The 232,235-nt window shown below is 38.4% G+C and overlaps 3 protein-coding genes and 1 long non-coding RNA gene across 6 annotated transcripts; 2 read left to right on the top strand and 2 right to left on the bottom strand.

Annotated features, from left to right (window-relative positions):
• Positions 1–51,784: 51,784 nt before the first annotated feature.
• On the bottom strand, positions 51,785–125,741 carry STIM2 (stromal interaction molecule 2). The gene is made up of 12 exons (XM_064511335.1): positions 125,349–125,741; positions 88,014–88,144; positions 76,465–76,579; positions 69,909–70,020; positions 69,134–69,249; positions 67,165–67,342; positions 66,092–66,269; positions 65,316–65,483; positions 65,006–65,106; positions 64,512–64,750; positions 60,717–60,918; positions 51,785–59,814 (listed from the first exon to the last, which is right to left on the bottom strand). The coding sequence occupies exons 1-12, from the start codon at positions 125,548–125,550 to the stop codon at positions 59,334–59,336; spliced, it is 2,223 nt and encodes a 740-aa protein (XP_064367405.1). The 5' UTR covers positions 125,551–125,741; the 3' UTR covers positions 51,785–59,333.
• Positions 125,742–134,037: 8,296 nt separating this feature from the next.
• LOC112995476 (uncharacterized) lies at positions 134,038–144,472 on the top strand. Of its 2 annotated transcripts, XR_003262187.2 has the most exons (6): positions 134,038–134,124; positions 134,228–134,405; positions 137,181–137,275; positions 140,405–140,455; positions 140,538–140,636; positions 141,136–144,472. It is a non-coding gene; the product is annotated as an uncharacterized LOC112995476 (long non-coding RNA). The 2 variants fall into 2 exon arrangements; XR_010389108.1 differs by having other exon boundaries at positions 140,538–144,472.
• TBC1D19 (TBC1 domain family member 19) lies at positions 143,284–193,116 on the bottom strand. 2 transcript variants are annotated; one of them, XM_064511336.1, is made up of 22 exons: positions 192,927–193,116; positions 185,114–185,186; positions 184,255–184,300; positions 182,364–182,439; positions 176,582–176,656; positions 175,548–175,611; positions 174,734–174,847; positions 173,838–173,884; positions 170,555–170,665; positions 169,494–169,566; positions 168,653–168,691; positions 166,465–166,577; positions 156,517–156,591; positions 156,051–156,113; positions 152,271–152,355; positions 151,693–151,737; positions 150,404–150,436; positions 147,720–147,829; positions 146,383–146,474; positions 145,474–145,589; positions 144,703–144,773; positions 143,284–143,676 (listed from the first exon to the last, which is right to left on the bottom strand). In XM_064511336.1, the coding sequence occupies exons 1-22, from the start codon at positions 193,023–193,025 to the stop codon at positions 143,602–143,604; spliced, it is 1,695 nt and encodes a 564-aa protein (XP_064367406.1). In that variant the 5' UTR covers positions 193,026–193,116; the 3' UTR covers positions 143,284–143,601. The 2 variants fall into 2 exon arrangements, with proteins under 2 accessions (XP_064367406.1, XP_025976287.1); XM_026120502.2 differs by lacking the exon at positions 174,734–174,847.
• An 18,080-nt stretch (positions 193,117–211,196) lies between these two features.
• On the top strand, positions 211,197–220,139 carry CCKAR (cholecystokinin A receptor). The gene is made up of 5 exons (XM_026120513.2): positions 211,197–211,582; positions 212,299–212,550; positions 214,377–214,638; positions 216,093–216,220; positions 216,843–220,139. The coding sequence occupies exons 1-5, from the start codon at positions 211,462–211,464 to the stop codon at positions 217,367–217,369; spliced, it is 1,290 nt and encodes a 429-aa protein (XP_025976298.1). The 5' UTR covers positions 211,197–211,461; the 3' UTR covers positions 217,370–220,139.
• Positions 220,140–232,235: the final 12,096 nt, after the last annotated feature.

Here is a 232,235-nt window from a genome sequence, read left to right on the forward strand (position 1 = left end):
GCTTGTGGCTTCTGACACCTGGAAGACAGGTCCTGCTCCACTTGCAGATCTGCAACTACAGAACATGTTCAGTGCCTGGTAGCAGATGTGGGATGGGAGCTGTATCCAACATAGCACCTGAGCCAGCTGAGCCTGAGCCACACGGCAGCACCAGGAGGAAGCAGTGAGTGATAGTATTGGACAACTCCCTGCTGCAGGGGATGGACATTCCTGCCTGCCGACCTGACCCACCATTGAGGGAGGCTTGCTGCTTGCCAGGAGATTGGATTCAAGATGTTATGGAGAGACTGCCAAGGCTTGTCCTGCCTTTCGACTATTATCCCCTTCTGCTCTTCCACATGGCACTAATGATGCTGCCAGGTGAAACCTGGAGAGTATCAAGGCTGTAGGAGGGAGGACCAAGGGCATAGGGGCCCAGATGGTGGTTCCTTAATCCTGCAGCTGAGGGGAAAGGGCTTGAGGAGGACTGAACAAATCCTGTGGGAGACAGCTCTGGAGGGAAGAGAGGTGCAGGAGAGCAGGTTGATGTTCAAGGCTCACCTCCTCCAACCTCAAGAACGGTCCACATCGAGGAGCAGGAAGTCAAGTAAAGGCATCAGCAGGCCTGCACGGATGAACAAGGAGCTCTTGACAAAACTCAGACATCAGAGAAGCATGCAAGAGGTGCAAGCAGGGACAGAGGGTCCAAGGAGAACACAGAGATGCTGTCCAAGTGTGTAGGGATAGGCTTAGGAAAGCCAAAACCCACCCACGCAACAAAGGGCATGAAGGGCAACAAGAAGGGCTTTGAAAGGTATATCAGCAGCAAAAGGAAGACCAGGGAAAACGTGGGCTCCTGCTGAATCAGGCACACACAACACAGGGCCAAAGGACATGCAGAAGGCCAAGATAATCAATGCCTCTTTTGTGCCTCGGTCCTTACTGCTAAGATCAGCCTTCAGCAGCTAGCTCCGGGTCTCTGAAACCCATGGAGAAGTCTGGAGCAAGGAAGACTTCCCCTCAGTGGAGAATGATCACATTAGGGAACATTTAAACAGACAGGACACACACACGGTCTATGGGACCTGACGGCATGCACCCACAGGTGCTGAGGGAGCTGGCCAATGCCATTGTCAGGCCACTCTTGATCATCTTTGAAAGGTCATGGCAATCAGGGGAGGCTCCTGACAACTGGAAGAAAGAAAACATCACTCCTATCTTCAGGAAGGGCAAGATGGAGGGTCCAGGGAATCACAGGCCAGTCAGCCTCACTTTGGGCCCCGGGAAGGTGAGAGAGCAAAGAACCCTGGAAAAATGTTTCCAAACAGATGAAGGACAAGAAGGCAACTGGGAGTGGTCTGCATGGAATTACCCAGGGGCAATCCTGCCTGACCAACCTGATGGCCACCTACAGTGAAAGGACTAGCTCAGTGGATGAGGAGAGAGCAGTGCGTATCATTTGTCTCCACTTTAGCAAGGATTTCAGCACTGTCTCCCATAACTTCCTCACAGAACAATGTGATGGAACATGACCTAGACAACTGTCAGGGAGGTGGACTGAAAACTGTCTCAACTGCCAGGCTCAGAGGGCTGGGATCAGTGACACCAAGTCCAGCTCGGGGCCAGTCACTACTAATGTACCCCAGGGGTCACTACTGGGATCAACACTGTTTAACACACCTGGAAGATGGGGCAGAGTGCACCCTGAGGAAGTCTGCAGATGATACAAAACTGGGAGGAGTAGCTGACACACCAGGTGCTTGTGCTGCCATTCAGAGGGACCTCAACAGGTTGGAGAAATGGGCTGACAGACATCTCTCAAAGCTTAGCCAAATCCTGTACGTGGGTAGGAATAACTCCATGCACCAGTATGTACTGGGGGCCAACTGACTGGAAAGCAGCTTTGCAGAAAAGGACCTGGGGGTCCTGGTGGACAAGTTAAACGTGGGGCAGAAATGTGCCCTTGAAACAAAAGGAGGTCGACAGTATTCTGGGCTGCATTGGGAAGAGTGTTGTTGCCAGTAGGTTGAGGGAGGCCATCCTTCCATCTACTCTGCCCTGGTGAAGCCACACCTGTGATACTGTGTTCAGTTCTGGGCTCAGCAGTACAAGAGAGATATGGACAGACTGGAGCAAGTTTGGCAAAGGGCCCCAAAGGTGACTGAGGGACTGGAGCATCTGACATATGAGGAGAGGCTGCGAGAGCGGGGACTGTTTAGCCTGGAGAAGAGAAGGCTCCGGAGGGATCTTATCAATGTGTATAAAAACCTGATGGGAGGGTGTAAAAAAGATGGAACCAGACTGTTCTCGGTGGTATCCAGCTATGGGAGGAGACACAATGACTACAAATTCAAATACAGAAAATTCCATTTAGACATAAGAAAAAACTTATTTTACCAGGAAGATGTTAAAACACTGGAAGATGTTGCCTAGAGAGGTTGCAGAGTCTCCACCTTTGGAGATATTCAAAATCCAACTGGACACAGCTCTCAGCAACATGCCCTACTTGACCCTGCTTTGAGCAGGGGGGGTGGACAAGAGAATCTCCAGAGGTCCCTTCCTCCTTCAGCTATGCTGTGATTCTGCAATCACCCAGTCACCTTCCCTATCCCATGACAGAAGTGAAAGAATTTTCCATCATGTCTTATGTACACTTGTGGTCACTTGATAGGAACACTCATGTACATCATAGAAGTGTATCTATCTCTGTAACAGAAGATCATGACATATAGCCCTGGAGTACTGCAGGAACGTGCATATGCTGCACTCCACCAGAAACACTGGGAACCACTAGCAAAATACATTCTTTCAGTCAAAAAGCCTGAGCAATAACAAAGACATTATAACTATATATGGACTGAAGGCTATATTTGCTGGCAGTGGAATGTATAGGAAGGATACTGATTTACAGTGATTTGCCACTGAAGGTTTCAAACACTTCAAAGTCTAACAAATTCACAATACAACCACAGAGATGAGGAAACTCTCCAGGAAGGTTTTCTGTATCAGAATACGTTAGCATCTCTCCCTCACTCTGATTACGTACAAGAGTGTACTTGCTAACAAAATAATCAGGAAGAATGAAAACATGTTCACCTGGATTGGGGATCAATGAAAGTAGCTGCCCAGTCTGCAAAATATTTCTAGTTTTCAGAATTTTTATTCCACACTAATTTGAACTAGAAATCATTCCAAAAAAGCCCTGTGAAAAGAAAGAAAATCCCACTGCGGAATAATACATTGGATCTGGCCTCTGCACAGGAAAAGGGAGATGGAGGTTCGCTCTACTGCTCTGCATGAGACAAAGCAGGGACTTGAAGCTTGGTCTCCAGAATCCCAGCTCAGTGCCTGCTAAGCTAATTCAATGGAATATATCAAGCAAGAAAGTCAGTAGGGTTAAAATGACTCAGATCCCCCTGCAATATCAAGCACTAAGATATATCTGGGGTTTAAGCCAGGCAGGCTTTAATTTCTTAGCAGACGACTACAAATAACATTTGTTAACATCTTATGAAAAATAGAGTAAAGAAGGGAATGCTGGGGGGGGGGGGGGAAGAAGGAAAGTGGTAAAGAATATGAAATCTAAAGGGAGGTATTTCTAGATAGGGATATTTTAGTTTGTTTGGTTTTGAGGGAATCTTTTCTACCCCCAAGTCACATTGCACAAGATATCAGAATGTTAACAGCAGTCCTTTTTGAGAAAGCAAGGCGGTATACAAGACAAATTAGGCAAGTTTTAAGAACACAAACAAAAGGCAAGACAAGAGAAGCACCTACAAAATTAGAATTAGAACATGCAATTTCTGTTTGTGAATCATGTATTATATCAGCATTCACTACAGTTGTGTGTGTGCACAAAAATAGAAACGTACATGTATATATACAAATACATACATGTATATATATGTGTGTGTGTGTGCACGCGCATAGACACACACACAAAACCTAATGCAGTATCACTGTAGTCTGCATAGACATACAAAAGCTGGCTTTAAACTAAGTAGATAGTTGTTGCTATTAGTATACTCACAGGAGCTCAGAATTGAGTGCAGATTGGAAAACCTGCTTCAAAAGCTTACTCAATACCGGTTTGGTAACCCCTACCGAGACCTACGCTTCCAAAGCAACAGTGTATCTGAACGAGAAGGTTAAAACTAACCTCCTTTATCGATTCAAAGTGTAGTTATGCAATATTGCTGTAAAGATATTCTTACGTGCAACTCCTCCAAGGGCAGACAAAGGAAAGGAACAGCCTATGGAGCTACCAAAGCTCCATCTATCTAAGAAATTTGTATCTGCATCTTTGCTCAGAGGTTCACATCACAATGCGATGTGAGACGAGCTCCTACCTGGCTAACGAGCGATCGGGGTGGGAGTCGGGGAGACTGCAGGAGCAGTGGCGCGAGACAGTCGCTCAGCCTTAGCCGAGGCCAGTTAACCGAAACATCCTCTGGGCTCCCTTCTTACTCCCTTCCTCCTACTTCGGCTGTCTGATCAGACCCTGTCCCTCTCAAGTGCAGGGTAACCAAAGCCCAGAAGTACCATGAGGGACCCCAGGATGGGGTGGGAGCTGTGAAGTTTGATCTCTGCAATCTAGTTTCCCTCCAGAAAGGAGCAACGTAAAGGGCCTGCTGTCTAATTGTTTTCACCACCAGTGTTGTTTAATCACCAATTAGACCTTATTTCTCATCTGCTAAGTTCAACCTATTGATTTCCAGTCGTACACGCTCTTGTTTACTTTAAAGATATGCCTTCTCTGTGCTCAGAGAAAGCAGCCACATGTGAGGCCCCAGGGCTGCAGGCCCACTGCACACAGCTCTGCCCCTGCCTAGGTGCCCACCTGAGTGGCAGGACATGTCAGCGCAGGCACAGCTGCACACCAACAGGTCTAAAAGCTGCAGGCCGGAGCTGGCTCTGAGCAAGCGCCTGGCTACGCAGATACTAGAGTTGCAAGCAGCCCTTGGGGCATGCCTCTAGAGCTCTTTGTTCAGATTAGGGTGTTTTCTCTTAAAAAAATAAAATAAAAATAATCAGACTTTTCTTAGAACAATCTTACATAACAGGTTGAGATGCACTTCAGCTAGGTATAGCTTGGTATAGTCATATATCCATATACTTTTACAGAGGCCCAATACTGGCCTCTATACAGCATAAATACCAAAATAAAAGCAATACTCATCCTCAGTGACTGGGTATTAGCTCTTCTGAGGTGAGCATATTTTTAGCACTATCTCAGTACTCCTGACGCTGCAACACCTTCCTGGCGAAGTTTTATCAAAATGATTGTTTCCACAAAATGTTACAGCTTCAACAAAATAGTATTTTCTGACAAAAAATAGTGCATCCAATAATACAGAACAGTGCTACCAGCGTCTTAAAAAAAGCAAAACCACCAGTATCTGAAACAGTGAACTGCAGAGTAAAGGAAAGAAGAAAAAAAAAGAAGCAAATAGTAATAATCTAGTCCAAAACTGAAACTCAGAAAAGGTTTGCATTTATTGTCTAGCTATTTTATATGCTAATCACTACAAGCCTATTGTTGTTGCAAGACGTCATCTCGGCTATGCATTGTACATTTTTCTGTTCCGAAGAACTGAATGGGTCATTCTTATCTGCCTTTTTACAGTTAATATAGTTTACTGATATCATGAAAGCAAATTTATAGCAAAAGGATGGTCTGTCATGCTGTGGGAAGAGACATGTAACAAAGCTGTGCTTCTGTCAGTTTATCTGCATTTATCAGATTAATCTGATTACTTCTAAGCTTTCCTGAACCATGCAGAAGGAAAAACTCTGTTAGAATTAGGAGTTCTGATTATCATGTCCTCCTAATGTGCTTAACAAGACAAATCATTACAGAATCCAAACACTTTGGCAAACACAAATTTCTGGCAGGGGAACAGACATTAACATGGCAGCAAAACCAGTTTCTCATGCTCAGGAGACACTCTAGAGGACTGTCCTGGAACACAACTTTAGTTCTGGATGGACTTAAGTCAGATAAAACCAGCTGAAAGAAACAAAAAATAATCCAAAAAAGATGCTGGAGGACATAAATTTCAGCAGTTCCTATGAAGAAGCAGAAAAATTGCCAACCTACCATCACAGATAGCTGTAGAGTCAGAGGCTGATTACCAAAAAATATAGCATCTGATCCTGTGTTTGGCTAGATGCTGAAAAGCAAAGTCCGTTTATTTAGAAGAACAAGAGGACAACGATATAATCTGTATAGAACAAGAATGTAATTTTCGGTTGCATGTCCAGTTTCAGGAAGTGCAGTTGCTGGGGGAAAAACAGGAATTGAATCACACTTGCTGCTAAATACATATTTAATTGCTTATGGTTTTTTTATATTTTGTTTTGTACCAGACTGTTTACCCAGCTCATGATGATGTGGAATTAGTGTTGCGAAGTTATCTGTTTCCCTTAATCAGTCTTAAAGTGCCCCCTAGTGCAGGTTTAAGGAAATATTCCAGTGTAAAACGACTTTGCCAGAGTGGAATACAAAGAAAATTCTGGCAGATTTCATTTCTTGTGAAAATATTTCATTATCTCTCTCCAGCTGGTGTCGTCAAATTTTAGGCTAAAGCAGATTCTGCATCTCTGGAAATGCAAATTAGTACCTGATCGGGTGAAATCCTATACTGGTGTAATGTAATAAGCAGTTCTTTCTAGCCTTGTAACGTATATACGTCTGCAAAACACCAAGTCTTATTTCACAGGCTGGAGCACGCTGGTATCAGCTCTCGGCACAGGCCAAGAGGCTCCGGCTCACCCGGCTCCCCGTGACACTCCTGGTGCCCTCAGTCGGACGAAGCAGCCCTGTGCTCTGCCCCAGGGCGATCAGAGGATACTCAGCCTCCAACCCTTGTTTCCTCTACTCGGCAAGAAAGGATGAGCCCCATGACTGTGTTTACATTTAGGAAGAGAACGCTTAAGAAATAGATTTACCTCTTCAGAAATTTTTTCAGCAAACATTTAGGGCCTGATATCAATCCATAAAATTACAGCTGGCTCTGTCAAAACAATGGGCTAAAAGCAACAGATATTGCAGAAAATTACAATTATTTAAGCCGCACACAGACATAGCACTCTACATCATTATAACACTTCATATTTCCTAAGGGATGAACAAATCACCAATATGCTGTGACACAGTGAAGGGAGGAGAAAAGAGGGATTATTTGTATTTGAATCACAAAAAGAAAGAGATATATGACTTACCCAAAAGCCTGTCAAGGATTACATGAAAGATCTGGAATTACAAGATGTTTTGGTTACCAGACTATTGCTCAGACCACAGACTTCTCCCTCACTTCCAAAACAAGGTATGTCCCAGGTGAGCTCTGCTCTTCACTCCCTGATAATCTTAACACTGCAGTGGTATAAAAAAGCTTGTTTCTCAGATACTTGAATATTGCTCCTGATACAAAGGGCTTTAGCTCTATCTGCTGTGATGTGTTATGATAAACTAATTTCTCCTGCAGAGGAAAGGAATTTCTTCCTGGAAAGGAATTTGCAGTACTGCAGTATGGAAGTCAAATGAAAATAAACTGTCACCATCTTTCCACCTGCACAATAAAAAATTGAAGAGGGTCTTCTAGTCATCAGTATCACACACAAACCCCAAAACAATTGGGATTGTATCCAGCTGGTGAGTCTTAGTGATAAGATCTCTTGGTAAATAGAGCAGCATTGTCTGTGGCATGGCTTTTAACTGCTTTCCCCCCTCCCTCCCTCCCACAAGTCACTTCAGTGCTGCCTGTTTAGATGTTCAGCATTTACACTGATAAGAAGAATAAATTCCTAGACAGAAGACACTCCACATATACATCAAGACTATTTTAATTCTTCTCACGTTTCTGTTCTCTTTGGGTTTAAGTCAGCGTTCATACTATGGCCCTAAATTTTGTGGTTTTATTAATGTGTCTGATTACTTAGAGAGCTATTTTGGCTTGACATTATTCTTACTTGAGTTCCATTAGAAGGTCTTCAACAGCTGTTCCAGATCTGTGTAAGAATTGATTTTACATCAGTTTTATCACTGAAATTAATGAAGAGAAAGAATCACCTGACTGTGTGGTCCATGGCAAGTTGCTTCATCTCTCTGCTTGGGTTTCTGCATCAGGACTACCTTCACAAAGACTTCTCAGTATTCACATTTTATATTTGCACTATTCTAATCACAAAAACCTGCAGAGAAAATAACCACATTCTTGTATGCAGCTATGTGTCTTTCAGTTTATTTAGAATTTGTCTAGTGCAGATTCCAAATATTGTAAAAAGTCATCAGGTCATAGATAATAGGACTCAAAAGGTCATTAGTCCATCTGCTCAAACCCAGACCATAAGACTTCATACTACGAGATTTGAAAATGCCTTATCATACCACAGCAAGAAGTGCTATGCAGCAATGGATTAATTTATTTACATTTGCCACAGGCAGCTTGTTCTCTCATTCTCTTCTCTGTAACCATATTATATATGCAAAGTAGGATCTGGTAGGATTGTTTTTCCCTGCATAAATACATACATACTGCTGTATGCTTATAATAGAGAAGTTCAAGGTCAAAAAAGTACACCTTCTATTTGAAGCAGCAGCTCCCACTGTGGTTCCTATAGGAGGACTTTATTAAACAATCCCTGCAGAAACAGACCTTACTTTCCTACTGAAGAGCAACACTCACCTGCAGAGCAAAAGTGTCTCTGTTTGAAGGTTTCTTCAGTATCCCATGTACAGTGGAGCACTGAATGGACCCAGCCATTAAGCACCTTCAAGGTCTTGGGGTTTCAGATTGGGTCAAGGAGACTGGACACAGGATCGCTGACACGTTGTTCGAAAGAGACCTCTGAAGCTCCCTAGTCCAGCAGTGCCCTCAGAGCAGGATTATCAGCAACACTAAATTAGGCCACCTGTAGATCTCTCAGACAAGTCCTGAAAACAGCCAAAGCCTGTCCTAGTGCACGGGGTTTTACACTGCCATCCTAGTGAGAAAAGGTGGCCAACCTGACCTTCCCTGTCCAAAATTGGTGGGCATTATCTCATGTTATATCATCTGTACCTACTGAAAAGAGTTTGGTGCTCTCATCTTTGTAACTCCCCTTAAATCAGTTGCTGGCTGCTATTAGGTCATCCTTCAGCCTTCTCTTTATGACTCTAACAAGTCCAGCTCCATCACAGTTTGTGCTCACTATACCTCAGAAATTTGCCCACTATTGCCCTCTGATAGACCCTCTCCAGTTTCTCAGCATCTCTCCTGAACTTGAAAGCGGGGAAGAGGAGTGCAAAATACAGCAGAAGAAACAAAATATGTATTTATTTAATTGAAACATGTCTGTGTTCTGAGTTAAAACTTCCTAAATCACTGGGCTTCATGTGCAAAAACACCATACCACTGGAGACCCCAAAGCTGAGGCCAGAAAATCATACGCTGAAACATGACGAAAAATGGTAGAGGGTCTTTCACATTCATTATGCAAGAACTCACTGAATGAGCTTATCCTTCCCCAGAGGACACTGTGCTGTGAGGCAGATACCTTAAAGCACAGTTTAGATCGGCACTAAAGCTCTCACATACATCTTGTTTACATTCAGCTACAGTTCTGCTTTCAACACCTGCCTCTGAACCATTTTGATGGGAGTTGCATCAGAAAGAGACATCAGTAGAATGACCACAGGTGTGTGCCATGTGAGATACCTGATGGATAGATAAAAATATATTCCACTGTTTATGCTCAAACCCAGTGCAAGAGCAGCAGTATCTGACCTGCACAGCGATCCTCAACCACCACCTAAAGCTGAGGTTGGCGTAGGACCTCTCACTTGCAGCGTAATAGCTCCTGTATCAGTCACTTCCTTTCCAGTCATTGGTGTAAAAATTATCCTTTATCCCCAGACATCTTGACTTCAGAAAAGCATTCAAGTAGCTTTAGTTTACAACTGTGTCAGGCTCTCTCTGGCGTGAGCTATATCATATTCTTCTCAGCCAGACTTGAAAATTTGATCCAATACATCCAGTTCCCTGCCTGTTTTGACATCTGTGTTCAGTCTAGAGAGCAGTGCCTTTCCAGTATGGTTCTGTGATCACAACCAAAAACAAAAAAATCCACAGACTCTGACAAGTAGTAAACTTGTCAAAACACAGAGAAGCTGGGGCAAGATTTATGAGACAACACATCTCAAAATTTCAGAAAAGAGCTGTGAGATGGACTTCAATCTGTAATTGCACATTTCAATTTGTTGTTGTTGCCTCATAGTTTTGTTCATGCATGCAAACAAATGAGAAAACAATATTTTACTTTTCCAAAAGAAAATCAACTTAATCCTGGATTTGAAAGTTTTCTGGCTGCCCAAAGGCAGTGATAAAACCTAACATCTACCCTACCTGCCAATATTTGTGTGCAGATAACTCATTTAGAACCACAAAGGTTTTGGCTTTGTTTTAATCTAGCAACTGTTCCTGAGAATTTCCATCACTTTTACACAAATGTGAATGTTTTCCATGCATTGTTGCATGCTAGCAACGTTTTCCAATGTCTTGCTCCAAAAAATTTGTACAGAAGACCACAGCAGGAAATTCTACATGCCCCATTGGGTTAGCAACCATTAAATATACAACATCCTAATGAAATGCAGTTTACCGTATCGGCACAGAACTTTTCACACACTGACAACAAATTTCTCAGCTTTTGAAAGCCACATAAAAAGGCTTCCAGCTGCAATACGTTATTTGCAACCAAACAAAAAATAATCCTTGGCAAATGTCTTTGCAAAAATAGCTATAGTAGAATTATAAACTGATTAACGATGGAGCCACATCAACAGGAAAAACTCATAAAAGAAATGCTCTTTAGTCCCCTTTCCCATTTCAAATTGATACAACTCTCTCACCGGTACACAACATCCATTTAATTCAACAGAAGCCCACTGCAAGATGACTGGCTGGCACAGTAATCCACTGCTTTGTTTCCCATAAAAATACAATCAATTTGTGAATGAATCTCAGTGCTCTCAAAAATCTGACCAAGAAGGGTGAGCACGGATCCTCAAGGCTTGGCTGCGCATACAGACCTGCAACAGCCCCCAGGCAGCCGAACAGCAGCACCGTGGTTATGATCTGGACCTGAGCCACAGAGAGTAGAAGCCTTTCAAGCGTGGTTGGATTTTGCTCTTCTTAGACTGCAGGAGCTGGTCAGCAAGGCAGATGATGGCATTAAACCCCTCTGATACAACTAGAGAGGCAGGCAAGACCTGCACCAAAAGGATGAGCACCACCAGGCAAGGGAGGCCAGCAAAGCTGGACAGAAGGACCTGTGGGATCACCGCTGATGAGCATCAGCAGGACAGAGGGCACTCTTGCAGCCACACTGCCGTGCAAGGCAGCCTGGCAAGAGCCAAGAGTAGGTCAGCTGATCTGAATCAACATCAAAAGCTTTGCCACACCCTCCCCCGCCCACTGAAATGCTCCGCAAAAATTATTTAGACAGTTGAGAAAAAGACCTGATGCATGTGGAACAGCTCCCTGTGAGAGCAAGTCCATCATATTGTATTTGCAGTAAGAATTAATCCTTCCTGCCATAGCCTGTATTCCCAGACACAGCAAATTGGAACTTTCTCAGAGAAGAAGGTGAGTTTGCAGATATGTGATATGACTTAATACAGAGCCTAAGGGGATGGCATGAATCTGACCTATTTTAAAACACAAAGTGAGGAAACAACTCTCAGCAAGAAAATATGATACTTTACTTTGACGTTCAGGCAGGCCAAAGTAGCCCAATAATTTGCCACCTAAGATGATATAAAGGATAATTCTCTGAACTTCCAGTATTGTTACAGAAGCTCAAAAATATTAAAGTCTATAATTACCAGATGATGTTTCTAACAGTCTCCACTGTTGCTCTCATCTCCTTTTCCCCTCATTTTTCTCCTGGTCATCAGGAAGCTCATACTACAAATCTCATGCAATGGCCCTGTCTAATACTGTAATGTTTTTGTCTAAACTGCATTACATGATTTTCTTATTTACTTTGGAAACAAGTTATATGCTATTTATATACATACAAGTTTGGCTTAGGAAAATTTGATGTTAGGAAAAAGTAAAGGGACAAATGCAAATGTGTTTAACAATTTTAACTGTGTAACTCCACAAAATAAAAATAGGCTTACCCCCCAACATGCAGAATTTTAATTTGCACTCCATCAAAGCAAGCAAAATTATGACTAATGCAGAAACGGTACATTGCAAAGGTATAAAAATCTTATTTCTCTATTTCTTTAAGCCTGTCTCTAAGAATTCCACATAAAAAAGCAAGTAGAAGCTCCTTTTTGGCACTTTTTTATTTTACGTGAATGTTTCTGTTCTTTCCTTATATATATATACTTTTTTTTTTTTACTTGAATGTTTCTGTTCTTTCCTTATATTTTTAGGCACAGGGAAGAAAACTGCCATGTGATGCATTTGTAGCTTGCACCTTAAAAACAAAAATCAATGGCAACTTGTGCTTTTTCTTCTCACTGTCACAAAGGAACTTGAGCAAGAATCACATTTCAATATATGTGCTAAAGCTTATTGGACTGGTCATTAAAAAAAACAGAACAAACAGAACAAAAGTACAGGTGTCTAACACTGAAACTGCCTAAGGTGGCAGGAGCCAGCCAGGAGCCTGCCTCCAATAATGTCTATGAAGATGTCCTTTCACAAAAAGGAAATGTTTGCTTGCTCTCATCACTGATTTTAGTAAGATTCATTGGCTGAGACAGCTATCCATACAGAGCAGTTAGGATCCCCTCAGACTTTCACTGACCTTCAGCGAATTATAAAAGAAACAGGCTTCAGTTCCAGAGGAGAGGGAGGGAGAAAGGCAAGCCCCCTCACATGGGCTAGAGGTAAATACTTCTAGCAGAAAGCACTCTGATGTTATAAAAGAATTCCTAACAGCAGGGAAGAAGGCATCAAATCAGTTGCTGTCATTTTAAGTATCTCCTACAAAGGAGAAAATATGCTTCAGTGCAATGAGATATCCAGCAGTAGATTTGTATGTAGCATGCTCAAGAATTAATCTCTACATTCAACCCTGCACTACTACAGCTGAGTCAGCACCATTCTTTTAAATGACCTGATTCTGTAATCCCATTATTAATATCATGAAAATGACTTTCCTCTGTGCTGTTTTGTGCTATCAATGGAAAACCACAGAACCAAAATGCATGAGCTCTCACAGGTCTCCTCTAAGATTATTTGCATCAATACAAACCGAATTAATCATAGAGACATTTGAATAATCACCCCTTGCATGTTAGTGTCAGAGCTGTGTCAGTAGCTGTGGTTCACTTCTTCTGTAAAATGTTGCATTTTATTTGTGTTATAGTCTTCTGAACTATGCATATTTTATCGTTCGCTATCAGGATGAGATCTTGCAATCTACATTGTTATTCTTTTCTTATTTCTTGGCATATTATATACTCACAGTCTGCTTCATGTTCCCTAATCAGAAAGCCTACATTTTTTTAAGTGGCACATGTTTAAATTTATGCATCATTAAAGGAAATAAGCACAAGAAATGCTGACATAATAGAGAACCCCTTTATTTTTGCAAGATTTTGTTTCAGCCTTTGATAGGTAGCTTTTTATATAGCTACAGCTTTTAACTGCAAAGAGAAGAGAATCTTCCAGGGTACCAGAAGACTGCTTTGGTGGCCAGTAAAAGCAGTTTAACTCTTCTTACTTCTGAGGAGTGTTATAATTCAAGTAGACTGCAAATATGAAGAGTAAAGTGCTTCGGATAAGCAGTTCTAATCCAACCAAGTTGCTAACCAGTGGATTTGAGGCAATCTGTAGAGCCTGATTAGCTACCTAAATTCTACAACTTCAGCATTTGTAGCAATATATTAGTAAACATTTTAAATGCAAAAGAGCTTTGGATGGCCAGGGTCAGAACCCTAATAGGATGCTGTACAGTTTATCAGCATATTTATTCTGCAAAATAAATTTAAAAAATAAGATACTTCATGAAACTAAAGCAACTAGAATTCTCATATGACAAAGACATACAAGAAGCTTAGTCAAATGCTGTCAAAAACAATGCATAAGAAGTATGAAAGTGATGCAATAGGGACAACAACAGTGCTAACAAGCAGTCATTACTCTCTGTATATTTATACACACAAGAATAAGTCAAATAATTGAATTGTACAAAAAATGATCATAGAAAAATATGTTTATATCACTTAAACATGGCTGAAGAGTATTTTCAGCTATTGCAGCAGGATATCGTCATCAAAGTGAGTTCAGAACAATAGAAGGGTAACATAGTTGCCATGAGCTCCAAAACACCCAATGAAAGAGTAGCCCCATCCTGTCAGTCATGCCCTCCACTTTTCTAAGCCCTCCCAACACGCAGGCTTCCTCTTGCAGGGCCGTTGCAGCACGAGCACGTTTCTCGGAGACGCGCAATTTCATGCCACAGACATCCTCTAAGCGAAAATATGGAAACAATGAAAGAGGCACCGCACCAGAAATAATGAAACTGGAGAAGCAAAAAAAGCAAGAACGTATTAAGAACCGAGGAAATATCCAACCAAAACAAACACTGACTTTCAGTGGGACAAATATATTCATCTCTGCCTGGAAGGGGGCAAGGCCCGTCGTCCAGGAGGGGCACGGCGTCTCATGGAAGGACAACAGCCAATTTACACAAACATTCTGCTGGGCTATTTCCTCATTAATTTTCTTCTGAAAAGTTTCTCCTCTTTGTCTGTGGGAACTTCACAAAACTCCATACAGGGAAAAAGCAACTATTTAATCCTACCCTGTTACTGTACAGTGGCAGTTACCATAACAACTTGCTGAGCTCTTTTCATAATAGGCTTAGGGTAGCTTGTCCACAAAGCCATTTTGCGACTCTAACTACTGTTAGTATACTATTTCACATCCATGCAGCCTCTTTGTTGCCAAGAGCCAAATCTATTTCATTTTAAGTGTAAATTTAATTCATAATATTTTGAAATTTCATGGCTAGAAAAGTCAGACTACGAGAAATGTTAGTATTCACATTACTTTTAGCACTAAATGTAGCACAGGAGTCATCATTAAAAAACAGTGTTTACCATATATGTGCTCATTAAATACTGCAGTATTTTGCTATGCTCATAACAGGGAATTAGTAGTACTTTAAATATTTATGTGAATCTCACCAATTCATTTATACCAAATCTATAGCTCTCTCATTTCTATATTCAAAAATTAAATCAGTTCTTTAAACCTGTATTATGTAACAATTCAGTGAGATAGCTTTTCTCCCTAACTTTGAGGAAGCACCATGGTGAACAAAATAGCAATGGAGAAAGATTGTGAAATCTGCCAAAAACTTTTGAGTAAACTGAGCTGAAAGCCTACCACTGGTGCTAGAATATTTTGTTGGGCTTCATTTCACAATGCAGAGATTCTCTCATGTAATTTGTTATTAAATATCAATTTCCTTCTGTCTAATTTTGGTATGAAATGCTTATGCAAAAGCTAAGAGCTTGATGTCAAAGTCCTGGAGCTGAAAGGAGGATCCTCAAAATATTTTTTGGATATTTGGAGCTCTAATAATTCTTTAATTAAAATATGAAGTCTTTTCATGATACTTATTCACAGTGCCTCTGTGTAAGGGGGAAAATATACATCCAATCTAGCCTGCATTTTGGAGTTTCCAGCTGAGCACATTGAAGAAAGGTGCTAGGCTAACGCAACTCTCAAACCTTCCAGCTTTGCTAGGCAGGTTCTTTACTAAAAGGGAGGAGAAAGACAAAAAGACAAAAAGTTAAAAAAAAAAAAAAAAAGAAAGAGAAAGAGAAAGAGAAAGAGAAAGAGAAAGAAAAAAACCTCTCCAGAGTTTTCTCTCCTGAAGGAGAGAACAAACTCTTTTTTCCCCCACAGGATAAATCTAAATGCAAAAAGCTCCACATTTTTCCCTCTGCAGGAAGACTTAAGCCTCCTTTTAAGCAGGTTGTGAACAGGAACTCCTAACTTAGCCCCTACAGCTGACAGTTAAGATCAGTCCAGCAAAATTCTCTTCTTCAGACACCACCTCTTCAAGCTGGCTACAGTCCAGCTCTACCTGTATCTGGGTTTGATGCAGTGAGACTAACAAACCCTAACCAATAACAGGCAGATAATCCAAGATCCAACAGCATCTCATGATAGCAGAGAAGTGCCCTTTCTAGCACAACAGGGTAAATATCAGAAGATCCTGGATTAATTACATCTCTCTGCCCTGTTCAGGTTGCGCTGTTCACTTAGGTTGGACGCTTGAACGTTTGCCAATGTGCGTAAGCATTTAGGAACCAGGAGGAAGGCAGGCAGGGGTCCTGCATTACAGAGATGCAAAATCTGCTACAATGCCCCTGGTTTTCCTTGCAGTTCTCAGTACTTTGTGTGGCTTTTTATTAACCTTCTCTACTGCGCAACCAAAATTAGAGTCCATTTGTAGTTATGCTTTAATTTCTTTGTTCCCACTTAAAGACATTTCCTAATCTAAATCATTCCTCACTGAAGATAATTTCTACCTAAATCATTTCTGTTTGCAATGCTCTTCAAGACCTTCAGATTCAAGGGTGGTTTTTTTTTTCTTAATGAAGCTAAATGTTTAAAGCATTCCTAAATCAAATTAAACACTGACATATTTAGACTTAATTTGTTATGTAAAGACCATTATTATCTAGTTAGCAATCTCCTCTCAATCGTAAGTACTTAAAAAAAATCACTAAGAGAAAAATTCTGCAGTTATAAACAAACACATACAAGTCATTAGCTAACACAGGAGTTAATTTTATCTATGGATAAAATTTTGTCTCTTAAATTAACTAGTGATAAACAGCAGCAAGTATTTTTACATGTAGGAATCCAAATGGTTCTAGTCTAATTGATTATTGTTTCCTGAGCAGAAGCGGCAGACTAACAAACACCACTGGTGTCAGCTCAGCTCTGACATCAATGAAGATGCTATTGCTAGCTTACAAAGGATGGGGGAGTAAAATGTAAGGATTTTGATTTCAGCCCCATTAAAATGCTGAAGATTGCATTTGCCAAATAAAAACAACAAAATGGATACGAAAAGCAATGTGATTTCTGACTTTAACTATTTCAATGAAAACATATAAATTAAACTAAAAGAGGACTTGAAGCTACCATGGAAAAGTAGCAAATTAAATCAAATTCTTGGAAACTTGTTTACTAGATTAATCTCTACAACATGGCCCAGCTTTAACATCACAGATTCTTCAACATGCATAACTAAACAGCCTACTGTGGTGGGAAATACAATGTAAAACACAAAGAATAGGCCATGGAATAACATTAGTACAGACTGAAGGTTAGCTGAGTCTTAACCATTCTAGTTGCATCCAATTTAAAGCCCATGGTCGACTTTATAGGCTTATACCGTATACAAACTACTGTCTGATTTCTATGAAAAGATAAACATGTGATCCATGGCAATCACTCCGAAGCTAAAGGGCAGGCTGGCCACTAGACGCTCCATTTAGATGAGAGAGCAAATGAAAGTACCTTCAGGAAAACATTGCAAAAAGCAAAGCGATTGCCCAAGGTACTGCCCTGTATCAGACAGCCTGAGCACAACTCTGCAGGCAGGGGGAGAAGGGGCTCTCGGAGACCCGGTCACAAGGGAAGCATTTGGAGCAATAAATGGGAGCTGTGAGGTCCTGGCACAAAATGGTGGAAGCCAAGAGGATTTTAGTTAGCAATAGTCTTGGAAGGTTTGGAAATATGTGAACAAGGAAACTACTTCCTATCCAGGGAAACCAGACGTTCATACACCATCTGCATGTGAACAAAACAGCGTCAGAGAAGCGCTTGCCTCATCACGATCCTCCTCTGAACAAGCCCTGCCCAGAAAAGTCTCAGGTTGGCTGGTCACTTTGGAGGGCGAGACCGCTGCAAGCGCTCCTGTCCTGCACTGCTGCAAATGCTGTACTTCTATGAGAGACATGGCACATGAGAAACAGGAGCTAAGGCACCTTCTAGGATACCCATGCAGTCTGCTGTAATGCCATTACATGCACACTGTGTTTGACCAAGTGAGCATATCCTCATGCTTATAGAAACACAGGCCTCACGCTGTATCTCTTAGCAAGCAGCTGGATATTACACCCATTCATAATACCCTGAGTAGCACCACTTGCAAATTACTTCCAAGGAAATGAGTACTTAGGAATTTGTCGGAGACCTGATTAAATGGTGAAATGAATCAGTGTTAGAACTGCAATAGACTTTGATCAGTTTAAAAATGGCTTGTTTGAACATTTGAAATCATTAGCAGGGTGCAAATGGGAGCGATATAATACAGTGTTGAGAGCAATTAGACTGGAGTTCATTTTGTAGTGTCTATTGAGTACATTATTTTTATCTGGTTTAGAAACATTATAATACTTGCATAATAGATGTGACATCCTTTCTCCTTGAACATTATCATAGATGTATTTTCAGTAATATTCACACGTGAAAGCAGCAATAAAAATAGTGTTTGCTCATAGCTTGATCTTTCTCAGAAAGCTAAAGATTTCAGTGGATCAAATAATTATTCTACGTTCCAAGCTCTTTAGACATTTTTCCAAAGATCTACTTAAGCTGTAGTCAGTACGGATGAAACTGAAACTGTAAGGCCTAGATCTATGAAGTATTTAGATCGAACTGGCTTAGAGAAATCCAACGACTATACATATTAAATAGCATGAAATGTTGTTACATAATAAAACACCACTAACCTAGAAATTACACTGCCCATTTCTCCTAACATTTACAACATCACTTTTAAAGTAAAACCAAGTAAAATGAACATGTTCTGGAATGACTCAATTCAGAGAACAGTGATCAAAGCCGCAGAGTCTTCCTTATCATATTAATTTCACACATATGTGAAATTCTGTTGGTTACCTCCCTGCCTTCTTCCCAGCTGTCCTGCCATTCATATTCCCATAACAAAAAACCAAGTCTCTTCTCATATGACTTTGCAGTAAATAATAGTTGGGAATATTGCTGTTTTAAGGGTAGCCTGTACAAAAATAAACATATTGACTGTAAATGTCTGAATACCATGCCATATAGCTCCAGAAGTGAACCACTGACAGACAGAAGAGTTTCTAAAATCTTGATGTTCAAGATAGTTTAATATCGTCTTTCACGAGAAGTAGATTACATAAAGGGCCTGATCCAAACCATTTCAAACTCAACAGTAGCCTCTCCATTGTCATTAGTTACCTTTGGATCAGACACCTACACCTGGAAGTTTGAATGCACATAATATAAAGTGGCATTTAGAAATCAATAGTATGACTACCTTCATATGACTTATGTGCAATCAGCAAAAACTATGCATAAATAGACTAGCACTTTTTTTTTGGGGGGGGGGGGGGAGTCTAGTTTCTTGAATCATGATGAGCACAGCCATTAGAGTTTTCTAATATCCAACACTTACCACTGAATTATATAAACTCCTCATTCTCACAGTAATTGTCCTCACAGTACCTGCGTGTGAGGTCTAGAAGTCCTTTTATCCCTATAGAGGGAGAACTGAGGCATTGGAATAGGCTCAAAAACAGAAATTCTGCAGCAGTAAAGGAAGTTAAAGCTAAGCCAGAATGTTAAATTCACATAACTAACTTCTTCATCCCCACCTCTTAACAGCCTCTTGCTTAAGCAGGTGCTGCTGTAGTATTTGTCCTTGTACCATTCCTAGTTAAACAGCTGAAACTCCCTTTAATGAAGCATCAGGAATTCAGACCAGTAAGACCAGCATGTTTCTTGGCGGTTCCAGATGTGGTGTTTATTATTGTTTCTAGGGCAACATTGAAAGCAGAATCTGTTCTGGCATATTAACTAGGGCACAGTAGTGGCTGCAGTACCATATGGAAGGAAGCACCATATAAACAGTAACTCTCACTATTCAATGTTGTCAAAGTTTCTCGACTGCCACATAATTTATACCTTTTGCTGAAACGAGATCTTTATGATAAACATATTAATTATAAACAGAATCAGTTTCAAATAAGTGACTTCTCCTGCCCTAATGTCAAGTTTTCACTCAGGAGCTTAAATTTTTGTTGCTAGGTATATCCAGAGCTATCAGACTACTACTACTCATTCACATCCTTCCTAAAAATTCAACAACTTTCTTAAAACATGTGATTATGGGGCCCTAACTTCACAAATTTTTCCTAAGTTTCATTCTTCCATTTTTCTTCATCATTCAGATATTTTGTAAGAGCCTCACAACAAGCAGAGTCTTTGTCATATGCCTTGAAAGCAGAGAGTATACTGATAATCAGTAAAAATAGCAATAAAAGATTAAGAGACAGAATAAGTAAGATGAGCCAGAACCTCATAGGAATTTCCAAAATTTCAATATCCTCCTGGAAGATGTGGCAACATGAAGGGCACGGCAAAGTAAAGAAATCTAGCTCCCAAGCTAGCTAATAATTCCTGCGAAGCAGCTGAGAAGAACAGGTGGAATTATCCCAAAATACTTCATTTAGAAATTATTTTCTGAAATGAAAGTTTCATTTTGCTAGTGCAAACTATAAAATTCTCCTGTAAAAAACTGGCAAACTTCAAAAAATAGGAAGGATCACATCCTTCTGCATAAGACCAGATGGAAGAGAAACAAACAAGCTTTTAAGTGCTGCTTATCCGTGCTAAATAGGTTTGGGCGGGGGGAAGGGTGATTTTTTTCTTGTTTTTTTTTGTTTGTTTGTTTTAGACAACCAGTCTTCCAAGAACTTCAAGTTGCTTAGAACAGAACCAGAAAGAGAAAAGGGCTTATTTCTGCCTTTTTTAGAGCAGGAGTAATCAAATAAAAGCCAACAACAGTGAAAGCGAGCTGCCATCAGTGAGCTACATAGCGAGAAGCTCCCAGCGGGCCTTACTAGCAGATGTGGATAGTATATTACGCCATTGTTATCAGGCAAAAATATTCTGTTTGCTTGTAAATTAACTTAATGTGTTAGTATCAGTACTTGGGGATTTGAGTAATAACACACAGATTTCAATTACCAGCACGTTTCTAAAGCCGGTGAGGCCGGTGCCCGGCGTACCGGGAAGTGCCCAATGGAGCAGGCGCCGGACTCACATGCCCATGCACATTTCTGCCTCCGCCGTGCCGGTGCGAGAGGGAACTGCGGAGGGAGGAGAAGCAGCGGCTCAGCTATGGATGGACCTCCATGCTGAGCCCCAAGTAGCCTCCAAACCACCCCCCAAAAAAGGGACAGGAGGCTGAAAGGCAAGAGAAGTCAGAGCTGGCCTTACAGCAGTAAATTCAAAAGGTCTCCAGGACTGACCTGAACAGAGATGCGACACAGAGGGTCCTGCAGCCCCAGGCCCCTTCCACCTTACCGCGCAAGCTGCTGCACCCAAAGCCAGAGAGGAGGAGGGAAAGCAGTAGGCATCATCTCTCACTTTCAGGCTACTGAAACAACCCAAAGTCCTAGTAAAACTCAGCAGCAGAACAAGGAGGAGCTTTTCCCCCCTCTGCAGTAAGAGACAGGAAACTTGTATAATTAGTTAATTTAGACCCTGTAATGAAAGCTGTTTTATGTTCTGACATTAAAGGATGTAAGAGTCATTTAAAACCTGGAAGGCAAATTCACTGTCGGTGCAAACAGCTGACTTCAGTGACATTCAGCTTGTTTATGCAAGCAGCAAATTTGGCCTGCTTGTACTTTTTGCTCAATGCTTCTGTCAAACAATGCATAGCAAACAATATTTGGCTTCATCTCACTCTGGGCAGATCAACTATTTGCACCCAGGACTCTCTCATTGCCCGCCAGTTTGAATTTCCCCCCAGCCCAGGCTTTGATGTACCTTTAGAACAGCTGCAAAACACATTTCATGCCAAGGACCAATTTGCAGGCACAGCACTAGACATTTCAGAGCATCACTAGCTATTCATGCAATATTTTTTTGGCAGCCTTTCGAAATATAATACCACACAGAACTGTCGTCCCTCACTGTACCAACTATTTTCATGCATTTTTCTTTTCTGTGAATAATTTTTTTTAAACCACAGACGAGAACTCACCCCAGCAACATATAAATTTTAAATCCTATAGTTTGCTTTTAACAGTGCTAAATCTAAAGCAGTCCTAATCAAAGTCCTTGAGTTTGTAAGTTTGTACAAAATATCTCTTGCAGGTAACAGAAAAGAGGCAATGAAGAACTTTACATCATCCCCCGCTGCATGCATCAGTTGGCCCACCTTCCCCCAGGGAAGAACACAACGCATCGTAAATCATATGCATGCTGTGAGAGCAGAGGCTCATCTCTCTGTCTCTGCCTTTTCTGTACAAAATGTGCAAAGATGCATTTTTAATTTGGATAGTAATTTCACATAGGAAGAAGTTTCCATTAGAAGGTACAGGCCATGCGCATTTCACTTACTTCAAACTCCTGACATCAGGCTCAGAAGACTCCAAAGCCAAAACCACAGTGAATGAGTTCACTATAAAGGAATGGTAAATGCTTTTTTTTTTTTTTTGGCTTTTTTTTCTTTTTAAATATACCTTACACACACATTTTACTACCAGCAGTGTTACCAGCAAAAAACAAAGCTGCCGATTATAGTAGTTTCCTCAATGAGAAAGAGTCCCCATCACAGGCCAGCTCCCTGGAGTATGAGAGGATGACTTATTCTTAGGTTAGCTGTCTTTTAAAACCTAAATGTATTTCCTACAAAATTGCCCAAGGACAGTTTTGTCACAGATATTTTAAATTCTACCTATATTCAGTTATTAATAATCAACTCCTACAGGCCAACATACATAGTGCATCATTTCTAGCAGTTAGTTCAGCAGGTGCATCATTGCTTTCTTTCTTAAAAAAAAAAGTGTACTCTCTCTTTTTGTTTCAAATCATAGGGACACTTAGCCATCAGCCCAAACTACACTTTCAATATAGAAACCAGACATCAATCTCATCTTCTGGAAGACATCCATCTCTCCTCCCCCACCCCTCCTCTTCTCATTCACCTTGTCAAAGATTCATCTCATCTGACTTAAAGGCATCCTGATATTCTGGCTTTGAGGGAAGTGCTAATTCCCCCCAGGGCTGCACTGGAGGCACTTCCAGGAGAACCACTTCCAGCAAGTTTCTGCTCACTGGCACAGTGACTTTTCCCCAGTCCCAGCAGCCAGGTGAGCAGGCTCACTGGGAGGGAAGCCTTCCTCCCCCCAGCGCGGCCACAGGAGTCCCACCTCTTCAGGAAATGGAGAGGGACAACTGCTGCCAATTCCCCACTCTGTCCTGCCCCGTAAGTGCTGTCCCCAGCTGCCAAACTACTCTATATTCAATTGGCAGCAAGCAGCTTGTTCTCTCAGAGAAAGTAAGCTAATTGCCTTCATTATTACTGCTGTTTCTCATATTCCACTTATGCTTTGTGCCACTTTGGTCTTTTAGTCATTCATCTTAAACATACGCTTCAATCCATTTAGACTTATCAGTGCTGTATTCTGCTGGTTATTACTCTTTCCAAAAGGTAAGATTTCTTATGGATTGATAGTATTCTGATAAGTGAGGAGTTGCTGTCTTCCTTAGCACTTATTTACTTTTCCCCTCCCTCCACATATCAGTTAATAAAAAGTGTGGATGCAAAGTGCAAGAAAATCTTATTTGAGATAAGAGAAACTGTGGAAACACACAGAGAAGTTAAACACCATCGCATAGCAAATCAACAGGAAAGTCAGAAACAAACTCCCAATCTCTTGATCTAAATCCTAGTCAGTGTCACAAAAATACTTTATTTCTAACATTACCTAGGTTTCATTTATGACATTTTTTTCATTTCAGTTACTTAAAACACTTTCAACAGTGAAAACAGAAAAAACATATGATGAGATTTCCTCTACTTTTCCTGGTTTAGTTTTTAATTTGAAAGAGAAACCTAGCATGATCCCTAAACCCTGTATTTCAAAATTTAAGTTTGATTAAAAAACAAGAGATCAAATGGATAGGGGAAGTTGTGTACGGTTTTTCTTTAAAATGAGAGTCAATTTTTATTAAAAATGGAAGGAAAGTCTCTAAGAGTATTTCTCAGCTGTCCACCTGTAACTTGCTGTAGATAGATAGATACAAAATACAAACAGTTGACTCCTGTTTGATGTACACAGTAATAACAACTACAGAAGAGCAATAATCAAAAACTAAAGATTTGTTTTTTAGGATTTTCTAATATCGAAAATTTCCCTCAGAAGCATTGTTGGCTAAGTATTTGATAGATTAAAGAGATGCATATGCCACTAGGTAGCCTTCAAGTTGTCATTTAGGAGACTCGGATAGCAAAAAAATAAACCCAGCAAGGCAGTTGGATGCACAATTTATTTCCAGTCTCTTTTCTCGTATTACAGACTATTTCTCTGCCATAGCAGGAACATTCATTATACTTGGAGCAGTGAAACACTGAAAACATCATGCCGTAACTGGCCGGGGGGACGCTGGCATTCGGGTACGTCAGCTCCTCCAGGCAGAGGACGGATGCGGCTCCCCGCTGCGGTGATCCCCACCCCGACACGGCTCTGCGCCCTAGAGCTCCAACACCTGTGTGATATCTGTTAGTCTATTACATCAGTCTTAGACATCCTAAAACACAGTAAGTAAACCCAAAATGAGTAGTCAGTCATCCCTACTGGATTCCACTCTGGCTTGTAATATATTGCGGTTTTTATGAGCAATTACAATTAAATCATTTTGTGATGAAACTTTTATTGAGAGGCACCACAGGAACAAAACCAGCAGCACAATTCAATTTGTTTTCTCACTAAAGATACATTGTTGATCAGTATTTTTCAAATCAAGGCCTTTTACCCATGTGTCTTGTAAAAGACAGAGGACATTTCTCTAACCTCATTAAGTTCGTAGCAAAGACCAGAAGGAATACTGTCTTTGGTTTTCAAAAGATGACATATGGTGCGTTCCACAGGATTGTCAGAACTAATCTTTAAAATCTTCACCTTATATTGGCTGACAACTGCGCTAAGCTAAATTTATTTTTATATTAACCCTTAGGAAAACAAGCACTTTCTAGACTGCCAGCAAAAAGTGAAACTAGTAACCTTTGCAATTCCATTCTGCTGTTCATCTGAAAGCCTCAGGGCAGTATATACACACCAATCTTCAAAACATCCTTTAAGGGAAATATTAAAGCCATTTTAAAGATAGTAACTGTGAGTAACAAATAGGTTAAACTAGATGGCAAAATAAGATTGTAATTTAAGGACAAACCTATGGGGCTAATTTCCCAAATTCCCTGCTCACCAGCAGCAGTGGATATATTTTTTACCACTAAAGGAATTATTTCCTAAAGATTTGCCAGACTCATTTCAATATCAGCATCAGCTTTAAATTATTATTAAATTAATATTAAATTAATTACTTTAAGGTGTCCACATTGCTCTCTGACTTCATTAGAAAGTTTTTGGAAGGATTCCATAAGAACAGTTCCAGATAACCTGTTTCCAAATATAAGATTCAGAAGACAAGGGGTAAATTTGTTAATTACAAAAGGTAAGAAGCAGCAGCTTCATCTCTTCCTCTGAAAGCTCACCTAGATCACCTAGAAATCTCTCACATTTGGCTGGATTTCAAACTTCTGAAAGCTACCATTTATACATTTATAATACAGCTGCTCAGAAAACCATCCACACAAGGCACTTATTCCAGTCTTGCCGGTTTCCTGTAAGTTGTTCTGGTTGGGACACAAAAAGAAATTGAGTTTAATTCCAGCTCTTCTGTTCGTGTATGTCAAGTATTTTATGAAACTTGGGAAACCCATGCCCCACTAGAGATGCTAACTTCCAGTGCCCTGAGTAAAGATTCTAAAGTCAGATGCTCAAAACTATGCAGCACCTTGTCCCCCTCCCCTCCAAATCTATAAACAGATCAAACATCATTCAAAGGTTCTATAAAGAAAGCAGAGTGAAGACTATGAGATATTCGGTTACTACGGCCAGCAGTCATGTAGACATGACTTTAGCAAGAAGAAAAATTTTCCAGTAACTGCAGGTAAAACTTCCCCTTCGTTTTCTGCACCCTCCACCATTTCAGATGGTGTCTGACAGCTTTTGCCAAAGCTAACCTTACTCTGTACAGTCTGTGTGAGGCTATCCAGAAAGACAGTAGCTTTCTAACAAGAAGATTAAAAAGATCAGTGAACAGCAGCAAACTCAGTTTTAACAACAAAACTAGAATTATCTTTCTCAGAAACCAGAAAATGTAGACATCCTTAGCTTAGTAGCAAAGAAAAGAAAAGCTTGCATCTGTGGAAATGATTTCTCTTTGATCATTTCTTGATCAGCCACAACACCTTCCCCCAACTCCATCCAGAGACATTGGCTTATAGCTTCCTAGAATTGCTTCCCACTAGGATGTATTGTAACTTTTTTTTTTTTCATGGTGAGGCTGTATCATCTTTTTCATAAAGCATTTGACTAGAAGAAAAGAAAACCCTTTTTGGAGGCAAGATATATCTGTTGTGCCTAAGACATGTATTTTGCCCCCTCAGTTATAGCTTGGAGATACCTGTGCATTCTGACTTCTAAATCTTGTACTTCACAGCTTCTTCCTAGCTGTGCTTCCCTAGACAGTTACAACCCATCACAGTTAATTTTTGGTACGCATGTTCATTGCTCAACTGTACCTTTAAAATCACAGCCCATCCAGGTATGACTTTTTTCCTTATCTGACTAGTGTTGTTATGGCTAACAAGTTTTTCTCTGCATTTTCCCATGCTGTAAGTTTAGTTATTCAGACATGATACATAATTTCAGAGATAACCTTGGATTCAATAAAAAAATATACAGGCAAAAAGTACAGGCATTTGTTTCATGAACAAAATCTCCAACTAGTATTGTTCATACAACAGTATCAACCTACACACTTTCTTTGGGAGACATCACTGTGATTTTCTCCAAATAAAGAGTCTTCAGAAACTGAGACACACTGTCACGCACCAAAAATTAATCTTGTAAGCTCCTCTAGGCAGAGAGAAAGAAATAAAAAAATAATATTCAAGCCCCTTCTACATCACACACACAATATACAAGTGAAGGAACAGGAAAAAAAACAAGTATAAACCCTTCATCCAACAGTTCATCACCTATATCAGAGCTGCTAAAGCAAAGACTTTATGTCAGCTTCATATTGATCGCAGATAGAAATCAGTTAACCATTTTCCCCTTACAAAGATTCTTACCATGAAACTGCAAGCATCTTTGTGATATAAAAGTTACTTGCTCAGCAACAGAAAAGAACAAGCTTCAGCTTCGGTCCTGAAAATTATGCAGCTCCATTGTACCACAACCAATATTCAAAACTCACAGCATTCAAAGGAATTAGAAACGTCTCTCTGCTACTCAAAATATTGATACCTGTTGGTTTTTGGTTTTTGCAGCTGTGCAGTCATAAAAGCATAAGTATATCTAGATTCTTTAAACAGTTATTTTAATTATTCTCTAAAAATTAAAAGTGATTTTATGCAGTAGGCTAGTATAACTTCAGTGTGTATAGATTTTCTTACAGAGTTCTGTAGAGGAATTCTCTAAAGAGACAGAGACATTGTTGCTGAAATTCCCTCCATCAGAATACATGAAACGTTAACACTTGAGAAAGCTGTAAGGTTTTAAGATCAGACTGGCACACTTGGCCTATAATTAATACCACTGCACTGACAAGTGTATGCATGTGTGTATATATTAAAAATTAAAGTTACAGCTATAAAATATATATTTTACATAATAGTTGCATACAATATAAAGAAGTAATTTATTAAAGAAAATAATTTTCTGCTGTGATCATGGTTTCCAGTTAGACCTCATGTACACTAAAGCTCATACCCACATGAATATAAGCACTTTTATACTAAGTCGACATTACAGCCTTGTCTCATCAAAGTATTTGGGAGCCAGCAGATCCTACGTTCTCAAACATCTTTGTGAATCCAAGCATGTTTTACACCAGTTATCTTGGTAAAAGTGTTCTGCTTTTAAAACAAAGTCATGACACCTCTAGGGCAACAAAACTTTCTGGTGTAGTGTTGCCTTTAGTTACATCTTCTAATGCAGGCAGAAATAGTCCTTTCTGTAGCTGGTTCACTCAAAGGTGAAAGCTATTCTAGTTCATTTCCAAGCAAATGCAAACCTACTTTCCCAAGCAAAGCAGTGCATCACCACCACCAGGGAAGCGGTTACTGTTGGCCTTCAAAGGGAAAGTGTCTACTAGGTGAAGCTACATAACTGGCTAGGTAGGGCCTAAGTGCCACAGGACCTGTTCAAGACAACCTTCAAAAAGTACGAAGAGCAAGTGAGATATTGCTCCAATAGGCCATGTCGTTCCCATCTTACACAATGTTTTCTACTGGTTTCAGCAGTCCAGCTGGCTTTACAGTGCGAGTCTCCTTCTGGTCCCTCTGCAAGTGGCCAGAACATGTTTGTTCCTGCCTCTCTACAAGGGGAGGTGGCCCCCGAGACAACAGTATGCTCCCATTTGAGCGCAGAATGGCTGGAAACTTTAGAGACACCAGTACAGTGGGACACGCTGAGCTCACTTCCCCTCCCTCACCACAAACCTTTTCCATTTACGTGTTTATCTGTTTTGTTAAAAGGTTCATCTTGATGACGAAATCATATTCAGGATTCTCCCTGATCACTGTGGAAGAACACTACCCCCTCTCCTCACCTGCTGCCTCCTCTTACCTTTCCGTTCAGCAAATCTTTCACCAACGATCATTTAAGTAATCGTGACACTAACATGAACGCTTGCTACCACCATATTGCTTACTCTTTTTGCATCCCTACCTAGTCCATTTAACTTGTAGCATCTCTGAGATGAGAACTAATTATTTCTTTGTGTTTGCACTGTAACATGATTGAGCTCTACTTACAGGCATTTAAGATAATAATTGCATACTTGTATAAATTGCCACAGCAATGATTCAGGCATAAATGCTTTTCTTTAGCACACGTAAATATGGCACTTTGCTATTATTTGGAAAACCAGACACCACATTGTGGACCACCACAGAAATTAGCAAAAAAAAAAAACCCTGAAGTCCCTAAAAATTTCAGGACCTTGATTCAAATTTTTAGACTTGTTCTTGTCTGAACCAAATCTCCAGTAAAGGCAGAGAACAATTAAATGCAGCTCATGCAATACGCATCCTTGAATTTTTGGTTGAATAAGAAATACTATCCTTTTTTAAAAAAATTATTTGTTTTTCACTATGTAGGGTTAAATTATCTTAACATTTGCAAGATATGGATATCACCAAATCTAAACAAGAATCTATTCCTGATCTGGCCTCAAATATCACAAACACAATTAAGTTTGAAATATTATAAATTTAACATACTTCTCCTAATATTTTTCTAACAGAGAAGATTTTTGCATGGAAAATAGGTAAAAATGTTAGGAGGTCTGATTTCACCCACTATTTTGTATAAAAGATGGTACACATTAATGTGACACAAGCTTTCCAAACTGTTCAAGATAGGAACATTTCAGCATTCATGCATCAGCGTTTCAAATTCATTTCTAGTAGTATCACAACTAATTACTACTTCTGCTCTTCATCAGAAAAACTATAAAGAGTTGCACTGTTTTAGTTTTGTCTTTAAAAACAAAGAATCTTACAAAAATTGGATGTTTTGATCTATGCAAATCTAAAACTTCACAAATTGGTCAAGAAAAAAATAAGGTGATGCAAACCATTAAATTAATCTGAGTTTCTCAACTGTCCCTAAGAAAGGAAAGCTAGGCTATCCAAATCAGCTGTAATTCTTTGAAGCTGATGAAAAATAATTCTGAACTGATTAATCTGTAACTCAGCTAACTGTAATATCTACATGAGATGGGCACTATTAATAAAATTTGAAGATTTGAACAATTATTTTGGGTAGCTATTGTTTAGAGAGATAGGGTCTACGTTTAACATCCTAGAAGTGCTGAATCAGAATTTATACATCTAACTAAATTATTCCACTAAACATCCTGTTTTCAGAGAACAGGAGAATGTTTGCTTAATCTATAACAAGTCAGGATATTAAGCCACTAAAAATTGCATGTGAAAGCATAACTGTGCCCCCTTGTGCTCATAAGTAACACCAGCATACGACATGTCTCAAACACTATGTGTTTTTCTGCCAACTTAATTTTCAGATTATGAAACTTTTCATGGAACTGACTTAACTCTTGGAAGAATTTCACGACGAGTAGCACAAATGAAGTAGATATAAAGCAGCATGGGCACATTCACCGTAGGCTACTGTTCCATCCCCTACTGCTCCTGAGCATTGTTTGCCCATGATACCCTCCAACACTACTCACAGGCACAGGAAATTACAAAGCTGAATTCAAGCTGAAGGGAGGAACAAAGTACAATATGCCTACAGCACATTACTCACTCAGTATGACTACCCTCAGGCCAACAATGTTGGGGGACACTGCCACAGGCAGTGTTTAATGCCCTCTTTGATATGCTTAGCATAAGGTTTCTTTTTTCTTTTTTCTTTTTTTTCTTTTTTTTTCTTTTTTTTTTTTTTTTTTGGTAGGTTATCTTGAATAAAGAGGGAGGTTTTTTTAATTAATAATAATAATGGAGCACAGTCTCCAAAACTCTAAAGAGTCATTCCAAATAAAATGAGGAGCAGTTGCTGTGACAGCCTCTGAAATTTACTAACACAGTGAAAAAAGATAACCGGGTGTCATCTAAAAGTGACACTGGCTGCAGTATTCCACTCTGTCCACAGGCTGATATAACTCCCCAGAGTGGAGCTATTCAAGAACTTAAACAAATTTGCTCCCTGTCCTGAGTCACAAGGTTAAATTGTACTTATATTAAGTCAAAACTAAAAATTATTGCTTCCCTGCCCTGTTTTCAAACAAGCTGATTCTGGGCTGCCACATTGAAGAATACAGCACACAAAAGTCCAGTTAGGTACAGCACTACAGTTCTCTATAGGCAACTTACATATTCCTCACCTTCCCACAAATTAAGAAATATCTCCAACTGAGACAGTAAGACTTAACTGCATAAAAATCATGTTCTCTTTACTAATTGGAAACAAATTTTAGCAAGGTTTCAGTGTGTAAAGCAGGAAATACAGATTTCTTTGTTCCCTCTAGCCTGCCTCGCCGTAGACTATTTACACTCTTTGTATAACAGTATCACAAAGCAGTCTTTTCAAACCACAAGTAGGATATAATAGCTTTAAAACATATTTCAGAGATTAGGTAGGCCAGATATGATGGGAGTACAATCTCCCCACGAGTGTTAGTGTCCAAATTTTAGGTCTACAGAAGGTAGGAGTCTTTACTGAGAACTGTTTGACCTTTGTAAGAGTTCAAAGAATACATTAGATCCTTATTTTTTTTACCAATGGATTCTGTTGCCCCTATTGCTTTTTTTTTTCTGGTCATCATAACTGATAAAACCAAAAAATTACCAGTTAAACAGTATTCCATATTATAGAAATTACCTTTGAAAAACAGAGATTAAGGCAATGAACACAGACTTGTAGCCAAAAATTTTTCAAAGATAACACCTAGAAGCTGGGAGAATATATGCAAGTATATTCGCATACTCTGGAAGGGAACACACAAGAGAGGGAAGGCAGTGTCTGATCATCATACGACTTTTAAAAGTAATAGGTGCTGATCCTTAAAAGTGAAGCAATATTTCTGAAAATGTACGTGTGACATTGAAAACACACTCCCCAACTACAAACACCTCGGCTTCTCCAGATAACCAGTATATTTTCTCTATTCTCTGTGTACGATTTGTATAGTCTGCCAAACAAATCCACCTCCCTGACTGAAGTAAGTTCTCAAGTTCTTCGTATGCACCTGCACTGTGTGACCACTTGTACCACTTCAGAAGTTTAATTTATCATATGCAGATATATGTAGACCCATAGAAATCAGAGTTAACAGTGCTGGAGAGGCCAGTTTCAGGGCTTACCTGGGCTGCTTGCAGTCCCCTTGAAGTTCTACCTTCTCCATTCTAGGGTCAGCAACCTTCAGAGAGTAGAAAGGAACTTAAAAGGAGAAAATCCCTGAAGCTTAGAGAAGAAAGAACAACAAGATGGCAAGATGTGGGTCTCTATAAGAGCAGACAGAATCCAGCTGGCAGAAAGGGAGGAGCCCGCGGTAAGTTCAGCCACCCTAAATGCTGGGAAAGACGGGGCTCTTTAGTGTCTAAAATCCTCTCACTCCAATTACTATAAATATCATATTTTAAGAATCTGCTCAGAGGAAGGGCATGCAAATCATTTTCCTAATCAACTCTTGAAATGCTTGGTTTTTTTTCCCAAGGCAGTTCAAGAACTAGCATAGGCCTTTCTGTGTAAAACATAAGATATCCACATGTACTACCCAGCAAGACACCTGAAATGCTAAAGTAAACACCATACTGAAATCCAGGCAAATTGGCACTGAACTATCTCAAGAGTAGCTTAAAATCTTGTTTTGACTTGTTATGGAAAGAATTTTAGCTTATTGAGCAAACTTTTAAAGTCACATTCTTGTGCTGCTTGCAGAAAAAAATATACAAATTACTCTCTACAGCCAGATAGTCAGCTCTGATAAGAGTTTTACATGGCTAAGCATGATTTAAGATGGAACAGTCTTTTCCCATATTATTCGCTGTTTCTTCCCATTCTCCCTCCACCTCAAATTCACCTCCACCTTCATTTTTAAGTGAATCCAGAGAAGTAGTTTTCCCTCGAATTGGACCAAAAAAAAAAAAAAAAAAAAAAAAAAAAAAAAAAGACTGCCTGATTAATGCTTGTACAGATGCATCTCTCAGGAAAAAGCTGTTGTAAGAATTCAAGAGTTTAGTTATCAGGTAGCACCACCACTTAAACTGTCCTTTTTTAATGAAAATTCTGTAACTTCAAAAAAATCCAACCAAAGTCTGGAAATTACAAGTTTAAGGATAACCAATTCGCCGTTCACACAATAATCCTCCTTCATTCGTGATCCTTCAGCTCCTGATCTGCACCACTCAGACAGTCTCTACTTTGCTCTCTGTTTGCAGGCATTAATAATATTATGGCATAAATCATTCTTTGAAGATGGGCAAATGATGCATCTGCATGGATTTTTGAAGTAGAAGGATGAAATTTTATTATCTGGGAGGTGATCATCCTCTCCCAAAATCCAGTATCTGGTTGGGTCTAGCTTGAAGTTAAATAACTTCTTACATCCATCAAGGAATCACAGCTGGCCACCAAATGTCCTTTGACTCCTCTGCTCCTTACAAGGGAAAGGATACCCCAGCTATACTCTAAGACCTCTCTGTTTGCTTCTTTGTTCCTTATGTACCCCTGGAAGATGATCTGCTCAGATTTACCTTCCCTAAATCAGTTGTTTCAGGTTGCGGAGATATGATTTTATCTCAATATACAAATCCTATTCTCATTCCTTTTAAGCAAAACTGGCCCTTACAATGCAAGCAGGGACACGGCCACCTGCTCACTTTTCTCCCAGACAGAAGAAAACTTCAGGCCAAAAGTACGCAGTCTGATCAGACACTTGGGGTGCACAAAATGCAGCATGGCAGTACTCCTCTGGCATGGAAGAAAGATCAGGTAAGGTAGCAGAGTGGCTATCTGATTCTCAGGTGTTTTAAACAGAGAAGAGATTTGTCAGAAGCCAGTCAGACTGTCAGTGGCTGCAGGAGGAAGACAAGACCCTCTCCTTCCTTGAAGCACAATGAAAATTAATGTCCGATGAATGTCACATTGCAGGGACAAAGCTATCAAGTAACTTTAGTTAGAGGCATGTTTTATGTAAGCCAACAATGATTAAATGTTACTGTTACTGACTAAATAATATTCCAGCACATATCAAGTTCCATTGAAACAACTTTTAAACCCAAAACATTTATTTTTAAAGAGGAGAAATCAGAGAGAATAATGAACCCCACACTGTAAAAAAAACAAATGAAGGGAATGATCCCTGTCAGTTCAGCTCGACCCCTGCCAGCTGAATAGGAGCTAGAGAATGGTATTGGGCATGAGCACAGTGACTAACCTCACTGTGTTACATTGAAACGAAACTTCCAAGGAATTTCAGAAAATCGTGAAAAGAGAAACAGAAATCAAGCTTAATTATGCTATCCCAGAGTCGCAGTGAAAGTGTTCCCATTTGTATGTGGTATGTATGCATGTAAGTTGTCGTACATGTGTAATAAATGCTATAATACACCTATGAGAAATGCATTTCCATTCATCTGCACTTGGATGAGAACATCTCCAGCATTTACTATATTGAGAGTTTCTTTTTAATGACTCATCATTCTCCTGGCCCTTGCCCACCTCTATAATCATTTGAGATGCAGCATAGACTATATATCTTATCCTCACATAAAGTTTTGAGAACTAAATTTTAAATTATTTTTTTCTATCAGTAATAGGACTTCCTTCAAAGTCTACTTAAAGGTCTAAAGTCATCAGATGTACAAATCATTATATGCATGACCTAAAGTATTTTTTAGAGAATCACAGATTTCTAGCATCTTTCTTTCCTTTGCAGGCCATATCACATACATTGTCACAGCCATCAATCCAAAATTGTCTGTGCTTCTGTTAAAAGGCATACTTTCATGGAAAGTTATTTGAGCAAATGCTCCTTCCTAAGTTGCAGCGAGGCTTTCCCAGCAATGGTAGGGCAGCACACATGAGGTGGCTGAGCTATGGGCCAGCCAGCACTGGGCCCCCGATGGCTCACCAGGAGAGCGAGTCAGAGGCACATCAAACTGATTTCAAGAGGCAAGGCTTTAAGTCAGCAAGTTTGTGGAGTAGAATACTGAAACAGTATCTCTAGAGCAAAACGAAGGGAACATTGATTCAGAGGAAGGTCAAGACATGCACGGTTACATTTCTTAGAGAAGCAAAGATAAAATAAGACAAGTTTTCTGCCCCTCTTTTTAAATGCCACGTTGATAGGGGTGGTATAAATACCAATACTGTTTATGGCTTATATAAATAAAATTGTGCATAATACTTGGTAAACTGGTGGGTGCAAAGGTTTAACTTATGCTTTCTCCAGTATAAAATTTATTCAAAGTCAAAATCCTTTAAGGTATCTTCATTAACACTAAAAAGATGTAAAATACAAAATTCTTCTAGCAGAGAGAGCAACTACAAAGGTAGTAACCCTCACCTCCTGAAGCAGAACACCACTTCATGTTACTTGATAGCAACCCCTCTGGAAAACACATTAAACAATATTAGTATAGAGCAGCCTACTTCACAGAGAATAGAATCTTCTCATGGTCACTAGAGCAAGCAAGAAGAAAAATGATGTCATGAAAGGTGACCTCTAAATAATTTTATGGAGGAGTGATAATACAAACCTATTCTCCCAAAATAGAAAGACACAAGAACTGCTGTAACAAGCAAAAGAGGATTAGTTCAATTGTTCTATAACACGGAGAAAGTATTTTGGTTAAAATTAAGAAATTACAAATTAAGAAATATGATTACACGAAGCTGAATTCAGTCCTCTATGACCTTTCCCATTGACAGCACGGTATGAGTAATCTATAGAAACACTAGTCTTGTCATGTTAAGCAGTGCATAGCACCATTAACACTGTAGACCTTCAAGGTTCCATAATGATAAATGGTTGTGCTGCAATAGCACTAGTTAGCATGCAGAGTGTCAAAATCTCTTGAGAGTCAAAATATTCCCACAAATATCTATCACTGATTACAGTTTCATAAAGCAAACATATTTCTTTCAAACAAATTGAACAATTAAAGGCAGTATTCAATTTTATTCAGTAATCAGGGTTGGTTTATTATTTTTATAAGCTATAAGACTATAAATTCATACAGTTTTAAGTCAATAAAAAGCTGCTTTTACAGTCTATAGAAATGTTAAACTTGTAGGTGTCAAGGATTTATATGTAAATAGAGTTGAAGCTCAAAAATAGGCAAACTACCATTCTGTGCCTGTTCAAAAAATATTTAAGAGTCGTTGAACCAAGTTCAACTTCACTAAGCTGACTGACAGTCTTCTCAAATTCATCAAATGTTCACATTTTCCAGTAATATTTTACATCAAAAATTATACTTATGTGAACTTCCTTTTGCTTTTCACAGTTAAAAAAAACCCTTAGCAGCATGATATTTCTACTATTTAATTTTTTCTAGAACAATAGACCTTCTCACTGAAGGTAAGTGATAACAAGTAAAACACACTTCAACATTATGAACTGATAAATTACCATGGGAGCCTTCTGTTCTCACCTCTGTCCTTACATCAGGGGAGCTCAGGCAAGGACGATATTCATACTCATATAAAGAGTTCAATCCTTCCTATATTTACAAAGTGGCCCCATTTTGTTTCATAAAATGCCTCAGGGAGGAAGATTATACTCTGTGGGAGCAAAAGGTGATTTCATCTCAAAATACAAGGCAGATTATACCACAATAAGCCAACCTAGTTAAAGAAAAAAGTCAAGATAACGCATCCATTCTACTTCCTGGGAGGAGGAAAACAAAATATGAATTATACCTTTCCCAACTTCAAGAGGATGTTTTTAAGCCAATTGTATAGCTGCTTCATTCTTTTCTAAAACCTCCAAAATATGCAAATTTTGGTAAAACACAGCATAATTCGGAAAGAAAACTCAGTTTCTTTCCCCAGCCTTCCAAACAGAGCTAGCTGTGTGCCAGGCAAACCCTCACCACCTTGCAGACTAAGGCAACACAGGACCCTGGGGAAACACTAAGCAATAATGCTCAGGATCTCTACATCACCAATCCCACTACAAAATTTAGAACAAATAGTAGACACAGTGACAAGATTTTTCCTAACTAGTTTTCATTTAAGAGTGGCAAATATTTAGGCCAAGGTTGGCAGAGGGTACAATATGCACAATGAAAACAGGTACTAAACTAAAGAACTGGCATTGTTAAAGCTGAAGAAAGAGGAAAAAAGGTCTCTTCAGACTCCTCTACTCCCTCCCCAGCTCTAGAAAGAATTTCTAGATTTTAATTGTCTGTTCTCCTAAAGAATCTAATTTAGTTGTCTGTCAGACTTTCTGCCTTCTCCTGAAAGTATTTCTTTTCTCCATAACCCAAAGCTCAGAAACACTGGCATGAGAACACCAAGGGATTATGCTTAATAGTTGTGCACATTGGGTAACAAAGAAATTACCTCCAATGTTCCAAAACAAGAATATTTGAATTGTGGGATCTAGGAACTACAGGAACTGTTGTCAAAGTGTTAATCTAAATAACCATCTAACCTTCACATCAGCTCAATACTTTTATGTTTTTATACTGGAACTGACATTTTTTATACTGGAACTGACACATTTGCTTAGCACACGCCTATGTATTTTAGCCTGAAAGAACTCTTTTCTTACAAATGCGTATAGAGTGCTTCAGTTCCCTGTTTGACGTACATTCGGTGATGGAAATTAAGAAACTCTTCCAGATGCAAAGAATTTGGCATAAAACTGCTTCAAAGATTACCCTTCCATCAACCTTGACCCCTCCTAGGAAACCACATATGTGGCAATTTGTTCACATTCCCCAAAAGATGTTTCAAATATCAGCATTATCATGGCAATTATACTTTACAAAATATTCTGCAGCTTCTAATCAAGTCAGGCAGCTCTTATGAAGAAAAAATGTTTTTTGTTCTCTTTTAAAAACACAGCTTATGAATTCTACCTGCTTACTGATAAATTTGACACTATCGGAAAAATAAGGCAGCTGATTTAGGAAACAAGAATTATTCACATTGGGAAAATATACATTATTAACCATTTTTTCTTTCTCAATCTGTTCTTCACATGCTATAGGTAGTACAATCCTGCCACCTAGAGTAAAATCCAGGACAAGATGAAAAGTTTCAGTAAACGCACACATACTATCTGTTTAACTAATTTGGAATAGAAGAGATACCTTCCATGGCAGATAATTCAATACAAATATGTTTTCATTTTTTTAACTTATGCTACACAATATTTAGTAGGCTGCATGACATCAAAATCAGCAGCATTGCCAGAGAACTAGGTGAAATATATGATAAACACAGTTGAGAACATTTACATTTTTATTGGCCCTCTCATTACAAATATCCCCTAATATTTCCAAAGTTTCACAAAGTAGTTATCTGTTTACCCACATAAATGAGAAAGAATTCCCTTAATAAGTTTTTAAAAGAGAAATTGGTCTATTTGTGCAAACTTGACAAAATAAGCATTCCAGTTAATATACATATCACCTTTCCAAACAGATATCACTGCTTCTGAAGCAAAAAGCTGCTGCCAGCAGATAAGTAAAACACAGTCCATCAGCGGGGGTGGGGAGGGGGAGCAAAGTAATGGCAAGGCAAAGCAACTCCTTACAAAGAGCTGATTACCTTTAGCTTCAATCTATAGAAAAGCTAGGGTTTTAACATAAGTATGGAATAATGCATCCAAGTCCAGTTCTCCAGCTCACAAGGGTGAAGGACTGATGTCTGCTGGGATCTGAATCTCAGGTTTTAAAGATTCAGAAAAATTTACAGCAACAGGTCATCCTTTTCCAAGGGCTGAAAGGACATACGTTGAGCTTTTCCATGAACAGTTATGTCAAAGTACCAAATTAGTACATAGTATTTCTCCCTCTGGTGACTGAAATATATTTGTCATTGATGCTAGATGAAGATGTATTTCCAACTAAACAGAGCAAATGATTTCCTTCCTTGGATCCCTGTCTCAGACGTAGGAGGGAACCCTGCAGAGAACAAGCAGTCTACTCCCTCTGACTTACCTGGTGGAGTAAAAGGTATGGCCAAGAACTCTTTCCAGAGGCTCGTTCTGGATGTAATCTCTCGATCAAAAACTTTAAAACACTTGCTGCTTGAAGCCAGGAGGATTTGCCAGATAAAGAGCGTGTCTTTTTCATATTTCTCTTCCTTAAACAGCTGCTATTCCTGCAGACTAGATAGTGACATAGCTGGACTTTGGCGTGATCTAGTATGGTCATACTCATGGTTTCATATGAGCATGGGCTTCTGTGACAGGAAAAGCATTGAGAATGAGTTGTTGCTGGAAGAAAATCTACCCTATACTTATTGGCAATTATATGTTGCACTGGATGCACATAGCACACTTCATCTGAGGATCTAAGTGTTTTGCAAACATTAATTAAGCTCTGCACTGCTGTTATGATTCACAGAATGCCATTATCACACCCAAGGGAGGTAGGAAAAAAAGGCATTAAAGCAAAGCAAAGAGAAGCATGCCTTTGGAAGAACACTGACTCTGGTCCCACTTCATATCAAATTAGCCTACGTGCATTCCAGGACAAAGGAGGTAAATTAAGGATTACTCTAAACATCAAGCATTCCATTTTTACATGATTCATGAAGGATTTATGATTTACTTTAACAGGTATTAATTTCTTCTGACAATTGTTTCTTTTCCTGCTATTTATGAGACTGCATATTAACATCTCCCAGTCCTATTAGCATTTCTCTTTAATCTGATTTCTTCTCTTCTTGTCCCCATGTACTTACTTTCTTTTTAAATGTTAGTCTTGACCTACTCACAATCATTTGTCCTTTGGGTATCACATTTCCTCCAAACACCCTACCCCTCATGTTCTTTCATTTGGCTTTCTTCCCAGAAGTCAGAGAACATATTTTCCTCTCTCAACCTTTGCCACATTTCTCAATACTGCACTGATCATTTCTGTCTCCCTGGGGAGCAGACCATTTTCTATTGCTGGGAATGGCTCAGAAACAGAGCATCAACCAACTTTCATTGCCCTCTACTACCTCCTTTCTTCTCATTTCCAGGAGAGCAGAAGGGAGCATGCTGAAGGACACATAATCAAAGTTTCAGTAACTTGATTGTTTTCCATTGTGATACCTCTTTACGATATTGGCCAAGGTATCCAAGGAAAATCAGTATGATCGGGTGCCTCTCTGAAGTGCATGTACACTAAATGCACACAGCATGGGGAACAAAGTGGAGGAATTAGAAGACTGAGTGCAGCTGCAGGGCTACAATCGCACTTGGTTTATACAGGCATCAAGTGACAGCTCACACTCACATGGGAGTGCTGCAAAGGATGGATACAGGCACTTTAAGAACTGTCCAAGACTTTTTTTGGGGGGGGGGGGGGAGGGAGAAGAGCAGCAGTGATGCACAGCTCTGCACAAGAATGGATGGTAAGCCAGCTGAAAGCTTATGGGTCAGGATCAGTGAGCAGACCAACATTGGTGATGGTGTAGGGGGTGTCTAATATCCACCACTCGATCAGGAAGAAGTAGATGAGGCCTTCTTCAGACAACTGGAAGAAGCCTCACATTTGCAAGACCTGGCACAGATGGTCCTTTAACCACCCCAAAATCTGCTGGAGGGGCAACACTGTGAGGCACAAGCAATCCAGGAGGTTTCTGGAGTGCATTGACAATAACTTCCTCAAACACAGGTGACTGAGGAACCAAGGAGGGGAGACACTCTCCAGGACCTCAGACATATAATGAAGGAAGAAATGGTCAGGGATGTGAAGGTCAGGGGCAGCCTTGGCTCTGGCAACTATGAGGTGGTGGAGTTCAGGAAAAGAAGGCAAGAAGCAGGATCACAGCCCTGGGTTTCAGGAGAGCACACCTCAACCAATTCAGGGACCTGCTTCAACTAATCCTGTGGGAGACGGCTCTGGAGGGAAGAGAGGTGCAGGAGAGCAGGTTGATGTTCAAGGCTCACCTCCTCCAACCTCAAGAACGGTCCATATCGAGGAGCAGGAAGTCAAGTAAAGGCATCAGCAGGCCTGCACGGATGAACAAGGAGCTCTTGACAAAACTCAGACATCAGAGAAGCATGCAAGAGGTGCAAGCAGGGACAGAGGGTCCAAGGAGAACACAGAGATGCTGTCCAAGTGTGTAGGGATAGGCTTAGGAAAGCCAAAACCCACCCACGCAACAAAGGGCATGAAGGGCAACAAGAAGGGCTTTGAAAGGTATATCAGCAGCAAAAGGAAGACCAGGGAAAACGTGGGCTCCTGCTGAATCAGGCACACACAACACAGGGCCAAAGGACATGCAGAAGGCCAAGATAATCAATGCCTCTTCTGTGCCTCGGTCCTTACTGCTAAGATCAGCCTTCAGCAGCTAGCTCCGGGTCTCTGAAACCCATGGAGAAGTCTGGAGCAAGGAAGACTTCCCCTCAGTGGAGAATGATCACATTAGGGAACATTTAAACAGACAGGACACACACACGGTCTATGGGACCTGACGGCATGCACCCACAGGTGCTGAGGGAGCTGGCCAATGCCATTGTCAGGCCACTCTTGATCATCTTTGAAAGGTCATGGCAATCAGGGGAGGCTCCTGACAACTGGAAGAAAGAAAACATCACTCCTATCTTCAGGAAGGGCAAGATGGAGGGTCCAGGGAATCACAGGCCAGTCAGCCTCACTTTGGGCCCCGGGAAGGTGAGAGAGCAAAGAACCCTGGAAAAATGTTTCCAAACAGATGAAGGACAAGAAGGCAACTGGGAGTGGTCTGCATGGAATTACCCAGGGGCAATCCTGCCTGACCAACCTGATGGCCACCTACAGTGAAAGGACTAGCTCAGTGGATGAGGAGAGAGCAGTGCGTATCATTTGTCTCCACTTTAGCAAGGATTTCAGCACTGTCTCCCATAACTTCCTCACAGAACAATGTGATGGAACATGACCTAGACAACTGTCAGGGAGGTGGACTGAAAACTGTCTCAACTGCCAGGCTCAGAGGGCTGGGATCAGTGACACCAAGTCCAGCTCGGGGCCAGTCACTACTAATGTACCCCAGGGGTCACTACTGGGATCAACACTGTTTAACACACCTGGAAGATGGGGCAGAGTGCACCCTGAGGAAGTCTGCAGATGATACAAAACTGGGAGGAGTAGCTGACACACCAGGTGCTTGTGCTGCCATTCAGAGGAACCTCAACAGGTTGGAGAAATGGGCTGACAGACATCTCTCAAAGCTTAGCCAAATCCTGTACGTGGGTAGGAATAACTCCATGCACCAGTATGTACTGGGGGCCAACTGACTGGAAAGCAGCTTTGCAGAAAAGGACCTGGGGGTCCTGGTGGACAAGTTAAACGTGGGGCAGAAATGTGCCCTTGAAACAAAAGGAGGTCGACAGTATTCTGGGCTGCATTGGGAAGAGTGTTGTTGCCAGTAGGTTGAGGGAGGCCATCCTTCCATCTACTCTGCCCTGGTGAAGCCACACCTGTGATACTGTGTTCAGTTCTGGGCTCAGCAGTACAAGAGAGATATGGACAGACTGGAGCAAGTTTGGCAAAGGGCCCCAAAGGTGACTGAGGGACTGGAGCATCTGACATATGAGGAGAGGCTGCGAGAGCGGGGACTGTTTAGCCTGGAGAAGAGAAGGCTCCGGAGGGATCTTATCAATGTGTATAAAAACCTGATGGGAGGGTGTAAAGAGGTAGCCAGAGTGTTCTCAGTAAAACCAGTGAAAAGAAACAAGGAAATTTCCTATATTCGAATTCATGGCTATTACATTTAAATATAAGTTCCCCCCCACCCCAACTTAAAGGTTAAGTCGTCAAACATCTCTGAGTAAAATCTCAATAGTTTTGGAAGGCTTTATGGGCCTATTGCACATTCTGTACCAAAGTTGTCAAGCTTCAAGGCTCTTTTCTAGGAAAGGCAACACAAACTCCAAAAATAGAGACTATGCTTTAGCATAGTACATATATGTTAATGTTTTAAGCTTATTGGCAGCAATGACAGGAACAGCCTGGACAGTCCTCATTTCTGTTTGTGTGTACTCCATTAATTTAGACAGGTTTTCAGAGTAAATATCAACACAGCTGTGAAATAAATATAGAGCATTGCTGAAAAACCTCAGCTTTTGTGACATTTCTGGACCACTTGCACTTTACATTCTCAGTACATTTCCTTCTTTTCTTCCTCCTTCCCCATCTGTCACTTTAACACTCCCAGCTTAAGATCAGGGAAGGTCAAACATGCTTTTTATTTTATACCCTTTCCTGGGCTTTCCCTTTTACTTTCCACTTTCCCCCCCCCCCCCCCCAAATGGATAGGTTAGTGTCCTGAAAGATAGGGCAGAGTTGCACATAGTTTTGAACATCAAGACTTCTCTTTGCAAGAGAAAATGCTTAGCTCTCCAAATAGTTCCATCTCTTAATCTGCTGAAATTACTAATAATTTCTAGAACTCAGAATAGTACTTTTAATTAACAGAAGCTTAACATTCATTCAACCTCCTGTAGAAAGCAGCTCACTATTATCCTCATTTTAAAGAACAATTGAGGTGTTTAAATTAAAAGTCAGAGTACATGAATCAGAACTAGATCTTAACTTCCTCTCTGAAGTTTAATCTAAATGTCCTATTTGCATCCATTGAAATTGAGATCCAAACATACTACCTTTGTTGATAATCTCCTTCAAAGAGCCAAGAAACAACAGAAGGAATCATTTCACTTGAAAGATTCATTACTCTGTGGTGTTAGTGGGAAATTTTATAGACACTTAGCTGTAGAGACTACATATATAAATGTATACATAAGTTAGTTGAAGTTGAGTTGGGAGCAGGCAACATGAGTTTCTTTTAAGGAAGTCTTTTTCCCCGTCTTATTGCTGTGAAACTTGTCATGTGAGGTAGCAGCTATCCATTAGACTGAACCCAACTGAGTTGCTCTGGGGTGGATCCTATTGGGGCCTCAAAATGGACAAAGCATAATCAGTAAGAGTCTAGGCAAAGTGATCAAATACTGACTTGGAGTGCATGGGGAAAGCTCAGCTGGGGCTGACTGCTTTGTCTGACTGCTGAAACAGAAAAGAACCAACTCCTAGTGGTTCACTAACAGCAGCTTTGAAAGGTCTTTAGTTTTGTAGAGTATTTCCAGAGCAGGAAAAGAGCCATTATCACATAAGATGAAGAGGGCTGTGTAAAAGCTCTTGAAGCAAACTTGTTGCCAACAGTTGAGTGAGACATTGCTGCTGTGTTTTACCACTGAAAGAAACCGAAAAAGGAAAACATATCACTGTGTTTTTACTGAAGATGACAGATAAGCGATTTGCAATGGGCCAGAGCAAATAAAGCTGTAAGAAAGCCATATTCTTGTACTATAAAGAAAGTGCAGTTTCACACACAAACGCCATGCATTTACCATGCATTTCTAGAATCCAATTTTATGGTGCTGTTGAGGGCATCTGTAAATAAAAATTCAAAAACTGTAAGTTTTTGTTGCACTTCCAGCATGATTTTTCAAGAAGTGGTAGTTTCAGCTGGCCCTGATATCATACTACCGGAGACAGGTGTGTAATAGAAAATTAGTAACAATTTTATGGAAAGACACTTGAGTATCTTCTTCCAAATTAACTGGCATGAGTTATGATTCATAGCTTGCAAGTTGATGTAGCACCATTTAAGTGTTTCAAGGTAATAGAAAGATACCATTTTAAACCAACTTAAAGACAGGTGTTGGCAAAACCTTCTGGCATCCATACCCTTAAACTATAAAAATTCAGGGAGACTTCTGTTTTTAGATTCACATTCTAACAATAGTTTCCTCAAAAGTAATACAGATCCAATACTTGAATTCTTGATTCTTCCATATCTCCTGATTTCTCCATTGGTCCCACTAACTATAGCCTATGGCAGAACACTGATCAAAGCAGGTGTCCTTTGCTGCTTGGCCACCACAAAAAACATTAAAACTTCAGGGACAAGAGCAGGCCACTAAAAATTTACTGATCTCCTGTCCCGATCCAATATCGGGGGGGGGGGGGGGGGGTTCGTTATGATCCCAAGGACGAGATTAAGACGCTAAAACCGGTCAAATATCGTACAACCTTTTAAATTTATTTTCCACGGAGTGGGGAGGAAAGGTGGGGAAAGGCAAAGCGGAGGAGAGAGAGAAAGAGAGAGAGAGAAAAGGGGGAAAGAGAAAGAGATATCACCACCCGTGGATCCAGCGGCGTCCCGTTGGTCCTCTTCACCCTGGGTGTAAATTTTAGCGATGCGCGTGCAGTAATTACAACTCGAGCAGGATCCGACCCTAGGTTCCCGCTGAAAAGTTCAGAGCCAAATCAAGGCAAATTAAATAAATAAATTGTAATGACACACGTGCAGTAGTTACAGCTCGAGTTGGGTGCCTCCAAAGAGGGACCCCGAACAAAGAAATCCCTGGGCAATTAGAGCTTTTTCAAATTAAGTTTCCCACCCCTCACGCGGTAGTTCAGACCAATAGTAATTTTTGGGTCTGGAGTCTCCTGCTCCCTTATTGGGTCTCATCATTGTTCCCAGGCAGGCTGCTTTTCTCCCTTATCTTTACTGTTGCGGTTTCTGCTGACAAATGTGTTTTGATTCCTCGGGTTCTGCCCTTCTTTCTCAGGGCCCTGACAAACAGGTGTTGTTCCAGCAATTAGCACTGCCCCAGCAGTGACAGTAGGTGTTATCTTCCAAGGTCCTGACGAAGAGGATATAATCCAGACCCCACCCTAATTAACACTGTTTCAGCAGTGAGGGTAGGCTTTGTTTCCCAGGGTCCTGGCGCCCAAGCAAGCCTTATTTCAAAGCCTTGACATCCTCCCTCCTGGAGTGTGAAGCATAGGGATGCAAACTGCTTGTAACTCCCTTATCTTTCCAGTCTGCACCAGCTCTGAGGCCCTTTTTCACTGAGCTAGGGAGTGCGGCCTAAGGCTTCAGCAAATTTAGCTACTCATGCTAAGCAAGTTTTATAAAAGTTGTGCTAAGCGGCAGTAATTTGCAGTCCAGGTCCCAAAGTCTCTGTCCGATCGTGGTCTGGTTCAGCGCAGGCTCGGTGTGTCCCGGGTGGTCGCAGGGACACCACTTCAGGGGTTGCAGCAGCTCAGTCCTGTTTCTGCCCGGAACAGATGGCTTGTTTGGGGTTATGGTTTGCTTGCACCTTATGTACCAAGAAATGTTTAAGGCAAAAGTCCTGTCTGCCACATCTCCTCAAAGCAACAAATTATAGCATCCAGACTTGTTGAGCAGAAGTTCCTAACAATGCAGTTACCAGGGGCTTTAACAATAGTTAAATTATAGCTGCTGCAAGAAATAAACTGCGCAAAGATTTTTCAAAATGACAGTATATCAAGTAAATAGGTCAAGAATGCCCATTCACCATATGGCTTCCCAAATCCAAGCCAAACTAATCTGAAGTCATTCCACTGAGGCCAGTTAGTTCACTAATTTAAGTAGTGGAGTCTGTAACTGCTGCTTTCTAGGAACTAAAGTGAGGGGAAATTTTTTTCAAGCATATTTTTAGAGTTTTATAATTTCCTCTGAGGCCTTTCTCTGTTTGGGTTACTTCTAGCATTTCTGGTTCTACCTCAGACTCTGAGAAGACTCTTCTAACAAATAACCAGCTCAGGCCTTCCTCTATAGCTAGGACACCTATGAACTACGTTTAAAATGTTGCAAGTCAAATTCTCTCATCACCTCATTTCTTGCATGGAAAAGCATCTACTGTTAGGGGACAGATTTCCCTAAGGCTTCCATTAAGCAGATTATGAATGTGATATATCATGAGTGCAGTACTGAAAAAATAATTCATCAGTGCAAGATTCTCAAGAAAAAAAGGAAACAACTAGTCTTTCAAAAGAGTTCAGACTGCGCGTTAAGTGAAGAAATTATTTGTTTAATTTCCAAGTCTCTGTTCGAATGAATGTTTGACTTGTCCCAGACAGGGAATACAGCAAGCATTAAAAGGCTTTTTCACAAACAGCTAAGAAATTGAGCCGCCTTCCTAGTTTATATTATTCTTTGTAAAGAAGCCATCCTCAAATGTGCATACTAATTTTCCCTTGAGAAAAGGAGCAGCAATAATCACCAAGTTGAACGCTAGCATATTTGCAACCTACCCATCAAATCAAAATGTGTGAATTACAGTGCTGCCTTCTCCATTGATGTTCAGAATTTAACATATGCCAGCTTACACAGTGCTTGGAGATGAAGAGCATCTTTAAAGGGATGGAAAACATACGCCCCCTTCTCCCTCTGGAACAAAAGAAGAAAATTAATGTTTGGTTGTAATGCAACAAAAAAAAATCAATCACAGCTCTTTGATAATAGGTTTGTCTGAGCTCCCCTGGAAAACAGGACACTTCAGTATTCTTAACTACAGTAGATGCAAGTCCAAAATAGACTTTGCAGTTGCAGCAAACTAGTGCCAAGTAAAGCTGAATTATTTCCATACAAATCTCAGCAGAACAGTTTGGTACCACAGGAATACTGAAAGATCTGGCAGAAGACAAAAAGGCAGGCGACTGTCTGAACCAAAGTAAACCACCTTTTACCTACAAGTGTGTCTGGCAGGTAAGCAGCATGGGGTAAATACTCTTCCCCAGTTTGGAAGTGGGTATCTGAAAGAATCTAGAGAAAGTAATGAATGAGCATATGTTACTGGAGGTCTTACACTGTGCAGAGAAAATGTAATTTCAATAGCTCTAGATAAAAACAGAGAAGGAGCATGAGCAATGGCAGAACTGCATTGTCCATTATACACTAAGAAGCAGGACCTGGGAGATACATAGCCTGTAATTATGTTTAGAAAAAACACCAGCAGAAGTTTCTGCTTTTGTGCAGCTCCTGCAAGACAGAAAAGAGCCCTTTATTTTTAAATAAAAGGATCTCCGCATATTTCTCAAGTCATTACGATTCAAAGCTATTAATGAGGGCTCTGAACCTCAAGTGCCTCTTCAGACATGTGGAGGAACCCAGTTGGGTTTTCTCTTCAGCTTGTTCTAATGCTGCTCCACAAATGCGGATGAAAACAGGACCAAATGTTCCTGAAGGAACATTACATGTCTCAATATGATTGATTCAAGATGTTAGAGGAGCAAATTAGCTCTCAAGAGAAATTACCATCATGGCAGCTAATGATTAGCTTGTACAACAACCAGCTATATCATAAATGTCTATACTACTGTATTTACTATATACCTAATTCCAATCCTGACATCTTGTATGTCTGAGTTGTTGACAGCAGCTCAACACTGAATTCTAGTTTGGGCTGCCAAGCCTGAGTTCCAAGTTCCATCTAGAACACACTGTGGACCAAGTAGTTGAAATTTCTAACATACATTCATAAAACTAATCATCTAATTGTTCATCTATACTTGTTTACATTCATCCAGTTTAGAGTTACTAGCATATATTTTCTTTGCTTCCTTTGCTGTACATCCTATCTTCGCCATCATCAATGAAATTAAGAGTGGTAAATCCAACATGGAACCTTGAGGCACCTTCACTGCTCCAATCAGCTACACAAGTGGTTTGCATATTACTACTTTTAGTTTAACTCTTGGCTGTTGTCACAAGCATTACTTTTTGTAGCTCCTTGAAAGAAGCAAATACCTTCATTCACTACTTCAGTAGTAATAATAATTCTCAGGGAGTAATATTAATTCTCCTTCTCAAGAAAGTAACCTGATTAGAGATTGCAGTAAGTAGAGTTACTTCGAGGTTTTTCTATTTATTTATATTGCCTTGATTTAGACAGAAAAAGTCTCAATATTTTGATGAATGAGAATTTTTCAGTACATCAATGAAACTAGCATACTTGTCTATGGCACTGAGCAGCTACAGCAGTTGCCTCAGATGTGTGAGCCCCAGCAATGCACCATGGCTCTGGCCAGACCTGCCAAGAGTCCCTTGCTATGAAGTAGTCTAGGCTCTACAAAATGAAATTCCAATAAGAAACTTTGAACCTGGTTCGCCTGTAATACAAGGAGGTACGCTGACAACAGCTGAATAACAGAGGTATCCCAGGCCTGATTTAGCCAGTGGAGATTGCAGAGGTACACTTAGGGCCATAAATTGGACTGCAGAAATTCTTCTCTGCATTACACAAGACAAAAAAAGTCAAATTTACTATGAAGCACAGCTTCATATCAAGATGGATTCTGGGAATGATGAGTTAAGCAGCTTACCAGAAAACAAACAAGAAAATCTCAATTCTAGTTGCTATATTTGTCTATTTTACACTGAAAATTTGTCTTAAAAGGACGCATTCTTTCCTATTTGAAGTTTCTCAAATTTCTCTTTTTTTAAACAAAGCAGAAACACTACACAATTGCAGCAAACCTTTCTGACTGAACAATTCAGCAATGCCTAAACTTACGAATGCAAGATCTTTTAAAGTGTAGAGTGAACCTTATTAGAAAAAGTCAACATTTAGAAGACCTTTGCTTGTTGCTTACTGGGTATGCATTAGCTTTCATCAACTTTCGTTTTACTTTAACTTTCATTAAAAGTCAAGGTCCTCCCTTCTTGTCTCAGCTGCTTCTTCTACCCCAGACAGCAATTAATCAGTCTCTCTGGCAGTGTTCACTACAGCCACCCAGGCTGTTATCTTACTCTAACTAGGTAACCGTAGGTTAAAAGAAAACACTTTTTTTTTTTTTTTTTTTTTTTTTTTTTGGTAGAGATCATGGGTAGTCATCTATCTCGGAGCATTTCCACTCAGTAACATCCAATACCATTCTTTCTCAAACTATTTCATTTTCTCTAAAATTGCTACCAAAAAAGAAAAAAGGTTAACATGTAATGTAGTTTGAGCAGAAAACAGAATAGAAGTTTTTTTCCCCTGAAGCAGTATTTTCATTCACAATCCTCTTTAGGACTCTACACCTCAAAAGCACAATATTTTTCATGTGAACAGACGTGGCCAAAAAAAAAAAAAAAAAAAAAAAAAAAGTTCTTCAGCAATTACACAGTCTGTTCTCCAGCCTCCCTCATATGTACCTCATTTTCCCAGCCATTCCTCTAGGCTGCTGCATTTCAAAATATAAATGATATACTTTCTACTGTGCACCTGTCCCCTGCCTTTCTCCACCCATACATACTCACATGCCTTCACCCACATGCTGTAGTTGTGACTTACAATTTCTAAGCTATTTTAATAAGCTTATGCTGTACAGAATTGATGAGAATAACTGTAGAGTACTTTTAAATATATGCAAGTACATGGAGTATAAGGAAACATACAGAAATCTAGTGTGAGAATCAGAAATTGTTACCAGAATAGCAAGACACTAGCTGGAAGATATCCTCTCTCAGGATACAGGAAAACCCTGGCCTCCAGAACTCAACTAACTATATTTATATTTTAGATGAATTAGTTAGCCATTTAACTTCCTCTTAGAAAGACTGGAAAAAATTTGATAATTCTTTAAGTACAGGAGTAGGGGAGAAACAGGGGGATTGAAGCAGACAAGTACTGCAGTATCAAGCTGACAGGTAACTCACCTAAACTTTACCTTTAATGCAGACAAATTCCCTGAATAAAGACATGCTTTCTGCTGTATGGCTACATCAGTAGATACTTAGTGCATTCTTACAGGGCACTCAGAAGGCCAGCCTCAGAGAAGGGTACATGGGGGACTATTATGATACCAAAGCAAAAGTGACTTAACTGGAAGCACTCTATCCCTAGGAACAGCTCAATACCCAGAATGACCTTAGAAGAGACTACCTGTCCCATTTCGACTCTATTCCACATTTTCCATTTAACCCAGGCAAGCAGGATGCTGTAGAATTTCACAAGCAATGCCATGACCCAGTGGAATCACTAAAACTATCAGTTTAAAAGACTAAATTTGACAGGTTAAGGAAATGGACTTTAATTCAAGAGTAATCAAAAGCAGTTCATCTAGAGAGGAAAAAAATTCTAACCTCAGTGACTGAATCCCAGTTTGCTGAAACTTATTAACAGTTCAGTAATATCTTACAGGATTAGGGGGCTCTGTGTTTCACTTGCCTGGGTGTCAAGCGTTACTGCGTTAGTAGCAAGTAAAATAAGACTTTTTTTTTTTTTTTTTTTTTTTTTTAAGTGAGCTATGCTATAATAATTTGCACAAGAAATGAATGGTAGGCCCCCAATAGAGAAAGGTATCTAGGTCTCTGAAAATACAGCCAGACAACTGGTAGGACTTACAAAAGCACTTGAGCTTAAGTTATGCTCTGCAGCCTACATGCTTTTTCCATTAGTATAGAAAAACAAAGCATATTTAAGTTACTAACAACCCCAAGTGAAGCAAGATAACACTCTCATAGACCAAGTATTTATTGCTTCTGAAGTGGACCATCTTAGACCATTATAATCTGGGGGGAGGAGGAATCTACATATGCTTCCAATTACCAATAAGCCTGGGATTTTTTTCCTCAGGAAAAATAATTTTGTTTATTTTGCACTTTATGACCTCTACACATGATTTAGAACAACCCCATGTTCCTCTCCTGTATTGCCATTCACTCACTTATCTCATTGCAGTCTTGTCACATTCACTTAGATGAAACTTTAGAAGCAAAGTGTCCAGTTTGCAGCATTGGTTGCAGAAGAAGTTATTTTTAATAAGCCATTCTTTATGTAGAGCTACTGCTTCTTCCTTCTCAGAGTTGCTACAAGTTAAAAGGAATGTTAAATAATGAATAAGGATTTTTTTTCTGTAGAGAGCCACAGGTTCTCAAATTGATCCTCATGCTCAGAATCGCAAGGCCATGTGTTTTATGATCCTAATTGTAGCACCCTAACTACCAAAACTGTCTCCACCTTTCCTTTCCCAGTACTATCATTGTCAAACTTTAATATAACATGAGTTTGGTCAGCATTTCTTTGCCTAAGCAGAACAAAGTTTATCCCAAAATAAAGAAAATTAATAATAATAATAACAACAAAGATCAATGAAGTTTGTATACTCTAGGAAACAGTCTATGATGAATTACATTACATAACATTTTTCACTAACGCAGTTTCACTTTTCAAAATGGAAGTCAGATTTATTCAACATTAAGTGTAACAACACATCAGAAATCAATATCCACTTATGAAATAAAGCAAAATAACATGAATAAACACAGGAAAATATTGTCTGAGACTCTCCAAGCAGGACATTTCTCATAAGACTCACAGAAAAATGATTTTTTTATGCAAAGACTTAATTCTCAAAACTCAGCTTCTTCCAATTGTAATCAATATATAGCTAATGGGAGGTAAACTAGAAAGGGGAATGAAATGCATCATGCTGTACAACACCAAAGAAATACTCCAACTGCATTTGTGTACAGCATTAACAACATGCAGTAGATGAAGTTAAAAGCAAGTACAGTGAGTATATACTAGAGAAACTAGTCAGTCTCAGGGCTTTGTTTCTTATTTTAGTTCAGCTAAAGAAAACAAACAGTAGCTAAGAGCAAATAGAGGAAGAGCAGAATCTGCATGGAGGACAACATACCTTCCCAAAACAGTAGAATACTCTAAGATTTAAAATTGTGTACATTTGACTTGGTCCTCTTCTTGCTATATCATTGAAACACATCTAGATCCAATGATGGGCTTTATGCAAATATCTACATTTTTATGAAGCTGCAATTAAAAAGCAATATGAATCATTCCAATTCTGCTAATCTTTCACTCAGACATTAATATGCTGAATATTCACTACCATTCAATCTTATTTCAATAACAAATAAGAACAGGGCAAGGCATATCTCCCAAACAGCCTTGCTAAAATGTAGGGCACTTTAATTTTTAATTATTGTTGCTTGCAGGAAAGCAGTATGAAAATACACAAGCCAGCCAATTAATTTCATTAAGAACTACTTTAAAAACTTCAGACCAAAAGCTGGGATGTTTGTTGGTTCAAGTCAGTCCGCAACCTGGCATGTTTCTCATCTGTGAGTTAGTCATGTTTTGTTTCTTAAACACTAACTTTTTAAACAAACCCCCAAGATCTCCCATAACTCTTGCTTTTCAATAGCTGACAAGTAAGCAAACGCACATGCAAGTTATTATAATAGCCAAATAGAATTAACTACAAAGTTCCGAGCAGTAAGTAGCTCTGCATTCATCTGGGGAGACTCAGTCTTACTGAGAGATGGATTTGAAAGCTGATGAACACAGGTTACCTGGATCGCTTCAGAAGTTCTCTACCTTCTACTTGGAGACCTCCAGGAACCTATTTTTACCATCTAACAAGTTAAAAAAAAAAACAGTATAAATGCTCAAGATAGATGTTTCTGCAGAAGATCAGTTTTAACTTATTTCAGTAAGAACAGACTGATGGCTGACAGCTGAAGACTGACTTTCATATGACTGGGCATAATGACCTTAATTTTAAATTAATTCAGACTGGAAAATAATTTGGGCAACTCAGTTATGAGATAAGAAACAGATGAATCAGAAATTAAGAAGGATAACCTTACCACTCATGCACAAATTGCGGAGTCAATGCCATACCTAGCTCAAGTGAAGTACAGCAGCCTTTTTACAGATATTCAACCATGATCTAGTCTTTAAAAAGCAAATTTCTACCACTTATCAATTCTCAGCTGAAAAATGTCCTGTACAGTAAATGTGAACATGAATCAACTATCAGTACCTGTGTATTTTTGTAACAGTAGAAGGATTAAAGAACTGTGCAGAATTAAAATAAGAGGAATGTATGGGAGGGAGGGGAGGAAATCTTAATTCAGATGTCTTTAACACATATTGAACAAAATTCAGCTTTAAGACCCACTACACAAATTATTATCCAAAACTACTGAGGTCTGGCAACCATGCAACTTAATGCTGTACCTATCAAATTTAATGCTGGGTAGAAAATGGAAAAAAAATATCAAAGCAATGACCTGCAGAGTACTTCCAAAGAAGAAAGTTTGATTCTTGGATAAAGAGAAGAATCACTGATCTGAAGATTTCACGACAGAATGTACGTCGAATCTCCAGCAACCTAAGTTGTAAGCATTGGCTAGTTTTCTGACTTAGGAACAGATCAAAGATTTCTGCACTCTTTTTCATCCTATGGGATAAGCAAGAGGAATTTCTTTTTACTCTACTCAAACATATTTGCCTTAACATCCAAGCAGAGACCAATCTTCCCACTTCTCATTTCAGAAAAAATACCAGACACACATACTCTCCAAATCTGGTAAACTTGGGGTTCACAGTAGTAGAGAAACAAGTGAAATCCATTTTATTTCTGAAAGACAAAAGTGGGCTGATAAGTACTGCCATCTTGCTCAAGTAATGTCAGATGCAAGGGCAACTGGGAGTAATAGTTTAAAGGTAACTGTTACAATTGACATGAATCATACATTGTTTATGCAAGACAGAACTAAGGGGAGTTTCAGATCAGCATCATCTCAAAGGAGCTGGAAGGGAAAGAAAATGTGTATGAGACTGTTGACCTGGCTACTGAAGCTCAAAGAGCTGTGACATGCTGGCAGGCAGCCAAACTATTGGTAAAAACCTTTTTTGATTACAACCAAAATTTATTTTAAGAGCCACTAGTAGAAAAATTTGCCAGCACTCAGAATCATGCAGCCTTAGCAGGCTATTCATTAAAGATACAACATCCAGGATTAAAATGTCTAGAGCAATTCTAAACAAGCAGTGTTTCAAACACAAGATAGTAACCCATCACTTCAGCCAGTGCAACTGGAACAGATAAGAAAACCATGTTCATCCTATTTAACATATTGCACATGTAGATAAGCAAATACTAAAAAGGTCCATGAACCACTAATTCCTTTAGTTGGCCTCAAAAAAGATTTAAAGTTAAGCATTCAGGTTTGTTTATGTTCTTCTGTCCTGTTTTCAAGTTTAAATGGAAAATAAATGCTTCTTTGCATACATTATAAAATTAAGGCAGTAATCCTTCTCCAGTAATGTATCTTGGAAATGGAATGAAACTATCCTGAAACTCTAAAAGCTGATTGTATAAGAAATAGTAATTAGAGCTTATCCTTGTCCTGTGCGAACTGTTTTCCCATATATTTAGAAGCAAAAGGCCAAAACCTTGGAAGTTTCTATTTCTAATTAGTTTTATCTTTGCAGGCTTTCAACTAGTTGTAAAATTAATGCCTAACTCAGGATGGCATCCATAAATATCATGAGGCAAAGAGTCAAGTTCCCTTAGGTTTATTACCATCTCACTGCCCTCCAAATGAGAAAGTGTATTCTTAATGTAACATTATAACCTTGACTAAGATAGAGAATCTATACATTTTCCCTGTTTCAGCAAAGTGCCCATCAGAAGGTGAAGGGGAATCTGTTACCTAGGTACCAGCAAAGTAGGGAGATAAAAGGGTACTGATACATGCCTGGAACTGACAAAGTGCAGTTTTAACTTAAATTCCAACACGGACTGAGGAAAAAGAATTAACTGTTTTAATCTCAAAGTTGACTGTAAGCAACCAGAAATGCCCTTCCTGAAGTTTTTGAAAGAAAAGAAAGATCTTAGAAAAGAAAAATCACATCAGCTTCAAACAGAATTCTGGAAAGGTTTGTCTTTGTTCAGTTATGGAGGTTTGGGTTTCCCATTCCCTTCCCCACCCCAGTTTGCCAGTGTACTTCCTGATATATAAGAACCACATATTTGACAGTTCCTATTACAGATGAAAGACTTAAATGGTAACCTCTTCAAGGAGAACCTTTTGGGGCAGTGTCCACAAAGGGGCCAGTCCTGACAAAAGTATCAACACAATATTTAAGTAAGCAAGAATCCTCATCATCTATTTTAAATTCTCCAGTGGTTCTCAGAACATGGATTTTAGCTATAAAAACTCAAATACTCTGATCACAACCAGGCTGAGTCAAGAGCTTAGGAAGTCCTGAGCCATTTAAGGCTGATGACACTAGAAGATTGCATCTAGGATGATTGACATGTCTTACAGAAATCCTAGTGGTTGGATTACTGGCTGAACTCACCAACTGCCAGTCAGTTCAAATAAATTACATCATTAATCAAGCAGAGGAAAATCTTGGAGGACCTTTTAAAGCACATCATCTCCTCACTTCTCTGAGATGTTGACATATGCCAGGTACTTCAACTTTAAGGCTGGATTTGATGTTTGCCACTGAAGATCCTCCTTAGAGTCAACACAACATTTCAACACACTTCCTTCTTATATACAGCTTCGCAGCACTGGCTCAGGAAATCCTTCCTCTACCTCATCAGATGCCAAATGATTTTAGTGGAATAAAAATTTTAGTGCAATAAAGAATGCTAAAGGTTTGAAGTGCACTTCTACAGTAGCCACATTAGACACAATGCAAGTCATTTAGAATGTGAACAGATTTAGGTAGTAAGATGGGTAAGGGCTACATTAAAATAATGAAAAATGTCTATGAACTTCAAATTAATTACTGTCTACGCTCCAGCATACAATGCCCACTACTTCTCTGATCATATTAACTTGAGTTTTTAGTGCTATTATATTTTATATACTCAAAAAGCAGTTTGTTAAATAGCAACTATAAAGTTTCAGGATAACTGGTGGCAAACTGAGTGTTGAGAGCAGCCTGTGCTCTAAAGGTTTGGGAAGCCATTTTGAAGCCAAAACCTATCACTGTATTAATCTCATCTGATTTGTTTGTACAACACCATGACTTTTTTCTTAAGTTGCATTGAATTGTGTACTTTAAAAAGATACTTAACATTGTTTTTAAGGATTCAAAGCCAATAAGTCAACTATTTCCACTACTCGTAATTTTTAGTTATACTTACTATATAAAACTGAACTTGTCTGTTTTGGCTTTTTAGAATTTGAACTTGCATGACTTCAACATCAGGATTAAGCAGTACTCTCTACCCACTCCAAAGTACCCCATTTCTTTTCATGTGTAAGTATTTACTCTTCAGTTTCAGAATGCTCCCTCATCATCTTTGGTAGTGATAGAGACAGAGTTCCTCAAACCTCACACTGCAAGATCTATTCTCCAGCTGCAGATTTTGCTTTAATTCAATTATTGCTATAGTGTTTTCAAGTGCAGACATCAAAACTGAATGTTTTTCTGGTGGTTGTCTTTTCCATGCTGCTATTTGAGGCAAAATAAGTTTCTTATTTTTACAGTTTCCCTTTGTACATGTTCAGTTACTGTATTGGGCTTTTTAACCACAACTCAAGACTCAGCATTGAGATGGTTATCTCTGATGGCACATCTTTCTGCATCACTGTTTTTTTGACAGTCTAACATGTACAGTCTTTGTTCACAGACATGTTACCTTGTGATGACTTTTTTGCAGCTATAGTTGTTCAGTTTGATGACTCGGAGAAGAATGGAACAATATCATGTTCTCATTATTTTCTACTCCCATGCGTCTCTTCTCTAAATGTTACCACACATTTGATTTCTTCTGTGCTTCTTTTCTATATATACAACATTCAACCATCCTTTGTTAGACAGTAAAACTCTGGATGCTTTCTGTTCTCTTAAATAAATCGATGTTCCAAGACTTTTAAGGTATTCACATGCATATATAATGTCTCTGTCCAAACTTTAATGGCCTGTGTTAGCTGTAACTCTTCGTCAGTGGAACTTCCCATCTCTTGGGGTAGCAGCGTTTAAAGCATAGCCACCCTTGGATTTGTTCCCAGGGTTTGGATAGTCTACATCCCTTATCTCCAAAGCTATCACTTCCACTTGTTAAATCAGATAAGGGGCCTGCCACATCCTTTGGACTGTGGTCTAGAGACTGTCAAACACTGAAATCTATCCCTAACGGTCCTCCTCTTCTGTTTCACTGGCCACAGTAAATGCTTCCATTAATTTCACCACTTCACCAGGACGCAACTAACACCAATTATGTACAGTGGAACCTAAATAGAAAATGAAAGGAAAACTGTATCAATTTTAATTAACTACAGGTTTTGTTGAAGGCTACTCACTCGCAAACAGTTTAGACAGTCAGTGAATTCTTTCATACAGTACTGCATGTACGTATTGGCAAGGAGTGAGCCCCTAATCACAGGTCACGGCAGCAGCAGCTGTTACTGAGGCAACTAGCGTACCCCTATGGAAGAGCTGAAACTATTTAGTCATCACTGGATAAATTGCTTGTGTTCACTAGAGCAAGAAATATTTCTCTGGAATGTACCTCAAAAGAAATTCTTGCTCAGTATTAACATTTTTCAGACAAACTGAATAAAAGGCACTGTTACTCAAGCAGTACATTTGTTGTCTCCAAGGATTTAAAAAAAAAAAAAAAGTTTCTGAACAACTAGTTACTGTTTCCCTAAGAAGACTTCTTTGTTACCCCATAGTAATTTCATCTCTCCCTATAAAAGCTTACTTAACATAAAAACTGCTTATCCGAAGCATGTCTAGAGCCTCACCTTTATATCTATCTTTATATCTAAAATTATGAGTTAGTATAACAGTATGCATTATAAAATTATACCATTTACTTCAGACATGTCTGAACAGCTAAATTTTCAAACTATACAAAAATAAAGTGTATGAAATCTTACAAAAGGAGGACATTAAGACATTAATAGCTAATCCAAAAAATATAACAATAACTTACACACAGCATTAAGCATAAGCAACGTAGCCTACAACAGCTTTCAACAAAAAAGGACCTCTGAAACATCTGAAACAAGCATCAGCTAAAATTGGAACATTCCCAAGCACAATAATGTTTCCAATTTATTATCTTTACCACAGTACAAACTTTTACAAACCAGATGTCCATTGTCTGTCAGTCTGTAAACAAAAGCTACTATCCCCCCTCCTCATTTAAGAGAATATTTTCAGTCCTCGGTCAAGTTTCATATCCATCACTTGCATAAGGAATCAAGAGCCTCTTCTCTTGTTAAATTATCTATATATTTTATCATACAGCCTGCAGTGAAGTAAAATCACAGTGAAAGTCCTGGGAAAAACATGATCTTTACAGCAGGACTTGACCCATTCTAATAATAAATGCATCTAACAAAGCTTCCCATAATAAAAGTGTGGCATTTCCATTTCCAGAAATCAAGTCAATTAGAAATCCTAGGTTCTACTTAAAAATGCCAAAAGATCTAAAAGTGAAAAGATCCATCTTCTCAGTCACTTATAAGTCTTTCAGTTTCACTTGCAGAGAGACTTTTCCAGTCTGGAAAACAGTAGTGCAATTCAATTAGTTCTACTTTTTATTTTCTTAAAGTCCAGTAGATAAATGTCCTAGCTCTATGGAAAGATAAGAAGATGCTCTGGTAAACAAGAAACTTTGGCAAGCCCAGGAAGGCTTACTAGTCCATTAAAGCTTAGAAGTCCAAAGTGGCTTAAAAAAGGTTTATGAATAAACTGAAAACACAGAAATAAATAGGCAGAAATGACTGTAAACTGTCTGAACTTTTTAATGATTTCTCCTTGACAGCTGGCATGATCTTTGACAGTAGAGTCAGTTAAACAGAGTTGACCTACAGAGCATTCCATTAGGGCATCCAGTCTGGAATGCTCGAATGGAATTACATTCGAAAGGTTTAAAAAAAGTAGTTTTCATAACATTACTGTAGGTTTATTCTGCCCACCTCACTTACACTTCTTCTTAAAGAGGCTTTTTATTTTCGATGGCTTTTTGTTTTTTTCACCGTTTTGGTACAGGTCCTGTGGGATACTACTTATCCTAGGGACAGAAGAGGCTTCATGGTTGGGTTTACTGTCGCTGCTGGCTGAGGAACATGAGGTGTGGCGAGGCTTTGGGAGTGGGATCCCACTTGAAAGCTGGTTCATGCTGCAAGACTTCTCGAGTATTCCATTATACACTTTGCTTGCAGGACTAAAGATCATGCTCTTAGTTTCTGCCATGCCTACGCAGTCAGGAGAGCCCCTGGAAATATCTGCAGTTAGAGAAGAGGAGTCTCCCGTAGATGATTCCTCCAATGAGAGTTCCTCCCGGGATGCCTTCTGAGGAGAGAGAGTCTGGTACATCTCAAGACTTGATGGAGGAGACTGCTTCCTTCCAATGGATGAATTGAAGGAGTCACATTCTGAACCTGTTTCCTGTACTTCCCTGAGTCAGAGCAAACAAAGGAGAAACATCAAACCATTTCCTTCATGCAAATAACAGAAAACAATTCAGAATCAATACCATTAGCATGGATGCACCACCCACACTTTTCCTCAGCAATGAACTGAGGAAAAATATTAAGTTGAATATTTTAACTTACAACATCTGGAATTTATTGCATTTAAAGAAAACCACATATATAACTGTATACTCCTCTGCTTTTGCAGGTAGGTTTTCCCTCACCTTAGTGTAAACAAAAACAAAAAACAAAAAAACCCACCACTAACTGGAGATAGTTGAATCATAATATTAGAGATATAATGAAGCACCATTAAAACAATTTACTTATCAAATCTTAAGATAATTAATTCTGTGATCTTGTTTTGGTGGGCATCAGGATCTGCCCAGAATCAGTCACTGTATCCCACTTCAAGGAACAAGAACTATTTCGCTGGTGCATGAAATCAGAGAAGTTATGAAATCAAAGGAGATTTAAGCCTATCGTATGCAAAAAATTTCTTCAGGACAAGTGTCCCTACCTTTCAACAAGCTCATTTGCTCCTTCCAAAAGGAATTTAACCTTTTCCTATGAGGCCATGTAACAAGAGGAGGTACACGCTCAACATGCTGTAAGAATTGTGTTACCATCCATCTTCTCTTCGCCCAGTAGCTGACATTGCTTTTGATCCTAGTTTCAGATGTAAAAGCCAGTAACATATTGTAATGGAGAATCAGGGTTAGTTCAGTGCACCCTGGATTGTAACATTAATTTCATATGACATACTAGCTATTTACATACACACAGCAGAGAACTCAACTTTTGATTCAGTTCAGCCTTTAATTCTGCACTGATAGTCACAAATAATCCTATCAGTGTTCAAAGTGCTGTCTGCTAGTCTCCATACCATTGTTTGTCAGCAGAGAAGTAAATGGCTTCTTCCTCCTCTTCAGTTCGATAGAGAGCAGGGCAGCTTGACACAGAAAGGATGTCAGGGTCAGGGGAGTGCAAAGCCTGTTGAGACTGTGGAGATGATGGCACAACATTGCGTCTTGAGCGACACAAGCTACTGCTTCTTGCCAGTGTGCTAGGAGGTTTTACAATGGACCCTGAGGTAAAGAAAAAACCCAAAACCCCCAAATGACATCAATGTTAATGGAACCTACACTGAAGACTAAACAGCAGGTGTCTGCTGCAGCCACAATGATTCTCATCAACAACCTTGACTTTGCTCAATTGTTTCAAGAAAAGGAAGACTGGCATTGCCTTATATACTCTACAGTTAGCTGAAGCACCTAACCAACATCCAACTGCAACAGTTTTGTGCCTGCCAAGTATTACTCCATGTGCACCAAAAGTTCTGGCTCAATACCCTCTCTTGAGAGCAAAGAGAAAGGCTCTGCTGAAACTCCCAACCCTGTGTAAACTAAAAATAGTGGTGCTGAGATTAGTTTGCTGCAAAATACCCTGCATTTTACTTTTGTGGTGATTTGTAAGGTAACCAAACAGCCATTTGAAATACACTACATTAGTTGAAAGTTACATCAGACACAGGAGACCAATCATCATTTCTTATATATTGTTAGATATGAAATACCTAATTCAACCTCACTTCAAGGAGGAAAATTTCCTATTTGACAACATTTCCTTTATCCAGACTAACTGTGAATTTCAGGACACAGCAACATACAAGTTGACCAAGGAAGGATCTAACAGCAAGTCAAACAAACTCCTAATCTTCCTAATCCAATTCATCCTTCAGAAGCTAAGTAGATAGCAATAGTCTTGCAGAAATAGGTCTACAGACCTGTTATGAGCCTCAGGATTTCTTATACCCCTCCCCCAAACTATCCCACTGAATGCATCACTTTGCTTCAACAAGACAGGCCATGCCCTTATGTTCAAGAAGTTTACCTAGAAGAGCGCACACAAAAAACCAACAATAATAAGTTTTGCAGACAAGGATATCTGGTCTGACACAAAACACATTCCCTTGAGATGCCAGTTTAGCCTCAGTTAAATTAGTCTCCATTCCTGGAATCTCAGAAGTTTCAGTTGTCATTCTGCTCTCAGTGCAGAAAGTCACAACTTAGGACAAGTAACTGCAACTTAGCTGCACCTCACCAGCACTTAGACTCTGCTTCCTGCTGGGCAGAACATAAAAGGGTGGCTCACAAGTCTGAACATGACAGTTGTCATGTAACTCAAACTTTTGATTTTACTTTTGATGAATTCTATACTGACCTGAGAAACAGGTGCTTACAGATCAAAAATAAGCTTGTATCATATAAAAATATTCCTAAAAAAACAAGTGTGAACTGAGATAAAAGAATATAGAGTTCCTTGAAGAAATCTGGACTGTGTGTTGAGGTAAATCAGATGCCATCCTGTTTGCTGATGTAACAAAAAGTGCACCATTACTGAATTTGAGAAATTACAAACATTTGGGTTATTTGTAATTGGATATACACAGGATTATGAAAACTCCAGCTAATAAAATTTAACACTTAGAATTTTTTAGTACAGATGAAACCCATTACATCAAGGAATCGGCTGAATCCTTATCAATGGAAAGCAAGAAGTTTCACTATCCCTTTCTCCTAATGACCTTGTTCCAAGTCTAGTTCATCTATTTTCTTAGACCCTCTTGCTCTTTTGCTGAGGATCGATTAAACAGGTCTATTACTTTACACTGCTTTAGACTATCACACTGATTGCAGCAGCACAAAAAGGTTTGTTTGACAGACTTCTAACTCTGTTAATCTTAAGAGATCAAAGGATGCTGGCCAGGTAATGGTCCAAACCAGACAGTTCAGTTTAGGTCCAGACATTGAAACAGTCTTGCTCATAACTGACCTGTCTGTACACTGCATTTTGCCTGAAGCCTCATGAGTGAGACAAGCCACTTTGCTTCTGTCCTTCCTCATGTGCATTTGTCATTTTTGTCTAAAGGATGGGAATAATTCAGCAGTTACCAACCTATCATACAGTAATTTGACTCCTCCTAGATTGATGGTCTCAAGAACAGACCATTTAACATGTTTTTCCCTCTTTCTCCACACCCAAGTCTTTCCAGGTTTTTTACTGAGTACAAATTAAAAACCTTTCAAAGAGAAACTACTTCTCTCATGTGATTGTTTGCCTAAAAGCAGGCTATAACACCGTGCCAAAACTCAGAAAACACATTTAAAGTTCTTGTGATTCAACTAAGACATCTTTTATCACTGACAAACAGTATTCATTAGCTAGAGACTTCCAAAACAGCGAAAATGAGCTAAACATAAACAAAAATTGAAACCGTAAGTGCATAAGCATATAGCAAAGTTTCATCTAAGTATGCCCTTATAAACTGTGCAGTCCTCCTTTGATCCTAGTTCCTCTGAACCAACTGCACTTTGCTCTCTGGCTTCATTCTCAAGAAATAACTGAACAAGAAGGTTGAATATTCTTATATGCACATAGATCTAAGTGGTTTGATATTTTAGACAATCTGGAAAGTCCTGATAACAAATGGAGTACTTCATTTTGAAATTAGACCATACAGATGAAATCAGTCCATATGGACTTAGAATTTTGACTCTAGGCATCACAAATTACTGTTTCATCTAAGATATCTGTTGCAAAGGTTTAAATCAAAGCCTTGATAGTAAAGAAGGTCAAGCTAAAGTGACACTATTCTTTAAAAGTAACTAAAACTTACAAGAAATAGCATTGCAAGGGGATTAAATCAGCTCTTCAAAAGGGCACATAGGATACCACCAAAAGGTTGGTTCATTTGGAAGAAAATGTGTGCCTCAATCACACTAAAAGAAGCCAGCAAAGTAGCAACCATTCTCCTTATGCTCCTTTTAAAATACAGTTCTCATTTCTTCTGAGAATGCCAGCCCAGAAAGAAAAATGTACAAATATGATAGAAGTTTCTTCCCTGCTCATTCTTCAGCTTGATATTGCTTGTCTGAACAGCTACGTGGGAGCTAATCTTTTTAATTTGCCTCTGGAGTCCAGTTAATCACAACTTCCATAAAACAGGCTCTTAGATTGACGCAATGACTCAAGACACAAGGGTGGTCTGAATCCCCAGTGTATATCTTTTGATCATAGTTTAACTGAAGCTGCATTTCCCTCCCTTCAGCATTTGGCCTCTCAGCCTCACTCTCAAACAACCCAGTGTATCCCAACACAAACATTCTGTCTGCAAACTTCCCTTGGGTAACAACGGGATCTTGTTCCAGTGATTAAAGAATGTTTTGAAAGCACTACCTCTCTCAAAGGGTGTGATCTTCCTAGCAGCTCAAGGGATCCTACAAAACCTCCATCCCTTCCATATGGTGAGATAAACACGCTAAGAGAAATTCTGCATAACAGTTTACAAACTTTTGTTTAGGAGCAATCCAAGCACTACAATCAGACTTTCAAAATCTTAGCTGTCTTCTCCTGATTTCCCCTCCCCCCCCCCCCCCCCCCAATAATGAAAGGGAATAAAGGCTTTTTCTCTATGTTATCTTTACTGCAAACCCCAGCTTTCCTTCTCTACAAATCCCAAAGGATGTATCTGGAAAGCTACATAGCATTTTGTTCCATCTGACTGTGGTCTGCTGCTGTTTTATTCCAGCATTCCCCTCCCACCTGCCTTTACATTCTCCTTTCAATTCCCTCACCTCCACAACTTTTCCCCTTTCTTTTTACTGAACACACCACTTACCATGAAACTGTGAAACTATTGGAGGAGTATCTTCATCCAAGTCATCAACTCCCCCTGCAATTGGGTAAGGAGGAATGGAAACTCGAGGCATCACTACCCAGCTGTGTTCAGAGTAGAGAGAGGATGTCAAGCTTGGTAGTCCAGAATTGTGTGCTATTTGAAAACCACAAATCTTCTCAATCTGTTGCCATCGATAAAGACGCTCTCGCAAACATGTCGTCAACTCAGAGAGTGCCTTCCTAAAAAAGCATACAAAATTAAAATCGCATATACTATCCTTAATGACACAACAAAGCAACACCAGTACAATCATTCCAGCATACCAGAAAACATTAAGACTGCAAGTATTCTCACTACAAAATCCAGTTTCACTTAAAAGTGCGCAAAAAAAAAAAAAACAAACCACCACTCAGAGGCTAAATTCCATGACATAATAACTCTTTGCATTGTTCCAGGAATAAATCACAAAAAATAAGCATCCTGGTAACTCTTACTTTGCTTCAAGTATTTTATGGTCCACTTCATCCAGAGAGGAGCTGTGTGCAACATGCAGTGTTCCAAACACAGTGCTTCTCTTCTTTTTTATTTTTTCTGCCTAAAACGCAAGATAAAATGAAATGCAAAAAACTAGATGTTATCCCTTTAATACAGATGATAAAACATTAGCAATACTGATAGGTAGCATATATCTCAAAGCAGAAATAATATTCAAATTCTCATCCAAATAATTTGTACCTACTAGTTCACATACCAAAGCAACAGATCAGAAAAGTCTTTAAGTAGCTAAATAATAAAAGTTAGTACCTCATCTTTGGCAATTGCTAATTGCATTTCTGCATGTTGTCTTTTGATATTGTAGTACTGTACTTCAACTTCATGTGTTAACTGAAGCCATTTCTGCAAAGCTTCAGGAACAGACCAATTACTTCTCAGCTCAAACTCCTTCTCAGCTTTTTTTAAAGCCATTCGAACCTATCAAAAAAATATACAAGTTTCACCAAGACCATCACTAGAACTGACAGCAGAAGAAAGTGAAATATGAACACTTTTTTCCCCCCAAAGCAATATACTGAAGTTTTACAGAGCTTTGATGTGTGCCAGTGGCTGTCAAGAAGGCAGATCGGGCATTTCTGAAACACAGCATATGAATTTCCATATGCTATATTACCCTCAGATTTTGTTCCTATCAGTACAGTCACTAACTTAAAGCTTCAATATACTTCTAAGGCAAAACATTTTGATTTAGCACTATAAATTACATCTATTACTACTCAGAAGAGTGTGACAAACCTATTATTTCTGATCTGATAACAAGATAATAAAAAGCTTTCTTCTGGTGCATATTATGTTCCATGAATTCAAATACATTCTGATCATAGACTAATATACAAAGTGTGCTTCTTTTCATAGCTTCAAAAGTATTTTATTAGATAATGCACATGATTGATGGACAATCATTAAGTGTTTTTATAATTTTTCATTCAAATCTAGCATCAGAAAAATGCTACTTTAAAATACTACTAAGCATCTAATAAAACCATGTATTTAAAGTCAATGCTTAAATTACAGTTTGCAGGTACCTGTACTAGCTCCTCCTCTGCATATTTGAGCCTGCTCAGCTCACATTCAGCTCCTTCCCGCAACTCCCTAAGTCGATGAGCTTCCCGTTTTGCATCATTGATTTCATCCATCATTTTGCGCTCCAGATTTTGCTTTTCCACAGCAACATTTCTGTTTTCTTCTTGTGCCTTTTCAAGCCTCCAGAGTTAAACAAGAATATGAGAAAATACACAGCATATTTGTTAGAAGTCAGTCAACAGAGGGATAAGAGTGTGCAATTACAGCACAATCATCGGCAATTACATCCAAGCCTGTAAGTAAACTGCAGACCGCAATGCCAGACAAAATATGCCAGCTATAAGATGAACCTTCATTAAAGGCATGAAGAGATCAAAATACCAGTTCTCTTACAACACCAAGTTACAGAGAAGCTACCAATTATCCATAATGCTAAATAAGCTGTACAACGTAATTGGTCAAGGTCTGTTTCAATTTTAAGAGCTTAAAAAGCAGGAGAAAGATACGAGATAATCTCATTTTCATGTATGTAAAGAAACTATACATTCCAAGGTAAATTGTAGTTTTATGAAAACAACAATACATACTTCCAGATCACAGAATAGTTGGGGTTGGAAGGGACCTTTAGAGATCATCTAGTCCAACCCTCCTGCTCAAGCAGGGTCAGCTACAGCAAGTTGTCCACGACCATGTCCAGTTAGGTTTTAATATCTCCAAGGACAGAGATTATACAACCTCTGTAGGCGACCTGTTCCAATATTCAACCACTCCCACAGTAAAGTGTTTTCTTGTGTTCAAGTGGCAAAATCAATACATAAAAAGAAAACTGAACTCTATTCTCTACTTTCCACCTTAAGTTCATATTACATCCTAAAACATCCAGAAGCAATTTCAACCCAAAACCCATTGTTATTAAGACCAGAATTTCTGTGAAAAATGAAGAAAAATGAACAAAATTCAAAGCCAGCTTAAAAGCAAGCCACTTATGATTTTAAAAGGATCTGTATTTGTATTTCACCTCAAAATAAAAATAAAGACAACTCACTGAAGAGTTGAACTTTTTTAGTTCTTATACCTTTCCTGCAAGTCAAGAAGACTTTGCTCTGCTGTTTGGAGACTTTCCAAGTCCTTCATCATTTTTGTGATGTGTTCTCTTGAGGTTCTGTTCTGACTATATGCAAACCAGCAGCCTCCAAAACCAATTACTATAGAAACAGTTAAAACAAAATCCTTCATCCAGTTGTGAGGGGGACCTGAACAGAGAATAACATGATCATTATATCTACTCTGTTGATACAGAAAGCCACCATGGAAACTATTTTCTGTTCACAGCCTAAAGGTGATGCAACCTGATGCTACACAGAGAATTCCGTCTCACTTTTCTCAAACAATCTCCAACAATCCCCTTTCAAATGCATCCCAGAGGATTTCCTATTTAACATAATCAACTGTGTTACTAATACAATCTATACTAAAACTTTATATTACATAGAGCTAAGCTTACTAATTTTTTCCATGACGGTCTGTATCTTTACACAATGAGTTTAGTGACAGTTTTCCCAATTACTCTTTATAAGGCTAGAGGAACTTAAAAGTCCTGCTTTATTTTTTGAGTAAATTCACTTCGATTTGTGCCCTCTGGAGTATCCTGTGACGAGATGAAAGTGCACTTGTCCAAAATAAAGTAGATTTTAAAAGGAGTATATTGCTAGTAGTGGCACTTTTTAAAAGCCAAATCTGAACTGTAGAACAGCTATATGCAAAATTCAGATCCACTTTTTTGTTAGTGCAACTTTTACAGTCATGTGAACTTTTGCAAAACAAACATTTAAAACACAGTTTCTGTTAATTCTAACTACAAAACAGGCACTTCATTTTCCAGTCTGAACACCTGGTTAAAGTGTTGCAATCTAACCAGTGCAGCAGAGTCCATGCTTTGCTAACATCAGTTTTTCAAGTATTTGGGGCTTGGTTTCAAATAATAGCCACTTTAATGCTGGGCTTAGCCAGGCCTTGGCTTTTTGTCTCTAGGATATTTGCAAGTGCCATAGCCTTGTCCTAATTCTGTTGACTAAACTAACAGCATAGCATGAAACAGCATAGCACGTTTCAGATCATGAAGGTTACGACTTAAGAGTTGTATAGCCTAACATCCATAGACAGTTTAAATGTGTCTCAGTTTATCACGTTTCCCTCCATATTTATTGCGTCACGGGTTATCAGTTCAGGTAAAGCACTGTAAAAGACCTACAGTGATTTCAGGGCTAATTAGTTTTCACAAGCAGGTTAGCTGCTTCTAGAGAACAGAAAATAGAACCCCAGCTATGAAAATGCTCCAAAACAAAGTCACCTATGTGCAAAACTAAACATTTTAAAACTGCTCCAATGAAACAGTGAGCATTAAAGGTATATGCAAAGACTACGTGCTTTTTCCCCCCCCTCACGAAATCTTATTGCCCAGAGCTGGGCTCACTTTCGCAAAGTCACTCAGTCTCCTAAATGACCAAGCTCTCAAAGGGCTTCCTATTTCTGGGACACCTGACATGCACAGAACCAGGACAGATCTGTAACTACATACAAGCAAGCATGTGGACCACTGGGGATATGATAAGAAAACACCTGCATGAGCTAAAATGGGTCAGATGCCGAACTGTAACATTAAGTCCAAATGCACTTAAACCCAAATCTGTGCAAAAGACACAGATTGGCTCTGCACCACTATTACTTCCTTATTTTGGAGAACAGACTGTAACATTAGCTAAAAGTCTAAAACACACAAGGAGCACTTATTGTGACAGAAAAGCCAACATCTATCAGTCAGTGGGAATATACTAAAAAAACTGCCAAATCTCACACAAGTGGACAATTTCCCCAAATCCAACAGCTTAATGAGAATTTTTTCCCTCCCAGTTCCACAATGCATGCCAAATAATCCATCAATACATCTACAAAACAAAATAAGCTGTCCTACATACAGTTGGAAATGTCACTGAAACTACTTTTATTGAATTCTTGCAATTAACAATAGGAAAAAAATTACTAACGTGTGAGTGGTCCAAACAGAACAACATCCAAGGCTTTCAGCTGAAGTTTCTGTCTGTGGCTCCGGTCAATTATTTTCAGGTGAGAAATCATGAAAGCATGCTCGTTTACTGCTATCCTATTAATGATAAAACAATGTTACCTACTTCTTCATAAGCTATATCCAGAACTGGTCAATGAAGAAAAATACACACCAGCGTACTGAATTTTCCACACAGCATCAAACACTTTTACAGTTACACAACTAAAACACAATAGGATAATACAGTGACAGTCTTGTTATCAAAAAGCATCTCAGCATGTGGCAGAAGGAGAAGTATCAAATCATATTTCCTATTCTTTTCTTTCTGAAACAATCACAAAATAAATCTACTTGGCATAGATAAATGGTACCAGCTTATTTGCAGTCTTGTGACACCAATTCTTCTAAATATACGCAATACTGAAATCTAGTAGTTATGCTCAAGAAAAGGGGTTCTGCAGATAGTGCTGATGTTTACCCAAACAATACACTGGAAATCGTGCAAAAGAAAGTTAAGTATCATATAGAATTATGTGACTGTCAATAAAAGCTTCAGCAGCAAGAAACAAGGTGAAAGGAGTGGCAGGAAGTAAATTTTATCTGGAAATAATTTGGCTGGAACTTCAAGTACACTTCTCTTTTCTTGCATTTAAGCATATCTGCTTAGCCACTAGGTTCAGACAGTTGTTCCACATACTGACAAAAGCAATGACCTACAGGGAATCATTTGAAACTAATACAGAAGGAATATTCACCTGGGAAGTGTTGTTCCTTTCACATTGCTGTCTCTAAAATTCTTTTCATACTGGGGCAATTCAACAAATTCTGACAGCCACTGAAGAGTCTCCTCTTGAGTCCAGTTGTGAACTGGAAGAAAAAGGTCTGCTTAATAACTTTGATAATCAGAAATATCAGCAGCACGATTTATGAGACAAGTGGTAGAAAAGCAGGCTCCAATGGGCAAAAGAGTTTATCTGAATATAATTATAGATAAATTAGTACTCACATTCACTAGAAATGTTTCTGGCATTTTGCCTTTTTCATTAAATGCTCCTCAGAGAAGCAGCTTAGGCAAGTTTTAAACAAACATGTGTGTAACCAACAGAAACATTTCTTTATTAAAAATTCCAGAGAATTTAGATTCCTCTCCCTCCTCCCTCAAACAATACGGTATCTTGTGATTTTTATCTACTTAAAGAGATCTGAACCCCAATTCTTTTTTTTCTTGACCTCTCCCAGGACAATGCCATAAGTACTTGTTTTCACTAGAATCTTCATAGCAGCTCATGCCTTCAGACAACAGAAAGGGGAGAGAAAAAGAGAAAAGGAGATTGAAAGAAAATATTACAGCACATATGTGATAGTAAAGCCATTTAAGTCAATCCCAAATATGCCCAGGACATCCTGCTTTATATGCAGTAATATTCCCACTGAGAAAAAAATCATTTTAAAGTGCATAGATTAAGTAAATTTTTGTCCTGTATATTATTCATAATAGCAACAGTCTACATAGCCTTTCATAGATACAGATGCTATAAGAAAATAAGCAAGTGCTATCCACAGATTTTATTAAAAATCATAAGCTTCTGGCCATTACAGGCCTACAGCTGCTTCTGCTTACAGCTTCACACTGGCAAAACTGAAGAGCAAATGTTCTCTCCACTTACTAAGTTTGCAGAAGTTTGTCTGCATTGCAAAAGACATCATGTGACTGCCTCCTCCTGCACAGATGTATCTTTGCATGAGGAAACACCTGATTTTTTCAACAAAAATTTGCGCTCTCTAAAGCTGTACTTGCATCTGATAACGTTGGGGCACAGATTTCTTTGGAAATCTTATCCTGAAGGCACACTCTCAGTGAATTTTGACGATCATCCTTTAGAAAGAGCTGCTTAAAACTTGACAGGTAAGCTACAAACAGCAGAATTTTAGTTCAAATCCATATTACAGTCTACTAACTTTACACTGAAACCAAAATAAGGATAAGACTTATTTCACTTGGCATGGCTTAAAGTCAAGCCAAAACATTTCAGATTTTCATCATTCCAGATGACTAGAAAGAACACATTTCACAGGCCCAATTATGTTTCTAAAAAAATTCACAATATAAACCAGCTTGTATTATACCTACGTGAATGGCTACACCTCCTTTTCTATACACTATCCCATTTCCTTCTCTGCTTTTGGACTGCAAACTGCTCTTCAGGTACTGATCTTACAGCAGACTATTTTGTCCACATTTATGCCTTCCCATCTCTAAACTCTTTCTGCATTTTATATGAAAATCAGTCCAAAAGCCTTTGCTTCTTCCTTCCTCTTGAATCCATTTTAGCCCCCCCACACCTGATCTTTGTTGTCTAAAGCTCAATTTGTCAACTGCAGAACAAACTCCTATTTCCTACCAGCGCCGTCAGCACTTCCTCTTACTCAGGATAAGCTTTACCAAGTCACTGTCTATTTACCCAAACTCATGGAAACAGCTGTGGTTCAGAGGGGATGCATAGTTAATGAGCAAAAGCAGTAGTTTACAGATGGAAAGACCACATGTAAACATGTTGCTTCCAAATCTAAAATACTGTATGTGGTATTTTTAGTCATACAGGAGGGTAGGGAGGACGGTAATAACCCAGACAGAGTGCAATGACAGCCATCAACGGATTGAGCAATTCAAGAAGTTCATGTGTTGGGTTTAAACATGAGAAAATGTAATTAGAAAAATACAATCTCAAATTAACTAATACATATTATCAAAGCTGGTGACAGGACTCTTTTCCCTTGCGTTGGTTGGTTCCTTTGTGAATAGTTTGTAACAGCCTAAAAATAAAATGCTGTGAGCAACAAATTGGGCAGAAAAAAAAATCATCGAAATCGGACAGAGAACTGAAGATACATGGCATACAGGCAATCAAACCAGTAAGGGCAGAAAGCAAGAAAACGTTACAGTGAACAAGTGAAAACATTGACCGCATTGTCACTCCTTAACATGAACAGCAAACTGGCCATCTTGTGTAACACAAGAAGAAAGGCTTACATGAAGGTACTATTAACATACCCAAACTTCCAGATAGACTGAAATCTCATCCAGGGTCTAAACAAAGTACATTTGCATTAGCATGAAGCACAATTTCTACATTTAAAACCTTATTTAAAAGTATGCTGCTACTTTGTATGAAATACAGGTTTAAAATTTTTTTTTCTTCCCAGAAGTTAGCTGCTCTTCCAATTAGACACTTAAAGAGAAAACAACTTTTCATATAGATCACAGGCTCAGGGAGTCGGGGGGAGACACGCCACAGACTCCCTTGAGAAACTGGAAACAACTGTTCCATTAGGGAGTCTTCTTTTTGCAGTTTCTTCCATCACCACAGAAGCATCCTTCAACTTAGGAAAGAATTTCTTTACGTATCTATGCTGTTTGGGGGTCTGATGCAAGTCAAATGCACAAACAGAAACTACAGGAAAAACCTAGTCAAGTTATAAAAGCCAACCATCACCAGGCAATGTATTGCAGGTCCCAAAATGAAGTTGCACAACATCTGCTTAGTTTATCAGAAAGTTTTATTCAGCAGAAAATTAGTTTTCTGCAAAATTTTTCTGAAAGCATGCTGTGGCATTTGTAAGTTAGTTCTGCAGCAGTCGAATTCCCAAGTCAGGCCCCCCAAGCCCCTCACTTCTACAGCTGGGACAGACCCCTAAGCAATCCCTTCTCCCCCCTTCTCCAACACCCCACTGGAACCCCAGGAGATTTGTATCAGTGACCACTCTCAATCCCCCCCCCCCCTTTTATTTTAATTGGTATCTTCTAGTTCCTATAATGCTACTGGAGAAAAATCAAGCAATACCTGTGACAAATACATAAATTTATTCTACCACAGCACGCAGTATTGAGAAGTAAACTGGCCTTCTTATTCAGCAGAAGCAGTCGTGGCCTACTGAAATAGGATACAAGAGAAGTGATATATACAGGGTGTACTGAAGGTCAAGCAAGCCAGTTGAAATTCATCTCGTTCAGCACTGCCAATTAGAATGTGACAGCTCTTATTAATTAGCTGAGGTAATAAATTTTTTCCTTATTTTAAGCACCAAAGAATATAGTCCTTCAGATACTGGAGTAGCAGCTGACAACTACTGAGAGTTAAATGCACACAGCAAAAAGATTAATCATGAAGTTCTTCCCTCACACCTACTTCCACAGATAGCAGGAGAGAAAGGATGCCAGCAACACATCACAGGCAGGCAGGTGCAGAAGCCACAGTGTTTACTCCCCAGTGCAGCACTTAGTCTCTACACTTGTATCAGCTGTTCTGGGTTTTTTTGCTTTTCATCTACAATAACAGGCCTGAAGGTGAGGGATGCACAAGCAGCTTCAAACTGATTTTGTAGGAAAGTTGCTCCTTGCTAATCCATATTCATCACTCATTAGAAGGTGGGGCTTCCTGTCACTTCATTCACATTAAATTTATCACTCCTACTCCTTTGAGATCAGACTACACCCGATTCATGTATTTTATGGCAAGGAGTGAATGGTAGCCATATACTAAGGCTTAAAGTTGAGAACATGCTAACCAGGCAAGGCAGAAAACACAAGCAGAACCACAAACATGCAATTGTTCTGTATTAAACATATAGGAGGATTCAAAAGCTAGTTTCGTTTTAGCAGGACTTTCAGCAGCAGCACTAGCATGAAATATGCTGTCACCAGTAGACTTTTAAACAGTATTGAAAAGCAAAAGAGACAGAAGCAGCTAAATGGTGACCCTGATTATGTTTTCAAAGGTTTAACATTACAACTCTTATTTCCTCTTACGCAGAATGGACAGTCTGCAATACTGTATTAGTCGCAGCTGGAATGGGATTCAGTGTTATGCAACACATCCTCAGCAATGCCTTGCTTGCATGTGTTTCCACTGTCATGCAACACATCCTCAGCAATGCCTTGCTTGCATGTGTTTCCACTGTCTGGATATTTAAAACCTCAGACAGCCAACGATGAAGAATGTGCAATGCAACCATAACATCTTTATGGCATGCAATTTATTCCCAGTTGCTGCAAGAACACTTGTTGTGCAGTATCACCTCAGACTAAAACAGGTAATCACATACACAAGCATGAAGGAGTTGAAAAGAGGAGTTAAAGGAAAATCAAAACACACACAGCAAGGGAGTAGCTTATGTGTTAGAGTAGTCCATAGTTTACAGGACACACTGCACATTAAAGATCAAACAGCCATAATGGCAAAGAACTACTTTTAGCAGTTTGCAAAAACTAATTTTTGAGAGGACTCGTTAGTGTGGCAATAATGAACCAGCTGTGAACTCCAGGTTTGCCTACTACAGTTTTGTATTGCTACAAAATCAAGTTTCAAGGGACAATGCCACATTCTCCCCAAAACTGCAGTATCTTACCCGTTTCACCAAGACAGGTCAGAGAAGACCCACCTTGATTTACTGTCAAACTTAATTGGCTCCCTCTTCAATATAGCTCTCAAAAGCTCCTGCACTGATTTTAGACTCCCTCACTACTAAGACTAAATACCTAAACATCTCTTTTCTGATAGCACCCAAATTCACGTGGTTTTAGCCCTCCTTTGTGAGGGGGAAAAGATGACAGACATCCCTGAGAAACAGAACTTTCCGAAGGAATTAGATGAAGACTGAAATTCAGACATACATAACAAACATTCATCTACCACCTTTGCTACATTCACAACCACCACTGCTTCATGGCCTGTGTAGAAAAAAATACCCAGGATGCACCTTTGAATTTAACCCACCAACTGCTAAGCTTGAATTGTTCGAAGATTTGGTACATACATAAATCCTGTTTAGTTAAAAAAGAACAGGAGATGGTCAAAACAAACACCATAAAACAAGCATACAGTAGAAGGACTTCTGGAAAAGGAGTTTTCTACTGTGCTTCAAACACTATGCTAATTCTTCGCCATTCCTCTAAAAGGTTCTCTCTCTCCATGGCCTTACATTAAGAAATTTAAAAAGTCACATAAAACATAAGTAACAACTAAATTAAGCAACAGTCTTGTTTTGTACTAAAGGACTCAAAGAGCATAGCAACACAGCAATGTGAGGCTAGATGCTGCTGATTTACGCTATGACTCGATTCTTTCCTTGCAGGCAAATACTACAGCAGCCTTGAAATTCCTCTAATTTGCACCAGCACAGAATATTCCTTAAGGATTCTTAAAAAAAAACAAAAAACAAAAGAAAAAAACTTTTTATATGGACACAATCTTCACAGTTCCATATAAACAGACAGTTCCTCAAATACCCCTTCCCAAGCAATTAGTTACATATAAACTCTACTTTTCTTCATCCCAGAAGGAGACAAATAGCAATGGTGTACTTGCTATTCCTGTGCTTTACTTCTTCCCTCTAACTTTATCCATCTTTTAAGACTGATATCTTAAAGAGAAAGCAATTCCAAATTATTGGGCACAGTTGAGAAAACCATCCATATAAAGTAATCTTCATGGAAAGGAAAGAGCAATTCTACTCAGCACAAACTAAGGAGTAGTAGATCCAAAAGACTTTTCTGCATAAGCACTAATGGGCACTGTCAAGTACTATTTAGGGCTTGTAACCCTCACACAGACTCCTTAAAGTTTTATGTTACTGATACTGTTGTTTACACTACCTTCCACTGTCTTGTTTAATGCTGTCCAAATGTATTAAACTGACATTTTAATCTTGCAGCACTTAAAAATCAGAATTCCAAAAACATCTAGAAAGGAAAAGCAGTTTGTTTTTCCTACTGTTGAATTTAAAAATAATAGTTTATGATGTAAAAGAGGCTTCATGATTTGTAACAGTCACCACTTTGCATCTCAGGTCAAAAGGCAAGTTAGAAGAACATTGGATACAAATCTTTAAAAAAGTTCTCAATCAAAAACATGAGTTTGGGAAACTCAGAATTAAGACAGCATTTAAATAACAAAGGTGTGAAAGGAGAAAAAGAAAAATTAAAATATCCCAAACAACTTTCTTCTTATAAGATAAAATGAAAGGATAGGATAAAAGGATAATCAAGCATCTTTAACAGTCATATTTCATTTGGCACCATAAAACTGTAAAATACCTTTAGCATGAATTACATTTTTTTTTTTTTTTTAAGCATCCTTTACACCACAGACTACTGTTAATACTGCTCAGGAGTCTCACTAAGGGCTTCCCAGCGGTGCTAGTTCAGTTTCCTCAGCAGGATGCGGAACAGAGCCACTGTGTCAACTGATGAAAACTGCTGAATTATGTTTTTTAAATAACCACTACTATTTCTAGTTACTCCTCTTTACCTACCTTCAGAGGTTTTCCAGCGTTTCCACAGATCCTCAATGGTGATATGTTTGTCTTCTCTGTGTAGATGACTATGTTTATTAGAGGCATCCTTATATTGCATATCTTCCCTTAGAAACTGAAAGAAAGGAAGAACATCTTAAATTCCAATATAACAATCAATTTCAAAATAGAAGCTGCAAGAGAATCAGGCAGAAAAGAATCATTACAAACTGTTCTCCATACAAGCAGCACACAATTCATGCAAGTTGACCACTTCAGAGACCCAAAAGGAAATGAAGCATTCTTACAGAATTGATTTTGCAGTTAAATCCTAGGAAAATTGAAGCTGCAATTGTTAGCATACTAAATTTGACAACACTAAGTACATCTTAGATTTACAGTGATTTATCATGAATGCACCAAGCAAAGTCATACTGCATGCTTCTCTATTTTGAAGACATAAGCCTATCACCTACATGAAGTCAAACCCATATAAGATCTGAAGATATGCCAGTCCTTTATGAATGAGTAATCACTTCTCCTTGAATCCTGCTATATGAGCTAAATGCAACTGCTTGAGATGGAAGAAAGGTTAGCTAAGTATCACTAAAACCTTTTGATTAAACAACAAAAATCTGAGTTCCGTTTCATCAAGTTAAAAAGCATAAGTATTCTTAGTCCTAATTTTCTTCTCACTGAAAATGCCTAAATGGTTATATTCCAAGCGCAGAAGCATTATGCAAAGCTATCTCATTCACAGTAGCCTATGGAAAGTCTCATCCAAAATACCAAGCTTTGCATGTTAGCAAACAATATGACAAAAAGGGGGATCATGCAATCATGTCATATATATTAGTGTTGTATCAATATTAAACAAGTCACAAGCAAGCGTTCTCTCAACACACATAAGAGCAAAAAGCCACAGAAGTGCAAAAGCCCTAGAGAATATCATCTTAGCTAGGGGCACTGTCAGAAAAAATGGACGCCACAAACACTAAGGAGCCCCAGAAGCTGAGGAAAAGTGAATACTGCACAGTAGTCAGGTGTTTGGAATAAAGCAGAGGCCATTGTTAGCATTGCATATTCCATCTCACCTTTCACATAAGGTGGCAGAATAAAGTTGAAGTTTAGCATTATGGACATTGAAGTAGAACTTAAAACAAGCAAGTGGAATGATAGTGCCCCCCCACACACAACTTGAAACGATGAGCCACAAAACTGCAGATCAATAACGGCAACGAAAGCTGAGAAAAGCAGCATAGGCATAAGGTTCATTTGGAATTAGTATCTCAAATTAAACACAAGTAAAAAATCCAATTATACGTGAACAGCAAACTACTTTCATGTTACTAGATAGTCTGCAAGTTACTTATCAATATTCCTTGTTGGTGATTTGGTGGGTTCTGAAGCAGTTCATTAACAGCTCAAATCAGATCACACGGTTCCCTTTGTAATTCACTTTTACACCACCCATAATACCTGTTACTATGAACTTACAGTTTAGGATGACATTTCAATTTCCTTACCAAATTAGGACTAGAGTTAGTTTTATTTTGCATATTAAAATAGTTAAAACTTGTTAGGAAAACTTTGATATTCATATTGCATTTCGTAATTCATATTGCACCTAGTCAGCAACCTGCTTGAATACCCTCAGCTCACACATTCTTTGCTCCTTAAGTGCTATAAAACACAAGTCTCCATATACTTATGCAGCTCTTCAGTACTTAAATGAAAACCGGGCAAAATTTCTGGCCACATTCATGATTTGATTTTGAAGTTGGACCTGCTTTGAGCAGAGGATTAGCGGTTTCTTCCAACCTAAACTGTTCTACGAATTTAAAATTCTTACTATGTACAAGGGCACACTCTTCCTTATGTCCTCTTTAATTCTTTCATTTCTTCAGTGTTAAAATCCTAACCACAGTGTGTCCTGGATTTGAGAGGGGATTCAACTACTGCTCTAACTAGTTTAGTATTTTGAAAAATCCCTTTACAAAATACATGAGAACAACTGAAAATAGCAGGTTGCTGGAGCAGAGGCAAATACATAATTTCTGAAGCACCATGGTCTAGCAACTATAAAGAGAGACAAGACAGATACAAAGGACTGATTTCTGTAACTATATACATATAGGTCTGTACATATATACAGAAATACCAGTCCCATGACCTCTGTTGCACAGTCCACAGTCCAAATGTGAACTTTGAGTACTTCTCAAATTGGCACAACTACTCTGAAGCTGGCAATTCTCACAGCTAACATGCAACATGCACACAGAGATTGACTATCTCATTTTTTCCCCACCCCACAATTAGCAAAGAGTAAACGGAAGAAAAGGCAGTAAATAGTAAGAAAACAAAAGATCTTCTGTTCCAACTACTGTCTCTAAACCTGTCCAGATCAAGTACAGCCTCACAATTGAAGCAACAGGAAAAAAATTGATGTTGCTTGACCTACCTTTCCTCTCCAGACCATAAGTACCTACCATCCCCCACATGTCCTTTGGGAACTTGTGGAAAAAAAAATACTGAAAAGACAGACAAATATGTTGCGACTCCCTTCCTCTAAAGACTATCTCCCTTCATTGGAAGGGTAAGGCACATTTAACACTCATTCTTCAACTTGATGGCTGGTGATGCACAGACCTTGGAGACTCCAGATGGCCAGTATGGACATTTAATAGTCTTAAAATCCAGTGTTCTCAGCTAATGCTTTTTCTGAAGATGAACAGCGCAGCACATACGCTATACCTAAAGGGGATTCCAGCACATGTCGCACATCCTCAGTTAAACATATCCCTCAAATCAGTTTTGGTCCTAAGAAACAAACTTGCTTTTTTCTTTGCTGCTAATTGACAGCAAAGGTCATGAAATATTTTATGACAATAACATTTGAACAATTACAGATGCCATCAAGGAAAACATACACTGCTGCTAAGAAATAAGTAAAATGCTACATATTGAGATAGGCATAGGAAGAGAAGAAAAACGCCGACTCGGATAAACAGAAAACCTTCAGGGTGTTATATCTCATCCCACAGCACCATAAGGTACTAAAAGAACGTGTTCCGAATTTAAGAGTCTGTCTTAAGTTACCTCAGCACCTAGATAAGCAATGCAAAGAAAAGTTTATGCAAAAGTTGCAATGTTTCACGTTGTTCTGCTGCAAAGCCACGAGAGGGAGCAAGAGTTAACATAAACTGATGTTCTCAAAACTGTGCTAAGAACACAGGCTGTGCTAACAAGTTGAGGAAAATAACTGCAAAGCTTAATTTCAAATTTCATCACAAATACAGAAAACAAATCCAAGTAATGCACAAAAGAGTTTGCTGGGAGGACAGGACAACAATGGAAAAGATCTGGTTTATACTGAGAGACTGTTCAGAGTATTCCCCCCCCCCTTTTTTTTTGTTTTTTTTTTTAAGAGCAAACCAATGCACATGAAACAGAATCCTGAGTCACTTGCGTCTAAAAATCAGTAGAGAGTTACTCTTCAGAAAGAGTGATTATACATTTGCATGAGAATTTCTCCCAAGAAAAAAAGCCCCTCTTCCATCCTATGTACATTACTCATTTCCTCTGAGAATAATCACAATGATTTCCGTAAGTTCTGTAACACAGGATTGTCACAACAGTAAAATTTAAAGTGTGTGTAGTTATACACAAGAATGTCACTTTTCAAAGAAATGAATGCATTCACTAATGAAGAAATATATGATCAACAAGCATTTCTTGTTTAATAACTTTCTTTCAAAATTGGCTTGATATGGAAGTTCTCCTTTAAGAAAAGGAGTTATGCCCTAAATTGGAAAAAAAATTTAAAAAAACAAAAAACAAAACAAAAAACCCACCGCACACCACACACACTCTGGTAAAGCGAGAAAATTTTTTTTGTTCCTTACCATGGCAGCTAATCTCTCTTCTGTTGCCGCGGTCATTAAGTATACATAGAATAGGTTAGAAAAAATAACTCTAAACAGAGAGGTAAAAAGAATAAACTCTGACAGAAAGCATCTAAGGATTATCTTGGCCAACATAATTACTCAACAGGGAGAAGACCTTTTAGGACTACAAAGTTGAAACCAAAAAAGCAGATAGGTTACATAAAGATTATGTGAAACAATGAAAAGCAATCAACCATCAAACTAGGTAATGCAAAACCAAGCAAAGAGTACTGTTTAAAAACAAAACAAAACAAAAAACAAACAAAAAACAAAAACACACCCTGGACTCAAAACTGAGTTTTGATCCAAAAAAAGTACCATAACAACTGTGCCGCTCCAAAAATTCACAGCCCAAAGCCCAGGATGCACTAATGCAATACCTAGAAACATTCTCCCTGGAGCAAATGCAACTGTAGAGCTGTGCAAGAGAATTATAAGACGTCACACAAGTCACGAGCTTCTTCAGGAAGTCTTTAGTACCATGATATTCACCAAAATCCTGTAAATGCAACAACTAAATTGAAGAACAAAAAAAGTGACCCTTTGAAAACAGGGAAAGGCTGGAATCCAATAGGCGACTGACGTAGGGAGCACTTAAAAGTCATATGTGACAATAGAGAAAGAAGCAGGGCAGTAGAAACATGGAAGTTACAAGAGATCCTTGCCAGTGGAGAAACAAATGAACAACTGCATACTTTTGCAAACCTCAGTGGAAAAGTAAAATTAAGTCCACCCATTAATTGCAGAAGGAAACACTCATATTCTATGTTTATATTTTCTTCTGAGTGAAGGCTTGTATGTTTGATTTTCAGTTTTGCAAACTTAAAATAGACCCTCTGACAAGTTTACTTTAAGAGCAATTAGTAACATTTCCTGGCTAAGTATTACCATCTTCCTGGAACAGCTATTCCTTAAAACAGGGTTATTTCCTTCAGGTCTGTTTCTTCAAAAATAAAACACCATAGAAGAAAGTTAAAACTTTCATTTTCCTATAATCCTATGCTCAGATACAGCCAGTCCTACCTACAGTAGTCACCATTAGAGTCTTTAACATCCCCCATCTACTGCTATCAGATTAGTCATACTTACTAGGTTATCATGATGGCAAGTATGCTTTTTAATTGGCAGCCTACTGTGATTGAGATGTTCTCAATTTTCCCATTACAGAAAGAGTTTCTAAGGATGCTACATAGTAAAGTAACATATTTAAACATAATAGAAATCTTTACTTGAAAAACATAGTGCATAGCTGTGAAAGTGGAACCAGGTATATCCTAAACAGTTTACAAGGCCTATTAAAAAAATTATAATTGCAGCACAAAAATCTGTAGCTATTCTATTGTAGCATAACTTTGTAATTTCTTGAAATGCAAGTGAGCATTAGAGAGGACCTTTCATTGCAGTGGGACTACATGCCCGCAGTGCTGCAGCAACTTGCAGACAGCTACCCACATTAGCCCCAGCACTTCCAAGGGAGCAAGCATGAGGTAGGTCCAACCCAAATCCCATCAGAACAGGTTTCTGGGCTACTGTACCCATGATATCACATGCTGCCTCTCTACAAGACTTCTTTGCATGGACACAGCCATTAACAGGGCCATGATGTTTTCAGACCACAGCTGTTTCCTGCTTAGCCTGCTCAAAGTTGCTACAAAACTTCAGGATGCTAGAAAACACTGCCTCTTAAACAGCCAGGGGTAAACAAATTAGCAGCTCGATAGTAAAATTCAATGCAAACCTCTCTTTTGGTAAAGCCAAAGACAGAAAAAATCTTAGTTTCAAGTTAGCAGCATGTGCTATAACCATAGCAAAAGGAAAAAGAGATCAGTTTTGAATAAAGGTACCTTCCAACTCAATATTCTAGTATATCAAAACAGATCTACAGCTGAAACATAAATGAAGATCATTACTGAAAATAATAGAATCTTAAAGTAACCTACTAGCTTTGGGGGAAAAGACTTGTTACATTGGTTAGGAAGCTCAAAAAATTTGTTTGAAAGATTAAGTGTTTTTAAATGTTCCTGCACAGCGGGATGTAAAACAGACACAGGCACTGTCCCAGTATTATGCAAAAGTTACACACTTCTCCGTTGCTGGACCATTCCAGAAGGTATTTCTACCACACAGAATTTTGCTCAACAGGCTGAAGTGTAAGTTAATTTACGTTAACACAAACACCAATCTAAGAATATTTATCACATAAACAATCATGACAAAACCCAAAATACTAAGGGAACTTTAAAGGCATGTAGCATCTTCCTGGGAATGTGTATTTGCTGACAAGAAAAGGAAGCAAGAGCTCAGCTTATAGCAGAACCTCTCCCAGCTGAAATGCTAACAACTCAGGCAGGTTCCCAAAACTTCACAAAGGCCCAAGATACACTAAATGGTGTAAAAAGGGAGATCGAGCTTTCAAATTACATCACACAAGCATCAGGTTAAAAATAAAGAAATAAAATAAACACCACACTACAACATTTGGTTGGATTTCTTCAGCAGTGTCTGGCTAAGCTTAGGGAAGTTATCGCTTCTCAGACTCATGTCCAAAAGGAAAAGTCCTTGTGCTCTCACACTGTATGCAAACCACTAGCTCCACACTATCCACCAGCTACCCATGATTTTTTTTTTTAACATTACATACATAGTAGATGCATTTCCCCCTCCTCTAAAATATTTTGCTAAATCATTATCCACTCCAAGATGTAATATGAATATATTACATGAATATTAGATGAAATATGAATAACACAGTATCTTGCAGCTGATTCTTCAGGGTTTTCTGTCATGGAATTGCTTGCAATTTCCTCTGAAACATTTGGTACTTCGCACTGTCCAGAACAGGATACCAAAAGGAACAGGTCTCTAGTCCAATCTAGTAAATTATGTTTCTTTGAATTTTAATTAAATAATGGAAATATCCACAGAATTTTTACCAACTTTTTTACCAACTGATTTTCATGCAAATGGAACAGGCAGTCCTATTTCAGTAGTAATTCACAAAAAGACATCTTTAGAAGTTATGTCAAAATTTATTTCTTCAGATTCTGCCAAAATAGTGATACTAATTCATAATATTTCAAATAATGAGCTTATAATACAGACTGTGATGTGCACACACATGGAACATTTTAACTGCTAAAAGAAAGGAAGCTCAAACAATAAAGGCTATCACAAGCAAATTAATTATATAATAAAGTAATGAGAGCATGAACTGCTTCTCCTTTATTATAAAACATTTAATTACAAATTAGCACCAATTCTGAACTCACTCCAGTTCTAGATTTTTTTCATGTTTTGTTTACTTGTGACTGAAGTATCTTCTCCATTTTTATTTCCTTTCCTTTGACTTTTTTAGCCTCCACCCCTTCATTTTCCCTTAAAAGCATAGCATACACTATGTTTGTGCCACCTCTCTGATCATTTGCATCTCAGACAGAAATACGACCTTGAGCCCTCATAAAAATGGCTTCACAGCATCCATCCATTCTGAGTTGGTTTCTTCCAGTTAAAGATAGATCCTGGCCTGTCAAACATCCTGCCTTTGTCAAGCTGTCAAATAAAACTTATTAGTATAACCAAAATAATAAATATTGTTCCTGATCAGAGCAAGCTAGCTACTTTTTCCTGCTTTAGACTATCCTCCTCCTGTTGCTTAGGCCACTAAAGCTAGTTTCTTCTTGATTCTTGCCTCCAGACAGTTTCTTTTAAGTCACGCACTTACGCATTTCGCTTCTGAGCTGCCTCCTTTTACCAGACCGTTAGAAGTTTATGTTCCAATCATGCCAGGCTTTCACTAATGCAGTCACTTCCTCTCTGCAAAGTCTTCTTTTCCCCTTTTAGGAATTATGCAAGTAAACTAGTGTTAAAAAAAAAAAAAAAAAAAAAAAAAATCTGCCTAATCTAGTAAGTGATCTATCCAAAGATCCCAAACAAAGCTCTAAGTTCATGCCATTAGCTTTTGAGTCACATAACACGCAAAGATATTACTATTCCAAAAACATCATCCTGTTCTATTATTTGGATGTAGGATCTACATGTAAAGTTTCTTTGGAAACAGACAAAAAGCCTATGTAAATAGCAAACATAAGTCTCTCTTACTGCTTGTGGCTCTTCATTATTAAAAAAATCATGTATGCATGGTGTAACAGATGCTTACTGAGGCAGACAGCCTCCCACACCACCTGACTAAAGCCTCAGTCAGTAACATTCTCCCTTTCAGTTACCCTTTTACAGCCTACATCTTTAAACCAGTTTAAAGAATTGCAGCCTTTTGTATGTTAGCACTGAAACAATAGCAGCAGCAAATCTGGCTGAATAGGAAATGCATATTAGCCTGCCCCAAAGATAAGTGTGTGTGGGGTGGGGGTTTCCACGTCCTACCTTCTTTTCTACTGTAGTAGTCTTCACTTTTCACAATGTGATATCCTACTTCAGAAATTAATTGCTGTACAGTAAAGCATAAGCTACTTCAGATTACAACAAAATTATCCAAATCAATCTTTAAATTGTACTTCTTGCTTTGAAGTATGTTATACAGTCAACAGTCAGACAAATTTTAGAAAGTTATATGAATCCCAAATATAAAAACATTTCAAAACACATAAGACAAAAGCTCTTTTTTCAAAGTATTTTCTAGTAAGTAGAACTAGAAAAGTATGTTGTAGAGAATTTAAAAATTCAAGGCCTTCTAGCTTTAAGAATTTCTGAAGTTACATCACCTAGTCTAATCTAGGTAACAGACCAAACACTCCAAGGGAAAAAAACCCTAACCAGTCTGTGCTCAAACTAGAGCCATTCTTTATCTTTATTAGAAGACTTTAATAAATCCCTCAATGTGCTCCAGTGACTGAAAAATCCTAGGCTAAAAATTTGCATCAGATTTCCCATATGAATTTCATCAAGTTTAGCTATAGTCTTCTCATACCATCTATACATGCTAGATTCAAATGGCTTCCATTATCAGACAATTTGAAGAAACAGCTTCTTACAAAGGTTAAATCTTCTTATATCCTAGAGAATTTGTTTCTAATGCTGAGAAGAGTTTAGCTATGTATAACAGACACCACATTAAACTTCTCACTATCCTTAAGCATTATAGTCATCACTTGAAAACGGATATGTTCTCTACAGAATGATTCCATATGAGAGTTAATTTTACAGAGAAATGGCAACTACAATAGGAAAGAGGACATAAGAAACATTAGAAAAAAAGATGGTGTGCAAATGAAACACCTGGAACTGCTGTCTGGAGTTCTCAACTAGATTAGCAAATTGAAGTAGTTAAAATAGTTCAACAACTTAAGCTCTTGTTACCTTTCCTCTCTCAAAATAACTTACAAAGACTTCCTTCCTCAGTGTCAATATACACTTGTAAACTTTAACACTCTTTTTGTGCTGATTAATATGTAATCGATACACTCTTACTGTCCTTCCAGGAGTCTTACTGCAAGCAAAAAACATGCAGCATGAAAGAGCAGGAAATCCATTACTCTGCTGTTAAGTAAAACAGCTGTACTTCATGCAAGCTTGCCTTTTAATACAGTGGTTCTTAAAATATCAAACCTCATCCTTAATCAAAACAAGCATTATCCACTGTGTTGTAGACAATTTGTTTTTAACTAGTGTATATTAGTACATTTTTAGTATATATTCTGACCTACTGAAATTAATAAGATACACAAATCAGATAAGTTGATAACTATACTCTTCAGGTGCCAGACTTTTGAAAACTACAATAATGAAAAGATCTGGCCAGAATGTATGAACAAGAACACAGATTACCAGTTTAAGATGCAATTAAGTTGCAATTCTAATTTCAGTTTTGTTTTCAACACCCTAGAAGAAAGTACATCTATGCAAATACATAGTCATCACTGATCTGCATGGAAACTACAGGTAGGAAAGAGAACACTGATTTAACATTTTAATCAACTATTTCTTCAATAATCAAAAATGAACTAGCAGAAGAAAGGCTACATTTCAGTCTTCTTACTTTACGCACAGCAGAGTACTCTGAATATATAGCTTCACTTGTCTCTCCTCAATACCCCTGCTGTAACAGCATGTCCTCATGACTGCTCTAATCTCAGTCATTCTAACAGGTTTAAGAGCAGCTTCTGTTGCTTGAACTTTTCTTGACATTCCTCTGGAAGAGGATGAAACTTAAGCTCAGAGATAAAGATGAAGAAATACACTGGAAACAAGGACAGTTCTTTTTTATGCTTACAAAGTTTCCCATGTATTCATGTTTCAATATTTCAGTATTCGCTTTACTTTTCTTAACTTTCACATATAACTAATACATGCAAATCAAGAAAAATCACATAATACTGGGGAACTGTTCAGAAGGCTTATGCTATGTCACTAATGTTTTGGTTTGCAGACTGGAAAGACTCAGAAGTGCCTGCTCCAAACACTAATAAAAAAATAAACAAGCAACATGATTACTAGCTAAAATAACATACACTTCTGTGAAATTACAGTTAGGGTATTTTCAGTGCCTGAGCTAGCTCACCACAGTGCCCTGTAAGGTACCTAGCAGATTTTTCCTCAAAAATAAAAAATATTTAGGTCATTCTCTCCATTGTACTTTGTTCCTTCAGAGAAATCAGAGTTCTGCCACATACCAAAACAGCAGTGGTGCCCAATTTAGTCATCACAGAAGAAAGTTCAAGTATTATCACAGTGAACTTGACAACGATAATTCACAACTTAACTCATTCAGGGAGAACAATCTTATTTCCCCAAGATGTTACAAAAAACAGGAGGAGAAATCAGAGCTAGATTCTTCTCCCACTCACCTTCAGTGGGAAAAGCCTTAACACCCCCCACGACCACCTCATTTTTAAGGGATGGCAGACATCCTCATTGCCCTTCCTTTCTCAAGCCAGTACCTGGCAACTGCCAGAAAGTAAAAGCAACAAGAATATTGGAACTACATGGATATTTCTCCATTCCTCCCCATTCATTTTGGGAATCCGATGGCAAAGCTGAACAAGTACAGCAACGACTCCTTTGCCAGGGCTACCAGGAGCCTACATACCAACCCCATTCAAGCACAGTTACTAAAAGCACAATTGCAAAAAGCTTCAGGCAGGTCTGAATAGCCTTCCTTAAGTCGATAGGACTTCATTAACCAAAAGCAGGAGGTGCTTATTACTTGCCCATAAAAATGAAAAAAAAATAAAAAGCTTTCTAGACTGCTTTCTGTAACAGGTACAGTTTTGTGCCATGAAGCGGCTGAAAGAGATCTGACATAAAAAGGAAAGCCCAGTGATGCCTTAAGAAAAATTTTAAAGCAAAAAACACAAAATACCAGTTAGAAGATCACATCAACTCTTAATTACCTCAATGCAAGCCAAACCATTTCCCTCTCTTTTACACTAATCACAAAAATAGCAGCTTCTATGTATAGAATTTCCTTTATGCTAAAACAATGAACAATATTCAGTTTTTGAGAATTCTAGAAACTAGACCTTCCTTTAACATTTGGCTGTGGAAAGGGCTAAATAACATACAGCATACATATAGCAACCACCACTCAAATTCAGGAACAAAGGGATTCTGTAAAACAGAAAAGACAGAGCCCACAGGTATGCACTGTTCAAGGCTTTGCACTCCTACCTCATCACTTTCATCTACTTCAATACCGCCATCTTTGTCATCATCCATCTGCTTATGTATCATGCGGAGAGCTTCTAGACTGAATCGGTCCTCCTCAGTAAAACACGGTGGGCTGAGTGAACTGCAGGGATCTAAAGGGGGGAAAGAGTCAAAATAGAAATATTAATTACTATTCCTCCAGAATATAAAGTTTCCAAGCAAAAGAGAAAACTTAAGTTTCTATAGATGTACATATACTCAACTGCACAAAGCCACAGGACCACAGATGTCAAATTTAGGTGAAAAATAATATTTCTTACAGAAAAAAAATAAGTGAAAAAAACTTTTTTTTAATCCAGTAAGGAAGCTTAGGGAAGAGGCAAAGATAGTTCTGCCTCTTGCAATATGCAGGAGGAGTGCAAGAGAAGAAAGCACACTGCATAGAAAATTCAATAACATTCAACTGACACACAATGCCTGATAGTCCTGTATGCTCTGATCAATAACAGCAGTTACCGTGCAGCAGGATTCCAGCTCAGAAATAGTATATTTTCATTCCCATTCATGACCAAAGGTTCATGATTTGTGCACGGCTGAAGGCTCTGGTTCCTCCTATATCAGGTTATTACATTTTTATTCTTTCCTTTCCCCAAGACACATGACAACTGCTCCAAAATTCTAAAATACATGATGACCTCCCTATCATTAAAGATAGGTCTTTCACGGACCTTGGTTTAACTATTAGTTAACCATTTCATTAATTCTAATGCATCCAACACCATTAAATGATAGGTGCAGAAGGATACAGAAATTATTTTGAAAAGTTCAGCTTGAATTAGACAGTGAATTTCCACTGTAATCACCAATGTATTAACACATTGACTATTCCCACACAAAGTACAACTAGGTATACTCTGCTTTAATTGTATCAACAGAAATACAAATTGAAGCAACATGTAACTATTTTTTTGTTTCTGCTAGTCTATCAAAGGACTACGCTTTCATGATACTATAGAAGTTAGGCTCATATACATAATAAAAAGGATGCACAAATACGTATGGATAGGATCAAGAGTTTGCACAAAAACAGACGTTAGTATTTCCAAACCAACTGAGTTGACATGGTTCTGCTTTTCTATATTTATAATAAATTTAAGAAATATTAAAAAATGAGATGCTGAAAAGATCCAGCTTTGCAATAAGGCTACAGAGTAAGCAGGACTTGCAAAAGTAATGAATCACCTCAAAGTTCAACTAACAATTAAACTCCTATTCATACCTTCCTCAAACTCCTCCAAAAACATTTATGCAATCTTACACAGAAGCAAATAACTCCAAAAGGAAAAAAAATAAAATTTTCAATACAATAGCCATGAGCAAATCAGAGATTGATGCTACTTAAGTACAATTATATAACAGAACAAGTTTGTACTGCAAGATTAGATCTGCATAATGTTTTAAGTTAGAACAAAGCACATAATCAGAACAGAAACTGGTACCTCAAACACACCTAACGTTTAATTTGTACTTAGTTCTATTCTTACATAGCAGAAAATGTCAGATAAATAACGTTCACTGTTTGCAAGCGGTCACTCAAACACTTTACCCATTATGTGCAAAAGAAAATTCAAATTTAAAACGTTTTCTCAGACTATCCTTTCTCAACATTGAGGTTCATGCGTTTCTTAATCAGTACACTTATCTATCATAAATTTGTCTCCTTTGGTTATTTAAACATGAAGGCACTTTAAAGAGCTAACAGCTCTTCTTGACAAAGTAGTAAACAGGCTGCCTGTGCTTCAGACGTCCCCTGCCCTGGTTGCCCAAGCAACACTTGATACCTCTCACAGAGAAGACAGAGTTCCAATTGCTCCTCTTGTGACTGAGAAATACGGAGCAGGACCACAGCTAGCCTGCAAGAACATTAATCAACTCTAAACAGAATCCAGATTGATCTCCGAGCTTATTTTCATATGGTAAAATTAAATAGTATTCCAATATTGACAACACTTGTCATCCCCCTCTTCAACCAACAGTCTCAAAAAACCTCCCACTGCCTAAAGAATGAGTAAGAATATTTAAAAAGTCCTATCAATCCAAAAAACAGCTGATGAAATTTTAATAGTCTGCTGCTCTGCAGAATTTTGCCTCATTTGCAAAGCAAAAAAAAAAAAAAAAAAAAAAAAAATCAGATTTATACTAAACGAAGCATTATTAGGAACTTCTCAAACATCCAGTTAGTCAAGATAAAAGACAAGAGAAGTCTCAAGATATGGCAAGCGCCATAAATAAGGGCCTGAGGCAGAGTGATACATTAGAAAACTACTTGATAGCTCCTCTTTCACTCTGAACCCATCCTGTCAAAGGTCTGGGATTCAAAAACTTCTGTCATGCATTAAGGGCAAACCTAATTTTACATGTTTATTAGCTGTCCCAGCTTGATGTGTTGTCATATATACATTTAGTTCAAAACCGCAATCACATGAAAGAATAGAGGGATGACATCAAGACATTTATGGAGTGAGCCTGACAAGTTAGAATGTGATCCTTCCTTTAACAGACAGTTCTAAGGAATTACCAAAGCAAACAAAAGTATAAAATACTGTTTACACGAGGTGGATGAGAGGCACGCAATCATGCCACATGTCACTCCACACAGTTATCTTTAACATTGGTCTGAAGTGAGGAAATTTTAGAACTTACGGTCATGATAAGAAGGGAATTTATCACTGAAGGATTAAATGTCACATTTATGGCTCAGCATACTTGGCAGAGGCTTTTGAACCGATCTGTCCTCCTGCCCCAAGTTGCTCGTTAACTGCCCCTAGCTCTGAGGCAGTAGGAAACAGCAGTCTTCACACTCAGCCCAGGGAGTCAAAGCAGCTGGTACTGACCCTTCTTGTGGGAGACAGCCTGATAATGAACTGAGTGCAGCTATCCAAATAGTATATAAAAAAACAAAACAGTGTTTTCTAAACAGATAAAAGGAAACAAACATTTGAACACCGGAATCAGTCCCCTGTGGCTTCATTAACAACAATGCTAAAAGTAAGGCAAGGCTACAAGAAAAGTTTGTTAAAAATTCTCCTGAACTATACAATCACAGCTCCCCACCCACTCCCCTTCCTAAAAGGGAGAAGAGTTAAATCTCTGAAGTGACAGCATCAGCACAAACTAGTAGAGAAAATTAATTACACCAATATCTTCAAGAGTTCACACTAACAAAGCCCTGGAAGTTATTTTAAGGAATACACACGGTTCCAAAGCAAAAGGGATCTACGATCTCCTCTGTCTTTCATCTAGCCTACATTCACTTTTCCCTAAACACTGCTGTAAGCATAAAAGAATTATGCAAGGGACTGACAGACCAACAAATCAGTAACAATCCTGCAGTTAACATTCCCCCTTCTGCACAAAAGCTGTGACCATGCCAAAGCCTGACAGAGGAGGACTCTAGCCAGGTGTCTCAAGTTCTAATCTAGTCTCAAAGCACCTGAATTATTTTCAGCAACTCAATGAGTCTTTCTAAGAGTACAGGGACACACAAAACACTTCGTGATTTTCAAGATCACAAGAGGCACCTGGAAGCAGAGGCATGCCTTTTTAAATTCCCCAATCAGGTCACTGAAAGAGCAATTTAGCTGTTGGGAGTTATTTGAGGAGACTGGCTACTACATATGATCTTTGCTCTGTGTGATGTTCAATGTTCACTGCGAAGGAAGAGCACTTTACGGTAACAGATGGTGGCCCCATGGAAGCCCATGATGTTTCCGTGACTTCCTTTTTTCTGATGAATTTGGGAGTAGAGCGTGCCATGTTCTGCTAGTTTCATGATTCCTTGTTTCCTAAGAGGCCATCTGGGATAACGGGACTTCTCAGAAGAAAGAGCTGTTCACAAGTGTCAAATTCTTAAGTAGCTATTCTCAGCTTAAAACAGCTATGTTTCAGCAAGCCATGGTGACAGATGAGCAGGATTTCTTTGCATGTTCCAGAGCCAGAGCAGGTGGTCACAGTACCCACCCCCAGCCCTCCTGCATCTTCAGCTAACCAGAATTTCTACTTCCTTACACCTTACCTTTCTTTTTTGCTTTAGTTTCACATTGTACTTTAATACAGTATAGTTTCTTCAATTCAAAATGATACTTCAAGGCAAAACGCCTGAAAATAAAAAACTGCAAGAAGACAGATGAGTACAAATCTGACAGCCAGGTATAATAGGGATTATCGAACTTACTGAAGAAAAGCAAATGTTTTCAAAGATTTCACCAGATGTTGAAAACAACCATTCACAGTAGAAGAAATAAAAATATAGCCTTTGCTTTTATCTTAAATTCTTACATATGAAGGTGTCATTATAATCTTCAAATGCTTGAAGAGACATCCTCATACTGAGCTTCATCTAATCTTTCAATTAAAAGCTCTCAAAGCAAATCACATCACTCCTACTCATAATACTTAAACTCCTCCATATGGCAAGTAGGCTGAGCAGGATATAACAGTCAACTTGACAATGTCATTCGTGACATTTATTTTTCACTCATCTATTTAAATAAAGTTCAGTATTGCAGCACATCTTTTCACTGGAAACATTAAAGCAACAGACAAAATTTTGACAAAAAAGGCAGTATACACTAATCTTCTAATCAAAACACTCATGTTACTAAAATGAGCTTCCTGCAAAGGAAAATGCAATAATAGTAATCACAATGAGGGGGGAAAGGGGAGAATGAATGGACAACAATGTCCTGTTTTCTTCTACCTCTTCATAATTTTGAGAGAGATATGAAGTCTTTTCTGCTACTTCACATTAGAAATTCAGATAGTTTTCTGGAATTGTGTTTACAAGTTGATGTAATAGCATCAGAACAGACAAAGATGAAACTCTTGACTGCTCAATCTGGTATGTGAAATACTTATATCTGAACACACGTGTAGTGCTTAGTGACTGATAATGCATCACTGAAAACCACCTCTTTGAAGCGCAGCTGCAGGAAAGCTCCCATAATTCTTCTAAAACCCACTAAACATCCTTCAGTAAAAACAAAGAGCACTTCAAACTACCTTAAGATAAACTAAATACATTTCTTTAAACCATATGTATACAAGTGATCTTTACATGAAAGTTTCAAATTTGTTTTTTTTTCCATATTGAGATGTGTTCACTTATTCTCACTTTCTGGCTGTTCTATTATCTTTTAATATATGCAGACTGATTACAATTTTTTCTTCTTTTTACAGGAAAACTTGAAACGTAAGGAAAAAGATCCTTTTTTCCTTTAAGTCATCACTAACTCAGACTGTTTTCTCCACATCCATAGACAGTTTTGCAAAACTGTGAACTTAAATTTCATTATTATAAGCAAAGATATTAGTGAAATTGCAGCTGGTTATTTAAAGAAATTCAAAGAGATAACACTTGATTTTGCTAATGCAATTAAGACAAGTTTTGATTAGAGCTTTTCTAATCTTTCCCAGATTAAAAAGCATTGAAACAAACTTTACCAAAACAGGAGACATGGTTAACTTTCTGATCATCTGTTAAGGCATTTAAGACATTACACACTACCTTAAAAAACATTTTTTTTTTTAAAGCAGTAACAGCCTTTCCTCAAAGGAAAGGGATTCCCTAGATTTTGCTTCAAATTTAATCATCTAGTTTTGTTTTAATTTAACAGAATTAGAGCAAAGCATCTTCCAGCTATCCCAAATCAGCAATACTTGTTTAAAGAGGAAGTTTGAAAAGTGTTTTGAATACATTAATCATGTCAAGAATTCTCCTGACAAGCCAGAATATCTGTATAAACACTTCATATAGATTCTTAGGAAATCTAATTAGCAAATTACAGCACTATTCTGTTTGACTGGACAAAACCCAAAAAGATGGATTCATGACTCCTCCATCTCCTTCTCACACCCTTCCCACTGGCACAGCTTGAAGGGAAGAGGAAGTTGGACAATTATTGTATACAATGGTTAAAGCAGACTCATTTAGAAGAGCAACTCCTGCCAACCCTAACAAAGTAGCATGAGGGAAACTGGGAGATGCATCTTAGGCAATCCATGGAAAACTCCGTTTCTTTCTTCTCTCCAACCTTATTTATACCCTTAACAATACTTACTATGCAAACATACATACAGATATGAATATTCTGTTAAAAAAAGATATCCACAGAATATGTCATGTTTCAATCTGATGCCTTCACTTAGTAATAGGAAAGTGTTCCTCACACTGCTAATGCGTGTTACCACACAAGACCAAAAAAGGAAATACTGAATGCTGTTTAATCTCTCATCCACGTAGCTCAAATTGGTAGTGAAGAGTATTTTAAATACCTTTAAAAAAAGTCCTGTATATACCCTGTACATATTATAGTAATCACTGAAATGTGAAATTAGAATAGCTCCTAGAAAAAAACAAATTCACATAGGTTCAAATACAAGCTAAATAGCTTCACCTAGAATACAAAACACATCCTTGATTCGGACAAAGTGAACAAGATGGTCTGTACTTTTGCCCTGCATCTCCTGCACTTTTAGGAACTATAGCTATTGAAGAACCATGACTCTGAATTTACTGAGCCCTTGTTTTTGTCAGCTGAACATCAATTAAGCTGATGAAATGAACTACAGGTGTGTATACACTTAAAACTAATCACTTATTACTGCATAATACATTAAAATGTGGCCAAAGCACATCCAAGCTTTTTATATATTTTAGGTCTAACTAGTTCTTTTCTGCTATTCTAACAAATATATGTCCTTTTCTAAGGACAGGTGGCTGGAAAAGATGCAGTGTATGCCTGATCATATATTTGAATCTGCCCAAGAATTTTTCAACTCAAGGAAGAAAAGTGTAGCATTTAACCCGCTTCCTTAATTTGGATGGGAAATCAGAAGAGTGATTAACAGATGACCTTTGAATGACAGTATGTCCATTGGACTTCTAAAACAAACTTCCTAGTAACTATTTTCTAGATAGAAGCTCAACTTCTTGCTTAAAGCTCTATGTTTATTAATACCACCAAAAGGCAAAAGGCTATGCATTAATCTGGAAGTCTGATCTTTAGTCTAATGGATGAAAGTATATATTCAATATCCAATGTGCCAATTTCTATTCAGGTACAGCTCAGGAGCTAAACAGAGCACAGGCCACTAACCTTCTCTCTAGAAAAGTGATCTGCAGAATCAAATAGCCATGATATTATGGCTGACAAGTTAGAAGTTTACAAACTTTTCATGGTGAAAATGAGGGAAGCAAAGCACCTGAAAAGGATTTCCACCTTAAAACGTTTTAAAACAAAAGTTTAGAAAACTTCAAAGCTACACAAAAGACAAAAAAGTTTTGTAGATTTAGTTTTAAGATCAAAAAGCATCCTTTAACGCCTAAATCCTTACACTTCTAGACTAATTAATAAAATGTGTTGAAATCATAAATGAGAAGTGTATTAGTCATATTAAATATTTTCATTTAAAAATATATACACACATACATCTCCTTAAGCGTATAATTTTAATTATACCACTTTGCTCTGATATATTTGTTTCCACATGTGATTCATAATCATATCCTATATCCATGAATCAGGCATGTAAGCATGACATTGCTGACATTACGGAATTACTTCAGTCTTCTACACCAGCGATCTAGTGCATATATTATTAACTGTCCTAACACCAGGGAATCAAGTTTAATCCTCCATGAGCACCATCTGTAGCATCGTCAATTCCCTCAGAGTTCCTGTAACAACACGTTGTCAGGATGTATTTTTACTTTAAGAGGACATATCAGAATTACGTAACTAAAATCTAAATTAAAAATTTAATATTGTGCTTACAACCAAGGAAGTTTAGCATCAGGGCACTTTTTTTAATAGTCATGATATGTTAGGATTATAGCATTTGAATGTTAAATGTATTAGCCTGTGCAATGTCTATGCTTCAGAAATACAAAGGCACTGACTGTACAGATTCGTTTTATTTAACTGATAAAACCATAATGCACTATTTCCTTTTTGCACCATTTGGCATATCAGTAATTTTGAAGATGTATAAATACCAGCTTCTTTAAACACTATCTTAAGTGAAGATTTGGCAGTGCAGGTTGTCAGCTAGTACAGGACTTTCCTTCCTCTTCCAGGAGCCACATGAACTGCTCTGCAGTTAGCACTTACATCCAGCTCTGAATTGCACAACTGGCAGTTCTACTCCTACTAATATGCTGCTAAATATTTTTCTCATGACAAACCTCACCAAGTGATAAACTGGGCTGACAAACCTACTGATGGTGTCCCAGTTCACCTTGGCTTAGCTGATGTAAATAAGATCCAATTACCCCTCCACTATTATTATTTAATTTTTCAGAATGAAAAAATGAGATGTTCCCACCTACCTTCGGAAATAACATCGCTGTTACGCTATTGCTCATACTTAACTTTGAAAGATACTATTTTTTACAATTCTTAGAACATTAGAACGAATCAGAGATGTACATATCTTAAAACCTTATCAAACAAGATGTATCTTACATTTTGTGGGCCTACAAAAACAGCAGTGAAGGGTGCACGTGCTGAGCACTCCCATTCTGTGTATAAAACACACACACTGGAATCACTTGGAGAAAAAAAAAAAAAAAACAAACTCAGTTCAATCAAACAAGAACATCAAAACCTGTGATGAGTCATGTAAGATTAGAGAGGATGAGCCCAAACTGATTCTGTTTAAAAAGAGAATGCATACTACAAACATATGGTTCTTCCCATCAAAAAGAGTGAGATACAATTTGCATACAAGTTTAAAGTAGTAGTCTTTCACTTCTACATTAGTCTTGAGAAGTCACATACAAAAAAACTGTAAAGTTCCTGAATACCCTACATTTGCCTGAACATACATTGTCAAATAATATTTGTACAGTTTCAAATAATGTCAGTTGCTCCCCAACAGCACAAACATATTCAGGACGCAAGGAAGAGCCAAGGCCATAATTTCACATATACTCTAAGGCAGGATAAGCCAATACTACTGCCAAAACAAGGATTCCTATCTGTTCCTGCCCCTGAACGCATCCCTTTCCATGGGCCACCTGAAGCAGATTGGTGCAGCCATGCTGCAGAAAGGACCAGGAAACTGATTCAACCCGAACTAGTTCTCCACATGCTGCACAACTGCTTGGGACAGCAAATGCGGGTGGTGGGGGACCACAACAACCAGCAAGCAAGCAGTAGCAAGCAGAACTACACTTTAGAGCCAGTGCTGCTCCTAAAACCTAGGCCTGAAGTATCCTATGCTAAAACTGAATCTAGCCAGCAATACAGTAGGTGTACAGTAAACTGAAAAGTGAAATTAGCTTATTGGGACACTATCTGTGCTACTTGAGCAGGAAAATCCCACGCCCTGTTTTGAATCCTTGCCTTCTCCATTACAAAGCACAGAACAAGGCTGTGTGTGGAAGACTTGTTACAATTAACAGGAAACAAAGCAGAAAGAAAATTACATGTTAATTTAGTTATCTGCAACAAGTTCATGTCTTGGCTGGACTTAAAATACATCATGCAATGCTCTGCCTGAAAAGATTTGCCTTTTCCAAAGTACATTTTTTGGCCTATAAAAACCTTTAACATAGGCCTTGTAATGTCATAGAAGTTGGAGTAAAAGTGTACACAACTAAAATATTCATGGAATATTTAACAGAACAGCTACCAACAGCACTGGCAGTAAGCTCACAACGTGCCCATCTTCCAGGCTCCCCCCCACAAGCCTCGGGAAACCTTACAAGCTTCAGACACAACCCACTTTGGCTACAGTCAATCCAGATCATAAGGGATGTGTCTTCAAAGACACTTCATCTCTACAGCCAGCAAACTCCAGGTTTCCACTAACTAAATGCACGTCTGTCCCCATATCGATATAATTTATATAGTTTCTTAAACTCAACCCTTTTTGATCGTTTTGCAAAACCTAGGAGCAAGAACACACTAGACTATAAAAAACAATACAAGATCCATCCCACAGTTTACAAACTATGACACAAAATTAACAGAGTCACTTAATAGAGTAAAAGGAAAAAAATACAAAATAAGTCAGCAAGACTAGCTATCATCACATTCTACTTTTCTAGATCTGGCCAAGGTGGGTTTGGTTTTCTTGGCAACAGAAAAGTGTCCTGTGGGGAGATGAAACGGCCTGGCACACATTTATGGAGAACACAAAGGAAAGCATGGGAGAAAGTACAAAGATCTTTTAAAATTTATCACCAGGAAAATGCAGGTCAGTCAACAATCCACTGAATCCACAGGTATAAAATATCTTTAAAAGACACCAAATACATTAAGAAACATAATCTATCCTCTCTAAGTCCTTGCTTGTTATTTCCTTTGTTCCTGACAAACCGAAAAAAATCAAGACGAAATGGAGGACAGTATGTTCCAGGCAATGACTAATTTTACTTGCAAGAGTTCTTATATGTATGTATATAAGTCATAAAATACCTGTAGCTCATTTAAACACAAAATTTCAATATAAATTTTAAAGACTCATTTGAGACTTTAAACACTAATATTGATTTGTATTTGTCAGAGTTTAAAAGACTGAACTGTGACAAATTATATAGTTGATTTTATTTTTTAAACTCTGCTGGACATGCACTGTAAATGGAACCAGACATCTCATACACACAATTATAAATGCTTCTGTTGCTATTTGCTCCATGCAACACACAAGTAGGAAAACAGGCATAGTGCCAAATTCCAAAGGAGACATGTTTCCACTATATTACCTTTTTTTTAATATATCAAATATCAGCAAGTACAGACAGCCTGTCATTTCCATTTTCAAAAAGGAAATAACACAACTTCCAAAAGTTAAAAAAGCCACCTGCCCTTCATTAAACATCAGCAAAAGTAAGCAAACCAACAGCATGAAAGATGAGCTGAGCAGTTCTACTTCAGCATGTTCAGTTAGACCCTATTTTCAAAAAGCCTAGGAAATTAATTTCACAGGAGACACGTTTCCTGCATGGTTACAAATAAAACCCGTATTAAAAAGACACTTTCACTAAATTCATGTTTTTCTCAAATATGTCGGGGTTCTTGTCTTGTTTTGCTAGGTGCCCTATTGTACCTCCACACGGCCTCCATAAACAATAAAACACAATTGAAGTTCCTCATTCAAGTCTGGAAGAGAAGCATGTTTTGTAATATTATTATTATTCTGCCTTGTAGTCTAATTTCAACAATTCAATCAACTACATGGAAGGTAAGTTCTACAAACTATGTCCAAACTCAATTCTCACGCCCTAAATGCAACACCTGACAAAATTGGCATCCAAAAACCAACTACTTCACATCAAGCAGATATATATCAACAAGCAGAAATATGTTAACATTTTGTATACTAATGCAGTGATTAACACGTTATAAATCATTGCTTTAAACCTCTATTTTTCTGTAACCATTTTAAAACAAGTTTTATACCAAATCATCCATTCTGTCTTGGGTGATGAACAACATTTGTCTATTCATTTCTGAAGAATACTGAACACCACCAATACAGGGTTGATGCCAGAAAACTGGTAAGATAATTATGCCTTACTCTCCATAACCAAGAGCTAAAGTGTCTCAATTACTCTATTAAAAAGCAAAGGAAACAGCTTCCTCTTTGCATTAAGCCTCATTTCCTTAGCAATATATAAATTAACACCAAAAGGACAAGTTTTAGTTTAACATGAAATAGATGGACATAAAATCACTCATATTTAAACTGTTTACTGTGATTCTCTGCATGCAAAAAGCAAAATTTTACTCCCATGCCTAACCAAAGTCAGGTGACATAGCCTGTTAAAACCATAAACAAATTTTAACACGCATTAAAGTTATTTAGTTAATATTATCCGAAAAATAATCAGAATTTTTCAAACTGAAAAGATACACTCAGAAAAGTTCCAGGAGGCTTGTGTCCTTATTTTCTCTCTTCCTCCTTCCTTATTTCTTCCTTCCTTCCCTTATTCAGAAATTCTCTCTGGCAACCGTATGAGCCCAAAAGTCTGAGATATAAGGTTGAGACAGACCAAAGAATGGCAGCATTTTTATATCTGGCAAAGATGGGACATGCTATTACAGAAGAGAGAAGGGAACCCACATTTGAAAAGCACTGCTTTAATTTCTTCGTTTAATATGGTAGCACTGCAAAGAGAAAGCTTAGTACACTCACCATATTATAAGCAGACAGCTATCTTCCAAAATTCTTTTCTCACTTCCACTATCAATGGTAAGATAACATAAAGCCTGCACCAGACAGACTCCATTACTAACCTACTACCCTATTAGCTTGGTAAGGGAACCATTATCCCAGCTCTAAGTTTTTAATTTCTTTTTAATTAATTTCAGTACCTAAAAACAGAAAAGATTTATTAGAAGCAGGAAATGTGAATTAGACACATCAGAAATTCAACTTGAAAACTTTCTTTCAAAAGAGCCCACAAGTTTACTTTTCTGAGCTCATGCAATTCCCTGGCTCATGCAAAATAATACTTACTCAAGAATAACAGTCCAAAGCTGTTTTGAATGCTAAACTCTCTACCTTTCCTTTCTCTCACTGGATTAGTAAAAAGTTTCCATCTTCTGCTCAAATATCCTCTTAAACTCAGTTAAGGAAAAGAACCTTTCCATGCGTTCATTTTATTTGGTTTCTATCCACAGCTTGCAGGGTTTTTTTTTAATTATTATTACTCATACACCATGGTCTAATACATGAATAATCTCCGAGCAGAAAAATTCTTCAAAAATGCCCTATTTTGATGTACTTAAAAGACTGAAGCAAAATATCAAGTCTCTTCTATACAGAAACAGATTATAGTTTCATAGCAAGCCAACAATATTCTACAATATTTAAGTAATCCACATTCTTTTAAAGCAAAACGTTACATAGTTTGACTGTACATACACACAAAAGCACAGATACCTGTGCTATATGGCCAGACTCAATCCTTTTGTATTTTGGAGGCCCGTTTTGAATCCAGTATTACAATATGCTCTCATGACTTTTACTTTCCCGATCTTGCTTAATGAAGTTGTTCTATTTAATTAAGATTAAAAGAAAACAGAGAGGCTCAATTCTGCATAAGTTCCAAGAGACCACTGATTTTTAGGGAGCTGAGCTTATTTAGTCTTGTGAGGGAGACTAAGGGGGAGGGAGGGTGCCTAATGCTAGCATGCAACTACTTGAGGAGGAGTTACAAAAATGGCAGAGCCAAGCGCCCCTCACTAGGGGGAGACAATAAAGCAAGGGGCAACAGTCAGTCCGTGCACTGGGAGTTTGACATTAGGAAGACCGATGGTGCTCAGAGAGCAGTGCAGCCCCATGGCAGGCTACCCAGAGGACGGGGAACCTCTGTCCTGGGAGGCTTTCAGGACTTGGCTGGGAAGAGCTATGGGTGACTTGCTCTTGTGCTGGTCACAGTCCTGCCTAGAGCACGCAGCTGAACCTGATGATCTCCACGGGTTCCTTTCAAACAAATCTGATTTCCTTTGAAAGGCAGACTCCAGAACAAATGCACCCAAAATCGAGGGGTGACTCACAAACACAAATGAAAATGTAACAGCAGTAGTCATTCTTACCCATGCATTGTCAGCTCTGCCCTTCTCTCAGTATGTTCCCTAAGTAAGCATGCTGCTAGGAAGCAGCTGTTCGGAAGTTGCTGAACCACCACATTTACCAGCCAAAATATTAAGTAAATATCTAATGATACCAAACAGAAGAATGAACAAAGTAAGAAGGAAGAATCCTGACCAAGTCCGAGACTGGACCTCACACCAGTGTCTTTTGCCCACAGGTTTTACGCCTTTCAGCATGCACACATTTCTCACGTCAGGAGTAAAGAAGGGGTACTCACGCATACAAACGGAACTCTCTTTAGAAATGCCTTGACAAATCCTGTATGTTTCTTATTTTCACCATCACATCAGTTCAAAGCAGAACACTATATGTACAAGTTTCAGCTAAACTTAAGGCATGCTGAAAGACACTAAAGACTAATGAAAGCTGGACATTTGCCTCAGAACAGGGTGTCAAGAACAGCTATACCTATAAAAGCCCAGAACTTGAAAGTAGGCTGATAACCATTAAGAGAGAATTCGTTGTGACTACCGTAGGCATGTTCATTCATGAGCAATTTTTTTTTTAAGCCACACTGTTACATAACATTGCTTTGCATCCTGTAGCTCCATTAGAAATATTTTTTATTAGGAGACATTTTGTACATACAACCTTATGGAGGCAAAGCAGCAAAAGTTCTGCTTAAACATGACCACATCTACCCCCAAATAAATGTCACCCTGCTGTTTTAATAGTGAAACGTCTATTGCAAAAGTATACAGCTTTGTGCAATGATTAAAGCGAAGTTTCTCCCATTGTTAGCTTTCTAAAGCTCCCCAATGAGATACATACCATCTACCATAACAACACTGGAAGAAGCCTCACCCTTCCTTTCACTGATATAAAAATCAAGGTATTTAAGATTCTCTAGGGATGACTAACAAAAGGTTTAATAGCTTTATTAACATTCACACAATGGGTTTAAAGCTAAAGAGTTTTTTTTGGGGGGGGGTAATGATTTTGGTTTGTGGAAGGAGGGGAAAGGAGTTGTTTCAAAATCCTTGCACTGGTTTCAGAGGTAAAAAAAGAAATAATTTATTAAAATGTTACATAAGTCACTGCACTACAACTGTAGTCTTGATCAAAAATAAAATTCAAGATGCTGTTAGTTAAGTTGCAGTCAGCAGTGGCGGGGAGGGGACAGGAGGGAAAAGGGTGTGGAAATGATAGATGAGGAGATTAAACTGTCAATTTTCTTGAGTTACTGAAAGCAGTGTAGAACACCACCTTACAAAAAAATATTCAGATTTCACAGAGAGGAACAGAGCTGATAAAGGTTCTGTTTACCTTACACAGGGAAGGAAATAAACCTTCCTATTTCTTAAGAAAACCTATAAAAATAAACACATTAAACATTCAAAAAAGAATTTCGAACCTTAGACTTCCACCATATTTTTGATTTGAATGCTGTAGAATGTATATTGCGTATGTACTGCATATGCACATTGCAAGGTATATTGCATACACAAAAAGTACCAGAACAATCAGAGGAGCAGCCAGAAGCCAGATAAACTGAAGTCAGATTAAGGAGATCTGCGTAATTAATGCGTCCAATGCCTGGAAAAGGTGTCCACATCTATTCCAGTATAGCTCAGCTCTCCAAAGAGATCGACATCAACAGGAAAAAATCAGTTCATTTGTGTGCTATTACCTGGAGCAGCAACTGACAGAAGAAAGCAGATTTGGGGTTTGAACAGAACACTCCAAGAATTCATTCCAACCTTTTCTAAACAGCATCACCTGCTCCACGTACCTGCATAAACTGTGAGCTTCAGCACTATTTATTAAAAAGTAGTCTTCAACACACACAACTAAAAATCCTTCTTGCATGCTTTCCAGAAATAGCTGACCTAGTAATGACAGTAAAGCTATTAACAGTCTTAGTAACAATATTTAATCAATCTCAAACAGGAAACTATCATGTAAATAATGGTTTGATACATTGATATGAAGTTTACTATATATTTTTGGTGTAAAGGATTGGAAGCTTCATTGAGCTTCTTAAAACATCTACCAATTCCGAGAACGCAGAAGTTATTAGGCAATGCAAGTTACAGTTAGTAATGCTTAATCTCGTTACTGCATAAAAGATTCTTTGGGGAGTTTTCTTGTTTAAGCGGTAACTAGTTCAACTCAAGTTTTAACAAACAAACTCAAAAAGCCTGGGTTTCTTTAAATTCCCTTTTATTAGCCAAGACCAAGCAGGCTATTGATTTATTGACTCCTCACAAAGGACCATCTGTTACAGTAAAGTCTGATTAATAGAATGAACTTCTTTTAGCTTGGCAATTAAAGTAAATATTGCACCACTATTTTAAAACTGCAGACAAGATTACAACACTTGTTATAGTAATAACATGGCAAAATGTGAGTATTATATAATGCCAAAGAGAAGAGTTACAGAAATTGCCATATAAATTAAAATAAAATCTTTGATATCAGAAAAGTCAAAGGCCGAGTTCACCCTTTCAAATGACAGGATGTTGAAAATTTCTGCAAAGAAGGTCCACAAAAAATGTTATTAAAAAAAACAGAATCCTACATTGCTACACCCAAAGCACTGCACTGAAAATAAGTATTCTTTTTCACCATCATTTCAGTGTGCCTCTTCATATAAGAGGTCAAATGAGTAAACAAATTTCACAAATTCAGACCAGCAAGATGAGAAGTGAAATACCCAACTCCACAGCATATGCATGCATTTTCTCTTATTTTTGTTCTAAAAGCAAGAATTCCATTTATTCTAAAAACAAAGAACCAGTAACTCTTGCCCACTCTTTATAATATGCAACATCACATACACAGGTTTTTTTAAATTCCTTAAAAAATGAACACAAGAACAGCCTTTCTGTAGATGAAAGGCTTCCTACCTGCAGGCTAATTTGAAATCATTCCAAAAAGACAGCAAGAGGGTGAGGGCTGTCATAAAAGGAGATAATCTTTTATATGCTTAAACACCCAGGATACATTTTTCAAATTAGATGAACATTCAAATTAGATGAACATTCATCAGAATTGTATACTTTTACGTATGCACAAAACTCAGTCTACTCAGGAGGACAAAGACTTATCTACATAATTGCTAAATATAAGATATCCTAAGTAACAAAAGAATCAACTAGCTAAAATTGAAATGAAGACAAGCAGGATTTTAGCTAGTTACGCACGGAGACATCTTAATACAAGTGTTCTCCCAGTACCAACTTATAACACCTTTCTTTTTTGAATCCCATAGGTATAGCTACCTAATAGAGCATGGTAACATATGCTAAGTTTGTATACCAGTAACTGGGCACATGCCTGTTGACCTATTTCAGAGAAACACCTGTAGTAGCCTAATGCAACTAACAAGGGAGGAAGAATTCAAGGATGGCTTTCAACCTTGTGCAAAGCAAGTGTTATGACAATTTAAAAACAGCAAAGCCCAGGCAGCAGTTTCATGCTACATTCTTCAAGGTAATGCCAACCTCAAGAATTTGTTCAGTCACCCTTAGCCTCTTAATCCAAACCTTACCATGCCACCTCAGTTCTGCCGCACGCTATAAACTGGACTGATTAATCTGTTTCTGTAGTCAAGCAAATTATCCACCCACATGAAGATGCGGCTGACAGAAGCCACACCTCAGACAGGCTTCAAACAGAAACAAGGAAATCAGGGCCAGATATTCAGCCATGTTAGCTGCATCGTGTCTTCGTGTCACCTGTGAGTATGAACTGCCTCAGAACTTAGGTCTTCCCATTAGCTTCTTCCCTCCTCTGATTAAAGCTCCACTGCCCAACAACCCCAAGATCCCTGTCACAAGCATTATACAAACTGCAGCACAAGCCGCACACCAGCTGAAGCCACAGACCCTTTGGTATGTCACTAATCAGGAATACAACTGAAAACTGATTTATGAAATTTGTCTTGGAGATTTTCTGTATGAGCGCAAATATTTAACTCAGCTTGCATATGCCTCAGGCAGGACTTGCAACGCAGTCACTTTTAGCATGTCACTGAGCAGCCTATGGCTAAAACCACCAGCCTGTGGTTTTGCATGCTCAGTCCATGGCCAGGAAAACAGCACGATTTGAACAGGTTACAAAAATATTTAGTTGGCCAAACATTCAACCTGTTATCTAGCACAAAAACAAGTTTACAAGATGCCACAAATATTGCCAGATAGCTACAGCTATATATTAAACTAAATCAAGACAACCCAAAAAAAACACATAATACTTTTACCTCCTAAAGCCAAGTGTAACATCTAAGAATCAATAGACAACCAATTCTAACTTGTTACTTTCTACTTTCAATGCAGTCCGTTCCTACAATAAGTTAGGTTGCTGCTTTTCCCATTTCTGTGTCACTTCTCCCTCCACCTCATCACATACACATACTTTGCTTATATTTCTCTCCTCGTGTTTCAGGTCTTCTCTCAAATTCTTCTGTGTTTCAGTTCAAGAGTCACAAGGCTTTCTTGCCAGTTTCTCAATCTCATCATCACGAAAGGGGTATTTTAAAGGTTCATTCCCAGCTAGTTTTGTTTTTCTGACACCAAATCCATCTCCTTACCACATCTTCCTAATCTTTTTCTACCATGAACATCATGTATGTCATACATAGCAGCCCATCATTTCTCTTACTTGTTTACAATGACCTGATACTTCCCCCCGTCTCAAAATTCAGTTCCTCACTTTCTAAATCTTTTCTTCTTTTTAAAGCAGTGACAACAATGTGTTTCCCTTCACTCTTGCTGGCTGTGTTATAGCAGTTCATTCTGGTCAGCTTCTCTTTTTTTAATCAACAACAGAATGGCACAGAGGCATAACTAGACACTATTGATAAGTTTGCTTTTTCACTAGACCAGCCAAATCAATTTCCACAAACACCCTGTCCTCTAAACAATGTTAAGAGCTGAAATCTTTTTCAAAGTACACCAAAGATCACATTGCAGAGAGGAATGAATGCCATACAGTCCTAACTATTTTACCTCCTGTGTTTAAAAGATTTTAAGCTATTTTCCCTTCTGTTTGGAAAAGGACAGAGGGAAGAAATGTCATGGAAACCCACAAATTTGACTAACTTCTAGGGCTAAAACCCAAAACACTCAGTAGAATATCATCACTTGAAGTCCAACATCGTACATGACTAGCAAAAACAGCCTTATTACTCGTATTTGCAGTTCTATGGGATTTGGCAGGGGACATGGAGAGATGGGAAGCACAAAAATCAATACGAGCTTCTTCAAATATTTGTCATTGCTTTATAAAAATAATACATTTTTGTATGAACATATATCTTTGTAGCCAACAACCACTTACTCCAAACCTGCAGTTAGAGAATAATATATTAACAGTTATAGCCTGAGAAGCTATATAAATAGTCAATTCCAGACAAAGTGAATTATGTCACTGTAGTTGCACGTAAATCTTATTTTAATACATGTCTTTTAAGTAGGAGAGTCATCTGAGATTAACAGCAGATCTGTACAGGACAGCTAGGAGATTGTGCAGACCTAAAGGAAGCAATATTTCCATAATTACATACTGAATTGGAGATATTAATATAATTCACTAAAATCTAAGCAATATTAGCTAAGAAGATTTGTGCATGGGTACATATACAAACAAAAGGTTTGTTAATGGAAGTTACTCCAAAAAGCTGGTAGTTTTAATCAATTGGTAGGTAAAACTTTTTATTTGTAGAAATCAAGAAAATTTCACTGTTCATTTCAGTTTGAATCCACAGAAATGCTTGGTCATGCACAGTCAGTTCCTGTTAGAATGTTTTCCCTTTGCTTGCTTTTAAATATAAAGTTTGTTTACCAAATTGGGAAAAAATACCACTTCCCCTTAATATCTTTCTTTTCCTCAGCATAGCAGGGTGCCTTGATTTTTCTCTTTCCTTATCAATACAATAAATATCACATAACTATTTTCCAGGAGGAAAAAACAGCTATATTCAGTTTTGTTTGGAAAATGCTGACTTTGTTTCTTGAAACTTATCCAACATTTTACTGGAAGTCAAATTTAACAGCCAATAAGTCACATAAAATCCTTCTATAGACAGCTGTACTAAATGGAAAAGATGGTGAAACTTGTATAGCCAGACAAAACAATTTTTCAGAGCTAGAATACAAACACAGCAGAGAAATACCAAACACCATGTACAGAAGAAACCTTTTTATACTGAAAGCATTTCTCAGTTTGCACCCAAAACACAAATTAAGACTTCCTTCCCCCCCCATGCTGAACTATAAGTTTCATAGTAGAACTGATACCAAGCATAATAATCTTCTTCCTTCCTGCTGAATTTTGCTGTTGACAAAGTAAAGCATGCCAACAGCAAATGCCATCTCTGACAATTTCAAGAGCAATCCTAGCTAGCGTGTGGGGTGGGGGCTGGCGTGCAGAAGTGCGGTACTGACCACTGCTGCTCTGTGCAGTAAGTCACCTGAGATAATTACTCACACTGGAATTTGTTTTAGCAGAGAGTTTCTTGCCAGAAAGATTGCTAATTGGTGTTAATTAAATTAAGTGGTTTGCTTAATGAGCAGTCATTACAGTTACTAATCAGAAAAATAAAGAAGTAATTATATATCCTTTCCTTGAATACTGTGTTCAGTTCTGCTCACCTCAAAATAGAGCAAGCGGAGTTCCAAAGGGAGACAAGAAATGGAAAGTCATAGAAAGTCAAATAAATCAAATACTAAATTTCTTTTCACCTGGTAGTATTTTGAAAAGCTGCTAGTTAAAAACAAGCTACCTTTACGTGGTATAATATTCAGTTATGAAACTACTTCTGCTGATCATCACCACATCCAAGACAGCAAGCTTTTTTCAAAGGGAGATCTACATGAGAGAACATAATACCACGTTTGCATTAGGTTAGATGAAAATCAAGCAGTCTGGAACGTTCACGCCTCAGGGCATGGGCCAAGCAGGCAGCACTGTGTGTTAGGAAGAGTCTTCCTGAACCACTGTGCAGTAACTATATGCTAAACCTCTTGCAATATTCTTTCCCCAAGCCTCAGGTAGATGGTTACTTCAAGATACTAGATAAGCTACTGCTCTGATTTTGTAAGATAACATCTATGCTCTTAAGCAAGGTTTTAATTAGCTATTTTTGGATCAGTTGGGGGGAAGGAAAGATAGCACACAAGGATATGTCTAGAAATAGTATTTCTAAAGGAATAATAGTGTCAATGTCCCCCTGAAAGAGCCACCTCTTGAAAAAACTACAATTCCAAGAATTCTGAAGAGCTTCCATGTGTTTCTGCATTACAACATTGTGGATGGCACACATGATTTTTCTCTTAAAGAAGCACACACCAGTGTTTTAATAAAAGTTCACAACAGAAGAACTGAATCTCCACTCACATTTCCATATCTCCACTCAACTTTACTGAAGTTTCACTTGGAGTAAAGTGAAGTGGTTCTGGACAACAGATGGCAATGACAGATGCTCTGCAGAAATGCAAATAAGTAGGCCCTTTTATTAAAAAAAAAAAAAAAAAAAAAGTAAAAACATTGTCTGAGATTACTTTGTTCCAAATACAATACTCCAGTGATCTGCAAAGATCTACAGTCACATCCGAAATTTGATTCCAACATCTTTTACAAAATTGTAAGCAACAGACGAAGGCCACATACATGCAATCCTCCTTGTCTGTTATTCAAGTCTTCAAAGGAGGCCAAGTGCTCATCGGTAAGGCCAAATGATTCAGAGAAAAACAAAGAAAGCCCCTAAGATTTCTTGCCACTTAATTTCAGTGGCACTAATTTCTGGATAGTTCTCAGGCATACAAATTCAACTAAGAAGAGTCCAAAGTATTTTACTAATTTTTTAAACCCATTACCTAGCAACCCTAAAACCAAAACATGCTTAATCAATGAATTAGTTAATAATTTGCAGTCACATAATAAAAGCATGCAAGATAGTGTGCCACGAACAAATGAAGAATAAAGCACTATATCCCATCAAGTAACTCAGGGGAAAATTTCAGAATCGCCATGTTTCTTGTATAAAAAACACATAACTTCAGATTTGTCTTAATTTAACATTTCTGTTTTGTTTTATACTTGCTTTTTAAACAGCTATGAAAAATTATACACTTGCATACACATACACACACACAAAATGAGAGGCAAGGAATAATCTAAAGAGTCTCTCTCAACTTTCCAAACTTGTTCATTGCTGGGAGCTCTGTATGTGTCCCTCTAAATGCTAGACAGATGTCACCACTGCTATCCTAATGACTTGTATGCAGTCTTACAACACTGGGCTTTTTTTTCTTTTTTTTTTTTTTTTTTTTTTTTTTTTACCCCAGCCAAATGCAGCTGGTTCACCACTCCAGGACGCAGTCTTTGTCACCCCTCCCTTGACAGAGAGCTTCCCCCTGGCCCATCCCTCCCTTGACAGAGAGCTTCCCCCTGGCCCATCCCACATTTCCCCAGTGACCTTTATCTAACTTCTCTATCCATGTTCAGCCAGCATCCATCTTCTCCTGAATATTCATGAGGCAGGGTCAGCAATCTCTCATTAATTCCTCTAATTTTCCTATTACTACTCTTCTTTCTACTGTCTGGTTGGGCAATAACGACAGGTGATTGAAGCACTGCACATTGAGCCAAGCAGGTGCACGGATAGAAGAGGGGAGCTGGCTTTGACTCACCTTTTGCTGAAAGCTCACTATGCTACTTATGTTACAGAAAAGTATTTCACTCAAGTTATTTACTAGCATCACTGTACCCAAGATCCCAGTTCAAAGATGCAACTGCTACATCATCACAGGTAAAATCCTTTTGCCTGTATTCAATGCATTAGACTAAATGCTAGCTCATTCCGAACATTGACTATGGAATCAATCATCAACTCTAAATGCAATAAATCAGCAAAATGCAGAAAATTTTCATAGGTGTTCATTAATTGAGCAGAAACCACACACACAGAAAGGAAATTCAGACAGTAATACAGACCATAAAAATGCCTTAACTAATCTAAATGGATTGGCATCACATTTAAGAACATAAGCACCAAACATTTCTCAGATGCTCCCCTCTTAATATCATTCACCCCTTATCTGAACTGAACCAGGTTATGAACAACAAAAGCTGCATGATTTTTTTTTTTCCTTTTTAAACAAACCACTTAGTAAGTTCCATCGGACATTGAACTGAGAAGATCAGTAACAGGCGTGACCAAAAGTGAAGGTAACACTGGATAGGCATCCAAAGCCATAGTTTTGCCCAAGGAAAAAAGAAATTATTTAAAAAAAAAAAACAAGACAGAATATTAAGCCATTCTACACTAGATAAATCACCTCTTCTTTATAGACAGTTATTAATAGATTTACCTATAAAATGCTAGCCTGCAGATTTCTAGAAGTCCTAATTACATGAAACACATGCAGTTGTGCTCAGGAGTATAGAATTTAATAAATGCTGTTTTATTGCAACTTGCACTAGTCAGATACAACAGACAGACATTCTAGCTAAAAGTTCTCTGTAGATTCCAATATTAGCCCAAGAAGAGCACAGAAACTCAGCAGAATCCCATCAGATATGCTGAATGACTACTGAAAGATCCTCAAATAGAGAACTGTAGCCTCCTAGCAAGCTGCAGATTTTATGCCACCAACAATTTGTTAAGATTCAGAGTTTTCTGAGTCTGACATCTTTCAAAGACAAGCCCACATCATCAGAACAGAAATCAAGACTGCTGATAATTCTCATCCTTCCTACTGCCAAACACATATTAATAGTACCAAGCCACTAAGAGCAACTTCAATGCTGTATTAGCTTACAAAGACAGAGGAGGCAGACTAGCATTCTGCTTGTGACTAAACCAATCACGGTGGCATGACACTGAACAATTGTGGGCGAGAATATCACAATTTCCAATTTAGCACAACATTCTGCTATGAAGTACAAAATGTTACTTGAAGCTCCCAGATGCAATTAATGCAGAGGTGGGATTGTTCTTTCCTCTTCTCAGGGCCGTGCTTCAGTCTTATCTACAGATCTGAACTATTTCTGATAAGAGTTTCAGAGCCATATTAACGGACGGCAGTCTAGTCTTTGCTTCCGGTACTCCTTATGAACATACACAGATAGCTCTAAAGCCAGCTGTTCACCTTACAGTCACAAGAAAAGATCCAGCAAAATCTGGAAATTGTTCTTCATGGCATTTTCAATTACGTGCAGGTAGGCTCAGCATTGTACAAGACAGACATCAAGAGTTTGGCAAGAAAACATGAAAGTATTTAGCTTGTTTGTATTCCTTTTCTGTTCTTAAACTAGACCAAAGGTGGCAGTTTAGCTAACATGAATCATATGCAAGTATGCCTAAAGTAGTGAACCAAATGAGGTGAGAAGGCCCATTAAGAAGTTTGCGGCACATGCACAAAACACAGAAAGCGCACAAGGTCTGTTGGGGTGGGAGAAACAAGACAAGGCAAATGCAACAGTATTCCCCAACTAACAGTTAAGGATTTTTTTTTAAACTTTACAAAATATATTCTCAAATTTTTATTGCATCCTAAAAATATTCATTTCCTTACATTGCAATCCAGCCATTCAGATGAAGACAAATCTGTTGAACAGACTAAAAGCTAAAATGACTTCAAGCATAGATCATCTTGTCTATTTAAAAAAAGCCATCTACTAAGAAGTCTCACACCTTCTGAAAGTAATAAATTATGGCTAACAAGGATATCAAAGATGGGGAGAAGGAGTTAACACCACCTCCCCTTCCCCTGTGAGTAACATATTAATTATAGCTTCCTAGCTTGTATTACTGATTGGCCGAAACCTAATCCTGTAACATCTTAAAGTTAAACAACCTAGGAAACAAGACTCAAGTGCTTTTTAGAAGCCCTGTGAATGTAAATATCAAATTAATATCAAAATATCCAACATGAGCAGTAATTTTTCATTCTCTAGCATTCAGAAACTTAGACACATTAACAAAACATTAAAAAATATCTGATGCAAATAAAAAGTATTTAGGGTTAGATATAGAAAGAGGCTTAGGCACTTCTCCTAGACAAAATTTCATATAAAGCTGGGAGCGAAACTGTTTTGCCTATATCTGAGGTAAGCATCCAGGATCTCTGTGTTCAAGGGAAATCTATCTGACACAGCAAGTAGAGTCTATGGTGTGATCCGCCTGCCCAAACAGTGCTTTCAACCTCATGGTCAGACAAGCTTGCTTTCCATACTGTTATAAAAGGATCCTGGATTCCTCGCTCTGATACAGGCACCTCAAGAGATGCAGAACGAATCCCATCCTTAGAAGTTCTGATCAAGTAACACTGTGCTAAGTGCTTTAACGACTCTGAGTGCCACTAACTCAACAGAGTTAAACAGCAAATGAAAATAATGAAGAGGTGATGCAGGGAATGGTGCACAGCAATTGCTACTTTATTATGACACCACCACAAGTTGAAGCATGCATGGTGAGAAATACCAGTTCCAAACAATAGAGTATTCTGGAAGAGCAGTTTAACAACAATAGCCTTGGCACCATCAGCAGCCAGAGAAGCTGAAGACAGCCAAGCAAGCTCACTGCTGGAAACATCCAGTGTGGGAAGCAGCAACTGCTCCTGAGGCTGGCTGCTTCCTTCTGCTCCAGCCCTGTACCCCACCAGCAACCATCCCACATGCTTCCACCCCTTTGGGAAGTGCCGAGATAAACGGTAAGGCTTTCTGCCTGCTCAGCCAAATACAAATCAGCATTTCCCAACTTCCTCTGAGAAAAAACAGCCAGACAGAAGTGGGAGGATAGCTGCAACCCATCCTTTGGGCCATAACGCCTGAACAAAAAAAAGCAATCTCTAATAGTAAAAAGAGTAATTCATATTCAGATATGTAAAGTATATCCAAGTGTCTTTCAAATCTTTCAGGTTAGGGAAAAAATAACTGACATCATTGATTTTGTTAATTGCAAATAAACATCATATCCATTTCAATTAGAAAACAGAAAATGCCTAACACTCAAGCAGTAAAATAAAGGTTTTCATCTGTTTAACAAACCAATTAACTAGAACTTTTACTTTGAAGTAATCCATGTTTAATAGAAGCTTGAGATAGGCCCAAGAGCAAGCAAGTTTCACTTTTTGTTAATAAATGAGAAGTCTGACATCATCAGGTAGGGTTATTTTATAAAACAAGCAAACATGTCAGAACCAAAGGCCCATCACTATTGACGCAAGTGTAGCAGGGTATTCACAACTTGCAGACATGAGTTATTAGGAAAGCTACAATGTCTGCCCCAGCGTTAGCACTAACTACAATACTTGGCAAATTTTAGTTTGAGTTAGCACCCGTACTTACCACCTGTATGAATGACATAAGACAGCCTATACCATGTTTCTCACGCACTTGTCTCACATACTAATATTAAGAAAACATCCAGGAAATATATTCTCTACTAGGTATCCAAAAACTAAACATAGATGACTTCTCAAACACTTCACACAGCAAAAAATACAATATCAGAACAATGATCAGAATTAATGCATTTATTTCTAGCATTTGTATAGTTAAAACTCCAACAAATGCTATTCATTTGGATAATCAACTACTACTTTTATATTCAAAGAATGAAAGCAATAATCTGGACGAGACAACAAATGGTTGTCTTGTTCTTTGGCTTCTGCGAGAATGGTAATCTGCTGCTGACAAAGTATTTTGGGTGTAGAAATCTAAAAAGAGTAAAAAGCAAAAACAAGAAAGTAATTGTAATTTTACTAACTTTTGGCAGAAAAGAAATTTCAGCCTCCAGATACCATTTAGAAGATTGCAAGCCAAAAGAAAAAAATGCAAGAAAAACAGTCCAATAAGCTCAGTTTACAAAGTGAATCAGTGCTAGCAAGAACTTTGCCAATACTCAAGTCAAAAATCCCCCACATAACAACGCTTCCAAAAACTTATCATATAAATTATGATGAACATACTACAACATTATGATATTCTCCTTGAGGCATCTTACTCTTATTCTTTCTACATTACCAGTCACACACTTTTTTGCACAAAACCAAAAATAAAGTTTGAAGGGAAAACAGCAAGCACCTGCTGAACTGCCTTGTCTCAGATGACACAACTGTACCTTACAGCTACACATAATACTAGCAAAAACATGAGCTGGTCATACTGACCCAAAGAAGTCCATCTAGCACCACCTTGCTCAGCATCAGATGGCGCAGCACACTGAGGGTGCAGGGAAGAACAACTCTTCCATAAAAAAACAAAAAACAAAAAAAAAAAACAAAAAAACCCACTCATTTTTGGTCTGCAAAACCATCTGCTGCAATAACTTTCCTAGTTCAACTCCACCTGTTCATACAGGTATTCTCTCTCTTTAACCCCACAGAAACTAGGGGGGCTGGAAGTCTATTTTAAACTTTCTCCCGATTTTCAACAAACAGTACCAGACCTCACATCATGAAAATAACTAGCAGTCCTCCTGTAGTTGCCTCCTTTATAATATTCATGGTTTCCAAAGTGCTCTATCACATCCTCACTTGTAAGACTTGAAACCCATCTAACTGCTGGCTGCTACAGTCCCCATCCCTCTCTTCCTCCACCTCCTTGGCCTTCCTTGCCACGCATCCTTGCTTCCTTTGCTGCATTAACCCAGGGTTCATCCAACCTTTGCTTAGCCAGTTTTGACAAATTATTCCCACAGAAAATGAACCCAGCAATATTCTATCAGTTTAATGAGCTGAAATAGCTCAGCATGAGGAAAAGCACAGGCTGACCACAGTCCCCAACAAATATACTGGCTTCAGCATCCAAAGAACTACAGGCTCAGATCAGGTCTTTTCTAAACCAAGATGTTCTTATCTAGTTTCTCCTCATAAAGAAAAACACACTTCACATATACAAAAAGCTCTGGCCAGCTTTATTCAAACTTTTTCTAGTTTTACATATTTCAAGATGGGATGACAAAATTGCTTTCAAGCAGTCTGTGGACAAACTGAGCTTATACAGCAACATCGATATGTCATGCTATTTTCCTCTCCTCACAGATTTGTAGCATTCCTTCACGACCAACCACCACGCTCTTCCTAAAGAGCAATCCACAATTACTCCCAAAAATCAGAATGATAACAGATAATCAGAATTCCAATTATTCAATTAAATCCAATTCAAGTGTATATTTAAGGATATGAAAATATCCAATTAAATAAGCCCCTCCCTTCCTTTCTCTTCCTTCCCACATTGGTTTTTCATCTGCCTTCTCATTATCCTACCACACACAAATTACCTCTAGAGATGTGTGCAGGCACCTGCAGTTTACGCTGGGTCCCAGGTAGCATCATCATCCTGCTACTCGCCAAACTTCCAACCACTTATAAGCCAAGTAGTGTAATTCTCCATTTGTAATCTTTCTACACTGTGAAAATACATCATGTATGCCAACCTTTTTCTTCCCATTAAGATAATATTTTACCTGTGATTTTTTTATCACCCTTTTGTAAGGAAATAGCAATTCCTGTGGGCCTGATCCTAGCCAAGGCTGTGTATACAGCTTCCATGTTTCTGGAATGAGGAAGTTGCATTTTGCCTCTTACCACTCTTCAGTATCAAGAGAAATTAGAGCCTTGACTACTATGCATAGGATACAATAAATAAACAGACATGAGACAAAGTAAAACAAGTGCCTGAGTCCTTTTGTGACAAAAAAAGGACAGGCATTGCAGATGCCTAGTTTCTTAGGAAAGATGTTGACTTAATAAAGTAAACAAACCAGTTTTACTTGGATTCCTTTACAACAAAGCTATTTAAAAGTAGTCAGTTGGATGCATTTGGAGTTCAGATGGATTCTTTTTCTCTTTTGAGCTGGTACATATCTACAGCGTAATCAGCATGAGATATGTCTTTATTATCCTGCATTAATAAAACCATATTTCATCAGCTTTGCTTTATGCGACTAAATAATTATGCCAGGCAAGTGATTTTAATTTTAACACTATCTTACAATAAATCAAAGACAAAGACCTTTGCAGTAGTAAAAAACTGACTTAACTCCTGAAACAAAGGTTTCATTAGAAAACAAAGATTTTTTTATAAATTAGGGTAGTATTCATAATGACCAATCTCTAGAAATCCCTGCTAAAATCTTGGCTCTACTAACAATCTGAAAGACTCAATTCACAGAATTTGTACAGGGAGACTTTCCTTTATCAATTTTAAATGCCATTTTTTATTTTCACAGACGATAAAATCTAAGTAAAACACTGCTCTTTCACAGGTAGCCACATCTCACTTACCCACCTTTCTCAGTCACTTACTATTTACTTGATACATGTGGGCTTCTACCAAAAAGGATAACACTACCTTCCTCCAAAACTTATCTTCCTGCAGACACCCTTGTGCAGCTGTGCAGTGAACTGAAGTGGGGACCCAATCCTGCTGAAAAATATCAAGATTAACTTCCAGCTCAGTCAATTCCCCAAAATAGCTCACCTTAAGCCAAAATAACATTAAGGAAGCAGTCAAAACACATGGAGAACAGGCAGGGAGGAAGAGGAAGCAGCAAGCACAAAGGAGGAGCATCCCTTTTTGCAGGAACAGGCTACACTGAAGTCAGTTTATTTTGATAGCAAAGCCACATCCTTAAAAGACTACAGAGCTACAGGTCTCATACTCACTGCCTGCAACACAGCCAAAATAAGACCAGCTACAGGAACTGCAGTTGCATACAACCAAAACCAAAATATTAATTTACTTGAAATGCAGTGTTAGAATGAAGTCCAGGAGAACACATAACACAAGTTCACATGTTTAAGAGTCAATGGAATTCATTTCACTGTCTCTTATATGTACTTTACTATTACTGAGCTGTTTCAAAAGTAACTACAACACCCTTTATAGCTATGCCAACTGTGTTTCAGTAGATGAATTCAGAGAATATGAACAGGGCAGAAGGAGAGAAGAGACTGAGACTGCCATGCTCCAAAACAGTACCAGCAAAATTAAGACTTTCAAAGAAAAAGAAAAGGTTAATATACACAGAACAAGACAGGTGTCCTGAAGAAAGCCATCTGCAACTAAAAATTGAAAAAAAGTCTCTATCCTTTTCTGTTTGCATCTTGCTACATCATGGTGTAAGTATGAGCTAAATGATATTATGAAACAGTAAACCATACTAAGCACAAGGACAAAAATTAAAATTAACAATTTTTAAATCTTTAGGCAATGAAAAATAGCTTAAGCCAACAGTGTTTCTTACAGGCATGCAATGTTACAGTAAGAAATTATCTCGCAACCTTCTACATGTAGCAATCAAGAATTAAAAACAGTTCTACTGTAGAAGGAAGTCTCCTACTCAGAATGATTAAGTTTAGCATTTGTTTCAAAATCATCATGCATCATGTGGTTTGGGTGTTTTGTTTATTTGTTAGCAGTAAAATCTTTCTTGCTTGTTCTTCAAACAAAAATACCGAGTGGCATTTCAAATTCAGAAAAAAGCTAATCAAGTTTGAGTATGTCATTTTAAGACTGAGTTCACTATAATTACAGAGAAAAAAAACATAAAAATGTGGTGTTAATTGCTTTAGGCTTAGGCATAGAAATGGAAAAAAAAATCACCTGCTCAATAACGCAGGTAGAAGAGGAAAAACTCATCAAAATGTTGTTTCAAGTAAAATCCTGTAGTTGGGACTACGGAATTTCAGCATATGAACAAGAGTCATATTGATAATTTTCTAGCAAATCTTACTGAACATATTTCTGTATATAAACAGAGAATGCAAAGTCAAAAAAATCACTTAGCCATCCACTCAGCTATCAACTGCCACCACCTCTACAGAAAAAAAAAAAAAACAGGAAGTGTTCAGGAGTTATTGAGGACAACAAATCTGAATGGCAGTTTACTAGAATTATTAAATATAAATAGAAAATAATGTTTGTGTGAAAATTTCCTTTCTAAATGACACACCTAACTTGCACGAAACTATTTTCATTAATTCAGTTCACATAGTCACCTTACAGAATCAAAAAAATATATATTCCTTTATCTGCTCAACACTACTACATGTGCTTAGCAATCCACATATAGCTAGCTCCTTCCTTTATTCTAAACTGCAAAGCCAGAAAGCTACCATACCACACCTGCAGGTATGGAAAGTTTCCAGTTTTAAGGAAACTTACACAGAGTTTAGAACTCCAAAATGTTTTCTCTAATTTTTTATTTGATAAAAACTCATTTAGATTAATATTTTACATGATTTCTTTTCTTAAACACAGCTTTAAATATTTTCAGATATACCACTGTTCAATGTCCACCCTGGTTTTGGAGGCCAAATAGCAAAATGTCTCACAAACAATTAACTGCAGAAACAAACTGTACACAAAATCCAGAATTTTAACTGGAAACAGTACAGAGGGCTTGGTTGCTGTCAGTTTTTAAACATTTCAAGTAGCAAAGGAAAAGGTAGGAAACAGAAAACATGGCCTAGAGGGGAAGGATCAAAGCTGTTTTTGCATTCCTATAAAATCTGAGCTACTGCAGGAACTGAAAAGGCTTCGTTCAACCCAAGAAGCCTCAACCACCATTCCAATTAACACAAGTTTCTGTGGTGCTGCTTGCGGTTTGCAATACAAGCCACAATAGGTAGTGACAGGTTCCCTTCCACCTCTGCATCCAGGGATCACTAGAGAAGCAAGAAAGATTCATTTGCAGTGATATAATGCTATCTGCATACAAAGAAAATATTCTCCTGATATACTTAAAATTCCTTGCTAAAGACCACAAGAATGAGATTACAAAGAAAAGTGGTTCTTAACTGTTAACTCAAATTCTGTTGACTCAAATGAGTCAACAGTTCTGTTAATGGGTTCTGTTAACTCAAATTCTTAACTGTTCTGCCAAGAACATTATCTTCAATTTCAAATAAAGATTTTAGTTAAAACTCCAGAGTAATTTTCATTAAACAGATTTAATGACTCCTTTAATAGGCCTCTGAAAAATGCCGTGCTTCAGGGATTTGATGGAAAAGGAGCAAGGTTCAGAAGAAAAAAACAGATGTAGAAAGAAGTATGTGATTCTTCACAGTTAAGTTTGAAGTTTTCACAGAAGTAGATAGAAACTCAAATGTTATAATACAGTCATCACATTCGTTTATGCCACTTCTATGTTATAACTGTATCTTCTTTTTATTCACCCACTCCCCCTTTCAGATATGCAAAGATAGTTTCCATAGTAACATGTGAGACTTAGTAATATATCCAAAAGGAAAAATAACAGCAGCTTATGTAATAACTTGAAATTCACCTTTGTAAAGTGTATACATGCTTATTTTAGGATAACATACACAGTGATTATTTACTCTTAACACATACCATATATGGTCAAGATAAACATCTCAAATTCCTGTATTTTAAAAAGCTGCTTTCACAGATATAACAGTCTAATGCCAATGAATTCTTCTCATGTCGTTGATCCTGCAGTAAATAAAGTCAGCTCTTGTGAGATACACTTCTTTTGACAGAGTTTTAGACAGTGCATTAGAAAGCACAAAAACCTGAAAACCACAGTAATTCTTCCTGTCCCCCAGCGTAACAGCTTTTTTCAATATGCTCTTCTCGCCTAGTACTGATCAAGAACATAAATATTAAATACAAGAGAGCATATAAATCACAACACACGCTATGGATCAATTGAAAGAAAAATAAATTGTTTACTTTATACGAACTTGAAAAAAGGAAACTGGCAAACTACATTTTAAGTGTTTTTCACAGTGATAACATCTTCATGGGAAAGCTTCACAAGATCAACTGCCTGTCACGGATCCAGCCCTCCTGCGACAGATACCTGCCAGCTCAACCTAGTTAGGATAGACCAGTATCACTGGGGTTAGTTAGAAAAGAATGAGTCATGCCCGAGTTCTGTATGGAGCAGCTAGTCAGGGCTTGGTAGGAGGTCCCCAGCAAAGCCCAGATTTCTTTAGAGAGCCGATAGCTGAAAAAACGACACAGGAACCTGCTGATGGAGAGACGGTACTAAGCCACCCGGGAATGCCCGGGTAGGGTGGCAAAGATTTTTAAGAGAGAGTCTACTTCAGACTGCGGTGAGCAAAGAAAACGAAAACAGCAGCAAAATAACCTGGCAAATTCCCAACAGTAAGACCAGAGGAGTCTTCAGGAGAGATGAAGCTGACGGTCAAGAAAACAAAAAAGTTCACAGGATGCCAGAACACGCAGAACTCTTCCGAGGAACACTGAAAAGTTACAATGAAAGCTCCCAAAAGCCTGCTAGGCAGAAATACTCCGCTGTAGGCAAAGGAAATTTCAAGTGCTTGAGATCTTATCTCTAAGTGGGATTCCAGTGCCGCTGGTCAGAAATCAACATTAACTACATAAACAAAGACTACGCTTTTTGCTGGCTATCGATTTTATCTTTGTTTCAAAAATCTCTACAAATCCAGGCAACTGCAGCTGTCTTTGTCTGTACCTGGCAGTTATGCCAATATACCAACTGCTGATTGAGCAATCAAAAGCCTAAAACCTAGTTGCACAAGGTTTCTTTGTTGGATTTTTCCTATTCTTTATCAAGAGTAAGGAATATACTAAGAAATAAAATCTGGGAAAACTGAGAACAGAGAAGAAATGAATAACCAGATTTCAGGGACTGATGACACTGCACTGAGGCATTCTCATGAACTAAATGACAGAAGGACTCTAATTTCTGTCAACCCAGGAGAAATGGTAAGACTAGATCATGAAGTGCTCAACCACGGACCTCGAAATGTGAGTTGCAGAACAAAACAAGCTCAGGATGTTCAGCTTTTGCCACTAAAGAAATTACTAACCTTAAAAAGCAGTTTGCTAGAGAAGTGACAGAAATCTCATGGCTCACAACCTTTTAAGACCTGTGCTGGCAAAAATACTCATGCAAAGATCATTTTGCTACATGATCAGAATCACTGCACTCTTTGTGTTACCGCAGCATACACAAAGCCTCACACACAAGCACCAACTTTGAAATGGATTACTCTAGCTAAAGAAAGTCACTAATCCCTGATACTGTGCTTCCATAGTCACTTCAGGGATGCAATGCTACAAACAGCTAATGACTCTCTGCCATCACAGGGGCAGACATCCCTTCTCCCACTCCTGACCCCACTCGCACAATCCCACCCTCTTCCTTGAGCTGGTGCTAGTTAAAGCATCTCATGAAAGAGTGTGATAAGAAATCCATTGGCTTTTCTGTTGCCTGCTTCCTGCCACATTCCTGCAGGTCAAAGCAGCAGTCAGTGCTTACAGACACTAGGGACAAGAAGAGCTCAAACTAGAAGGGGGAGCAGGAACTCCCTCCCTCCTTGTCAACAGCAAACCTGGGATGAGCATGCCTGCTGCCTCTTCCTCTCTTGTGCTAACGCTGCTGCTCACATTGCCATCCGGGGTGGGGATCAGCTCCCAGAGAGGGAAAACCACCCTTCAGCAGCTACCCACATTAGAGAGGTTTAAACCAATCGTGAAGTTGCAGCTAAAAAATAGTTTACTAGAAATTCTCACTTCTCAAGAGCCTCACTTCCGAGTCACATTAACTTGAACAACTCCGAGTGTTAAAATGATAGAGAAATTCCAGAATGGAAATTCACTAAAAACAGCACAAGTCTTCCAATGACTTTCAGAAAAAGCTTACATTATGTTGTTTCTTCAGTGGTGCTACCCTTCAGAATGGTCTAGCTAAACGCTATCAACCATTCTGAAAGAACTTCATTATTCAAATATAATTCCGGACTCTCTCCCTCACCTCAAAGAGGAACTAATTTCCTGATCAGCAATTTAAATTTAGACTTTTAAATGAGGGAAAAAAATATTTCTCCAGAGTCACAAAGCAACTTGGTCAATCACTCTGAAGCAAAAGCACAGTGGCGATGCTTGGAATAGAAGATTCCTTAAAACTTTATCAAATCAAACAATGAGCAAGCACGGACTCAGAATGAATAAAAATGAAGACAGCCTTGCCATATTTCCACTCAGTGGAAACAGTTTTGTTGATTTGATTTTCATAACCATGACTAAATGCCTTCAGTAGTGTCAGATATTACATATACAGCTGTCATTTAAAAAGTGCCATTAAAAGGGCATACACAAAAGACAGCAGCAATGATAATCTAATAAGTAAACAATTGAGTGAGCCCTAAACGTCTGATGAAATATGGCAAGAGCAAAATCATGGGCTACTTCCTAGTCCTAAATGAGTCGCACAGCCTGTGTGCTCTGCTGCCTATCAGTGTATCTCTAGATTACCTTTGCCAACTTCTCTAACCCAGCAAAAACTTCCAATGACAGGAATTTGTTGAATCACCTATATAACTAGCATCTTACAGGTAAAAACTGTCCAGCTAATATTTAATCTAGATCTCCTCCACTGCAATATAAGCCATTTCCTCTCAACCACAGAGAAGATGGAAAAAGGGTTTTTCTTTTTTTAAATCGATGTTCTTTTATGAGCTAGTTGCATATATTTAGCAACACAAACCTCCCACAGCCTTTTCCACCACCACCCCCAAACTAAAGCAACTTAATTTTTTTCTGAGCCTTTCAGTCCCTATTGCTGCTCTCCTCCATCCTTTTTGGCTTGTTTAGCACTCAAGACTAGACACAAAAGGGCATCAAGACTAGACACAAAAGGGCATCAAGACTAGACACAAAAGGGCATCAAGACTAGACACAAAAGGGCATCAAGACTAGACACAAAAGGGCAAATGAGTAAAATAACAGTTCTTCTGCAGCTGAGTGTTTAAAATCTGACCGAACTCGATGTCCCATCTACAGGCTTCATCTTCAAGAAAGGAATGCCAGACAATATGACTTCATTCATGTTCATTCCCTGAACAAGCCTATATTTTTCTCCCAAGCTTCAAGAGTTCTTCTGGCACAGTCACTCAAACTGTCTGGGTTAGTTACCAACCAGACACACAACCAACTGAAGATACTGACTGAAAAAAAATGTATTTTATCAAGAGGGTGCATACGGTTCAAAACCTCCTAAAGATTAAGACTAATTCCAAGATGTTTCTTAGGCTTACACAACAGTTCAGTGTGGAAAATAAATAATATATAAAAATCCATCCATCAGACATTAGATTTATTGAACAAATTTATTTCTTCACAAGATTCACTCTTTTGGGATGTAGGGGAGTGACAAGCATCTAACCACAGTGATTTTACAGTCCATAAAATATGAAAAAAGATCTTGACTTTTTCATACAAACTGACACTTCAAAATTGGCTATGCGTGAAATGTAGACAGCATCAGCACTATACATAGCAAGCACCATATAATACCACCTACAACCAGATTAATTACATCTGACGAAAAAGCTGTTCCAAAGCAGTGTTTTCGGAACACCCCTGGAGCTATGACTCCTCCTTCACCGACTGTGGATGTCCCACCTTCCCCAGCTCACACAGCAAGCCAACAAACTGGACAATTCAGATTTCAGAAACATGCCCAGTCTTCAAACAAGATCACTAGATAATGTCACCTTACACCTGCATCTCCAATTTACTTCAGGAATCAAGTTGAAGTTTCAATGATTATAATTAAAAAACATGTTATAAGTGATAGATATATGCCAATAAGAAATATGTGCAGACTTTATCCACTGAAGTCTAGTAATCTTACCTCAGGATGTCACTGCTGTTTCAAATAACATCAGAAGCTTTTGCTCTGATAAGAAGCACACACAACTTAGATTTAGAAGGGTTTTTTCCTCCTCTCTCTTCTGCCCTCTCCCTCCAATTATGTGCTTTTTTTTTCCACGCTCATAATGTGCTTCTTGAAAACGCACATTATAACACAACACAGTTGTGAATGCTTTTGAATACTTCCTAACATACAAATCCAATCTTTCTAATGGAGCAGTGTCTGAAGATGGTGAAATTTCCTACTACTTATTGTTAAGATTCAAAATGCATGCAGGCACTTCTCTGGAGCAGTCAAAGTCCACTGACGAGATTATTTCAGATGTTTCTGGGCAAATCCCGTTTTCGACTGCAGCATTACCATGCACCAGGAGTACAGCAGCGCTAACGGATTCGCTTTCTAAAATATTAACTGAAAGCGAAAGCTTTCCGCGCCTCCCCTCCCCTTCTCGGGGGCGCCGAAGCCCCCCGCAGGGCGGGGGGCGTGCGGGGGCGGGGAAACGCGGCTCCCGCTGCAGCATCTGGCTCCGCGGCAGCCCCGCAGCCGGCGGCGCTGCCCTGCGGCGCTACCTGCGCCTCGGCGGGCGCCGCCGCCCCCGCCCAGCACCGCGGGGGCCGACGCGGAAGAAGCGGCCCCGGACCGCAACAAAGCGGCATTGAGCGGATCCTGCACACATCCTGCCGCCGGCTCCCCGCGGGGGGGCGGGCGGGCCGCGCGGCCCCCGCCGCCGACAGTACCGCATTACTGCCGCCGCCCCGCTCGCTCCCGCCGGCGGCGGCATCCCCGCAGGGGCCGGCTGCCCCGCCGCAGAGCCGCGCCGCCACTCGCCCCGCGCGGCGGCAGCAGGAGCGGGAGGAGGAGGAGGAAAGAGGGCGGCCAGCGGCGCTCGGGCGGCTGCGCCTCCCGCGCAGCGGCACCGCAGCCGGCGGCGGAAGCAGCGCCCGCGGGGCGAGGCGAGCGGCAGCCCCCGGCACCGCCGCGGCCCCCGGGCGGGACGGACGCTCCCTCCTCTGCCCTGCCCTCCCCCGCGCCGCGGCGGCACGCACGGCAGCCGTTACCTGCCATAACCGCCGCGCTCTCCGTCGCGGCGCCTCCCCTCGCTGCCCTCTTGCCGCCGGCCACGTCCGCCGCCTCCAGCCCGCATCCCCCAGCGGCGGCGGCGGCCAGGAGCAGCGCCAGCACGAGCAGGCGGGTCGGCACCGCGGTGCCCGCCGCCGCCCGCCCGCCCGCGGGGCGGCTGGGCGCTCGGAGCCCGCTCATGGGTGCCGCTGCGGCAGCGAAGCGCAGGGGAAGGGGCCGGAGCTCCGCTGCGGCGCTGCCCGCTCCGGCGGCGGCGCTCCCGTTCGCCCCCGCCCCCTGCCTCAGCGCCGGCCCCACGCTGCCGCCCGCCGCTTCCGGGGGCCGCCGCTGCCAGGACGACACGTCACCGCGAGGGAGAGGCAGCGCCGCGGGGCGCCAGAGAGAGGGGGCGCGGGGCGGGGGCGGGGCGGGCAGCAGGCGGGGGCGGGGCGCCGCGGGGCGGCTGAGGGGAAGCGGCGGCGGGGGCGGGGCCCGCGGGCCGCGAGCAGCGCGAGGGGCGGGGCGGGTGACCGCAGAGCGGCGGCGGGAAGCGCCATCCGCGGGGCGGGGCGAGGCCGCGTCAAGTCACGGCGGGGGGGGGAGGGGCGGCAGACGCCGCGCGGCGCCTCTAGCGCGGCGGTTGGTGCGGGGTTTCCCGCAGGTGCCGCGCGGGCGTGCCGCGGCGGGGGGAGGGGCCGGGCCGGCCCGCGGCGGGGGAGGCGCGGTGCGGTGCGGTGCGGTGTGGCTGGCGCTGCGGAAAAACAAAGTTGGGACCGATCGTTTTGCCGTGTGATGAGCTCGTGACCGGGGCTCCCGCTGCGCTCGGGAGCCGTCGCGGCGTGGCGGCGGCGGGGCCGGTGCTGCGGTGGCGCCTCCCCGCGCGGGGCGTCTGCCGGTGCCCGCCTGGGGCCCGCGGGCGTGTGGGAGCTGCCGCGGGGATCCGGCGGACGGTGCTCGTCCAAAACCCGGTGGATGGGGTTGAGCCGCGTGACAGCCGTGCGATCAAATATTTCACCGCCCCTTCTCTCTAAATGCTATCGATTTACAGAAACTTTTCGGCCTTATATAGTATGTTAAAGCACTCGGAGCTGTTGCTGCTTCTGCCGCAGTACTCCTCCCCAGTTTGGGGGAAGAACTTGACTAGTTGTGTCTATGCCCTGCCAAAAATCATGCAAGGGTGAAATTCCTACTTGGTAGAAATCGCAAGAGAGTTGACATATGCCACCCATCTGAGCCTGCACTGGGTGGTAAATCCTTTTACTGGATATTTTAGAATGAAGATGAGTGAGCTGAACTCGGGAAAGGCACCTCATCTAGGACAACCCGTTTTATTTACAGGAAAACCGGTTCGAGATCCTGGAGTTTGTTAAATTTGCCTTGTTCACATCAACACTGCAACAAATGTTGTCATCTGCAGAGAGTTTTCTAAAACAGACTTGTATGAAAGAAAATGCTGGCTGGCATGTTTAAGCTAAAGTAAAAATAATGAGTGGTATTTTAAATCTGATCCCATACAATTTAAATAAGAAAAACTGAAGTGAGCTGTAACAAAAGTTAAACTCTGATTTAATGGTACCAAAACCTTTGGCATTTATGAAATTAATATAGCACTATTAAATGCAGCAGGAAATAATTTCTTTAGAGTCATAGCTAACTTGCCTATGTCATCGCAGGCGGAGTGTATTTTCATGCAATAAACAAAACTTTAAAACTGTTATACAGGACATAGTGATTTGGGAAATCTCCGTGTAAACCTAATGAATTCTGTCTGAATTGTGAACTCTATGCATAGCCTTATCATTTCTGTTGCTGAATACAACAGCTTTAAAGACCAACAGTATCTGAGTAGATCTTGTTCGAAGAGAACAATGAAATGGCTGCATCTTATGAAAACTTGTTCAGTATGTTTAACTTTAGGGAGGGGAGCTGGAGCAATGTAAATTCCCCAGATGGAAACAAAGAAACCAGCTGTTAATTTAATTTGTTAATTTTAAAATACAACGAGATAAGTATTCATAAAAGGTACACAAAAGAGGCAAGTTTCCTGAATGAATGGGAACTGTTTTAATTGAGAGAACCACTAGAGTCAGAGGATACGGATTGCATGAATCCTGTAGAGAAATGCCATACCTCAAAGGAATATGGGAGCTGGAAGCATGTGAGCAGATGTGAGCTGCCAACAGTAAAAGAGAGCACTTCAATGAAAGGCTATGGGCCTGAAGTAGAAAATGAGTTTTGCTGAAAATCCTCATGCAAAGTCTGTTCATTTTCACCTTTTGATTTCAGCTACAAGGTCCTCAAATCAAGAGTTCTGGAAAAGGTTGGTCTCAGGTAATATGCATGTCCTGGAGCTGATTGAGGTCACTACTTGTCAGGGCACTTTAGCAAAAGACCTCACAATCAAAGCGTATTAAATGGAAATATTCTGAGGGAATAAACTGATGAGGTAAGAAGCAAAACCACTGTGTGGATCCAAATACAGATTTACCAGGGAAGAAGATAAAGACTGTAGTTCTCTTATCAGTCATCTTCACAAGGACCTCCTCAGGTACTGCCACATCACATCATGCAGATCCAGCTGCATAAGCTCCAAATCAGAGAAGCTATCTAACCTGGGCTGCAGGACCTATGAATCCACAGCAACTTAAAACACAAGTAGTTTCAATGGGAGGACCCAACTACTGCTGAGTATCCTGCAGTACTTGATCATAAAATCATAGAATAATTTAGGACCTCCAGAGGTCATCGTGTCTAAACCGCCTACTCAAGTCAAGGCCAAGTTCAAAGTTAGGTTGGGTTGTTCAGGACCTTGTCCAGTTGACTTGACAATCTGAAAGAGTGGTGATTCCACACCCTCTCTGGACAGCCTTAGCCTTTTCAGTGTTTAACCACCCTCACTGTGAATTTTTTTCCTTAGATCCAGTTAGAATTTCTCTTGCTGCACATTGAGACCATTGCCTCTTGTCCCTTTACTGTATGTCTCCAAGAAAAGTCTAATTTTATCTTCCCTATGACCACTCATAATGTAGTTGAAGACAGCAATTTAATTGCCCCTTAAATCTTCTCTTTCCAGGCTGAAGAAACTCAGCACTCTCAGTCTCTCCTTGTACATATCATGCTCCAGCCCTTACCATCTTGTTGGCCCTTTGCTGTACTCACTCTGGTTTGTCAACATCTTTCTTGTACTGCGGCGGCCAAAATCAGACACAGTCTCCAGATGCAGTCTCCCAAGTGCCAAAGAGATCACTTTCTTTGAACTGCTGGCTATGCTTTTGCAATACCAATATATGGTTTGCCTTCACTGTTGGAGGGGGCACACCATTGACATGTCCAGCAGGACTTCTGGGTCCCTTTCTGCAAAGCTGCTTTCTATCCAGTTGACCCCCTCTCCTGTATTGTTCCAAGGGGTATTATCTAGTGTCAACACTGAGGAACACCACTCATAACCACCTGCCAGCTTGACTTTGGAGTGTGAACCACTACTCTTTGAGTAGAGTGCTTCAGCTTGTTTTTCCCAGAATCCAAGAGCAGTTGAGGTTGGAAGAGACCATCTAGTCCAACCTCCCTGCTCGGAAGGTTTTCCGAAGCATGGGAAGTGTGCAAACTTCTGAATGACCAGTCCGGTTGGAATGAGCTGGCCAGCACTTGCTTACAGAGGTGGACTTTGTCATTCGTATTTATCAGACATTTGGTAATGCTGGAATGGTGATGTCACTAAAGCAAATCAAAGTAAAATGCAGAAGTATTTAAGTCTCTTCTAAATATGAAATACTATGGTTTAATTCTTCTTCAAGAATTGCTGAATTCTTTTTTCTTTTTTGGGAGGGGGGTCCACTCATCCACTCCATATCTCCCCTGCTGGACTATGAAGATGCTATGGACACCACTTCACAAACTTTGCTAAAATCAAGGTAATCCACTTCTATCCCCTTATCTGTACAGCCAAACATCTCATCATAGAAGACAAACATTTTAGTAAATCTGTGCTGGCTTTTCCAAATCACCATTTTGTCCTTCATGGGCCTGGGAATGGCTTCCAGAAAGATTAGTTCCATGATGTTCTCTGCAGAGAGGTAAGGCTGACTGGCCTGTAGTTCTCTGGACCTTATTTAGATAATGGATATGATATTTGCCTTTTTCCAGTCACTGGAGACCTCCTCTGGTTGCCACAGTCTTCCAGAGATGATAGGAATCAACACCATGACATCAGCCAGTTTCCTCAACACCTTCACATGCACCACCTGTCCAATCCTATGGACTGGTATACATTTAATTTACTTACACAGTCCCTAATTCCACCTTCCTTGCTGTTGGTAGTATGTCTCCCTCTCCAAATTTTGCCACTAGACATAGACATCTGGGATGTCTGAAAGAAAAATTTGCCAGTAAAGGCCAAGGCAAAGGTAGCTTTGAGTATCTCAGCCTTTTCCATGTCCTTTGTCAGTAGATCACCCACCCCTTTCGGCAGCAGGCACTGTGGATCTCAGGATTAGTATGTTTGTAAAGAAAACAATTTAGACTGTGGCCCCTCTGGATGTGGAGAGTTGTAATAGAAAGGCTAAAATTGGTGTGAATGGAGAATGAATGGGAATGTCTGTGTGGAGGCACAAGAAGCAGCACACAGCAGGGAAAGGGCTCTCAGCATGACGTGTGCTAATGGCACTCAAATTAGCATCTATGTGCAGCTTCACAAGACACCCGGATCTAGAGACAAAGAGCATTGACCAAATCCTAATGACTCACAGAGGTGGGACAGGATGGAGATAGTGATCACTCTTTTACAAAAAAGAATGCAAAAAGGCATATCTAAATCTTGCACATGGTAGGTAATCTAGGAAGGACCCAGGTGACATGAGGAGGACATGACAGCTGGCACCCCTTGTTCTCCATGTAATTGCAATGGCTCCTGAACCAAACATCTGGACACAAGCATCAATAGTGTTTGGCAGCTGGATAGAGAGCTTAAGCACCCATGCTTTGGCACCTGACAGTTGTACAGACTTCTTGGACACACACACATTCTGGCGCTTGAGAGTATGAAATTGTGAGTGTGAGTGACTGAAACCTGTTTGGTTTCAATGTTTATTTTAAATAAAAATAAAATCACCTTTCCCTCATAAGGTCTGGTATTGATATGTGCTACATATGTAATACAATGTTGCAACAGTGTTTCCTACAAGTGCATATATTTATCTTTTTGCAGATGGCACACTCATCTCTATAGTTAATCTATGGTTAATCTATAGTTAAGCTATTTATGTTACTTCCAGTCATTAGTCCTGCTCACTAATAATGGACTTGTACAGTCTTGTTCAACCCTTCTGGATGTATTTTGCTATATGGGTAACCTGTGATTCTTTAATCAGTCCTGTCTTCCATCCTTTCATTGAGCTTTACAGTAGAAAGCTAAATCACTTTAAAAAAAAAAGTGTATATTTGCATAGTTTGAGTGCCATTTCCATAAGCAATTTTTTCATCTACTTTCATGGATGAAAAAAGCCCCTGTGTGCTTTGTTGCACAGATTGATTTATCTAAATAGAAAAAGAGATAGGAAATAATCTTCTGTGTTGTTTAATACCTGCAGTTTTTTCCAATACATCCACTCAGCCAGTACTGAAAGGGCCTGGAAGCAGGTTTGAACAGTAGAACAAAGGAACAAAAAAAGTATTTTTGTTGCTATTTACAATCTCTCCAAACTACAAGATGAGAGTGCAGGAAGGTCTCAGTAGATCTGAAGACTCAAAAGGAAGAAAGAATTAACCGGATACAGAAACAGGCTGATAATAACAGATGAGAAAGAAACGTGGTGGACACAGGGAAAACAAACTGCAAAGAAAGAAATGCAGGAACAATAGAAAAGAAAAGACTTAGAAATAGTAAGCAAAAGCTTGGCTGGAAATTAAGACTGTCTGAGTTATTTATTAAAAACATTACATATACAAACATTAAGTTAATGTAAATTTGAATAAGCTATGACCACTAGATTATTGCTAAATTGTCCAAGGACCATTTGATTCTACAAATGTGAAAAGAAACACTTTCGTGAGTAGGATTGAGAGTAAAATTCAAGTGTGTCTTCTTGGGATTAGAAAAGCTATTCATATCTGCACCTGAATTATACAAAATGTACTAATCACAACCTCCTAGTTCTCCATTTCCCGTACTGATAAAACCTTGAAAGGAGGTGAAAGTTTATGGGCTCTATTTTTGTCAAAAAGAGAGGAGTCAACTAGTTACCTTTTCTCAGTTGGTTCTGAGTTACTGAAGTTTATGTTTTGAGGAGGGAAAGGTATTAGCTCAAGAGAAAACTATAAGAATTATTTAAAGTGGTCTTGTATTCCTGATACTCAATGGAGTAAGAAGCTATGGGCCATAGATCTACATCCAGTTATGGAAATGGGACTGAGAGAATGGAAGTGATTGAGCATTTTCCTCATCTGACAAGACTATTACTCCTTATGGTCTTATTATCAATGACCCAGAACCCAGGTATCTCTCAAACCAGCAAAGTAGCCTGGTAATAGGCTAAAATGCTGCTAAAATGACAAAATCTCTTTCAGTCAGTGAGAACAGTCATTAGCTATAGACCAGGGCTGTAGTTCTGTGAGAACTTTTTTTATTTCTCCTAGTTTCAGATTTTTAATCCTAATTTTTAGATTTTTTTAGTCACAGTATTAACAGTAGTATTGCAGAGATCTTTTTTTTCCTGTAACACATAAAAAGTAAAGCAAGTACAAATATTTTTTTAAAGTCTGAAAGCACAGGAAGTTCAGCAAACACTGCAGCTATTCATTGCAGCTATTTCTCTTACTATTATGGAAGCTTTGCTTGCACTTTTTCCAATTTGTTAAATTCCATATAGGGAGAAATATTCCATTTCAGCTAGAAGATGTTGGCTAGGCAGATTGCAGCAGAGGTTGAATTTTGTTTATTTAAAAAATAAACAAAGACTCAATTTGTTTACACAATATCCAGAGACACATCCGGAGATAGCAAATCTGAAGGAAAACAATGGCAGAATGAATGGCTAAAATATATGAGGCAGCACTTTGATTTCTGGAACCTGTAATAGGAGCCAACCAGCTTGCGAGGACACAATCTTACTTGTGTTGGAGGAGTAGGACTACTATTTGTCATGTCAATTAGATTACAACAGAGTGATGGGTTGTTATATATTCTAACTCCTTAGAAGGACTTTCAAGAGTAACACATCATGAACACAGTGACGACTGAGTCCCTCTCCTCATCTGATCTTCTCAGAACATGCCACACAGTAACTTTTTGCCAAAATTCATTGCCAGACTGTAAAAGTTGCCCAAAGAGAAAACTGCCCAGACATTTTGTTAAATTTCAGGAAGGCTTCGGTTGTGACAATTTTGCATCCTCAGCACTCATAATCAGTTTGTTTGTAGTTGAGACTTTTTATTTAAGAAGTTGGATCACTGTAGCCATATTTGATGTTCAGCGAACAGTAGTATTAAATAACCGGTCAATACACTGGAAGTAATTTGTTTGCCATTTTTCATGTTCTGTTTTCAAGCGAAGTAAGAATTCACCCCATTTCACCATGGAAGTGGTAGCTATGGAGATGACTCACTGAAAAAGGTCATCTCAGAGGAAGAGAGTTCAGATAATTTTCATTGTCATAGGGAAAAAAAAAAAAACCTGAGCATGTACATAATATTTCTCTCACCTCTGAATTTCAGTAAATCTCTTAATCTACCCCTACCTAGAGCAGAGTCAGCCAGGGCTTTGTGACTGCTTATTCCTCTCCTTTCCTGCTAGCCAGCAAACAAGAAAAAAGTACAATCAGAATAAATGACAAGAAGCACTAAACTGTAGGTGATCAGCTTTTATTTTATACCAAGTATGCTGATCAACTGTGAGAAAAAAAATTAGAATAAAAATTACAAAATGATTTGGCCATATTAATTTGGCACCTACAAAGATGTTAGCAGCAACTAATGAAGACTGCTTTCTGAGACATGTTTGGGTAGGCTTTCACTGGGAGAAAAAAAGTTGCTACTCACTTAGAACAGGAATTATTCAGGACAGGGTGCCTATTCGTGTTAATAGGAGTGCTCTGAGGAATCAGCTGTAATCTACTCGGTGTCTATAAAATAACTTGTATTAAAAATAAAATGAGTAGTAACTTTCAAAATATTTTGGTTCTGTCGAAGTAAGGAGCTACAGCCCTGTTAACTTATAACACATATAGTTGTTCTTTACGTGAACGAGCATGGTGTCTGAGAAAAATGCTGGCAGATTAATTATGTAAGACGGAAATATTTTCCTCTTTAAATAAATATTTGAGATGAGAACAAAGAATAATTTTTTCCTCATGAGAAAGCAAAAAGGAAGAGACCAGAGCTTTCACTTCAAATATGGTTCTGGTAGTTTTAGTAGCTGTAACAAATGCTGTTGATTGAGAAGTGCAACAAGCAATCATTCATTCAGAGGGCAGAGCTTGAGGGAGTAGGAGATTATAGTTTCATGTTCTGTGACTAGTAGATAGTAATAAGAAGCCTAGTGAATGTCTATATCGTGTGTAAATACAATTCTATTCAGCTGGTCTGTGGTAAATTGAAATGGCTGCTTTGAGGTCACAGCAAGCAGATCGTTTCCTGGAATTTCTGAAGACATGTTGCACATCCTGTAAACAGGATCTGCCTCTAGATCTGTGAGAGCTCTGACACAGACTGGCAGGTACGGTGAACGAGTGGTCACATGAAAAATAATTCAGCAGAGACAGCTACTCTCATATCATCCAGAAGGTGAAAGAGATACGGAAACTATTGTTCTCTTGCCCATGCTGAGAAAATCAAATAACATTCGTTTTGTCTTTTTCTGACTTTATTTTTTTATTCTTCGGATTAGGTGAAACAGGAAGAAAAGAATAGGACACCAGTTCCTCAGGAGCAGGACACTGGAAACAAACTGTCTTCCTACTTTCAAGTACAACCTTGGTCATCTGGCATTATGACTTACTGCAAACAAATGTATTTCTCAGAAAAAAGAGAGAGCAAAATCTCCATTGCTTACATCTTCAGAAACAGTACGTACAGTTCATTTTCATCCCTGCTCACATTGCAAGTTGTAATATTTGCCCACCAGATGAGGGGCTTTGAAGGGGTGTGTAGTGTGCTAAGCTTGCTTGAGCACTTGAGTTGAATGAGCTTCATGAGATTCCTTGGGTTTAGACTTTTTTATTCCCTTATCTGCCTTCATGGTGAAACTGGGAGAGTGTTGGTTAGAGGGGGGACAAAAAAATCCTTCATTCAGTGACAAAGTTTGTCAGCCTCCTCTGATACGGCCTGTATACAGGAAGGACTTATCCACTTCAGTTTAGTTAGTTAGTTTTAACAGCTGTTTTTAAATTGTTCAAGGGACTCTGACTTGGAGATCTCTTCCACTGAGCTGTATAATATCTATAAAGTTAAAACCACTGTAACCGTCAGTTCAAGCACTACATAGCACCTTCTATTGAGAAAATGAGGAAGCAATTCCTGTTATCCAGAGATTTCTGACCATCATTTCAGAGCTCTGTCCACCGATCTGAGACATTACAGGTATTATTTTCTTTGACAATATATTAGAATCCATTATCTGGGAGTGCTTTATACCTTGTCAACCTAGGCAGTTTACAGAAATTCTGTTATATTTGAGAAGGCAGGGAAGAGGGGATACCTGCTTATCGAGCATTTGCAATGTTACCCTAACCCTCAACGGAGCCCTAATAAGGCCAGCTGATTTAACCAAGCAATTACAATCTTTACTATGTTATGCATCATGCTCCCTAGCACAATACTTAGCAGAAAAAGGACGCACGCATCTCGTCTGTGTCTGTATTAGTTGCTCCAAACATTGATGTAGCATTTTCACAGAAAATAATTTCAAAATCAATCTTGCAAGACTAAAGAGAGACTCAAAAAAGTATTTGGCATCAAAGATAGATACACTCCCACTGGAACTAGCTGCGCTAACACCAGGTGTGTTCCACGTCCTCTGGAACTAGGATCAGTGATCACTGAAAACTGAAAGTTTTGATAATCACTCCAGAACTGGTACCTTCTACAGCATCTTGATGTTTTTATAGTCTGAGAAAGGAAAACAAGCTCAAGAAACCACTAGCTACAAAACCAAAATTGGGTTGCCAGTGCCTCCTGAATTAAGAAGACTTGAGGTTTTTGTGGCACTTGTTAAGAGTTACTGCAGAGTAACTCTGCAGGGCACTGCAGAGAGAGACTGCAGCAAACCATGCAGTATGACAGTGGGTGTTGTTCCTTAAAGCAGGACAGTTACCTTGTCCCTGAGAGTCTTAAGCAGGAAATTAGAGCATGACATAAGGCGTACTTCTTAAATTCTAACACCTCCCCCTTTTAGACCTAACGGATGGCCTGTAAACTCACACTGAAATAAGGAAACTAATAAAAATTTTAAAGAAATATTATGAAGGAAATAAAAAGCTAAAATGTCTAACATTAATCCTGACTAAAATCTTAATACAGCACTGAGTCTTTAAAGACTGTCTCTGTCCCATAATAACCCTGCCTTTGAATGGCCCAGTCCCACCACAAGCAGAATGTACAGCCTTGACCTGTTTGCATTGGAACATTTTCCTGAGCAGTGTCAGCAACCATCTCTTTGTTTAGATGTCTGGACTGAAATCAGGAAAGAGAAATTTACTATCCACTTCTTATTTAATAATCTTGTCCTGGCATTTTCTAAAAAGGGGCAACATTTCAGCCTACAGAAAATTGACAAGGAGACTTAAGTTTGCGGTGAGAACATACTCATTTCGCTTGGGTTGTATCCACTTTTCTGAGAGATCCACAGTATACTCTACCAAAACAGAACAAAAAATTAAGGCCTGTGTAACTGAGAATATTCTTCACTGAACTGTTTGAAACTTGTGAGCCAAACATCTAGCTCTTTGAAGGGTTGTTTATTGAATAACATTTTACACTGTATATATCTTTCTGCTGTTAGAAAAGGTTATCTTTTCCTTTGTAAAAATACAAAACTGAACTGAGATTTTATAAAAATGTTTGGAATAGCACAGCTATAAGAATACTATCCTTAAGTTGAAAACACAACTAGAATAACTGTCAGAATTACAGTTCCTGCTCCTCACCTAGGAAAATACAAATAAGTATTTATATAAATTCTTTTTTCAATGAGGAAAAAAATGCATCTGAACAGGCAAAGATGGACCATAAATCTCAGAGATATCCTTACTTTTTATACAAACAAGTTTACTTAAAAAAGAACAACCTTTGAGGGAGAATTTCATCATCTTCAGAGACTATAAAAGATCTGACAAACTAGAAAACAACGTAAAGCTTCTATCATTACAAATTTATATTGTACATCTCATGTAAGATGATCTTTGTTTTTTTTTCTCTGCATAGATTTCATCATTCTTTGTTCTCTGAAAACAGTACTTTCATTTTATCTTATCCTTGTGCTCTAGAGTCTTGCATAAATACCTACTATTTGTAAAACAAAGAAGTTCATCTGTATAAACTAGCATCTCAACCCCTCCCTCAACAACAGCCCAAAGCATGGATGAGTTTTATAAACAGCATATGATAATGGCAAAATTTCAATTACCTGCTTTGAAGTTAGCACATACACTGCTCTTCTTATAAAGCCAAGGTGCTCAGTATGTTCTCAGACATGTTTTTCCAACTTCCAAGTGAATACATGTGCCAACATCCAGACTAAGAAAATTATCAGTCATTTTTTGCCTATATGTTCACTCCTCCTCTCTCATTCTCTCCTTTTAATTGAGAATCTGATAGATATACAGTATACCCTTTCTCCACAGAATTTCTCCAGTGTTTGTGTTTAAAACTGTGACAGGATTACCAAGAACACATCTTGGGCATCAGTCCCTGCTGTTTCAGGAAGACTGCAGTGACGGTAAGCTCTTTGATGGCTTTAACTTTCTAAGATTTCACTGGAAGAAAAACATCTAGTGGTAAAAGTTTGAATTTCAAAATTTATACAAACATATCAAAATGAAATTTTTTTTCTTTCATTCAGTTCAATAAAACTTGCTCCAGCTTTTAAATTAAAAAATAGCAAAAAATGCAGGAACACTCTTTTATGCTTTCATTGACTTACATGATTTAGCTGCTGAATAAAGACACAGTCTAAAGTCAGTAGAAGAAAATGTACTTCATTTAAATATCCAGATAGCAAACAGTCCCCTTCTATTTGCGGAGATCATCTTCCACAGGGTTAGGGCACTTTTTTCCACAAGCCCTTGCTTCTGAGAACCACGTTCCACATCATAGTGGATAGCACGTGATTGTGGTAGTGAGGCAAAGGTGGGAGACAGGCTCTTCTGCCTGCATGCTATAGGTGAGGGGTATTAAAACCAATAATATACTCCACCATACATATTAGTTAAGTACATATCTTCAGAAACTTGTTATGGTAAGAGGTGATGGTCAGAATATCCTAAATGTATCATGAACTAAAATTAAATATCTAAATATGTCTTTATGTTGGAAACTATGAAGCAAACTTCTTTACCACTAATGTGAATACTGAAAGCAACCGGAACTTCCTTCACAAGCTGTAACAATGCCAGTTTTCCAGAGTCAGAGCTTCATGTCAACATTAATGAACCAGAATCAGGCTTCAAAGCAATGCTTATGTTTTTGTAACCCAGAAGCACTAAAAAAAAAAGTAGGAAAGGGAAAATCTTGTGACACTAGAGATACAATCAAAAAAGTTTAGATAATAAATAATTCTGAACAGATAGAAAATTAAACATTATTGCATTTTTCAACATATATTTGTACTGATTTACTGTTTATAACCAGACTCATGAAGAGCATAACTTTATCCTAAACTGAGCATTTCAGACAAAAATTACAGAATGTACCATTCAACAAACAACTGTTGAATAAAATGAACGATCAAATACCTACTAAAACTTTTATGTGGTTATAACAATATTTTGTCTTTGACTGTCAAATTCCAATTTGTCTCTTAATATAATACAGCCTTCTTTTAATTTGTTTAAGACTATCAAAGCACAGAAATTAGTTGCATGCTTTGTCTTGTACAAATTGTGGGGTTTAACTCCTTTGTAAAACATTCTGTTTATTTTGGTCATAATCCCGAAAGAAACAATTTATTCAAACTGGCATCAGCCAAAAGCCATGTCATTTGGCAAAGCATCATGGTCCTCCATGAAGCCAATTCTGTAGAAATAATTGTTACCACATGCCAATAGTTTAACATCTAAAACAGTACACTGATTTTGAAATACAGGCAAATACAGGCCCAGCTACATCCTACTTTATAGCCCCTGAAGTCCTCCTTCTGCAACCTTCTGTTGCTAACTTCCAACAATATACAGAATCAGGTGAACCTCCTTGAGCCTAAATGCAGGCTCAGAAGAAAATTGGTTTGTTAAAAAACTATTATCTTTCCTGTAATTATTTTAAGACTGATCCCCAGTGAGTGTTTAGAAAGTGTGATTAGAATGGGTTCCAAATGGATTGTAGTACCACAAAATGTGCTGAAGCTAAGACATACATCATCTTCCAGCCATGGATTTGTCCTGTCCTCATTGATGTCTGCTGAATTCAGTTGCACTATTATGTTGTCCATGGAAGACACAAGTATCCTGAAATGCTTCTCAAAAGCGTAATTGGTTTATAAGGTAGTTATTTGGTAGTCATATCGACTAATTAAAGAAAAATACTATGATGAGGCATTTTAACACTGGTTTAAAGTACAGAACAAGTGTTCTACTGCTTGATCAAAATCCTCTTCCCTGCATTAATGTTTTTGTTAAGGTATTGAAAAAGTTAAGTATGAAATGTGCAGGGAAAAAAACATCCTTCACTCAGTTAGCAGCACAGAGCTTTCTGGAGATTTCTGATTTTACTGTTGTTATTTACTACAGTAAATGACTCTTCCAAAAGTATTCACAGAAACCCGAAACAAGTATGCCCTTGTGCTGAAAGTCTCTGCAGGCAGTGACTGGGAAGGGCATTTTTCTTCTCCTTTCATACCGGCTCCTAAAGCTGTAGAAAACACCACAGCAGTCCTTTATACTTCATATAAACTCGCTATCTTTAACACTGTGGCGAGGGAGTCATTTCTGGGGTATTGTCTGCGCCTTGGGGGGACGGGCAGGACGGCTGGTGCCCCGCTGCCGCCTCGCAGCAGCCCCCGGTGCTCCTGGCCGGGCCCTGGGGCACAGGAGCCCTGCGGGAGCGGGTCCTGCTGTGCGAGCAGCGCTGTTCATCCCAGCAAACCCCCTCCAGCTAATTGCCTTTCCTGTGTCTGCTTCGGGGCTGAAAGTAGGCAGTGCAGCACCATCCGCCAGCAGTCAGACATGAACAGGAAAAGCCTTTAAGAAAGGAGGGAAAAGGAAGAGCCCGGCTGTTCCAGCCACTCCTTTCGCATCCTCCCCTCCCTCCCCCCCATTTCCTAACATAAAATACCTTACAAAGTATCTGAGAAATATTTTAGCCATTTATTGAAAAACGCAGAAAGACTCTTCCCCTTCCTCACTGAAAACAGAGTGCTAAAATTTTGCAATACATTTCAGCGTCTTTTAAATCAACTCTTATTTAGTGTTAATATGCAACCCACAAATTTGCTTTCCCTTATTAGATCTTTATACCGAAATTCTATTTGGTGAAATCACTTCAATTTTGTTTGAAGAATTTTATAAAATTCATTGGGTTTCTTTTTATCAGATGACAGTAGAAAAGAGGTATGGGCACAAGTTTTTTGTTGGTTTCTGGTAATGTGTAGAAATTTGTCTTAAAATGATGCCTCTTTCCAGTCTGTTCCCTTCACTATCTGTTTTCCAGTCTCCACGCTCTCTCCATTTCTCAAAATAAAATTTGTTACTATGACCAAAAAATACAGCAAAAAGTAGAAACCGTTCTAGTTATTCAATTGTTCCATTACCCAGCCATCAAGATTTAAGTTTCAATATATTTTTGGAAGTACTGAAATAAGATAACTTGGGTACATTTTTAGAAAAGCCTATTTGCTTTTGCATTTTTTAAACAGACTATTTGACAGTACAAGACACCCTTGACAGATTGGAGCCAGAATACTAAGGTAAGCAGCAAAAAATGATCTTTATCTAAAATATGGAAACAATTGTTTCTTGAACTGAAATGTCTATTTATGTCAATTTCAGATGGGGAGAAACAGAGTAAGAAAAATAATTTGGCTAAACAGAGCCTTCCGAGTGAATGCAAACTCTGTGAACTCTGAATGTGAGCCCATTTAAATTAATGTAAGCATCCATTTATTTATAATTCTATTATCAAAATCTGGCCATTACTTATAACAGCATAAATGAAAAAGGAGTTTTAGAGATTTGGAAGCCAAATGACAGACTATGGACGTCAATGGGTTTGAACTGGTCTCTAGAGTTGAAGAATTAACATTTAAATAATTATACTACCTAGGAGTACAAGAGTGCAATCTAGCTGTACGATAGATATCAGTCATTTTGTTTTTAAAAATGCTTGAAACAAGAGCAAGTATCAGCCAGATTCTGAAATGTAATATTTCATTGCAACTGAAATGAGAAACTGAGAACATGAAAACAGTATCTTCAGTAGAAGCATTTTTTTTTGTCAAATTAAAAAAAAAAAAAAACTTTGATAGGGTAGAGTTGAAGTCTTAGGAGAGTATGCAGTTCATTTTTAATCTCATTTTTAAAGCAATCGTGCTTATTGTGCCGACATGTATGCGTGTGAATCTGTCTGTGTCTTTGTGTCTTTTGGAAGTCAGTTTTAACATCTGACATAAAGCAGCAGCAGTCTTCAAGAAATTCTGCTGCTACCAGTCTGGTCCATGCAATACCTGGCTCAAGAGCTGCATGCGGTCCCCAAAGCCCTTTGGCCAACCCAGCAGGTAAGCGGCGAAGCATCAGCCGAGGCTCGCGGAGCAGCCAGCCTGGGCAGTCGGCACGAGTAGTCTGCCTGAAGATGCAGGTCGGTCCAGACCAGCCACAGAACATAAGGTCCCTTGTCCAGCCATCAGAGAAAACACGGGCAGAGGATGTGACAAGGAGATCGGGTACCCCAGTGGGGAAGGTACAGAGGGCACAAGGGAGACGTGAGACCGTTCAGACAGACAATGAGAAAAACAGACTATATTCTGTTATTCACAGAACTGCTTGCTCAAACAATAATTCAGTCTATCTCTGCCTACTTCAAAATTTTCAAAAGTATGAACACAACAAAAAGGGGAAAAAAAATCTCTCGAAACTTCCAGAATATGAGTTTAACATTAAAATGATTTCCAGACTGGTACAACCTGTCCACACCCAATCTTATGGATTTTAAAAACTGCTAAATGCTGCATTTTTAGAGGTAGCTCTGTATTATATAGTGTTTTGAAGATGAAATGTAGTCTTGTAGTTAAAACATAAATGGAGCATCCTGGAGTATAAACAAGAATTTGAGAGAGGAGAGTTCTCTTTTAAGAATTTCCTCTGTAACCTTTAGCAAATCACTTAATCTTTCTGTGCCTCCATTCCTCATATTTAAAACAGTGTAAATACTTTCTGGGAAGATAAAAGCTGTCATATGTGTCCTGGGTTTTTTACAACTACAAGTCATAGAAAATCCTCTAGTTAAAACATTAAAACCATTTCTTACAAATATTAAAGATCAATTTTTTGTTATACAGAATAAAACTGCTGAAAATATTCTCTTTCAATGTGTCATACCTGTTAAGCAGTTTAATTCTTTATGTAAGAAGTGATCATGTTGAGTCCACAGCTTTATCTTTTTTAAAAATTAGCTTTACAAATTAACGAGAAATCTATAAAAGTTCATCTATAGTAAGTTCCTAACTGTATTATCCAGATAGAGATAACAAGAATCCCAGACATAAAGCTCACGACCCCATCTGAGACTATAGGGTAGATCACTTTTCACATAACGTTTGAACAGACCATAAAGAGTTCATGTTTCACTGTCATACATTCAGGATGTATGACAAATGATGACTACTACATATATGTAACTTAGATGAAGATAAAAGTGCTTTGGCAAATGCAGCAGCTATGCTAACTGTTATGTTCTTTTGACTTCAATCCTTTTTCAGGTGTTAACATATACTTAATCCAATTGGTTTAGTAATTCCCACTTTGGTATTAAATAAATCAGTGAAAAAAGCTGGAAGACATCATAAAATAGTATGATTGCTAACAGAAGATGAGCCAGAAGATGAGCCTGATGATGTAGTGAAAATCTGTCACTCACTGATATGAGTTTGGATTCTGAACTGAAGCCTGAGCTGTTGAATCACAGAGGCTGGAAAACTGGCAAAGGCATAACGTTATGCTCCCAAACAGGGTGTGTGGCATAGTGAAAAAACTCCTGGCATCATTCGCAGGTGAATATTTTGGCTCATGTAAAGACTGGCTTCAACAAGTTCTGAAGGAAGCTACGTTCAGTCCTTCTCCACAGGGGAACATACTTCTGCAGCATGGGGCCTCTGATGGGACGCTGGGTAGGAGTTTTCTTAGGAGACACCTGAGAGAGCTGTGGACCTAACTGGAGATAAACTTGAAATGAGGAACTACATCTCTTGGACGATTTGAAACTTTTATGCTTAAATATGAGCATTTTAGATTGCATGTAGCTGTATATAAAAAGAATAAATAGAAGTAACTGACCGGGGAAAGAACACGGGGAAAAATTCAGTGGGGAGAATAAGATAGCGACAGCAGAACTGATGTATTTTTCTGTCCTTTCCTTAGAAAATGAGAAAAAATTCTTGTAACTTAAGGTGTCATTATTTTCTCATTTTACTGTACTTGAGATGATATCCTCTACAATGTGAGCTTGCAGAAGTAATTTGATGGGAAAAGAGAGCTTTTACAAATCTGATATTAACAGACACTCAAACATCAAACACCCAAGTTAGATGAATAGTTACATTACCTTTATTTAATTTAACATTACATGCATATTAGACACTGATTCATACTGTTCATTTGCACAAGTAATCATTCTTCTTGTACAAATAAGAACCATTGCTCTTATGGTGAAATTCAGTAGCATGTGGTGCACAGACTGGTGTGCAAAGTTACTGTTTTCAGTTAGAAAATTGTATTAAGGTCATGATTTCTAAATGAATATTATACATAGTTTAATTTTGGTTTTATGCAGACATTGCATAGTTGATTATTAGTTTCTAATGAAAGACTGGAAGTGTGGTATCAGTACTGTTGAAGCAGATCAAGTGACAGTAGCAAACAAGAAGATTTGAAGAAGAGGCATAACCTTCAGGGTTGAAAGGTCAGCAAGTACAGCCTGAGGTAAAAAACAAAAAGGGTTGTTAAACTTGACATTTGAATCAAATTTCTTTAAAGCAGCAAAGAAGTCTGAAAAAGATTCAAATGCAGACTACAATACTAACAATAATTAGGCTGTTTGGATCTGTCTGGAAACAAATTGTGCTGTTTTATGCAAGTGTGAAGAGGTTTCTCTTGCCTTATTTTTCATTTTAATATTTTGAAGAAAAAATATATATCTAGGTATATAAACCAAGTAACTTTATTGTAGCCTTTAGACTTTCTTCAAATATACATGGCATCATGAGTGTGTAAGAGGTCTAACATTTCAACTTGCTTCTAAAAATAATTGGGAATTAAGAATCCTTATCCTGTGGCTTGGCTAGTACTTGTAAAGTAAGTCCAATGTAATGACTCAAATAGTCAATGTCTTGTGATGAATGTATGTTTAAAAGAAAAAAGAAAAAGAGTCATCACAAGCCTTCAGTGTTTGAAAAAATACATATCATCAGATTTTTGGAAAAAATATACTTTAACAAACTACTAGATATAAAAAACAATCATCTTCATCTTAATCATTTCATTCTCTTGATTTCACATCTGTATTTACAGTGAAATTTTAGATTTAATATTGATAAAAGTAACCTTGTAAAATCTCAGTAAAACCAAAAAAAAAAAAAAAAGATGCAACTACCTTAAAATGTACTGGCAAGAAAGGTACAAATCTCCCCAACATTTTAAAAACAATATACCCCCAAAACATTAAACATTATTCATTGAAATAATAATAATAAAAAATATCATTTTACGAAGTTAACTTGATAACACTGAGTTCTTGTAACAAATATAACCTTTTACATCCTTGTACTCCAGAAAAGCAATACTATATACTGTGTGTTCATAATTTCCATGGGTTTTACCTAAGGCAAGAATTTAAGCAGAAAGATTTGCACTATGTACCACGTGCCATCTGAAGCTTAAGTTACCGTGGTTGGCAAAGCATCAGGAACTATTTCAATCTCCTCTAAGTGAAACTTATCCTTACTTCGGCTGCAGCCAGTGATGTCACCTCCATCAGGTTGACTGCTCGGAAAGCAAACACAGCAGCTGCCAGGACTGAAAGAAAATGCCCAGTATTTAAGTTGCTGACCTGGTAATTAGTAGTTAGAGTTAATCTTGTTGTAAAATACCAATTCTTACTCCCTTACAGTAATTATTTTGATTTTGAAGAATAATATATAATGGATGTCAGTGTTTGAGTTTCTTTGGCTATCCATTATGAAAACGATAGGAACAACAGTATATTCCTTGTGAAAAGTCTGAGTGAAAATGCTTGACTTTAAGGTGACTAGCTTTTAATTAAGAGGGACAACGCGATTTACAATTCCTTTAAGCCATTAATTTGCATTTATTTAAATAGCAATTTTTAATAGCATTCCAGTTGTGAACAATATATAACATGAGATGAGAATGTCATTTATTTTATACTATCTAATGTTGCCACATAGAATGTGTGAGCTAACAGAATATCCTCTATTCTGATCAGAGAGCACTTCGCATTTTTGGAGTGCTATCGCAGCAAACATAATAATCAAGAACAAATATTATTAAAAATTACTTCACATATTTTTGTTAGAGATGCAATATGTATGCAGTTTTATTCATCTAACAGTTAGCCTCTGACTTATATGCCATCTGCTTTCAACATTCAAAGAGCAACTAAATTTTCTTCTTTTCACAAAATATATTTTAGGCTAACAGTATCTGCCTTACATCTGTCTGGATTTAACATTTTTTGTAAAAATAATTTCATTACCAGCAAGAATTTCTAGAGAGTTGTATCCTAGGATTCTGTCCCACAAAAGCAAGAGCTGGTCTGTAGCTAAATAACCAGAAAATGCTCGTACCATCCATTTAAATGAAATTCGCAGCCTGCAAACAAGTGATAAACAGTAATTATTATATTTCTATCTCCAACATGATCAGACATGTTCTAAAATATTCTATAAAATGAAAATATTTTGCTATTTTTTTGTATTTCTCTCCCAGTGAGAATAGCCATTTTCTCTTGCAGTATTAATAATGTATTTTTTTGCGATAGCCTTCAGAAAGTTATTCAGCATCTCATTTGATAAAGCACTAGTTTCATTAAACGATTTTGACAAAACAATCACACTGGAGGGATCCTCAGCTATTATCAGCCCCAATGTTTCATCCATTTCTGCTATTATGCTATTACTATGAAAATCAATTATAATGCAGTAAGATTTTCAGATTCCATTACACTTGGTGCTATGGCACTTAGGGCCATGAATACACTATAGAAAATGACAGTCTTCTGCTCTCTCTCCTTCCAATAGCTTCTGCTGTAAGTAGTGTAAAAAACAATGTAAAAAAAAAAAAAAGTCTTCTGTCGCCTAAGTAGTAAACCACTTTTTTTTTGGACAAAGTCCCTCAGGTCTAACATGAATTACTGAAACTTCGCTGAATGATATAGCGTTCCTCAGACAAACACAAAGAGCAATTCTCCTTTTTCATACAACAGGCACAAAGAACATCTATGCAGGTTAGACACAGGAGTTCAACTGACTTTCAAGAAAAATGGCACATTGATGTTTGACCTTTTGAAAAATTTCTCATAGCTTTTAAATTAAAATACTACAGAATAGCATTTTCAGAACAATTAAACTGCAACTTTTGCAGCAAGCCAGAAGGAAGTACTTACGGTTGAGCCCCAATTTCTCGAAGGTGATAAAAGAGCTGGGGCAGATGGGTTTGTAGAAGAGTCTCAAACAGCAAACATAATGACACAATGCCCTAATAAAACACGATCATATCCTGAATACTAATATTCATGTTGTAAAATCTGAGAAAACAATATCAGCATGACAGTCATCAATTTTTAATTCAAGCAATAAAACTATTAATGACATACTATACAGCTCAGGTGGATAGGGCACAAGAGCAACTCTAATACCTTCAGGCGCTAAAGCCTTGATCCTACAATTACATGTATGTATCAGCGACATATTAGGTTGTGATAGTCCCCTTCAGCTGTACGTGGTATTTGTACGTCAGGGTCTAAGTACCTAGTGGCTTATTACAATATATTTAATTACAATATTACTCAAAATATTTCCACTTTGAGGAAACAGATTTCAGTTACAGTGTATATAAGCTAAAAAACTGATGATGTGAGAAATAATCTATCTCTGATTACTAAAAACAAACACCAACAGGTTTAACTACAAAAAAGGTAAATGTAAAAAGAAATTCTTTTTTTATAAATTACCATGAAAATGATTACAGTGTCCTGCCTGATCAGTTTCCCTGCTACTAATGACTCAAAGAATGTGCCCAGTCTTACAATGCTATATTAATAAAAGCATTTTCTTTTAAACAGGAAATGTTCTTAAAATGTAATGCAACTATTCAGAGCTTTGTAAAGGAGAAGAGAAAATATTTACTATGAGCTACTTTTCAAAAAAAGAAAATAAACAAACTTTCAACAATTGTCTTACATTCAAGACAGCTGGCCGTGAACGTAACAAAACGTATTTAAACTCTTTCTCCAGCATCCAGTAGTGCTAAAAAGTGTGTGCTGTCACACAAAGATACATGAGTTATAGAAAGAGGGATTAATCTGAGATTACTGAAACTCTACAGCAGATTACATTCCAATCCCTCTACCCCTGGAACACACTTAAGCATGTACTTACATGTCATCGATTAAAATTAGATTAAGTACGCACTTAAGTGACGTCTTGAATTGAGAAGCATATTAAACAAAAGATGTGACTCTCCAAAAAAAAACCCTCATAAAATGAAAACTGTATTATTTTAAAGTATGCAATATTCTATAGGAAAAGACCAACACTGAGGTAGAAAACTAAAATATCCAAATTAGATTTACCTAATATTCTTTCCAAGGTTGTTTGAAATATTTTATTATATTTAAAAGCATATATTTCAATCACGTAGAAAAGTAAAAACATGTCATTATATATTATTGTTCCATAGCAAACAGAATATCAAGTGGGTTTTAATTCTTAGTGAACTTACAGAGGGATGGGAAGAGATGGAATGGAGTCTGAAGAAAAAACGCACATACATCTCACGGAATATCTGATACAATTTGGAAGGTTCATGGTACAGAAAACAAAGTGGAGCAACTGCAAGGATAAAAGAATTTAATTTACTCAACACTGTAAACTGCTAAAAGAGTTCAGTGATTAAGTGCATGAAGTATGGAGAAAACCAAGTAATTTATAGCAGTACAATTAGCAAAACAATAACAAATCAAATATTTAGAAAGAAATGTTTTATATTAGATCCTATCATTTAAAGTCAAAGAAGTTAAACAAAGGAGAACAATAAGTTGTAGGTAATAGCTCCCTGTATTTCAAGAAGCTAAACTAATCAGAACCTGCTTACTATTGTGCTGGCTTCCTAAGCATATGGAAACTGTTTTGAGGATAGTGTCACTGGGCAATGGTGAGTTGAATAGTGCAAGTTTTGGATTCAACTGTCTACAACTTCCAATGTGCTCTTGGGCTGGCGACCCTCTCCAACCTGGTTCCCCATTTGGAATAATTTTACTGTGTGAAATAGGAATAATTCTACTGTTTGAAATAGGAATAATCTTACTGTTTGAAAGTAGGTGTTGTGAAAATTAAAATATTAATAAACAGCTTTTGGATACCACAATAACATCACATAAGTATGACTGATTGATAGAGACCTTTTTATTTGTTCTAAGATCTGAAAAACATGGACATTTTGTAGGTTACAATTTAGCAGGCTTCCAATATAGCTGATTCAAAATCAGAAGTTAGCTACATTTGTAAAGCAGCGGTTCTCAAACTTTGTTTTTTCAGTTGGTCCCATTCTTCTTTTTGTAAAGGTCTGGTCATACAGGTAAATTAATCTGTTGTATGTATATGCTGCACAAACACACAATCAGTTTCCCCCAATATCTACTCCGCTCATTCAGCGCACAGGTTTCACAGCCACATGCTCTGTACACATTTCAACAAACAGCCTTTGCATCTGTCCACTCACTCACCAGAGCCACCTCTTGACTCTACAGATGCATTCATTCTGCATCACAGCTTGCACTTAAACAGGTTCACAGTCGCTATCTGTACACTCACCCTCCCTTCCAGTTCTGTTCACACAAGATAGGGATACCGATACAGTTGTCTGCATACATATATGCACATATGCACATAAATATACATACATTTAAATATATGAATGTATGCATGTGTGAATTCATATATATATGTGTGTGTGTATACATATATATATATATATATATATATATATGAACCAGAGAAGGTGGCTTAGTAGAAAATAATGGCATATCTGTATGTGTACGAGAGGTGGAGGTGCTAAGGTAAGGTGAGATGTTCACAGAAATGTACATTCACATAGGGGTGAAAAAAGTGAAGGGTGTTACTAGTGTGTATGTGTAAGGAATGAAAGTGGGGGTGGAAGAGTTGGCAGGGTACATATGTACAGAAAGGCCAAAAGGATATCAGAACAGTGTCTGGAAGTTGCCTCAAGCAGAGTATATGTACGCAGGCAAACAAAAATGAGCAGGATCCACATAAAGCCCCAGATACTTCCTCCTTCAGCAGCACAGATTGGAACCAAGAGATGCTCTGCTTGGTCCCTGCCACTGCATCCGCAGCTTGGAGGTACACTGGAGCTTCCCCCCTTACCTTCCAGCCTCCCTCCCCCTCCTCATGCCCAGTGCATTCTGTGCCCTGTTACAGAGGAAGAGGAGAGGAAGGAGGGAAGAAGCTCACGCCCAGTTTGAGAGCTGCTGTTCCGAAGAGCAGAGTAAAATCCAAACATTTTCAAATGCAGTTGTGGAAAGCGAAGGTCCAGTCACACATAAAAAGTGAAAGCCTCCTGGTAAGCACTTAAGGAAGAGTTTGTAACCAAGCTGTTCATTACTTCAAAGACTTAGATTCCCTACTGAGGTTCAGATTCAGATTTCATATTTAAATGGCCTCTGACCTTTTAAGAATCAAACAGAGGAGATTGTGATCATTTATTACTAGGGAAACATAGCATAGTATAATCCTGAAATCCAACTGCCCTGTGACACCACAAGCATTTTTGATAAATTGGAAAAAAAGTGGAAACCTGTAAGAAATACTCTCTCATTGTTTGAATATCTCTGCGCTGGCTGGCTTATTACAGCTGAGAATTGGGGGGATTTTCTGCTCTATTCCTAGAAATCTTGTCAATATTTAAGCTTTCGTCTTTGCAGTGGAGTAGCAACTACTCTGTCATTTGATACTCCCTTAACACCTATTCTAGTCAAGTGGATACAGCAATAAGCCTTTCACACAGTTCATGTTCGTAAGGACTCCTTTCACTGCTAGCTTGGTCTACCCAGAAGACATAGAGCACAAGAGAAGAGCACGCTCTCACTGAACGTCCTCCCTCTATTCAGGTACATTAAAATGCAGCTTCTGACCTGGAGACCAGCTGCTCAGCTAGTAACTCTCAGAAAAGGACCTCCCACATGACAGCAAGTTATAATATAGAGTAAACAGAAACAGGCTGGGATGTTTTAAATTATCTACAGCAATCTTAATACACAATCTTAATGTGCAAAGAGTACACAAAAGTTTAAAAGTTGCAAAGAAGTATATATAGCTGTAAACTGCAATGTGATAAAAAGAAATCCTGAGTTGTTACTTAAAAGTTTATATTTAAGTCACACTTACCATACATAGAAAAGCCATGAAAAGGAATTACACCTACAAAACAAAGAGATTTCTTCTTTCTTTTTATTCTTTCATTTTTCTATTTATCCATGCAAAAATGTATTTTTTCCCCACATTTCTAAATTGTATTCTGCACACCACAGGAATAAAACATTTCCTATGTGATAGCACCTGCGGTCTTAGGTCTTGATCTTGTAAATATTTAAGTACAGGAATTGTATCGCTCACTTCGATACAACTAACTGTGTTTAAACACGTGCTGCAGTTCCTAGAAGAGCCAAGTGCAGCTACCTTTCCATGAAGTTCTTAAGTATAAGCTTTGCTGAAATCAGAACCTAATTTCAGATAAATGACAACCAGTAAATGTCATGCAATGACAAGGAAGGAGCAGGAAAAAAAGAGGCCAAGACCTCTAGTAATTCATGTAGTACACAGAAAAAACATTTAGAGGACTTGGCAGTTGTACCATGACAGTTCTCTCCTCCTTTCCAAATTATCTTAGCTCCCATTCATTAATTTTCATATAGGACTCATGAGAGGGAGCTGCTGTGGCAAAAGGTCATAAGGAAAATATTTCATGACTATAAAGCTTCAAGGAGGAACTGTGGAGGCAAAAATGGAAGATGGGAGCAAGCGTATGTGCTATAACTGACACTGCTTGAACAGGGAAGACAAAAAAGACAAGGTCGGAGATACAGATTTAAGATTTTGCTCTTTTCAAGAGCAAAGAGCTCGAACTTTCAATGCAGTGCAAAAACAGGGAAAGGACTGAATAGACAGGAATTGCAAAGGTCGAAATAAAAGCTGAGAAAAGGATTTTAGCAACTGAAATAACAGCAAGGGCAATGGCATTAACTTAAAATTATATACATTTAGTTATGTCAGAATTTAAAAAATGAATGCAAACTTCCAAAGGAAAAGACAACCACATGGTCCGTGTGGTTTGCAGAGTACTGAAAAGCAGGGGGTCAGACGGTTTCAACGCGTATCGTTCAGATCCTCTAAGTGATGATATACGACCAGAATATAAGGTGCTGCACCAGAAGCTGCTTCCCCTCTCCTTCCCACACACATAGACAAACTACATATGTAGCTATTAACACTACACTGAATGTGGTTTGGGAGTAGCAAAAAACAACTTCAGCCCAGTTTACTGCCTTAAATTAATGAATTTAGCAGAAAAACATTGAAACATAATTTGTAATAGAAAAAGAGGTCAGCGTGTTGGAGGGAAAAAACCCTGCATCTTTCCAATCTACCACTAGAGGAGGCAACAGTATAGTTCTTACCATTTGGTGGGTAGAAAACAGCATATTCTTCTATTCCAAGTTTTCCTGTGAATCATCAAACCGCAATTAAAATACAATTAAACTGCTAACGGTGTGAAGATGTAAATTAAAAATATAAATTTTATTTTGACAGCTATAAAAATTATAAATAGTGACATTATGGACCATTTGATATTGTCTAAAAGCATGCAAGCAATGCAATAAGACAGATTAGTTTCAGACACAAAAGGAAAATGCAGGATCAATAAGGGAGGATGATGATCCATGATGATCCACGTTGCTGTCAATATTATACCATATTGTCAAGGTTCTGTTTTTTATTTATTTGGTAAAAAAACCAGAAAGTTATATGCAGAAAACTACAGTAAAAGAACATCACGATAACCTGGCCTTTATGCAAACTGTTTCAAAACTAGGATGATAGTCTGTGCACATGGCCATTGAATACATGACTTTCTTACCAACGTTCTTTTAAATGTAGTCTACCACATGTAATGAATATAAAGAAAATTCATATACTGATTACAGCAGCCAAAACCAGAAATCCATACATTCTCTTTTAGAACAACTCCCTTTACCTCGTATGTATGATTTAGGTGGGGTGGCACTACTGTAAGTAAAGTGCTCCAGCACAGATGTATCTCGGGAAAAACAGAGTAATACCTGTAGAAGACAGCATACAAAAATCAGCTGACTTACTGGATCAACAAAACAATGTCAAACACAGATATAAGCACCTGGCTTAACTGGCACCTATTAGATACTACCGAGCAAAGCTAATAGCATTGAGAGCTCTTGACCAACTTCATTAACTCCCCCCTTCAAATTTCTGGACTGCCTTTGAATTTTATCTTCACATTCATTTGTTGTCTGTCAGTAAAATATCCATGTTCTCCAAGCCTTCTCTTCGCCTCTGAGCATGGGTTTACCCCCTTCTGCAAGGTCATATTGACTTCTACATGAATAATCGGCAGATTGGAACATTTTGAAATGTTTTCTAAGTATTCTAAGTTTCTAGTCAGACCTCTTTTACATTCTTCGTGGCTGCTACAGTGGCTGTGCATGCAACTGGCTGTTTTCATGTCTATTTGCTCATTTTCCTATTCATTTCCTATGACTGATGGAAGTCCTAGTAAATGAATAAACAAATTAAGAATTTACATTTTAGCACATGTACAGATCTAAAAGCTGGCCCTTGCATTCTCACTCGTTCCCAGAAGCTTTACAGAATGCTTGCACTATATTCAGTTCTTTCAAAAATAACCAGTTAGACTGCTCATCCTGCATCCATCAGTTCTGAAATGCATTTCAGATTTTGCAAAAACTTTGTATATTGTAATATATATTTGCATTTGTCATTGTTTACTTATATAAAAGGAACAACCTTGTATTCACAGCAGTTTGGTGTAAAATTAAATATTAAAAGCATTCCTATAAAAAATCAACAATAATGTAATCATATATACAGTTGTATTATAAAATATATATATATAATTATAATAATTGGTTTTATACTTGAACATTTTAATGTTTTCACACAATGAAAGACTGCCCTATCAGGAATGTACACAAGAGGGCAGAAATAAGACAGTCAGAAAACATGCTGCTGTTTCTGCATAACTCACACTTCTCTTGCAATTTTTAACAGAGGGTTTTTTAACTATACCCATGGTTTAAATTGTCGAGAAATGCTTTAAATGCTGTTTCACTACGTATTTTCTTGTTAATAAAATGAATGATATCCTTCAACTAATTATTGCAAACATTTCTCAGATGCCCACATTTATCAAGGAATTATGCAAGACAAACTGATATGTGAACACCACTAGTGCATTTTTTCGAAAGCAGATCATATTTTGAGACATTTTCCTCTTTCAAATCTCAAAACTACTTCTTAGATACAAACATCTTTTTAAAAATAAAGTTTCTTATCTTGAACAGTTTAAGTTAAATATTATTTTTGCGCCACACAATCATTTTCATAGCTGCCAAAATATAACTGACAATAACAATACACAGGCAAATGTAATACTCTGTATATGTTAACGGAGGTAAGAGAAAGAAACTAATCTAAAAAGGACATAAATTATTTTCTCTCATAGGGGAAAGAATGTAACCTTAATATGAGGCCCCCTTTTTTAGGAATACTGTGTCCAGCACTGGTGTCTGGAAGTCTTTAAATTAAGACTACGTATCTCTGTAAGAGGTAGACTACAGCTCAAACATAAGTTATGACGGTATGCAAAAATCACTGGGTGAGGTTCTTTGCATGCATTCGTTATGCAGGATGTAAGATTAAAGTATTTGCAATGAACCTCTGGTCTCAAGTTATATAAGCTCATGAACTATTTTTCACATTTGCAAAAAAGTTAATGCTAAAGAAAACAATGATACAAACCCCTTTTTAAGTATATAAATGTTTGGCAAACTATTTGATAACAGGCACCAAAAATCAAAAAGAAAACCACTGCACTCAAAGGACTGATATTAAGAAAAAAAGCAAAAGCTTTTTTCGAAAATAAATGACTTTATTAAGTCACTTTAGAAAAACAGATGACTTTATTAAGTAACTGTATACTATTTCAATAATTTAAAAGGAGCTATTGAAAAAGTTAACTTTGGGATAAAGAAAGCATATTAAAGCAAATAAATCACATAATTTCACAGAGTTTTTCCCAAGAAGGACTGCATGCTACTAAAGAGCTACCAACGATGCAATAAATCCTCATTATTATTTTAGGCCCAGAGGTTCTGGTTTTGATGAATGCCTTATCTGTCAAGTTATATACAGACAGATGCCACCCTCTGCCCAAAGACTTGGAAAACTCAGAGGCAGTAATTAGCCACTAAAAAAAAAAATCCTTATATAAGCATAGAAATAATTTATCTGGTTTAAAATATTTTCATGATCTATTTTATGTACATTTAATTCCAATTACCATATGAAATCAATACATAATATTCCACATGAGAATGACTCTTATACTGCAAAATTTTTCCCAGGGGTCACAGAACAAAATCATTCGATAGCGATGCATGCACAATGAAGGTTGAACAAGAAAATTATCAGGAAAAATGGATGACTTTCTTATTATAATCTTATGTCCATTGCAACTGTCAGTTAATGACTAATTAATATGCATTAATAGTATTTATGATGAATGAAGCAGAAAAAAACACCAGATTTTCATATCCTGTGATGAAATGATTGTGCAGCAGTAATGAAAATATTCTTTGATCCTTAAATCAGGACAAAAATCTACATGCAAATTTTTAGTGAACAAATACCAGTATTTGAATTATCACTATATAGTCACTTCTCAAATTTTAATTGAGATAGTTTTATCTTAATATTGTAGACACTTTTAAGTAAAAAACAGTTATAATTTCATGAGGCTATTACTTTACGTGTTAATGTTTAAAGGCTTATTATGTTAAAAATATTGCATGTGGACATGAGTGAGTAGTATATTTAAACAGGAATGCACATTTTTATACATATATGGACTAAAAAACAGTAAGGACAGTTTCTTGCTTAGTTTATCCTCCAGATTACTAGCAGTTTTATATATTACTGTCAAGGAATTTCACAAAGCTCTAAAACAAAAAAATAAGCTAGTCTAACCTAACAGATGTGACTAATGAAATTGAAAGCACTGTGGAAATGGTAAGTTTGCTGCATGACATTTATGTTGACACTGCAATCAAGTACACATTAGGAAATTCATAAATGTAATCTCCTTCTACTTAAGGGCATCTAATGGGCAGCAAATATGATAATTCTGTACAAATTAAATGGTTTCCTTGTTGCTAGAAGCAGCTTTAGAATGCAAACAATGCTGAAAGTAACCATACATATGATTATCATACTCAGAATCAATGTTTTCAATTTAAATATATGCCAATAAAATACCTTTTATTTTTATTCCAGTAGACCACTGTCAAGCAATATTCCTGTTTTTAATCTGGAACCCTGAATATACTTCTCAAGTGTTACTTTCTTTATATGTCACAGCTTTTGTCAGTATTTTACTACTGCAAAACTGAAAGGGGAAGAATACAGCTGGCTTCGTATTTTCTGGTTCGTTATACTGAAAAGACATGGCATAGATCCTTCAGAGTAGGAGTTTTAGAAGCCTGTCTTGCTTCATCTCTCTAAAGGTACTTGATTAATTTACAGTATTTATATTCAGAAGGAAAAACATATGTAATGCAGCAAACACAGATGCACCTCTCAAGGGTCCCATTATACTCTGTCTACACATGAAACACAAAGGTGGCCCTTACTCTAAAGATTGTATCATCCCAGAGAAGTACACTTTCTAGCTTTTCCGAAGAAAAACTGTTTAGTTGCATACCTGATATAAATAATCCTCAAATACAAAATAGTAGTCATCATTGCTTGCTGTCAGCTTTACATCCTGAAATCAAAAAACATAGTTGAAGCAGTTTGAAGCTGAAAGACATCTTTTCAGACTGTCACAGAAGAGAAAAAGTTTGGACCCTAATGTTTTCTTCCTTCCAAAACTGGATATTCCTTCCAACAAACTGTTTCCTTACCACTTAACAGTTCAGTCCAAACAGATGTCTTACACTAGAGCTTAAGATTCAATCGTGTAGAACTGGTCTTTTGAGGATTTCACACAAGGATTGAGTTTACAATAATAAATTCACACTAATTATTCCTACACTCCTTAGAACCAAAGCACCTAACACTTTCTTTGTTAAATATATGTATCTACACACACACACACACACACACACACACACACACTGCTGTGATGATTACAAAACCACTTAATCACTGTTTAATGAATTACTTACTTTATAAATCAGGCTGTCCACTAAAAGGTCGTGCTGAATCACATTTGATTTAAGCTGTTCATAATACAAGATATCCTAAAATGAAAAATACTATTATTTTCAGTCTGAGAAAAAGATTTAAATTTATACTTAAATGAGTTATTAGTTATCCCTACTTATTTAAACTAAGGAAGTGAACTGCTAATATAAGTCAAGAAAAATTATATATAAGAATTCAACTGAAAAGTCTACTGCATAATTGATGAAGCATCATATCACTGTTTATTCAAGTTTAATCCATAAGAAAGGCAGATATTTGAGACTTCATAAAATGACATCCCCTTCTGTTTATTCATATTTTAGAAAATTAATAAAATGAGAGTGAGGTAACTAATTCAAACAAAAGATACGTATCTTTCAATCTTTTGGTCTCCCTAGAGCCAAAATCTTTTCAATGTTCAAAATCATTATGATTTTTTTGTTACCTTCTGTTTTCATGTACTTCTGCATTAATGGGTTCAGTCACATCTTCCAGCATTAGTTTCTGTCAGAATTCACAATCTAATCTAGTATGAATCTCTAGATAGTTTAAACTTATAAAACGTCAAAATGATAAAAATATCAAAGATCACGTGAAAGAAGTCAGATACTTCTAAAAACTTCAATTATTTCCTGAATGTCTACAGAACATGCATTAAGGTGAAACAGCAGGAAAGCAAGAGCAAGAAACACTTCTCTGCTTTTGCTTATTATATCCCTTTCTTTTTAGAAAGAGACTTGCAAGGGAAAAAAATTAAATGTCATACTGTCATCCTGCAATCCCTAAATCCCCAAATACCTCTCTGCTATTATGCCTACAAATGAATACTACAGTTTCAAATTGTTTTAGATGGATTTGGGATGATTCATAAATTAGATCAGCAATCCCAAAGGTCCTTCCCACTTCGTGAAACTATTTTGATTTCAGTATGTCTCTACAGACACCAGAAAACCGCCTGTATATTAGAAGATTTAGATAATATTTGTGGCTGATTTCTTTTCAAAAGAGGTAAGTTTGGAGTAAGGATTTAAAGAGCAAACGGGAAGTAAGATGAAATTGGGGGAGCATTACAATGACAGAGAACAGAGGAAAGTAGGGAGAAGGCTAGGGGAAATTCTAACTGTTCTTTGTACTAATCCAGTATTGAAGCGTGGTAACTGGTATACGTTTAGGAACCTACTATAGTTAACACAATTTTTAGACTGTTAATTTGAAATGATGACAAATACTGTATTCTTTAAGTACAGATAACTACCATGAGGCACTTTTTTTCCATTTTCTTTCTGAGAAAAAATAAAGGTTGTATAAATAATACACTATTTCTTTACAAAGGATCAGACATAAATATCAATGTAAATTAATTGCAACATATGTGTAGCACTCTGTTCTTAAAAAGAACTATGGAGAACTATTCTAATATTCAAGTCACAATTTCAAAGTATCAATAATTTAGTCTATTTAAGTGCAATGCTGCCAAACAAACAATTTCTAAAGGTGGTTTTTGTTTTTTTTTTTTTTTTTTTGCCATGTCAGATAACTATACTTATTATGACAGAAGGAGCTAATAAACTTCATTTTTGTGCTGGGCAGCAGATGGCATGATGAATTGTTTCTGCTGTATAGGCAGGTGAGATACTCCTCCATTCCCAACTGCACAAACACTAGTGTAGCTGACACAGTCCTTCACAAAGTATACAATCAAGGTAGCATGTGAATCCTTTGACATTTTACTTACCAATTTCTCACATACACAAAACAAAACAAGCAAAACAGTTTTAACCATGAGAAAACAGAACTGAGAAAACACTGAGATACCATGGGGAGAGGGTTGCTTTTCAGTGACAATTTCTCTTTAAAATCTAACAGGATTCCAAAATAGGGATCTGGGGGCAGCCACGAGCCTCCAGACTCCTGGGGATTCACTCCAGTAGTGGCATATTACAACAAAGTTTGCTCTCATGCTACAAAGATAAGACACAGCAAGGCGGCTTTTGTAGCAAGGAGTTTGCAGTCAAACAGAACCAGAAAAAGCAGAATAGAAGCATTATCATCTGCAGTTTTACAGACCAAAAAGATGAGACACAAAAGCCTAAGTTACTGACCAATAATCGTACAAGAAACTTATCACAGAGCTAGTCACTGAAATTGGATCAACCAATTCTTTGTCTATAATTTTCACCAAAAAATATCTTCTCTCTGAGCTACAAGAAACATGTTCTCAAGAAAAGAGAAATCCTAGGTATTATGACACCCAGAGCCAAGATAAATTCCTTCTCAATCTTATCATTAACAGTCTGTGTAATTACGGGCCAGTCATTTAGACTTGGATCCAGTAAGACTGCTTACACACTGCAAGAGTAAGGCAGCTCAGAAATCCAACAAAAAATATGCCAAGAATGGTGCTACTCTGTGACAATCTGCAGGAAGCTCCCCCAAAAGGTACATCTTGAACCACTTCCAGAGTTTAAAGGCGTCTGTCCGATGGGACTCCAAAGCTCAGGAAACTCCCATGAACAGAGCTCCCCATCCTTTCTGGAGAAGTTTTGGTCAAGTTCAGAATCAAAACTCTAGACATACTATCTCACTTTAAATATCTATAATATAAATATCAGCTTCTGAATGAGTCACTTGTCTTCCCTTTATGGCCAATGAAGAAAAATAAGCACTTATGTAGCGCTATTTATCTAACTTAGGACGGTATGAATCATACTTCAGCAGTGCCTATCTCATTTTGCTGACTATGAAGTTACTGTGGAATTCTGAATCCCATTCTCAGGGAAATGTAAAGTCAAAGAGAGAAGTATCTGAAATTACTGCCCTCAAAAGCTCAACAGCAGATGAGTGGGGCTTTTACTTTGCAAACTCAGATTCTGAAAATCTCACTTCCACCCGTATCATTTTCCAGATATATCTGCTAATCTTTTTGCCTTGGCTGCCCATTTGTGAGGCAGGAAGAATAAGGATTGTTTACTGCACACAGATCTGTGAAGCTTAATTAATTTACGATCATATCTCAATCTGAACTCTTAAGTTGCTACCTATATGTAAATAATACTCTGTATTTAAATTGCTTAAATTTAACCACACTTGAAAGCCAATACCATAGTATTTTCAGTTTCCTACTATAAGAAAGACCTATCCCTTAGTTTTTCGTGTTATCTGCAATTCAGAAGGCCAGGCAAGTTTGTAGTTTTTGGTGACTTCATGCAATACAGCATTTTAATTCTTATCTTAAAAATAGTGTTGTTAGGAATTGCTGAATTTTATCAAGAAGTTAACAATCCAGCATCACCTTTACACCTTTAATTTGTACCTCCAGAAAATAGAAAGCTATTTATTCAAAGTGTCTTTTCTGTTTATCTGTGGCTACCTAACTAGCAAACGTACTGCTGTGCTACAAGGCCAGATTTAGCCTAGCATGAGTGGGGGCAGTGGCTCCTGCCTCCTCGCCCTTACAGCCACATGGAAGAAGCAGGTCTGCAGCCCTGAGGTGCCCAGTACTGTGGGCCACCATAGCGCTGCAAAGTGTTAAGCACCTCTCTGAAATACAGCGGCTGGGAATGAGGAGCAAAACTACTGACACAGGCTGTGCCCTTCTTCTGAGAGCACCAGTGGTGACCGCGGCATGGCAGGTGGAGGCTACTGCTCCCTTTAGCCTCTGATAAAGCCATGCCTATGTCAGTCTGGGACATCAAACTGAGCACTCAATCAGTGAAGTCTGATCAGTGAAGAAGCAATGATGTTTCTGAAGAGAGAAGGTAACTGTGTAAATACTGTTTCAGTGCACAGCATAATGGAAGCTGGACCAGTTGTCATGAGAAAGACATTAGACAGCACACTGATCATCATGCTGCTGCTTTCCAAGTAGTTTGTTCTTCTTTTAACTAGAAGAAGGCAAGAAGACAGCAGGGATATTAAGAATCATTTCACATCAACAGCCTATAGTTGCTCCTACAAAATTTACCCCAGCTGCGACAGAACGCAGATGAGACATCAGCAATTCCCACAGATAATGACTGGTGAAGAAAAAGGACAAAACCAGGATGTCCACCTTTCTAAATGTCTTCCCACCCATGCTGCAAATTTGCTCCTCCCGTGCTGCCTTGATACCAGTTTCTTGTTCAAAACAGTTTAAATGGTACTAAATAGAGCAACTACCAATCTTTTCTAACATGAGAAAGAGATTCTGATACCTAAGAGTTTCCTGTTCTCATTCTCTCATTTTTTAATCTCTTAAAACTCTCTTGAATAGTTGTGAGAGGCTGTGGGGAGACAAGGGAAGAAAGTGGTAGGAAGGGAAGGAGTAATCTTTCACTAGACACATGTAGAGCACACCTTCAATTAATATGCAGAAATAAGTTTTCTTCTTACAATACTCCCAGCTGAAGTCACAGTTTGGCTCCAAACCAACATATCACTGGTCCAGTGCTTTTTACTAAACATTTACTTTCCTGAATTAGCAAGCAATTCAGCTATATTTTACATAAGTTTATGAGCATACACAGATTTTCCTGTTACAGGCATTAAAAATATTATAAACTGCAACAAAAAAGTAACCATTTATACAGTCCATTCAACTCCCTAGCCAGAACAGTTTGATAATAAGATGAATTACTACTGCTTTATTCACCCTTTAGAATAGACTTCAGTGATGTGATTTGCAAGGACTTTCTGAGTTTACTGTAAGTATGAAGAACAGATTTCTGCACAAGAAAAAAATAAGCTTCATAAAGGATGCCATCCTGTACTGACACCATGAATTTAGAGTACTAATTTCAGTGCAGTTCTGTTAATGGCACCACATTGAACCATGACTGGAATGTTATTTACTTACTTTATTAAAACATTTATTAGCTTCATATGCCTTAATTCAACTATATTATTAAATGTAAAGAATCATGTTGATTGCAATTATGTATAAATTATGATTCAGTCTAGCCAGTGAACAGTAACTTCTGCAGAAGAAAAGTGGAAAACCGATGAAAGAAAATAAAATGGAACAGGTTTCATCAAAACAGAGTACTTGCTATTTGTTAGTCCAGAATGACACATGAATTTAAAACATTTTGCAGCATTTCCTTTTGTTTTACTGAAGAGCTCAATAAAGCTGAAGTGTAGAACATTTCCATTTCCCACCCCTCATATATGTGCACTGATTTTAGAAAAAATTCTCCTTACTAGAATACAGGACAAGTACTGCTGGCATTTACAAAACCAAAATCTCACCGTTTTGATCAGATCCAACCTTTCTCATTTGCTTGCCAAATCTTAATTAATCTAATCTGATTTGTAAACTTTTTAAAAACGTGCTGCATTTTTAGGTACTCCATAGCTTTTCTTAACAATAATATACATATTTTCTGTATTGCACCTTCAAGCCTACTCATCTTTGCAAGCTGAAAGAAACAAAGTGCATTTCAGGTTTGCAGTGGCCAACCTTCTTGACCCTAACAAGCCACATGCCACACTGGCCCCCCAAAAACTCATATCCTTTCTACCAGAGAGCTTAGGGAATGAGGAGCTCTGAAAGCAGTTCACAGGCAGGAGAGAATGATGTCTTCCAAGAGTATCCAGGGTACCCAGCAAAGTTAACTTCAGCAGAATCTGCTTATTCACTCGCTTTGAAATCAAGGTTTGGATTACTCAGTGGTCTCTGCACGAAAAGAGTCCACCTGTCTGCCATGAAATCCCTGGCACAGGAGCCGTGTTATCACTGCTGAATTGTTGGCAGCCCATGATTCATTTGTTGGTTACCCTAGTCATTTTATTGCAATACTTGTAATTGCCTCTCAAATCTAACATGAGAAAGGGGCAGGTGAAGCATGGAACTAAGAATATGGAGAAGAAAGATTGAGACTGGGCATCTAGAAAGGAGACATTAACATCTGTGGGATAAACAAGGAAGATCAGAATTAATTAAGCAAGCAGGAAGTTTTGGAATAGGAGGACCACAAACAAGCATAAAGAAAGAAAACAAGAAGATTACATACAGAAATAATGGACAAGAGAGTTGAAGATATTCCCTCTTGGGGAATCCTGGAATAGGAACAAAGCTTGTTCTCCTTTTAGCAAACACCTGGGCAATTTACTTGTGAAGAGCATCCTTTTCCAGTCGAAGATGCTGACAGTGCACTACTGCTACTGATGTCTCTGCTGTTTGAGTGGTAGAGGTCTGGTTGGGATATCTTAGCCTACTGATCCTAGTCCTAACTACCCTACTGGTTAGGCACACAGTTGCATAATGCCATGTTATGAAATTACCACCTAACCAACTTATCATATTTTTAAACCTAGGAAATCACAGTCAACAAAAGCTATAGTAAAGCAAGGTATTCCTAATTTCTGTGTGCTGGAATTTTCAGAATTAAGATTGCTTTTCAACCCATTAACCCAACATCACAGGAAGAAAAAAATAGCCTATTAGATAATCAATAATGTGTTTTCTAAGCACTGTCTGAACAGCATGCAATGAATAAACTGTGGGGTAATACGCTGAATAGAAAGCATAAAAAGAACACTGAACAGATTCTCTGTAAGTGTGTGCTTTCCATTTTGTGCAATGAATGAGGCAGATGTCCCAGAGGAAAAAATGTGATTGCATGATTCAAGATCATACTATAAAATATATACAAAAGAAATCAAATTGTTTGCACAGACAGTATTAACTGTGACACTGTCTAGCTTTTAAATGTTTGACTTTTCAAGCTTAAAAATGTTCTAACATTGTTTCCTTGAAATGTACCATTATATATGAAGACTAATAAACAATTCATTGCTAGGCGGTGTGTTTACCCATTTTTAAATAATTCTGGATATAGAGTTTAGAGTTTATCATTTTAACCATTATGAAGCTATATTACTAGAATCATCCCTTACTTTGCTGTATATTAGCTTTACACTCAAGCTGAGCTTTATTGAATAAAATTTCCCAAATAACAACATTTTGATGCTAACACACACAATGCCACCCATACCAAACACTCATAACTTTTTACACTAAAGAAAGGAAATATATGTTCCTATTAGTTATTCTTTCGTACAGCTGTAAATGTAATAGATCCTAAACTGCAAATCAAAAATATTACAGCAAAAAAAATCTGTGCAACCATACAGTTCAGCTCTAGCAGACTGCATGCAGAGAAAAAGTATAGGAGAGCTAGAGAAAAAATGTTAAATAAATCAATAAAGTCTATATGAAATACCATAGCCCACAAAACACTTACATGTGTCTAAAAATTGCACTCCTATACTTTACAAAAATGAAGCAGGATATTTAGTATTTGCAAGAAGGTCTCAGGGTGTTAACATTCTGCTGTAGTTAGACCTTTAATTCTGTGAAACACTAAAAAATGCAATGCTTAAAATAAACTACGGACATTCAGCTTATAATACAGCTATAATAACCCATATGCTATCCTACATGATCTATGGACAGCCTGCTACATTTCTCAGCCAGAAAGCCTATTCCTTTAGTGCATTCGTAGTGTTAGTACTCAAAGTCCATAATACAACCATAACGTAGAGTCCAGGATAACAAATACTATATTGTAGTATGCAAAAACAGTCTTGGAAAATAAAAGGTTCAGATACCTGCCACATTTGAAATTATTAAATTTCAGTCTAGCATACTAGAAAAACATTCATACGCACCTACAGGTTAGATGAGCCACGCCAACTTAATAAATCTCATCCACAGACTTGATCATTTCTGGGTTTTTTGGGGGAGGAGGCCTGTTTTTCTTCTGTTTTCCACTTTGTGCAGAACAGTTCTGTTGCACTTTATTGCGACAATCACAAGGTGGTGACAAACTTGCAGTTCTGCATCATTTCATCCATCCTCATTCATCGCTTTTCTTTGAGGATATCATTTACCATTTACTAGCCACTTAATTCTCATCTTTTTAGAGTTCTTCCACTATGACCACAATATTGTCTCTCAAATAACTTCCTGCATACAGCCTACTAAGCTCAATCTCAAGGCTCCAAACCCTGCTATGTGTCTCCTAATGGCCAAAAACTACTGTACTAAATCTGAGAATATTGTATACATATATAGTTTATTTTTCTTCTTCCTCTACAGACTATGAGCATTCTTGGCTACATGTGTAGAAAGTTATCACAAGGTAAAATATGATGTTAGCTAGAGTCTGTTAGCTACTTTGCCATAAATGTTCACATGCATCCTTGCAATAAATTAGGGTTGAATTAGCATTTACTATAGAGTAAGAATACGTACATAAGCAGCTATGACGGATCAGCTAATGAACTGTTCTCTAGCTTACCCAACAGTAAATTAAGTTACTACCCTCACAGCAGAGACTAATCTTTTGAGAATGTCTGAAATCTTCACACTTAATGCATACCATAAAACAAGCATTAAAAACAACTATAAACTGAACTTTTAAAGGAAGTAACAGTATGGCTGACAAATATATTAACAGATGAACGTAACTTCTTGTTCCCCTTAGAAAAGGAGACTGTTGAAAGTTGTCCATGTGAATTTCAGGAACTGGGATTTTACTAAATCTATTTTCATAAGAGCTTCATGCTTTACATCAATATAAAATGAAAATTTTTTTTAATTTTTCTGATTATTGTCTTGACTTTGAGTCATCAAAAAAGAATACCTGACCTTTATATTCAATTTTTTCACTTTCCACATTAGGTCAAAAATGCTCTTAGGACTTGTAACATTTAACAAAATATAAACAGATACTGTGAAAACAACAAAATTAATTCCACACCCCTAATCTTCTTGCTGTCATAAAGAGAAACACTTCTAAAATTCACGATGTCACCAATAATTTAAAAGAATTTAAAATAATTGAGAAGAATTTTAATCAAGCATTGAGCATCTCAGGTAAGATTTATAATATTTCATTATTATTTCAACAACTCCTCCTCCTACAGAGAATTCAATCTATTATTTACTATAAACAAAAGCCCACTCCGTTACTTCAAGAAGGAATAAGCTAGGTAATCTAGACCAAGTAACTTTTATCAAAGACTTCTCTTAGTATGACTGCTCTTTAGGTAAGCTGCCAATGAACAGGATTAACATTTCTTTTAAGGATAAGAACTTATTGCTGTAATATGGATTTATCAATAAATGCATCAGTATTACAAGAAAATGACTACTTCCCCAAAGACACAGAATACTATAAAATTTTTACATTTATGTGCAAATGTATGCATGTTATTTCTTATTGCAATAAAAGCCTCATATTAAAGTACTCACAATCCTGCAAGGATTCAAATAGGGATTTAACTTTCTATGGTACGAACATAGTAGATATATTGACTATAGCATGGCTTTTCATACTGCAAAAGATATCAGTGTTGAGGACTTTAGAAAAATCTAAGATACTATCAAAAAATGCTGCTGTACAAAGGGCTATGAAAATGGTCCACATCTAACTAGTTTCTATTTATGTCTTTTTAATCATACATTTGTAGAGTATATACATTAATACAAAAATCAATGTACAAGATATGTATATGCATATGATGACAGGTTGGAATAAGCAGGAAAGTTATAGCAAGTCTTGTTACAAAACTTAGCAAAGATAAGACAGGTTCAATCCTCCTTCCAGGCCTTTTTTCCTGTCCCCTTCTGAAAAAGTCAGTATCACAAAAGAAAGTATTAGGAGCTACTTGGCTGATTAGATCAAGTTAGTAGCTTTGTTCTACAGTACTTTGTTCATGTATCTGTTTAAAAATTAGGGAAGAGCCTAAAAGACTTCAGCATAGCATTGAGATCTTTTTTTACACATGTGCATGTGTGCCTGTATTTCTTGTAAAATGTATATCAGTTACTGTGACAACTCAGTAGGGTATTTCTATTATGGAAAAAGATCACTAGAAAAGATGTGTTTGTATGTCTCTGCTTTCACTTAGCCTTTATATTTTAATCTCACTTTGCTCCTTACCTCTGGCTGATTAGAAATGTTCAGAATGAGGGCCCACAGATCAGCTCGGAGCGCTGTCGGACATCCCTGGCGAACATACTGCTGAGCCGCAGCACTATCTTGCTCTGCTAAAACTGTAAGAAACAGCAGGTAATGAACTGATGCCATTTAATACTACCAAAGTTCATCAAATTATCAAGTTGTTTAATTCTTAACTTTATATTCTTTTTAAAACGTTCTGCAAATTGAGATACCCTCCATAGCCTATGCCAAATCTGTACCAAAAGTACCTCTACTCTGTTCTAAACCAGAAAAAAAAATTCTGCAACCAACATTTCCATTTTTTTCAAATGCATATTTATCTGCTAGAATAGTGTAAAAAAAAATTAGAGGAACAAAACCCATATTATTAACAAATAACCTATTTCACTGGAATTTGATGCGCTCCTTTAATTCTGTTTTTCCAAACCCAGATTAGTTTATTACAGTTTTATGTGCAAACAATGGTTTGGCAAGGCTTATTTTAGGCAGTGTTTGTTATACTGAGAGAATTCAAACATTTATTTAACAAATAAAACATATCCATGCAGGCATCAAGAAAGCAAGAGACAAAGATTAGTAGTTTACCTATTTGATGGATACTTGCAGTACAGTTTAGCCCTACATACCCGTAAGGCAACAGTTCAGGAACAGGGCATACAATCTGGTTTACTCTGCTGTAAGCATTAGCTAATGAGATAATATCTAAAAAGACCTAGGTTCCACAAGGTAGTTTTGAAGTAGCTCCCTACGAAACAAGGCAATTGATGCCAACAAGCAAGGCTGTACTACCTTCTGTCATAAAAACACAGTACATACCTTTTATAGACAGGCAGCAAGTGGAGTAAGTACAGCCACAACACACTCCTTTGTTTTATAACTATGATGACCTGAACATAGCTTCTACTGGTACTACCTATATAATGTGTATATTTTTTTCCAGAGTGGTCTCTCATTTTAAATAGGAGATCGCCACTTAATTTTTTTGTGCCTCCCCCATTTTCACGTTAACTATCTGAAGAGCTTCACTGATCACTGTGGCAAGAAATTTCCATTTTGGAGTGTACGGTCATGTTCTCCCATTCTTGGTGTACATACTCTGGAGGTTAAAGATTTTCTTTTTCCTCAGGTTTTGTTTTTCCTTCAGGCAGATATAAACCTAATGCTCTGCTGTTGCTCGGTTTGCCTAGAGGGGTCATTGCTGGGAAGTTTTAGGCTCCTCTGTTATAACGGCCTCATCTTGAATTCAATAATGTGCGTATCTTAAAACAGATTATTTCATTCCCTACTTAAATCTATAAAGTTACAAGGCAGGCATCTTTGCGTATTCTAGTCTAGTAAAAGCGTTGCCATTGACGTTAGGTAATCAACTGTACCCTCACGCCTGGATCAGGAAACAGAAGATGAGGGATGGAAGAAAGACCACAGAAACAAAAATAAGAAAGAAAGGTCACTGCCCTGTTAGCACAATAACACAAGGGGATGAAGGACTTTTGGGAAGCTATCAACCTTTTTCTTTCTTGATAGTGATGATGTTTAGCAGGAATCAGAGAAGACAGTAAGAAGCAAATATTGATAGCTTTCAAACATACTTTGTATGTTTCCCCTATGAGCAAACTTGGGCTAATGAATGATTATTTCTTTTTTCTTTCACAGATAAATTTCTCAGCCTACAGGAAAAACAGGAATTTGTTTAGAAAAAGCTGTGTACAGAGACAAATGAGTGAATTTTCCATAGTGGCTAAGTACTGCAACGCTTATCAAGCTCTGCACTTGCACATAACCATCAAAAAGAATCTGTTCTGATGCACAGGTGTAAAACCCATTACACTAATGAGAATTGTGTGTGCAGAGAAGGGAGTACAGAGTCTTTTGATTTTAAAATAAAATTCAGTAATGGCATAGGTTAAGTTGTCATCAAAAAGTTACATGTCTATTCCTCCTATTTAGTTTTTAGTGAACCATCTGTGGAACTATTTATCTGTACCTACTGGTAGATGGCAAATGCTTGCTTGTCTGTCTTTGTCTAAATTACAATGGTATTATCCACTATGCCCTCTGTTAGTCTGTCCAAATTATTGAAATACTAAAGCTATATGTAATTGAGATACAAAATTACCAAATGTATTCCTAATTTCTCAGTTTATTACAGATGAAAACAGATCCATACCTTTTTGCCCAACACGTACATGCTCATTTTCAAAGAATTCTAGAAAATAAATAGAAATTAAATGCAAAACTTAAATAAGAGGTATTTTGTATTTTCGCTGCATGTCACAATGCTCAGCCCTTTTTTACTGTTAATGTTACTAAAAATTAACCTACATCAATGTTCTTTTTCAAGAAATAAGAAAAAATAATTCTAAAGAATTTCTTCTTGTCTGAAGAATACAAGTATAAAAGCAGCAATATACTGCAAGAACCAAGACTTTCAAATTAGATCACTTTCCATTAAAAAAAAAATCAGTTGATACTATAGCATTATCCATTTTTATACTCTGTAAGACCTGTTTCTACAGGAACAATGGTTGTATACAAGAAAAAACAACAGCAATTATGCATTATATAAGATGCTGAATATTAGCATATGCCTATTTTCTGTAACCTTTTTTTAAAAGATAGTCATTAAAAAGATGATGGATATACACCCATCTACAACAGTTGTGTCACACTGTTGATTTAAAATTTTTTGATACTTTCTGTATTTGTGGAGACAGTCAATTTTGTCTTCTAAATTTAATCCTGAAGTATATAAATACCTGAAATGAACACATTTTCAACTTAACTTGATGATTTTTAATCTTCTTCAAATCCAGCCCTTCACATTTGCAACATTATCTACCATTAGCTAGATTATTAGCTATCTTTTATCAAGACAATCACTATAGTCAGAACTACAGAACAAGTATTTATGGTTTATTATGGAAAAAATACACAAATTACTTGATAATTGCACAGTATTCTACTCATTAGTGTTCTATTTAAATGACTGAAGCACAGCATTAGCTAACCAGGAGGCACTTGTGCTGAATCATCAATACCCAGCTGTCCTATATTTAAGCCTAGCTCACTGAAGTCTTCTTTCTGAAAAGAAACAAAATCATAAAAAGTAATTAACAATTTTTAAAATTCTTTAAAACACTAGAGATTTCTTCTGAAAGAGTTAACGTAAATATTTTTTAAACCAAACGTAGTTCTTTTAAATGCATATATGGGAAATATGAGCTCAAGTCTTTTAGAAAGAGAAAAAGAATCTTACACCAATCCTTATTCTAGTTTCAGTTATAGGCCTCAATTTTCAAGTGAAGTATGAGCTATGCCTGGCTGAAATAAACTGATAAATGAAAGACCAGGTCACAGCTCTCTAATTTTCTGCTGTTTGCTAACCCAAATGCAAGTTATTCTATTAGCACAAAATCCTCAAGAACCTTATCAGTGGAACTTTAAGAATAGCTCTCCTATTCTCCAATGTTAATACTGGTACCCAAACATTTCCTCTCATTTAGAGCCTAACAGCGATGAGATTTAAACTGACTTTAAGGGGGAAAAAAAAGAAAAAAGAAAAAAAAGAAATTAATTGATTGTGAACTTATTGATTTCGTGCAATGTATAACAAAAGAGTAGAATTAATTAACACGGAGTATAACTGAAAGTAAGAGCTCTGTAAGATTAAAAAGAGATTTTATATATAGAAATCTGTATTTTACAGGGATAAATTAAACATTTACATTTGTTTTGCCGAAAAAAATAAATAAGTGAAGATAACGTGCAGCAGTGTATTTTTTGGCACAAATTGACAGAGAACTCTGTGGCATGAAACAAAATCTTCCCTCCTGGCAGATAATTTACTGTTTATATTTTATTTTTCATTAAAAATATATGTTCAAAGGTCTTTTCTTTGCTCTGTATTTTAACTACTGATTCACTATATGTTCATATTGATTTTGATTTTTAAAAAGAGAAACTTAGCTCCATATTAATATACTCTACTGAACTGCTATGTTTAGTACCTTATTGATTAGGCAGGCAAAACAATTCTTACAGGAAACTCTTATAAGAAAGATTTACTTACCAATTCTGGAATATCTTTAACTTTTAGAGGAACCTGAATTAGCCCCAGATGATTCCTGAAACTTGGCTGCTCTCCATTTTCATAATTTGGGTTTCGAAGATTCATCAGTACCTTAAAAAATGGTAGCTCTGTCATTCTCTGAACATATTCAGAAATTTACATTTAGAACTGTTCTTACAATCATCAGCATCACAAACTGTATGTTAGGCATAAAACCATTTCCTATAACCATCATATACAGGTCCAAATTATCAATTTTTATGTCAACATTTTCAAAGCAAAAATGGAGCCAGATTTTCAGGAAATAAACATATTCTACTTTGAAAAGCAAGTCTGAATTATGAAATTCAAAAGCACAAATCATTTTTGATACATGGGATTAAGTGCTGCCTACACTGGAATGTCTTGACTGAAACTAGCTTCTGAACACCAAGAGCATATTTCTGATGGCTACAAATTCTAGCATATTCTTCAGCATCACTTTTTTTCTGAAAAAATTTTTATCCATGTTCACTGGCAATCCTCTGTAGCATTAAGTCAAACTGCTACATAATTTGCTACTAAAATCATTTCTTACAAAATAACAATGCCCCAGAATATCTTCTTTCATTTCAGGAAAAAACAATAACAAATTGAAAACCAAAAACTAAGAATAAAATTTAAGAGACAAAGAACCATAACTTCAAGATACGTAATGGATATATATAAAGAAACTTACTGTCTCTTACATACTGTTATTCCCCAGCTATAGATTTTGACATTGTAATGTTGGGCTGACCAGGATTCTTTCTAATATTAGTTTCCAGACCTTATGAGATTCTTTTACAATATCCTATCTCTACAATTCTCAGTCTTGTAAATATTCTAATACCATATAAACTCACTGTCAAGCTTGTAAATTAAAAGATTAACATAAGAAATTGCAAACTCTGGAAAGAAAAGAGTATAAAAAGAATGCAGCTTTTAGGCTCACTGGGTAAGGCTGAAATGAAGATGAATCTGTTTACAGACACAAGATTAAATATACAACTGGGCTGTTAGCATAATGATGGAAAACAAAATAAATTAAAATTTTCAGATATTATTATAACTAAACAGGAGTAGCTCTTTCAAAATGTAGTTAAATGGATAGACAGTTTACTGATGAATTCAGAAATGCATTCACAATTCATAACCATGAAATGATTTATCCTTAAGAGAAGTCAGAAATACTATAAATCTCCTCTACTATTACAAAAGATGTTTCACTAAACTTGTAGTGGATCACATCTAAATATTGAAACACATTAACTGTGATTGATGATTCAGTATTAGACTTGTAAATTTTATTTTGTAAATTAGGAGACTATCTTAGCTCTATAATTCTACAGTGTCATCATGTTCTAGACAGACCTGCTTCCTGTATAACTAACAAAGTATACAGATACTGATTTTTTTAATTAAATTTCAATTTCATTTTAATCCAAAGCCTCCTACTGTGTCATCATTAAATTTACTGTAATCAATAACGTTTATTGTCCAACAAATTGTAGATATAACTGGTAAAGCAACTTCTATTTTAAGACGTTCTGTGCCTAAACCATGCAAAATGACAAGTAATACTGTCATTTCTGACTTTAAAGATTCAGCACTCACATAACTCCATTTTTCAATGGTTTTTGACCACAGACAAAAATCCCCAAATTCCACACTCTTTTTTCATATTTGATTTGGCACAATCTAAAATTTCTATTGTAAACAGATCTATTGTCAAGTGTCAATATATCAGCTTTACATATTGCAATTTGCCAGCTGAATATATTGCAATTTAAAATGAATTATGAGCTAGTTAGGGAATTGCTTTCAGTAAAAAAAAAGTTAGCTCCAAACTGAACATTCATTAGAGAAGTTTATCACATGTACAGTTTAAAACTGCAGTTAAAAAAGAAGTGTCATTTTGTTTTGTTCACAAAACAGAGAGTCATAAAAGGAACCATGCTAAATTTCACTTGCTCTAAAGGACAAAAAAAATGCCTAAAATACCATCATACAAACATGATAGAAATGTATTAATCCATTACAACATTATAGATTTTGAGGTAAAAAGTTAAAGCGCAGTAGATCCCCTTTCATTTGGCCATCTGTAATTGTCTTATTTATCTTGTTATTTGATAACTATATGACCTCCTGCTATGGATGCATCCATACTGGCAATTTAGCTTAGCATAGGAGTGCACCTTTAGAGTGCACCTCTGGATCCTTCCCATGCACCATGCTTCAGTTAACACCACAGAGCCGTCTCAAACAAGATTCCTCTTGGCTTGATCTAATCGGAAGATGCACCCCAGAGTGTACTTGTTGCACTTGGATCCTTAGCAGGTACACAGCCCAAGGGACCAGACTAGACGTTTTACTAAAGTAAAACCCTCTAAATGTCTACAGTGTGAATGCAGGGTCATCATCACTAACAGTTTCAATCCACAAATCCACTTCCACTGCACTGTAACCTGCTAACGTAAACATAGCTCATCTTTTTCTGAGAGGTTATTTTCCTACTATTGTTTTTCTACTTTTGCTCAGCAAGAATTGGAGCAGTTATAAAGTACAAGAATGCCTTTATTTATTCTACACAGGGTAAAGTATACATGCAGTTCAAAAGTTATCTTAGCATATCATCAGATTTGGTAACTGCTTCAGGATTCTTAAAGATGCATTGTCCATAAGCAGATTCACAGAGCAGGCATATATACAGGTGACAAGTATTTTTTAGCCTTTTTTCACTTTTTTAGTCCTATCTACAGAACATGTTGCTAAACAACTGTTCACTTGACTTTAGAGCCGCTCTCATGAAAGATATCAACCTTAACTAACAGTCCAATCAGGCAGGGGGCTCTCAGAAAGAGAAAAGACCGCAACTAAGCTGAGGAAGCCACATGAGCGAGAGATGAAGCTTTTCTCTATTTGTAACTTGCAACATAGCAAGTGCGAGGGAACTGCATGCACAGGCCTCACGGGTTGTTTTAGGGCTCTAGCAGTGCTAATAACTTTGTCGTGGTGTAAATGTGCATATGGACAATCACTTAAAAAAGAAAAATCAAAGATACTGAAAATCCTTTGTACCAGCTTTCTATGGTAACGTTCCATGTGCAAGGATCTCCGTCATATCGGTCTGGCTTTTTTAGACTAATAGTAATTTGTACTGCTAACCAATGTGCCTAAGACCTACCAATTACTCTTTCCACTTCATATAAATGACTGTAATGGATCAAGTCAATGACTGGGTCATTGCTTTATGAATACTTACCTCAAGAAAATCTTTAGGTGCATAAACAGGCCGGAAGAGACTTAGATCTGAAATAAGATTTCAACAATGCTAAGTTAAGACTGAAATAGATGAAAAAACATGCAATTTTACCATATCTGTGAGGCCATTTAGCAATCTCAATAATATATTACTGCAAAGATTAAAATAGCATCATTGCAGATACCATGGATACAACCAGCACACATTCTCCAAGGTTATGCTACTGATGGTCAGCACCTCAGTTTTCTAAAACATATGTACTTAACCAAACAGTAGTCACAGGAAGCCTTTTACTTATGCCACGTAAGTCTTTAGACTGAACCATTCTTAGACACAGGAGCGGCATGATATTCAAAATACTTTTTTAACAGGGTATATTGTTTGTTGAATTAAACATACTACAGCCAAATAAAAATGGGGAGTGTAGAGAACCGGTTCTCTACATGCGGTTTTGTCTCGACTTTGCTGCTGCCAAGGCGCGTCGGGCATCGCCGCGCCGGGACCCCCCCCCCCGGGAGCCGTCCGCGAGGTAAACAACCTCGTGCACCTGCACGAGGTAAAAAGGGCGCGAAAAGGGCAGAAGGTCATCTCTTGGGCATGAACCACACGTACTCATTTGCCATCTGCGCATGAGCAGGAGACCCCCAGATGCCCCAGCCCGTTTCTGGAAGGTTCCGAGAGGGCGGACTGCGCATGACAGTTAATCTGCATGGGAAGCGAGCAAGCACCTCCCAGAGGTGGGGCAACAACCTATAAAAACTGCAGACTGGGTGAATTGGGGTGGGGGGGCCTTCCTGGCAATGACCGGAGAACTCGACTGTAGTCAGCAGAACCAGACGGGCGCTTCCCGCCTCTGCCCCCCCTGCCACCCAGACTCCCAAGAGAAGAGGACAAACCGGATGCCGCTGGATCCACGGGTGGTGATATATCTCTATCTCTCTCTCTCTGTCTCGCTCTCTCGCTCTCTCTCTCTTGCTCTCTCTCTGTCTTCCCCTTTTCCTCTCTTTTTCCTAAACATGTGGCACGAGACGTGTCTAGTTAGTTGATTCCATTTTGCCTTAATAAATCTTAAAAGTGGTTGGCTGGTGTCATTTTCACCTTAATTCAGTCCAGGGGCATCACGTACTTGGTCGTTGGTCCTAAGGGGAGGGAGGTCGTCCTAAACGACTCCCTTCGGGCTGTGACAGGGAGTAGTCATAGACAATTCATGAAAAGTATTTGCCATCTCTTAGGTGGTAGTGAATGGGATACAAATTATTACGTTTGCAAGATCATTTCTCTTGAAGAACTTGGATATTAACCAACTGTGGTTAGTCTGCTCCCCAAAGGATAATATGACTATTCTGCATGTTATTTTTATCTTTTGTTAACAAAATGGCTGACCTTAACTATCTGTAGTTATGAACATTTCTTTCAATTAGTCTGATTTCATAAAAATAGCAGCTGTGTACCAGCTGTATAAATCACTGAAGCATTAGAATGATGAGTATCAGACCATAACCTCCCCGTGACGTTAGAACAATAACCTGAAAATAAAGTAACATTGAAGCAGATATTTACTTATGCAAAATGAAGCATTACAAATTAGAAAAGAAAAAGATTAAAATCAGTTTTCCTTATAGTGATTATGTTAATCTTTGACTGATAAATAAGATGTATGTGTTGTTTTTCTGTGTATAAAATAACGCACATAACTTTAGTTAACCTTACCTGGCTCATCAGTTCCCATTTCATTCCATTTATTAAGCAGTTCTTTCTGCTCACCTACTGGCCTCTGAAAGGCACAAGAAAGCAACTCTTCTATTTTAACTGAACAAGTAAAAACATGCCTGTTTCAAATACATAAATGAATACAAGCCTTTTTAAAAGAGACTGCAGTAGCAGTGCAAATTTATTTTGCTTACAAATTATCCCTAGCCTGAAGATATATTCTCTCTACTGCAGAAAGTCCAAGTAAGGGATATAGTTCAACGAACAAAGAGCCATTAAATAGTTTCACATCTTTACTAATGAAATTTTAAGCTATTTACTAGTCAGGTTCATATTACTGAGGCTTTACTGCTCATTCCCTATAGCTCTTGGATTTTGTCATCAAATTCACCTCTGTGCCACAGTCATGAAAGGCAAATGCAGATGTATCCTTTATTTCATATAATAAACCATGCTACCTATCATGCTGCCTATCAGAGACATACAACAGGAGAAAGATAAAGAACAAAACATTCTAACGTTCTGCAATTCTGGGATCTTTATAATTAAACAATCTCTAAATGAATAGAGAAACCAATGTGGAATGAATGCCAAAAAATCAGTGATCATGTACCAATATCTTTCTCTTCTAAACTGCCAGTTCAGCTGCAGCCTTCACCAGCAAACGAAGTATATCTATATTATGTACAGGCTACCTGCTAGAAGTTACATAGTTCAGCCTGCACAGAAGAATGCTCTAGAAAAAGCAATGAATGTAGCAAGTAACGAAAATAGCAAGTAGCTCTCCAACCTGCTGCTCCCTAGGGAAGACAATTACTGCAAGAGCAGAGGAAGATCAGCTACACACTTCACCTTCTCCTGAGCTCAACAGAGGCACCACTGCCACTTTCCCTGAAAATTATTCTGTACTAAAATAATTTGGATAACAGTCTTGCAGCTCTTGATAACCATGTGTACACACATTACAAGTGTGCAATACCAGGCTTAATTTCCAAAAATGTCATTTTGGCAAGAGAAAGCTAATAATATATTACCTTCTGTGCCAATGGGATGCTGAGTTCTGTGCACATGCTATTTAGACTTTTTAGAATTCGTTTCTCCCAACTTCCCTGAAATATTAAAAAAAAAAAAAGAGTAAAATTACATGGAATTTCTTTTTCCTCCAATATACCATGTCCTAGAAAATAAGCAGCTTTTTAAAGTCATATGTAAGAAAGGATAACAATGGCAATGACTGACATCAGCAAAAAGATTAAGGAAATGCTTACATGGTTGTTTGAATGCATTTAATCATAAAATGCAGTACTTCTCTACACCACAGTAAAGAACAAGAAAAATTAGTTGTTCACATTCCAGATCTCCAAAAAGCATCCGTTTCACAATGACTGTCTCACGCCCAAGCTCCCTTACATTTCAACATTCAGAAAATTTTTCAGGAGTAACAAACTCGGGAGTAACAAAGGAGTAACAAAGTAAGTAAGACTGTATACAGAGCATATCTCCTCCATTTTGTAACCTGAACAGAATGCAGTTAAGTCTTTCTGCTCAAAAGATATTCTAGATGGTACTGAGTCTCAAAATTTTAAAAAGTCAGGAATTCGGTATTACGTAATGTTCAAAATTAGTTCTTCTAGAATAGCATTCAGAAGATAGTTCCCTCATCAAAGAGAAAAACAGAAGCAGGAAATACCTCAATAGCAAGTGGACAGCTTAAAGAACATCTAGATTCCTGAGACTACTGCATTCGGCTTTAACCACTCCATACAGTGCCTGATCTAGGGATAACTCCTCTGAAGTTAGTGCAGACTGGTATTACTCAACTGACTAAGAATTTTGCTCCTATGATTACAGCAACACTGATGAGGTTTATATTTGATTTAATTTTCTCTGGATGATGAGTCAAGCCCCAGTCAAATGAATGCAAAGACTCCAGTTAATTTCATTTAGCTCTGTTCTATTTATTACTTGCAATTTGCTCCAGCCACAAATTCTGCAATAGTTAGCTATTGTCGTTCTTAAAGCTTAAAGATCTGTCTGAAGGAGACTGCAATTTATTAGACAAGGAGCAAAGGAAGGGAAGGGCAAATGTTCAAATGTTCTGTTAAAAAAAATTACATTTGTCTATAATTGCCTCATTTCAGCTTCCATTTGCAAGATCCTCTTAAGACTTTTTCCATCAAATGAAAAGGTTATCTACTACCGGTAATTTCTCTCTCACAATCAAGTTATCCCTTCACCTTCTCCTGCATAAAGAAAACAGATTCAATATTGACTGTAAGAAACATTTTCCAAATTAAAATAACTTTTATAATACCGTATATAATACTTTTACCATATTATTGTATTCAAATGCCTTCCAAATGCTGTAGTTACACAACAACACAACACAAACTAGTTACTCTCTTTGCAGAGTGAAGCATTTACAGCATTTGCAGTACCCTCTCTTGTTCAGGACAGTGCTTTTGTTGCTGGAAGAAATGAGAAGTGCAAAAGCAAAAAGGCTACTAAGCCACACAAGATAAGAAAGTGAAACAAAGAAACACAGAGGTGTTAGCAGGAGTTTAAAACACAAAAGCAGAATCACGCAGATCAAATTAAAAAAAAAAAAAAAAAAGGAAAGAAAAGAAAAGACAACCACTGACATGCCTTGACAGAAAAACTACAAAAGCAGCACGGAGAAGGAAGACTGAGGACTCATGCCACGGCGCGATGGAGGCTGACACCGCTTGGTGCGACTGACAACTGCCGGACCAGAGATTAACCTGAGTAGTGTGTTGGGGGTGCAGCATGTATATAATAAATAACTTATAACTTAGTGATAAATAGTAATAAATAACTTCTGGCCATCCATAAGTTGTGCTATAATCCAGCCTTCAAGAGCCTGCCCCGTAAAAGATGCCCAAATAAAAGTGATCCAAGGCCCAAAAGTGGGGGTTACACCTCCCCAAACGAGATCCCCCCGCTCTATGCAGCACCAGACAACAGTGGAGCTATCTGCAGTGATTAGAAACAGTATCCTGGGCTGGAGTAAAAGCCACAGGCACAGTTCAGAAAGTCATTTCATCGATAGGGAACAGTACAATAAATTTTCTAAGATGATTTCTATAAACTTATGAAGAAATTTAACACTAAGAAGATACATTGCTGTATGGTTACAATAATAACTTTCAGTAAAATAGTGGAGTCTAAGGCAGTAATACAATTTGCAAACAACTTCAAACATCTATGTTACAAATCAGATTTACCTTTTCCTGTAGCAAAATCATTTATAAACTTTCACTGCAGTTAACAAAACTGGGTGGACAACAAATAAACTAAAGAAAAATAAGTCAGAACTGCATAAACTAGCTAGGATTGGTCAGAGTTTCTTCCATAATAATGAATCCTAAAATTCTTTCTTTTAAAAGACTAGATAAAAATGTGATTCTTTTGGAGTGCACCTAACTAAAATTACTCATCAGGTAGAATTCAAAGTGTGTGGCCACAGATTTCATTGCGTGCATCTTCTCTAATGAAAACCTGTAAACTTCAAAAAGAAAAGATAGCAAATAAGTTAGCACTGCTCTAGTCCTGACGCTCATGAACTTTTCGTTTGGCTACCAGAATTACACACTGCTGGAGTTTCTCTGACAATTAAAGGCATAACTTAATTTAGGCTGCCAGAAACCAATTCAATACATGATATAAAAGAGTTCTGAATAACTCCTATTCCAACTTCTATAACTAGAATGAGAAATTCCTTTAAAAATGAAATTGACAAATTTCTTTTGATTTTAATACTTCTCACTTTTATTTACCTTATTTTCTTTATTTAAATATTTTTCTTTATCAATTATTCAGGAACTTGAAGGAAGATGTTGTAAGAGGATGTTCAGCAGTCACAACATCAGAATTTAATATGTAGTATTGCCATATTAATCTTTCTCAGAGTCTACCAGTCTGTTTCAAGAAAGAAAATAAGTAATTCAGCTGCTTTTTCTCTTTTGGGGATCATTTATTTCTTCTGGGAGAAATTAGAATATGGAGGGGAGCTTCTCTATTATACTTCAGAGAAAAAATTCCGAGTACCCATGCTCCTATTGAAATCTATTGCAATTTTACTTGTAGTTTAAACAGGACTGGAGCATGCTCTAGCTCATCACTGTAAATCTATAGATCAGAGGGCTTTTTTGACCATGTGTCTGTATAGCATGTACAACATGGGAAATCTGGTCTTAGCTGGGCAAAAACACCCTACCTGAAAACACTTCCATCTTTATTAAAAAGTTTTAACAATAATTCTGCAGTTTAACAAGGCAGAGAGAGATGAGCTGTCCATCAAAAATTGTAACCAGACTGAAGAGTATAATACCTCAGAAAACACCACAGATGTAAAACAATCTGATGTTTGAAAGAAATGTCCTAAATAATAGCCAGTATTCTTCAGGAAACAGACGTAATATTTTTCTGCCTAGAAAAGGCCTAACAGATCACAGACTGAAGCCATTGCACCCACCGATTCATCTCAGCCCAAAACCAAGAAAAGATCTCCAGTTACAGAACACAATTAGAAAATATACTGTATGTTACATTAATATTCAAGGATATGTAGATATTAATGGCAGTATTTTTTCTATACTCGACAATAAAACAACTACATGAATAAGTCACATCACTACTATTCATTTTCATTAATGTGCCACCCTTTCTTATGGAACTGTTTTTCTTTTATTGAAGAGAGTACAGTATGCAAGTTCAGTCTGTCACCTAACAATTAGAAAATGAAACCAATTTGAGGAGAAAGAGCGTTAATTATGAAAATTTTAATATCTACACTTGAAAAATACAGTTTTAATTATTGGTTCATTCAAAGTCATTCCAATAACTGATATTAAAGTAAGATGGCTTACAGACAATTCATCCCTTCTTTCCAGAATTCTGAAGATGAGCAAAATTAATTAAGATAGAAAAAGATACAGAAAATGTCAACTAGTCCTCAACAATGGAAACAGCATCTTAAACAGTGTCTCTACATAATAAAATTAAACGCACTGTATACGAAAAAATTTTTTTACTAGGACAAATTTCGCTGATACCATCAAAATATTCTTTTCCAGCTGTGATGTTATGATGTTAAAGGGCAAACAAGGTTAAAAAATAATCTACTTACAAACAAAACAAAAAGTCTTCTACTGATAAAACATTAATTAGATTTCTGACCCCTAATAGAAATAAACTAGTGAGTCTCCATTTTTAGTTCACTCCCAAAAGGTATTAGCAAACTGTATATTTGCATTTCAGCTGTTTGCAAATATTTTAAACAACAACAAAAAAACACGGTAACACTGACTTTGTAAACATTTTTAAAAACTGTTTATTGTTCCTTATTCAAAAATAGTATCAAAATAAAACCCCTACTTGTGATTAAACTGACCTGCTCATATCTGTTTTCTTATGTGCTCACTACCTATAGTGACAAGGGTGGCTTGAAAACAAAAAGCTCACACTGTGCTTTTAGAAAATGTAACATTAATTCCCTAACCATGGATTTTAACTATTTTGCAACCACCACCATTATCATCTCTTCCTTATGAAAAGGACTGGTATTTCTTTATTAAAGAGTTGTATTTTGAGAAAGGATTTGAAAGAGGAGATGGATACATAACAGCCTATGAAATAGGGCTATGAAAGTTTGAAACTCTTTAAGACAGGGCTTTTTCTATCCCTTCCTAATCTACTGGAAAACCTGCCTTTTCTATACAGAGCTAAAATATCAGATACAATAAGTATTACATACACTTTTATAAAATAATAACCAATGAAACTGGGTTAGACAAACATAAATCTATATAGACCTCTGTTTTCACAGTAGTAAATTGATATGACTGATTATTCGGGGGCACTAAATTGTGGCATTGTGTTGCATATCACAGAAGAAAAATTATTTCATACAATCTTTATCCCCAAATGCTAAAGATGTAAAGCACAAGACAGCAAGATAAGATACAGTGCAGTAAGCAACAATATGATTGAAAAAGTAACACAATTTGTTGCATAACTTGTAAAAGAATACTGCAATATATTTCTAAGCACGACAGACTTAAACACAATTTTATTTTTACCTCAGATATTCTGAGGAGAATGGTGACTGCATATTCTTGAAGCATTTTTCAAATTTTTATGTGGATTTTATTTATTTATTTCAAATGGCATGTATTGGCAAAACAATAAATCCAACAAAGTAAAAATATTCTTTTTCCAAACATCAAAATCCTCCTTTAATCTTTTACAGTCATTTCTCTTTTTCTTCTACAATAGTTCTTAAGCTCCTTAGCTCTAGATTTTTCATCTTTCTTCCACATTTAAGTATTAAATATATCTTTTAAGTATTGAATATATCTTTTCTTCCTGACTATCCCTCTATCTGCACAGCCTGTTGTCTGTCACTGCCAAACTGCCTGCCTGTATCTCTTCAAAATAATTTTTCATAACCATAAGTGAAATGATCTATACCTACACTTTTTCCTCTTCCCAACACACAAATTCTCCTCCTTGACACATTTCACATTGTGTCTGTTCTGCTATATTCACCTACTTGCCACTATATCTTACTGTAAACACTTTTCTTTCATAGTTGGAGAATTACTTTGACATTTTAAAATGTATATAAAATTTCAAATATACACATTTATATTAATCTCGATGCACATACAATTACAAAAATTACAAATCTGATTTTTTCCTAACCTAGAAATTGTAATACAAAACTGTACGGACTAAATTTGTAATAGTCTAACCAAAAATCTAATAAGAATTTTTAAATTGATAACAACCAACCTGTGCTTTCCTCATATAAGCTAATGGCTCTTTCATGTGCTCAGGAGGTGCTGCAGGATGACAGGGTGAAGGAAACCTTAAAGAAAGTATAGTATATTTTAAATATTCAGATTTTTATTTTGCTTACTTAAAACCTTATTTGTAAACCTAAAAATAATTTCTTTCATGAGGACACCAGTAGAAACACCATGGATGATGGTCAAAGCTAAAAATAAGCATTATGTTTAAAAGCTTTTTTTTGTCATCCTTTGCTATGGGCATACAGGGTACAAAAATATGTAAACCTATTAATAACATTTTTACAAGAGTTCTACCTACATTAAAAATAGTATTTCCTTGCCATTTCAAGTATTTCAAACATAAAATCAAATAATTTTATGAACCAACCAGGTGTTTTTGAAGTGTATTATCCTAACATCATGTCATCTTTTTGACTCCCCGGAATTTTTAATATACAAGAAATCACATTTTTCCAAGAGACAATTTACTTTCATTTTTTTGAAGGATTTTCTTTTAAAATCACTAGTGAACATGTATATGTCCAAAGCAATCAGAATTTTGTGGTGTTGATCCAAGCAAATTTAAGTATGCATCCATAAACTTCATTATGCCAAAATATAAAAGCTGGAACAAGACTTTTTTTTTTTAAGCCTAATTTATCCCCTATTAGTGCAAACATCTTTCCAGCTAGTTATTGCCAAGCATTTCATCCAGTCTAATTTTAACCAACTCAAAAGGAAAAAAAATTACACAGAGATTTTATCATAGTCAGCCTTAATGGTCATTTTCTTACATGTCAGTCAGTCCCTATCCTATGATGTAGGGACACTGTCCCCCAAATTTCTCCCCATTTTTAACTGGTAAGGTAATTCTTGTTCTTGCCACTAGGTTGTTTTAGATGATCCTGTGTAAAATGGGTCAGTACTAACAGATTTCAGCTATGCTGTTTCTTGTCTTCCCCACAATGCCCATGAAATCATGGTATCCTCAGTTAATTTAATTTTTTCCAGGGCTAAATTCATTACTGCTTGCAGCTTATTTTACTGACCTCAAAGAACACATAAGCACTGTTCTGAGAGATATGTAAACATTCTTCCCTTGAAAGATACGATCAAAATGAAACCTTAGCATCTGTTAGGTCCATAACTTTTCCTACTAACAGATACATTGACAAGTATTTTGCTGAATCAAGTCCCATGTAGTATTGCAACGCATTGTTCAAAACTAATAGCTAGCTTAAATAAGCAGAAATAGATTAACATACCCAATTCTTACTAGATTATTAAAATTTGGGGTGTATTTGCTGTTATTAAATTCATGTTTCTGCCTCCCCAGACTATAAAGGAAACTTGCAGATACACTTCTCAGAGGCCTAAGCCAAAGGGCACTCAGCAATAATGAAAAGTGAGTTTCAAAAATTTTAGTGTGCTTTTGATCATATCCCATCCATGAGGAGCACTGACCTGTAAGTCTAGAAATCTAATATCTTGGTTTAAAGACCTCTTACTAATTATTACAACAAATACATGTAATGCTGTCAATAACATCTGAAAATAATTAAAATGCATTTACAATAAATAGCTACGCAACAATTGCAGTATGACTGTTGATACCTTTGGTAGCACAACAACAAAGAAATTATTAAAGTAACTTTATAGAATTTTGGGATATTTGTTTCATTAAGTCTTCAAAACGCATTTGAATCCAAAATTTCCACTAAGATGGAAAAGAAATAATGGCACTTGAAAAACAGAAATGGAGCAGGCACCCTTGGTATGACAGATACATTTAAGATCTTGCAGACAATAGTAACACAGCACACTCCTATATAAACACAGGAATTAAATCACACAAATACAACTTATTTAATAGAAATACTAAATAAACTCACACATTGAGTTCACTATAAACAGCATTCTGAAGCTTCTTTTCCCAACCTGTTAAAATAAAAAAAAATCCAGCAGACAACTTTTACTGAACTAATACACTTTTAAATGGGTTACTTGGAACATAAAACAAGCGTTCTTTTAGAGGCACTAGTCTGCTGCCCTGTTTTAATTTATATCTACCTACTGGACAGACAGGAAGAGATGAAGAAAACCTAACCTAATGAAGGCAGGAAAAACTACATGTTGAGGTCCGTATAAAGGCTGAATAACCTTTACTTCTGTCTGCTGTTCGAAACACTACAAAATAGTTCTGGTCATATTATATGCTATTTTTCAGAACCATCATATTACTAAACCAACCATAAATATTAATAGACACAGGTTGTTTATGGTGATTACGAATCTTCGAGCACTCATCATCAAATATTGACATTTTAGAGTTACATAGCCCACAACTTCCAGTAGAAAACTGAAGCTTGACTAAAGGTAAAATTCTAGTCCTCTGACAGGATTATACTTACAAATGTTGGGATATTTTACACATGTGTACACTTAATGGTGGATAATTAATCATGTCATCTTTACATTAAAAACAATTACAAATTTTATCTTTAACAGATATTTTAAATATAATCAATGGAAGGTGCCTGAGTTTGCAAAGTTTTCAAAATGGGTAGAATAGGCACTAGAACATGTGCACTCCATAATCTGGCATTACCAAACGCCTGCCAGCAACAAGATACTGAGCTACGTGAACTACTGTTTGACCATGTACATCACTTACGTTCTTAGAAATAGCTATAATTATTCATGAAAGTATCAATTCCTCCACAAATATTACTGAAATGAAGTATTACAAACCTGATGTCTTCAGAAAATCCTTAATGTCTTCTTTTAGTGATTCCAGTTTAATTTCTGGCTTGTGTAGGCTAACCTAATACGAAAAATAAACAAACAAACAAATCTAGTTATTATAAATCTTGAACAAATAAGCAAAGCAAAATATTAATATTAAATATAACATTAAGTATAATGATATAACAATATATTTAAAATAATGTAACACTAATAACAATGTAAATATTAATAAAAATAAATGAATAAGCACCAAGAAAGCACTAAAAAGAAAGTAAACTTTGTATTTTAACTTACGAAATAAGAAACGTACATGCTTAATATTACACTCACAAGGCAAATTGTTCCATATTACCTTGAAGGTAGTCACTGGAGCCAAAAAAACAGCCAACTTTTTCCTCACTAGGTGTCATTGCTTTTATATCAGCGATAAAAGCCAAAAGTGAGGAAGGGTGGAGAGGACGGGAGGGGGGGTATCTGGTGGCATACATGCTTAATGTTCTGTGCAAGCACCCTACATACTTGACACAAATGCCAGCTTTTTAAGAATGTGAAAAAACCCTCACTAACACAACTCATTGACAGATGATGAATCACAACAAAAAAAAAAAAGCTTTACAATCTAGTAAAAAGCAGTTTATTGTCTTTAAACTGTAAACAGTACAAGAAGTGACAAAAGTGCTGAGAGGAGAACAGTATTTTAATTCTCCATTGCTCATACGTTTGTAAAATTTGGGAGTTTTTGGCGCACTGAGGAAGGTCTGACACTTGCATTGATGACCTCTTTTTCTTGTGGCTTCCTGGAAACACTAGAAATTGATAGGGCATGGTACTGGGTTGCAGGGGATAAAGCAGGACCGCACTTTGGGGAGCGCCTTCTCCAGAGATTACGTTAGCTCATCACCTCCACCCATTACCTCCACATCTGTATATCCATTCATTTAGTCAAGTTTTATTTCATTACTGCTAGTCCTGGTGCACCAGCAAATATTCCCGTGCTAATCCTTTACTTACCGCAACTTTTACTTCCTAGCCTCTGTTTTTCCTGTGTCCTTTTTTTTCTCATCGACAACACCCCCCCCACTTAGACAAATTTTCATAGTGCTCAGAAACATGAACATTTCTCCCAAGTTTATGTTCTTTTCTAGATATGGGGCACTTCTGTCCCACTCTTGTCATTTTAGGATGCAATTCCCAAGGCTCTTTCCCATTTCCCAAAGACCTTCCCACATCTCCTTGTGCTCATTTTAGGATTACGATGGTTAGAATCCCACAGAGCTGGAGCCACAGAAACTGTTAGCAGTAAGAGCTGACTGCACAGAGCGTACTCAATTGCTGATCAGGTTTCAAATCAGAAACCAGATCCCTGAAAGGTGAGAAGCTGGCAGAGGCTTCTCTGAAGTCCAGCGAGCGGATGCAGCCAGTTCTAATACCAAAGAACATATCCTTCATCTGTATAATATAACCAAAGCAGGCTAATGGAAATCCCTCAGGATTTGCTTTGCTGTAAGTTAACTGAATGGTACTTCTGTCAAATTTTCATGTGTTTTTATGGGTAACAAATTAAGGAGTCAAAAAGACAGCAGAGTCTGTTGGACTAACATTTTCTGTGCTGTTGCCATGTTGCAAAAAACATTAGGTATTTTGGCTTTGTGTTGTAAACCACTTTGTACAATGCACTGCGAAGGTATAGCTTGCGTTTGCATCCACTATGTTTTTTTGTTAGAATGAAGGACATGTTGACAAAATTTTATTTATGTAGAAAGCATTACTAAGATTTACACTGATAAAAATGCCTTGCTAAAGTTCTATTGGGAAATAACACCTTGATGAGATTTGCACTGATGAATTGGATTAATTTCCTGCATGATCGATCTGCAGCATGCACACAAGGAGAACTGCAGATTCTCCATTTCAATATGCAGATCTTGATGAAAGAGGATTTTTTTTTTAAGCTGGTACTATCAGGGGCCTATCACAAGCAGGGTAAAGGGGATGAAGCAATGGAAGGGAACAACCCATAATGGGAGAGGAAGACACTCAGATAAGAAATCATGTTGTTCAGTCTCAGTCAGGGCAAGACGAAGTCCTAAAAGGATAGGGATTAATGTTGCATATTTCAGCAAGCAATAACAAATGATTTTTAATAAAAGTTTATGTTTACTAGTTTCTTTTCCAGCATAACTGGCAACGTGTATTCTTATGGATAGGGCACCAGGGTTCATGGGTTGGGTGTCCAGGTCAAAGAAATCATAGTTTAAGGACTTCCAAAATTCTGTCAAACCTTCTCAAAGTTGGCTAAGGTCCTGCTAGCAATCCTTTGTATTTATACTCTGTGCAAATCCTCTTTATTTTTAATTTTGCTAAGGAATCCTGTTGTGACCTGGGCAGTCACCATTACAAGTGATACTCTAAATGTATCGTGGTTTCTGTATTTGGATCCCAAGAGGGAAGAAAATCCAGAGAATCAGCATGGGTCTGGCTGAAAGCAAGCAAAAGGACAGCACAGAGCTAGTTAGAAAAGGTTGGCTAGCGTAGTAAGTTGTTTCGTAGAATAAGTGAACACAAAGAGACAAATCTAGATGCAAATCAGTAATTTCCCATTTGGAAACAGCATTCAGTCGGTATTACTGGAGCAGTGCAGATCACATGAGAAAACAGCTGGACCATCAAGGCACAGCACACAAAGCAGTATGGGAAGGTGACTAGATGGCCAGTGGCATATAGAAAGAGGAGGCATATCAGTGTTACAGCATAACTCGAGTGTTAAACAATTTATTTTTCCAACAATAATAAATACTAAAGAAGTGCTCCCAATATACTGACATGAATTGCACCAGGTGAACACACTTTTTTTAAATCCACTTCAAGTATATCTAAGGTACTTCAGTCACAACAGTTTCTACACAGACAGTCCCTAAATACTTAATTTAAAATCCTACAAATATAAAGGAGTGGTTTTGGTTTTATTTTATATCTTCCTTTACAGAAAGAGGAATAATTCTGAGCATAACTAAACAAATTTCAGTAAGTATAAAACCTGGCTTATGTTGGCATTTTTCTAACACTTGTGCACTTCTACAGTAACTACACTAAGGGAAAAAGTATTGTGAACTTTCTTACAGAAGGAAAAATAATGTAGTAGTTGAAACAGAAAGTTTACAATTAGCCTCAAACAGGAGTAAACAGTTTTAAACGTTACATTCTCCCACAGGATAAGCAAGATACATTTTAATAATATAATTTTGATGTTTTAATCATTTTCCTAGGTTTTATTTGACTATAATATTAATCCTGCAAATAAGCTACACACATGCAAGGTGAAACATATAAATTCCATATTACTAAAAGATCATCTGTAAATCAAACTTCAGCTGCTTCTGAACTCCATAATCTGTTCAATGTATTCTCAATTTCATTCAATTGAAAATTCATTGGGCTGCAAATGGTACTGCTGAACCATTCAGAGCAGAGTACAAGCCCTGCCAGAAGGCAATAGTAAGCCCTTTGTTAAATACAATGCATGGAAAGGAGTCACTAATTATCTGTGATGACTCATGAGCCTACCTTTATTTGCTAAATTGTATTAAATAAATGTTACGTTTTGCAGGAACATCCTCTTTCTAAATCTGATCTTTCATTTAAATAAGGATCAGTATCAATTTCTCTTTTTTTCCTGTTGAAGAAAAATGTCATGAAAGTAATATCCTCAGTTATCTTGCAATCTGTTCACTCTACACAAGTTACTGCAAGACGTTTACCTGCCCTCCCTTTAGAAATACACATTCAGGCAATAATTCCAACTTCAACAAGCATCACTGCTAGTGTACCCACAGAAGCTCCTTTCCCTGTTTGCCCCATTTGAAATCTTGTGAAAACCCTTACCTTTCACCTTGATTAATCTTTTTCTTTCAACCTTTCTGGTACTAGCCACAGGTCTATTCAAAGAGTAATCACAGAGTCTTCTTCCTGGACTATCATTCTAATAATGGCATATCCTAGAATAACCCCTCACCACACCTTGTTCTCACCTTCAAGTATCACTTAAAATCTTTTCTATATTCCCAAACTGTACTCCCTTCTTCCTCTATACTACAAAACTATAATACTCAGTTGTGGGGCAGACGAAGAGGCAGGAGTTTAATAAATACTTCTGCACTTTTTTCAGGGCTGATTCTTAACTCAAGCTACCACTTTTAGTTTACTTAGAAAGCCATTACCCTGCTTCGCTGCAAATTCTCCTTCAAGTCCTCCCACTACAGACATACCTTCAATAAACACAAATCTGAAAATGTCTACACAGAAAATGCCAGGAGGAATTCCCAGTATTGTATCTCTTTTCAACTGAAAATATAATCTAGTACCTCTATCTTTTGTTTTATTCTATTCTCACCTCCTATTTCAGAAAAGTTCTTTTATCAATAAACTGAGGTTTGGTTTTTTTTTAACTTTAATTGTCTGCAAATGAAAATGTTAGAAAAATGTCACTTGGGGTCTTCTGAAATGTTCCATTTTCATTCTCACCTCATTGCCAGAGATTTTCTCTAGAAAAAAATTCCAGTAAGATTCCAGAAAAAAAATTTGCTTTCAGCCAAACTGCATTTTCTGATTGAAGATGTCTGTCTCAGGTTTTCTAACCAACTCTTTTTTTTTTTTTTTTTTTTTTTAATCTCTGGGTTAAAATCTCCATTTATTTTTAAATCTCCAGATTAATTCCAGAAAGGGATAATCAGGATGAAGAGATGAGCAAACAAATGTGGGTACAAACTCACACTGAAACCTATGGCTGAGCAAATGAGATTAGGTTTCTCCTCAGATACTCCAATAACGCCAATACCATTCCTGGCTTTTGAAAAGCTGCTATCTAACATTTTGGTTCTCTGTAAGAACCAAAAATTATCCATTGCTTTCTTTCAAACACAATACAAAATAAAAGCTATGCTCAGAAGAAATTCCAAAGCAAATGAGAGGCACATTTATACTCTTCCCTGAATTAATCTCTTTGGATTAACTGCAAGCACATTATCTATGTATCAAAAGTCAACCTTAGAATTCACCCTAGCATTTATTTTCTAAATCTTGATTAACAAATATATGACTCTGCTTCCACCTCATTCCTCTGCACAAAAATGTGATTACCTGATATCCATAGAGCTAAAGCTATGGCAGCAAATCATTTGGTACCACGTCAAACCTATTTTAAAGGGATTGTTTATCAGAGTCTTTGACACTAACTCAGGTAAGCGCCAAAAATAGCACTGATGCCAACAATTCATAATCACAGGACTACAAAACAGTATTCTGGTTAATATTAAAAATAATGCGTGCTAGACTCAGAACACTCAAAAACTTTAGGCAATATTATAAGGGACCTTAAGATCTATTTTGACTTTCATGTTTCAGAGATGTTAAATATTTTTGAAGAATCAATATAAGTAATGTCAGTTTCTACACTAATTACACCTTTTTAAAGGTTAAGTATAACCATAGTATAAGTACCCAAAACAAGAAATAAGTTTTATCCTGATGCACTGCCTCAACAGACTTCTCAATATACCATGTGTTTCTTAAAAACAGCTTAAAATTGACTAAAAAGGGACCACCTGTTGGTCAATAATGCCATGAGTACAGGCTAAACATTCAGTTCAGAAATTGAATGTTAACTAGCAGATGAAAGAACAAACCATGGTCTACTGACAAACAAGAGTTCAAGTGTGATGCAGAACAACAGCAAGATTTTGTACTTGATAATGCAGCTTCAGAACCACTTCATGTAGTGGGTGGATCAAGCCCTGATTTAATACAAAGCATGACAAAATTCAGAAACTTAACAACTGTGTAGAGCAAAGATTAGGAACTCGTTGACAGGGCCTTTGCAACTGTATAGCATAGCAATAACTGACTATATACTACAATAGTATACAGACTATACAAGCATTAGAGACAAAACAAGAGGCCTAAATTGTGCATTAGAAAACATGAATGCATGCAAAATCTCTAAGAAAATTGAAGATCAAGGAGAATATATGGATTCTTGACAAATAAGATGTACATTTGGCCCTACTAATTTAAACTACAGACCCAAAAAGATGACTGTCCACAACGAGAAATCTCCTAGTTGGTGTCTCTCTTCACTTTCCAGCCTTTTAGATCTCTCTACTGATTTATAGCTCTGATTTTATCCTCTATTACAAACTCTTCAAACATCCACTCCAAGAATCAACCTTTTCTTTGTTGCGCTGTTTATTTTCTTTCCTCTTTCCTTTCTTTCCATATGACTAGAAAAATCTTCCGATCTAGGCATGCACTAAGTTCTGCAAAGCTACCATAGCAGATTTGGCTGTGGTTGTTACACTGTTTTTTGTTTAGTCTATATGTTACCCTTATGCTTTTGTATTATACACAGTTTCTGCCTGTATTGAACTGGCACTGACCTACTACTAGAGTCAGGAAGGAACTTAAGACATCTAACTGCCATTTTGGACATCAGGCACAACCATTGAGGAGCACTGCTGAGACCCTCAGACCGCTCACTCAGTGGTGCGCCAGGTAACCATCCACCAGCAGCATGCAAATACCCTGCCAAGTCCTGATGACCCCAAACTTCGTGGTCTTTCAAGACCAACTTGCAAGGTATCAAATGACTATGGGATCAGGCCTCGCAAAAGACAAAGACAAGATAATGAAAGCAGTGGTGAGCATACACATGTTTTATTATATTTGGTAACACAGTTGTTAAAAGAGAGTCCTGTTCTTTAATCCCATCACTGCCTTTATTTAGGACAACGACTTGAATTTGATTTCTCCATACCTCATGCGAGACCTTCTACTTGGGACGCTGAATTCCCCTCATACTTAGCAGAACCCAAAGTCTAAATTCTTATATAATCCTACTCCCCTTAAACTTAAAGCCACACACATTTGCTTGTTCACATATGTAGAGAGCAGTCAACAAAGATCAGGAGCAATCACGGACACATTTACAATAGCATTTGGGGAACCAAGCCTGCAGATGTTAAAACAAAACAAAACAAGACACAGTAATGTGTTGTTTAGGGACAGTCAGAGAACAAAATTACATGTTTCTATTAAAAGCTAAGAAAAAATAAGGCAAATAATTGGCATTCTATCTTCTAAAAAAGACCTGTACTGTTTTAAGCACTATCAATTTAAGTATGCAAAAAATGAAGTTATATAAAAGCCAATATTTTATAAAACTGAACCCAAAATATTTCAGTAGTGCACAATAATGGCTATAATACCACTATGATGTTATTATGGTCACAAAAGCTGAAAAAAGCTTAATTTGAAACATCGGAAACAAAGTTCATCTGAAATACGAAAAGCTGGTTTCAAGTGCAGAGAAATTACCAAGTACAGGAAAGTAACCAGATACAGACATACAATCACTGCAACATCTACTTTTCATTCATTTTCACCTCCAAATCTCCCCCACACCCTCCTTTTCCCAGGGGACACCCTAGGGGAGAGAAGGAGCGGGGCGGGGGGGGGGGGGGGGGGCGCTTAAAGCTTTCCCCAGGAAGGGCGAAAAGACAAAGCGGCTTGTTTTAGGAACTGTGTGAACGGGCGAGGTCTTAGGAGGACAGTCTTAACATTCACGGCGAAATCCTTTATTCCCAGAGGGAGACACTATCAACACAGCTCCGGACACCAGTCAGCGAGCCCCCCGCCGCCACTGCCGGGGAGGCCCCGGTGCCCCGCGGGGCCGGGCCGGGCCGGGCCGGGGGAGGGGACGGACCGCGCCGGGGGAGCGGGGAAGGGAGGCAGGGTCTGGGGGCAGCGCCGGGCCGGGGCTTACCCGGGCCTGTCGCTCCAGCTGGGAGTGGAGGCTGGAGCCCTGCAGCCGCTGCACGATCCGCGCGATGGTGAGCGACAGCCCGCTCTCCGGGTCCACCATCGCCGCGCCGCGACCCACGCCTGCCCGGACCGCCTTCGCTGCGGCACCCCCGTGGGGCCGTTACCAGGCAACAGCGGGAGCGGGGGGCGGCCCGCGCGAAGGCTTCCGGGCGGAAACGCGGCCCTCACAGCGGAGTTCCTACCCGCGCCCGCTTCCAGCCCGGGGGCGGCATCTTGCTGCGCTGCTGTGCCGCTTGGGCCGGTGGTGGCAGGGCTGCGCGCCCGTTTCGGTGCGGTCAACCAGATTAGGTTAAAATAAAGCCTCCAGCCCTGGGTTAGGCTAACTTACTGGAGCCTGTGTGGGCACCCACTCGCTGGTGCCTGCCGGTGAAGGAGGCCAGAGGGCCGCTGAGCAGCTGCTCGCCAGGGCGGTGGGCGTCCCAGCCAGCGGCTGGCCCGCTTCAGTCTGGCGCCCTAAGGCAGAGCTTCATGGCACTCGAGCGGGTTTTACCTGCGTGCACTCAGCGTGGCGAGCCGTTGACTCGGGCTCCAGACCCAACGCCAGCAGAGCTCTCCTCCCACCCGGTGGCTGGGCCGCCCCGCGTGCGCCCGTCCACTCAGGCCTCTGGGGAGAGCGGTGCTGACCGCTCCACGTAGCCACATTCTCATTTGGTGATCTCATTAACTAAGCCCAAATACTTATTTGGAAAAGCCCAGAACCATTAATTAGTAATCTGAGGAATTTAACATAGAATAGCTGATCGTTGGCCCCCAAAGCCAAGCATTAATTTTCAGCTCTGAGGATCACCTCTCTAAACCTCTCTAAAGCATTTTTCAACATTTCTGAAATGTCAGGTCGTAACTGTTTGGTTGCTGTGAGCTCTGCAAGTGGCTGATGCAGAAGTGAGGAAATGAAGACTGATGTCTTCATTACCTTGCTAGAAAAAATAGCTGTAGATATAATAGATATCAAAAATGCAATGCCCAGAACTCACCTCTCTGCAACCTCTTTCGACCTATATGTAAGCATTTCTGTATAAAATGGAGTTTGAAGGAGAATAGAAGTAGAGGATCAGAGCTAAAAATTCTTTAACCAAACGTAGAGAAACCTTAAAAAATTGCTTGTGCTAAATCTAGACTCTGAGGAGAGCTGTTTCCTTAATTCATGGCAAGCAGAGACAAATCAAATGCCCAGTTGTCTATCAATGCCTTGAACAGCTGATCTGGTTTACACCAAGTTTTCTGTCACTGCTATATTTAAATGCATATATGAAGTTAACTACTAACTGGCATTAATTTTTCTGCATAATCTTTTCAGTTAGAGCTCATATTTTATAATCCTCAGGGATATGTAAAACAGTGTGTATGAAACAACTCCTCATGAAGTTAGCAAGGAATGAAGAGAAAATCCGGTTCCAAGCTGTTTCCCTGGGAGTGGACTGTGTGTGGGAAAAGAATGTTTAAACTGCTGGTGGCAACAGTGAGCACACATGCTTTTCTCTTTGTATTGGGTGTTAATGAAATATTTTGCTGTGTTCCCAACTAAACAAGCATATAAAGCGTAATAGCTTTGTGTACTAGCTCATATCAAAATTCTGCAAAGAGTTCACATGGAGGCAGTACAGCCCATTTTTTGGTGAGGAGTGTCATTTGTTCTTGTAAGAACTTTCTCTTTTAAGATTGTCGCATGCAGCAAACCATGCTGTGCCGCCAAACTCCACAGCTCAGTACCTCTAAGTCTGGTGTTTAACACTGCAGCTTGCAAGTGTGAGAGGAAGCGCGCCGCAGTCCTCAGCAGCATTTTCTTCTCCAGGGTTTGGGAAACTGTGGACTGTCACATGTGAAAGGACATGTAGGGAATGCTGATGCAGAAAATAGAGGAGGCACTGCAATGTTACATTGAGTGTCACTTAGCAGAAGTGTTTGATATGTAGGGGCTCTGAGATTGGTACATTGGTACCAGTAGCACAGCACCAGGCCTGGCCCCCATCCCATTCTGCGAGCTGCAGGCGCCAGATGCAGCTAGACGGCAGGGTTGTCCAACAAGGCAGAAGCCGTGGTGCTCGGCTGGTCAAAAGTGTGAATACAGCCCTGCTTCTGGGGGGTTTGGGAGAGGAATACATTGCATGAGTTTTATGAGCAATGCATAAGACTTTACAGGTCTGCAAAAACTGTCCTTGTCTCCTCTAGGTCATCAAAACAGAAGAAAAAACTGATGCCAGCTGCAGATGAGTATTTTGCTACCTCCACTACAAATCCACTACAGTTGTCTACCTCCACTCCAAATCTGTGCTTGTTTGTTACCTTCTTCACTTGCACGTCTGTCACTTCTTTCATTCCCTGTTTTCCAGGCTATTTCCAGTCTGTTTTCCTTCTTCCCATGCACTAGGTTTTTCTCCTGTCAGTCGTGTCTCTAATACAACTAATATTTCTTGTAAATGCCAATCAAAGCTAAAAAGCAAGGGGATAAAAAGAGATAATCTTTACCGTATCTCATTCAGTGCCTTGGACTGCTATTTGTGTATCCTTACCATACCTAGTTAAGAAATTTAAGGCTTAAGTGCATGCCTCTTTTCTGTTTCCTTACAAGGAGCTTACCACATTGCAGCATGTGAAATGTAGGGTCATCGTTAAAGAATATCACTTAAAGAAATGCACTTCTGCGTTGGCAGAATTCCCAATGTGAATGGCATTTTCTTTAGCCTTTCCCCTTTGGATCACATAAGTAGTTTAATTTTGTAAATGTGATAAGTCTTTGGCAATTACTGCTTTTTCACTGTGATTTACTTTTAAATTGCAAGTAAGCAACTGAAGTACAGTCAACATAGCATGGGTTTATGACATCCAGTACCACATACCAGAGGTAGCTTGCTGGGTTTGGCAGAAGATCAAGTCTAGGTGTCTTTGCTTTTCTCTTTTTTTTGGTGGTCTTTCTCTCTCTTCATCTCTATCTCGTCCCCCTGAACACTTTCGCTCTTCCCCACCCTTTCCTCACTTCCGTTTGTGCTTGCAGTGCTCTCGAATGTTATACCTTTCTTTACTATGTTTTGTATCAAGATACTGCTGTTAGTTATAACCGATGCTGGTTATAACAGTGGTATCCCAACTGTCTTGTATTTATCTGCCACTGCAGGTCTGGAAAGAATCAAGAATTTGGCAAGGGAAAGTAAAAATTACATAGTCAGTATCTGATACATTTCACCGGTAGGCTCTCCCTCCACCCCTCTTTCCTTTTGTGCGTTTCAGGTTGAGAAAAGGAGAGGCTATGAAGCCACAGATAATTCATACTGTCATTTTTAAGGCCATAGGAGACAAAATGCATTTTAATGCTTCCAAATGATTCTGGAGATCAGTTTATTTCCTGGAATGTAAAAGGAGCCAATAAAAAGCAAATGTATCCGAAGGAAGCATTAGGTGCCTGAAAGCTTGTCTTTTTCCCCATAGCTGCACTAAAAAACAGGGCTATCTGTAGGTAACACCAAAAAGGGCAGTTGCCTTGTGTAACATAATAGCAGGTGAAGGAGATCAAAAAAACTAACAAAATTATTTTTAATAGGTAGTTCACATGGCTCTTCTGTGATCACTAAGCTAAGGAGTACAAGAGATTTGCCACATACTCTTAGAGCGTTGCTCAGAAGTTTCTTTGGGAATTAGATATGTCTTGTTTCTTGTGACGCGAAGACATGCCTCTTCCCTGCTAGCAGAAATTCACTTGTGAAATGAAGTCCTAGGTTGAAATAGGGGCTCCCCGGATTTCTCCTCCAAGAAGGCTCTGTCAGAGAGGCACATATTCAGTCCTTTGCTCAGTGTGCTCATTCTTCCCACTAAACTAAAGTAAATTAAACTTTAATCTCAGTTGTGGCCCGGTCCTGCAAAATCACCTTTATCACATCCACTAGTTTACTTGTGCGATCAGAACCATGATATATTGTTTGCAGTTGATAACATAGAAGTTTAACAAGAAATACAAATAGAAGAAAAGGATATTTCTGTCAGTGTCTCGCCCTCATCAATTCTCAGCTTTATTCAAACCGCCGCCCAAAAAGTGACAGTGTATTTTGATAAGTTTCAATACTTTATTTAGAATAACCAGTTCCTGTGGGGTAATGAGATTTTTTTGCTCTAATACCACTGATGCAATCTGAAGAATGTAGGAAGCTTAGATAATGTAGCTTCACTTATCAGGGCAGAAAACATCTCTTATTGCAGACTATTGTTCATGAAAAGTAATATATTTTATCTAATAGATGGCTGAACTTGAGAGCTAGGCTTCACTACCAGTGATGCCAAGGATCATCAGTCTTGTTTTAGGAGTTTCGCATTGCTTCAGTTCTTCATTTTAGGTAATTTCCTACCAGACCTTGGCTTTACACAGGTATGAGCCTCCCTGGAGAAGATCATGTATCTCAGGTCATAATATCTGTTAGTGGTACTTTTTAATAGCATTGCTAAGTCATAACAACGAGTAACAACAATTGAGTCATCAGGCATGTAAAACAAATAACATGAACCAAGCTCCTAATTTTTCTACTATTACTAGTTTTAGTCCATTTTTCATGTGTTTTATTATTAACCAAAGCAACATAGGTTCCTAGCAGCAATACTACGTATTTTCTGTTTTTAAAAGCCTCATGTGTATATTTATCATGCCTATTAAGAAATCCTTATGCAGTTCTAGGATTTCTTAGGGTACAAAAGAAATGAAGTCTATTGGTCTAGATCAATTTGGAAGAAAAACATATCCTGAATCACAAATACAGTTTCTGTACAGAGTAGTATAGTGTGTACTTTATATATGGCATACATTTTATATCTTAGTTTTAATCTGTACTTTCACCTATCAGCAAGTCTCTCTGGAAATTTACACAATTATTGTACATATCTAAACTTTTTAAAAGTCATACTTTAACATCCGAAAAGCAACCATTTTCCCAGTATGCATAACCACTTCTGTTAAGGTTCTTAGGAGCTTTAAACAACCAGTCAGTAAGCAAGAAATTAACTAAAGAGAACTCCCTCCGGTGACTCTTAGTTGACATCTTAAGGTCAGAGTTTATTAGGATACAGATATACCAGGGTGAGATTCTGTATTGCCTTTTGGTTTCAGTGAGACTATGTAATATAAACAAAAACAGAACTTGGATTTTGTTCGTGACGGGAATTATTCCATGGAGTGGTGGAGTGGTGCAGTTCTATATCTAGTATTTTATTGTATCTAAAACTGATTCTACTGAAATAACTTCTAGGTGCCATATCCTATTCATAGCAGTAGGGGAATTTTTCATCTATGGAAAATGTAATAAATGTTTTAAGGTAGTCTGTTACATCTTTGTTCACTGCCTGGAATATATATGACTTATTACAGAATCATGTCAGTATGCGTGGCAAGTCTTCAGCAACAGCAGGTCACCTGGAATACATTATTTAGTGTCTAAATCATAGCATTTCTCTCCTTAATCATTAAGAAGTAGAACTATAAACTTCACTGGAGACTTAGCAGAGTAAGGCTCCCTGTCATATCAATTTCAGGTATTTTTTATTCCTCTGATTAAGATTTGCTGACAATTAAAGAGGATCTATCCTTTTCCCAGAAAGATTATTTTTCATTATGAAAGATTAGTAGGCTGATAGTCTCCTTTTTAAACTGTTTTCAAAGAGAAGAATAAGCCAAGAGGATACAGAAACTCTCATAGGGTTTTTATAATTCTTTCCCGATGGTTATATGCTTGGAAGATAACCAGATGCAGTAACTGTTAGAAGAAGCACTATAGTTTGGGCCACAGGGGTCCTCACTTCCATTACTAGGATTTTTCAGTTATCCTTTACCATTAAAGCCAAACTTCATATTTGTTCTATTAAAAAGACAGCTAGAAATGTTAGTAAGATAAACTACAAAATGGAAAGACCGAATGAGCTGAACATAACAAGCAGAACCTTCTTGAGTTCCCCATAGTTTTTTCTCCACTGATGGTGCCTTTCTTTCCTTGTACGGAAAAAATGCTTTATACCTTTGAAAGGGAGCACAGGGCACTGAATAAATATCTTAACCAACTATGGAATAGAATCTCATCTGATAGATCTCAGGCCATGGCAGAGGCCTAAAGAATTCTGTGTTGAAATATTTGATAATTGTCCTGTATCAGTCCCAAAGAGATTAAGTCAAAATGTAAAACTGTGCTCTAATTAGTTTCTCTGCTTTTAGATACAGGAGTAGTTTATACAAAATACATTTGCAGAAAATGCTTTCAAAGATTGAGTCTTAATGCTCTCTGTTACAAGAATTGATGTGTATAGATATGTCAATTTGTACCGCCAATTTCTTCTTAAACAGCATTAATTCTATAAAGCCTTGAATACTTAGTAACTTCTCAGACCAAAAGTACAACTGTTTCTAACCATTTTACTTTGAATAATATTGTATATGACCTACCACCTATGTTATGATCTGATTTTTTAGAATTGATCCAAATATTTCCTTCAGAATCCAAATTTAAATTTCCAGTGTTCGATATATAAAATCTTGTGAAGAAGATACTCTAGCACAACATGAATCAGTTAAACAGTTAATGAAATAAATAGTACTTTTCTCTTTATTTTTCCAGAGCATCCCAATTTGACTTCCAATAAAAGCTTTAATGAGCAATACTTTAGAATTAAGTGAAGACTTTTGGGGAGGTCTGTCTTTAGGAGGTATAAAATTTCAGCTGGCATTTCTGGTTTCCTTTAAAAATGAAATTCTGACATTTCTGGCTTTCTTAACTGAAATCTAAATGTAATTCAAAGAGATAAGCTCACTGAAGGTTTATGGTTTGAGAAAGATTATACTTATGGTACAATAAGGTTTAAAACCAGTCTGAGTGAGAGTAGAATCTGGAGGCATTCCGCTGGCATGTAACTTAGAACATTTACAATAACCTTTCCTTGCTTCCCACCACTTCAGCAGATGTTTTAAGAAAAGTTTATAAAAATAAAAAACTAATCATCACTGATCTTTCATCAAGGTGAAAAAATGTTATCAGAAATGTCTTTCCTGCTTCAGTTATTTCACTTTCCCACATTGCAGGATTGCAAAATGGATACGTTAGAATAAAGGGGAAACACTGAGACCAAATAAGGTATCCAAGTAGAGAAACAATAGCCATGGTTCATATTCATAATTGAACATATGATCTGTGACTGTTTTACACTGCTTTGTCTGTACAAAGCACGCTTAACACCAATGCAGTTGACTACTGAAAGGCCCAAACCAAGAAGCGTGAAACTGCGAATATAACATACTGATTTCAGATACAAAATACAAAAATGTATTAAAAGAAACCATCCACATTTATGGCAAATTTTCAAACATTTTAAAGGCAAAATTAACAGAATGTGCTATAACTTTTTCATATCTCATGATTACATCCCAAAGGTCCAGTTTCTCGTTTGGTTGACAGATCTGTAAGCCCATGGATATTTGGGAACCCTAAGTGGGGCTTATTGTAACAAAAAGTGGATGTAAAGAAGTCTGAACAGAATTTGTCCTTGGACTTTGTTTCTCCCTTCTTTAGAGAGTTGAGTGTTCTCATTGGCACCTCTAGAACTGTTTTGTAATGTAAGCAAAGACTGAACAATGAAAATGAATTTAAATCTTACATGCTTTCAGTCACATTAACTCCCTGCACAATGTAATATTGTATAAACATAGACAAATAGTCCAAACTAACTACAGCAATTGTTCCTCAGAGTGTGTTTTCTTTAGAATTATAGAGACAAAAAATATGACAAGTAATGCCAATAATATTATCTTCTAACAGCTCATCCGTAGTGAAACTCTGGAAATCATTTTCAGTGTTTCAGTATTTGAATAATATTTTGAAATGGCTCTGTGTGGAAGTAGTTTCAATATACTCCCAGGTCAGCTTAGGACAATAACTGAGGTAAATCAAAACCTAACACTATGACTTGGAGTATTTTGGCATCACTCCAGGCTTGATCTGCCTCTCTCAGTTCCTCAAAAAGTTGTAATTGACAGCTGCTGTCAAAGTTGTCCCAAATACAAACCTAAATTGGCTAATTTAAAAATTAATATAAAAATTCCAAAAATAAAGACCTAGAACAGATCTTCAGCTGGTCTAAGTTGTCTTTGCTGAAGATCTCCCTGTACCTCAGCTTACTTAGTTAAATAATTAGTCCAAACTGTTGGCTAGCAGAGTTCTAGTTAACAAGAAAATACAGCCTGGAGATTGTCACAGTAAAAGAACAAGAGCCAAACACCACAATGCTTAACTGTGTACAACCGAATACTTAGCCATGATACTAACTTAAAAAGTTATTTTCATTCTAGGAGTCCGAGTGTTTGAATGGGGCTGTCCCATTATCACACCATCTGAATGCTCTTCCATGCAAAATCATGATAATGGAAAATAGTAAAATTCTAGTACACTTCACATAACCTTCCACTTTGCTTTTTGTTAGATCAAAATCCTACTTGGGATAAGTTCTTTTAAGAACTTTTTAATGGTAGAAAGGTCTTCTGAAGGAGAGAGATTTTGAAGTATCCCCTAACATAGTCAGATTCTTCTGAATTCTCTGGATAGCTATGTCATAACCAGATACTCTACTGAAAATACATTATTTTATGTTCTCTTATTCTTTACCCTCGCTTCATGGTCTGAATTGTTTGAGATGAATAAAGTTCATACCAAAAATTCAGTCTTTGATAAGAGATGTAGACAATTAGTTACTTTGATAACTAGGATCAAGACCTGGATCTGAAGGTCCTCTGAATTTTCTGCTGAAATGCTGATATAAATCTGAGAGAAGTACAGGCATGTATACAGTTAGACAATTTTAAGTACATAACTGAAACAAGACCTGAAAAGGAAAATGAACTTTGATCTATTTGCTCATCTCCTATGTGACAAGGCTTAATTACATTTCCAAGGTTCCCATTCTCATATAGCCAATGTATTCTTCTCCAGAAAGCCACAATTCAGACATAGATCCTACGTGCAATAAGATCCAAAGTCTCCAAAGAATGTAAGAAGTTATGTGCCCATTTTTTGACTACCAAGTAACAAAGAATTCATCAAAATACATCCATTGGTATATTCAATTTCTTGTGCAGACAATTTATGTCAAATCAAAGGACTGCTGACCAGAGAAAGATTATGATTCTAACAAAAACTGAAGTTTTCAAGAATTGCTTTCATTGATGAAAGTAAGCTATAAGTGTATTTTTCAGTATTTTCCTAATGGAGACAATACTTCTCTTGCTAATCTTAGCTTTGGTTCCCTTAAGCCAAGGATTATGTGATTCTTGGGAATTCAGGTGTCAATGAACAAATTTAAATAGTATTGTTTCAAAGGTATTTATCATATCTTACAGAAATTGATATTCTTCCAGAACTTTAGATGTCATATAAGATGTCAAAAAAGTAACTTCTCTCCACCCTAAACTAAGACACTCTAAACTTTGAAAGCTTAACTGTGGCTTCAGACATGCTGGTGCCAGTTCATCTAATAAAATATCAGCTGACTTTCTCTATTTCCATTTTCATTTCATAACATCTGTGCTGTGTCCTACTAACTGTACAGCCAGTCCCTTAATAATTTAGTAGGTCTCATGAAACTAACATCTCTTTTTCTAATTCTGCAGAAATATGGAAACCCATTTGATTGTAATGTCCTGAGTATAGCCGGGTTTCTCTTTAGAGCAGAGCTGTCCGATAAATATAGCACTGCAGCAAGTCTGAAGAGACTGTCCTTTTCCTGACTCTTCCACCGACCCATTGAGTGGCCTGTGCCGAATCACTTCACTTTCCTGTGCTTCTTTTTTTTCATCTGTGAATTGAAACTCATAGCAACTGCATTTAGCATAATTAACTTCCTTCATATACTTCTTTGAGATCTACTAATGAAAAGCACTGTATAAGAGCTGTAAAATAGTATCACTTACTGAAGTGGCTCTTTCTTTGTTACATACTTAACTGGAATCTTAAAAAGAAAGAACTAAAGCTCTTGACTATTGCATGCAGGGATTTATTTAGCAGTCTATTCCATTTGTAATGTTATTACAGCTCTATGAGATTTATTTAAGAGTTGGCTACTTTCAAGAAGAGTTGTAGCATTCTCTTGCTGATGTTATGCCTATGAGGCATGTTGCAGTCTACGAGGGCTGTTTCTGGTATCAGCCCCCCCATCATTTGCCTGTTTGTTGTATATGGTTCTCAGTGTCAGGACCTTTCCCCAGAAAACCATCCCGGATGACTGGAATGTTTAGAACATTTGATGGATTTCGACTGAGTCTGGCTCCAGTGTGCAAAAATATGACCAAAGGAACATGTACATGGTACTGACAGCTGATGGGGTTAATATAATAGGATGCCAAGCCACAAGTGACATCTCAGCCATGTGTTCACGTTGGTGAGTTGGCGTGTGGTTCCAGGAGCCACTACCTCGGGGCGTGCGGAACTACTTCCTTGCATCTTCAGCTTGAATCCTGGACTGTTAATTCTGCTAAACTAATATCTTCGCAAGATGGAGAGAAAAAAGAGTAGGTGTGCACAACTCAGAGTATAGCCTACAAAAGGAACAAGTGAGTTTTTTTAATATCTATGTTTCTCCTTCCTAGGGTACTATTCATTTCTCATAAGCACTTATGCCTCAGTCATGATAATCTGGAAAAAGGAAAGGGTGGGCTCCAGTTGCGCAGTGAGCATTCTTATAAATTCTGCCTTCAATTTTAACATGACTTTTTTACCTGGGGAGCTTCAGTGCTTATAGAGAGGAGTGTTGCAGCTGAGCCTTTCGCTAGGCCAATACTGGCTAAGACACACTGACATGAACCACAGCCTGTACTGCAGACCATATTGGAGTGGATAATCACTAAAACCAACAACCACAGGCCTCTCAGATGCATCCCAGACCTCACTTATGCTATCTTGTTGGCTGTCACTGTATGTGAGAGGGACTTTTATGTGATCTCATGTTACTCTGGAAAGACGTTTGCATACCATAAATTACACATAATTCTTCCATAAACTTTATACAACACCTGCATAGCAATCTCAGGGCCAAAACAATTTCTGGCTGTTCTTTCATCCAGAAAGCCATCAGAGCCTTTAACATGACTCTGAAACTGGATAGAGACACCTACTTACCATGGTATAGTCCAACCTGAAGATTTACAGAGAGGATATGCTGTATTCTTCCCGTTCATCAGTGAGACTTGAATGTTGTACAAAACTCACAGTCATCATCTGGGCCCTCTTCCTGTCTTCTGAACAAGATGGTATGACAATCTCACTGAATGTCTGCAGAGGTATCAAGGAGTCAGTTGGATTATACTGCAAATAACCAAGAAGTTCAAATCTTGTGAATTGGCACTTAGAAAGAAAGTGGCCACCCAAAAAATCATTTAAAAGATACCGTGAAATGTCTCCAGATTGACTATAATCTATCAAGGCTTGTAGAGTCTTCCAGACATTTATTGAACTGCATACCACAGCACAGTCATCCATAACTACAGGAGAAGCGCTGTGGGGACAGCAAGAGCACCCTGTTTGCCTTTGATACCCTTCACAGTTAGCGAATGCTGTTTCAAAAATTACTTATTGTGCAAGGTGCTCTGAAGCAAATTGCATCTGTCTCATATTATTTAATTCAGATGGTTATAATATAAGCTGGTTTTAACTGCGTTATTGTGAAACATTAATGGAACTCAAGTTCAAGTCACCTTGAAAAAGCACTTGGAATGTACTACACTTTAAATAAATGTGTTCTTGAGAATTTCATGTGTTTTCCGAAACTATGGCCTAATTCAGATCTCCCAGTAGCTTATATTTGTGAGTAACTCCACTGAATTAGAGGCATTATGCCAATATAACCCTGGCAAGCGAGAACAGAAGTAGACCATGACTTTCCATATATATTTCTTCTAAGTCATCTCTTTTATTTCACTTGCCAAGACAAAAAAGACCTGGCAACAAATCCAGAACTATTTGTAGATTTGACACAAGATAAAAATAAGCTTTTCCAAATTTGTCATTTTACAAGTAGAGTTTCTATTTAAATTTATGTAAAGATCTTTGGCAAATTAATGAAAAGAAAAAAACCCACTGAACATGGCTTATCATGAGGCAACTGTAATTTCATATGGTTTGGTTTTAGATGAGAAAAGCATTATATATACCATATGAAATGACAAATAACAGCAATTTTTTCGGTTACTAAGCCAGTATGTTCAGTATTAGACATCACAGGAAAAGAAAAAGGATCTGGACTAAAATAAAAATAATAATAATTTAAATGGCAGATTCTTTTGTTATCATGGATTAGTAGGTCTTCTTCCACTAGAGAAAAAAACATACATATATATTTCTATATACTTTTCTCTAAACTACGCACAGAGTCACACGATGGTGCCTACATTATTTCTTAATTATCTAAGTCAATTTTATTAGTAAATTGGTGTTGTTAATAAAGCAGCCAACTCAGGGGACATTCTTGCCTAAAACTTCCAACATCCCAAATAATGCATGGTTAAATTCAAGTGGGAAAGACATTCAGATTTTTGTTTTTCCTAAATAATAAAATTATACCTGTGATTAGCAACCATTTCATTAAAAGAGTTTCCTTCTTTTTTAAAGCTTGTGGGGAGGCAATGAGACAATACTGATCAGCAGCAGAGAGTGTTCTAGCATGCAATTAGCCAAAGACAGTGGAGAGAGAAATGATGCTAAAAGGCAGAAACTTAGAGCTGTCCAGACAATAAGATTGTTGGCTGTACATAGAGAACATTACACAAAAATGCCTAGAAAAAAAAAATCCTTTGATCTTAATATGTTTCAGGCAAAAATCCGCTCCAAAAGGAGAGGCAAGAGTTCACAGCAAACTCTTCCTCCTTCGGTCTGTCAGTTTAACCTGCACTTACTGAATCCAGCTCTGCCCAGGAGCAGATGGTGTTCGTCCAGGAGTTCTAAAGGAAATAGTAAACCTATTAAACATGATGTGTAACCTCTTGCTTAAAACTTTGTTGCCAGAGAAAAGGCATTCTGCAAATGTAACATCAGTGTTTAGAAAGGGCTCCAGGGAAAATTCATGGAATTACAGAGCAGTCTGCAAGCCTGGTGTCCACAGAAAGAAAACTGGTGAGTATTGTAACAACAGGTGAAAATCTCTGGGCACATTTTCTACACAACTTGTGTAGAGGAAGGTCACCCCTTGCAGATTTAGAGATCTGAACCTGTGAACAAGATGATCCAGTTCATATAAATTATAACTACATAGTCACTGGGATGTGCACAAGGCAGCATTCCCTCACTCGATGCAGACCTGCTGCTGATGGGCTTCTGAATCAGTGGCTTCTGAAGGGAACCATGGCTCAGTTCTTACCCCTCAGCCATTCGGGTCTCTCCCTCGGCACTGCCTCCCACCACCGTGCCCTCGGCTCATTTGCTCTCCCTGCAGTATGGCCGTGCCAGCATGTTCCACCAAGCAGACTGCGTCCAAGCCACGTTGGTCTCTTTAGCCTTTCTTGTGACAACATGAGGCCTCTTGCCATGGCTGTCCTACACTGCTGCTGTTGTTGCAGGTTTTACCGCTCGTGCATGCACTCGAGAAGCATGGCTCATCCCTGTGACAGGCCATCCTCTGGCATGGGGCTGGCTGAGGTGCCACTAAGGGGATGGACCCCACCATCATGGGAAAGCTGGTCCTCCACAGCTTCCCATGTATGGTTGAGATTGATGTGAGAGACACAAACTGGCTTTATAGTGTCTGTTGTACTGAGCTGCAGTCCTGGCCAGCCTCTCGCCCCTGTGAGCATAGGGATTAGTTTCCAGTGTGAAACCACACAGCGGTACATACCTGTGATGACCACCTGAGTCCAGAACTATCAGAGGTGAAAGGCAGTATGTCAAGTCCTCCAAGAGTCCACCACTGTCTGCTAGTTTATCCCTTTCCATGCAGAGCGGTCATGGCAGGCGTTTTTATGCACAGCCTAGCACTGTCACTGCCACCTCCAGTGGGCTTGCATTGGCAGGCAAGTGGTGAAGCTGTCTACTCACGTGTAGTTCATGACAACAGGACTAACAAAATGTTATCTAGACTTACGCGTCCAGAAAAACGGAGCTGCAAAGTGAACATGGCTCTGGGCTCCCTTTGCACGAGTGGAATGCAATGATCTGACTTCCTCCTTTCTCCTCAGGAAAAAAAGGTCAAAAAGGCACTCTTTCCTTAGGCTGGCAATCAGAGGCAAATCACTTGGAAGCCAAGTTCCTGGCATCCGTGAGTGTCCTGTGGATCTCCAGACAGAGTCCCCACGAGCCGTGAGCAACTGGTGATTCAGCAGTGGCTGTACTGCTAGAGATCTGAACAGCTCAGTGGAATACATATGCCGAGTTGCGTGGTTTTCCAATGGCAGTCCTGGCTTGCATGCTTGCTTCAAGTTTCTTGTTTTGTTTCTTTAGGTTAGAGCATTTTGCCCTCATGCTATGGGCACAACCCACAGCACTGAGCGGCTGTATCACTTCATGGTTTGTGTCTTCGTTGCTCCTGCAGGAGGACCCTCCAAAGGCCTGAGATGATTCAACATGTGCGGTAGTCAGCGTCCACAAATAGTCATGGAGGACCTGTCTGGGCTGAGGGAGCCAAAGCTGGCATAGCTTTGCATGCCAGAAAGAACTAACTGAATCATGGAAGCAGGAGTTCAGGACCAATTCAACATCATAGTCAAACAGGAGACCATCGGTCTTGGGTCAAACAGGGAATAATGTGATTAAAAGATGAGAAATAAAAAGCAAGAATGAAAGGCAATTATGAATGCAGCCCCACAGGAAGTTTTGCTACTGCTGTTGTTCACTTTCATAAATCCTCCAGAAAATGGGGAAAAAGGTGAAGTGAAAGTTTTCTGCTGATGCTAAGTCATTCCGGAGAGGAGAAAAGAAGGCTGACTTTAAAGAGCTGCAGAAAGCTCTTTCTGATAAAATGAGAGAATAAAAATCAGTGTAAAGTAGAAAACAATTATAATTTTTCATGTATAGAGTAGGGCTCTAAACTAGCTGTCACTATGCAGGAAAAAGACTACTGAACTTACAATAGATTCTTCTATAAAAACATCAATTCAATTCTCATTAGTTATAAAAAAGGCAAATTAGATTACAGGAATTATTAGGAAAGGAACAGAGGGAAAAAACAACACAAAAACTCAATATGCCGCTATTTAAATCTCTGATTACCCTTTGTGAAAGACTTTGGAAGAATTAGAAAACATCTAGACCTGGACTACAATGTTAATGAAAGGTGTGAAACACCTTGCTTACAAGGAACGAATGACTAATCTGATATTGTTCAGACACGATACAATTACGAGTGAGTGGTATGAAGTTGAATACGGAGTGGTAATTCACTGTCTGCCATAATACAATGAGAGAGAACAGCCTCAGTGCAATCCCTTTAGTAGTGCTTCGTTTCTGGAAGGGTCCCAATGATCCCCCCCATCTGGTCTTCCCTCCTGATCAGGCCCGGGTCTCCCGCAGTGCAAGAACGAGGGCTTCTCGGTAACTTCCCCCATACCTCCATTCACCCTGTTTCTTCCCTTCTTTTTAACCAGGTCTCCTGGGGACTTCTTGAGAGACACCACCCAATCCAGTTTGGTAAATCTGGAAGCCTAGTGGACAGTAACAAGTGCACAGTCCCAGACTATATCTGACAACATAAAGAAAAATTTAATCTTCCTCTTTAGTATAACACTGCTTCCTCACGGTACAGGAATAACCAAGCTATAACTCATTGAGACACCAGCAATTAACCTCGCACCCAAGAAGCACAGTGGTGTAACCAGGATAAAAACTGCAGATTAAAAATGAACTGAGAGAAAATCCAATCTCAAATAGCAACACATACATGGTAAAAAGTAATACAGGAAACACTGCTAATATCAGCCACTCAATACAACTGAAACTGAAAATATAGCCAATTACTTTTCTAATGTAGGTCTAATAGGGAGTGCCAGGAATCAGGGAAGACCTCTAGCACATTAAGAATGAGGCCAGAACAACAATTTGACATCTTGCTCACAGGAGGACTCTAACAGGCTGTTTAATCCAGTAAAGGAATTGGTAAACACAATTATCCGGCCTGTGTTTTGCAGCAGGTCAAACCATTATAACAAGTTATAATAAATTATTGTAATGGTTTCTTTTGATACACAAAGGTCTCAGACTGAAACCTTCAAGCTCAAAATCATTCAAATTGGATGCTATTTTATGACAGAATGAAATGCCCTAAAATATAAAGAGTTTGTTGAAGTGACTCTCAAATAAGGAAATAAGTAAAGCAGGAACAGTATTTTCTATAGAAGGTGATTTTCAAAGGAAAGAAAAGTTGTTAACCAGAGGTCTGGGCAGCTTAGACTAAACTTTCTGCATCTTGCTGTTACATATCAAGAACAACAACAACAACAAAACTGAAATTCAGCAAACTTTCCAAAAAGCATCCGTTACTTTTCCTGTGGATTACCACCACTAAATCAGCACATCTTTTGGCTGCTGCTTCAGATATCTGGGATATTATAGTCAATTGCAATGATTGGGCTTACTGAATTCATTTGAATTTGCCAGAGGAAATGTCCAGGAAATACTGGAATAATTCAAAACTAAGACTAAAAAAATTAAAATCTGCATTTAAGTAAATGAGGAATGTTTGACATTTAATAGATTGGTTGATTAGTAACACCCATCAATTTAATCATATGAAACAAAAACGTAAAGGTGAACTAGACAGCTGAGAGAAAAATAATTTTTTTTCAGAGACCTCAGTATCTAATATTCAAGCTTAGTGCTCAATCATTGTAAAAATGGAAACACACCTTAACTTTCATTTCTTAACTATAATTTTCACACATTCTGAGAGTCACAAATGGAAAAAATAAACCAGAAAGTGTCATTCTGGATTGATTTCCTACCAGTATGATACAGCTTTGGAACTGGAGTTGAATCCTGCTGGACCGAATGTTTCTTTCTGGTGAGACAGTTGCTCTGTGAGGTACGTGATATACACTGATTGCCAGCTTGAGTCTATATTAGCTCAGATTTTAAAAGCTGCGAGAATTTGTGCAAGAAATAGAAACCTTATAATTAATTTGTTAAAGAAATGAGAATTTAGAAATCAGAACTTTAGCTGCAGCTTTTCAGTCTCCTACCTACCCATTCGAGTTAATGGCTCTGCACATTAAGGCTGGACAGGCTGGAAAAGAAATCCAGGCCTTCCAGTCTTTGTGTATCAACTTTAAGGGGTATGAATAAAACTATTATTACTCTTCTTATTTAGTTAGAAGGGATTTTACATGTGCAATTTGTTTTCAATTGAGTTATAGCAGGAATTAGATTATAATAAAATATTTTGCCATGAGCTATGTGTACTTCTTCTCTATTTTTCTTGGGAAAAAAAAAGCCCAATAAAGAAAACTGTATCCTGCAGGTTAAAATCCTGTGACATTGTTGAAACACCAGACAGGATGATGTTTGTGTATTCAAAGAACAGAACTAATATAAAAGGATTTGTTCTAAACAACCAAGATCATCATATTTTACGCTAACGTATAACTGATGTGTGGCAGTTTATCACGTCATCAAGTTTGTATACAAGTTGCATACAACTCTTTGCACCAAGAAAATTTATAGGCTTCTGCTTATATTAAACGACAGTTCTAATACTGTACTTTTATAAGGTTTGATCCAGAGAACATTGAAATTAGTGAGTCTTTCTATTGACTTACTAAGTTTTGGATCAGGCACTTACAGAGCTTTCCTATGAAGTTAGTGAAGCACTTCACCAAATGAGATAAATGGCCCGTGTTTTTCTGCACCAGTTCACAGCCAGTCTTCAGTTCACTTTGAAAAGTGTAGAGAAAATAATTGGTTTTGTATAAAGCATGCAATATCTTCACAGTGTTTTTTTCTTCTGTTTTCTTCTGTCCCTTTTATTCAGCTCATCTTACCATTTTAAATTTTGTTGTCTGAGAGACTGATTTATCGCTCTCATCACTTACTGGTCATGATTTATTGGCTGTGGCGTAACGGACTTCCTCTGAGAAATATTGCAGATATGTGAGTAGGAGCAATCTTGCAAGGGGTTAACGTTATAATCTTTTTCTAGTCTGTTTATAATCCCAACACTAGGCCAGTAACAGAGGAGGGTGGATCTAAGAAGGTACGGGAGGAGATGTGTGTGTGTGTGTGCATGTGTGTGCATGTGTATGTGCATTCGTGCTTCGCTTTTCTGAACCTCGGCTGCCTCATATGCCACTGGGATAAATCTTCCTCACTCTGAACAGGATCCTGCTTACTGGATATTCCTGATGGATAGCTAAAAGAGCTTACTTGCACAGCCACCTCGCTCACACAGTACTGCGGAAGATTTCATTGAGAAATGTTTGTGTTTGCTGAAAGAATGGGCAGATAGTTACAAACCAACCCTTTTCTTCGTAAAAGCTAACCTGTGGATACCAAAGAATGGAAATTGTTGATGATAGCTTACTTGGAAATGGTACCAATATTTCTGCTTTCCTGTGTGATATCATCTTGGAAAATGACACTTTTTTCTGTGCGGATGATCCACCGTATCCTTCTAAAGGTATGTACAGAAAATAGATTTTTCAGACAGCAGTAGTTCTCACTGAAAGTAGAGATACTCTAGAGAAAAACAGCTACAGGAGGCTTTTCTGTGAGGGAGTGCAAAACCAAGTATTTGCTGATACGTTAGGATGAGAAACAGGCAGGCAAGATTTTAGTTATGTGCTGACTTTCCCAGTTAAAAATTCAGCTAAAACAAATTCCAGTTAGAATGGAAAAGGGACAGAAGCAACACTGGGCACAAAAGGCAAATGGCTCTACTAGGGCTGAAAGAAACGTATTTTTTACTCTTCAAACAGTTCAATAACAGCGGAGTTATCTGATCTGATACCATGTACAAAAGTGATTAAATATGAAATTATAATGCTGAAGCTGAAAAAACCCATCCATGTATCAAAATACTTTTGATTGCCACCTTGTTTCTCACTTTTGTATAAAGAAGGGATTTCCACGGTGAGCAAGTGGTGCAGGCTAAGCAGTTTGAGCAGCATGTGCTTTTAGAAGTTGTACATGGTTCTCCAAACATCCACTGTGCTGCATGTATTGTATTGTAATATTATGCAATTCAGGTAGACCAGAGTAAGTTCAGGAATTTCAAAACTTCCACTGATTTTATATTGGTGTGAAGCCTTAGTAAAAGCTTTACCTTTTGGTTGAGGATGAGACACGTAACGAATGTGTGCTTCCTAACTGATTTTTCATTGTGACAATTTTCAGATTTGCATCAGACCATTCGGATCCTGCTGTACGCTTTGATATTTCTGCTCAGTGTTTTGGGGAATATTCTTGTAATTACGGTGCTGATAAGAAACAAGCGGATGAGAACAGTCACAAATACGTTTCTGCTCTCACTAGCTGTCAGTGACCTAATGCTCTGCCTTTTCTGCATGCCATTCACCCTCATTCCCAACCTGCTGAAAGATTTTATTTTTGGTAGTGCTGTTTGTAAAACTGCCACTTACTTCATGGGTAAGTATTGAGAGTTTATACTTATTTTGAAGATTATCTAATGAGATATGTGAGAAGCTTGTTAAAGACCAGTAGAAAGCTGACTATTTCTATCTGCCATTGAACAATTACCAATATCACTAAGAAACAACTTTGTGGTGCGAATCTTCATGGTGCTGGTCTCCTTAGTCTGATCCAGCAAAACACAGAGACACCCACTTAATTTGAAATACGTACAGAAGTGCTTTTTACGGGGTAATTAGTTTGAAGGATCAAGCTTTAATCAGTAACATGGCACCTACCCTTGCTTACCCAACACTGACAGAATTATTAACAGTTTTCAGACTGCCCAGCAAAAATAGTAGCATTGTGCAGTCCTCGCTAAAGGCAGATATTGCCCACGGCTTTCTGCTACCAGAATACAGAGAAATACAGAGAGAAACAGAGAAAAAAAAATAGCCCAAGGTAGATCTTATTTGAAGAGCTGGCAGTTAGAGCAAGCACTACTTAGAAGTCAGGTATGATGAGAAGTCACCAGGAGCCCGTAAAACGCAGACCTCTCAGACCTCCGGAGCTTTTACGGACTGGCTTTAAGAAACACTGCTTATCTCTGCCTTGCTCTACCCCCTTCAGCTGTCAAGGTAGAGCCAGGAATTTCAAACTGCCTGGACTATGAGTGTGTGGGTAAGTGGTTTTGTCTCACTTTCAATACTCCTTTTGTGTTTATTTCTTAAAGAAAGAAAAAGAAAAGGGAACACTATGTGAAGTTTTTCTGATTTAGAATTACCCTGGGTTCATTACAGAAACCTAAATTCACTTTTCAACCTGTGCCCTGGGGAACTTGGATGTAAAGTGAAAGCACACATCTAAAGTGTGGGAATGGGAAATCAGCATCTTTCCATAGATAAAACCAATAAAACTAAAGGCTACGTTTAAACAAATTATAATGAATTGCTGCCATGAATGCCATAAAAAACTACTGAAGCCCTGTCATCTTTCTCTTATTTCACAATGTGTAAATTGCTTTATAAAAAGTCCAATGAACTATTTTCAAATATTAAGTTTTTAACCATGAAGTTTTTTTATATTAAGAATCAGAATGTGAATATTTCCCATTAGCATTTCAGGTTAACAGAGCTTGCTGTTGATAAAAAGACACTGTCATCTATCATGTCACCTATGATCTTAGTCTTTCATTTTAAGAAGTAGGTACACTTTAAATTACAGAGGATTTTTGTAAAGCAAACTGTAAAGTTAAGATAACAGCATTTTATATTTTGACACACATTAGAATATGCACAAAGATCATGAAATGAAACTGAAAAGACAAGGAAGGCTCACCCAGTGAAAGAAAATTTATGACAAAGTCAAGAAGAAGAAATATTTCTGATCTTGCAGTGATAACATGGGGCACCTCAGTGACAGAAATACAGACCACTGCCTTCCACTTCCACTGATTCATTGATTCCACTGATTTCAAATGCTTGTTTGAATTTCAGTGCAATTACTCTCATATATAAACCACAGTAGCAAAGAGAAGAATTAGGAGGAAAAGTGTCCTCTTTTCCTGTTACTGAAATTTCCTGGTTTGACAGAACGAATCTTTTCTCTTGGACTCCTGGAGTTAAAGCACAGAGCAAGAATATCAGTATGGGGATTTAGACCTCTTGATGATGCACTGTTCGGTGACTAAATCAGTATGATATTTATAAATAATTTAGCTTATAAACATTTTGCTATACTTTCATTTTTTCTAAATGTGCACAGAAAGTTAGCAAGAGTAGCTGAATGTAGCAGGAACCATTCAAAACAAGAGAATAACCTCTTTCTTTATTTTATGTGTATAGGTGTCTCTGTAAGCGTATCTACGTTCAACCTGGTTGCCATATCTTTGGAGAGATACAGTGCCATTTGCAAACCTTTACAGTCCAGGGTCTGGCAGACAAAATCTCATGCCTTGAAAGTGATTGCTGCTACCTGGTGTGTTTCCCTCATTATCATGTCACCATACCCAATCTACAGCAAACTGGTACCTTTTACCAAGTACAACAACAGCACAGCAAATATGTGTCGGCTCCTTTGGCCAAGTGATGTCATTCAGCAATCCTGGTAAGACGTAACTGACTGTTAGCAAATGCATAATTATCTAGTGGAAAATAGGTTTTCATGGTAGCATTAAGGCTACTGAGAAATCAAGCATTAACCTTTAGCAAACGTTCACACTTCTCTGATGCTTATTTAGAAAGTGAAAAAAATCTGATTTTTAAGCTGTCTACATTTTGACACTTGTATGACTTTTGCCTTGTATGCAGGAATGATACCTAACCTGGCAATGGTTCTCAAACTGTGGCCTGCTAAGCCCTTACTGTCACTGTAAAGAAAGCATCTATCGCTTTTCAAGTAGGAATGTTTCCTGCTTTCACTCATTCTTATGTAAACTTCATATTTTCAGAAAAACTCTTGATTAATCTTGGAAAAACATGGACACACACAAGCACCCTTCTGCGTGCTGCCTTGCCTGTTAAATGTTTGCCTGAAGGTCCTCTGAGGCAGGGAAGAAGCAGAGTACAGAAACATGGAGAGATTGCAAATGTCCCTGAGAACAGAATGCATTTGGCCACTTAGGATGATTAGAGAACAGGGGCAATGCTCAAAGTCCTACACAGCCAAGCAGAGTAAGTAAATAGTAGCATTATGAAGCGGCAGCACTATTTAGGTGTTGTGTCCTTGCATAATGGCCAAACACTTTAACTGATGCTGAGGAGATGTGAGAGGTTTTTTTGCCCAATGAAGATTAACTGAAACTGGGAATTAAAGTATGTGCCACTTCAGTATGGTGTATATACAGGCACAGAAAATTCATATTAATGTTTTCCGGAGGCTCAGGTATTTGCCAGCATGAGCACAGATGAGGAGGAAGGCTACAGGGTGAAATTCTCTTCTCTGCTGCATCGTTGTAGACCTTGAGGCGCTTTAGTGACTCTGCACCAAAGTCCCAGTGAGCAGAAGAGATGTAGGCTCTTGAATATATTTAAACAGAATGATTTCCCCAATTCTGAATCACACTGGGAAGCTGCTTATGATTACTCACATGGGAGAGCAGCGGGTATCGATGTGCAGCTGGGTAAAGGAACTCCCTCTAAAGAAGGGGTTTTCCACCCTGGGAACCTCCCCAGGGACTGTGCGGCCCCAGGGCCGACACGTGGGTACCGGCTGCTCCGTCCCTTTCTGCATGCCATAACCCTTGGCAAGGACGCGCGCAATCCCAGTCACCGGGAAGCAGTAACCACCAGCACCAGCAGCTCATCTGAGGATGAATAGCTGCTCATTTGGTTTCTGTTGGGCAATTTTACATCATTCAAGGCAACACGGCAGTAGCTGTCAACAGAGGAACAGGAGGGAAGTTTCTAATTTCTAGAACTGTCAAAAACATCCTTTATCTTACCATGAAAAAATTTCAGCAAAACCTTTAACTACTCCTTCTCCAAATGCTAATGTAAAGAGAAAGGAGCTTTCCTGCTTTTGTGCTATTCCCTAGTCACGAACTTCTTGCGATTCTTTAGGTATACTTTCCTGCTACTCATCCTCTTCCTTATACCTGGGATTATAATGATGGTTGCATATGGCCTGATTTCTCTGGAACTCTACAGAGGCGTAAAATTTGATGTCAGCCAGAGAAAATCTGCACGAGGTAACAGTACTTTTGGGTTATTTTTTTAAGTTAGAGTTGAAGATATGAACAGTAGTCCTGAGGCTACAGTAAGCTATAAACAACAAAATTTTCTATTTGCAAAAATGGTCATGAACAGTTATAAAAACTTGTCAGATGCGTTTGCTTGATCGAAGTGGTTCCATTATTCTCTAATGAATAATTCTTCACCTATAGCTTGTTTGAGAAGAGCTCAGACAGGATAAATCTAATGTCCGATTTGTTTGTTATAGAAATATCTAGATTTTTTTTCTAGGCAATGGATTAGGATCATTTTTGCCAATAAACAACAGGATAAAGTTGTCAATTTAAGATAGAAACATACAGTTTTGACAACTATCTTCAGTGAATACTTGCGCAAACAGTGCTCATACTTCTTTTGCATCAATTTGTAGAGTTAAGACACAAGAACGTTGGGAGATAGTGGGCCCAAAGCGGCTGGTATATGGCTGAGAGAATAAGGATGATCCTTTCTTTACAGCAGCTGTTTAGCCATGAAGGAAGCTATTTATCTCAGAACTTAGACTCCATTATGCTATTTGTATTTTGAACCGCTGTTCAGAAATGTTTTGCCAACTATTTAAGTACTAATTTATACATACAGAAAGAAAAACAAGTACCAGCAGCACCAAATATGAGGATGGAGATGGATGCTACTTGCACAAAGCCAAAAGAAAAAGAAAAATGCCATTGCAACAGCTCTCTGCTACTAGCAGTAGCAAAATAGACCGGGCAAGAAGCAGCAGCTCTTCTGCCAACTTAACAGCCAAGAAACTCGTCATCCGCATGCTGGTGGTGATAGTGATTCTGTTTTTCCTCTGCTGGACGCCCATCTTCAGTGTGAACGCCTGGCGCGCGTTCGACACCACCTCAGCGGACCAGCATCTCTCAGGAGCTCCTATCTCCTTTATTCACTTGTTGTCCTACACGTCCGCCTGCGTGAACCCCATCATATACTGCTTTATGAACAAGCGTTTCCGCATGGGTTTTCTAGCCACTTTCACCTGCTGTGCTAAGCAAAAGCCCCCTGCAATGAAAGGGGAGGCTGCTGAGGAAGAGGAGGGGAAGACAACGGGGGCCTCTCTATCCAAATGCTCCTACACACACGTGAACGTATCTGCACCCCCCTGAGCTGCTTCTGGAGAGAAGAGGCTACAAGTGGCCTCAGAACTTCAAATATTTATCATCCGGTCTTGGGAAGTGACTGTGGCATGCGCTGAACACAGTTTAGTTCTGAAGAAATAAAACGCTTCAGCTGACAGTAAATGCAGAGAGAATTTCATGGGAAATGGATGCTATCATTGTCTGTGCTTTATATCACCTTCCCTCAAAACTACAAAGGAGGAAATGGGCTCTTTGGAGACAAGGGACTTTGTAAAAAGCCCTAGAAGATGGCGTATTTGTTATAAACTGTCCTGGAAAAGGAAAAAAAAAAAGGCATCCTTTCCATCAACAGTTTAGCTCAGTTTTTAGCTACAGTTCTGAGTATCCCACTAAATTTCCCACGATGCTAATAGATTCTCAAATATGCATACAAACCTGCGTTTTACTGTCTGCACTTCAGTGTCTATGTGTTATAATTAAAATCTTCCAGTTACTTTCACAGTATTTTTTCAAATTATTCTCACTGAGCTAATACATGCTGAGAACATTTTGCTGTTGTAGTCAATTAAGAGAATTTTGGGGTGGAGAGAAAGGGATCGTCTATGGGAAAATAATGCTTTCAAGTAAAATAGTTTCTTTTTTTTAGTAAAATGAAAAAGACATTGGTGGCTTTAAGCATAGATGGGACGCACTCTTCATCCAGATGAGAACCTATGATAAACTAATATAAATTTGTGCGTTTTTGGTTTAAATAAAAACCACAGAACCAGCACAAAGAAGTGGCAAGCGCCCATGCAGGCAAGTGGCAGGTTCTGCAGCAAACCCAAAGGCTTTGGTGGAAACTACCGCATGGGGAAGCATAGGTATAAATGCTCAGGATACGTGCAAAGAGGTGCTTTCACAAAAGACACAGGATTGGACACCTAGACCAATGCCCACAGTAGTAATACATCTCACAAACATATTGACAGTCATTCCTAGTGTGGTACTGCACACATGAAAATAGAAACACTTAGATGTAGGAAAACAGAAACAGTACACAAAGAAAGCAAAGACTGAAAGAGCAGGCACTTTTTTCAGGTAGTGAACAGCTTTACTAAACTTTGCAACTATTTTCTCCAAATATACGTATTTGTAAACAGAAAACATGGAAAACAATGAATGATGTAATTATTGGTGTTTTGTTGAGCAAAGAAATCAGCCTCTCTGCTGAGCACTTGGGTGAGTGCACGTGTTCGGATAATGCGCTTTGCCCTGGGAGCTAGACAGTAGGAGTTATATAAATTATATTGTATTTCGTTTTGTGAAAATACCTCTTGGAGATGCTTCTGTCTTCTGAGTCAATATCATTTAAAAAACTTGGTATTAGACAGAGATTAAATTTGAGCAGAGTGGAATGTAGATGTGGATGTGAAATATAACCACTCTCAAGGTTTTTAATCGGAGAATCTGCTCTCCTTCCAGAGTGATTTTAAATTGGAAATAGAGTTTGGGTTCCAAGCGCCCGGATTCACGTGCTGCCCTCAGCTAGTGCCCCAAGTGGTTACCTGTGCGGCTCTAGCACACAGCTGCAGCTATTAACTTTTTGTATCCAACCGGTCCACAGACAGGAAATTAAAAAAAAATTATAGATGCTATTTATGCACAGTCCATAAAAACAATGTTTTGCCTGCCATGTTAATAAAGTAGCGCTCTTTCTGGAGCTGGGATGAGACCGTGGACAGTGATCTGATCTTTTGCAAATTCTCATGGAAGTAAATCATGGGATTTAATTCATAGCAATGAAATGAAAATTTTGCTTCAGTTAAAGATGTAGGATGAGACCTTCTACAAGCCTGTCCTGCCTGTTGAAACTGAAGGAACAAAACTAGCTGCTTTTGGATTTATGCAGTGAGAAAACAGAAAAAATTATTTGTGAAGTATTTTGTACCATTTGAAAGTCTGACTTCATTATAGGGCATGGTTTAAAATTGTTCCTGCAAAGAAATCACATTTTAGCAGTACACTGGATGTGAATATGAGTACATGCTGTACAGAGAGGAAACCTACTTTAGGGTTTTATATTTGTTCTAAAACACAAATTCCTTTGCGTAGATGTAGATTTTCCAGCACTCCCAGAGTCGGCGCAGCTGTTCGTGCTCCGTTCCCCGCATCCCTGAGGATGGCGGGTTCACATGAAAGGCGAAAGCTATTTCCGACAGTGCCTTAATCAGCTCACAGGTCCCCCGTGGCCTGCAAAACCTGCGGCTGCAGCAAGCCAGGAGAGTTTCTGCTTAGCCCCCGCTCGCAGTGGCCGCGGGAGCCGGCCGGCGGAGACGAGCGAGGGCGGCCGCAGCAGTGGGGCAGCAGCCCGGCGACCGGGAGCTTCGAGACAGGCCGGGAAGGGCACGTTCCCGCTTGGGCAAGGCCGGTTCTGGGCACGTGCCGCTCTTCCCCTCCATTTCCCCCTACTTACTCTTTTTTTTTTTTTAAACCAAAGTGTTAGTGCTTTAACCCAACTCCAGAAGTCATTAGCCTTAAGCCGGATTCCGTCAAGGGGTAGAATTAAGGTTTTAAAATGCAGCATTGCAACCCAGGGTGCTATCTGCCTCTGCCCAGTCTCCTGGCCCAGGACACTGAAACCTTTCTGGGTGCATCCTAGCGCAGTTCCCCATCCATGCATGCCCAAAGCCGTTCCTGGCACCGACTGCTGTTCTTGCTTTGCTAACGTGTCATAAAACCCTCCCAACACTTTCACTTCAGATACTGGAAATGTATGTTCAAATATAAATATGAACAGAATAAACTGGTATCAAAATAAAAGAAACCATAAAGTCTCTCCAATAAGTCGTCTTATTCATCAACATCATTTGGATATGGAGGTTGGAGGGAGAAATCCTATCCTAAAAATCTACTTTTACGATTAGTAGGGGAGATACCTAAAGGCTAACTGTTCTCCAGATGCAGAAAAAAAGGCAAAGAAAGAGATTCAAACAATAAATTTTGGGTGCAGAGTGCCAGTAAGTCTCTTCTACCCCTCTCGCCTGCCCCCAGGCTGTTCCCCCCCTTTCCCTTTTCCCTTTCACCTCCATTTCACCTGCCTCTCACACTTTTTTTTCTTCTACACCTTTCTTGGTCTCTGGATTACTTTCCACCGCCACCAACCGCTACGTTTTTCTCCCCGACGGGTTTATTTTCCTCCCCAGACTGATTTTCCCAGAAAGCACCCTCAGCTCTCGCGCTGCCCGTCGCCCCAGGCCCCGCCAGGGCCGAGCGTGGACCCCCGTGCTCCGGAGGAAACGCAGCACGCGGATGTGGACGTGGACGTGGACGTGGACGTGGACGCAGCCCCAGCGGTGCGCGGCCCTGCTCCGTGAGGCACCGCCGCGGCCGAACCGCACGTGCCGCTCGGTCCTCCCCGGGCTGCGGGGCCGCGTCCTCCGGCGTGAGCCCGTATCGCACCCAGCCCGTTGCCATCGTGACAATACACCAGCACCACACGCAGCACGGCCAACGCGTGAAGTAAATGCTCGCGCGGCCTCGTGACAGTACCGCAGTGCTTTCCCTTGCGGCACACGCTGCCGGGTTACCGGGCCCGAGGGCCGAGCTGAGGGCGGTCGCCCTCCGTGGGGCCTCCCGGCAGGGCTGCCGGAAAGCCGAGGTGAGCCCGCGTTACACCTCGCACGCCTAGCGTTAAAGCTGATCGAGGGGCAGATGTTCACTGACTACGATCAAGGCAAAAGAGTCTTTAGAGGCGAATAAGGGATGGTAAAACTTAGCAGTTTTGAGTAAGGACTGTGTGAAAGGGGAGGCTGTAATCTTTTTACGACCGCCTAGTAAAAAAGGAAGGGTCACCAGTTTATCTAACTCTCCAATTTAAAATATGACCCTGACCAGTCAAACCACATTTGGCTCAGGTGTGCAGGTAGGTCAGCAGCTTGCTCACCCTCTGACTGAAGCTTTCCCGCTCACTTTTCTATACACACTGTTCATTTCTGTTAAGCAGCTCCAGCTGTTGATGCACAGTCCATCCCTGGCTCTTCTCTCATCGGTAACCTCCGCGCCACAGTGATGTGTGCCTTAAAGATGCCAGAATTTCCAAGTGGTTTATAAAACAACCTATTTCCAGCATTGCCTTTTTATTTTTTTTTTCTCCTGCAGTGCTTGTTAGGCTGCCTCAGGCTCCTACCAAAGAAGAAAAATGCAAAAGAAATGTTCTTGAGCTGTAAAGCTCCTCTGCTGCTTGCCTAATGGCAAAGCTCCTGTGCTAGGAGTTATTTATCTGGGTCTCTCAAGATCCATTACAGCGTGAAGAGTTTCCTCTAGCTTCAGCTCCCAGTTGTGTCCAGAAAGCACTAATTTTGAGCTAGTGAGACATCAGCTGTCCACTCTGTACTGTGAGGCAAGAGCAAAACATCATTGCAGGTAGCAAACATCAAGTAGGAGTCATCTCATATGGGGTAAACACTTTAATTAATTTCCTGCTATTTTGTCAGTTATTGAAAATTAAAAAAAATCTCCTGATAGAATGAATAAATGCAATTTTTGTGGAGTTTGATTAAAAGCAGTAGACAAACCACTGCATAGCTCCTGCAAATATCATAAATGCAGAGGCGTTACAAAACAGGCACGAAAAACAATCACAGGTACAGATCTTAAACCCACAGGAAAAATGAGGGGCTGTTCATGCTGTTTAGCTTCCCTTCAGAGCCGATATTAATAAAGACAGTGGCACGGAGGTCTTTATGGTGAGAATATTTGACACCTCATAAGTAAGAGGCCTAGTTAATGACAAAGTGAAGAATGACACAGAGAGCTGAAACCCTGGGGGAAAGATGTTAAACAGGCACCAGCACCTAGAGAGAACGGCTCAGCCACCCGGGAACGCTATGGTTATTCTCACAAAGCTGCTAGGGGGCTTTTAGCACCCTCAATTTTCAGGATTTTGCAGCCTAACTGAAGAGACGCGCAGAGTAACCAGCCCTGCTTCCTTGGCTCCAAACCCCGCCACCGTCCCCGTGGCTGTGTTTGCGCGGCACAACGCCTGACCTGCTGTTCCCTGAACCTGGCGCCCACAGGGTTGCTATCATGGGCTTGCCAGTGCTATAGAAGAAAATAAATATAGTGAGATCATGTTCAGCCAGCACGACCTGGAGCGTGCTCTTTCTGGTAGCTTCCCAAAGGACGCCTCTGGTACAGTCCACGTGCAAGTAGGAAACATCAGTGCCGTAACCATAGCATTAAACCAAGCCAGTGCAGCGCTGTGGGGGCAGCAGCACCAACCCCACAGCCCCTCCAGCTGTTGGATGTGCTACATCCAGCTCATTTAACCCACCTCTACTCATCGGCCGAGGCAGGACAGGGTTCACGGCAGGATAAGGATGCTGTGCTCTCCTGCAGACAAAGAGCTCTTTATTTGCAGGCCAGCTGTGGCCAGTGCTGGAACTGCTTTACAATAACATCTGTAGCAGCTAAAGGGAAATTTTCAGGCATAAAACAGGGTTTTCACAGCAGATTTTTAGCAAGGAGGAAGCTCAGCTAATTTCAAAGTCCTAGCTTCACGGGGACTGCAGATCTAGGAAAAGGATCCAGAAAACATATCTCTGTGCCCTTGTGTTTATTAAATAAGAAACCTGTTTAAATAGTGTCAACTGGCTGAAACAAAACAATACAATCCAGGAGAGACTGTCAGACATAGCTATGCGTTCCCTGGTACTTTTCAAGCATTTTTTTCTTTTTTTATTTATTTCCTTGCTAGTGGAAATTCAAAGAACCTTATTTGAAATACAGGATTTTTCAAGACATCAAAAGTTTACTAACATCCCACATAACTCCTCTGCTGCACTAATTTGTCAAATATATAGTAAGACTGGATAGGCTTTCATTACTATACATTGAAGCCAAGACTGACAAGCTTCCACATACAGAGGCTTCATGGAGAGAAAGAAAACTACAGATTTACAGCTTTGTTCAATATTGCCTTGCAAGATGTGTAAGGGATTAATGAGACCAGTAAAAGAAGTGAATATTTAGAAAGAACACTGATGAAGACAAAGCTGAATTTGATGCACTTGCAACTAGAAAAGTAGCGCTACGGAATGCAAAAATAGGGCTATTTTTGTGTGCCCTATGGAGGTGTGCAGAGGGCAAAAAGTCCCTTGGCCAGCAAGAGGGAAGGAAGTTCAGACTTCACTTCTGGTAGGAAAGCACGCCTGTTTCAGCAAGATTGCAAGGGGACCCCACTGCTCTTCAGCCACCCAGTTCCCAGGGGATGTCCCCTACGCTGCTGCACCTTCTGCCTGCCTGGCCAGCAGCCTGGGGAAGGGAAGGGGCCTCTGTCACCCGCTTTCTGCAGTTTTCCGAGTTATTTTGCTTCTCCCTGGCAAGCGGTCAGATTTGTTTTGCTTCAGCCCTGACACTACCCACCAGTTCCCATTTGTTGGCTCTCACAGGAGGCCAAGTCGTTGTCCAGTTGCTCAGTTTTCCTCAGGAGTTTTTGCTATACAGAAAAATTGGCAGGTTAAAACCTGTGAGAGTCAGACATCTCCAAACTGAGGAGCTTAAACTACATTGTCACACTATTGTTAGGCTCTAATCTAGTTGATGGGCTAAGGGAACACAACGTTACGTCTCTCTGTGCCAAAAGCCTGAAACCCAAAGCCTCCCGCAAACTCTGAATCCATGGTACGTTTCGGGAGCTGCACCTCTGTGTCTCGGCCGTGGCCAACAGAGACCTCATCTCTTGTGCCACCAATGGACTAGGGAGCAGGCAGGGACTCGCAATTGCATCAGGTGGAGCTGGATGACACAGAGGACGCAGAAACTGTAAATACCAGTTGCTGTCAGCTCTGTAAAGGAACATAAGACTAAGGGATTATTTTAAAACCTCCCTGTGGTGCTGACATTTAATGGTCACCAGTAATTGGAAGAGGTTACTGTCCACTGGTCCCAGCAAATGAGCTTGAAAAGAAGCAGACCTTCTGCTAGGACAAAACAGGACAGGGAAAAGCAGAGGACTTTATTCCCTCTCCTGCCCCATCTCTAGCTCTCTTCCGGGAACTTTTCCCCACAGTGCTCCTGCAGCCTCACTCAGCAATGGACAAGAGAAGTCTGTTATACGTCTCGTTGCTACCAGTTGGCTTCACTAGATAATTATTTCCAAAACTGCATGCTTGCTTAGACTACAGCACCTTGTAAATTCAATTCTTTTGCTAACTCCACCAAGAGCAGCATGTTTTTAAATTAATATAAACTTACCAAAATGTAATTTTAGAACTGATTCATATTGTGCCTGTACTTACTCCTAATTTAGTTTGAATAATTTTGTCTAATCTACTACTACATAAACCAAACCGAAGAACTTTGATATTATTCCCATATGCCTGTGGGCTCAAAGTAGCCATCTGCACAGCTTCAGACTTTGCTTTGAAGCCAAGAATTGTTATTTACTTACATTTGTCCTTGGTCCTGTCCAGAGGAACATATTTGTGTAAGTGCTCTGTGAGTACTTTCCTGCTCCTGTGAGACACTCTCCACCTGTGTGATCAGCTATCTTAGATAGCAGTCGGATGGGCTTTTGAAAAGGGGTCCAGGCTTGTAAATGATACATTTCTTCACCTGCTCACTTAGAAACACCTGCTTCTTAATAATACAATTAAGTAACTTTACTTCTACTTTTTTCTTTATACTGCAAAATTTCAAAGCAGGCTCGAGGTCCCTTTGCTTCATTTCATAGTTTTAATATGAACCTTTCTCTTCTGTCTGCGATAACAAATCTCTAATTCTAGCAATTCTCCTTTTCCACATGGAGCAGGTCAGATCTAATGCCCTCACACACAATTCACAAGCAAAGCCATATTCAGCAATTTTGTCTGAAATTTTTCAGAAAATTAATTGCTCCTGACACATTTTGGTTAGCTTCAAACTCCAGTCCAGTTTTACTGTTATCTCAGGATTTCCATGTCATCTCTGGCAAGTTGCCTTTCTAACATGTTTGGAACTTTTTCCACAACTCTGCTTCTTGCTTTAGGGCCCTTCAGCATTTTCTACGGCGTGAAGTGAGAAGTGACAACTTATAGAGTGGCCTATCACTGCATTAAAAATAAGGGAAGACACACATCTATTTTCTGCATCTCACCTATTGCCATACATTTTCAGCATTATGCACTTACATGTAGTGTGAAGGCAGGCAGAAGTTTGGACAGCAGGGCAAGACTGAGTTAAAGTTTTTGGCACCTAGTGAAGCGGGAGAGGAATTTTCAGGCCCCTGAAAGCAGTTTGTGTCTTTACTGAAGTAAGAGGAAATTAGTTTAAAATGTTGACATTTAATAGTCTCTTTTGGCTGGGGGGAATAGATGAGATAGTTTACACCTGCAACAGAAATCTTCAGAAAGGGATAAAACTTGCAGGAAATGTTCTGAATAAGAGTGCTGCATCCCTGAGGTGCTGCTGCTTGCTTGGAAGCTTGTACACTTCTTCATCAATAGCTAATTCCAGTTTCAAGTCCAGTCTGGAATTGGTCCCATCTAATCCTGTTCATTCCCAAATAGCAGCCCCTGCAAACAATTTTGGGCTTATGTTTGCAAATTCTGCTGTTAGCAGTGAGGTTTTTGCCTGGGTAAGGATGGCGGAATAAAGCACAACCAATCATTTCTCTGGGTATCCGAGAGAAGAGCTTGTACATTAATTTTCAAGTGTTTGTCCCCACTGGCCTTAAATGCAGGTACCCAGACCCTATCAGCTGTGTCTGGGGTGACATTTTGTTCTGCCCCACGTGGCCCTCGCTGGGGCCTGGGAGGCCGTGGGGGCCGCAGCCTCGGTCTGCTCAGCGAAAGCGCAGCGTTCCTTTATTTTTTTTTGGGTTATTTACAGTAGATAGAACAGAGTTACTGTTGCAGTAAGATGGTGGAGTGGTTGTATTATTCACAGAAAAACAATTCTTCCTTTATTTTCGTATTTAAACTTTTAGCTCTTCCTCTAAGCTGATGATCCTGAACCTTTCCATTCAAAAGCTCAGCTGCGTACCAGGCTCTCTCATTTAGGTGGCTTAGCAAGTAGCAAACCAGGTTACTGACATATTCCTGACCAAAGAACAGCCAGTGAGACTTTTCTGGGCAGCAGCTTGAGTGTGAAGTCCACTAGCCCACAGCTTCCCTTATACACAAATCCCTTCCTATCCTTTGCATTTCTGTCTGTGGTCTGCTGTGCCCGGATCCTCAGCAAGGACCCAAAAGTGCTGGAGGTGACGGTCCCTTAGCATCCTCAGTCACCATGACTTTGCTTTCCTTCTGTGCACACCAGGTCATTCATGTTTCTGCATCTCAGGGACATAAGCCACTGCTTGAAAAACTACACAATCCAACTTCAGCTGGGAAATTAGATGAAGTGAGAGTTAGTCAGGAGTTTTGCTATTAAACTGTCAAATGTAAACTTTTTGATGGAGATGAACCAATCACAGTGAACCCTTTCTGCCGGGAGAGAAAATTTCTCTAGTCCAAGACAGAATTTCTGGTGTAAGATGAGAGAGAATCAAGTTGAAGTTCTTGTTCCTGTTTCAGGAGAAGGACTTAAGCCTTGGCCTCCTCTGTGCCAGGGGAAATGGACCCACCAAATAGTTACCTGGAACAGAGGCTTCTTCAGCCTCTCAGGTCCAAGACTGTGTTGACATCTATGAACTAACATGAATTGGAAAAACAGGGAAACACAGACAATAAATCCCTGGAGCAACAATTATTGTACTGCAAGGGGATACAAGAGACCTGAACTCATGTCCCAACTTCGCATCCAAAGCAAGCATCTTGACCAATGTTTTACTTATTTTTTATCCTTTCCCACATATTTTTTACTTTGCCTAATGGCCCAGTAAAATACAGCAAGCTTGTCAGCATTAGGTAAATTCAATATAGTCTCCCCTTGGATGGCAAACATGCTGGAGTTTACCTAGCAAATATCTCATACATCAGTTCATATTTTATACCAGAGCTTCTACTAAAGCGTTTACTCACAACAGTGAATTGCTAGAGAACTATAAAGACTGTCAGTCAGTTCTGCTAGAGTCCAACATCTTATTATACTGCTGTTCAACTGTTCTTTGATTTTTCTCCTCTTGTGTTCTTTTAAGTTTTTAGAAGAAAATTATTCAAATTCTGCCCATTAAGATGACTTTCCCTAGCTGGTACTTGACAGAGGGGTTTCATGTGTGATCCTTCCACCAGTAAAAATAAAACAATTTATCCTCTTGGCCTATATGGCAAGTAACAGTCAAATTTTTGTAGCTGTATCCATTACGTGACTTACAAGGGACTAAGTAACTCCTATCAGTCCTGAAATTTCCAGCAGTCTGACTTAAAAACTAGTGTTCACATCTGCTGTTACTTCTCTCCTTCCATCTTACATAAGAATTTGGTGATACTTGTGTCTAACTTAAGGTCTAAACTCATTGTTTCAAGCCCCACCTGGGACCTGGGCAAACTTGCTTTGTATCAGGATGTTACTATATTAAGCCTATGAACTTTCTGCATCAGAATAATGAAAAAGTCCAATTTTCCTTGCACATCTCACAGTACTTTTCTGGAGAACACTTCACAAGCGGACCTGCATTTAAATATCATTTTAAAAGAAAAAAAGAGAGGTACATTTTCCTAGTAAATGCTGCATTAACAGAAACAAGATAAACATAAGTGCTGACAGTGTTCACTCTAATATGGCTGGCTAAAAAATGTGCTTGTTGAATTACTTGTTAAAACAGGATGGAAGGGCTGGAGAAAGAAAGAGGTTAGATTGTCATATAATGTGAAACTGGTTAATAAACTTTCCTCAGATCCTAGCAGAAGAAAAACAAAATGCTACCCATATTTCATGCCTATATTTCTCAATATAGCTAGATGAACTAGCTGCAAACACAGAGAGTCACGCGTAATTTTAGAAAGTTGTGATTGCATGACCCATTTAAATTTTTTTCTTGCTGCGAAGATAGTCACATTCGGGTAGCAAGTCTAGTCTACTGCTTTGTCACCTTAACTTTCTGTGAGAGGAAAGAGGTAGAGGTTGGGTTGGTTGGTTTGTTTTCTGATTTAACACACTCATATTGATAGGCTGTATCTGTTTTCTGTAAGTTCACTTAAAAACTGTCAGTAAAAAAATATTTTATGCAAAAGTAGAATTTTATCAAAATTTATCAGTCCAAGCTCTGAATTTCAAAGCGGTGCAGGATATAAAGACAGCTGGATCACAAGTTTTATGATGAAATAAGTTTGGAACAGAACAGCTTAGATAATGACCAGGGCAGCTGAAGGTAGAAAGACAAAAAAAAAAAAAAAAAAAAAAAAAAAAACCCAAAAGACAAAAACACCCACACCACTCTCGTTCATTCCCATAGCAAAATACTCCACAGTAACGAAAAGCATAAAATTATTATATTGAAAAATGAGGACTTGTTAGAAACCGCAGACATGTTTGAAAGCTTAAACACTCGCCTATTGGACTTCTCCTAAAATAAGGGATAAAATTCTATCAACATTACTTGTAAGTTAAATAAAGAATGCACCATTTCTTCAGACTAGTGTTTGATTTATACGTCTATTTAATCTCCAAGGTAAAACTGTTTGCCAAAAATTGATTTAGAAGTTTAAAACTTCTGAATGTTTAAAATTGGGAAGTTGAAATAAACTGATGTGATGAACTGATGTGGATGTTTATTATTATATGACCTCCGTCATGATGGAGGTCACCACTACAGGTAGCTTCCAGAAACCAGATGGCTCCTTCCACCCAGGCACGCTGCAAAAAGCAGTATGCAGTGGCAAGAGGACTGTCAAAGCAGTTACACACATCCACACAAACGTTAATCCACATCAGACCATTGGTTTGGAGCACTACTCTGAAATTTGTAATCCCTAATCAGTAACCTGCACAGCACAGATACAAGACATTATCATCTGTAAAAAGGTAAACCAAACCCCTATTTCATCAAGAACTTTGTGTCAGTTATCTACTTTGTCGATATCAGATTTCACACTTTATTTTTGAAGAAAAGTTTATTTTTGAAGAAAAAGGTTTTGTCGTCATTGCAGAATGCCGTCATTCTGCTTTGTATTACTGCAGATTGCCAGACTGTATCTTAGCAAATACTTAATCACAATGCCTGAAGTGACTTTTACACAAGCCAGACTACAATGCTTATAAAATTCGAGCAGGGTAAAACTTTTCCCCAACTTCTCGCCCTAAGGGAAAAAGTAGATTCTGTATCATAAAAAGCGCTGGCATCAAGAGGCAGATTTGAAGTTACCTTTTCTGTATGTTGAGGTGCTTGTTTTCTCAATCTGGGGGGAAAAAAATCCACAAAATTAATATTAAACAACATGACAAATTCTTCTTGAAAATTCTCATTTTGAAGGCAAAGCACAGAAAAGCTTTTCATTAAGACCAAGACGAGTACTTAAAAAAAATCAGACGCAAGGTTTAAAGAAACCCTAATGATTCCTTCATGTTAATATCTAATACTGCTGAATCTCTCCCTCACAGTTTTTGCAGTTCCCTATAACGTTCTTAACTCAATCACTGTGAATCCTCTAGCCACTGACCCCCAGCTTCCGCAGTGTACAATTGTTGGCATCGAGAGAATTGCGATGGAATTTGAAGAGGAAGCACACCCAACTGAGAACAAACAAAAAAAGTTCAAGTATAGGAAAAGAAGAAAAAAAAAAGCCCATATCAATAGATTACCAAGGAGTAAAAGGACCAGTCGAAGACAACAGGACACAAAGCAGCCATCTGTATCTTTTGGGTTTCATATATAGATAAATAGTGCGTGGTGGGGGACATGTTTATGCAGGTAAATCTAGAGTTCACACAAGTACATTCTGCAACTACATGCACACACAAGTATCATGCACACAGATCAGCAGCTGTAGTTGTCCAGATCTGCAGATGCAGTTGTACTGAATGGAGACAAAAAAGCCAAGTTTGAAATCCCTGCTGTCATGTTTGCCATCCTTGATGAGCACACCAGTGTGGATCTTGAGATCTTTTTTGCACATTCCATTTCACAGCACGAATACCTTGGCTGGATTAGCTCTAAATAGATTGGGTCAAATTCTACCAGAATTAGCAAAATCAAGAAGAAACACCAGAACAAACTGGTTCACTCAAAAAAGTCACTGGGCCCGAGACTGAATTAAAACTCATTCAGAAATTTTGGATAATTAATTATATGAATACATTTGTGGACAGCTTGCTATTAAAACAGATAATTTGAAGATAGAAAACATCGTACATATAGATTTGTGCTTCTAACCTTAATACAGTTGTTGAAATAATTAAAATAGAACTATAAAGTTCTTTAAAAATTCTGATGATATAAGCACCCAGCTTTAAAGCTAGGTTTCTGTAAAGGACGGCCAATCAATTACAATTTATTATAAATGTCTTCATGTATTGATACAGCAATGAACAAATTAATGCAGTTGCTATATTTATATGTCAAAGGCCTCAAGCAAAGTCATTCACAAGAAGCTACAGTAGAGAGTAACTGATAGAGGTAGGGATACAGAAGTGGTTTGAATGGCACCAAGTCACATGCTGCCTGTTGAATATATCTGTAGTGACTTACAGAAGCAGAGATTGACAAATTTCCCAGGAGACAAATTAGCAAATGATACAAAAGTATGTAAGTTATTTAAAAGCAGAAAAGATTTAAGGTTTATATGAACATAGATGAGAGAACATGACAGTAAATATAAATAAAAATGGATAATGACAAGCAAAGAATTTCTGTATTAGAAAAAAGTGGAAATTATATGGCTTCAAATTATGTGCATCATCTCAGGATAAAGACCTGCAGATCATTAAGGTCTGTAGGAACTTCTATTCAATATACCAACAGACAGGTAAAAAAACAAACAAACCCCTCGCTGCCGCCCCCATCTTTCTTCTATCCCCTGCCCCACAGCCCTAGAAACAGCACAGAGAGATTACAGAAAGTAATCTTAAAACTTACAGTTCATCTTATTTAACACTGACTCGCTCAAGCTATACAGCAGAATTTCCAGGTTCTGAGAAAAATTGCAAACTAATTAAGGATCTGGGAAAATACACAAAAAAAAGGTAAGTGACACTAGAATACAAAAGCAATAGTGCCTGGAAAAGATGACAGCAAAGTTTTAGTCACCTTTTTTCATGCTTGAACAAGCAAAAAATTTGAAAGATGACAAATTCTTTTATCAATTCTTTTTCAGACAGTGCGCAGTTAGCCTGCAAGTTTGCTTCTACAGAGAGCCAAGACTTCCTAAGCTTACTTTTACTTAGCATACATAATTCCTGTTGATATTCAACAAGGGAGGGGAAAAAAACCCCCCAAAACAACAGACTGTAACCCCTCATGTTTTTGGCTTCACACTAAGTGTGCACTACTGGATATTAGAAGTAAATTTTCGCTACATGCATGCTAGTCCCCAAACTGGAGTCTGTACCATTTGCTATGCTCCTCAAAAGCACGCACCACCACAGCGAAAGGTAAACTACCTGTCCCAGTTCTGTAATCTTAATGTTCTGAAATGGCAACATTCGGTGTAATCCTCCTGTCCTTTTCCTCTAGCCAAATAATTTCACACCATTTTTGTTTTAAGCCTTTATTCCAGATTGTAACAAGATTTATTATTCAGACTACCTGCATAGCTAATTGCCGAGGTTTACATGGAGAGATTTTTTTTTTATCTGTACTACTTCATGTAGGATCAGCACCATCCCACACCCTCTGTTTCTTCCAAATATACCAACACTGAAGATTAGCAAGCGACCCTTCCTTTTTGCCAAACCTCAGAAAGGATCTATTGTATATTGTCTTCTAGAAGAGTCTGAGTCAACTGCAGTCCATTTCTGGAATGATAAAGTCATCTTTAAAATAATTTTGAAATGT

Source organism: Dromaius novaehollandiae, chromosome 4 (genome assembly GCF_036370855.1).
Source record: "Dromaius novaehollandiae isolate bDroNov1 chromosome 4, bDroNov1.hap1, whole genome shotgun sequence".
NCBI classification, from domain to species: domain Eukaryota; kingdom Metazoa; phylum Chordata; class Aves; order Casuariiformes; family Dromaiidae; genus Dromaius; species Dromaius novaehollandiae.

Coding starts and splice junctions, on each gene's coding strand:
- STIM2 (XM_064511335.1), bottom strand. CDS start 125,550: ATGAGCGGGCTCCGAGCGCCCAGCCGCCCCGCGGGCGGGCGGGCGGCG. Junction 69,250..69,908: donor AAAGGAACAACACTTCCCAG/GTGAATATTCCT, acceptor TATCATTAATAG/GATAGCAGTAAACGAGCATG. Junction 64,751..65,005: donor CATAAAATACTTGAAGCAAA/GTAAGAGTTACC, acceptor ATGCTTTTTTAG/GAAGGCACTCTCTGAGTTGA.
- TBC1D19 (XM_064511336.1), bottom strand. CDS start 193,025: ATGGTGGACCCGGAGAGCGGGCTGTCGCTCACCATCGCGCGGATCGTG. Junction 144,774..145,473: donor CTCTCTAGAAATTCTTGCTG/GTAATGAAATTA, acceptor ATTTTCTTTCAG/TCCTGGCAGCTGCTGTGTTT. Junction 143,677..144,702: donor CATCACTGGCTGCAGCCGAA/GTAAGGATAAGT, acceptor TTTTTACCTCAG/GCTGTACTTGCTGACCTTTC.
- CCKAR (XM_026120513.2), top strand. CDS start 211,462: ATGGAAATTGTTGATGATAGCTTACTTGGAAATGGTACCAATATTTCT. Junction 211,583..212,298: donor TCCACCGTATCCTTCTAAAG/GTATGTACAGAA, acceptor GACAATTTTCAG/ATTTGCATCAGACCATTCGG. Junction 214,639..216,092: donor GATGTCATTCAGCAATCCTG/GTAAGACGTAAC, acceptor GCGATTCTTTAG/GTATACTTTCCTGCTACTCA.